The 288,358-nt window shown below is 32.5% G+C and overlaps 3 protein-coding genes and 1 long non-coding RNA gene across 19 annotated transcripts; 3 read left to right on the plus strand and 1 right to left on the minus strand.

The window, feature by feature from the left end:
• The first annotated feature begins 6,349 nt into the window (after positions 1–6,349).
• On the plus strand, positions 6,350–63,154 carry LOC143255262 (lymphocyte-specific helicase-like). 5 transcript variants are annotated; one of them, XM_076510669.1, is made up of 17 exons: positions 6,350–6,466; positions 14,299–14,435; positions 15,389–15,489; positions 19,795–19,974; positions 23,889–24,087; positions 27,011–27,072; positions 27,850–28,032; positions 30,946–31,128; positions 34,998–35,218; positions 35,896–36,021; positions 36,707–36,809; positions 37,773–37,934; positions 41,779–41,945; positions 54,894–55,101; positions 56,862–57,098; positions 61,407–61,579; positions 62,665–63,154. In XM_076510669.1, the coding sequence occupies exons 2-16, from the start codon at positions 14,309–14,311 to the stop codon at positions 61,575–61,577; spliced, it is 2,430 nt and encodes an 809-aa protein (XP_076366784.1). In that variant the 5' UTR covers positions 6,350–6,466; positions 14,299–14,308; the 3' UTR covers positions 61,578–61,579; positions 62,665–63,154. The 5 variants fall into 5 exon arrangements, with proteins under 5 accessions (XP_076366784.1, XP_076366782.1, XP_076366780.1 ...); XM_076510667.1 differs by having other exon boundaries at positions 61,407–61,566; XM_076510665.1 differs by having other exon boundaries at positions 6,439–6,672; positions 61,407–61,566.
• Positions 63,155–67,792: 4,638 nt separating this feature from the next.
• Positions 67,793–206,594, minus strand: dor (vacuolar protein sorting-associated protein 18 dor). 10 transcript variants are annotated; one of them, XM_076510678.1, is made up of 30 exons: positions 206,342–206,425; positions 202,766–202,866; positions 198,432–198,523; positions 196,521–196,594; positions 186,804–186,913; positions 178,852–179,033; positions 169,817–169,901; positions 167,744–167,823; positions 153,798–153,916; positions 148,184–148,272; positions 146,207–146,305; positions 144,895–144,976; positions 141,903–141,989; positions 139,700–139,757; positions 133,038–133,141; positions 118,982–119,042; positions 117,241–117,305; positions 112,385–112,673; positions 108,572–108,665; positions 107,489–107,562; positions 102,764–102,919; positions 94,473–94,613; positions 91,590–91,721; positions 91,079–91,160; positions 80,618–80,745; positions 76,783–76,904; positions 75,857–75,974; positions 75,022–75,165; positions 74,821–74,879; positions 67,793–68,517 (listed from the first exon to the last, which is right to left on the minus strand). In XM_076510678.1, the coding sequence occupies exons 5-30, from the start codon at positions 186,856–186,858 to the stop codon at positions 68,454–68,456; spliced, it is 2,769 nt and encodes a 922-aa protein (XP_076366793.1). In that variant the 5' UTR covers positions 186,859–186,913; positions 196,521–196,594; positions 198,432–198,523; positions 202,766–202,866; positions 206,342–206,425; the 3' UTR covers positions 67,793–68,453. The 10 variants fall into 10 exon arrangements, with proteins under 10 accessions (XP_076366793.1, XP_076366786.1, XP_076366794.1 ...); XM_076510671.1 differs by lacking the exon at positions 198,432–198,523 and having other exon boundaries at positions 206,342–206,594; XM_076510679.1 differs by lacking the exon at positions 94,473–94,613.
• A 15,505-nt stretch (positions 206,595–222,099) lies between these two features.
• LOC143255265 (uncharacterized) lies at positions 222,100–234,026 on the plus strand. 2 transcript variants are annotated; one of them, XR_013030487.1, is made up of 3 exons: positions 222,100–222,234; positions 232,101–232,290; positions 233,448–234,023. It is a non-coding gene; the product is annotated as an uncharacterized LOC143255265 (long non-coding RNA). The 2 variants fall into 2 exon arrangements; XR_013030488.1 differs by lacking the exon at positions 222,100–222,234 and adding an exon at positions 223,251–223,409 and having other exon boundaries at positions 233,448–234,026.
• Positions 234,027–244,728: 10,702 nt separating this feature from the next.
• LOC143255266 (ribonuclease P protein subunit p21-like) lies at positions 244,729–256,683 on the plus strand. 2 transcript variants are annotated; one of them, XM_076510681.1, is made up of 4 exons: positions 244,729–244,882; positions 249,275–249,375; positions 253,566–253,648; positions 256,347–256,683. In XM_076510681.1, exons 1-4 carry the CDS (start codon positions 244,829–244,831, stop codon positions 256,451–256,453), a joined length of 345 nt encoding a protein of 114 aa, XP_076366796.1. In that variant the 5' UTR covers positions 244,729–244,828; the 3' UTR covers positions 256,454–256,683. The 2 variants fall into 2 exon arrangements, with proteins under 2 accessions (XP_076366796.1, XP_076366797.1); XM_076510682.1 differs by lacking the exon at positions 244,729–244,882 and adding an exon at positions 245,096–245,362.
• The last annotated feature ends 31,675 nt before the right edge of the window (positions 256,684–288,358 follow it).

Consider the following 288,358-nt stretch of genomic DNA (forward strand, 5'->3'; position numbering starts at 1 on the left):
GGTTCGCGCCCCCGTCGCGCTAAACATGCTCGCCCTCCCAGCCGTGGGGGTGTATAATGTGACGGTCAATCCCACTATTCGTTGGTAAAAGAGTAGCCCAAGAGTTGGCGGTGGGTGGTGATGACTAGCTGCCTTCCCTCTAGTCTTACACTGCTAAATTAGGGACGGCTAGCACAGATAGCCCTCGAGTAGCTTTGTGCGAAATTCCAAAACAAACAAACAAACAAATCTAAAGGACCGAATTTTTTATCTTATTTTACTCATACTCTTAAAGCTAATATATAGAAAGGTTTTTTTTAGACACTGCTGCTTGAAATCACATTTTTCCACTAAAACTACTATTGGTACAACACCTACTGACACCGTAACAACTAATTAAACTGCTACCACTGGCATTTTTACTATAAATTCCAGTATTGTTGGTAATATTACATCCGACTCTACACACAATTTTTAAGTCACTGGAACCGAAACAGCACCCGAAGAAGAACTACAAACTCAATAACACCATTCATCTTCGTCAAACTGTTTGTTTGTTTAAAATTAAGCACAAAGCTACACAATAGGCCATCCATGCTCTGTCAACCACAGACATCGAAACTTGGTTTATACCGTTGTAAGTCCGCAGACATGCCTCTGTGCCATTCAGGGGCTCGTCGAACTGAAATACGTACACTAAATCAAAAACTCCACAACCCAATATGAATAAAGAAAAAATTAATGCTTTACCTTCAGTCCAAATTTGCACAAATATGATGATTAAACCAGCTGACAAGGATGCAACTTTGGTCGCATGGCAATGATATTATTGCATGCAAGAAGCCTTAAAAAACTGAATAAATCACAATTTCTGCAAGACATTTCGTATATAAGAAACACATTCAGAAGAGATCCAAGAATTTGTAAAATGCAATAAACTTCCATATAATACCAAAAACCTAATTTTAAAAATTCCTGAAACAGAAACTTTCTACTTGTTGTCAAAGATTCACAAATTATCTAAATTTTGTCCTACAACCTCTGGTCGTCTCTCTCCTCTCCTGTGTTAAAGATGCCACAGATGTTCTAAACCTCCATAAATATTTTGATTACACAAAATCTGTAATTTACATCTTTATTATGGAGATACAATCCCTGTACATTATTGTTCCTTTAGGTGGTGCCATGGTAACTCTTAAACATTCCTTGAACAAACGCTAAATTAAATTTTCGACCGCTGAAACCCTCCTTCAATATACAGAATTAGTACTTTACTTTCGAATTCAACAATTTACCGGTATTTCAATGAGTCGTTTCCTCGCTAATCTGTTTGTTGGCTACCCTGAGGAACACCTTTATGCCAATTTTGATATTTTCCCCACCTCATTATCTGTTACATATACTTAAACCTAAGTAGAGAAGTCCATCGACTTTGTCCAACAACTACACAACACACAGTGACTTATCCAAATGTATGGTAAACTATCACTTCCAAACAATAACTAAATTTAACACTCACACTATTCTTAAACTATCTAAATCATAACACACAACTTAAATGCAAAGAGTCGTGTATACCTAACACTAATGCTCCAGCATTGTTTTAAGGCATTTCATTACCCTACTCTGTTAAAACTACCATACACTGCATAAACACTGATAGATACTTTTATTTAAACTGTGGCTATTAACATTTCTACAAAATCAAAAGTGCCATCCTTAAAGGGCAGTTTACAAGAGTGAGACACTTATGTCCTAAGGACCAAGACTTTTTTTCCCAATACCAATAAGATGACAGGATTTGTCCAACAGCGCAGAAAGCCCGCAAATCAAATGCCATCCAACCTAAGGAGAAAAGTCAACATGATGGAAACCCTTACTTTCAAGATACCATCCCCTCAACAAACTAATAGCTTGTATCATATAAAAAGTTTTAAATTGCTGATTACTGATTCAGCCGCTGCCAAAATATTTACTACATCTATCTTAATGTTTTAAAGACGTAATCCCAACTTCCAAAATCACTTGGTAAACTCAAAGATACAGGACAATGCTCTCCCTGTTGTTGTAACACACCATTGTGCCGTATTATATTTGCCCATACATTTCAAACAACACCATAAAAACTGGTCCTAGTTATTCTTTCCACATCAGAGGATGTCACATCGTCATGACAAGATATGTCATTTACTGCATTCAGTGTAGTAGGTATCATAAACTAAATATTAGAGGAACAGCCTGCAGACTGGGTGATCGTTTACGTGAATACCTTAGGTCTGTAAAAGAATCTTCCTCTGATCTTCAAGTTCATAGATACTTTATTTCTTCTACCCGCAGTGGTATTCCCAACATTGTAGTCTCAGTCATGAGAAATTTGCTGTTCAACAAACTAAAACAAGAAAGCATTAAACACAGTTTTATCTTCCAACTCAAAATCAGGTCTCCATGTGGTATATATACAAAAAATATTTATGCTCAAATAATTATTAAACCTTATCAACCCTTAATCTAATTTCATCCACTTAAATCTTTTCTTTCGATGCGTTCATATCACATCTTATTTCAGGTTACATTTTCCTCGTTAAGCTTACCTATGCAAAAGTTTTATCCACCCTGTAATAATTTATCTACACTATTATTTTATTGTATTAGGAAATAGTTTTGTTATTCAGCATATTTTTGTTTATTATTTCTAAATCTAATCTTAGTTGTTCTAATTTTTTCATATTCTTGCTAATTTCCATCATATTTGTGTAATAACTTCAGAATTTAAGTTTTTATCTGAAATTTTGTTACTGTACTCCACTTTGAACAAATATGATTTGAACCTTTGTAATATTTTGTCTTTTAATGATTATATCTCATCCTAATTCTTTTGTAACATGGTCTTTGGTGTTTGATGAAAGGCATCTACTCTAAATGGTTTCAATTATCCAAGTGTTTTCTTCTCACGTCTTCAAAACTAACACTTATGCAAATGTTCATTACATTGTTGGTTACCACAGCTGTATTCAGAGTTTTAAATAATTGATTATTTTACGTCCACACACGTTAGTTTAGTTACTTTAGTATACAAATGGCAAGACTAATTATACATTCTCTACTTTGATATTACAACACAATATATGATAATTTCACTTTAGAAATCGCTACTATGCGCTCTATATTGCCAAACTCACAATCATGCAATCCAGACATATCTGTCTATCTAACTTTCATAATTACTTTTTGGATACGTACTTTTAGTTTTACATAAGCTTAGAACGTTCTACACACTATGAGATATTTTAATGTAATAATATTCAATTGAAATTGGCGGTGGGTGGTGATGACTAGCTGCCTTCCCTCTAGTCTTACACTGCTAAATTAGGGACGGATAGCACAGATAGCCCTCGAGTAGCTTTGTGCGAAATTCCCAAATAAACCAAAACCAAATTCAATTGAAACAATGAGAAAAACTTAGAAGATTCTAGTAATAGGACACAATAATACAATAATCATCAATTTTCAGCAGTTAAACTACACAGCATATGATTCATAAACAGTGACTTAACCAAATTTGTTACAAACTACCACTTCAAAAAAATAACTAAGTTTAACATTCGTACTATTCTTAAATTATCTAAATCATAATACTCACAACTTAATGCAAAGAGTCGTGTATAACTAACACTAATGCTCCAACAATGTATTAAGCCATCGATGGCTAAAAAGTTGTCCTTTTTGTGAAGAGTAAAAATGTTACTTAACTTTAACTAAGAAAGACTTGAGTCGGTTTGTGAAAAAGTAAATGGTTGCTATATTGTAAGTGTTGATAAAACTAAGTTTAACCAAGATGGCATAGTATAGTTGAACGGTTTTGTTGTGGCAGATGTGAAGAATGTAGGCAGTCAAAGTCAAAAGTAATCTGACATGACTGCTTTTGGAAGTATGTCTATGAACTAATGGCCAACTGGATAACTCCAGAGAAAAATCTATCAGTGAAATCTCAACTGCAGCAGAGTTTTGAGTTCATGAAAAATGCCTTCCAAAGGATCATCAAAGATGGAATATCCAATGGTTTCATCAAACAACCCATCCAATGACACGACAACTATTGACAACAAGGAACAGCATCCCATCCCATCCATATATCATGGTCCTCAGAAGAAAAAATTAATAAGCGAATTTAGTATAGTGTTTTATTTATGTATTAGGGGCCCGACATGGCCAAGCGTGTTAAGGCGTGCGATTCGTAATCTGAGAGTCGCGAGTTCGCATCCCCGTCGCGCCAAACATGCTCGCCCTTTCAGCCGTGGGAGCGTTATAATGTGACGGTCAATCCCACTATTCGTTGGTAAAAGAGTAGCTTAAGAGTTGGCGATGGGTGGTGATGACTAGCTGCCTTCCCTCTAGTCTTACACTGCTAAATTAGGGACGGCTAGCACAGATAGCCCTCGAGTAGCTTTGTGCGAAATTCAAAAACATGTATTAGGATTGTTTAACGAACTACCCATTCATGGAAAAACAATGTTATGCAATATATTTATAACGTTATAATTTATTTAATTTACGTGTTCCTAGAGGGTGCATACCATTAAAATTAATGTCCAGAATTAGTCAAGAATATAAATACGACATTTCGTAAAATATCGAAAGATTATATAGATTGTGTACGTGCATGTGTGTTTTGTTATAACAATGCCACCTTAAGCTGTCTTCAGTGTCCATCAAAGAGAATCAAACCCCAGTTTTAGCTTTGTAAAACCGAAGACTTACTACTGTCTGTCCCTGTGGGGAGGACAGATTACATAGAGAGTGAATTGAAAAATAGTCAAAATTATAGTTAAGAGATGGTAGAACTATTTGAAGATAGAAAATTATTTCAAGGTAAAGAGTAAATCATTCATTATGTTAACTATCGCGATTACTTTGTACAATTAGTTAATGTCGGCTATAATGTAGGCGTACAGCAATTCAGGCATAGTACAAGTGTTCGAAATTGTAGAAAAAGTAAAAAGTAAACAAAGTAATTTATTATACTTATGTAAACTTAATGATAATTTTTTTCCTGATAGTTCAAAAGAACTATTTTACTATAATATTTTATTTTTTAGTTAAGTATAAGAAGTGAATAAATAATATATTGTGTTAATTGTTTTTATATATTATATACAAACAGCAGTGTAACAATGTTTTATGCCTTTAAATCAGTTTGACAAATTTTAATTTAAAACAAGGCAAGAATACTTTATTTGCTTGCCAGGCAGGAAAGCAATAAATATTGCACGTCCACTCACATTTTTCACATGAAATTTTAGGTAATATTTTCTACTATGAAAGAAGAAATGGTTGAATCATAATATTCTCACACATGTACACATGCCATATTACCGTGCGTCAAGTTAAAAAACAAAAGACGTTGAGAAATATTCTGAAAATTGTTGTCACTGAGAGATATTTACGCCATATCTAAAGCATGCTATCATAAACGCCTAACTTCAATCTGAATTGGATCTATTACTTGTAATCATTAAGCATTTGTGTATAAACACCATCGATTAGCTCATAGAAATTAGTATCAAAATATCTAAAAAATAATGAAAGTGACAATATAACATGCAGTCAGTAGGTGATGGTTGTCTGACCAACAACTCCTTAACCAGACTTTCTCCATTACACTGCTAAATTAGGGACGGCAAGCGCACATAGCCTTCGTGTAGCTTTGCGCGAAATTCAAACCAAACCAAACCAAACCATAAATGAAATAGATATTTCAAAGGAAGGAAGTAAGAGATACAATTTGCTATGAAAGTTCAAGCTCTGTCAGCCAAGTCCACAAGTGGTGTTGTAAGTTTTGTTCTTTAAATAATTGTATTTTATTGTCAATATAGGATATGTTTTTCGGTGTTCAATTTGAATAAGTTTGAAGCTCTATACTGATCGGGTTCCCATTTACAATAATCTATTGTAATCAAAATTCGTTATCTTGTATTTCCCATAATTAAAGGTCAGTTACCAATTATTTGTGCAACGTACAATAAATCCAAGTGTGTGTTTCTTATAGCAAACCCACATCGGGGTATCTGTTGAGCTCACCGATAGGAATTCAACCCATGATTTATGTCGTTGTAAATCCGAAGACTTACCGCCGTACTAGCGGGGGGCGTAAACCCAAGTCAGAGATAACTTTCAAGTTATATGCTTTTAATATTTTTAAAAAATAAGTTATTCAGCAGATGTTGACCTTAATGAAGTGAAATTACGCTTGTTTAACATGCTCTTTTATATATTTTAACTTTTTAATGTTACAATATTATTACCTTGCAGAAACGTGCTTTTGAATGGAATTTTTAAGATGCTTCAGTTTAGTGTCAAAAATTTTTACTGTTACTGACTGAAGATGGCGTTCTTTGAAGAGAGAAAAAAAAAAATAAAAAATAGAGGAACGCGGGAAAAGTCGCGTGTGAGTCTTAGTTAAATTGTTGCAGCTAACTTTGACGTTTAGGTGAGTAAGTGTAATTTCACTTTAACTGTTATGTGAAAAATAGTTTATGGGATATAATAATATGTTCATTTTTCACCGTTTATGATAATTATACTTAAATCATATCTCATACAATTACATCATGATTTATACAATCATCAGCAAAGTGGGTATAACAGTAACACTGACCGTATTATGATACTTATTGATAGTGGTAACACGAAAAGGTAATTATGTAAGTATAATTGTAAGTTGTGATTGTATTATAAGCCCTTAAATTAAAGTGTTAAACAGTGGACAAGTGCCAAAGATGATAAAACTTCTGGTGGTATTAATTATGATTCATGGGCTTCTTACTATAACTATCAAATTATATTAGTCTTACATCGATGGTGGGAAAGGTTTTTGAAAGTCTGATGAAAGATGATTTACGGAGTTCAAATAATTCAATTAATTTTTTTCTTTATTTAAGTGTAATAAAATTTCATTACAGGAGGATCTCGACTTGCTAATGTTTTGATATTTTCTGAAGTGGTTGGTGTTTATAATATATATATACCATAAATTATAATATAGATGAAGTAAAGTTGTGGATTTAGTTTATTTGGATTTTCAGAAATTATTTGACTAGGTGTTACATAAAAACCTTGTTAAAAAGTTGTATTCAGAGGAATGTGATAGAAATTAGCTCATTAGATTTAAAAGTGGCTGGGTGAAAGAAAGAAGAACGTTGCCTTAAAATAAAGTTCAATTAAATTGCATCAGTGTTATGAGTAGTGATATATTCCTAAATAAGTAAGAGAAATTAAAAAGTGTTACTATGAATAGTATTGATCTCACTAGTACATAAAACATATCAAATATAGTAGCTGTAAACTATAATTGTGATTGAAATCTGCATTTGAAAATGTTACAATAAAAAAATTAATTTTCTTTCATGTTAAATCTTTTAATTTCTGGATAACTTATTAACAGAACTTCCAAGATTAGTCCATAGTGAGTTCCTTGGACTTAGCTACTCATGTATTTAAGCTGCATTTACAGAAATATTGTATGCAAGACTAAAGAGATTGTAATTTCATTATATAGTTGGTGATTAAGCATGTCATGAGTATTTTATTCAATGTCATGCTCCTACCTTAAAAAGGACATTAAACTATTAGAAAGATTTCAGAAGAGGGCTACTAGATGATAACTGGAATGGAAAAGTTATCATACAAGGACAGGTTAAGTTCTAATAAATTGATTTCTCTTAAAAGAAAAAAATCAGACTGAGGTGTTAAAAATGAAGGAAATTGGTAGTGTCAATGCATACTTTTTTTTTCTTGTGAGAATAGTAAGGAAACAAATTTGTGTAGGACAGGAACCATATTAAATAATCAGTTTTATTTTTCTAAATGGCGTAGCTGGCCTTTGGAATGGGTTGCCTTTAGTCTTTGGTGGATGCAAGTAATATAAGGGAAGGTTTAATAAATACATGAATTATAATGGCTAGATCTGATGCTTTAAGCTTGTTTCAGTAGACGAAGCAGTCCAGAGGGACCAATAGGGTTGTTGTCCTTAAATTTGGTTTTTCTTGTGAATATTTCTCTGTTGTATTAAGTAATTTATTTGGACTATCACAACGTTTTTTTAATGCATAAGCTTTTTGCTCAAGGTATAAGAAGTTTACTGAAACAAATCACAAGTTGTCTAGCAACAAAAAAACCAAGAATACATCCCATGTTTCTTCACAACAATAAGCCTGAAACCTGGTTAATTGAAATAAATTAATGGTACAAGGTTGATAAACATAGCAAGCCATATTATTATTGTTGTTTGTTAACATAATTATAGTAAGATAAAATCAACAGTAAAAATAAGTTCAGATAAAAACATTTATAAGAAATTTAAGTTACTTTTATAGTCAATGCATGGTTTGATTTCTTTAATGTGAGGTAACCAGCAAGTATGAAGGGAAGTCTGATTATGGCTAATGTCTGTATGAGAAATGCTATCAGGGACTTTTATTGCAATGACTTCTTTAATGTGTTTTATTTTAGTATTGCAGTCCTTGGCACTTATTTTTATATTCCTGAGTTTAATGTCATCATTTTTCTCTGTACTGTATAATCTACTGAACCATGTGAAATATCTCTTTAATGTTCTTTCATTCTAATGTTAACAAGTTTAGTCTTTCATGTATTCTTTTTTACATTCGTATGATACATTGGAGACATTTTTTTACATGGTAGTCAGATATTACAGCTTAACTGTAAGGTATTAGTTGGACATTTTAACAAAGTTTAAGTATTTAAGGTATTCCTTTTTCTCTAAGTCCTTGAAAGTAGGGTATCACCACCATATGTTGATTTTCCTGATATAGGGTGATTTCCTCATTAGAGAGGTTGTGGTCTTTTTTTCATGTATCAGTTTTTGTGGAATAGTTATTAATAAGAGTCCACTGAAAGAAGAACATGGAAATTTAGTTTCTATGTTTTTTTTTTTTGCTACATATTCTGAGTGCTTTACATGTTACAGTTTTAATGATACTATTTTAACAGATACAGAGTGACAGAAGTTACATTATTTGTTTGTATGGGTTGTTTTTCATAAATAGCAGTTTTTTTTTGTTTCGGGTCATTAGTATTCTTTACAACCAGTGCATTCACAAAAGGTAACTACTTATCTCTACTTCTAAGATAAATTTTATGGAAGTATATTGATTATTTATGTCAGAAAAACTTGTCCATACATCCTGTGTCATGTTTTTATAACACAAATATCATCAACATATTGAAATCAAATACAGGTAATGTGTGATTAAGATGAAAAGACCATAGTTTCAAAATGTTACAAATAAATTTCAATAAAAACAGGAGAGAGATGAGAATTTGTTGGTGTACTATCCTTCATTTTGATATAATGACAGTTCCAAACAAAATAGTTAATCATAATTCTAGAAGTTTGACAATATTTCTGAGACAAATGTTCTGTCAGGAAGTTAGACATCCTTATTTAGTACATCTTCTATAATACTAATAGTTTAAGAGGGAAGAACTCTAATGAACAAGGATATCAAAACTAACAAGAATGTCATCATTATTAACCTCTTTACTCCTAGTAACCTCAACAAACTTGTTTCTTAAAGAATATTTGGGATTCCCAACTGAAGGTTTCAAAATTTTAGACAAATTTTGCAGAGTTATACATAGGGTAATCAATGTAGCATACAATAGGTCACAGAGATATGTCAGGGTTGTGTATATTTAAAACATGGAAAGAGAACAGTGATGAGAAGATACTGATATGTATCATTCATTATCCCCTGTTCTCATAAGTTGTGAAAGAAATTGTTTATTACTTCAATAGTTTTTATAGTAGGGTCTGAATTTGTAAGTATATATATTATAAATGTACGAATGTGTATGTGTGTGTATTCAGGATCAGCTAATGAATTATCTTTTCATAATCTTTTATGTTCAAAAGACAGCTCCCTTTATCTACTGACAAAATCACAATATTATCTTGTTTTAGGTTACAAAGAGCATAACATTCTTTGTTTGTTTTTTTTTAACCTCAACACTTTTTTAAATATATTCTTAATTTTAAGACAAACTTTAGTAATAGCAGGTTCTTCTAAATGACTGGCAACTTCTTGTATAGCAGCAAAAATATACAATTAAGGTACACTGTTAGAAGTTGGGGCAAAACATAAATCTAACAATAAAACTTTTTTTGAAATGGGTCAAAACCTTGTCCTCCTACAGATATTGACCAAAATCATGGATTTCTCTACATACTTGATGATTATTTTCTGTTAAAGAAACCAAACCATGTATTTATTACAATGCTATTATAAAAGTAACCCAAATTTTAATATTTTGTGTCTTAATTTATTTAATTTTTTTGTTGATTTTACCTTTCTAGTATTATATTAACAAATTCAATTCATATTATTGCTTGCTATGTTTCTTGTCCTGCAACATTGTTATTTTAACTTATTAAATTTCAGGTTTATTGTTGTAAAGAAACATAGGGCACATTCTTTTTTTTTTGTTGTTGTTGTTGTTAGGGGACATGTAATTTGAAGTTTCTTTAGATCCTGTTGTTTATTAAATCTTACACCTGTAGAAGGCTTACATAATTGAGCTGATAGCTTATACACTAAAAAAAATGTGGAGATGGTACAGAAATTACTTTACAATATGTTTACTCACGTTAAAAGCCTGAAAATTTACTAATCTTATTGATATGGATGACACATTTGTTAACTTATCAAACATATGAAAGGTAACAAACTATTCAATTTTCAAAGCCACTGTACATTTCTTCAAAGAAGCTGGAATAAGTGAATTATCTTTAAAGGTCTCTAATGAAAATCCAGTATTAATACCATAAAACATAAAATTAACAATCCAGTGAGCTGCCATCTTGATATTTGTGTTGGTCAATTGAGGAAGCATACATTAGTAATATTTAATTTTTTTCTAGTGAAAGAAGAGTGTATGGTAATGGTATATAACCACATTGTGTCTGTTATATCAGCATGTCAAACTTACTTAGTACCAGAGCCCTTTATGCCATTTTGATTGTGAAAGACAGTAATGGTTGAAAAGCTAGTTATTAAACTGCATAACAACAGTTGTTAAGGTGTAAACTACATTAAGTGAAATGTAATTTTTCATAATTTTTTGTAAACTTGGTTACAAATAACTGGCTGGTATCAGTGATACTTAATTGACAACCATTAGCATTAATACTAGCTTAAACCAAAGAGTGAGGATAATTTTCCACATAATACTAAACTGTAATAAGACTGAATAATTGAAGTCTAATTAGTAGACCAGTAGAGGCTATTCATTAATCACTTTTTTCTTTTGTACTTTGTTGCAAAATGCCCAAAACAATTGAAGCTGTTAAAAACGTTTTATCCAAAGTAACTGACAATCTTATAGAGTGAACTTGATGAGTTCTTACATTGTAAATTAAAAGTAGTGCAATTAACGTATGGAATTTTTGAAAGGATGTACTTCTCTGAAAGGAGCAGTATGCAGTGAATCTCACTAAAAGTATAATATTTTACATTTAGGAAAGTTAATTATGATTATATTACAGTTAACCATGAATGTTATTCAGTGTGTTTAAAGAATAATGCATGAGTAATTTTTCAACCTGATATTATTAAAATGATTGACTTTGCATACATGGTTACCAGAGTAGCTGGGTGAATAAATGGTATTTAATTAGTTGACAGCCTCACTAATACACTACATTTGATGAGTTAATTAGTTCAGTTTTTCAAACCAATGTACATACATGAAAAAATAAATAAAATGAAGGACAGCAGATACTGCCAACCAATTATCTTTAATCAACAGCTCGAAATTATTATACTTATTGTACATATTGTAAAAATATAAAGGATATTGGAATAATACAATATTTAAGTGAAAGAGAAAAATTTTGGTCCAGATTAAGATGCAGAAATTTTCAGAGAGGACAGCACAAATGAAGGAGTCGAGAGTATCAGAAATATAGATATAAGAAAGTCAACAAAACATGAGTGTGTGAAGAGATATAAAAACTGAAAAGAAAAAAAATGAAGTTGAAAGAAAGCAGGAATAAAATAGATAATTTGTTGTTATATTAAATAATGTAAAAGGAGGAATTTACCATAATAGATAGGTTAAAAAGTGATTAATGATATTGAAATAGATGAGAATTGTATGCAAAGAATATAAAAAAAAAATATGAATATATTGTGATAAATTATGCACTTCCTTCATAAATACTAAATACTGTAGGGAAGTTGAATACATTTCAGTGTCTATCCATTTGATTTTTGTTGATAATATCTTGTTTTGGTTTGAAAGTTTTTAAAGGAAACTCTCCACTTCTGTAAGGTGCATGTGTAACTGCAAGGATTATTGTTGATGTCCTTAAACTAGTTTGTTTGTTTTTTGCCAAAATTAAATTTTCTGCATATTGATCTTTTCAGCCTTTGCATATTAGTTACTAAAGTTAGTCAGTCTAATATGCTACTTAAAATTTGGCAGTTTTTACATACATCTGCACAGTTAAGTATAAAGAGAAACCCCTACTTAAAATGGCTATATACTGAAAAGTACATATTGTAAGGGACACAAGTTTTCACCAGTGACACATTGAGTATCATGTTTTTTCTAGGAATGTTTTGGCATCCTATAGGATATTTGAAAAACCCATGGTGGTCCATTATGCATTTTATCATTCTCAAACAACATATAAAACCTATCCCTAAGTGAATCTACTGCAAATGTCTTTTCTAGTATTTGTTGCTCCTGTGAATATCATGCACAATTGTATTTTTTATTAAAATTCTGATTTTTGTATTTTTGCAAAAAGTGATTTAGGTGTTCAGTATAATGTTTTTATACACCTGAATAAAACTTGATTTTTATCATGCCTCTAAAATTTTGTTTTCCTAAGTAAATTAGTTTTTATAATGTAAAAACTTTTGAGTATGAAGTTTTCTCTATCATGTTGCACATGAGTATGTATGTGTATATATTGGTTATTGATTTTTCAGTTTTCTTCAATCACTTTGTTCAACAAAAGTTAAAACAGACTTATCTGATTTGAAAGAAAACAAACTGTTGTGTTGCTTTTGTGCTATCAAATTAACAAATATTACTAAATTCTGAATGCATCAACTTATCCATAGTTTTCCACTCTCCACGGAAGTTTTTGCAGTTATGTTAGGAGGACCTATATAAATTCTACTGTTCTTCGAGGCCTGACATTGGCTGATAATGCCACGGAAGGTACACTTCCCTCCTGCATGCACCCCTTTGCAGAACATTTAAGACTGGAGATGCATTGAATATTTTTCTAATTGTTTTATAAATAGTTTCAATCAAGATGGAAAATATATTACTACTTTTTAATGTTCCTATGGCACTCCTTGAGTTTATAGCCCATTTTTGGGTCTGCCCGAATCTTCATGATTCTTACTGGATAGGCCTCATTGGATGATGAGGTAATGAACCTTAACCCCAGGTTCATATCCCTTCTTTAACTATTACTGGTGTACTTTTTGAGAATCTTCTGTAATAGGTACAGGACAATTCATTATAATTGACACTGACTACTTGTGGCCACACCTGAGAATTTGTTAACTCCACAGATAAAAAATGCATATCATAAGATTCTCACTTTTTATATATTACTTAAAGGGTGGTGAGGATGAGAAATTACTATGTTGAAAAAAATGCGAGTCTGTGCTAACTCTACTCATTTTTCCATGAATCTAAGCTATTTAAGTCAAGTTCTGGATTCTCTTAAGCTCTGTTTAATTACATATTTAGTTGTTGTCCAACTTGTTTGTTACTGTCCTGCTTAATAACATGCATTTTGATGAATCAATAGTTTTTGTGACCTTTCAGTTCATATCTCCATCTCAATGAGGACATTGATTTTTGTATTTATGACCTAAATCTGCCTGTTTTTAATTTTACAATTTTTCATATTCAAGTGAATTTGTAATAGGTATTTAACTCTGAAATACATTTCATCAATTTACTAACAATTAGGTGATATGTGGTTGCCATCAGGACTGCATCTACAAACTCTGGATTATGACAGAAAAGCAAAGCTTATGTATATCCTCCCAGTTCAAATGCAACAGGTTGCATGGAAGATAGAAGAGTAGTGAAGTATGGATATGTTAATGCATGTTCTAAATTGTACCAAAGATATCCAGAATTTTAGATCTTAATCACATTTTTATTGACAGTAAGAGGGCAACTTGACATAAATACATCAGTACATGTGTAACTCAATAAAAAGAAATGTGTATCAAAAATAAATCTTTAAAGTGTATTATTATGCAGGTCTGTAGTCATGGAGCCACTTGTTACTGTTCCACATGTTTCACCAGCTAAGCCTATAGAAAACCAGTCTGAGCCAAAGGAAGAAGCACACTCCATTCCACAAGAATCTCTGGCTGTTGGTTCAAATATTACTGAAGGTAAAAGTACATACGTATTTGTGCTGTAGCCACTTCAACATGTTCCTAAGTCAGGTTTTAAGTGCAAGTAGGCTGGGATTAGAATAGGTGTATATAACCTGTTGGTGATAAATTCAAATGATAGACAGCCCACAATCATTTTGTAAAATAATAATTCAAATAAGTCAAATGTATGCACAAAACTTCATTACCCTAATGTTTATCATAGTTATATCCAAAACTTTAAATAATCTTTTTTTTCTTATTGAAAGTTCACACAGGCTTGTTTAATTGCTATAGAACCTAACTAACAAGATGAAATATTCATTTCTATCTCTCCTTGTGAGGATGAGTTCAATTACTTTAGAATGCCCTTTGACAAAAACAAATTATTTCTCCTTATCTCTGTTAACTATGAAACACTAACTTTTGCCTGCTATGTGCTAAATTAACAATCATACAGTCTAACTTTACTGTCACTAACTGAATTTTTTCTGACTTGTGCTCACTTAGTCACATATATTCATATTAGTTTGTTATAACCAAAAACAAAGCCCCCCCAAAAAAAAAAAAAAAAAAGCTACACTAACTGAAAGGTTCCCAGGCTACAAGTTGTAATGTGGAATATAAAACATACTCTAAGTTTTGGAAGTGACTATGGAAGTAGGACCCACTTTGCAGTGAGGATACTTCAGCACTATTTGTTTGATTCCAAGCTGACACACAAGTTCAAAGCAGTATAGATTTTTTTCTAATGAAGTATATGCATATCAGATAAGTCACACACATCCAAATTTAGCTAATGTTTGCAATATGTTTGTGCCAGATCTCTTACTGAAAGGTTGGGTTTCATTTAAATGTTTAAACAACTAAGTAGAAATATTCACTAGTTAAGTTATTGTTACAGTATAATTACTTTTATTAAAATTTGCTATGATAAAATTAATAAGTTTGTGAAATATCTTATATTCTAGAAAGTTCTTTTGAAGTTGAAAAAATCCTTACAAATGCCATAGTAGGTGAAGAAGAAAAACTGCATAAAGAATCTGTAGAAGAAGAGAATAGACAAAGAGAGGTACCATTTATTTGTTGGACAAACTGATTTTGTTTTCAGATATTGATTGTATGTTACTGGGTACAATTTAATACTTAAGTTTGCATGAAGTATATCAGCACATCATGAGAAAATGTGTAGAGTACAACACTTTTCTTTTAAGATTAGGCAATTAGCATTTAGTGTAGTTATTAACATAAAGCTAAATACTAAATTTTGTGAGGACAAATATCAAAGAAATTGAAATTGGAAGCTTCTAGAATTCCAGGTTAAACTAATGTATTCATTTTATTAAACAACTTTGATTTTTTCATTGAAAAATGGATGAAATTCATTTATTGATGAAATCATTTTTTATATAAACTTGCTTGACCTGTCTTTGTTATGGCAAAGGTATTAAGGCCACCTACCACAGTCACCACGTTTGGACTAATAACTAAAGGGAAGGGAACACAACTGTTTGGCAACATTTCTCAATGATTCTTTTCCTTATTATTTTTTCTTTTCTTTGTAGTTATTTTCAAAGTTCTATGTCATTAGTGAATAATCAAACTATTTTATGTTGCACCATAACAAGGGTTTGACAAAAACTAAGGATAAAACTTGAAAATCGAGAAATTGACAATATATTCTCAGTGAGTGATAAGGTCTTAGCAGAAATAAAATTGTTGTTCTCAGGTGTATTTTCAATGATGTAATTTGTTTATCTGCTGAATGTAATGATGTATTAAAAGATTAAGATGATTTCTGAAATATAACAAGGATTAAACTTTATGCAATGGGCTTAGTGTAATATATGCAATTTTATGTACACATTTGCAAACATTAAGTTTGTTTTTTTAAATTTCACACAAAGCTACTTAAGGGCTATCTGTGCTAGCCATCCCTAATTTAGCAGTGTAAGACTAGAGGGAAGGCAGCTAGTCATCACCATCCACCACTAACTCTTGGGCTACTTTTTTAACAATGAATAGTGGGATTGACCGTCACATTATAATGCCCCAACGGCTTAAAGGGCTAGCATGTTTGGTGCGACGGGGGTGCGAACCCGCGACACTCAGATTACGAGTCGCACGCCTTAACGCATTAAGTATTTTATGCTATATCATTTGATATAATGTGTATCTTCACAAAATTTGGTTGACTTTTAGTAAAGATTACAAGTTTTTGTACACAAAAATCAGGGTTTTTAATGAAGTATCTTAACCAAATATTTGTTTGTAAAAAAAATATTAAGTCTGTTTCATTACTAGTCCTCTATTCCCAGTGTGAAGTAATTTCATGTTATGATTAAAAAAGTATTCTTCATCTGTAAAAATCTCAAGTGTTAATTGTGTAATTACTAAAACCTCGTAAATACATTTCAAATACTTGTTTTTAGTTAGACTACTTTATCTGTTATTTTTCTCTTCCCTAATTGTGTGGGATTTGTCCATTTGACAGATCTCTAAACCACCATAATAATAATAATAATAATAAAAAGAGGAAATAAATATAAATTTTCTTTCATTATAGATTGTTTACAGATTATGACATAAAAGCACAAATGTTTAAGCTAAATAGCTTGAGTGTCATAATCTTGTATATTTATAATTTTTACTATATTAACCTGCCATTTGTGCCTGGCTAACATTACAGAACTTGTATTGATAATGCATGTGTGCACTCATGTTACCATATCCAGTACTGCAAAACTGACCTTTAGTCTTTACAAAGTGACCTTGTCTTGTCCATATTGTAGTGCACTAGTATTTTGCAATATTTAGTCACATTTCATTTATTATACATTGTGTGTTTATGAATTATTTAGAAACAAGTTATTAAACTTATTTTTCATAAATTACAAAACAATAAATAAAGAAGTAAAGCAAACAATTATCTCTTTCAGCTACAACCTTTGAACATGGTTAATGCTGGGTGTAGATTGCTAAGCCTTTTAAAATTTTGCATTGGGGGATATGAAACAAAATATATAGTTTTAAGTTTTATATATTAAATAACCACCAAATTATAAATTACTATATCAATATCACATAATACCACTACAATTTATCAAGCTTTGTAACTAAGCTGTATTTAGGTTTAAAACAAATGTGAAACTCAGAGCAGACTAAAGACACAACCTACCTACTTGAAATCTTGGTTTGAAAGAATGTGGTAGCCTTTTAACAGATAAGAATGGCTGAGAAAACCATCAGGATGACATTCAAGATATTAATTAGTTATCCACTTAAGGGATCATTTCCAAAATGGAAGGAGATGAACAAGGACACTGTGTGTGATTCAGTACATAAGTGATATTTAAGCAAAAAGAAAAGACACAAGCTTCTTATTTTGTATTATAAAGATGGCCTTTATGAATGTTAAAACTTTAATCAAAATAAAGTACAAAACAATGTTTCAACCTACTTGGGTCATCTTCAGGTTAACAAAGAGAGTTTGCATCTCAGACAGATTGCATACCCTTGCCCTGTCATCGGTTCTTTTTTTAAATTACATGCATTTATATCAGGCAACATCAAATTCCCCCTCCAGAAACTCGGAGATTCCATGCATCCATAATCGTCAAAGATCCAGATAATTTTTGCAGTGTAATGAGGATTCTCATAATTAAGAACCCAATGAAATATGGTGATCATACAAAAATAATTGATACCTGGGGAATTTCTGTAGTTTGTCCAGTCACTTGATAATATACATTGTTCTTTGATGAACAGCAACACAATTATGATGTTGCCATTTGAACTGCTAGTTGAAAGCTTTAACTTATGAACTGCATTCACTGAAGTCATTCCCCCAAAGGCAAAAACATTGAATTTTTATTAATGTTAAAAGATAATTTACACTGTTTACTTATTTGAAATCTGTGATAAGAAGTTTTAGTCAAGTAATCTTTAAATTTATGGAAGGATATTCAGTAAGTTTCTTGGCTTTAACTTTGACATTATGTGTTGAGACATCAGGCAACTTTAAATGTTAGTTGTATGCTACTATAAATAAATTATTGAAGATTTATCATGGTAATACATTTTGGTTATGGTTTACATTCTTTGTAGATAGGTGTTATATATCTGATAGTTTAATATCAATATGCAATTTTTGTCATTTTGTTTTACTTGGTACGTTGTTGTTTGTGTTGTTGAAATTTACACAGACCTTTTACCAGTGTTTACTGAATTAGAGAGAAAGATAACGACTTCAAGGTTTGATATTCTAATATATGATAAAACAGGTGTTAGGTAACTATCATAGTAAAGAATTTTAGCCATCTTTAAGGCAGTTAAAAAGCAAGTTATAATTAAATAATGTGACAAAGAAATGCAGATATTTAACACGGATTGTCCAGAAAAGAGATTTTAACCCCTATTTCCTTATTAATTTAACTAACCTATGTAAAGAAAAACTTACAATTGTGACATGTTCTCACACAAACTATGAGGGTTAGTGCAAAGTTGATCAAGTTTACTTCCATGAAATGAGGAGCAAAATCTTATGCATTACTGTCTTTCAAGTACTATTATGCTATTAGTATTATTAATTTAACTAAATTCTTAAATAGATAAAGAGTAGAAAAATTTTAATTTGACACTTTTTGAAGGTAAGTGAACCATAATAAATATACTTTTCTAAACTCAGGTAAACACTTGGAGATATGTAGGGACACTGTTTTCTTAATAAATGTCAGTTCTGTTAATACTTGAGTAGCAGGTGTGGGGTATGCTAGGTAATGCAATGTTCGGTATTAAAACTTCTGACTTCTGACAACCAGGATCTTGGGGACCCAAGTATGCCACAGCTGATTTCAGGACATTTATTCCCCAACTACTCTAATCTGTGATCATAACCAGTAACCATCTTTTTGTCACAAGACCTCAGCTGTAGTGAACTAGATCTCTCAGTCATTATTCAGGCAATGAAAGTTACAAGTGATTTACTTTTTTAGAATGATTTTGATTTATTTAGTTATCTGAGAAGTAGGGTTGCACATGATTTTTGAAGCGATCTGCATTCAGGTTAATTACTATAACAGAACATTTGTACAAGGCTAGTCTCAAGGATATTTTATGCTAATAAAAAAAGTATGTTCATAAAATGTGTGTTATTATTTTGGCTGTTTTAAAAAAACCAAAAAACAGTAAGTTAAAGCATGAAGTATTATCCATTTGATATTTGTGTTATTTTGATGCATTTAATTAGTCAACACTTCCTTCATATGTGACCAAAATAATTTGTTTTATATTTCTCTGATGAATTAATCTTCCTTTTATACTTTATATAAACTCTATTAACACTATTTAAGTAATCTTTTATTGTTTTAAATTGTAGGAAATCCTAGAGCAGATGGACAAGAAACACAAGGAGCAATGTTTCAAGCGTCTTCTTCATCTTTTGGATCGAAGCAGTTTTTATGCTCAGTTTTTGCTTAACAAGATGGAAAAACAGCAAAAAGAGGAACATCAAAAAAGTGAAAAGCACAAAATAAAAGTACTGCAACAAAAAAGTGAGGTAATTCTTTTAGTTAGGAATTATTTTACTGTCATTCTAGACTTAAACTATTTTTGCTTTTTTGGAAAGTGTTTACAAAATCTTATGCACCATTTAGTTGGTGGAAGCTTCACATGAAATTAAAAATTTATATTAACATTATGATATCATTTAAGTAACCCTGACCACGAACTAGTGGTTAGCTTGCCAATCTTTAGAGCTAAGATTTCATGGTATTTGTTCCATTACCACCAAAAAAAATTGCATTCTGCTCTTTTAGGTCAAAGAGAATTAAGAATGATAATTGAGTCCTTCTGTTTTGATATAATAAAATAAGCTCAAGAGTTGCTGATATATAGTTTTAACTATTAACTGTCTGCGTTATCTCATTTAAATACATGGTATGTCTTGGTGTCTTGGAAACTAGCAACATATAAGATTAAAGCTTGTCATCAAACATTCTTACTCTTTCAGACATGGGGACTTCATAATGTTAAGATCAATCCCACTCTTTGTTGGTAAAAGAGTAGCCCCAAATTTCCATTGGTCAGTATTTCAAAATTATGAACAGCAGTAGATAACTAGCAGCATTGACAATAAACCACACAAATCCTCTTGTCTGTCACCTCAAACGTAAGGACAATTTGTGTAAAAAGACCTCTTTTAGCTTTGTGAAATCCATCAAAAATATTTCATTTAAAGTAATAAATTGCTTTAAAAATCCACTCAGAATTTGTAAAGCACTAAAAATGGAATAAAACAGGTTTGTTTTATATCTGCAGTGCTACAGGTTGTAAAAGTCTGTTTTATGATCTTAAATTGAGTAAATTTTGGTTTATCATTATAAACTATTTTATTTTTTATAAATTTTTTATATTTTGTGGGTGCAGCCCAGAGTTCTACAGCTCAAGTATACTCTTGGTTTATATAAATTGAGTAAATGATTCTTGTAAATGGTTGAATCAGAACAGAAAATTTGATATTTATAAGAAATTTAAAAAGTATTAGTTTTTTTACACTTTAAAAAAAATTGTTACTGCTGCACAAACAGAAAAGTGTCTTGTTTTTTGTATGTTTTGAAACTTCAATCTTTACCACAGCATCTCTCCTGGGGTTGTGTTTTCCTTCCTTGGGGAGCCATGCTTTTTCAGAATAGAAGATCTGCCATTGCTCCTTTAGGCCTTCATATCTAGACACAGTTGGATGAGTTGGGTCTGTCCTTGGATAACATTGCTGTATCCACTGGCCAGCCCATCCTATCATGGCTTATTACAGTTCCCAACTGTGACCTTTCTTAAAGTCATCTAAGAAAAGCAGATACTCCCGATTGGAAATGCTGTCTATTACTTACTGAACATTTTTCGAACCATCCTTCCATCCCTATTTATACTGATGGTTTGGAATCAGGCGACTCTGTGGGCTCTGCCATGGTTTGTTATGGTTTGGTGGTTGTGTGCAGAATCCCCTCTACAGATTTTGTGTTTACTACTGAACTGTATGCTCTGGATCACATAGAAGCTAAGCAATACCCAAATTGCACTATTTGTACTGATTTGCTTAGTTCTCTACTGACCCTGGAATCACTTCACATTAGTTCACACCCTGTTCTTGCTGATACTCAAATCTGACTGGCTCATTTCCCTTTAATATTTACTTCTATCCAGTTTTTCTAGATACCAGGCTATGTTGGTATTCACAGGAATGAGCTCACAGACACTGCAGCTAAATCTGTCTGCTCTGACACTATCACTGCTGTGCCTGTTCTGAACTTGGACTATGGTCCTGTATTTAAGGCTTGGCATCGTGCGGGTTGCCAGTCGACTTGGATTGAGCAATGTGAAAACAAGCTTTTTCAAATAAAACCCTCTATTGGACTTTGGCCGTCTTGTTTCCATAAGGATCAAAAAGAGGAAGTTGTCCTAACTAGACTACACATTGGTCACAGTTTTATTAACTCATCGGTTTCTTTTATCTGGAACTGATGCACCAATGTGTTGTCTGTGTAACACTCAATTCACAATAAGTCACATTTTATTGTTTTGCCGACATTATGAATCTCAATGACAGCACCATTTTAAACATTTATTGTCCCAAGGTTTATCCATAACGTTATACAGTGTTATTGGCAATGGTGATACTGTCCAAGTATTGAAACCTTACAAGTGTTTTTAGTTTTTTAAAGGCTATTAACCTTTTTCATGCTATTTAAGTTTTTAATTTATAAATTAGACCTTTTTTGATGTGATTCCCTTTTAAGAATTACAGTACATCTAGTTTAATTTGAAATTAGAAAATGGCTGTAACATTAAATAACTTGAAACTGGGACTGGAAAGGACAATTTCAAGTGACTTAACAGTGGTTTTTAAACTTACCTGTTAGTCTTCCTGGCAAGTTGTGATAATTACAATTATGCTACAGAAAGTCTTTTATAACATTTATTACTGTAGTTTTTCTCTTACTGCTGTAGACTAGATATAAAAATTGAATTTAATGCTATTTATGTTTTTAATTCAAAAATTAAACTTTGACTTGTTTTACCTTAATTTCCTTTTATGAATTTTAATAATTTTACTTTAATTTTAACTTTATACCAGTTAGCCTAGTTGCCTTGTGCCATGAAATGCCAAACCAACCAACCTTTTCTGATATGCTTAAAAAGCATAGTTATTCTCTGGGCTGTAATTTGGAAATTTAATTATTCAAAGTACCTGATAATGACTGTAGTGAATGGTCAAAAGCTCAGTATAATGTTTGGTGATTTGTTTTTTGACAGTGTTTTATTTTAGGTGAGTTTAATGTTTTATATTTCTTTAAACTCTCTATATTTGGATTTTGAGGTATTTGTTAAAGGAATATTTAAGTGCAATGATAGTGTTTATTGGGCTCAGTTACTCTTCAGTTTTTGTAATTTTTTATTTAGTTTGAGATTTTTACATTTAAATTTATTAATTTGTTTTTTTTAAGAATTGCTTTGTTTTTAATAATTCTGTAGTTGAACCAGCCTCAGTGTTTTATACTTGCTATCAATATCTAATGAACTAACATCACTGTCAGCCACAGTTTCCGAGACAACATACCATTCCAATTAAAGGATAGATATTTTTCTACTAAATAAAAACTGTCCACATAAAGATTGGAAACTGATTTGTTACATTATAGCACAAAAAACAGACAAGTAGGTTACTGTAACAACTGTTTGGTGCCAAAAATGTCAACAATTGAGTACTGTCCTAAAAAGCACAATATCTTATTGGTACAGAAGAAGATAGAAAGAGACATAGTAAAAAAATAACATGAAATTTGATACTTTTGTGAGTGTTTTCTGCTCTTTTGCAGTAGAAGCTAGAAAATGAAATGAAACAGATGATAAGAATTAAATTGTTCAGGACAGCATACTACTTAGTCATTAACGAGGTACCATTTACAGACTTCCTACAATTAATAGAAGTCAGCCAATTGTATCTCAATGGACAGAATATACTGCAGTGATTCTTCATGACAAGAAACCCACTTCAATGTACTTGCAAACTGTTAATTTAAAGATGACTAAGAAGGTCAAAATGTTTTGTATTTTATTTTAATTAAAGATTTGATACTCAAACCAACTGTTTTATGAATACATATTGCAGTGATATAGCATATAGAATATGAATCACTGAAATTACTGATACTGTGTGGCAACACTTTGACACTGACCAAAAAAGGTTAATTTCTAACCTATATTTTATTTGTACTAAGAACTTCTAACTCATAGAAGTTATTGACGTATTATGTTTTTGAATCAACTGGATATTTTCTAAGTCATTAATAAACACAATCTCACCTTTGCTGAAGATGGTATGGTGTGCCCCTCACAGGTAGTATGTTTGTTAATCACCTAGATTTTTCTTCATGGTAACAAAGTTTTTAATTGTAGAAAATATTATATTTTCAGAATCATGATGAGATGAAGAGAACTACTAAATTAGCAGTCAGTAACATCCAAGACACAGAAAACCCTATTGCTCATAAAAAAGATGATGGTAAAGAAGCACCACCTAGGGGAAGAGGACGAAGGAGAAAAAGGAAGGAGAATGAACATGACAATCAAGACTCAGAAGGCAAACATTCTGTGAAGAACATATCAGAGAAAGGTAAATTTGTTATAGAAGTAGTAGTATCAGAGCTGCTGGCTTCAAAACATTTGTAATTGGAACGTTATAGAGATGTAGTAATCATAACTCTAGATGTAGTGAGAACTGTGCCCAAATCTGTCAGTGATGTGTCACAGAATAGTCAGTTTTACACTTGGCACTATGCATGTATTTACTGGTGATGTATTATGAAATACATTATTTTAAACAAATATATGCTACTGATGTTGCCAGAAACTACTTTTTAGTTGCATGTGTTTATATATATATATAATCATGTGTAGGCTACTGTCTACCTCCCATTTTTCATATTTAGCTTCATTGTTGCTCTGTGAATTGGTAGGTGGTCTTTTTCTACTTTACTTGTTTATAGGAGCCTTTCTCGCATATACAGATCCCACTCATTGATGTGTTTTGCCTGACTAGGTAGGTGTATGTATTCTCAAACTTTTACTGTATGACCATTCTGGTCAGTGATGGCCACAATTGAAATTTTGTTTTGTGTTGTATGTTTGCTCTGAAGTATACAGTAATGGACTCATATAAGTAAAGTAGAAGGAGATTGCTTTGAATCCCAGCATCTCTTACTATTCACTGAATTGCGAACAGTTTACTTTTCATAATGGGTTTTGCATTCACCTCTTGCACTGTCTCCAATGCATCCCCTCCTCTTGCAGTGGAATATAGGAGCTATTGTCACCTAGCTGCTGGGATGGTGTACGTTGGAGGTTTCCTCCTGACTATGCTCAACTCTACTCAGTTGAGAATAAGTTAACGGTAGTTTGCTGATTTAGATGGTTTATAGACACTCCTTCTCGTAAGGACCTGATGTGTTATTCCAGATGCTGTCTTATTATATGCTCAACAATTTCTACCAAAATGTAGTTCAACACTCTGGTTGGGCATTATCCTTCCTACTATTGTCCAGATGTGGGTTCTGAGGTGGTTCTGATGTTGGTTAAAGCTGGATCAGCCACACAAGTCTTTGCATATGAGTAGCTCAGGTACCCTCCTCCAAGGGTGGAAGATTAAAAAATGACTGGCTCGTTTTTCTTTATCTTTTATCTGTATCTAGTTTTTCTGGACACCTGGCTACTTTGGTTTTCATGGAAATGAGCTTGCTGACATCACAGCTGAGTCCATCTGCTCTGGTGCTGTTGAAACCTTGCCTATCTTGTATATAGACAATGGTCCTGTATTTAAGGCTCAGTTTCTTGCCAGTTGGCAGTTGACTTGGAGTGAGCAACATCATGAGATTTTCAAGATCAAACCTTCTGTTGTCCTTTGGCCCTCTAATTTCTGTAAGGATAGGAGGGAGGAAGTTGTCCTAACTAGGGTACACATTGATCATAGTGTCTTAACTCATTGTATTTTTTATCTGGGACTGATCTACCAACGTGTGACCTTTGTGCACTTCAGTCACAATTGCCCACATTTTACTGTTGTACCATTGTTACAGCCATGAGTGGTGGACATCATTTTAGACATGTTTTCGCTACAGGTTTACTTCTGTGCCAATAAACATTAAACAACCATTAAAAGTCAAAGAGAACTATTGGCAATTTAATGAAAGAGAGGATATGACAGGTGGGTGTGGCATGTGGATCTGATTTTCTAGTTTATAGCTCCATAAACAAATAGGATTGAAGTCTATAAGAATATGTTTTGCCCTAGTAGTAATTATAGGTATTGATGTTATATTCCATCTGTGATGGGTGATAAATAAATTAGAGTGGAGGCTTAGAGAGTAAATGTCACAACTCACATTGTAGGGAAGATTAAGGATTTTGTAAAATATTGTATCGGTCATCCTTATACACTAATAAAGTAAAACATATAATTTCAACATTTGATTCATTAATCATATTTAAGGTTATTTGTATACATTGATAATAACGTAGTTTAATTACATTTTGAAAGTAAATGTAAAAAGTTGTGACATGAACAGAAAGCATACCTGTAGAGAAGGAGTATAGTTGTTAGTATTAAACAGATTTTCTCTTGAGGAGATTAATGGTTAAATTAATACACAGTCACGATGTAAAAAAAAAAACAGTACTGTCAATTCTGTCATTCAACACTTTTTGGTTTGACTTGTGACAGAGGTTATTGACATAATTATTTTTAATATGTAATGCATTTCTTTTCAGAGTTGGTTTGAGTACCAAAATCGCTTTTATTTCATTTATGTTTGAAAAATTTGAAAAATTGGCATGTAACAAATGTTTTGATGTAGGATATATATCACAATACTATACATTAATTTTTGGACACCAAGGAGCTATTAATCAATTTCAACAGTATATGAGTATAGTTAAGCAAGTTTAACTAGTTAACGGGAAGTAAGCAGTTTTAATTCATGTGTATTTTTCTGTATATGACTGACTTAATAAACAAAAGGTTGAAATAGCTGATGCAATAGTGCTTACATGGATTGACTTGGATTTTATTTTCATTTTATGTATTGTTCTATTAACATAAAGTTAAACATTGTGAGACTTGAGTTGTGGAATGATACAGGAATGTCAGAGTCGGAGTAACTATAACAGTGTTGGAGAAAAAAAAAGATTATATCTCGGTATTTATCAGAACATATAATTCTTTAATGACACTCTTGTCACATGAAATTCTTTCACAAACTTATCCTCAGGCTGTCTATAAAATTATAAAGGACAGATACACATTTTGATGGACCTATAAACAAAAACTATGCTTTATATATCTTGCACTTTAAAGAAAATGTGTATAATATTGTATACTTAAAAAAAATTTTTTTTCACTTCTACAAACATTGTCTAACTTTAAAGCTTGCAGTGAATTCTGGACAAATTCCATGCTTTCACTTAATTAAACTCTGAATGTAGAAATTTAATATTTTTATTACAATATTATGTTTCATACACATTATACAAATTTTACTCAGGTTCCAAACGAAGACGTGAAGAGAAAGAGGATATCAGCTTAGCAGATGTCCTTGATAAAGAGGTGTGTTGAAAAAAAGTCTTAATTTTAGTAAATGTTATTGTTGCAACTGATTTATCATTATATATGTAATTTTGTAACAAAGATCTTATTACTTTGTGTAGTAAGTTTTTAAACTACTGTAATGCTCTGGTAGTTAAAAACTGATTAGTATGGATATTATTGGCTGTTTTCACTGCTCATTATGATCATAAGAAGTTTGTTTTCATTTATGGAAATGAACTTCTTAAATATTAATCATTTTCAAAAAATGAAGAAAGTTTATTTATTATATATGCAAAAACAGCTCTTTTGGGTTGAGAAAATATTTTACCTGACGATGACCGAAGAAGGTCGAAACGTTGTTCGCTTTTCTATGTAAAATATTTTCTCAACTCAAACGAGCCGTTTTTGCATATATATTTCTCTACAAGTGGGTTTTCTCGACATCACTGTTTATTTGTTAGTGCCAAAAGTTAATTTTCTCATTGAAATGTCGTATAATAAGTGGATGTAATACTATGAGTGAAAAATTACATATCTGTAAATTAATTTTTCAGAACCAGTAAAGTAAATGTTTTCTTAATTTTTTACTTGATTTGTTGACAGAAATTTTGCATTTAAGTGATTTTGAGAGACCATATCACAGTATTATATGTTACTGATAGTTTTGTGTGACGGTTATGGTAATTCATGTAAGAGAAAACTATGATTCTAAAAACATGATATAAATTATTAAAAAGCTCATCAATATAGTATTTGAAAACTTGGTCAAATAGTCATTATTTTGTAACTCTGTAGGATTTAACAAAAAGAGTCCAGATGAACTTGGATTGCCCAACAGAAAAAGAACTGGCAAAGCCTGCTGAGACAGATAGATTTTCTCGGGTATATGAAGGAAATGCAGTGTCTGATCGACAACCTGAACTACTTTCTGGTGGAGTGATGAGACTGTACCAGTTGGAGGGATTTGAATGGCTAAAAGTATGGCAACATATTAATAAATCACATTTTTAATGTGTTATAGTTTTAGGTTTTATTCAGGTTTGAAATTTGAGTTTTGTCTCACTTTAAAAAGCAGTTTTATGTAAATGTTCAGAAATTTTAGAAAAAATTCTTGAACTTTAAACACAGTAAAAAAAAAAGATAAAATTTCTTTGTATTTTTATGCTTCAGTTAGACTTGTAACAATAGCATGGAACAAACATCTTTTAAAAACTGAAATCTGCTAAGAAAATATTCACTTGGAAGTCTTGTGACTGTAGGTGTGAGTGTGATAGCTGTTCCTGTATTTTTGTCTAACCAAAATATGAGGCATGGTCAGTACATTACCATTTCCTTTATTTTCTCCCTCTCTTTCTTCTAGTGGAATTCACTGAAATTGCTAGTACTTTGTAAAAGATGTTTCAAAAAACCATATGAAATGTGAAAGTTATTTTAAAAGAAACATTTAAATGCAATTTCATAAACACTTTCTTTTTATGTTGAGACTACCTCCAGGGCTTTCTATCAATGCATACATATTATCTACCCTTTATATGATCTCAAGTAAGGGTTATCATTAGTAAGTATTGTAACTTATGCTTTATTGTAGATCTTTTAATTTTATTTAGTTGCATATAATTTTTGCTTTAATTGGCTTGTGTTTTTTGTGCATAAAAAGTTGTTTAATTTTTTGTCTGCTATGTCACTACTCTGAATAATGTTTCACTTGAGCTAGACACATATGCCAAAAATATTTAAAATGTTATTTATCAACTATATCTTTTATAGGTTAGGCATTTGATTTCACTGTTTTTGACCTGTAAAAATCTAAATACAGATCAAATTTTAGCTCTGTTTGTTGATAGTAAGCAGTATTTTACTAATTGAGTTAATAGGTAAATTAAGTGGTACTTATTGTTGACTTATTGCACAGTAAAGTTAAGTCTAAACACCCCCCCCCCCAAAAAAAAAGGATAAGGCACTCGACTCGTAATCTGAGGGTCGCATGTATGAATACCTGTCACACCAAACATGCTCGCTCTTTCAGCCGTAGGGGCATAATAACATGACTGTTAGTTCCACTATTCATTGGTAAAAGAGTAGCTCAAGAGTTGGTGGTGAGTGGTGATGATTAGCTGCCTTTCCTCTAGTTTTACACTGCTAAATTTGGAATGGCTAGTGCATATAGCCCTTGTGTAGCTTTACCACAAATACAAAACAAACCAAGCCACTACTTATGTACATAAATAAAAATAAATATACATACTTAGTGCCATTTCAACCTTGAACAGTAACTGTACAACCATCCAAGAAAAGCTAAACTCAGTTTCTGATAGTTCATTTGTACAACACCTGGAACAAAATCCCTAAACTAATTTTTTTTTCATCCAGTTTCTGCTAAGTTCATAGTTAGCTCTTTCTTAAACTCAACATAATTAACTTGATTAACATTTTTGCAGTTTATAACATGAGATTTGCTTGCTACATGTTCCACTGAAGCCTATCTAAGATATTAGATTTACTTACTGCATTTATTTCTTAATTCCAAATTTCACTTAACTACACAATTGACAGGTATAAAAATAAAAAAAAAGGAATTTTATAAATTCTCTATTTAACACTTCTGTTAAATTTTTTACATCTGTGAAACAGTCATATAACTGATAATATGGAGAAACAGTTACACAATGATTTTATATTTTTTGTATTATGTTGCATGTTTATGTTGACATTCATAGAACATATGGTGAACAAACCCTTATTCTAACAACTTTACTGTTTTGTTGTAATCTTGTTCGAAGTGATTTTTTAAGCTTATTTGCTATGGTTTTTATATTTCCTATCATTAATCTCAGGATTATATCCTTTGTCTTTTGTCACATATTTAAAAAAATAACTTTGGGCTTAGATCAGTGCTCTAAAAACAAATGTAAATAAAAGCAAAAACAAATACTTGTTTGTGACGAGGGGTGACTATTTACTGAAGATTCAGAAACTGAAAAGAGGGCCTGGCATGCCAAAGCGTGTTAAGGCGTGTGACTCGTAATCTGAGGGTCGTGGGTTCGCATCCCGGTCGCACCAAACATGCTCGCCCTTTCAGTTGTGGGGGCGTTATAATGTGACGGTCAATCTCACTATTCGTTGGTAAAAGAGTAGCCCAAGAGTTGGCGATGGGTGGTGATGACTAGCTGCCTTCCCTCTAGTCTTACACTGCTAAATTAGGGATGGCAAGCACAGATAGCCTTCGAGTAGCTTTGTGGGAAATTTAAAAACATGTATTAGGATTGTTTAACGAACTACCCATTCATGGAAAAGACAATGTTATGCAATATATTTATAACGTTATAATTTATTTAATTTACGTGTTCCTAGAGGGTGCATACCATTAAAATTAATGTCCAGAACAAACAAACTGAAGAGTTTATAATAAACTGAAGTTTAGAAAAAAACCTTTTCATTTAACTATCATATCAAGAAAAGTTTAATCAGCCTTATGTTTTCAGTCTTCAGCATAAATTTAATAATAGGACTAATCAACTTAAGATGTCCATCAGAGTATACTAAAAATGTTGCCACATATCTGAACGGCACCAAAGGCTTAACATCCATTTCAGATTTAACATAACTCATAACAGGAGTTGCAAAAGAGATTTCATACTAAACCTTTAATCTTTATACAGTATTTTCCCCTGCCCTAAAATATGTATTAAATTTTATTGCTAAAAAATCAGTGTTATTTACATTTGTAACTTTTTGGAATATTTGATGTTTCTAGATATGTTTTGAATTATTATAGTAATTTGTAATTTCTTACAGTAGTTTATGTATTGTTACTATAATAACATGGCTGTATTTAAAGTTTTACATGTTCAGTGCTTGTACCTCATGAGAATTTTTGGACTGTTTTATTAGGTTTTGTACGAAAATGGAGTAAATGGAATACTTGCAGATGAAATGGGGCTTGGGAAGACAATACAATGCATAGCATTAATAGCACATTTGATTGAAATGGGTGTACCGGGTCCATTTTTCATTTGTGCACCACTTTCTACATTACCTAACTGGATTTCTGAATTTCATAGGTTTGTTCCATTGGTAAGTACATAAACAAAAGTAACTTAGGATATTGAGGTTATGCGAATTTAATTATTTCTTGATAACTTCTAGAAATTTCATAAAAATATTCAGATTAATGATTGTTTTAAAAATAAGTTTAAGAAGTGTAACCTGTCATGGCCAACTGGTTAGGGCACTCAACTTGCAATCTGAGGGTCATGGACTCAAATCACTGTCATCCTCAAACCTGCTTTCTCTTTCAGTTCTAAGAGCAATATAATATGAAAGTCAATCCCACTATTTGTTGGTAAAAGAGTAGCCCAAGAATTAGCAATGGGTGGTGGTGATGACTAGCTGCATTTTTTGTAGTCTTTCACTGCTGAATGGGTATGGCTACTATAGATAGCCCTCATGTAGTTTTATGCAAAATTCTAAACAAACAAGAAAAACTGAGCTGTAAGCTTCTTTTGACTAAATTATTAAAGAAAATATTAATTGAATGCAACTTAAATTTATTTGTAAATTTCTGTTATAGATTATTTTTAAATGTTCAAAGTCAATTTATGTATCGTGCTAAATATTTAGTACAAGCTTACCAAGAGTAAGTTTATGTATCGTAGTTTTTTTCAAAGAGACTGTATTTCTTTATTAGTGAGCTTAAGAAATGAAACAGTATACTGTATTAATTAATACCATTGTACCATTTCATGTTTCTATAGACAGACCTATGGTGTTGTATGGCTAAATGTTTTCATTTAAAAAACAGTAAATAGTTTAGTATGAGAGAATAAGTAAAAGTGTAGTCAGAATTAATCAAATATTGTTGTTGCTGAAACAAAGGCTTGGCAACAAGTGGAATGTTTTAATTGTTGTAAAACTCCTGAAGCCTGTGTATAGGGCAAGGGATCAAAGTGCACATCACAAACTTTTCAGTTACATTTCAAGTTCAGTAAAACTACTTTATTATTGATGTACATCCAAAAGCCTGGCATCAAAACGTAGTTGATAATTTAAATATTAATATTTCATGTTTTAATTTCAAAAGGAAATATTTAAATAGTCTTTTGTCATATCTATATCACAGGACACTTTGTTTGGAACTGCCAGTTTCAGATTTTATTTCTACTGCTGTATGATTCCTGACTATGACTTGAACTGCATATTCATAGTGTATATATTACTAAGCCACAATGTAAATTTAAAACTTTCAAGCTTATTTTATTCCTTTACCAAGATAAAAGGGAAAAAGTCTGCTTTACTTATACAAGACTAGCTTGTTCTGGTTACAGCTTTTGAAACATTTGGCCTTAATTTTCATTGTTTGCTATTGTGGGGATCAGTTCAATTTGTTAACAGAAATTTTAAAACCATTTATAGCATAGTGCAATTAGAAAGCCAGTTAATTGATAGTAGTTTTAGGACATTCTGTTTTTGCGTATGACAGTTTTCTTTCTTAAATAGTAAGTTGTATATATAGAATAAATTATTTTATGGAACACTAACTTTGTGAGAAAGTAAGCCTATGGTTCTTCAGTCTCCCAAAGAACAAAACAAGAATCTCAATGTAAGTTCTAAGTTTCTTGTTTTTTATGTATTTTTTTATTTATTGTTATTATAGGCTCTTGCTGTGCAGCTAGCCATAATTTGTTATAGCACATCTGGCTTTCGAAAAGCTTGAGCTTCTGGCAGAGATGTTATGCTGTCTTTCATATGGCATTGGTGTTTGATTTGAAGTGTATCTGTATTACTTTTATGAATGATAATGACATGCATATTGGAAATTTTGTATTGTGAGATGTGGTTGAACTGTTTTTCAATCAGTGGTGTTAGCCACAATTAAATTTTTGACTTTGCTGTATAGTGACTTTATGGACTACTGTTCAATTATCACAACAACATATTTTTTGAGTCATCGATGCTCACCAGATTCTTAACATCATTTGGGGTAATTGCTTCAAAATGATTATTCCAGTTACCTGTCAGATTAAGTTTATATGTCTGCACCTGTTTGTAATCTGAATCTTATATGTCATGTATCCCCTTTACGTGAAGGTTTATTTTTCATTGCTGCTGACCTATGGACTTCACTGGTCAAAATAATTTGTGCTGTTGGTCTACAGACCAGTTTCTCATTCTCTATACCTCTCAGACCATTCTTCTTACTTAATACACTTAGTAATTTGTTAGATGAGAAATATGTTCACAACTTTTCTCTGATTCATCTACTCATCCTTTCTATCTATGTCCAATCAGGTTTCAGTCTTCGTCATGTTCAGTGAGGGTTTTGAAGGTTTTGTTGCCTGCATTTGTACTGTACCCTTAGAGATGCTAGACATTGCTATTTATTTTGGACTCTTTTTGAGGGTGTGACATCTATGAGTAACATTGTATGAGATTTCTCTTTTCTAAGTCCTCAGTAGTCCAGTAAAATTTCCCCCTGGAAATCATTGTGTGGACTGGTATGTGGACATTGTCCAATACATATATCTCACATTATTTGCCTAATCAGGCAGTCTCTTCATCTCATGGGTTTTGCCTACTCCATGTAACCATCTTAACCATTTCTAGTAGATTATTCAGAGGGGTAAGTATATTTATTTCTACCTTTCAGAATACCATCTCTTATATTTACAAGATCTAACTATGTGGTAGGTGTTGCCAAGACTGGTGTGATTTTACCACTGATGTTTTACATTACTTATTACTGATTGCAACAGGTTCTGCAGAAATTAAGTTTTCCAAATGACCATTTATGAGCTTTTCAGGTAGTATTACTATTCTGTGCTGGATAATCACTCATGGACTATCATGGGTAAAGCATAAATGGATACTTTTTTATCAGTATCAGTTCAATACATTGTTCTTAGAGAAGGGTCCACTATCTCTTTATAATTTGGAATGCAGAGTGGTCCCATCTTGGGGCCTGGGGTTTAGCATAGTTGTTCCACATCCAGTAATTTCAGGTGCAAGTGGGAATGCTCCTTGCTCACGTGGTTGAGGAGTGAGGATGAATGCTCATAATTCCAGAATGAATGAGTTCTGTTCATTTGGTTGGGATGGCACACACAATACTGTCATTTTGAGCCTGTGGTGTTGTCTGCTGCAGTTTTAATTATATTCTCATCATGGCTCCAGTAATTTGCAACACATCATTCTATGGCTACAGGTTGGGATTAAATCGGTCGTGTATGTATAACAGTGCAAATAAATTGTTCAAGCCATAAACGTGGAATATTTGGACTGAGACCCCTGAATTCTGACTCTGAGTAGTGGAACCTCAGCTCTCTGGTTGGAGCTGGCTTGTAGTGCTAATTATTCATGTACATTTTCACTGACAAACTTTAATTGGCTTTCTAACTAAGCTATAAATAGGTTTAAAGAATTTCATTACCTTCTCAAGTTAAATGTTACTATTGCAAACAGTGAAACTGAGACAAATATGTAATGGCAAAACAAAATAATCATTATAAGTAATCTCGTAAAGAAAGAGTATTGCTTATAAATATTCAAGTGGTATGAGTGAAGCACATCATGTGGGTTTGATGGGCTTTTTAATATCTCAGAAGGACCAGAATTCTGGTTTGTCAGTATGTTTAGCATGTGTTTGTAATTTGGCTGAACAGCCAGAAAAACAACTAAAATTGACAATTAAGAGCATAACTTCATTGTGTGGAAATATAATAACTATGCATTTAAAGAAAAGAAATGTGTTGTTCCTTTTGTTTCATATTTTGTAACATTTTATTTCACTCTATATTAATGGTTTTACTTTGTTTAATTTCAAGAAAATAAGAGGTAAAGGTAACTTTCTTATTATGAAAAACTTTTGATCTTCATTTAAGAAGTTCTAGAAGTTATATAAACAAAATATGAAAATTGCAGGATAAAATTATTTCACATTTTCTTAGGTTCCTGTCACACTATATCATGGAACACCTGAGGAACGAGCTGTCTTGAGGAAAAAAATTGGAAAGTCATACACTGTGATTGGAAAATCTGTCCATGCCGTAGTACTTACTTCTTATGAGATCACTATAAGAGATCGAAATTTGTTACAAAACTTTGAATGGCGATATATTATTGTAGATGAAGGACACAGGATGAAAAATTTCCAGTGCCGTTTAATCAGGTGATATTTGTAATTATTTCATTTTAAAAGGAAGAGAAATAGGGAGGGGTGAAACATTTTCAAGAATATACAAGTATCAAAAATAATAATAAAACATTTTGTTTCAACAAAAATAAAGCAAAGAAAAGTATAATTTCAGTAAACATGTCCTATGTCCTTTCTACAAGTTTCGTTTTTAACAGTTGTCATTATGAAACTAAACATTCTAAATTTGGCACAGTATATGGTTATTTAGATTGTGCACATACAGAAAGTACCTCAGAAAAACAATCTAATATCAAGTTTGTTTTTGGCTTTTAAGTATTAAAAGTAGTTAATATAGTCTCTAAAGATGTAAGAGTAAAAATATTTAGATAAAACACTACAATAGGTGCAGTTGCAGTGGATGTACAATAAAATATGATCAGGTGGTGTTTTAGTTGTTTGTATCTGAGGTAATAAAGATCCAGTAAGAAGAAAAAAATATATACATTCAGTCACTTGTGTGAAATGTTTGAAATTTAGTTCTCTTATCACATATATTATTCAGGAATATTTTAATTCTGTTAGAACGCAATTTTATAGGATTGTTTGTCTAGGGGGTTACTCAGCAGTATTATTAAATTTGCTGTAGTGAATAATAAATATATTGTAACACTTGCTTGCATTATGTCAATTAGGTACTTTTTTTTTTCTAGGGAGCTTAAAAAATATAGATCTGTTAATAGGCTTTTGCTTACGGGAACACCTCTACAAAATAACCTATCTGAACTATGGTCTTTGTTGAATTTTCTTCTTCCTGAGATTTTTGATGACCTCCAAATGTAAGTAACCAGTTTGTATAGTGCACATTTTTTTGATGGCTCTTTCTTTAATCGCATCATTTGCTACACACATACAAACACAGTGGCACATAGTGTTTTCATTCCATAAGTGTTACTGCAATCAAAACTTTATGGTCACTGTTTTAATGCACATAAAATGTCAAAAGTAAAGTTAATTTTTAAAAATTTTCCAGACAATTTACAAGCAGGACAAAAAAAAATAACATCAGTACATAAAAAATTACATAAGTAAATTTGTAAAGAAAATATATGCCATTTGTTAACAAGTAAAGAAATTCTTGATGTAAATTTCTGCAAAATTTGAAAAAAAGCATATGTATAGATGAATATTTGGGATTGGGATTGTATAATACTTAGTCCTCTGGTGTGATCCAACAAACTTATGTTGTTATTAAACTGGAGTATCAGTTAGTATTGTATATTAGGCTTTGATTTAATAAATTTAACTTGCACGTTACCGAGTTGATTACTGGAACTTCTTTACTATAATGTAAATTTTGTAGCACGTACTGGTATGAAAGTGATTGACGTCTGTAGTGAAAAGCAGGAATAAGTTGTGGTTATCTTGCAATGAAAATTCTAAATGAGTGTACAATGAAAAAAATATATATAAATACAACATAGATGTAGAAAGTTGCAAAATTGTTTTATTTTCATCAAATAGTTTTGAGTCTTGGTTTGACATCAGTTATCTTATGAAAGAAGGAGTTGATGAAGAAATTGTTGCTCAAGAACAGGAGAAACAGATAATTGCTACCATGCATCAGGTAGGAACCTAGCTTAAAGTTTGTATTACCAGATTCTCATGTGCATCAATTCCATATTCAGCTGTATAACATTTAATCATGTAAGGATAATTCCATTTCATTACTAGGATGTGAAACTTCTATGATTTAGGCAAGCAATACCTGTATTTATGGAAATGCTGTATGAAAGCTTATTTTAATTTCTTTGGAGGAAAAATGAAACATAAATCATAATTATTTCTCTATGAACAGTTTGGAAGGCACAGTAAATACAAACTTGAATACATTAATAAATTGTGTAAGAACTACATAATCAATTAGATTTAGATTAGTAAGCTGTACATATGTGAATACAGGTGTTTAAGTGAGAAAAAATTCAGTGAATGTAAACTGGATTTTTACTAAGGAGAAAAACATAACAGAAATTTGTGTTTTATTCATATCAAAATACATAAAATACAACAAGCAAGGCTGTTTACTATTAGTTATTGAATTGTATGAATAAAATGGAAGTGTAATGTTTTTGCACACTGTTTCCCCACATTTTGTCTTTTTTGTTGTTAAATTTAACCTTCATTATCTGGTTTACCATATTGTGTTGTAGTAGAGACCTGATGGTTGGAGACTCAGACCAAAACATTGTAATAAATTAAATGATTAAAAATAAGGCAAAAATAATGAAAATTGTGTATAAAACAAACTCTAACATTTTTATATGTTAACACCATGTCTAAATTTTAATGTTCTTATAATAAATAAATAAAATTAATGAATGAATAAAAAATCCAAACGATCAGCTTATAAAACAAAATAAAAACATTTGTTGTTTTCAGTAGCTTATGATGTCAATGAATTCTTTGATTTTTTAAACATTTAAAGTTAGCCAGCCTCATTTTCAAGACCTGAGTGGGGTCAGTTGTCTGTTTACTATAGTAGTTAATTTTAAACATTGTAAATAAGTACATTCTCTTTCACCTTTATTAGATCCTTAGTCCATTTCTGCTGCGAAGAACAAAGGCTGATGTTGATCTTATGCTTCCACCTAAGAAAGAACTAATAGTGTATGCACCTCTTTCTGCACTTCAGAAAAAATTCTATGAGAGTACTGTAAATAAGACAATCCAAGGTGTACTTGCAAAACAACAAGTAAGTAATGAGTGATTTTCATATGAATGTTGGTAAATTCTACATATCTACTTTTCCGACCTTTTATTGTAATCTAAACATGCAGCATGAAACATGAGTGTGATTTTTGTTTAAGGAATAATGCTTAGGGATGTAAGCCTAATAGTTGTAGGGGAAAATGTGTTAAATTCCAGTCATAACAGCTTTCTCCCCACCTTCCCTTGTTTATGCTTGAAAAGCAGGATGCACAAGAATATATAGCTAACTGAAGTTCTACTCCTGTAGTTATGTTTGTCTCATTAGTTATATAATTTATCTTTATTGACACAGTGTTCAGTCAAGTTGACTGGGCCCTGCATGGCCAGGTGGTTAAGGCACCCAACTCATAATCCAATGGCTGTGGCTTCGAATCTCTGTCACACCAAACATGCTCGCCCTTTCAGCCATAGGGTATTATAATATGACAGTCAATCCCACTATTTGTTGGTAAAAGAGTAGCCCAAGAGTTGACAGTGGGTGGTGATGACTAGCTGTCTTACACTGCTAAATTAGGGACAGCCACTGCTGGGAGCCTTCCTGCAGTTTTGCACAAAATTGTAAATCAAACTAAGTTGACTGACCACATGACCTGTTTGTATGTGTTTAGTCTTTATAGATTTAATACTTCTAACTTTTAATATAGTCTGTATATGTATGTTTCTTCACAAAATTTGTCAGTCTTTCAGTTAACATCATAAGTTTTTCACATACAAAATAACTTTTAAATGTAGTATGTTTAATAAACTAATATAAATGTTTGTCCATTGACCCTATTGTGACGGGTCAAAGGTCATGTCTTCACGTTTCTTGATTTATATTCAAAATTTTATTGAACCATTATTTTATGAATTTATACCAATAAATTTGGTATTAACTTGTAGATTATTAAAATTGAAATTTTAGTGTTATATGTTAGTTAATTTCTTAATTTAAAGGAAATATTAAAAGAACACACCTAAATATCAATTGCTATGAGTCATGTGGTCTACTGAATGCAGCACTAGTTAAAATTATATATTTTGATGTTGAAATACTGAGTCCATAGTTTTGTATGAATTAGAAACTCAACAATATTGACAATCTAGAATGTAAAATAAAAACTTCATATCTTGTCATTATGTTAGGATATGGATTATATACTGATTCAAACAGTTCTTGTCTTCATTTTTGGAAATGGTCCCTTATTTACACTTGCTTGCATATGTGACGTAAATAACCACTCAACAATTAAAAGCTTTTTCATTCTTTCAAACCAAGATTTTGGTGAGGTAGGTTGTGTCTTTGGACTGCTTGAATTTTTTTTTTTTGACCTAAATTCAACTTTGTTACTAGCTTGATGAATTATAGTGAAATTCTGTTGTATTGATACAGTTATTAATGGTTTTTGGTTATTCAACTGTATGTATATATATATATATACTTACAAAAATATTTTGTTTCATAACCTCCATGTGACATTTTAAAAGGCTTAGCAATCAGCATTAAGCAGCAACTGAGTCAGTGTTTTTAGCTAGAAGAAATAATTGTTTGCTTTACTTCTTTAATAACTGTTCTATATTTTAAGAAAAGAACAATAACCTATAATTTCTAAGTAGTAATTATCTTTCAATATATATATGTGACTATATTACAAAATGCTAGTCTACTAAAACACAACTAAGACAGGGTCACTTTGTAAAGACTGAAGGTTAGTTTTATGTTATAGGATATGGTTACAGGAGTTCATGTGTGTCACATCAGTGCAAGTTCTGTAATGTTAGCCAGACACAACTGGGAGGTCAATATAAAAATAGTAACTATATAGCATTATGAGGCTTAAGCTATTTAGCCTGAACCTATGTAATTTTGTGTTATAATCTGTAGTCATTCTAGAATGGAAAAACATAATTTATATTTATTTCCTAATTTTATTTATGATTGTTATGAGGTTGATCAAACTGACAGATCTCCTCATAGTTATGGGAGAGTAAATAACAGACAAAATGTAAAATCTTACTGAAAATAAACATTTGAAATATATTTAGATTTTAGAGATTACACAAATATTTGAGGTTTTTGGGATAAAGGATTGCTTTTTTTAATCATAACATGGAAATCTCTTTGTAGTTGGACTGTTAGTGAAATAGATTTCATATTTATTTTTCAAAACAAGTATTTAATAAAAATACTTTGTTAAAAAATCTGTAATTTTGTGTAAAAAAATTTCAATCTTTACCAAAAGATTACCATATTTTCTGAAGATGCACGTACTGCAACAAACTTGTGTAAATACTTTGTGTGTAAATGTATATTATACTGAGTCTGTCGTGAAAGGGTTAAAACATTGAGTATTTGTTTTGGATAGTTTGTGTTAAAAGTAATTTTTATGTCAAAATTAAAAATATTTTTCCTCATTTAAAAAGTCTCAAACTTCTTTTGTGTAATCTCTAAAACATTTGAAATGCATTTCAAAAGTTTTTTTGAGTAAAGATTTATATTCTATCCATTTTTTATTAATCATAACTCAAAATTGGGTTGGTAAATTTGTCCAACCTTGTAACTACCAAGAAAATCAAAATAAATCTGAATTACCCTTTTTTCAGAATGACATTAAATTATAACAGGAAGCTGCATTTATTTATCTTAAGTAGCTTTATTCTTATAACAGCATACATCTATTTATAATTAAATTTTATTGCTCTTTGAACTGTGTCTTACTACTATCCTCACTATTACAAGTTATAAATCACTTGGGAAACATGCAGCTCCTGTGTATGCATAGTGAGACATTTTCATTATGTTGTTATTATTTATTTTACTTAATCTAATCTTGGCTAACCTATAAAGATCCCTATCTTTACATTTGAGTTACTTTTATAATAGTGGATAAAAATATGAGAAACAAGAATTTAAAGTACTTACCCAATTTTCTTTTTTTCTTGCTATTGATCGTTGAGAACATTTAACCCTACTTTTTAATACTAATAGGAGTAATTCACTATATAAATTTTATATTATTAAATAATGCACCAAAGAACAGACTAACATGCAAAAAGTAGACACTTTCCTAAAACTCAATTTTTAGTCTTTCTAATTATATAACAAGAGCTGTTACAAATTAATCTAAGTTAATCATTAAATTGCTGAAATGTTTGTACTCTGAGTGAATTTGTCTGTTATTTGTTCAGAACACAATGCTATGCAATATATTATATGATAGATGAAAACCTTGACCTTCTATTAGTTATATGTTCTAGTTTATTAAATGTGTGAGAGAGAAAGAACTATCAACTATCAACAGAGGATGTGACAGGTGGGTTTGGCATGATGGGTTAGTATCTCTAACCAAACAAAATTAAAGGCTATAAAACAATTATAGTTTGTCTAAGCAGTGATGATTTTTTAGTAGATAATTAACACTTACTTTGGTAATGGGTGGTGTATAAAATGGAGAAGACAAGATGCATAGAGAAAATGTTACGTGCCTTGCTGGGGGAAATTTAAGACATTTTTAAAGTATTTTTTTTTAGAATTAGGAACTGCATACTATTAAGATATGGATTATTAGCTAAGAGTTTATGCTATTCAAATTGTTATAATATAAACAAAAAGTAGTTTATTAAAGTTTCTTAGTGTAAGACATTAAAACTTTGTCATGCTTAGTAAAGGATATCTGGGAAGAAAGGGTTAATTCATATACTTTCTCTTTCCTTTTTGCAGATTGTTTGAATTCTAAACATTAAGATTGCTATTGAAGTTCTTTATTGCTATAATTAGATCTTGTGTAAATTTCACTAAAGCTACTTAGAAACTAATCAAACTCTGTTATGAACTATTTGTAAAAAAGGAAGAGGAAGATATCAAGTTTGATGACAAAGGTCGACCTAAAAGGAATTGCAAACAGAAAATAAAGTATGGTGATATGAGGGACAGTGACTTTGAAAAGATGCTACATGGCGAATATGAAGATACTAATGATGATTCTTCTAATACTAGCTCTACTGTTCCTATTCAGTAAGTTATTCCTTTTTTCTTGTTTTTTTCATTTGCTTATTGAATATTTTTCTAATTTTTGATAAAATTACTGAATTACTTTTTTCTGGATAAGTAGAGTATCCTCTTTTTTTATTTTTTGTTCTGAAAATACTCAGAAATTAGACACTTTAGAGAATTTGTACCAAGTTTTATGTAATTTATGTAAAAATTCATAACTTTTGTTTTTGTTTTTTAGGTTCTAAAATGGTAAAATATTTCCTTTCATCTTAAATATTTGATTTTTGCATACTTTCAGTTTTAACTTGTTTGATGCTCTTAAAATTTGTTATACTTTTTATTTTGATTGCTGAAGTAGTTTAATTTTTTCAATAAATTTTAACATGCTTTGGCTGAAAAAGACATCTGTGAACTGATTTCTATCAGGATAATGGCACTGTTAAATTTGCACTATATAATTGAATCGTATTTTGCCTACGGTATTTCTGGTTGACCCTTTCTTAACAGACTCAGTTAGTGTGATCATCAGAGTTACCATCAATAACTTTTAAGGTGTTTTATTTAATATGATCGTTTAACCTAATAAGATTCTAATTATTACATTTTATATACTTTCATAATAATAAATAATGTACATGAAAAACGAGAAATATTCTGCTTATTGTGATACGTGTCAATAGATGCTCTTTGGGTTTCCTTGGCAGTGACACTTTAGTTTTTGTCAGAACAGTTGGGACATTTCCATATTACCCTAGGATTGATAAACTTAGGCAGTTTGGTTTAGATTTTTAAAATAATTTAACCTTTCTAAATTGTATTTTAAGTCATAACTAGTGCATAAGTAACTAAGATATAAAACTGAAACCTAAATGAAATTTCATTGTCTATCTGACTAACATATTTATAGGTGAGAAACAACACTGAAGCTGTAGTGAGAGCAAAAACAGCAATACTGCATTTTACAAGTTCTGTTGTTCCAAGTACTGGTATTTAGGTATTGTAGACCTGGGAGGGTCTGGCTCACAAAAAACAAAAACAAAACCTCCTTCCTCCTGCACTTAATTAATATTTATTTAATTACTACAACAAGGCCAGAGTTTAACTAGTCAGTGCTTTTGCTCTGACCCTTTAAATTTACTTTATTGAACTACATTAAAGTCCACACTGTATGAACAGTTCTAATTATACTTTTCAATAATTTTAATTTTGGCAAGAGCATTTACATTTTTAATGCTTTTAAAGTAAATTAAAATTATTGACATCAGTGTCTTGGTTTAGGTGGCTTGATTTTTATTTCCAATATAAATGTTAATAGGGGATATGTACTTAAGACTATTTTTATCATGTATGCAGAAATAGTTGAATTCACATAGTGATCATTCTTTTGCTAATTTTTATGGAACATTTTAGTGAACTGTGTAGGAATCTATCAGCTAGTGTTTTTATATTTACAGATTTGTGCATAAATGCTTAGCAAGTTGATCCAGACTCTGTACACTGTTGTAAGTAGTGGATCTGTTGTGTTTGCGACTTAGTTATAATTTCTGTTACATATTTATCCAGGCTGGTTATGCATATTCTGTTACTGGTCATATATATTTATGTTTTCAACTGTTGCTCCTCTATTTTTACCTGTTATGCTCTTGTATAGCTTATACACTGTCAAAATTTGGTTCTTATAACGTTTGTGTTCAGTTCATATCAATTTAGTTGATGTTTTTCTGTTTGGAGAAGTATTCCATTCGTATAATGTTCTGGTGGGTCTTTTTTAAGTTTGGGTAATTTTGCAGAAATGACTAGCTGTATCTGATGTACCTTTATTGTAATTTTATATTTTTAACAGTATTCTGTTATTGGATATTGACAGCTGCAGTAGATGGGGTTGAAACACTTTTCTAAACAGCTACATCTGTGAACTGAAATGAATACCCATGATTTGGATAATATAGGGCCATGTTGCAAAAGTATATAATCAATGGGGCTAACTGTTACTCTCTGAGGGATATCTGCCTGAGGAATAAAAGATTCCAAGAAGGTACCTTTTACATTTCCTATTTTCCAGAAAGTTGGATAGCCAACGTATAATATCGTGCGGTAGTTCCATTTCTGACATACAGAAACTCAGATCATTATGCCATATAGTGTTTAATGCTATTTTGTTATAGAGAAAATATATGACAGTGTATTGTTCTTTGTTAAAGCTTTCTAGTACAGATTCTGTGAGTCTAACTAGAAGGTCAGTCATGTGTCTAGACCTTCTCAATCCATTTTGTATCTCAGGTTATTTTGAAGTTATATGAATAGTCTATTACTGATTATTTATTCTGTTATTTTTACTTTTTGTGCTTATCAGTCTGATTACCTCAGTTAATTTTGAAGACCCCTCTGAGTGGATTCCTGTACGTGGTAAGGGAACCTCCCAACGAAGGTATTGTTCTTTCAGTTTACCTTCTCTGGGATCTAAACATCCACTCACATGTTTGCCATGCATGGCAACCTGTGAAGGGGAGGAGAGGATCCTGGAGGTTGAAGGGTCCAACCCTAACATACCACTTTAAGGCAAATGTCTCCCTTTTTCCAGTGCCAATGGTTCGGTCAATTGAAGACATTAGGTTGTGGTTCCTTGACGTGTGCTTGTTGCAGTGGTAAGGACCATGATGCTTATGAGTGTGAAACAGAAACCTTATTACATCAATTGCAATGACTCTCGCCCATCGTACTCTCATTCTTGCCCTAAATGGTTAGAAGAAAAAGAGGTGTAGCATTTGAAAACAATTCATAACATTACCTATTCTGAAGCTTAATTGCTTTACACCATCTCATCTCAGATATATGCTGCTGCACTTCGTTCCACAACTACAGTGGGAGTACAGGCAGATCTCTCTGTGCTTCCTAAAGAATCGTTCTCCAAACAACTGAAAAGTCTTTTGACCTCCATGGTTAAAAAAGTTGATGAATCGACTTCTACACCTATCTCTGTCCCTCATATACATTCCACCAAACCCCAGGGTCCACATCCTCTGGTTCCAGGTACAGGCACTTCCTCGGATACATCTTTTTCCCTCACCCTAAGACACAAAACAATCATTCGTTCATGTCCTCAGTCTCTGGAATCTCCTTCCAACAGCAAAGACCTATCCAGTCAACACAGGGCAGGATCCATGGAGGTCGATAGACCTTTCTTGAATAAGGACAGTAAAGAAAAAAAACGTGGTCGAAAACAGAAGGGTTTTCCACCCAATTTGCCTACATGTAAATAAAAATGGCCACCCTGATACAATGGAACTGTCGAGGTTTACATTTTAATGTGGATGACATCAAAACACTGAATGCTTCCTACCATCCTGTTTGTCTTTCCTTCTAGGAAACATTTCTGAAACCTGCTGATACAGTCATCTTTTGGAGGTTTTCTTTATACAGAAATGGCAGGCTGTGGGATGGACGAGTGCATGGAGGAGTAGCAATGTTGGTTGATCAGCATGTGCCCACCCTGTCTTTGCCACTTTACACACCTTTGGAGGCTGTAGCCATCCGTGTTTCCTTGGGTCATACCATCACTGTTTGTTCTCTCTATCTGTCACCTGGAGAGACATATGATCAATTAGACCTTGATGCTTTCATTGAACAGTTGCCATCTCCCTTTTTTCTCCTGGGGGACTTTAATGGACATCATCCCCTCTGGGGAAGTGCTATTATTGATAGGAAGGGGTTGCTCTGTAGAGCATATGCTCTCTGAATACAACCTGTTTCTTTTCAGTACTGGTTCTTCTACTTATTTCCATGCACCTGGTCAGTCCTTTACTGCTATTGATCTCTCAGTTTGCTCCCCTTCATTATTTTCCCATTTTTCATGGACAATAATCCACGAGGCAGTGATAATTTTCCTATAATCTTGAAAGAGACTGGCCGGGTCGATGCCACCCAACCCGTGTGCCTCGGTGGAAGCTGGATTGTGCAAACTGGTCCTCTTTGACTGCTCTTGCAGAACTTGATCCTGCCATCGTCTGTAAGCCATCAATGTGGTGGCAGCAGCAACTGACTGTATTATTCAAGCAGCTGCTCAATGTATTCCTAAAATCTCGACACGTTTTCCACGATATCCTCGTCCATGGTGGAATCCTGTCTGCTACATGGCACAGAAGGCTCAAAATCAAGCCTGGGATACTTTCTGTAGATATCCCACACTCTCGAACAGCATAGCTTTCCAGCGGGTCCTTGCACGTGCTCAATGGGTAAGACATCAAAGCCAGGAGGAATATTGGATTAAGTTTACAACCAACATATCTTCTACCACCAGTTCCAAAGAAATATGGGACAAGGTACGAAAGGTTAGTGGGCAATATAACTCTGTCCTTCTCTCAATCTTGCTCTCTGAAGGCCAGGAAGTAGCTGATACTTTAGGTGAAAGCTTTTGCTGGGTATCTAACACTTCTGCATCTTCTTCCACCTTCTTAGCCATCAAGACTCAGGCAGAGCAGTCACCTCTTTCGGTCAAGCTGATTGTCTCTATGGCTATAATTGTCCCTTTACAATCTGGCAGTACATCGGTTGGACCTGATATATACTTTGAGATGCTGCACCATCTATTTCGGGCTTTTCTTGCCATTCTTCTGATTGTTTTTAACTGGATCTGGCAGGAGAACGTTTTTCATGATGCCTAGTGCCAGGCTGTTGTCCTAATTTTCTCCAAGCCTGGGAAGGATCCCAAGATTCCTTCAAATTATCATCCAATTGCTTTGATGAGCTGTCTCTGTAAGACATTAGAGAGGAGGGTTAATGCTTGTCTTGTTTTGTTCCTTGAACCAAACAACCTCCTCTTGCCCACCCATTGTGGGTTCCGACAACAGTGCTCCACCATGGACCACCTGATTTGACTTGAAATGTCAATCAGAGAAGCCTTTCTCAAATGGCAACATCTTGTATCAATATTCTTTGACATTGAGAATGTTTATGATACGACATGGAAGTATGGCATTTTGCAAGTTCTCCATATTTACAAATTACATGGCCATTTGCCCATTTTTACAAGTTTTTAATGGACAGGAGATTCCAAATTCATGTAGGTTTGACAATTTCCTGTTCTTTTCTACAGGAACTTGGAGTCCCACAGGGTTGTGTTCTGAGTGTCACACTTTTCAGTATAAAAATTAATGCCATCACTGAACAACTCTTTGTCACTGTTGCAAACGGGCTCTGTGTCAACGACTTTCACATCTCATGTCAGTCATTGAACATGAGGTATATTGAGTGGCAGGTACAGACTGCTCTCAGTTGTTTACTAAAGTGGACCATGCAAATGGCTTTACCTTTTCTCTCTCTGAAACCATTTGCATGCACTTTTGCCACCAATGGGGTATTCATCCTGATCCAGAATTTTATATCAGTGAAATTTTCTTGCTGCCTGTAGTTTCTGAGACAAAGTTCTTGCATCTTATCTTTAATCTTAAGCTGACCTTTATACCACACATCAAGCAGCTATGGGTCAAATGCACAACAGCACTGAACATCCTCTGTGTCTTCTCTTCCACCACTTGGGGAGTGGATTGACATTCTGTGCTAAAGATATATCATGCTCATATTCAATTGAAACTCGACTATGGATCACTGGTCTATGGATCTGCCAGACCATCAGCCTTAAAGATCCTAGACCCTATTCATCATCAAGGACTTCGGCTGTGTACTGGAGCTTTTCACACTTCCCCAGTTCAGAGCTTACACATAGTCTCATGAACCTTCTTTGCACCTCTGCCATTTGCAACTGTCTTTACTATATCCTTTGAAACTTCATTCCTTACCAAAGCATCCCACATGGGGTTGTGTTTTACTTCCTTGATGGGCCATGCTTTTTCAGACCAGACGGTCTGCCATTACTTCTTTTGGCCTTCGTATTCAGGTGCAGTTGGATGAATTGGGTCTGTCCTTGAATAACATTGCAGTATCCACTGGTCAGCCCATTCCACCATGGCTTCTTACAGTCCCCAATTGTGACCTATCTTTAAGTCATCTGAGAAAAGTAGACACTTCTGATTGGAAATATTGTTTGCTATTTGCTGAACATCTTTCAAACCATCCTTTCATTCCTATTTATACAGATGGTTCAAAATCAGGTGACTGTGTGGTCTCTGCCATGGGTTGTTGTGGTTTGGTGGTTGTGTGCAGAATACCCTTTACAGCTTCTGTGTTCACTGGTGAACTGTACACCATTTCTCTTGCCTTGGATCACATTGAAGCTAAGCAGTATCCAAATTGCACTCTTTATACTGACTTGCTTAGTTCTCTACTGGTCCTGGAATCGCTTCACTTTAGTTCACACCCTGTTCTTGCCAATACACAAATCTAACTGGCCCATTTCCCTTTAACATTTACTTCTATCCAGTTTTTTTGGATACCAGGCCATTTTGGAATTTGTGGGAATGAGCTTGCCGACACTACAGCTCAGTCTATCTGCTCTGGCACTATCACTGCTGTGCCTGTTCCATACATGGACTATGGTCCTGTATTCAAGGCTAGGCTCTGTGCCAGCTGGCAATTGACTTGGAGTGAGCAGTGCATAAACATGCTTTTCCAAATAAAACCCTATATTGGACTTTGGCCATCTTGTTCCCGTAAGGATCAGAAAGAGGAAGTTGTTCTGACTAGACTTCGCTTTGGCCACAGTTTTTTAACTCATCGTTTTCTTTTATCTGGAACTGATGCACCAGTGTGTGTAGTTTGTATAATACTCAGATCACAATAAGCCACATATTACTTTCTTGTCATTGTTTTGATTCACAACGAGGGCACCATTTTAAGCATGTTCTGTCCCAAGGTTTGTTCATAACGTTAGACAGTGTTATTAGTGATGGTGGCACTGTCCACCTTGGTAATATTTTTAGTTTTTTAAAGGCCATAAATCTTTTTAATGTCATTTAAGTTTTTTTAATTTATACTTTACACCTTTTTAATCTGGCTCGCTTTTAAAAATCACAGTTCATCTAGTTCGATTTGGAATTAGAAACTGGACAAAACATTAAGTAACTCGAAACTAGGACTGGAAATGTCAACTTCAGGTGACAAATGCTGCTGTTTGAACTACCCATTAGTCATCCTGATGAGTTATTATTATAATTTTGCTACATATCTTTTAAAACCTTTTTCTTACTTTCCTTTTTGAAAATGGCCATAACATCAAATAACTCAAAACCAGGGCTGGAAAGGCCAACTTCAGGTGATTGACAGTGGTTTTTGTACTTACCTGTTAATCTTCCTGGCGAATTATGATAATTACAGTTATGCTACAGAAAGACCTTTACAACTTGAATTACTTTAGTTTTTCTCTTAACGTTGTGGACTAGATGTAAACATTAGTTTTATGCTATTTATGTTGTTTTTTTAAGTTCATTTTGTTTTACCTTAATTTTCTCATATGAATTTTACTAAATTTACTTTTAACTTTTTACCAGATGTGCCATAAAATACTAAATCAATCAACCAACCAATTTTGAAGGTATGTGGATGGTTTCTTCCAGTATTTTACCTGTTGCACTTATCAGGCAGATTGGGCAGCAACTGTTTCATTTATTTGCTGATTTTCTTTCTTTATGTAACATTAAAATATTTGCTTATTTCCAAGAAACTTTGAGATCTATCCTGATTTAAGTGACTGGTTAAAGAGTGCTGCATAGTGTTCAATTTCCTAGTGCCTTTTTTAAGGAGGGATGCTTGTGTGCCATCTTCTAGAGTTTTGTTCTTTATGATTTTTATTGCTTGTTGAAATTCTACTGCTGTTATTTCTTTAGTAATATTTTCTGTTGTATTGTTGTCATTTATTGTTTTAATGTTATTATATAATTTATATTGGAAAAAGTGGATTGTATGTTTCTTTGTTTGTTTGTTAAAAATTGATGTACTTCATAACAGAATGGAGTATTCATATCTGGTTCATGATATGTTCTAAAGGTAATTTGTAATCACATGTTCTCTATGGAATTATTCTTGACTTTTTTGAACTAAGTGTTGAGAGATGTATTTTAAAATGTGGTCTTTCTATTGGTTACAAACATCTGTCTCAACTAAGTATAATTGACAGGGAACTTGTATCTCTGTTTGTAGAAAGAGGATGACATTTGTAATGAGATCCAAGAAGTTTATTTCTCTATTTTCTACTCCATTAAGGAGTGTGAAAAGAAAATGCATAAACAGTGTAATTAATCTATATTCCTTCTATTTATGGGAGGTTAGTAAAGTCATTTTCAAGTTATAAAGTGATAAGGTTAAAAATTTGTGAAGTTGTGCAAAACTAAAAGAATATTTTTGTGAGTTCTCTTCTGAAATAAAGGAATTAAAACTATAGTGTAAATTTTAATACTAATTCTATTGGGATTCATTCATAGTAAGATTGCTTAATTAAATTTTTAATGTAACAAAGTAAAACCATGCAGAATGTGCAGTACAGAGGTGTCTGAAATAATAGAGTTCATGTTTATTTGCTTACATAATGCTCTTAAGAATACACAGTAATAACGTGCAAAATAAACAATATCCTGTAACATTCGTAATTTTTTGTCTTTCTAACTATGGTATAATAGACTTTAATCTTACCTTAAGAATTGGAGAAAAAATGTCAATTTTGTGTTTCACAAATACTTTTGTTTACAACTGTTGTTTTGGAGTAAATACATTATAAGGTAGAGACTGAAATGGCTTATAAACAAGTTTGTGTTTAACCAAATAACTGGATTAATCTTAACGTTTACTTTTTAGACAGTTGGGGAGGAGTTTAAGTTGGTTTGGTCACTTAGAATTTTTTTCATGATTTGTTTTTAGATTTATCTATATTTCTAAAATTTTCAGGCTATTTAGTTACTTTTGCAGTTTTTTACCATGTCAAATTGACATTTAATTTCAGTGAGGTGGGACACAAAAGTTGAATCTATTTTCTTTTATTTCCAGCTTTTAAAATCTTTAATTGTATAAACACCAATACTGTTTTTAAATTCCTTTATGCACATGTCACAAAATGTTGAGTTATAGTTAATTACACTAGTTTACTGTCAGTGTATTTTAGTAACATTATTATTGTCTAGTACATTATAATTCAGTTTTATATTATTTAAGACTTTATTCATTTATTTAAAAAGAAACTGCTAAAACAGTAATTATATTTTCACATTTGCTCTCAAGTAGTTTTAGCAATTGAGATTTTAACTTTACTATATATTACTGTGGTTAAGAATATCTTTCTTGCTGGCAATAAACTACATATACATACAGTAAGGGGCATGGATTCTGGGGGGATGGGGTATACATCCCCCCTTCATTTTAGGTGGGAGGGGGGTATGGTGGATACAACCATCTGCCCCTACGGTTTGGTCTGTTGAATTGTTTATTGCATCACAGGCCTACAAATTGTGTTTGTTTTTGTGATTCTTGTGTTCTTACCAGTCGAATTACATAATTAGGCCAAGATGTAGGCTTTTTCAGTAGCCGAAATGTACATCTTTAATATAGGTGTGCTTCTAAGCTTTTCGATCGAAGCAATAGTTCATAAGTATCAGTCAGTAGGCCTAAGTATACATGCAAGTATTGTGGCAACAAGATTACTCTCTGACTGCATGTTTACAGCTTTCAGGTTCACGTAATCAGAGATTACCAACTTGCAAATTGAACAGTCCACATAAGTGGTTGCAAAAATCATACACCCCCTACCCTATTGGGTGTAAAAAATCTACACTCCTGCATACAGTTCATTTACTAGTAACCTGATACAAGTTCTTAAACTGGCCTTGAAAGGAAATTACAAAAGGCATTCCTGAGTTCAAGTTGTGCCATGCCCACTAACAAAATAAAAGCTGGGTTTCTAAGTGTCTGTTTTAAGTTAAATGGCATGCTTATTACCAAGATAAGGAGCAGATGCTGTCCTTGAAGGTTATTTTTCTCAGTGCAACAAATATTTTGTACATCTGGTTTGAAAGGTATTGAGATGAGGCTAAGTTTATTGTGAGAGTGTTGTGTAGCACTTTGCAATCATCTCTTTTGCCTTATATTAGTTTGATAAACAGATTTTTATGTTTGTATATTTTAGTTACTTGTGTATTATACATGTTTTAGGTTTTTTTTTTAAAGACATCTAGATAAGGTAGATCATTGATGACAACATAGCTATTTGACTGTGATGTTATTTGCAACCAATGAATCTAACTAAATTAATAATTCTATAGTGAGATAGCAAGTATGTATAAGTGAGCTTAATGAGGTTAGCCTCAATAATAAAAAAAAAATCCCTAGTCCATTGTCACTAAACAGTTCGTCTTAGTAGAGTTAAGGACATGAATTGGGAGATACGTTGTTGACAGATGAATTGTGCTTCCCATTGCAGTCTGATATGAGATATTGATGCAGTTGGAAAGTGTATGGAACTAGATATAACCACAGTTAGTTGGAGGAAAGACATGCATGTGGTGGTGAAATTCTGATCTAGCTTGGGATCCATATTTTTGGCCTTTGATGACTAGGAGTGATGTATGATACAGTGATGCATTTTTACAACCATTAGAGTTGCCATTTATGTAGGTACAGTATGTCAACTTTCTCTTGATGGATGGTAGCATATATTTCCACTATACTCAGTTTTTTGAAAGAAGATATTTAGTGACTGAACTGACCCTTAAGCTAAATGAATTTGAATTCAAATGACCATGGTGCTTTAGAAACATGGTTGGCATTCAAAAGCTTGCTTTCCAAACCATATTGATGAAACATATGTGAATGGGAAATATACTCTTCAAAACAAGAAATGCAAAAGGGATATTTTTGTTATTTTAAAGAAAAATATATGTAATAACATTACAAGCTCAGAGTATGTTATGTTACACGTGTTAAGGCACTGATTGTCAAACCAAAATGACAATAAAAGCTGTGCACTTTGAAAATGGAGGAAAACATCGGATTTTTCGCCAAAACGCATGCGTGTCCAATAAAATTGTTTGAGAGATCTGCATGTTCTGCAAGTGCAACATGTCCAAAATCCCTATAAAAGTGACGGGTTCTTGGTTTCCATAGCTCAGTGTTAAGCCACCGACACACAATACAGTTACGCCAAGACTGACTGAAGCACAACGCAACAACGCCATTGGTCGTTGGAAGCAGGTGAATCTCAATCAGATGTTGCCAGAAATGTGAATGTCCACCCAAGCACCATCACAAGGCTATGGAATTGTCACCAACAACATGGATCAACTCGTGACCGTCCACGATTTGGCAGACTTCGTGTGACCACGCCCACACAAGATCACAACATCTGGTTACGTGACCTTCGGGATAGGACCACCACTGTGACGTCTACTGCTTCAACCATACCAGGGCTGCGTAAAATTTCCGATCAGACGGTACGCAACCGTCTACGAGATGCAGGAATCCGACCTCAACGTCCAGTCAGAGGTGTCATTTCTCACTCACCAATATCGTCAAGCACGGCTGCAGTGGACTCGCGCACATTGGATATGGCCTCATCAACGATGGAGGCATGTTTGATTCAGCGATGAATCACGTTTTATGCTTCGTAGGCAGGATGGAAGGACCCATGCTTACTGTCGCCGAGGTGAACGTTTTGCAGCAAACTGTGTGCAGGATGTTGACAGATTTGGTGGTGGCAGCATCATGATTTGGGCTGCTATTGCCTACAATGCCAGAACAGACCTTTTGCACATTTGAGGGATTTTTACGGCTCAACGATACATCGACGAGATTCTTAGGCCCCATGTGCAACCCATCATGGTGAACGTCAACGATGTTTCTCAACATGACAATGCCCGTCATGTTCTTCCCTGGCCCTCTAGATCACCAGATTTAAACCACATCAAACATCTTTGGGACAAGTTGGACTAACGTCTGCGACAGCGACAACCTCAACCACAGACTCTACCTCAGCTTGCAGCAGCTTTGCAGGCTGAGTGGACAGCCATTCCACAGGATGTGATTCGTCATCTCATCACTTCCATGGGCAGGAGATGCCAAGCAGTTATTGATGCTCATGTGGGGCATACTCGTTATTGACGTTGAGTGACATTAAACTTCATCTAATGAGCGTGGACTTCACCTTTGCAGACTTTGAATGTTCAGCAGTGAATGTGCAAAGTTTCACACATGTCATGCAGAACTACCCGGAATAACCTTGTTAACAATTTGTCTCATATTTTGCCTTTTGCTTTTCTTTTTTTGAAGAGCATATTATTTCAGTAACTCAGAACTCCATGTATTTTAAACTTTTCACATCATTGTAGGATTTGCATCAGTGTCTGAAGTGACCATATGTTTGGTAAAAAACGTTGTAAATCATTTTTGGTTGCAAAATATGTAGTACTAAATAAATATCTGCTTATCACATAACTTGTTGTCTGACATTGCATAGACATTAGCATGGAATAGGGAGGCTCACTAGAATTAGTTGATAATATTAATTGTGCCTTGTTAGACAGAATTTAGTAAACTCTACTTAGCATTCAACTTTTTTGAGTAATTCTATTTAAACAATAGGTTTGTTTTTTTGAATATTTTTGTGAATGTCAGTTTATTCATAAAATGAATTGCTTAAAAGAAACTGGTTCTTTATGCAAAAATACAAAATTGTTTTTAGTATTGCTAAATACTATTTTTACTATTTTTCTTAATAGAAAAAATATTAATACTTATATTAATATAAGTATATTTAAATGTGAAATTTAAATTTTATTTTTATTTAAGACTAATTACTGATTTTATTTTAATGACTTAAAGTGCTGCAGATTTGTGAATTTATGTTTAGAATTGTTATTATATTAATAATGTGGATTGTTTCATCAGAAATTAACTTTAATAAAATATGAGTAATTATTTTTGTTCATAATAATTTAAAGAAATTACAGTTGATCAATGTTTAAGATATTAAAATGAGCAAAATTCAGTTTATACCTTGTTAGTTAAAGAAAAATAAAAATAACTATATTTTTAAAGAAAATCTGTGGAAACATCAGTGGTATCCCTGAAGATGCAGAATATTCTGATGCAACTACGAAAAATTTGTAATCACCCATACCTCTTGGAATATCCTCTTGACCCACTCACCCAGAACTTCAAAATAGATGAAGAACTTGTGAAAGTGTGTGGTAAAATATCTCTCATGGATAGTCTTCTCAAGGAATTAAAGAAACATGGTCACAAGGTAATTTACCAATCAATAAATTCAGATATCTTGGGAAAATCAATGATTATAGTGCATGCAATCTTTTTATTTGTTGCTGGAAATTTAAAAATATTTATTCATATTTTCCTTTTAAACATTATGTATTACTGCTGATAGTTATTCTTAGAAGTTTCTCCATTATTTGTTTTCTAACTATGCTATATTGTAGTAATCAAATAGTATAACATATTTAGTGTCAAATGCTAGGGTTAAAACTGTTGTCAAGAGATTTTATACATGTGTGCTTTAACTTACATTGAGTCAACATTTGGTTTCAAAAAGAATGTTGAATTATGTTTTGAAGACTTAAAGGACTTGCAGACCTTGGAAAGAATCAGAAGGTTTTAAACCATTTTAGCCTATCTAGTTTTTTGGGAGAGTGATGGAAACAAGTCTCTTTAAAAGTGGATTGATGAATAATGGTCAAAATGTGAACTTATCAAGACACCAACTAGAGTTATCTTCCTCTTCAACTTTAAACCTGTAAACATCATCTCCAGGATCATTGAAAAGAACACATTCTGTGTACATGATAATTACTGTTTGAATCTTCAGTCTCTTATCTGGCATATTGGTTCAAAGGTGGTTTTTGATCAGTTTTATCTTACTGCATTTTGCACATCTGTAAGTCTCAGAGTACTTGCAAGTATTTTGAACTCACTGCTAAGTAGTTCTGTGGAATTTTCTCTGCATTAAAATACTTTTATTTGTGAGCTTTCAGTCCTCTTACCATAGCCTTCATCGGCAACAGTGTATTGTATAATAAAAATTCATTAAACAGTAAGACACTACTTTAAAATAGGTATCAAAGCCATTAAAGGTTTAACTTTACAATGAAACCACAACAAATAACATGCTTTGTCTATGTGGTATCCATGCAGTATATAGCAGTTGATGGCCATTGTTTTAATTAATAACTGCTGGTGGCCCTTCTGTCTTGTATGGCAACAGCTTCTTTGATTTTCAGCACCATGTACTTATCAACCTTATATATGGATATTTTGATGATACATAATCAGCTAGTGAGCTTCATTAATGTTATATATATCTACTCTCAGAATATTTTGATTGTAAGAAAGCACACACTATAGAAATGTGTATCAGATTTCTTTTTCTATTTATTAAAACCTTCAGACAAAAAAGTTTTCTCACCTTGGTATTTAGTGCCTGTAATAAAATGACAACCAAAATGATAAATTTTTTCTGTAGATGCAGAATATTCAAGCTAAATGTTTTACCATTCAAATATGAATTTTCATCCATGAGTCTTTGGAAAGCAGAAGGCTAACTTAGATCAGATTGAATTGGTCAATTGTGGGGTGTTTGGTATATGTCATTTGGACCACCTACTCCAAGAGTTGGTCTAGACAGAGTTGATTATCTGTCAGTGCTGCTGTTTGACTTGTGTAATTCTTCAATGCTAGTTGGTTTGCTCAGTATAGCTGCATATCTGCAAGCAATCTGAAAGATCTTGTAAATGATATCAAATAGCAAAGTTGGCATACCCAGCATTAAGCTCTGCAAGCATGTGCAAGAAGCAACTTTATAGTGGCCTTGAATAATAATATTTTACCATTTTGTTTTGTAGTAACTGACATTAAAAGTGTTTTTTAAATGAGATGATTTAGAATGTTTATTTCTTATTTTTAGTGTCTAGATTTTTTCCCCCGTTAGAATATCAGTGTGTGTGTATAGTGTGGTTAAAAGAAAATTAATGATAACCCTTCTTCTTCTTCTAGGTATTACTTTTTTCCCAAATGACTACCATGCTTGACATTCTACAAGATTACTGTAATTTAAGAAAATTTAAATTTTCAAGACTGGATGGAAGTATGCCTGTCAATGATAGACAACAACAAATACAAAATTTCAATGAAGACCCAGACATCTTTATTTTCTTGCTTAGTACCCGTGCAGGAGGACTTGGGATCAATTTGACTGCTGCTGATACTGTGATAATTTATGATTCTGACTGGGTATGTTTAATTTCACACAGGAAAAGAAGAGATTTGTGTTTTTTGAAGTTTTTTTGATCATTTGTTTTATTGACACTTTTAACTGTATGCACATGTTGAAACATTTTATGGAGTTACTTTGAAAACTTTTTGTAATAAATTTATTGTTGCATGTCAATACAGTTAATATAAGGATATTACATAAGTTTTAATTTCAAAAGAAGATATAAGCAAAACTTTCTTTGCTTATGTTGTCACATGACATGTGAGTGGTGTTACTGGTATTTTAATTTGTTTTATTCCGAGATTCCAACAATTGCACTATCTTATTTCAAACACAATCTTTATATACTTTCAAAGTCCAGATTAGAGAGTGAACAAAGTAAATGTTTCCTTTTAATGAGATAATATAAATAAATTTTCTGAACCCACAACAGATGGCCCTGCTTGTCTGTCTTTAAATTTCAAAGCTGTATTCAGAACCATATTATTTTGATTGATGTACATGTTTATAACCAGTAGAAAAAGCCACAAACTTCCAACTTTTTTGAAGTTGATGACATTTTATGATGTCTCAATTCTGTAATATGACAGTAAGTGAACTTTGTACTTAAAGCATTTAACAATTTTATATCCTAATTAGAAGAAAAATTTAAATTAGATATTTCTGGACATTCTGTTTCAGTGATTTGTGTATTTATTTCACTTCACTGTACCTTGATGATTCAGCTACAGTTAATGTTAGGCAAAGAAAATAACATGTAGTATAAACTCTTACCTTTTAAAAAGTATTTGATAGTCATTACACAGACTAGAGGTTAAATATGGTAACTGTAGAGTAAAAAGTATTTTTATTAATAAATATCACTTTGCATTCAGACCAGTTTGAATAAGACTGGCTCTGTAAATGTACATAACAATTTTTAGTCAAAATACTTTGTAAGAAATGATTTTTTCTATACCATAGACTTGTATGCCAAAGGTAAAAACATTGCCAAATTTTGAGAACGTACATTTACAGTTATAGTGTATGTATAGTTCCACAGGAACAGGAGTATTATTTTAAACACCTTCACTGCCTAATAAAGTTAAAATTATTAAGTGAACAGTGAGTTTATAGTTGTTAACCAGTCAAGCCATGTTGTCTCTTCGGTTCCTAAGATTACACCGGTTTAGATGTTAAGATGCTACTAAGTTGTGTTTTAAAATTCATAAACTTGTTAAATTCATGTGAACCATGAGTGTTTCATTGTATATTACACAGATAACAGGAGAATTACTGAACAAGTGCAAATTGAGTATATTACAGAAATATTAGCATGTTTCCAAAACATTGTAATATTCATAATTCAGGATGCTTGTAGGAAATGAATGGCAAAAAGAAATTATTATTAACACCAAAGAATTACAAACATATTAATTATGGAATATTTGGTATGTCAGTATACATATTTTATACATAGGTATTACTTTTATCTATATTTATCTTTGCACTTACTGTATATTGTCAGGGAGCATAATGTCAGTAAGTAGGTTTCTATCTAAACAGCGTTGCAGAGCTGTAAAAAAGGATTTGTCTTCCCAAAACTAGTTATGGAGGATCACTTCAGTATAGTGTAAAAGATGCTATTAACAAACTCCTGTTTAGAGATAAACTGTTTTTATTAAGTAAGTTCTTTTGATCTCTCAAATTTTATGCATAACTGAGTTTCCACATAAGTAGTCATGGAGGGAATTCACTGGGTATATTACATTATTGACATGATGTATATGAAGCATTCAAAACAGAATGTTTATTTCAGTAAAACCTGGCAATGCAAAGATGGAACAAATCTACACAGTTTTGTTTAGCTTGTATTTCATGTCTGTGTATATTGCATTGACATTTGCAAATATATATATTTAGTAAATTATAAAAAAATTACCAGTAATTATATAAAGTAATAATTTATCAGTAATTCTGTTTTAATTCATTATGAAACAATATTTAAATAAGCATTGCCTTTACAACACACATCATGTGTAGTAGAGCTTAGGTAGATATCATTAACTGGTGGTTGTCAAAGAAACAGGTTATGTATGACCAGTTACAGTTAAAGAAACCCTGTCTAAAGCAAAATATGGACAACAGAAGTTTTTGTAAAAAAATTAATTGAAATATTGATGTTTAGAATGCTTCATTGACAGTACATAATGATGTGGCACATTAAAGGATTTCCAAGAACATAACTCTATCTGTATCATAATTTTTTGTTGAAACAGTTATATCTGTGCCAATAAATAACAGAATACATCACATTTATAATAATCAGTAATTTAGTGTGTTGTATGCTTGAGGAATATTTACTGTTTGCAGTGGCACCAGTATCAGCTGTTGAACGTAAGACTTACACATGTAAGTCTGTTCTCAAGGTTAGGTTGACATATATTGGGGGAGTGGGGAATGCATTTTGGTCAGATTAGTAGATTTCTGTAATGATCTATGTTAAATTCAACATTCAGGAAATGCAAAATTTAACCATTTTGCTTCATTGAATAAAATATTTTATGGGAGAGCAGAAGGATGCAACTGTTTTCAATGGTTGCACAACTTTTACTGCATGCTAAAACTTTTACTATCTTAAAATTCACTAAAACAGATCTGTATAATACAACTGACTTTGTCAAACAACAAACAAAATGCCAAGGACAGAAAAGATTAAAGACTGAAGGTAAAGATGGGCACATGCAGCTTGATGAAATTGGATTAATAGTTTTCACTTTATATATTGTAAACTATGGGGCTTTTAGACTATGTTACACTCTTGAGCTTGAGATATTAGTTTTGAAAATTGTGTATTGCTACTATTGTTAAGTACAAGCAGTGTGTTGGTGTTTTTATTACGTCTAAATCCAAGGTATCTAATGAAATAAATGCAAGTACTTTTATTAAAAGTAAAACATATATTGTTGATTTGTATTCTTGAGAATCTTCTACAAATTTAGAGGGCTTTTGCAGTACACATTTAACAAGATATGTTAATGCATTTCTAAATATATATTAAAATGAAGCAAAACTAGATTATAAAATAAATGTATGATGGTCAATCCATTACAGATATGAATTTACAGGATAGGTATTTGTCATTGGTGTTGGATTTATTTTAATGTATTAAATACTGTTGTATTAAAAATTGATACTGGTGTTACTTGCCTATACAAATGGCTTTATAAATATCAAATGTGTGTCTGTGTGTATTATACCATGTATATTCCTAAATTATATGAATACATAAAAGTAGTAAACTAACATAAAAATAATTGTATCTAGGTTATGACATGGCATGATTTTAATTAGATAGTGTGTATTAATCACACTGTTAAGAAATGATATGCAAGTGTTACAAGCCTATCTTAGTGTAATTGTTTGTCTGTATACCCTGCCCTTTACACATGGTTCAGCAGGATGTTTCATTTTTCTGTGGTTTAACATTGTTTCTGTACTGGCCCTCTAATTAGTCTTTGCAGAATACAGATTATATTTTAATTTTTAGTCTCTTGTTGTATAATAGTATTCTCAAATATCACTTAGCTTACTTCAAACTCCTAAGAAGGAAGTAACTTTAGCTGGTTGGTTTCATGTTAGTTTGATATGTATCTCTAGGCATTAGATTACGATACTGGTGATGTGTCAAAAAGTAGTTCCAATTTTGTAAAGTTGAAATCTTTCTTTTTTTAATTCTATACTTATCATTAGTTCACTTTCAGCATTTTCTACATAGGTTAATAATTTGAATATCAGATGTTAGGTATTATTAGGATTATTGCCTAGACTTGTGCTTTAAAAATATATATATTATTTAGTAGTACATTATAGTTTGATGAGGTCTTCAAAACAACTGAAAACTTGTAGTTAAAATAAAAGTATGTAATGTGGTGAACAGGCCTTGTATACGTTTTTTACATTAAGTCTGTGATAGTACATCCATTATTTATTTACTCATTGAATATAAAGAAATACCTTATAGGATAAATTATACTTGCATTTAAATATTTTCTTTTGGTATATTTAAAAGTTAACAGAAAAAATTGCCTTTTGCATTAAGGCTTCCTATTTCTTTCTGTGATTAGTCATATTTCAAAGATATTCTATTTAGGCCTCACTCCCAGGAAATATTTTGACATTTTGCTCTATTTTTCATGTGTTTTTACCATAGGTTAATGATCATGCATAAGTATAAGCCTGTAGTATAATTGTATAGTTAAATTTACACAGGTATTACCTACAAAATAACTATATAAAAAGAATACAGTAAACATAATACAGAATTTTCTTACACTGTTTGACAGAATCCTCAGTGTGATCTTCAGGCTCAAGACAGATGCCACAGGATTGGCCAAACTAAGCCTGTTATAGTTTATCGATTAGTCACTGCCAATACTATTGATCAGAAAATAGTTGAAAGAGCTGCTGCCAAAAGAAAATTGGAGAAAATGATCATTCAGAAAGGTATTTCATAAATGTATGTTCTGAAAGTAAAAATAATGTATATATGTAATAGAAATATTTCTGTCTGTTTGAAATGTTGCATTTTTACAGTACAAAAATATTTAGGGTGGTGAAAGCATGTTTTAAAAAATTGTGTTAGCTTAAACTTCAGCATTTCTTTATTATGCACAAAGTAAAAGCAGACTGGTTTAAGCTGCAACCTTTTTCCCTCATATAAACTTACAACAGAGTAATGGTGTTATTATTTGTGTGATGAAATTTACAATTTAGTGTACACTGCATAATTGAACATCTGCATTTGCAGTAAAGAAAAAATGGACAATAAGCTTTCACTATTACAAGAAGAAAGATTAAAGAAAAGCATGTTACTTAAACATACATTTCATAAGTGTCTTATGAAAGTAACCATGATACCATAGTTTTAAATGCTGTTGAAACTGAGCTTTATTTTATTTTTTTTTAATTTAAACGTTTTAAAACTCTGAAATATTAATTGTAGTTGAAATTTGTATTGGGAACAGGGTATCAAAGAACTTGTGTTTATGATGAGAAATCTTTACGTGTAGCATGGATGCATAACATGTACCAGAATTCCTCGTTACTTAACTAAAATCATGCTGAAAATGTATGAAACCATATCAGAGATTGTACTAGCAAGGTTGTGCTGTAACCTGTTATACAGCTACTGGATTGTGTTTATAAGACTTAGAATAATTTTAGTTCACTTATTCCAAAGTAGTGAACCTGTCTATGGAATGTTTGGTGTGTGCAAAATGGCATGGCTATTTAAGAGAACAAAAAAACATTATTATTTTTCAACATTGGCAAATATTAAAATAGTAGTCTCAAAGGTCTGCATGATGTTTATTGTGGTGCCCAGAAAAACTGAATTTATAATTTTCATTTTTTACCCAAATAAAAAATATATAATTTTACATTAAAATCCTGAAATAAGCAGTGTTCATGTCACTTTGTTAAAGTTTTTGATATATTTCTATAAAAGAGTGATTCAGCTTGAGCTCTGAATTTTCTGGTTTACTTGACTTTTTACTAATTATTTGAATTATTACTATACTAAACACAAATTTCTGCTTTTAGGCAAATTCACCACAGGCTGTAATGCCTTCATGAAATCCCACCAGCCAATCAGAGCCAAAGAATTACTTGAGTTACTTCAGTCCAAAGATCATGAAGGTGTGGTCAAGTTTTCAGATGGCATGAGGTTTTCAAAACAAGAATTGGATCTTCTGCTTGATCGATCTGATATGGTCAACAGATCACAAAAAACAAACTCCTTGAAAGAAGTGGACAGGCTTTTCAAAGTAATTGATATCCAAGGAACAGTTAATTAAGGTTCTTGTTAAGATAAATCTTAGTAGCAATACTGAGTTGAAATCTGAAATTCTACTTATATTAGATTTTTTTGTTATTAAATCACACATGTTGATGTCACCCTTTGTTTTCTGAAATTATAAATTATTGATGCTACTATCTTTTTCTCACCTTTTAAGCTGAAGATGCAAGTTTTAATAGTTTTAGTCCAGAATGTATTTACATAAAGAAAAATAAAACTTTGCTCATTTTTGTATTTTAGTTTTGGAATTATTTGTGTTAATTATGAATGAGGTCACGTGCTAAAAAGCATTTTTTGTTCTGGAACATGTAGTTTACTAAGCCATTTGTAAATAATCTGACCAGAAGCATCTAATGTCATAAGTACAACTTCTGACATATAAATTTTATACATAATATAGTTTTTGAGGCTATCCAATTTTAAAGTGACTTTAGTTTTGAAATTACTGTGATCTCTATCATACTGAAAAATTCTGATCACTATTACTGTGTGCCAAGTCACTTCATAATTTGATAATGTTTTGTTGCAGCAAGTATTGCATATTGCTTTAGACACTAGTGCAGCCTAAAATTTTATTTATAGAACACTATGAAATTCCACTTGAGTATTAGAAGGAACTGTACTATCATCATCTAGATTCAGGGACAGTTCAGTTTAGAGATTCACTACAAAACTGCAGCTAACCTGATTCCCAAACTAGAGTGAAAAACATCTGAATCTTAACTGCCAATACTAGAGCATGTTCATTTCTCTATTCCCCTCAACCATATCACTATTTGCAAATAAAAAGTAATTACTGGCTAGAGTAGTGACTTGCATGGAAGTGACCAGAACCCATGTTCCAAGACCTACTCTGTACATCAAAGTAACCATCAGATCTGAAAGAAATGATAAACAGTTCTTTGCCAATTTAGTGAACAGATTTAATCCAGGATTTTCTATTTCAAATTAGTGTACTTGCAGTATTTGCATTCTGCCATTTCCACTAAACTTATCAGTTATTTGGCTTATTTAGTGGTCATGTTGACAAAAGAAAGGGACAACTCTCCACTATTAAAAAAATAATTTAAGTTCTTGAAGCGAGTAAGAAAGAATTTTCCCATATGTATTATTGACATAACTGGAGCAGCAGATTTGGGTATTATTGCTAGTGTATGGGGTCTGCAGTAGATCTGAGTGTTTAGTGGTGTTAATTACTAATTGATTAAGCAATGCTCAACTTTCTCCAGGGTAGTGTCCCAAAGTTTCTGCAGTGAAGGGATTTTCTTTTGTGCTTCCTTCAAACCTTTGTTCAGGTTTGTCACCTTTTGACAATTGCAGAGTTTTGATGTCTTGTTTGCTCTTTTTTGAGCTGTGGTGGTAACATCAGATGCTTCAAATTTCTTTCTGTCCAGTTCTTCCAAATTTGTAACACCTGGTATGTTTCCAATCACCAAGTCGTGTACGGTTTCCTTGATTCATATGGCCTCAAGATATCCTACATATTATGGAGTATACACCTTTATTTTTCCATTGAGAAAGTTTTTCACTGTCCTATCAAATAGCACAAATTATTCTTATGTACCTGCCATTCAATACTAGACTCATTCTCACTGCTGCACCAATTGTCTCTTAGAACTTTCACTTTATTTCCATCATAGCCTTCACGTACTGGCATGCTGTGATTTCTTGGCACCTCTTGATGTTTGTTGCATGCTCCCCTCACTATTGGCACTGTTGATCCATTTGCTAATTTGAATCATACACTAATCAATCATGCCTTCTTGTATTAAGTCTGAGGAGAAAACTTGATTCTCTTCCTTCTAACAGTAGTATCCACAGTCCCAGTCATTCTTTTCTTGTTTCTTACCAACACTGTCTTTGTAAATAGCTCCAGCTACTTTGAGATTTTTGACATTGTTTTCTAGTGATGCACTTTACTTCTTGGCAATGTGTCCAGTTTTATAACAGACATAGCATGTCTTTTCCCTTCTGTCTATTAACCTCCTGTTTGTGGTCAGCCATCACCGATTTCAGATTTAACTGGATAGTTTTGGACTTGCCAGATATAGCCTCCATACACTTCCACATATTGTTCTGCCTGCTGGTTTCATCTTGTCTGTCTTTTGGTGCTTTCTTATTTAAAAACTGCGATATGCTGATTGAACGTACGATCACAAACTGTTCTCGCACGAATAGTTCCCTCAAAACTATTTTCATATCTGGTTATATCAGTACATCTAGTAAAACATCACCAAAGACATGCCACAAACAGAAATACAGTTTCTCTCGTGTCAGGTTTGACTCCTCTGAACTTTAAAAGAAAATCTTCTGCAATAAGTTCATACTGCTTCAGTAAAACTACTTTTAACTTAAGCAGTGTTATCATAAATACAACATGGAAATGAACATGATTACTTACTATAGCAAGGTAATGAATGCTACAGAAAGTAGATGTTGCACAACCCAGAAAGGCCTACTAGGTGTTTAGATTTCTGTTATTTTCATCATTCCTATATGGATGAAAGTTTACATCTGAGATTGACTGTTCAATATTATAGTGGCCAGATAGCAACATGGCTCCAGAAACTTCAGGAGCATGGAACCACAAAAATACTGACACGTTATCCTGAAGACTGTGTATTAATAAAAAATGTAAACTTTGTGAATAGAGAAAAGGAAGAATAATTTAAAGTACAAAAGAGCATACTCCAAGATGCAACACCCACAAGTAGCAGTTACAAACTAAATTGATCAAACACTCAGCTGATAGATGCAAAAGGCACAAGTTTGAAACTAACTATTCACTGAATCAAGAATTGCACAAAAATTCTCATTAAACAACAGTCACAGTAGGAATCAATATGTCAACACAGTAGGGCTTACTTTTTTTAGAAATGGGAAGATACCAGGGAACAAAAAACAATAGCTACAGTTTTTACATCTACAGCCTTAAAATTCTAAAGCACTCCACAATCTTCTGACAGCTGGACTCTTGTGTGTTAAGAAGACAATGGAGAGCTTTCATTAAGGAACTTGTAGAAGAAGTATGAAGTAAATCACATGAACCATGCCATTAGTGAAAAAACAGCATGGGTAACTACAGTAGTATTGTGTTGTAGCACCACTTAAAAAGACTTGTTGATGTGGATGTCTATTTTTAACCTTAAAGTATAAACTGTAGCAATAAAACATCAATAAATTCATTTCAACATTCTACTGTTCTAGTTCAGCAAGTTAGAATGTTTATTTACTGATCTAAGATAAGAAAGACCCACATTAATTCTGAAGTTTATATTCGAATGTTTATCTATGAACTTACTATGTTTGGTTTTTTAATTTTGTGCAAAGCTACACGAGGGCTGTCTGCACTAGCTGTCCCTAATTTAGCAGTGTAAGGCAGCTAGTCATCACCACCAACTCTTGGGCTACTTTTTTTTTACCAACAAATAGTTGGATTGACCATCACATTATAATATCCCCATGGCTGAAAGGGTGAGCATGTTTGGTGTGATGGGGATTAAAACCTGCAAACCTCTTATGAGTCGAATGCCTTAAACACCTGGCAATGCTGGGCCTTATCAAGAACTGTAAAACTCAAATTGAAACAAAGAAAAAGGTGCTGCAAGGGCTGTATTCATGTGTGTGCAGACAGTATTATATATGCTTATTATCGTCACTAACATGTGTCCAAACAATCTCTATTATCCAAATGTAAATCCCATAGCGATATTATTGCAGAAGTGAATCACACCTGATAAAAAAAAAAATGGTTGTCATCCATGTAATAAAACTTCTTGTCAAATTTAAATCTAATAAAAAAACTACTGATTCTTTTTATTCCTGCAAACACAACCAGATAAATTTACAATTTCTAAAGAAATCACTTGTGGAACACAGATCATTTACCTTGTACAGTATAAAAAATGCTATCACCAATATATAGAACATACTCAATGATTCTTAAATTAAGTTTCAACAACCACAAGTTTTTCATTAACACTGAAAAAGATCATGCTGTTCAACACTTTAGCCAATCTGGTCCTTTTATTAACAGATTGAAACTGACTTTAAATTAGAGCTGATAGAGAGGTTTGTTTTGTTTTGAATATCACACAAAGCTACACAAGGGCTAGCTGTCCCTAATTTAGCAGTGTAAGACGAGAGGGAAAGCAGCTAGTCATCACCACCCACTGCCAATTCTTGGGTTACTCTTTCACCAAAGAATAATTGGATTGACCATCTCATTAAAATGTCCCCAAGGTTGAAAGGGCAAGCCTGTTTTGTGTGGCGAGGATTCGAACCCACGACCCTCAGATTACAAGTCGAGTGCCTTAACCACCTGGCCATGCCAGGCCTCAAACTTGCACATGAACTCAGCTGTTATTACTTTCATGTGGAATAGACTTGGAATTAGTTTTATAATAATATAATGCAGAAGCAAAAAAAATTTGAACTTGTGTGACTCAAAATGTAGTAATTCACAGAAAAACATTGCCCTAAAACATTTTAAGGCAAGTTTATAAGTGAAAACTCCAGAATAAGAAAAGTATGTAAGTGAGGAGACTAGCTAAATTGAATACACTTACATAAATTTTCTGTGAAAATATTTTCAGTAATTATATAAAAAGACAATCTTATTTTTAAGTAAAATTACAGTACAACCAAGATGCATTGAAGAGTAAGTGATTACAACCATAATAAAGAAAAGTTCACAATTTATGGTAATATATATTAATAGAGCTACAATAAGAGTTTATCTAACATCTTGGACTATTAGAACTGATTCCATATTCTGAGAGAATCAATTTTCTTTTATATTTATTAAATCACTGAAAATTATTAAACACGTCTTTTAAGATTATGCAATATAAAGTGACAAGCACACTTCCATTTCAATACTTATTTTTATTGCAACATTATTACAAATTGATCACAATCAATGAATAAACATAATATTTTCTATTAACATGTTATAAAGACAATTATGAAATGCAATATACTCCCCCCTCCCCAGAAATTTACATTTGATGATGATCATATTATGAAAATATTAATTAATATTTGCCTATATGCCTTGTATAGCATAATACATTTGACTAAATTCACAGATGTTATTAAATACTGCTCTGGATATCTTTTAAGACCATGAAAAGTGCAGGATTTTATTTCTTTTCTGTGTGTTTCCCAGCATGTTTTATTTATTGTATAGTGAATATTCTTATTTTTATTACATATATTTGTGTATTATCACCAATTATTATGTTTTCACTTTAAATTAGCTAAACAAACATTCTGGGAAAATCCTCATAAACAAAAGTATAGAGCAATCATATAAAAATACTGTGAACTATCACTTTAATAAACCCTTGAGGGGGGGGAGAAATTTTACTTTACGCTTAAAATAGTTTTGTATTTTCCATACATCAACTTATTTTGAATTAATTAAGTTTACTTTCTATTGTTAATCTCAACACTTTCTATACTATAAATTTTATTCTGAAGCTATCCCTCAATAGTTGAATACATTAGAGGTAAACCAATTCCGTAACAGTTATTCCCAACCTTGCATAGCTTCTGTATATTCTTCTGGATCTATGAAGGGAGCATCAACAGACCTAGATTTAAAAAAGGAAAAAGAAACAAAATCTGTAAATTAACACGAGAAAAACTAACAAGAACTGTAGCTAAACTTATGAAAGAAGAAAAACACTTTAGTTGAACAAACATATTTGAGAAACAATTTCTGATAAAAAAAAAATATTTCTATATATATGTATATATATTAACCTGTATATTAAACTGCTGAGATTAATTTTGTTTTATGCTGAATATAAAGGAATATAAATTCGGAATACAATACAATAAAACATTTTCACCACATTGACTACCTTTAAAAAAGTAAAATGTTAAAATAGCTAAACTAATAGGGAATAAAAGATTATATTTAATGATCAAAGAGTTTGAAAATTATTATTTCTTTTTATTTGTGTAACAATAATAATACATAAAATATATAATTATTAATTAAGGCAAAACAATGTATTTATATAAATTTGTTTTTTTAACACATTGAAGTCAGCACTACATAAAATTAAAGATTCATATCTGTAAGGACCTTAAATTTTGTTGTAATTCAAACTTTTTCAAATACTGAGGAAGTAAGAACCTATTAAGTCATTTGTAAGTACCTAACGTGAAGCGTGCTTGTACTGTTATTGCCTATATGGTGTATAAAAATAGCATATATTGAAACCAAATGCCAAAATGTGAAAGGTTTAATTTTCAATTATTTCTTCAGTTCAGCAGGTTCATGGAGCTACTTCAATTGATTCCTTACATATTAATACGCTTAAATCCACTAAAGTTTTTCTGCCAGCAAAGATATTTTTCGAGATAAATGTGTGCTACTCAAGTTAATATACATTGATTTTTCTAAGAATGTAACAGGAAAGTCTATGGTAAAAATTTGGTTTAGTGTCATTATTTGAAAATAAAGTACTATTACCAAATAACAATATATTCAAATATTCTTTACAACCATGAACCTTCCTTAATTGACAAGACTAAATTAATTACAACTACGTGAAAATGATGTTTCCTGAATTTGTTCTACATACTAAAATAAAATCCTAACCAAATTATTTCCTGCTCAATCTATAGCTCATCCATATAATCAAGTCAAAGTTTACATAATTTTTAGATGAACATTCCAACATCACCAGAAATAGTAAATATTTTGGATGAAAGACTTAAAAATTGAAAATACTTAAGTTATTAAATACAGTGTGATTATATGCACAGCTTGGCCATAATGTGTTGCCAGTTCATTTTTCATAGAGATCACAACAGCAACTGAAGTGAAATTCAGTAATAAACTAGTAATAAATAGGCCTCAAGGCTGCTTTAAGATTAGAAAAACCTGTTTTAGCAATATATTCATGAGATATAATTTCAGGTTACTACCAACAGTTAATGATTCTTTTCTGCAGAGCCAGAGGAAAACAAGTTGAATGCACACTTTTGTGTAGGGGGAGTTATAGTATGACTAAACATGCTTTTGTTGTGCTTCTTATTGAGGAACTTACATTTTGAAATATAGTGAAATGTGCGTGAAATAGAATTTAATGTAACATAATACAATGCTATTTGGAAATACTTAGATTATGATGAACAAAATGAAATTTTACTAAAAGAATCAAAGGATGGATAAAATATTAAATAATAGTATCAAGAAAAGGTATTTAATATTCCTCACTATTAAGTTTGTGGATGGACAGAAAGAGGGGTCTTACAAAAAAAATCAAGTGTAACAAATAAACTTATTAATGATTATATTCAAACTTAAATTCATCAGAACTTTCAACAATATCAAGTAAGCCAGAGCTTCTAACTTCACATGTGACAAATATGTCTAACTTGTGCTAAAAATATTTTTGGTTTACACCTACAAACATGGAGAAAACAAACCCTAACCTAATGTTGGGTGTTATGTAGCACCACAATTCTTTCCAGCAGATGTCTGCGACTTGTTAGTGGTAAATTTTAACAACAAATCAACAGCACACAATCCACTTATTTTAAATTAAATATTTAAAACAAGTTTAACATATGTACAAAAGTTTGTTACACTGTTGGTTATAACAGTTGTATCCAGAACTTTTTTATCAATATCTGCCAGAAATATTGACAAGAACAAGTAAGGTTCATTTACTTTGAAACACCCTTTGACAAGACAAATTATTTTTCTTCACTCAGTTCTTACAATACAAACAATTATACTTTCACTTTAGAAGTTGCTACTATACATTCTTTATGGTTAAACTTTCACAGTTAGATCTATCTTATTATGTCTCTCATTAATTTTGTCTTACTTTCACTAACTTACTTACTCACAATCTGTATCTGCTTATATTTATAACAGGCCACATAAAAAATCTAGAAATATCTAGCTCTCGAGTAACAACAATATTACAAATGATGAGAAAAATATCAACATTACTACACAAACTTAGTACAACAATTAAACAATTAGTAACTGTTTCACAGTTATGTAAATCTTGTCACAACTACCACTTATAAAATATAACTTAAAAGTGTTGTTATCAAAATAAAATAATCATTAAATTATAACTCTTGAACTGAACAGTCTTGTATATTGAACAAAGAAAAATCAAGGAATTTGAAACTTTTTCACACGTTACCTAACTCAGAAAAGAAATTGTACACTAAATGTTTAAACGTTTTACTTCAATACACCTGAATAGATATATTCAGTTTTCATGTCATTAAAGGGTCACAACTATAGTACTTGCATGTCATAAAACTGCCTTGAATAAGAAGTCATAAACTGGGCAAGAACAGATACTGGTATAAATTGTACAGAGCACCTTGAGGACTTTCTTGGATTTCTATTTGTTTGTTTTTTCCTATGTGTGTGTGTGTGTGCTTTAAACCACCATATAACATTAAAGTGACTACTTTTGCACTTAGTAAGGAATGGTGCAAGATCCTACATAACATCTATTAATTGAGATTATTACTACCAATGACTCATATTTATTACCAAGTTCCTCTTTTTTGCTCTATAAACTTCTAGTAAAGGTGATTTAGTCAGAACTTAACATGTTGTATGGTACTAACGTTTCACATGTAGAAATTAGCAACATACTATCAGTAAGACTGATTTATCAACTGTGTTCACATTAAAGGTGAGATGGTTCTCGGGGACTTCATTTTTCTGTCAGGTCTATTACAACTACGACTAAAGACTAAGTTAACAAAATAACCTCATAATAGGCCTTTTCTGAGCTCAGGCCTGAGGGCTACAACTCCAATAGCCATCACTTTAATATGAACAAAAGATGATTCTTATACTCAAACTTTTGGTTTGTGGTTCATTTGGTCCAAGAGGAATTTAATAAGAAGATACATTTTCTAACAAGTTACTTTAAGAAATTCACATTATTAAAGATTGAAAAGTTTGTGTTTCAATTAATCATTATTCTTATTTAACCTAAAACTTCTGTAATATCAATAAAAGTGTGTGTGTTCATAGCACAATTTATGTATTTGAATCCTTTATGTATAATTACAGTTCAAATATTAGACCAGGTCTGTTTGAAATAAGATCCATGTACATATTATTGGTCTAAAAGCTCAAAAGTCAGTTAGAAGTATTACCAGTTTTTAATAAATATAAATAAATTCCTCAGGGTTATAAGTCAGAAGAGTTCAAGATATCAATTATCTCTTATACATCTAATACTATAAAGACCTATTGCCTGAAGAGCAGTCTTAAAGCAGTAGTAAAGTACTACAAATCTATCAGAGAAACCAGAATCCATACAGATAATAATTTGAACATGGTAGTTCTATAAATACACACATACAGAAATTTGTTTTTTAGTGCATTACTTGTGTTTCATCCAGTGACAAAGCAGTTTGTATCCAACTTGCAACAAAACCTTTTATTGCAAAAACAATATTTACCAACTTTACTGAAAAACACTAGATAATCACTAGAGATCATGAAAATGAAATTTGAAAACTGTGAAATGAAAAACTTTTTAAAATTCTTAACATGAAAACCACCTTCCTTTCAGTCTAGTTAGAGTTTGAGGCAGTCTAAATAAAAAATAATTAAAAGGCAAATCTTTGATACAGAAATATTTTATTAAATTTTCTGATTTTCTGTGTAGACCATACTGTAATGTTTACAAAAAAGCTTACCAAATTTTGTGAAGATACAATAAAGAAATATAGAATTATAGTAAAGATAAATTCCCCAACATTGGCTTGATCCAATGAATCAACCTTGTACATAAAGGGTTAACCAAGTGAAATAGAAAATATTACAAAAAGATGCGACTAATTTCCAGTGGAGACAAGAAATCTTACATTGAGGAATCCCTAGGGGAATTTTTTTTGAAACATGAAATGAAAAATATATTTGAGGTGACAGTCAATGAAAAAAAAAAATCATGTACAAAAGGTTGCAACTCATAGCTACTCCTCGCAATGAATGACACAAGAATCTCATATTTATCTGGAAGACAAAAATAAAAAACATTAAAGATTACAAATTGTTGGTGATGAAAAAATCAAACAATGTAGGAGTTTTGAGGCTCATAGCAGAAACATATTAGTGAGAAGCAGTTATATGAAATTCTACTTGACTAACAACACTGGAAGAAATAAAATCTACAAAACACAGAGCCATATCACCATTCATGTACATACACGGAAAGTACAGAAATGTATTAGTGAGAAGCAGTTATATGAAATTCTATCTGACTAACAATGTTGGCAGAAATAAAGTCTACAAAACACAGGACCCTCACCACCATTCATGTGCATATACAGACAGTAAATAATAATGATTTTCTGACCCAAGTATTCTTTAAGTAATAAAACAAGGAAGACAAAGGTGAGAAAGACACTTCAACAACAAAAACAAACAGCCAGAAAGTACATCAGCAACATGTGGATGAAACACCAAAACCTAAAGGTGCACAAAAGAATGATAGTGATAAATGCTGACAAAAATTAGAAAATATTAATTATTAAAAAACAAACCTTTTAAAAGCACTACAATTCCAAACTTAGGCTGTGGAAGATGAATATATACTAGATCTGTGGTTTTAAGACAATAAAACTGATAGAAATAAGCCAATAAGATAAAAAATTTCCTGCAATCCTTTTAAAGTTGTTGAAAATGATTTGAATGCAAACCTTGGGTGACAAGACTATACTGATTTAGAGATCAGTAGGTTCTAAAGAAATAAAGCCCTCACTGCTGTATCCAAAGAAAGAAAATACAGCTATGAACTGTCCTCAGTACTGTGAAGGCCCAACATTTTTGACACCACTACCCTCCTCAGAACAAGAAGCAACACTGGGCAGACAACCCTGAAATCAATCACCAAGAAAAACTGACTGATGGCTTGTGTAAATACCCAAGAAGATAAAGTTACATCAAAAAGCCCAGTAGAATCCTGAATACTGAGAAACAAGTAACATTATAAGCATCACATACAGAAGAAAGATGATATGCAATTTTTACCTTAGTGAGCCTGAGTTAATAACTGAAGAAAACACAGAAAACAAAGAATTACAACCAGTACAGAATGAAAACAAAATGTAAATTCAATAGTCCTTCAGCCATGAGAATAATGAGAAATAAAGTACATATACGATATCAATAAGTGCCCATATACGATATTGCATATTCCAAATAAGGGCAGGTATTGATAAAAATATCATTGGCTTGTGAATATATTGATATGGGTTAGTAATTAAGTTAAAACATGTAGTTATATTACAAGTAGAAAATACAGGATACACAACAAATGGAAAGAGTTGTGGAGCAAGAGGATTTGTTGTTAAGTACACTGTGAGTATCAAAACTCAGTTTTTAGTATTATAAGCCTTGTGACTTACTGCTAAGATACCTGAGGGCAGTACAGAAGAAAGCAGAAAATTAGGTCTGTTTCTTGGTATGTGCAAAGAGGCAAAGCATGAGACTATAGTAGATTTTTGTTACTTTATTTAAGAATTAGTATTTTTGTACATTTGGTATGGCTTAATGTGACAGGATGAATTATGTTTCTTAAAACTATTTCAATGAAGTTACAGTGATTAAAAAGTTAATAATTTAGTCAGGCTAATGCTATCCCCAAAGCAAAAGAACTTTCACTTCAGTATTCAATTTAAATCAATAAACTCATTTGTTGTAATATGCTATCCATTGTGATACCCCTACATAAACTTATAAAATAATAACATTGAAAAATAAATATATATTAATTACTTGATAAAGTTAATTATATGTGACTAAGCAAGAAAATAATGAAAGTTCTGTGGATATGTACTGAACACTTGAACAGAAATATAATCAATGTGTTATATTTAATACTTGCCTTATCATGATATCCCCACAATAAAGACATTCAGAAGCAATAAGATCATCCAATTCCATCTGCAAACAAGAAAAATCATTAATATAATTAATAACATCATACCACAAACATATTTTCATTCTTCGCAAACTTGTGGACATGTTATATTCACAATACTTTCACAACCTTTATAATAATTAAATCACTTATTAATTTACTTACTTTAAGTTTTTCTTTGGCACTAACTCCTGGAATTCCTGAAACTGAAGACAAAGATGTTGCATCATCTCGTCCTGTCATGGCCACAAGTTGGCGTTGAATTTCTTCAACTCTGTGTCTCTTAGTAGTTATTAAATGAGTTATAACCTACAGATTAAAATGACTTGTTGTTGAAAGTAAATTTTTAAACTTTTTAATTACAGATAAGTTAAATATGGTTCAAATAAATTGAGTAACAGTTTAAAAAAAAACACACTTGACCTGTTTGCGAACAGGAACACCACCAGATGTCTCTCAATTAGATCCCAGAAAAACTCAATTATAAAATAATATTAAATTCTGATCACTGCCAGATATTTGAGTCAAAAATCTTCAGAATTACTAATTAAAAAAATATTATTAGAATTATAAAAGACTTGTTCACCAACAAACAGACCAATTTTAACTTGGCAAGCATTGACAATATCTTTATTTCAATGAAATTAATTTCAGAATTATAAATTTGTAATTATAACTGTTACAATTATACTTTTATTATATATTGTTTGATAATGAAACAAACATTTTATGGTACACATAGAAATAAAATATGCATAGTGTTACAAGTTCATGTTTTAATTCACAAAAACCTTGAACTGCTTGTGTTTCATGAAACTAATGATTATAAAAGACATGCATAGTAAGAAAATAAATATTTACACTTTGTTTACATTTGACATAAAATGCTTCATGAAGTACTGTTTTCTAGATATGGAGCTACACTTAGTTTAAATGATTATTAACAAAACATATACTTTATTTTTAATCTCCACTATTTTGTAAATCTTGCATATTTTACCTCAGCAATAAGACAGTCCATGTGGAACATGTGCTGACAAGGAAACAAATAGAAAGCTCGAGTCATGACAGGAAAGAAACAAGCAGAGCATTTCTCCTGGGCTTTGACTAGAGTGTGTCTGTTCCATAAAATATAAAAAGTTACAACTCAGTTTAAAACATAGAACTTAGTTATTTCTCAGTAGTTTTCATGTAGATTTACATACTACAGAAAAAAACTACATAGTCACATTCCTTCAGTTACCAGTAAATGAATACTTTAAATTAATTCTGTGATGTATAGTACAATTCTCCAAAATGGAAGTTTTAATAGCCAGATTCATCTCCAGAGCTGTGTTTTTCACAAAATATATATTTTAATTCCACTTCAAACAGAGAAAGACTAGGAACAATTACACTTGAACAAGCACTTACAACTAAATTACCTCATTATGGAAGAAAGCAAAATGATAAGGAAGCGATAAAATCAGTGGTTATATGTAAGTTTACAGTTTATCCCTTATACTTATTAGAAGTCGATGCTTACACAATTATTATTATTTTTATTCCCTTTTGAATTACTATTTCTGTATTTATATTTGTCATACATTTATTAGTTACCTAACTAGTGATAATGTAACTAATACATCTGACAATATATAATGTTATTATTTTGAATTAAATCAGGTGAAAAAAATGAATTTTCACCTGATATTGGCTGATCCTCTTCACTAAACATATTTACCCTCCAATCTGAATAATTTTAAACTAGCAAAATGAACATGTAGGTTTTGTAAATTTTAGTAAAACTTATGTTTATAAATGATCTACAGTTTAACCAGTATTTAAATGTAACATGTAAAGGTACTGAAACAATAAAAGGTGAGTGACAAATAAAAATATCTGATTTGACTAATACTGTCATAAACAGAAGTCAACTATACTTACTTATTCCTGAAAGTCTGAATTTCTGTACGAATTTCACCAGCACTTTGTGTAGCTTCTTCCATTTCATCTTTTAAACTGTCAATATGTGTATTGTATTCATCAAGTGAAGAACAAATTGCATCCTGTAGAATACAATAACAAAAATGAAGATTGATGTACAAGTATGCTGACAGCAGCAATATATTATAAATCAGGAAAGAAAAGGAACAAGCCAATTAACATTAATTCTATAGTGTTTTTTTCTTACGTTAATTTAGATACTAGTGAATTCTTATTTTGAACACAGAGAAGAATACAGAACTGTAGAACTTAAACAAGTGTGAAAGTATACCTATAGAAGATATACACAATTTTAATACAGACCAGAGATGGATGGAAGCACAGCAAAACTGTTAAGATTACAAAAGGAAGAAGACTTGTCAGGGTTATTCAGAGGTTTTCCTACTTTTAGTAGCTGAGACAATCTGATTTTTATTTTTTTAAACTGTTATAATTACATAAGCACAGAAAATATATGATAATGCAACCTACAGAAACAAATTAACACTGTATAAACTAAACTCAGAAAAATATTTTATATTACATTTGAAATATAAATATTTAAAGAATATATAAGAATATTTTGTTTCTAAAGCCTCTGCCATCCCAAGTGTTTGTGTATGTTCTACACTTCATTAGCTCACTAAGATCTTTTATGTCCTCTGCAACTTGATGAAATAACAGCAAATGTACAATAATAAACACACATGTTAATAACGTGAAGTATGCTACTAAAACTGTTGCTGTTAACCCTTCCCCTGGTTGTCTTGGCATCTAAGTGCTTGATTATTTTAATTTAATTGCATTAGGAATAATTTCACAAGCTATTCATCTTTAGTACTGTAATTACAAAGTATCTTTCTTCACTACTTCCATTACTTGTACAGTAGTTACAAGTATTATTAACACACTGCCAAAGAATATCAGTTTTTCAAACCTTATCATTGTATGGCCTATTCAATGTTCCACTGAGCTACTGTCAATGCCATTTGTTTGGTTTGGCACGTTCTTATCAGTTAAGTATAGACCTTCACTGTGATTAAGGAATAATGACAAATCCATACATTACAAATTACTAGTATAAGTGTGTGTCTACATTAACTACCTGGCAGCAATGCTATGTGCCAATGGAAATGTAAGTACTAAAAAGGAAGCTTATTAGTAACAAACTATCAGATACATTTCATCTTCATAATTCACAAATATCAGCATGTTAGTACAGCAACTTTTTCAGTAGAAACCTGAGTAAGCTAACCAATAAATATGTAATTAATAGAAACACCTCAATATGAGATGGAAGAAATCTACAAATGGTTTTTGTCAAATAGTAACCAAATATAAAAGTACAAACAAAAATGTTTTAATATCCCCAACAGGCATCTTCACATTAAGAAAAAAACCAAATCACTCTATACAAAATTAAAAAAAGGAACAGTTCTCCACCAGCTAGAGACAAACCACATCCATGGTTGAAATATATGTTTACTTTTGCTAAAACAATTTTTATTCAGAATTAACCACCTTTAGACTTTCCATATATAATGTTACATATTTCTTAAGAGTGGAAAACAAGTTAATTAAATAATTCCTTTAAGAGTTAGATGCTGGAAATAAAACTACTAGCAAAAATATAAAATACAAAGAAGAAGAAAACATTTTTGTCTTTCAAGATTGTTTTAAAGAAATTTTTTATATTTTCTGAACTCTTGCCAGGTGCTTACCTCTTCTACTGCAAACAATACTTAATTCTTTAAGCCCTTGTTAGAGAAATTACAGTATCTTAATTGGAGCCCAGCACATCTTTTCATCCCACTGTTTTCAGAATATAACACAAATAGAGTAACATAAGTGAATTTACTGCTGATTCTCTGATGATATAGGAGTAGAGAAGAATAATCTGTTTTGACAAAGGGTGTTCTACATTAACTGAATCTGCCTGTGTTGACTTTGATGTAAAACAGACAATTATTTAAAGCTCCAGGTACAACTGTGACAACCTATAGAGTAACAAATTTTTGTACACATATATGATTTGTTTTCAATACATTATTTTAAAACAACTGAATTATATGCTGTCCATGTATTATTGAAATTTTTTGCCAACCAACACAGACACCTACTGTAAAGAATCCTGGCCGATCTACATAAATAAAACTTGACAAACAATAATACACAAATACATGGATTTAAATTCTCCTTTCACATATAACAGTCTTTCACTCTCAAATCCCAATGTTTAATTTGTTGTATTATACATTGAACAAACAGACCATGAACAAGGTGACAGAATCCAAGTATGTTTTAACCACATTAGAAGTTTGGATAAATGCCACTTTAGTAGCTCAGAAAATAAAATCAATGACTTCTCTGTAGTTGAACTCAAATATGCACCATCTGATACTGTACAAAGAGATCAACTTGAAAATGTACTGGGAACTCTCCACATCAAGAATTAAATTACAATTTTTCTTCTTTTAATTTCATCAGTTATATCTTTATATGTTCACAGGATTTATTACATTTTTCATAATTTGTTTATTATACCTTACTGATATCTTATTTAAAAGTTTTTTTAAACATGAGAGTTATTATATTCACTTCTTTATTAGAAGTATTGTTACACAACATGTATAGTGTTGTTAAAACTATGTGATGTCTTTTGTATGATTCATGGTGTCTCTTCCAAACTTTTAATATTCTTTTTTTAGGTCTGATATGTCACCTATTAGTAAATCTTTCATGTTCTTTTATGTCTCAACATACTCAAGTCAGCTATAAATATGAAAATACCACCTACAAAGTTATGTAATTATACTCTTATCAACATCATTAAAGTAGGTTAGAAAAAATAAAAAACCCAAGAACTGATCCCTGAGGCACTTCACTAGTTACAAGATACAGTTAGAAGGACACCATTAATAACACATTTTTACTTTCATTCATTCAGGCAACCAATAGTCCAATTTATTAGTCTTTCTCTAATCTCACATCAAATTAATTTTTTTGACAAATATTTTGCTTTGCACCTTATTAAAAAAAGGATTTTGAAAATCTCAATATACTTTCTCCATTATCTAGAGAAAACATAAAATCCTTGAAGAAACTGAAGAGATTTGTAAGAGCAGATTTCCTTTAAGTGAATGCATAATGATTTTATTATATTTAACTATTGTGATATCAAAAAGCTTTTCACATCCTACACCCTAGAATTATTCCCACTATAAAAACAAGACTATCCAGCCTGTAAATTCCAGGGCAACTCTTATTATCTCTTTAAAAATAGCACTAACATTAGAAATTTTCCAAGTCTAAATAATCTGTCCACTAGCTACTGATTTACCAGGAATTGGGAAGATTTTAATATCTAATCAGTGACCTCCTTTAAAATCGTGCAAAAAAATGCTGTCTGGTTGAGGTTCTTAACCTCTTTTTAAGCTCTCAACTTTCATTTTCACTACTAATGAATTATATCTACATTATCTGCATCAATACCATTATTTTCCTTAAAATGACAAAGATTATGAATACTGCTAATATTTTCTCTTATGGAAAAAGAACCCATAAAAGCTAAGTGATTTTAGCCCCCCAATGTAAAACCAGCATTTATTAATAGGCACAATCCCCAATTTAACATTTTGCTTATCTTTAACATACTTAAAAATCCTTAATGTTTGTCTTAATATTACCAATTACCTATTTCTCCTCAGCTCTTATGCATTTTCTAATGTTTTTAACCAAATCCTTCTTTCTAAAATAACAATCACATCAATGGAAAACTCTGCCCTTTTCAACATACCTTAAAGTGATCAATTGTGACAAAATCAGGGAAGAATGGCAGGATATCTTCAATTTTGATTAAATCACATTCTTGTAAAAACTCCATAGCTTTCTTTATATCATTTTCTTCTTTCACAACATGTTTTGCTTAAAGACAGAAAATAAGCATCAGTGTCATGTATATGTTACATAATGTGTTTTATTTACTTTAACTAGAGCACCTTATTTGTACCTAGTTAGAATAAGATTACTGTCTCTTTGCAGCAGTCTTAGGAACAAATAATACATCCACAACAATTTACCAGAATTCATATACACATATTTTGTAGACAATAATGTAATATACCTCACCAAAGATCACCAACTAAACATACTAGTACTATTAAAAGACACGTACATGAACAATGTTTTGTTAGACACTTTTTGTAATTCAGAACTTATCCTTTAACAACATGCTGTAACATACACTGAAGCAATAACAAGATGCTGTGTTTTGTTTCAGAATTTTCACACAAAATATTATCTGCACATAGGTGTCTCTAATATTCAAGTGGTAGATTACAGAAAAAAGAGGTGGTGAAGAGTACCCACCACCAACTCTTGAGATACTCTTTTCAGTAATGGCAAGAACACATTTAAAACAAATAAAATATTACTTTTTCGTAAAAGTTTAGTCTTCAAGGAATGTATTTCAACAGATTTGAGAAAAAAGATATAGGTTTACAGATGGAAACTAATAATAATTTAAACACTGGAATTGGAAAACTGCTGAACAACAATAAAGGAAAAGAAAAACGACAGAAAAATAGGTGAAAGAATCAATGTAACAGAATATACACTGAGTAAATATTAATCAAGTTAAATATATGTTAAAAATTATACTTGACATCTCTTAAAAAATTAAATATTAGACCAAACCCTAATCAATATGTATATTATACAGTTACAAAATTTCATGCACATAAAAATTATTAATCTAAAAGTAAAATCTTCTCTATATCCTGTGAAATACATGTAAAATAATACCACTAAATCTAAATGTTGAAGTCAATTCAAGAATAATAAACATTTTACGTAAATATTACTATACATATTGACATAATACATAGCCATACATAATACAATGTGAAAATGGTAATTGAAGTCCATGACACACCAGAATGCAAATATAAAAACAACCTTAATAAAAAATAAAAAGTCTAAAAAAATTGAAGGCAAGTGAGCAGTGAAAAGGGTGCCATCTGATCTAAGACATGTCTTGTGCTCCTAATAATGGAGGGTTACTGCATGTTTTTTGCATGCTAAAGGACCAGCTTGAGATTATAAAGGTAGGTGCAGTGGAAGGTTGAGAAAAGCTAGCATGTCAGAATTCTCCACAATTACAGGTTGTGCACCCTTATAGTGGCTAAGGAGATTCAAAGATCTATTGTTTAGCTGGCAATATGGTTATTGCTGTTACAAGATTATGAGTTTGAAGTAGTGCATAAATGGGGAAAAAATATAAATTCATTAAGCAGGATTACAGTAGAAGACTCAATTAATAATTCGAAGCAAGTGATCATCAAAACCAAGTACATAAAAAAAAACTTAGTGAATATAACAATGAAGTGCCTTGGGATGCAGATCATATTAGGATATAAAGGAGTGATACAACAGTAAATTCATTAAGAGAAAGAGTAAAAACTGAACATGTGCCAGTTTTTGTTCTATGCATGTCCATGTAGAAGTAGCTTTATATTGTGAATGTTCTTTCTGATTATTTAATATTGTGCATGTTAGTAACATAAAGCTTGAGAAATAAAATTATCAGTACTTATAAAGATACTCCATTTCCTGCACATTTAGAATTTGCAATAACTGATAGTACAATAAATGACTATTTAGGGAAAAATAATGAGAAGAGATATTAAGAGTATTTATGAATCATGTATCAAGTGTTAAAATGTAATGCTAGTCCACACTTAATCCTGTGTATACAGAAGGGTCAAAGTGTGAACATAAACTTTTTTCTAAAGAATTACATTCATGATTTAATTAAACCATTTTAAGCTCATTGTATAACAACAGGTTTAGGGTCAGAACAGATTACAATTGAATCTTTTATATTATCTAAGTTTTAATTTTTTAATTTCCAAAAGAAATATTGACACAAATTCTCAACCTTCATTTCTAAGCCATATGAAATATTTGTGCTGAACTTCTCATTTCAGACTTTCTTTCAACTGTAAAATCATTTTTAGGCCAAATTAACTAAAACACACACTGAAGATGTTGACAAGCTAGAACGTAGATCTAAAACATCCAATTTCCTTGCTGTACACACAAGTACAAATGTTATTTCAAAGTTAACAAAATAAATATTGTAATTACTAGGCTTAAAGAAAATACAGACAACTGCATTCCAACCAGCTGTTAGAGGATTAGTAGGAAAGTTGAACAGGACTTTATCAAACTGTTGTTACAAAATTACAAATCAAATCAGAAGACATAATGGATGAGATTATAGAGCAGCAAAGAAATCCACTAAGCAATATCCTTTCTTCTTATTACTTGGCAAATATGTTGTAAATACACAAGATATTAGCTCCATGAAAAGTGAATTATATATTAGATAAAAATTATACAGTAGAAATATTCCAGAGAATAAAGGTAGCATTTAAAATAATACATGAACATTTGACTGAAGGTGCCAAAAGTAGAGAAACTGTTAGATGAAAAAGCAAAAGTCAATTAAATATGCTAGAAGACAAAGTATTGTTATATATCCCCATTTGAAAGGTTGAAAAAGTAAAATTTAGTGATAAGTTTCCTTACAGCATTTCCATAATATTTATGGTGACTCTTGTAATAGGACAAAATGCAAGTATCATTCTGATGGAAACTAGAACAGGTACAGTACTGGTAAAATAAAGAAATTTTATTTTATTAGATGCTAGATGGATAACTGTAGAAGTATACCATTTTCAAAATATGATGAGTTATTAACTTTAATACAAAAAGACATCATCACTTTCAAGAAAACCCATAACTGGGAAACAAGCGTTAATTTTAAGTTTGTTTGTTTTATTGAATGTTAAATAAATATACTCAAACTGTCCTAAATTTTAAAGTGATAAAACTAGAGGGAAAGTAACTAATTAACACCACCTGTTGTCAACTAGTGGGATACTCTTTTCCTAATGAAAAGTGTGATCAAGTGTCAGATCAAAATATTTGCATGGCTGAAAGAACAAGTATGTTCAATGATGAGATTCAAACTTGCAGATTGCAAGTTGGGCACCTTCACCACCAGACCATGCAAGTTTTAACAATGAAAGAATTACAATTTTACCATGGTGAAGTTTCCAAGTGGCACAAACAGGATTACCAGAAGGTAATAAACAGTTAACTAGAAAACGTTACGAAGCAGGTGATCTTTTGGTAGAATTAAATAACATTACAAATAGTGTTTGTAGTTCAGACAGAAAATGACAGAAAAGAACTAATTAATGCCAGAGGAAGTATTTTAAAACTGTTATTTGATACTACAACCCCAGATGATTTAAAGGAATTAAATGAAAGGTGGATGGTTAAAAATAGTTATCAAAAAATATGATACATTTATTAAGAGTGCAGGCTACTATAATGAAAACATTAAATCAAACTTTGGAAGATTTGCATAAGTGTCAGAAGTAAAATTATATATCAGGTCATCCCATAAGTAATGTCTGAAAATTTAAAACAGAAAGTGGATCATCATTTCTGTCATTGTAGGTTTTAATGACTAAAATATGTAGTAAGATGTGTATAAAAATGTCCAGACAAATAAAAGAAACTAATCCAACTCCACTTTTCAGATCATTAATCAAATAAACCCTTATGAAGATGGATGTGTCTGAGGAGCACATTAGGCATATAATGCTTTATGAATTTAAAAAAAGGTAACAGTGCAGCAGAAACTACACAAAACATTCAAGGTGTGTTTATGATGCAGAATCTCTCAATGAATGAAAATGTCAAAGGTTGTTTCAGAAGTTCAGATCAGGTGACTACAGCTTAAGTGATGTGCCACAGTCAGATCGTCGTCCTGTTGAGTTTAATGATGACTTGTTACTGGCTGCACTTGATGAAGATTGTGCTCTAACAGTTGAAGAACTAGCACAGAAATTTAATTCAACCCATTCAACAGTTCACAGTCATCTGCAAAAGCTTGGAAAGGTGTCAAAACTTTGAAAATGGGTCCCCCATGATTTGACAGAAGCTAAGTTTAGAGCAAGAATGGATATTTGCACTTCTTTGCACTCTTGTGAATGTAACTCACCTTTTTTGGAGAGGTTAGTGACTGGAGATGAAAAATGGATATTTTATAAAAATGTGAAGCATTGCAGACAGTGGCTAAGTACAGGTAAACCAGTTAAAGCACAACCCAAAATGGATCTCCACCCGAGGAAAGTCTTGTTAAGTATTTGGTGGGATATTATTGGTGTGATCCACTTTGAGTTGCTGCCATTCAATTTAATGATTACACTTCTATTGTCAACAGTTAAAGCACTTGGATGCTGCATTGAAAGAAAAAGAGACCTACTTTGATCAATCGTAAAGGTGTTGTGTTACACCAGGATAACGCACAGTCCTATACAGCAAGGATCACATCTGCAAAGATTGAAGAGCTAGACTGGGAAAAACTTCCACATCCTTCTTATTCTCTAGTCTTTGCCCCAAAGTTTCCAGAGCTATCTTGATGGAAAAGAGCTTGGAATACATGAAGATGTCAAACTACCCTCTCTACATTCTTTTCCTCCAAACCCCAAGAATTTTATAGAAGTAGCATTCAGAAGCTTGTGAATCATTGGCATGAAGTAATTAATAATAATGGAACAAACATTATTGATTAAACAACATTAAAAGCATTTTAACTCCTTTCTTTTTTCTGTATCTAAAATCGTGCATTACTTAAGGGATGACCTCATATAATGAATGAATTAATACATGGAAGAATATAGTAAAAGATGATACATTAAGTTAGAACCAAAATGTTAGTTTTTAATGCAATATTCAAAACAGTTAACAGCAATTAGTATTTAATACAGAAAACAAAGGAATAAAACTAGTTCAAGCACTCAATAAAGCAGATAAACAGCAACCTCAGTTTACAGTTCCTATGTGCTAGTAAATCCTATGCACTCATCCATCACAAAACCTGTCATTACAGCATAAATATATTTCCAATTGGTGACTGTATCAATAGGTTTCAGAAATGTTTTCTGTAAGGAAATAAACACAGGATGATAGGAATCAATCAAGGCCTTAATGTCAGTCATGAAATGTCAGTTCCACTGTGTCAATGTGGAGGAAAACCCTTCAGTTACAACCACATTGTTTTTCTTTTTTAGAAGGAAGTCTTTCAACCTCCATGAATTCTAAGTGGGAAGGTCTCTGTCAGTAGATGTATATCCAACAGATTGAAGGTGAAGATGAATGATCGTTCAACATCTCAGGGCTAAATAAGATGGACCCAAGCATACACTAGAATCTGGGGCTGAAAGAAGTGAAGTCAAGCAGTCACCAAAAGGAATAGTGGGAATTGAGACAGAAGCAGACATGGACCTGTAAACAAGTTTATCCAACGAGGAGAAAAGATTCTGTACATAGTTTGAAAACAACTTTATTGGGGGCATGGAAGGATCTATCTGCACTCCCATTGAAGAAGCAAAATGTAATGCAGCAGCATGTGCCCAAGAAGGAAATGGTAGCAATAACTTCCAAGCCTTGGGGAAAGAAATGTGAACAGTTTTCAAACACTGTACCTCTTTTACTTCCATCCATATAGGGCAAAAACGAAAGTATAAGGGGTGAGAGCCACTAAAATTAATACAATGAGGGTCTAGCTTGCACTTGTAGGCATCACGGTCTTTGCCACCAGAACAAGCACATGGTTCTTTGACCAAACTGCTGACACAGGAAACATTTGAGAGGGTTGGGAATATATGGCTGTAACTTAGAGTTCAGATAACCTGACTTCACAGTGGAAGGTGAATGTAGTGATGTAAATGCCAAAATCAGAAAACTTGTAGGCAGCAAGTGGAGATATGCCTCACTGCAGTTTTCTTGGGTGGAGAAATCAGAGAAGATATCTGACTCAGGGTTGTTCTTCAAGTTCCTCACAACAAAAACTACTCATGAGGAATTCAAAGTATCATGGAGAGTAATCTCAATAGATATATCCCCAATGGCCTTTGAATACAAGAGGAGTTCCCTGTGCTTTGGAGTGGATGCTTCCAGCAAGATTTCCATGAAACATAGAATCTTTATTGACGTAGGAGAACTAGCAAGTCCCTCTAGGCCCTACTGTATAGAAAAGGGGGATATTTGCCCTAAAGGTTTGTCTGAAAGAGAATGTAATATGAGAAAATGTGGTCCAGATGTAAAAGAAGGTGAAGACTGCTGTTCAGGGTCTTCAAGACATGGTTGTTTACCAATGTGCTGTTTTTTTGGTTTTTTTAAATACACAAACACCAGCTTCGACACAATGTTCACAATACCTGTTGAGAATGTCCAATACTCTTACTTAGTTGACTACTGTCCAGCAGGACCAGCCAATTGACCCTAAGGGGTCACCCCAAAACAACCTGGCTATAGGAGTTCAAGGCCAAAGTGGTATGTTGGGGTTAGACCCCTCAACCACCAGGATCCTCTCACTCATCTCCTTCACAGGTTGCCACATACAGCAAACATGTTTAGATCCTAAAGAAGGTAAGCTGAATGTACAGAACCTTCTCTGAGAAGTCCCCTCACCAGGTACAGGAATCCACTTCAAGGGGCTAGAACAGAAGAACAGAGAACTGGAATCAGAAAATTAGTAAATATTATTCAAGGCTATATTTGAAAGGGGTAAATAAAGTCAAACTTGTAGAAGAATGACTTAGGTTATATCTCTCTCTCATGGGAGTTTCAATCTTCCAGTTATCACCTACCAATATCATCTCTGGACTGGTGACCATTGTAGTTTAAGTAAGGTGAATTAGCTATGTGAATGGGTATGGAAACAGCTTTCCTACAGTATGTGAAAGAAGTCTGGTTTAATGATCACAACAGCACTGTTGGATTTCAGCACCTCTAGGACCATCTTTTCTTTTTGGCTCATCTTAAATTACAGAAATAGTACTACAAGAAGGCAATGCTAATAATTATTGAAAAAGAAGCTAAATGCTATAATCAGAGTCTATTCAGAATTTCACTTTTAATGTAAGGTTAGACCTCTACTGAAAATTTAAAATGTTTTAAGCTTAAAAATGAAATCAAGTCCTCTCAACAGTTATGCATCACTTACAAATTTTACTAACCAACATGTTGGTGTACTTATGTTGCCTCAACTGTCAGAAATCTTGGAGATCATTTAAAAGAAAATCTTATCTTAGGTTCAAGAACAACTCAAACATCATTTGAAATCTACTTTGTGAATGTGACATGTTCAAAATAACTGGTAAAGTTTGAAACTAAACTATGCTAATGGTGAAGTAAACTCTTTTGAGTCTGACTCAAAAGATTATAAGATTAAACAATTAGCAAAGTACCATTGAAACTTTAATTATAATTTAGGTAATTAAACTTCTTAATAATGTTTATTAAAACTATTTAAAAGTATAAAATGAAACAGTTCAACTATTTTGATTGAAGAGTTGGTCAAAAATAGAAGAAATGTGGTGCAATACTTGTTTAATATTTTATCTTCTTGTGAAATACCAGGTTTGTGCAACTTGTGGACACAAATTTCTAAGCATGAAGAGCTGACATCTTCAGTAGTTTAAATATAATTTGTACATTTTCTGTATATTATACATCAATAGAGATTATACCTAGATTATTTAATAAGCATTTATTAAATAATAGTGGTATCAGACATAATGGAAGAAGAAAATATTTTTTGCACTGAATTATTTAGTAAATAATTTACTTTTCTGCTTTTCTTAGTCTGGTAAAAAAATTCCCCTGGAATTAAAACAAACGTTTTACAAAATATGGGTCATAATAATATGTACAATGTACCAGTTATTCAATGCTTCACTATGGTGACAAAATCCTAAAACAGATGTTGAATTGGACACTACTGAAGCTCCAACTTAGTGTAAACATCACTGAGTAAACTGCAAATCAGATGAAGGCAACATGATAAACATGAAGAAGTAGTTTCATTACCTACACTACCCCAGATGATCTGAGATATACAGTATTAAAGTACTGTGAAAAATTAAATAAAATCATAAAAGACCACCTATGTTAATCAAAATTCCTTAGATTCAAATGTTTATTGATCTTATGCTGTTATAATACCTTTTCAGTCATATATATTTTGATTAGCTATTTTTGTCTGTTAATGTTTCATATAAATTCAAAGTCTGCTTAAATGTAAATGGTTTATTTGTGTTTTACTTATGTAACAGTTAAGAAAACATGATTTTCACAGTTTCTTATTAACAATATAAGAGCAAAGTTTGTCAATTTTACCAGTCATGTAGCTCTATGTAGCTAAACATAGCTCTAAATTTACTGAGTGTATTTTCATAAAACTCGGCAGGTTGTTAATAAATGTTACAAGCCTGTTGTTCATAAATGTCAGAAGTTTGAACCCAATGTGCACTAACTAGATTTGGTGGACCAACCCTGTATTGAAATAGGGATACTGACTATAATTCTGAATCTTCTATGTGTATTGTCCCCTGCTGGTACAGTGGTAAGTCTACAGATTTACAACTCTAAAATCAGAGGTTTGATACCCATCAGTGGACTCACAGCAGACAGTCCAATATGGCTTTACTATAAGAAAACAAACAATCTATGTGTATCTACACAAAAGATGACAAACGTTTAGCAAAATGTACAAATCTGTTATACATAAAAATATTTGTACTAGAAATATGTCTGTAAATTGATGATGTCAATTTGACTCAGACTAAAAAGTTATAGCATAAGGTAATGTCCATTTGATGAATAGATAATTTTGTCTATCATACAGTTTGCATATTGTATTTGCATAACCTCTAGAACCTCCAAATTGTATATTTAGAGATTTTTTAGCATCCTTGTATATTTAGCAACTACTTTCCTCTACCATGAACTTTCACTTAATCAGCAACGTAGAGTGAAATGAATAATTGACAACCATAATACCATATTGAATGGTATTCTGTAAAAAATCATGGATTGTGATCTTTGATCTTCATCTGTCTGCAAACTAAGTCTTTACTGAATCAGTCTGAGTAAATTAAGATTTCATGTTAAGAATAAAAAACATTCTTCATCTTTCATCATAGAGCATCCTGAGTGAATGTGAACATTTTCTACACTGAAAATTTATTTCCAATAGATACTTCCTCTCATAACAAACTTTGCAAGTTAAACTGCCCTCTATTAGCACAACATTTTACTCATCATGAGCTTTGATACTCCCCCACTTACCTAGATGTATGTTAATGTGAGATATCTCTATACTAGCATGCAAATAACATGCAGCAACTCTCCACTAACAGGAGTGCAACACTAACCTTATTGTAACTAGCACCCTCTCTAACCTTGCAGCTGTCAATCACTATAAAACTGAATAATAAATAAACTTAGTAATCCAAAAATTGTTTAATTTTAAAATCTAAGTTCAAGGGAAGTCCAGTGCAATCTACACCTTGATCAACATATTAGTTTTGGAGAATTCCTCTCCTCAAGAGTAACTTTGAACAAAGCTATGTTGGTCATAGTGAAAAGTATCAAGCATACTGGAATGTGGGAATCTACACAAAATTAATTATCTACCTATTTAAACTACCTACAAATAGACAAACATGTATTGTTTAGAGCACCATAGATATTTCAAACAAACCAATCAATTCCCATTGAATGAAAGATACCTGCAAGAACAATGAGCATAGAATTCTAAAATATACACATAGAGGAGAATCTACTCTTTCTATTGGTTGTATACATGTTGTCTATCATCCATCTAAAGTTAATTACCAAACTATCTTGAAGGTTCAGTTGGTAAACTTGACAAATATATTAATATATCAGGAAATGAAGAAAGTACAATGTTTAAATTTTAGATTTTGCTTTTGATTATGTATAGTTTGTTGTTTCTAAACAGTTGGAAAGTTTAGCAGCCTGTTTTAAAAGTTGAAAAATTCTAAAGTGTAGAACTGAAGCTCAGATGCAACATGTGACACAGACAGCTGAATTTTTTTAATTTGTTTGAAATTAAGAAGCTAAAACTTAGATAAAATAAAAAATTAAATTATAAACTACATTTTCATGCCAAGTTTACTGACATATACTAATCAATTTAAATGTAACATTGTAAAAGGTCACGATGTGCTTTTTGACCCAGGACAGAAACAGTTATAGTAGGAGATCAAGTTTTTTCTTTTAGCAAAACAACATTAAGATGGCCACTAAAAGTAAAACAGACTAGCTTTACTGTTAATCATACAGAAGTAAATACTCAAAAGCAACAGACCTATTTTCAACCATAACTTTTTTCTCAATTCTTCATTGTCTTCTGGTCTATCAGCATTCCTCTTAGCTAACTGCACATCAAACTAAAAAACAAAATAAACTACAAATTGTATTATAATACTGCATGTTTGATTAAGACAATAACTTAGAAAATATTTAAATATGAGATAAAATCAACAAGGTTAATTGAAGATAATGACAGTGCTTTTATTTTCCAATTTAATTTTGAGAAACAGATTACAATCTCATAAAACACCACCAAAGCCATGTCTCTAACAAACAGTCACAGATATTTAACAAAAACACATTTTGTTTTTATTTTAATAAGCATTATTGCAGTCATAACATTGACTTAAACCAACATCTGCACTTTTGATTTTCTTACATTTTACAAAGCTCAATGAGATATGTATGTAAACAAAATGTGTTACTTATTCAGTGCCTCAAATCACCTTCATGTGTATCTAAAAATAAGATTATTTAATTTATTCACTATATGCCATATAACTTACCTTCAGAGCCAAATCAACAGCTTCCTCATACAAACCCATTGTTGTATAGATGTGAACACAAGCTTCATTTTCTTCAACTTCTGAGCACAGTCGAAGAGCATATTTCAAATCATATGAAACCATGCTTTCCTCCTTATTGAGAAAAAAATCACATCCTTATGTAGTACATTTTTAGAAGTAACTACTATTATTCTTACAATGCTAAGAACAGATATTTCTTCTTTCCCTTCTTATATCTGAAATTCTACAAGAGACATAAAATATAGTTCTTGCAGGTACAAAATAAATATGTAGAGTTTATACAGAATCACATATCCTCATATAATAAAACAAACAAGAAATACTGCATCTAGCAGCAGTAATATCAAGAAAATAAGTCCACTTGACCTCTGATGTCACAGAAGAGAAATCTAGTTGACCTCAAGACACCAACCTCCAGAGAGTGCAGCAATACTGAATGATTTCATAAATTATTAATATTTTGTATTATTTTCTAGCATTACTAATAATATTTTCATTTCTCAACATCTATCCATTTTAAAAATATCCAGTAAGACATTTCATCATTAATCAACTTGAACAGATGAATGGTAATTCTATTATTTAATTAATTGTTATACTGTCATTAATATTTAAAACAATTCTCACTCAGATCACAAATAATGTAATATCCTTACTGTATCCTTTAACATTATAATTCATCCCAACACAACTTACCATTAGCAGTTATGGTCAAATGGGCCACAGTTGAGTTTAAGAGTAGCCCTCTGCTGTCATTAATGCTCTCAGATAATAGAAAAAAAAGCTTGACATGCTTCAAAAATCAACATTCTGAATTAATAACTTACCACCTGTCCAGTACTAACATGTCCTGACCTGTTTGATGATTGAACATCTCACTGAATGGTCCTGCCTGATGCTTCCAATACTCTAAAGAGTTTAGTTTTAAAGTCATACTGCTATTTTAAAGCATCATTATTTAGTAGGCTAAGCCACCTTTTGTTTTATTTAAGGCCAGTTCAAAATCACAGAATGTATGGGTAAGCAGTGGCCACTAAAGTAAAAACAAACTGATTACACAATGAGTATAAAAGGTCATTTTCCAAGCCTGGGACTCTACATCTAAAGATGACTAAGCTTCTGCTTGTACCAAAGACATATGGACCTCTCTTATATATACATACATATAATCTAGTAACTTTAAGAGTCATTCATAAGCATTTTTATTTACTATTTCCTGAATGCATCATAATTAACTAGATTTTTTCAATAGCAAATTATCTTATTTTCATATCTTCTGTCTCATCTTTATTTATTAATATTCATTCAGTTTATATTATAAATTTGTGAATAGAACCACATCTCAGATGTTGATATAATATTAATCTTTCCAGATATTCTTCTCTTAATGTTCTTTTCAATAACTGGCAAAAATTTTTCATATATCAACCATTTAGCTCCTAAGAGTATATTTCTTTCAAATACTAACTTATCAATTTTTCTCCTTGTTTATCATCCAATATCATCAGCTAGACCATTTAAATCTATCTCAAACCAGGGATTGTCTTCTGTATGACACCCTTTGTCTCCATTAGTTACTTCTGGATTACATTTTTTTTTTTTTTTTGAGTCTCCATCTTCATAAGAAATATTACATCATTTGAAATTATTGTCACTTGTAGCATCATCATTGGAATCTTACTTCTTGGATTTGTTTTCACTAGAAGAATCAACCTCATCAAATATACATTTTTCTTCAACTTTGCTAGTGACATCTTTTCTTTTTCAGTGGTATCATTTTGTTCTGATTGTTATCATCATTAATATTTCTTCCTCATTATTCTTATTACATTCTATATAATAGTGCAACTTCTTAAATGCAATGAAAAGTAACAAATTAAGACAAAAAAGTATCACACAAAGAGTCACTGATATCATATGTATTTACATGTCCTAGGAGATAATACTGGAACAGAATCAAACTTTTGTCTAAAACAAATACATTACATGATAATAAACAGTTAGTAAATAAACAATTTTCATGAAACATTGGAAAATAAGTTAGAAAAGAATACCTAAAAACTTAATGTTCAATCAACAATGTATCAGACACGAGGCATTTATATATACATCCTATAAACCACATGAAAATTAAAAAAGATGATGACCTGTACGCTGTTCAAGCAACTATGTAAAAAAGATAACATTTACAACATAGAAAATTCGATTACAAACGAGGTACTCATTAAATAATTAATGAAATTACAATATAAATATTCATATGCCTAAAAATGCTATATAAGAGAAAATGTTTTTGTAAGGATAAATGTTGCTCACAGTTCTCTGGCAATCTATTTTTTTGTACTTTCACAATCATGGTATGTTCGAAAGAAACACTTTTTTAAAGTTAAACAAACCAAACCTGTATGACTGAAAATGATGGTGAGTTGGTTCAGAACTAGTTCTAATGCTTCAGGACAGCAGTAAGGATGATAACTTATTTGTTGATCCAAGCATGATCTTTCTTATTATTATTTACAGTCAAAAAGTGTTCTAGCACCTGAGATATGATAATCAATACTTTATGATTAATGTGGGTGAAAACATTTAGTAATATTAACAATTTATGACATTATCTAATGTGGATGCATCTATTGAAGAAGCATCCACCAGAGGCTCCTATGCATCTAGTCTCTAGGGTATACTACTAATGGTAATCAGGTTTAAAAGTTTAAACTTTCTTTGAATACTAAAACATTTTTTAACTTGATAAAGAAAGTGCATACAACTTTCCAAATAAACTGTTATATGAAATGTATATGACAGCCCCACAACTTTAGCTCTTAAATTAGTGATAGACCAGACTGCTTTTGAAAGTGTTACCTGTCCTTGTAAAATAAGATAATCCATTAATTTATCCTTTTGAAGACGAGCATATAATGCCAACAAGTAGTTATGAATAGCTTGATCTCTGTTTTGTAGTTCGTTGATACAAAATTCTAAGTAACGAATAGCTTCACTACCCTGAAAATGAGAAAGAAACCTGTGAAGAAAAAAATTAGTTTTCTTGTATCATTTTAAATTAATAATCCTTCTAAGGCTAAATCTTATAGAAAATAACTGGTATCTTATGTTTAAATGTAAACAAGTTTACAGTCAAAATGTAATACTTTAACACACTTTAAGCACTACATGTCAAGCTTTGAAAAAATAGACAGTTTCAAGAATCATTATCAAATATGTCACAAAAGAAAAATTAGATTTTTAAATTAAATTATTAAACAACTGAAACCAAATAAAAAATAATAATTTTAACAACAAAAATACCAAGTTTGTAGAAAATTTAGCTAGTAACAACCTCATTATAATGGTTCTGAGTATATTCAAGTTGTGTACAGAGATGCTGTAAGTGCAGGGGGATGGATCACCCTATTAAACCAAGTACATGTATACAATTTAATTAATTATTTCACCAGACAATGATCTTGGATGTCAGAGCAGTCCATGAAAAAAAAAAAATTCTTTCTGATATACCTCAGCTACCATAAGCGAAAACATATTTATAAATAGCTGCTTACCTTACATTTCTTGTGTTTCATTGACTCATCAAAATATCTAGCAAAGTAAGTACTGAGAAGCAGCATATTGTTGGCTACAACAAATGCCAGAGGATAGGCTATCCCCATAAAATGCTGTATACTGTATGTTAAGAAAACTGGAAGCTGCTGTAAGATCCTTAGAACAGACAACCCTCTTGCCAACCACATTGCAAGAGGCAGAAAAACCATCAGGGTGAGAATGGTATGCCAGTGATGGCTCACAGTATCTGCCATCTGTTCCTCTCCTAACTTTTTCCTCAGTTAGAATATGCATTTTTGTAGAATTACATTTACAGAAGATCTTGAAAAGTCTTTTCTTCAGTTTTAATTGTTTAGTTATATTCCTATAATCTCTCAGTATTGTTAAAATTGAGATTAAATATCTATATATCCAAAAATGTTATAAAAATACACAGGTTTTCATAGGGTGTCCTAACCTTTTCACATGACTGTACTTTTCATGCCATTATAAGCTGTTAAACATTTGGGGAATGTGCAACTCGCATTATATTGTTGAATTACGTTATCTCTGAGCTGCTCATGTGCATGCTTCTAGACATATTATTATATTATCATAATTTATTTTACCTAATCTAACCTTAACACTCCTACGAAAAGACGTTTTTAGTCCTGATTTCTTCAAGCCCGTTCCCCTGGCTGTGGTTTCGCTAGATAGTAGATAGGGACAGTGGGAATCTCGTTAATCCATTCATTAATGGATTTAAATGGCAATTTCATTTAAATACAAAATTATTAGCCTAATATTAATAACCTTTCAAGTTGCTCTGGGGCCTATTAGGCCCCACTTTTCGTAGGAGTGTTAACTAACCTAGAGATCCCTAATTTTACATTTTAGTTACTTTTATAATAATAATAAATAAAGAATAAACATGAAAAACAAGATATAAAATACTTATCCACATCTTATTTTTTTGCTGTTAACTGTTGACAACATTTAATCCTACTTTTTTTTAATACTAATGGTGGTAATGCATAAAATACTTTCCACTTAATTACATAACACACTAAAGAACATACAATAATAACATGCAAAAAGTACACAATTTTCCCTAGCCATCACAATTTTTCTAGCTTTCTAACTAAGCAACAAGAGGTGTTACAAATTCATCGAAGTTAATCATCTTTTTTGTTGAAATAAAGCTTGTAATAAAAGAGAATTTGCCATTTTTCTATACAGAACACAATACAATATAATAAATCACCTGCTTGGTGGAACCTCAGCTTTCTGTTGATTACAGATAATATAGAATTAAAAGTAAGAGAGAACTATTAACACATCCTGAAAGAGGGAATGTGACAGGTAGGTGTGGGAAAAGGATACTAATTTTCTATTTGATGGTTCTGTAACTAAACAAAGTGGGAAATGATAAAAATTGTGGTTTGCTTAAGCAATGACGATCTTATAGGGAGTAATATACATTAAATTTTTTACTCTTTTAATAGGTGGTGTATAAAATGAAGACAAGATTCACAGAGAAAATATATCATGTTTCATACTAGAGGAAATTCAAAATTTTTTTAAAATAGTTCCTTGTAGAATTAGGAAAATAGGAAAAGTAGTTTAATAAAATTTGAATATAAACTGCTAAAACCTTGTGACATATGCAGTAAATGACACCTGAGCCAATAGGGTTAATAGATAATTGCCATATAGTCTTGAATCATGATGAAATTATTCACATTGCTAGTCACATCGGTTTGTCATCTCAACAGCTTGCTTTGAATGTTGAAACCTCAACAACTATTGCTTTAATGACACTAATTACCAAGAATCAGAGTAGTCTTGGTTCATTTCAAGCAGTATGGCTTTAGCTACTGAATGTACGTAATGTGAATTGTTTTTGACATCTTTACTGCTGTGCTTGCAACAGGCTTTGTTCTATGTCACAGCACCTAAAAGACAGCAAGAAGGTACAAAAGCTGGAAAAAAGCTTGTGGTAAATGTACTTCTTCAAGAAGTTTTCTATACATAATAGCAGATCTGCTGAAAGATGTATGTGTATAAAAAATGACATTCTCCCTCCCAATGTACCAAATCTCTACACAAAGGTAGGATGAAGCTCACACCACTTTCACCTCAGACCCAAGAACCGGGGAAATCAGAACCACTCTGATTACCAGTTGTGGCACAAGGATTAGCTCTGAGCTATTGATCAGTGAACTTGACATCTGATATAGATAAAAATGTCTGTCACATACAATAAACTTCAACTGTGAAATAAGTAAGGACCATCCAAATTACAATGCAATCCCTTTAAAAGAAAGGATAAGGGACAGTCAAGGACAGAACTGGAACAATCCCACATACCACTACTATGATCTACAATGTGGACAAAAGAAACTGAGTGAAGGGGATAGAAAATTCAAAACCTGTGTTGGGATTTATGTTGAACAGTTCACTCTACCGATATTAACACAATGGTAGGATGAAGGTTCCCAATCAAAGGGGTAAACTGCATTCTGATGTCATTAGTTATCTCAATTAAGAGAATATCCCTTCATCTACACTCATAGAACATAACTTCCCAACTCTGTAACTGAATGTTTATTGTGTGGAACTCATTCAACAGGGTTCTTCTATGGTTAACCACCCCAAGTTGTTTGGAACTGGAAAGTGGTAAGGACACCACTCAAAGAAAGGAGGGTAACACTGTGGTGAAGAGTCTGGAGAAATGTCACCACCTAAGACAGTGCAATGGATGATCACAAAACCTCATTTTGAAAAGCAGACCAAACTAAGTAATTCATTCCAGGCATGGCAAAGATGGGAAGTAATCCCCTTCTGCTTTACCCATGCAGACCATGAATGGTACAGTCTGGGATGTGCATGTTTATGAAACAAAATATTACAAGCTCATGAACCTACAAGTAACCTTACGGAACACTTCATTTCAATGTTGAATACGCAAAGCCATGGAAGATAAAGTGCAAAATACCGTGCCTGGGCAGTAAAGAATTTGTGTTAAAGAATATCTGGTCAGGCACCACTCACCATAGAGGAGGATACATGAGATAAAGAACTAGGAAAAGAACCCAGAAAAGATAGTACAAATAGAAACTTACCAGTTAGAGTTATACTTAAATCTGAAGACTAGTTACAGGTGGTAGACAAAACCTTGACAAAGAGGAAACTGCTATGTGATGTATATTGTGAGAGATGAATGTACTGGGTGTGGTCCACATGCTGGATTGTAGAATTTCTTCCACTGGATGATGAAGACAAGAAGCAAGGGGAAAGTTAGGTGTCAGATTTAATGAGAGACACATAAAACAAATTCCAGGATGAAGAAGTTAGTGAAGAATAAACTAATCAAACCAAAAGATGAACCAAATTACAGGGGTAGAAGATGAAAGATCGTGAAGAGAGGAAGATAGCCAGGGGATAAAAAAATTGGGAATATGTACCACAGAAGGAAGCAGTATGGGCAATATATTAATGAAAACCCTTAACTCAACACAGAAACCTATGTGGATTTAGTCAAAGGCAAAAGGTAGCAGAAAGGAAAGAAAACAGAGGAACAATCCTTCTGAGCTGTCAAGGTCTTTAGAAGAAAGGAATAATCTGGATGAAGGAGAAAATAGGTAGGATGATGGTATGTGAAACATCACTGGCAAACAAATCCAATCGTCAATGTCTACAGGCTAAGAGAAGAAGGAAATATGTTTTAAGGAAAAGATGAAACATGGAGCACAAGGAAAGTGGTTCAAATGGAGGAAAAGTAACAAAATGGAAGACAATACTAGCATCTCAATTGGAAGCATAGGTTGCCTGGAAAGGTGACATATCTGGAAGAAATCCATGAGCATGAAAAAAAAAGGAAGTTAAAACCTCTACAGTATTGAGGAAAATGAAAGATATGGGATAAATATGCCCTTTAACCCAAAAGTGAGGAGACCGAAGATGCATGGTCACGGAGCCAGATGAGAGATTTCACCACATAAACCACAGTACGCTAATCAGCAGGAAATCCCTAGCTGTAGATGAATGATGGTATACTTTCCATTTGTCTTGTTACACTACACTGAAGACAGGCAGATAGAACTAGCTAATAAGGAAGCAACTCAATGTGTGAAACCATATCTTCTTGCCAAAGAATGGACTAAAGCCAGGCATGAAGATGCAGAACATGAAGGTTTGGAAGTAGGGTATGTGACCGAGATTGACAAAAAGGTAGGAAGAGGGACAGAAGCAGAAAAGAGCAGTTGTAATAACTGAGGAAACAAAGGTTGTGCTAACCAATAAAGAGCAACCAGGAAGACCAAACAAGGCATGGAGTGAACGAGAGAAATCACTCAGTGAAGTAATCAGATGGTTGAGTAGACATAAAGATACTTGTGTGACCAGTCCCAGCTGAAGGCATTGATTGCCAGAGCCTAGAAATGAGGTATAGGTGACCAAAAGAGAGTTAACTTATTACTGAAGTTCATAGCAAAGAGATCCATATAGGGAGAACCTCACAAATGACAGAGATCCCTGAATATGAGGGGATCCAATGCCTACTCTGTGGGATAGATCTGGTCAGGGAACAAAAGATGATCTGTGATCAGATTGAAAGCACCTGACACATAATAAGATGAATGTGATGTGCATGGTCCCAGTATAAGAGATCCAATATGCCAAAACAGAGAGTTCTGGACTGAATGTCTCCTTGGTAGTTCATACATGTCACCATGATAGAACTGTCTCAACAAAAATGTTCATGAGATGAAGGAACTAATGCAACGCTTGACGTAGAGCTAGAAGTTTAAGAACATTGATACGCAAAGCAATTCTGTCTTTAGACCAATGGCCCAAAGTCTCCTGGTGATTGACCCATGCCCCCATCTCTGAAGGTATGTATCCATGAAAAGATTTAGAACTAGACCCAGGGGAGGAACTGGCATGCCTGACAATGTAAGGGATTTGTCCAACCACTAAAGCAGATTGCCTTGCAAAGAAAGAGGATCCCAAGCAAGGTTCCACTGATCATCATGAAGCACCCATGAAGGCATCCAAAATGGACTTAACTGAGAAATACCAGCAATATTATCTATGACAATATCCTCAAAAGCAATAGAACCTTTTGAGCAGTAAGTAACTTAGCCAAAAAGGTGTGGCAAAACACAAGTTCCATTCAATGAAACTGTAAAAGGGTAGACTAGGCCTAACTAATATGAGTATTGAAAAAGACCCCAAAATGGAAAAGGTATTGGGTGTGTCTGAGGAAAGATTTCTCCTGTCTGAACAACCAAGTTCACTAAGCTGCTGAGTATGACTGGTTGATTCCTGTTTGAAATGAGTCTAAAAAAGCCAGTCATCAATATAATAAAGAAATTGCAGCCCCAGAGTATGGAGATGTTGAGGCAAAATATGTAAGGTGCCATGGCATGTCTGAAAAGGAGAGCCTGAAATTCATAAACCATCTTAAGATAAACAAACCAAAGATTAGGATGAGACTGAGATGAGATGATATTGGTATATATAGGTAAGCACTGGAAAGATCTAGTTTAGTAATCAGAGTGAAAAAAGATTCCTTGGTAAACTGGGGTAGTAAAACAAGGTGGTTGAGGAAAGATAAATCGATTACTGGCCACCAATCCCTGTCTTTCTTGAAGACAATGAAAAGTAAGAATAAAATCCCCAGGAAGAATGGTGAACAAGATCAATGGCTCACTGCATGAGTAATTCCTGAACCACTTCAGACAGATGCTGCCTGGTCATGGAATCTTGAGAAGGAAGAAAGGGAATGGAGTAGGAAAATACAGAAGGTGGGAAAAGAAACTGGACACTGAATCCTTCTGATAGAACCTGAAGTACCCACTGAGTACCAATGAAGGAATATCAGTGTTTAAGAAATATGAACAGTTGAGTTCCCATCAAACCTGAGCCCACTGGGTAGTTGCTTGTGGCAATGGGAGTGCATTATGAAAGAAACGATGAGAATAAATACCCCAAACAGAAGGGATGGAGGAGGGCTGGGAAGGGAAAGGAATATGAAATTAATTGAAAGCACATGAGGTTCTGATTGAGACAAACAGACTATGGTACTTGTAAGGGTGGATAGTTGTTGGGCCAATGTCACTCTGAGGCTCTAGAGTTTCTAGCACTGTATCAAAAATGCAACAACTCAAAAATGGGACTAAATATAAATCCCCACCATATGTAAAAGGTAAAAAGCCCCAAGCCAATATGGTATCACAACCTATAAGGCCTCAAGCAAAGAAGAGAAGGGCAAGTGTACCTCCAGGAAACTCCTCAGAATGTCTGGGGAAAACTTCAGATAGGATGTTTATGAAAGTCAGCCAATGTGACAGACTAGTAAGGGTAACACAAAAGCAAGAATATTGTACAAGACTGACAGATTACAGGATCCCATTCTGGAAGATGGGAATAAGAATAATATGGGAATAATAAGAAAACCAATTATGCCTCCGAAATAGGCATTAAAGAATCTAACAACTGTTGGTCTAAAAGTGAATAGTCAGCATAATGATAGGAAAGTGTAAAATTATTTGACATCCTTGTGAGAGCTGCATGCTAATCCCCTTGCTTAATCACAAGGCCAAACGATTAGTATGAGGTGAAGAAGGAAAACCAAAAAAGGGTTAGGATGTTTCTTTATGCAGTAAGGAAGGATGAGATGCACAAGAAATTGGGGAAGGGATAAATCATAACAAATTTCATAAAGACCATAGTGGGTCCAGTAGTTTCATTAGGTTGATCCATACAACATTCAATCTCCTGGCATATAAAAACAGAAAAATCCACCATTGAACTATCCACACCTGATGCCTGAGAAAAAATGTTGGCCACTGATGTAGCCCCTGAAGTGGAACGTCAACTTCAGAATTTACTGCACAGAAAGGTTCACTAAACATGAGTGCAGAAATAAGGTGGCTAAAATTAATTGATACTGACAGAAGAAACAAAATGAAAGCAAATTAATTAAAAAAAAATACCACTTCATGAGGAAATAGTCACTCATGAAGCATTAAACAAACAAAAGAATGCATCTAAATCCAAGTTCTGCCAAATAAGAATTGACAGTTTGGTAGAGGAAGGTAGAGGGAGTTACATGTATCAAGTGAGCATGTCATGGTCCTATTGATGAGGAGGTGAAGCATGATGATTTGTACGAGAGAAATGTTGAAATTTTGCAATTCCAATAATAAAAAGAAAAGCTTGTCGCATATGTAATATATATATATATATAAAAAAAAAAGGTTTGTATATGGAGGGCAACACTGAATGAAAATAGCTAATTTTATGAGAGAAGATTAAGTACCATATTGGAAAGTTTGTCTTTGTTTCCTATACTCTTCAGTATTCAGATCATATGTGCTTCACTTTTTTCAATTCATTCTTAAATAATGTTTTCTTTCAAATGCTTTTATTTAAATATAAATCATTCAATCTTCCTATAGTTTAATAATAATAGTCATATATTTATTTTAATTTTAAATTACATGGCATAGAATAAATTGTTTTTCATTATCCATCAATATACAACTGATAATAATGTTCTCTCATAACCTTAATATGACATCAAAATAAAAGAAAAAGTATACTTCTACCTGTTTTGGATCTTTGGAGTTGTCATACTGAACAAGAGCAGGAATAAGTTTGGCAGGATTTAATTTATGCCCCAAACTGATCCAAGCATCAACTGTCTTTTTTGGTATAGACTGCATTAAAACTGGAGAAAACTGGTAGAATAACTCTGATCGGCTCTGGCGGAAATAATGGCAATTTTAAGTTATATGTTTCAGTCATAAAAGATATTAAAAGTCAGTTAAGATTAGCTAAGAAGTTCCATTAAAACTAAGATAAATGTTTTCTTAAATTGTAGCATAATTCATAATAATAATTTTGTCAATGAGATAACATTTCAAAACTCGTTCATTTCTTGCCCAAATAATGTGGTACACTCATGTAAGAACTACTGATTTACCATTAAGTATCATATAGATGGATTCAATAATAACTACAGATTCATTCAAAACATAAGAATGATTCTGCATTGGATAATTTAACTCACTATCTTGAATTCATGTAAAATAAGGGCATTGGTAAAAATAAAAGCAATCTTTATCACTTGGTAAACAAAAAGAAAGTTACTTCTAATACAATGTGCTTAATTCTACAGCTTTCTGTCTCTTGAAGTTGATTTCTATAGAGATAAAGAATTTGATTGTGATTTTTTTTTTATACATAATTTCTTAATAGAAGTAAATTCAAGAAGCTGGACCTGAGCTCAATAAGTAGGCTTGGTTTCTTTGTGCAGTCAACACTTTAATCTCATGACCTTTTTGAACTGTATCATTTAAATAACATCAACTCAGCCAAAAAAAGAATATTACAATATTAATCCTTTCAATCCAGATACTACATGCTGTATTATCCCTTCAAGCAGAACAATATCTACCAACTACAAAGAATGACAAAGCAATTAGAATTAAACAATCTCAATAATTTTCTCCAGATACTGTTGTTTCTTTTTGTTAATGCTAAAAGTGTGATTGGATTTAGGCATACTGTGCTCCTTAATACAATGTGCTGCAGCTACAACCCTATTAACTTCACCTGTCACTACAGTATGTATATGTTATATGCATTGTTTTTTTTGTTGTTGTTTTTTTTATAAGTCTCTCAGTTTTACCAATGTAGTATTCATTACAAATATCACAACTACATCTCTCTCTCTCCTCATATATTTCTCCAGAAGTCTAAGAATACATGATACACTTGTTGTATTGGCAGTGATTGGAAGGTATAAATACAGAATTCACTTTATGTGACTTAAATGAGTACATACATTTATCTATCACACCTATACGTAAAACCAATCCCCCCATGATTTTTAATGAAATTGTTAACCTTAAGACTAATCTAAGACATTCAATATTTGAAATACAACATTTTTTACTTAAATTCTTTTTACTTTCTTTTGTTCATCATAAACAGTAAAACATTTGCTAACCATTCAATTCTAAAATCTCCAAAAGATCTACCCTTTCTCCCAGAGAGAGGTAATGTAGAATACAACCACAGTAATGTCTAAAAATTCTAAGCAAAATTAAAAGTAAACTGAATATTATCATGAACCTAGTTAAGGAAATTAGGAAAGCAAATTAAGCTGTTTAAGCTACTTTTCCAAATCCCACAAATAACATGAACAAAATGCAGCCAGGAGGCAGGAAGGAGATCATTCATCACCAAGTGCCTAGTAATGGGTTACCTTAATATTAATGACATACACAAAAATTACAGCATAGGCTATAAACATCTTATTACCCACAGCCACACCTTGAGTTTGACAACAATGTTGGTCATTTAACTTAAAATAATTATTATGTAAAACATATTTCAGGAGTTTATGCACATCAGGTTTGGAAATCCCATGGAGATGCATTTTAATCTTATGCTGATAAAAAAAAAAGTTCCCTTGGAAATGAGTACAAAGAATATATATCAAAAGAGCAAACAATGCTATCATCAGTGATTTTACTGATGAAAGATTTCAACATGTCCTTCCACATACAAGGTCTTCATATTTCTAATTGCTGCAATGATAAAGTACCTGTGTGCTTAGTTTATCATTGAATTATTACACCATCACAACTTTCTTCAGCAACTTATATCTTATATTTTCTTTTATAAGCAAATTCTGGAAGGACTTTCTCACTATTTCATCAAGCAGCACACCCAGATATATTCTGTCAATGATCTGATAATCAGATACTAGACAAGTTCCCACTGCTGCATTATTGAAGCCACTGTCTCATAGGACTTTCACTTTCTTATCTCCAGCACAGCCTTCACCTACTGGTATGCTGTGATTTGTTGTCACTCCTCAATGTTTATCACATGCTTCAATCATTACTGGCAATGTTGATTCATTTGTTAACTTCAGTTGACCATCAGATGTGCACTGATTAGTCATGGAAATAGCAATTATTTCCTGTGGTGAATCTGATATGTTTCCTTGATTCTGTTTCTTCTAGTAGCAACAGCATCCAGTGTGACAGTCACTCTTTTCTTGTTTCTTGCCAGCATCATCTTTGTAGGGAGCTCCAGCTGCTTTGAGGTTTCCACTAGTGTTTGTTGGTGGCAAAACTGCACCCATTTGTGTAATGTGTCCATTTTATAACAAATATAGCATCTTTTATCCCAATTGTCTGTTAACCTTCTATCACCTTTAGCAGATTCCTGCTTCTTGTCAGCCACCACTGATTTGACTTTAACTGGTTATACTTGGACTTGCTAGTTATACACTCTCCATGGGCTTCCATATAATGTTCTGCCAGTTTGAACAGAAACAGCAACATATCAGTTGAGCATGTAATCATGAACTGTTCACATATTAGTACTGTCAGTACATCTTGTTTAGTATCACACAGACATGCTACAAACTGAAATACAATTTCTCCGGTGTCAGGTTTCACTTCTTTGAATTTCTGGTGAAGACCTTCCTCAGTAAGTTTATAGCATTTTGTCAATGCACTCTTAATTTTCATAGTCTATTATATTTTTTGACTTCATACCTGTAAACACATATAGGCTTTAACCTGTGAGAAGAGAGCTGAGACAAACTGCCCAGTCACCTTACTCAGTTTTGACTTTAAGCAAATCCTTTATATTTCTCTAGGAAAGCATTCATGTTATCTTTCTGTACATCAGATTTGAGTAGATTTGATCAATCAACCCTGATCAATTCCAATGTTATTCCTATGTCCTCTATTTATACTCTATTTTTAGTCTATCCTCTTTTAATCTTCCTCCTTCTCTTTTCTGCCTATGCTCTTCTTTCTCTAGGGCTAGTTGTTAACAAATTCTTGTATATCACTATCTTTCCATCCAAGTTAATCACCTTTCTCTTTATCCAGTTATCAAAATTAGTCTACATGGTTATATACAGTGATTATAATCTCTAAACTCTTTTTGCTACTACTGCAGTTGTGTGATTGTAAGCCCTACTTCCTCTGTGGTTCATATCTTCTTCTACTGCTGTTTACCACTCTAATATTGGATGGCTTGATAATGACAAGTTTTATAGGGCTGGATTCTCTACAGCAGGTGTTTGTTGGTGATAAATTTCTACAATAAATTGATAGCAAACAATCTACTTGTTTAAAATTAATATATTCAAAACAAGCCAAACATATGTACAAAACTTCATTTCACTATAGCTTGACACAGTTGTATCCAAGCTTTAGATTACTCTTTTTCATTAAAGATCACAAAGACAGGTACAATTAAACTGAAACACCCTTTATCAAGACAAATTATTCTCCTCTACTCTTTTTTCACAATAGAATCAGAAATAAATTCAATTACGTTACCTCATGGGTTATGAAAATCATATTTAGAGCTTTAAATATTTTATTTTTTTGTTCAGTTACTTTAGAACATTCTGTGACAAGGCAAATTATTTTGTTCTATCTCTGTCGTTACAATATGAGCTGTGAAACTCGCTTTGGAATCTCCACTATAATTGTCTTTACCATATCTACATCAGCTTTAAAATTGTCCATCTTGTCAAAGTCCACACAAATATCTGTTGCTACAATACCATCTGCAAAACTCTCACTATAAATCATGCATTAAGGCTAAACTGACAATCACACAGTCAAAATTCATTTTCACTTACTTCTTCCTTGCACTCTGTATCTACACATTTAAAAAACATGACAGAGAAATTAAAAAATATTTAGCACCTAGTAACAACAATGTTAAAACAATGAAAACGTCTTAAAAACTTCAAGTCAGGTGATTTCAACAATATTACAGAAGCCTAATGTAACAAATAAATGGTATACACAACATATAACCATACCAAATTACATAAAACTGCCTGGACAGAAAATTGAAAGAATCTGTTCTTAATATCAACAAGACAAAAATTAAAATAATTTAACTGTTAACTTCTTATAATTATCTAGCTTGTACAACAACTTTTTCTAATGCTGTTTACAACTTTATAATTTGTTTTTTTTTATTCAAAAATTGCTTAATTGTCCATTGTTGGTTTAGTGGAAAAAAACTGAATCTATATATACAGTTGTGATCACTGAGAACTAGTAAACATTGTAAAGTATAACAAACATCTTACTGAGGTAAAATAGTAGAAATATCAAATTATTATTGTTTGAATTTTTTTTTATCAGGTTTTAATTCAATATACATAAATTATTTTGAGAACTATTTTCTGTTTGAATTTTTTTTAGACTAGCATGTTAAGAAAAATTTTGAAGGTTATGCATCAAAACTGAAAACTTTTTACAACTTACTTATCTTACCTGTTTGGTTAAGACATCCAGAGCAGCCTGGAAGTTGTTGTTCTGTAGATGATACTGTATTACCCTTTCATAGTCTATCAATAAAATAAATGATTATCATTTGTAATACTTATTTCAAGGATCACAAACACTTACTGAAAGTAATATTATCATTAACATATTTTGTGTTAACATAGAGAAATTATATATATCCTACATAAACTTGTAGATATAGATAGATTTAAAATATATAATACAAACTATAAAAGACAAAAATTAACATGGTTATGAAAACAGTTAAAAACTTTATGATTAGATTTGCCAACTTAGCACAGTGGACTCTCTCATAATGAATTTGATCAATTTGGCTGAGTTTATAATCCCAAACTGACCTTTAAAGTTTCCATACTATAACTTTTAATAGATTATGTGTACCATCACAAATTTTCACAGGCTTTCAATAAGTATTACAGGACTTTTGTAAACAAAAACCTGAATGTTTAATGAAGTATTTTTACTAAACATTTCTCCATGAATATATAAAGTGTAAAGTAATTTTTATGTTAAGATATTTTATTTCATTTTTATTTAAAATCATTTTACTAAAGATCTTTTGTTATTTTATTTCTTTTGTAGTGGTGGAGACTGTTAGTAACATGTAACAAAGTAGAAATATTAGGGTGGTTTCATTTCTGTTTTAGGAATTATAAGAATGTTTACAGTAACTGCCTTCCCACAAATGGCTGCAGACAGTGTACAGCAGCAGGAGTTGAGATAATGTAGGTGTATATACTCAACTCCATACCCTTACTTGATGTTCCATGATTACTGGCTACTTAAACATCAGCATCTGGATTTTATAATGGAGATGGTATATTCAAAATGCATTTGGAAGTTATTACCACAGACAATATTTGTTATGACTTTAAGATAATGACTGGGATTTACAATATATATATATATATATTGTAAATTTTGGCAATTTTTTAAATAATAAAAAATAAACAAATAAAAGTCTTGTTTCCAAGTTGCAAACACTAAACAAAAAAAAATAAATTATGGTTTAGTTAATCTATGGAATTGCTAACAAACATTGATACTAACCTTTCATAAGTACTGTGAAGTGTATGAGATTTTCTTCATCACCATGACTAGCTATAAGGTTATAAATTGCTCCACAATTTTGTCCTACACATTCCTACAAGTACAAACAATGTTCCCTTTTCCACATATCCAACTCTGTGTTATAAAATCACAATAACTTCAAACAGCATTACAGTTAATAATGGATATTAATTCTGCATCTAGCAATAGAAAAAACAAACAAATATCTGCAAAATAAAATGCTATTTGTAATACTGTTAGGATTATTACCTTATCTACATTTATGCTTGTAACTATTATTGAAAAGCATTTTTTACAGTTTTTGCTTTAAAATTTTCCATTTTTTTTATTTTATAAATCATGTAGAGAAATTTTTTGGAGGTATAAAGCACATCAGTAAAATTTTGGGTCAGAATGACTTTGAAAACAACCTTGAATTACTTCACTACTGTCACACAGTAGTTCTAAAACTCATTCAATATTACTAAAATACACTTTGCTATACCAATTTACTTCTGAACCATTTGCCTATTTATTGGAACATCTTTTATCTAATGATACTTCAACTTGAGAAATATCAAGTTTGATGTCAAATTATGACAAGCAATTTGTCATGAAGGAGCTCAAGGTTTCAAATGTTTGAAATAATGCTCTACATCTAATCCTCTTATATAAAACTAAAAATGAAATACTAACACCTTACACTAGCTGGCAAGAACGTACAGAAGAATTCCTCACTAGTCAGAGAAACAAATCATATAGTTTTAATAATGAATATTCATTTTGAAAGACATCTTTACCAAAGTTACAGTTTTATGTTGAGTTATTTAAGAAAGAAAGTTTACTTTCACAGATATTACTGAAGAACTATAGCAGAAAGAAAATGTATTTAGTAGCAACACCCATGTTACACATATACTCTTTTAGTAGATGTATATTCAAAACATGCACATCAAGTACTTCAAAGCTGTATTTAAGCTGCAGTTTTAAGTGTGACTGTCTCTCAAGTAATATAGTGGATAAAGAAGAGGTATTCTTGAACTTGCAATCTACATGCAATGAAGTGATATTTTAGAATGGATGTTATCTCAAACTAAATGATACCAAAAATGCTAACATCAGGAAAAATAAAAGTTTCCTTCAAAATAAAAGACCACTGTTTTTTGTTTTGTTTTATTAAGTATATCTTTACAATAGAAACCATTAGAATATAAAAGGTCAAAAGTAAGTTTCTGTCTTGTTATTAACAATATAATATATACATATACATAACCAGTATTAAAAAATGTTAACTTCAGAAACAATACTATCTCTTCTTAGCCAAAGCCAGTATCCAACAATAAAAATGCAAATGGGCCAGTGAAGATACAAAAATAATCAAACAAGTGGAAAACTGCCATCAAAAAATAGGTGTGCTGCAAGTAAAATATGAGGCACCCCTGTGTGTTATAACTTTTGGAACAGGTATGTTCTGCACCCACTAAAGAAGAAAGGAAAACATACAGAGTGGAATCAAACAGAACATGCACCTAAGGTTAGAGGACCATACATGGATAGGCCAAGTGTGGTCCAAGAACAAAAACAACATGGAAGTACCTTGCCTAAGTTCATAAGATCAACAACTGCAGCCTGACCAGTCAAAAACATCCAGAGAAAGTTCCTTAGATTTGCATCAATATAGCCATATATAGTCAACCTAGTTAAAACACCTGGGGGAAGAACCCTGGTATACATTAGATTAAGTGCAGTCTGTTCAGGTAGAAAACATCCAGAGGAAGTGCCTTACATAAAAATTTTGTTCCATATTTTGTTTGTAATAAACAGAGATCCACAAATGCAGTCCACCCAGACAACAAACACCTGGGAGAAGCACTTTGTGTTTATTTATCTCCATTTTTTAGTTTGTTATTACTTTTTAAGTTTGCACCTCTCTAACACAGAGCACTAGAAGAGCAATTTTGATTATTGTTCTTTATTTGAAAGAAAAAAGTTATAACAGTCACATTGTGTGCATACTTTGTGGGATGTTTTAATCAAAGCACATTTTAAAAACTAAAACATTTTTACATTTCTGTGTAAAAAGAAAATGTACTTCAAAATTTAACAATGCAGACTGTATTTGCAGCTATTTTGGAAAAATTTGGAGAAATAATTCATAATATGGCAACAAATAATGAAAAGACATTTTTTAACACTAACTTTTTATGTGAGAAAGCCAATAAGCAAAGAGAAACTTTACAACTGGTACTTGAATTCAGAATCTCTTCCTAACAGAGCCATTGCTCCATCACTTTTACTTTTTGATTACAAGATACTGGTCCTGTTAGTCAGAGGTTCCTGGTTCATGCTCAGGCTTGGTCTTATTTTTACCTACTATAACTTTATGTTACAAATTTTCCTTTTATTGGTTCTAACAAGATCTACAAAAATAATAATAAATTCTGATACATACATATGATGATAAGAGTAGTTATTACAGCTGCAGAAATTCTTTCTTGTTATGCATTAAATCTATTCAGCAGACTTGAACATGCAGCTGGCAGTGCACAACCACATACATCACATTACCATGTGTTTGTAACAGCATCAATTCCACTACCAACTGTATTCAGGATAAAACTACCATATTTCCTTCATTAAGCTAATGCTGGGGCACTAACCAAGGCACATATTAGTGACTGTTGATTTACAATGGAATTTTACTTTAAACCATTGGGAAAAATTAACAACAAAGAATTTATAATATAATGCATAGCCAAAAAAGCTTTGGAATTCCTTCTTGTTTGCAGATTTTCATCAGTCTATCAACACTTAAATTTTAGCAGGATCCATATTCACTGTATGTCCAGCACATTCTACTTACTTCCTCATGAGAGAACATTTCCTCACCTTCAGTTTAAAAGCTGTCAAACATTGAAATTCTTAACTGCAGCCATTAGCATGGTTCCTTATCTGAAGTCTACACATACCTAGATCATCTCATTTCTTTTAGACTACTGATGATGACCGAGCACTCAAGGTGTAATGATTCTGGCTTTGAGCTCAGATTTATCTCAGAGTTGACTAATACCTTGGTGCTCCAATAAAGCTAGCATTGTTGTTGCTTATATGATGCTAGATAATGTTTCTTTTCTTAGTCAACCTCTGTTTTGAAAATTACATTGGTAAGATTTGTTAATAACCTTCCAAGCTGTCACTAATTTCAATCAACTCCTCAGGTATCAGCCAGTATGTGTACGTTTGTTTGCCACAATGAAATGTATCTTGTTCTTTGAGATTTACTCGTTAAAGCATGCACAGTTTAGTTTTGGTCAAAAGAACAGCGTGATACAAGTTTACTTGAACTGCATTATAAGTTGGTGGTGTAATCAAATATGAAATATATACAGCAAAACGTATGATATGTAATATGCACACACACTCTAAAAACCATAAGAAAATGCACAAAATCAAACAAAATAGTTAATTTCTAGATTGTCCAAAAAAATTCATTTCTTTTTATAATAAATAAATAAAGCCAATCCTTTTCCTTAGAAGTATAAACTACTACTTCATAAGTGTTCATACTGTTATTTGTATAGTCCAATATGACAAAATTGTATATTTATACTGTCTGAAGTTATTTAAATGAATGTTATAGTTTTTTTTGTTTTTTTTAAGCTTCCTAACCATTCAGCATAATTAATAGTAATATTATTGTTACAAACTGAAGCAGAAAGTGCCTTTAATATTGTCTGGTTTACTAACATGCATATTTTAAAATTAAGTTATGTTTAATTTTGCATCATGAACAGACATACACTATCACATCACCTTAACACGTGGCTGTTCCAACAGGCTATGAAAGATTGCTTGAATAGATTTGTATTGGTCAGTATTCTGACGTTCAGCATTGCGTAGACAACCCAGTTGGTTGAGATATATTTCCAGTAACCACATTATGATCATTGTGGTCTGAGCTTTGTCCTGACTTTTTAGTCCTTCCATTTTTTTCTTTAAAAACAATTTAAGAGCATCATCATCTGCCACCTGTAGAAACTTCAGGGAAACTTCTTCAAAAGATTTGTGTGTCTGGGCATATAATGTAGCAGATTCTTTGAACCTAAAATGAAACAATATTAACGTTGATTCCAAAAATATATAATAAATTTGACCAATCCTTTGAACTTTGATAAGTCTAATAAATTTATTCAGCTTTTTTCCTTATCTATTGGTAAAATCAATTTGGATGACTTTTGTTCCAAAAATATACAGAAATTGGGTACATTATATTAAAATGATTTTGAAACCTCATTATGCCATTAAGTTAATGTTGCCACATTTGGTCATGTTCGATCTGATGACTGTGCATCTTAGTAGAAACCCTGGAGCATAGTGTCCACTGTAAAAGGATGTCACACCCAATGCATACTTACTCTTATCTATAGCATTTTCAAAATCCATTTAGTGCATAAAAATAACAATTGTTCCCATTTCATCAGTCAAACTGCACAAAAATTCAAAGGTGGTGTATTATGTGTTCATAAGTATTAGCACAAATATTCTCTAGCTGATTAAAGCATGTAACGGTTGCATGGTAGATATGACTGGAAGCTTAACATTGATGATCCCACATCTTGTTTCTAGATGGAAATCCTTTATGATAATACTGTATACTATTGTTTGGGGCACCTAAATGAGTAGTGTAATGGCTATGATATGTCTTGTGTTATTGCAGACCTATTTCTGAATTGTCTTAGTGTCCTATTACAAATAAAGATATTTCTATTTTGTAGGTTCTTGTCTTAGTGTCCTATTACAATTAAAAGATATTTCTTGTAGGTTCTAAATCCCCAATCTGATCCATATCTATAAGATTTAAATTTATGAATATTTTACATCAAGCAGAGCTGTTACAAGCTCTTCCAATAAATAAATAATTGACAGCATCACATTACATAAAATATGCCAAACAGTAATTCCGACAGATTTTATTGCACAGCAAATTTATATCATCAGTCTTGTCAAGTGACTTGCTTGATTTACATATTCAAAATTATTTGAATATAACAATCATCTATTTAATAGTTTAAAAATGAAATCAAAACTAAATAAACAGGGACATCTGTTTCAGCTTTATAACTAAATTCATATAAAAACTAAATTAGGTACATAAAATAATAGAGTCCATAAGGTAGTGACTTTCATTATATTTTACAATATAGATATGTGAACTACTTTATGACACCTTAGAAAATTAAAATATTTGGCAAAGCAGTTTACAGGTAGCTGTTTACAGGCACATATAAACATGCAGGTGAATAAGTTGCTCACAAGTGATTATTTTTTTGCACATAAAGTGGTATATTCAGATTTCCATGTTGTTACTTATATCTAAAGACTGAATATCACAGCATCAGGAAAGACAGGTTTTCAAAATAAGAGATTAGACTATGTAAAAATTATGCAACATTTGTTGGCATAGAAGAACAATATTTGTGCACTAATAGTTGGAAAGTCAGAAGTGCAATAAATAGATATTGTGTATTTAGGTAACAGAAAATTAACTATGCTTGAAAGTATGCTGATGACTGTTGTTAATGATTAACTAAAAAGACGGACATGTACACAGTCAGCAGGTTGAAAAATACTTCCACAACAAGTTTTGATTCTAAGCTTGAGTCAAAAAAACATCTATTTGAAAATGTTAAAACTGCATTTACCTATTCTTTGTACTTAACCAGTCATAAAACTAAATTGTAAGAATCTTGACACAGCTCTTCTTCAAATAAGTATCATAAAAAGTGATATACATTTCCATATATCACTAAAGTTTGCAAAAAGACCTTCACTCACTCGATTTAATCATGTTTACAAAAGGTAAAAAATATCTAGTTTTTTATTTAATAAACATTACCTCTAATTAAACAAATACATTTAGCGAGGAATTATACACATAGAAGAACAATACATCAGTAACAAACTTTGAAAAAAATCTCAATGTAATTGTTTTTTGTTAATTTTAAGGTTCAATGAAATAAAACTTTCCTGTATAGTAACTTTCAGCTTTAAAACAAATTATTCTAAAAAAATACCTACATTTTTTTAGTTTAAATTTCAACAGTTTCAATACAAATATGTGATAACTGATAGGTTTTACTAACTTAAAAATCAATACAGACAACCTTTATTGAGGTATGTTAATTTTCCCAAGTATTTTTGTGTAGTGTCCTGAAATTAGTTAGTGACTTTCTGAACAGGATATGAATAACCTTAACTTAAACTTAGGTCCTACATCACAGTGACCATTCAACAGAACATATACTTACTTTGCAATGCTATTCAGCCATTATTTCTTTGGGTAACCAAGTGTAAAAGAGGTTTGTGCAGTTAGTCTCCTCATTTATATATATAATGAAATGATTACTTAAGTAGGTAATCTGTGACTTTGAGACACTACATTAGGACTCTCATCTGACTTAAGAGTGTGGTATATACAACTTTGCAGTCTTTTCTCCAGTAATAATGTGTTATTCCTCAGCTGCAGCATTCATATTAGTTTTACGATGATAAGAGGCTGAACCAATACCACTGTAGGCACAAGTATATCATAATTTGTCAAGCACTCTGTAAACAGTATTGTTGTATTTTTGCCTTACACTTTACTGCTCCAGATTCTATTTTTTCAAAACAAGTTTATTCAGACCTTAATTGTTAGCCTCATTTCTATTTGAGAATACTACAGATGTGTACCTTCTTAAAAGTTATAATTTTCTTCATCTGAAAATGTGTTTTCAATTGGTACTTCCCTCTGCTAACAAGATTAGCTCTTCTCATTTTGTGCAACTCTCTATCTATATGTGAATCTATTTCATAATAAATACCACAAGTCTTCCACAAACCCCTATTGGAACCAAAGATTCCAACATATTTTTCATGTAAATCAACATGTGTCATCTCCCCACCAATAGTAGAGCACCACCATCATGTGACACATGCAACTCCCTCTATGCATCACTACCAAACCATCACTTCAAAGTCTGGCAGAAGATGTAAGTACTGGATGATTTCATGGAGAAGTGAGATTGAAGGTAAGTATCTATCAGAAATACATTTTCTGTTTAGGAAAATTATAACTTCCAAAATGGTACTTCCCTCAACTCATAAGACCAGCTAGAATCCCACAATGAAAAGGATGAGGGACCAGTGTGAGGGAAAAACAGACATACCTACCTTCCCCCAAAAGCATCTGAAGGATATTTTTTGTATGAGAGAGAAACAAATCAGATGATTTGAGGAGGGGAACTGCACCACATCTGAACTAGGTAACTTTTTGTCATGGATAGTTATGAAAAAACAGGGCAGAAAAGGAAGGGGCACATTCAAATAGGAGAGAATAAGTCAGGAAAGTGATCCAAATCAAATAAACAAATAATGCAATCCCAAAGAAGGAAAGAGGGTACATTGATGATAATTCCTAGAGTTAGAAAAATAGTAGAATAAATGGAAAATAAAATATATTCATTAAAAAAAAATTTAGATACTCATTTAGAATATTTTATAGACTACACAAATAAAGTGTGAAAACTGTAAGATAATAAACTGTATTTTTCTACTCTTTGCAATTATTCAAAGTCTGAGTGTAAATACCTACATTAAATAACAATTATTTTATAACAAATAGTGGAAGAAAATCATTATATTTTATTTTGTGCAGCTCTACACTTTTAAGAAAGTTGTCAAAATTTAAATAATTACATCTACTAGTTCCATTTTGTAAAGATATTTCACAAGAGTAACATAACCTAACAGCAATTTTTGTACATTATTTTCATTGGGTTAACAAAGTCTAATTCATCTTTTTCTTTACCTACCATACTGTAAAATAATAATTCAAGTGAAGGGTGAAATGATAAACCAAGTTTCATAAAAGATCTTTACAAAACAAATCAGGACTTTAAATGTACTAGACATTTTTCATAAAGATTTTTATTTTATTTTAATAACATATCACAGCTAATCTACCACTCTGTTCTGATCTCTACACAAGTATCTCTTATTTATAAACCACACTGACTTGTACATTTTAAAATACTAGGAGAGAGATTTTGTTTCAGGTTTTGGACACTTGGCTGAAATGCAGATAATTATATCAAAACATAACAAATGTTTAGAAATTTATTAAAAATACATTTGAATCAGTGTTAATTTCATTATATATTATAGATTTCATCATGGTGGCTGCTTTTTTATATATATTTAGAAAAAGTGAGAAAATTCATAAACACTAATTATTTTAATTAAAGTAGGTTGAAATCAACCCAAAACCAAAATATGCAATTTTATTTATGTATAAAAGTAATTAAAGAAAACTTTTTAACTGAATACATTTATATTTTTTGTAATATTTGGAAGAATAATTATAAGTTTTAAGCTTATCTTCTGTAATTTCATGCACATACTTCTTCTGTTCTGTTTCCCTGGTAAGTGTAACGTTCAAGGCAGTCAAGATATAAAAAGTTCATATACCTCAGTGCTTGAAAGTAATATTACAGATGAATTTTTATAACAGTTCATCAGTAACATTACATAGAAGGAAAAACAATTATTCTTAAAATAAAATCTTGAAAAGAAATGCCTTTTACTAGTCTAGGTTTCTTTTAAATATCCCAAGAGATCTTTGATCTTACCTTTTCTTGCTGTAGTAGTCATCAGCTTGTTTTGATAAAACCTTGTCCAATTTTTGAGGGTCATTCTAAAAAATTAATTTGAAGTTATAAATATATACACATCTTATACAGCAGTCATTCTTTTAATACAGAAATGAATTGTCCTCTTCAAGAAGCATCATATTCTCACAAAAATTATACATACATACATACATACATAGAACAAGATGTCTGCTAATCTATTTTAGTCACTTCATCTACTAAACTAAACTTTAAATTAAAAACAAAACATTCAAAGCCAATCCTTACCACTCAAATATTTATTAAACCTTCCTTTAAACTCTCTTAAATCAACTGTCCCCTGAAGGCAATCCATTCCAAAGGCTAATCACCTTGTTAGAAAAACAAAGGTGTCATAACTTATTATTCCTACTCTGCCAAAATTTATATTTATGTTTTCTACTTCTACCATTTCACCAAATATGAAAAAAGATGATGCATTATTACTATTAATTCTATTAACAATCTTAAACATTTCAATCAGATCCTCTCTAACATCTGAAAAGAAAAACAATTACAGAGATCTTAAGCTGTTCTTGTATGATACTCTTTCCATCCCAGTAGCCATAGTAGCCCTCACCTGAACCTTTTCCAATAATTCAACTCTCTTCCTCGTGCAAGGTAAGAAAGACTGAAAAAAATATCCCAAATGAGGCCTATCTAGTGATTTATACAATGAAAGTATAGCCTCTTTAGACTTGTACTAGCTATTTCTGTAGATACAAATTAAAATTCTTATTTGCCCTGCTGCAAGCAGTTGAATGGCTAAAGAGAATGGTGAAGCATAATACCATGATCCTTTTATTCCATAACATTGTTAAGGTTATTATTATCAAAATTATACTTCAAATTATGATATCCCACATGTATTACCTTTCATTTATTATAATTAAAAGCTATATGTCACTAATATTCCCAATTCACTAAATAATCCATGTCCCTTTATAAAGTAGCATAATGCTTCTGAGAACCAACAACCCTCAAAACCTTAATATCACCAGCTAAGTTAAATAGTTTAATGATCATTACTCCATTTAAATCATTGATATAAATCAAAAACAGCCAAAGTCCTAACACAGAGCCCCTGAGATATCCCACTTGTGACATTAATCCAATTTGACTGAACTCTACTTATAAAAACCTTCTGCTTTCTTACATCTGGCTAGTTTTCTATCCAGTTCATCAGTCTATCCTCCACATAATACAGATAACATTTTAACCATTAGCTTTATGCAGCACCTTGTCAGATGTCTTCTGAAAATCTAGATATACAAAAGTGAAACCCACATCCCTACCAACATAAGAAATAACTTCTTCAAAGAATGCTAAAAGAATAGTAAAGCAAGATTTTCCCCAAGTGAAACAATTTTTCACTGGTCACTTAGAAACTACTGAAACAATTAAATTCAATAAAAAACAAAATAACTTATATTTCAGTATTACTTTATATCACATACACAATGTTACCATGTAACACTCGAAAACAAAATTTTGAACACTGGAAAATAAAATAATATATGAAGGTTTGGTAGAATTACCAAATTTTAGAATCATTTATTCACACCAAAAATGAGATTCCTTTTCCTGATGCTGCTTTAGTTTTTTAAGAAATGTATGCTTAATGAATATGTGAAATGAAAAAGAAGTTAATTCTTTAATTCAAATAGGTGTTTATACCCTAATAGAATACTTTCCAACCTACCTTACAATAATGTTTGGCCAATTCATATTCTTCTTTATCTAAGTAGACTTCCCATACATATCTAGGTATATATAAAGACCACAAAATTAGTGTATAACAGGAGAATTCAACAAACACAGTCCAACGTAAATAGTAAAGTTGTTATTTACATTTATTTTAAGATTCTCAAATATGAACTCATTTTCAAAGACTATTTTTATACAGTAAATTTATACAAAACAAAAACTTAAACATATAAGTTACTAGTGCAACTTTAATTGCTAAACTCCTATGGTAATTAACTTTCAAGACACAGCTTCCATACTGGTATTAGTTACATATTTAAAAAAACTTCTTGGTATTATAAACATTTTTGTTACAAAATCCATAAACCACTCTAAGGGAGTGGTGTGCTTTGGACATGAGTCACAGAACCTTTTGCAATGGAAACTGTGAAGAAGGCCTACTGTTAAGATTTTTGATCATCAGAAAGAGCATGAACAAACATGTCATCATGGACTGTAAAAGTAGGTAAGGTTCAACATAACCACTGTATGTCCAGGTATAAGAAAATAAAGAACAAAAAATTAGGTCACATCCTCTATTCCTGCATCATGCTCTGAATAAGATTTCAACTAGAAAGAAGTATTTACTATTGCTATCTTGTAAATCTTGGTGTGCTGAATATTTTACACATATTTTATGTTTAAAGTGTTGGATGCATGCACAACAGAATGGTGACAGTGTGGTGAACAGTGAGAGACTGAAATATGGGCAGTAAAACTGTATTTCCTCATAAGTATCCATATATGCACATGAATACTTGTGTAAATATTCAAAATACCACTTTGAGTAAAAGTGTTGGAAAAAAACAACTTATATAAGATAAATATTATATATTTAGTGATGCAAAAGTCTGTTTTGTTATTTCATCAAAACTGGCAAGCCTCAGTACTAAGTTAGCATAGAAAAACACCTTTGAAAGTTTTAGTGTCATCACACTAAACAGAACCTAACAAAACAGGGCAGTAGTATTTCTGAATATTTTAAACCAAAAATATTTAAAACCACATGGTTATTCATTCTCTCAAATTAACACATGATAGAGGTGCTAAATTACAACTTAATATTCTATCTCTTTTTCCATCCTATTGCACAGTATATGTATAGCTGTGAAAACAACTAACAGGATTCAGCCTTAGCAACTGATGTGCTTGCAGGGTTTATAACAGCAGTTGACAGTTTGGAAATTACAGATTAGCCAAGTATCAGCATATATAATAAGGATGTCTGTCACATCTGTGGGCTCATGTACATGTTGTTCATTTACATCAATACCATGTTATGCACCGTATACTGTTACTGTATATTTATGTCCAAGATGGCCTAACCCACAAATTTTTAAACAAGGCACATTATACAACAAATTAATACATAAAACTAGAACCTTACAATTTTCAATTAAATTTCACTAGACAGCTAAAATCATCCAAATCACAAAATAACATTAAAACTTCTATCTCCTATAATACATTAAAATAATGAATGTTTAATTTCACAAACTATTCAGAAAAGAAATAAACATGTTATTTAAGTAAGAATAATTTTCCAACAAAACTAACAGCCAGCCTAATCAACATGTACATTAACAATTTTAAGCTTCCACCCCTAAAGAAAAGGTGTAAAATGTACCAAAACAAACTCTTCACATAGCACAACCACTCATCAGTAAATATGCCTTGAACATAAACAACTTACAACTTTATTGTGCAATGTTTATAAGCAAGTAAAACTTGAATCATCCTTAATCTCATCAACAGAATAAGAAACTATTTTGTGTTTAAAGACAAATAGTAAAACATACCAACAACACTTTATTTGCTCATATATACCCTCTGATTGTTCTACAGCATGTATAGGATTTACTTCAGGACTGACAGACAGATTCAAGGAATACAGTTTACCACAATATGCATAAGTGTCAAACACAATCAAGCATGTGTTAGATTGTAGTAATATTCCAGTAACTATCAACAAGTTGAACATTACCGGAACTGCTGAAAATGGCTACATCTTATAAATCAAAGACACATTGGCCATTAAAAAATTTGAATCTGGAACTGGATAGATTGTCAAATAGTGAAAGTATAATACTGAAAAGAGAATGTTTTAATTTCAACACTGAAATATTCAGCAAGTAGTAAATTTTCATGGAAGCATAATAGATACACTGCTGTTATTTTTTATTATTATCAATAAAAGATATTTCAATTGGATGGAACTGAAATTACCAGTTGTAAATGAAATTCACAGACAGCACCTTACATGTTATAATAAATATAAATATAATTTATCCAACATTAATGTTTGTTGTTGTTGTTAAAGAAAGTTTTAACACCTACAGATTGAATTATTTTACAAGCACACAGTTTTTAAATGCTATCTTAATAATGTTTCGATACAAGATGTAGTTATATCATAATGCAGGTTGAGTGTACTGCTGGAAAAGGGAAGTAACACACTGTGTAACTATAAGTTGCACCAAGATAGTACTAAGCTTTTAACTAGGACTATAAAAGGTCCCTAAATAAAAAAATACAAATTTTAGTGGACTGTTAATGTAATGTTTTCTATAGTCTAGTCGGCATGAGCTTGAGTGCATGAACTACGTTTACAGTCTTGACCTACTTCTCTTCTTACTATAACCTAATTTCATCCATACAATTACCATATGGTAGTAAGGGGAATGTGACTAAATTGGAGGGTAAGCTGAGTTAACTGTTTACAGTAAGAACTACAGAGGTCAGCTGTAGGTATTTGTAAAATAGACTCAATGAAGCTTTGGAGACCATTAAATTCCCAGATATTACAGGTATATTGTACACAGGTGATGCAGGGCATAAGTATAATAAAGCCTATAGAGATTTTCCTTTAAAAAATGCAATTTCTAACATTCTGTCTATAAGTGTGACTTTGGAGCAGTTGTGGTTGCACCAGTAAGTCTGACCATCCTTACAAACTATATACCTAGCTGACCTTCCAATTTTACTTATGTGTTCAATCCAGAATTTTGATATTTAACATTGAATTCTTCACTATATTGGTAATCTCATTCTTTAAATAACCAGTGTTTTCCATTCCTCACTGCTTAATATTTTCCAACTTTTTCTATGGTGTACAATTATAATGGACTACCAAAATGATGAAGACAACTATACCCAGAATATCCCACTCAGAAGGACTTATGGTACCAGTCTAATATTCATCACAGCAAAGCTCACAGATAAAGATGTCATGCTTGCCTTCCATAAAGGACATTATCAAGCTCACAACTTCTGTTGTCACTTTGGAGCAGTTTGTGGTTGTACCAAAATTTTCTGATCATCCTTACAAACTACATACCTAGCTGACATTCCAATTTTAATTATGTGTTCAATCCAGAATTTTGATATTTAACATTAAATTCTTCACTATATTGGCTGCTAACTCAGTATAAAATATGAGTTCATGTACACATTTGCACAGTACGTGTATTGTCACGAAATTTGGTGGACTTTTAGTAAAGATTACAGACATTTTGTATACAAAAATTCAGATTTTTTTATGAAATATTTTTACTAAAGATTTGTTTGCGAAAATAGAGTCTGTTTTGTTACTATTCTAAGTGCAAAATGATTTCATGTTATAGTTAAAAAACAAACAAACTATTCTTTGTCCAAAAAACCTCTAATATTATTTGTGTAATCTCTAAAACCTTCTAAATACATTTCAAATGTTTGTTTTCAGTAAGACTTTATATTTTATGTTATTTTCTGTACTCTAATAATGTGGAATCTGTCACTTGACTAACCTCATAAACATCATAAAAAAAATTAAATATAAACTATGTTTTTGTCATGATAGAATGACTACATAGTATAACATGAAATACAAATGTTTAGTCCAAGTAGCTTAAGTCTCATAATGCTATATATTTACATATATATTTATTATTTTTTTATTATATTGACCTTCCAGTCATACCTAGCCAATATTACAAAACTTCCATTGATGTTGTGCATGTGCACTCATGTTACAAATCCAGTAATATACAACTGACCTTTAGTCTTCCCTGTCTTGCTGTTTTGGTTGTATTTTAGTGGACCAGTATTTTGTAATATATAATCACATTTTAATTATACATTATATATACAGATTATTACTATTTAGAAATAAATTCTTAAACTTACTTTTCTTAAAATATACAGCAATACATCAAGAAGTAAAGCAAACAATTATCTCTTCACGCTACAACTTTTGTACTCTTGGTGTTGGACACAGGTTGCTAAGCCTTTTAAAATTTTGCATGTAGAGGATACCAAACAACATTTTTTTAAGTTTTATATATATACTCTTAAATAACCAAAAAAATCATAAATAACTACACTGAAACCATAGAATTTTGCTATAATTTATTAAGCTCAGTAACTAACATGTATTTCAATTTTGAAAAAATCTGAAACTTCAAGCATACTAAAGAAGCAGCCTACCTCATTGAAATCCTGGATCAAAAGAACATGAAAGCCTTTTCAAAGATTAAAATGGATGAGAAAACCACCCTGGGGACATTTGATTTGTTGATTTGTCATATAGTGAAGTAAGAGTATATAAGGGACTGTTTCCAAAAATGAAAATAGTTGAATGGAGCCACCGTGTTTGACACTACATAAGCCACATCTCAGAAAAAAAAAAGATATGAAGTTCTTATTTCATATTCTAGTTTGATAATACTAGTAATTTGAGTTCCCTTATTTACACAAAACTATAGACTTAGTATTTTGGTATCAAAACATCTATTTTTAAACAGTGCTGCAGTCAACATACTACGTGACTCACTAAAATCTATATTTGAATGTGTTCTACTAACTTTTAAATTAAGAAACTGGCTCATACATAATATTAAAATTTTAATTATAATCTACAGTTTGATTCCAAACTTACTGACATAAATTTATAAAACAGTAATTCAATAAAATTTTTAATACAAGTCAACAAATGTAATGATATAGACTTTGATATGTTTCTTGTCGTGAAATGATTAAGTGTCTATCACTCAATCTCGAGCCCCACTTGTAGTTCATGATGTTTCTGATCCTGGACCTGATTGTACACACGTAAGCTATGGTACATAGCTGCAAAAGAGGTAGAAAGTAGATTTTGATGCTTAATACAGGAATCCTTTCTAGCAACTTTTTCACACAACCATTTCTATTGCAGATGATCAAGTGTTTATTGGTACATTTTCCACTGTACAGACAGACTAAAGCTTCCTCTCCAGCTGTTATGACAACATCCTTAGAAGCAGAGATGGTATGAAACACCATGGCTTGTTTTAGAAAGTGACAGCTGTTGAGAAATTTCTTTAAAGAATTTTCTTTCCGATTTAATAGAGATGTAATAGGGTCTCATATTCAAATATAGCATGTAAGAAGAGAATGCTGCTGAAAAATTCAGTACCTAAATATTTCTTTTACTGCCTTCATGTTCTGCATACTAGACTTTTGGATGTAAATCTTTGATTCAAGCTAAAAGAACAAATCATGAGCAGCCATATTATTGCAGTATCTGCAGTATGTCAGTATCATCACCAACAATTACCGTGTTTGTCTTCATTGCAGCTCCACAGCTGTCTGTAAGTAAGTATACCAGCATCTCTCAGTTTATGAACAGTTGTCTGTTTGTACTGTTGGCCAAGAAAAGTCTCTTCTATATTTTAACCTTCATCTTGTGATCAAGTAGCACATATGCTGCAACTTCACTGTCTGCTTGTCCCTTGTGAGCCATATCCTTAGTTCATGTTGCATTATAGCCATCAAATACCATTATCACTTTTCCATACTTTCTAATGACATAATCCAGGTACAAAATAACAATATCTCTGCACATGGAAGATTCAAACGGCTATGGAATGCAATATATAAATGCTCCTCCATCTAACACATACTGAACTTCATCACATGGGCCTGAAATGTTGAGGATTAACTAAGCCCAGATGCTATCTCCTGCAATTGATTTTCAAGGTTGCTGGAGCAAGTGGAAAAAGTAAAAAAGAGCCATTAGGTGGCTGCACAACTCATAATTGAAGACTAAATATCCATGTTGTGCACAACCCTACATTTGGGACTTTTAACATGGGCTTAAATGGATAAAGTTAAGTAATTGCTTTTAATGGTTTGGTTTTACAGTGAAGCGCTTTTGACAAAAGTCACATTTGGTGGGTGAGAGAAGGCTGTTTGATTCAGCCTGTACAGGCTTCAAAAAGAAAGAACAGTAGCCTTGCACCAAGAATCTGAAAAAACATTCTTCTGCTATATCTGCTTGAAAATAACCAGAAGAAGAGACGGAACTGCATCCTCTCATCGTGAACAGCAGCAGGTCCTACTGATATACTACTAGATCAATGAAGAGCAACCTTCAGTTCCACCAGTATAAATGGGATATTATAAAGATGATCTGCCTGAAAAGAGAAATTCCTCAGCCCAAGACTTTATGGCCATGAAGACAGGGGAATAAATAGAAATGGCAGAAATATAAGATAAAGCTCTCCCTGAGAGTACTGGTTTTATTGTGCATCAGCAACTTCCTGGCCACTGGAAAGAGCAAGATGAAATTCTGAATCTTATCCCAAACAACTTTGGAACTGGTACTAGAATGGATGCTGACTCTGATGTCTAACGTGTGAAGTATGGGCAAAGGCCTGCTGGAAAGAGTGCAATATTTCAAAAGGCACTCCAGGCCTGTTTATGAGCTTTCCATACCTGCTGGCAGGCAAGAGACTACCATGATGAAGAAACCGTGGAAAATGTGTTGAGGTTTTGGGGATAAAATGAGCAGCTGATTGAATTATACAATCAGTTACTGCCTCCACACAGTTATTAATAAATGAAAAATTAAAAACAACAGCAGGACTAAGTTTTGGGAGAACAGTGCTCTCCAACTTCCACTGTGGCACACAGGTCAGGTAGCAATGCCCACAGCCAATCTCACGCAAAATGAAGGGAAAATGATCACTGCCCCATGGATTACTGTCAACTTTCCAGAGAAAAGAGAAATGAAAATGAATGAAAACAAATAAGTCATTAGCAGTAAAACACAAACTAAATGAATGGAAATAGACAAAAGAACCAGTACTGAAAGGAGAAAAAGTTGCGATCTGAAAACACACACTTCACAAAATGACCTCCCCCCCCATAAACATCTGCTCCACCTCAAAACAGATTGTGCCCTTTAAAGTTTTTAAAGATTAAAAAGGGGGTCAGAAATTGTTTTACAAAAGCATCAAGGTTTGACTGATTGGAAAGCTTCTGTTGGAGACATGTAAAAAGAACAAACAGTAATGATATGACCCACAGAGATTCAGAGAGCTACAGCCTCCAGAGGTGTATTGAATGGCACACACAAGGTGGATACGTCTTGGTCAATCAGTGGTACCACACCTTCATGGAATTATCCATCACATAACCTATCACTCCAGTATAAAGAAACTTCTCTTATGATGACAGTATCAGCAGGTCTCAGGAATGTTTCCTGTAGGGAGAGACATACAAGATGATAGAAATTAATTATAAAAGTGAACAATTTTATTTAGCTATAGGAGAATTGGGCAAAGAACCCTTCTGTTTGCAACCATAATGTTTTTCTTTACTAGGAGGTGGTCTGTCGACCTCCATAAAACCTATCCAGGGATGATTGGGCAAACCTCTGTTTGAGAATGAGACTGCAGAGACTGAGGGTATGACTGAATAGTGGTTCTGCATCTCAGGGCTGAAAAAGATGAACCAGAGCAGTCACTGAATGGAATAGTGAGGATAGAAACAAGAACAGACATAAGATGAAGATTCTGATAAAGGCATAGAAAGATCTATTTGACTTCCACTCTAGGTGTGGAAAGTAGTACAGCAGCATGTGTCCAGGGGACAATAACTTCTGAGCCTTTGGATAAGAAATGTTATTCGCAGTCCTTAAGTGCTGTACTGCTTTTTCCTCTATCCACTTAGGGCAAAATCAAAAGTTAGAGGTTGTAGGAACCACCACAACTGATGCAGTTAGGGTTCTGTTGACAATCAAAGGCTTCATGGTCTTTGCCACTACAATGAGAACACATCACAGAACCACAACAAAATGCCTTTGAATGTTTGAACCACTAACAGTGGAAACATCTGACACAGTTAGAGATATATGGGTATACTTTAAAGGTCAAATGACCTGGCTTTAACAGTGGCAGGTGAACATGGTGATGTAAATGTCAAAATCAGAGCATTGGTAGGTTATAGTATTCCCTCTTTTTTAAGTGGAGATGTGTAACATATATTCCTATAGCAACAATACTATTAAACATAATGAGAAAGACTTTGAAGCTCCATGTAAGATGACACCAAGAATATTTCAAAAGCTTAGTACAACAATTACACTACATACACAACATGCGAGTTGTACAGAGTTACACAACAAAACTTTTCATAACTATTGTTTTATAAATAAATAACTCCTGAGACTCTTGTTATTAACAATGAAATGTCAAAATAAACAAAATAATAACTCTTATATCAAACAGTTGTATATATAAGTGTTCCACGAGTTTCTATTTTAGGTCAACTGCTGTTTAACTTGTATGTTAATGATGTTGTAAACATATGTTTATGGAATTATAATATAACAATATGCAGATGGTACAACTTTAACTCACAATATATCAACATTAATATGAAATTTTTATAAAGTCATGATCAGAGATGGAGTTCTAAATACAATCATTTATTTGGAGAAAATGAGCAGTATTTTCTATGTTTGTAACTGTAAGTACGTTGAAAATGTTACTATTAAGACATACTTAAGGTTAACTAAAGATAATGTTTTAGTTGATCTAAACATATAAATATGATTTGCAATAAATTAAGACCCATTACAGCAAAGGTATGGAGGATACAGAATATTTTATCAATCAATATTAAAAAATAACTAATGCATCATTAATAGAATCAGTTAATTATAGATTGGTAGTACATGGCTCAACAAGTAACATTTACTTAAAAAATAAACGTAATTCAAAAACTGTAAATCAAAGTTCATCTATGATGTACTTAATATACGTTGCGTTAAAAGATGAAATTATAACAAATCAGTGATAAATTTACTTTATAAATGTAATAATTATAAATTCTTATTGCAGTCTACCATATAAAATACCAAAAATCATATATATAACGCTAGAACACAAAAATATAAATATTTCGAAATTCTAAGTTCTAACAACAACTTGGAAAAATACCATATATAATGAACCAACTTCTCAGAAATTTATGGTATATAAACACTATTGCAAAATTAAAAAGCAAAACTAAAAGACTGGTTATTAAGTGTTGTTCATATAAAAACTAAGTAGTATTCATTGAATGGTAATTTATTCTTATTGAATTAAGGTGGACAAAAGTTATGTTTTCACCTATGTGTTCGTGTGTATGTTTGTTAGCAAGATTTCTAAAAAAAAAAAGTTTGGATAGGTTAATATGAAATTTGGTATAAGTACAGACCACCATCCAACACAGAAGTGACTAGTTTTTGGAACATCAAAGTCACAGTCAACCATGTTGGACCACTATTTGTGCCATTAGGTTTCAAATCAACTGTAAAACATGCTGCCCATGTTGAGCTATCAAATTACACTACACACAAAGTGCTTACAAATATACCTAGTGATAAGTTTTTATTATATTATTACACTGGTTTACAAAGAAATTGAGGCAAGCACAAAAATAGCTGTTTTAACCTAATTTGGGGGTGCTAAATTCAGATTTGAAATCCGTTTTTACTCATCACCTCTAGTTTTTTAGATATGCATACTGTACATAAAAGCGTATATGCATTCAGGGTTAATTTCTAATATTATGTGACTTATGTCTTCTTTTTTAGTTATTATGCAATAAATGTAAGTGATAGCATTACATTATATATATATATATAGCTATATATCAAGACGGATTTTGGCAGTTAAGCGTAGCCAACATCGCCTCAATCAACAGCCAGTAGTGCACTGGCAGTCAGCGAGGAGGTTGGTGTCCCTCGACAATTGTGTTACACAATCTTTTGGGTATATATTTGTATTACAATTTCCAACGACGCACATAATTATTATTGCCTTACATATGATTTAATTTTACTTTGTTTTTTTTTCAGATTCTCCAATGGCTTCAAGCTCGTCAAAGCACCAAGGATGCCTCAACAAGGCCAATTCTTTCTGCTACGTATGTGGGGACTTCACGACAGTTGCACAGCATCGAACCATCACTTCCCTCCTCAGAACTGCCTACTTTCATTATTTTGACTGTAAAATTGGTGATCAGGACAAATCTTGGGCTCCACACATCTGTTGTAAACCCTGCTACAATGGACTAACTGCTTGGTTTAATGGCAAGAAAGCGGCTTTCAACTTTGCAGTCCCGATGGTTTGGAGAGAGCCACGAAGCCATGCAGATGATTGTTATTTTTGTCTGACAAATATAACTGGTTTCAATGCATCTTCTAGAAAAAAGATCAAATATCCCAACCTTCCATCTGCTATGAGACCCGTTCCCCATTCAGATGATCTTCCTGTCCCAACACCTCCAATAAATAAGGATCTTCTTTCCTCATCAGATGAAGAAATGCTTCCAAGGGAAGATTCTGCCAAGTCAATCTCTTCCGAAGATATTGACTCTTCTTATTCAGGAACAAGTGGCAACGAGCCACACTGGATCACGCAAGAAGACCTGAATGACCTTGCTCGTGATTTGTATCTGTCAAAACAGCAGTCAGAGCTCTTGACTTCTCGGCTTAAACAGTGGAACCTAGTCCAGGAAGATGTAAGGATCACCAGTTTCAGGAATTGAAACAAAGACCTTGCTTCATTTTTCGACATGGAAAACAAGTTGTGCTACTGCACAAATGTACCTGGCTTGTTCACTTTCCTTGGTTTGCCACATAATCCTTCAGACTGGCGTCTTTTCATAGACTCTTCTAAGCGAAGTCTCAAGGCTGTGCTTCTGCACAACGGGAATAAATATCCCAGCATTCCCACTGCACACTCTGTCCATCTAAAGGAGTCCTATGACAATATGGAGCTTCTTTTAGAAGCTGTTAAGTACAACCAGTACCAGTGGAGTCTGTGTGGGGACCTCAAGGTCATTGGTCTTCTTATGGGTATGCAAGTGGGCTTCACAAAGTACTGTTGCTTTCTCTGTCTCTGGGATAGTGGAGCTGTATCCCAGCATTACAAGCAGAAAGACTGGGGGTCTAGAAGCACTTTCGTTCCTGGCGAACACAGCATCAAGGAGAATCCTCTGGTTGACATAAAGAAGGTGCTTCTTCCTCCTCTTCACATCAAGCTTGGTCTGATGAAGAATTTCGTGAAGGCCATGGACAAAAATGGTGCTGCCTTCCAACACTTGTCTACTGTGTTCCCAGGTCTCAGTGCTGCTAAGCTCAAAGAGGGCATCTTTGTCGGACCTCAAATCCGAGAAGTGCTGAAGGATACTGATTTTGAGGAGCTTACCTTAAAGGAACTGAGAGCATGGGAAGCATTTAAGTCAGTCTGTAGTGGCTTCCTTGGTAACACACGCGTACCAAATTACCAAGCCTGTATTGAGAAGTTGCTAAAGACTTATGAGGATATGGGATGCCAAATGTCACTCAAAATTCATTTTCTCCATTCCCACCTCAACTTCTTCCCTCCAAACCTTGGAGCAGTGAGTGATGAGCACGGAGAAAGATTCCACCAAGACATTACCAAGATGGAGAGTAACTACCAAGTGGAACCCCAGCATGATGGGAGACTTCTGCTGAATGCTCTTGCGTGACATCCCGGAGGCAAAATACACCAGATCATCTAAGAAAACACACTTCTAACTGTCTGCAGTACTATGAATTGTGTACATTGTGTCATCCAAGTATATTTATTCCGTCAATGTTCTTTATCTATCCTGTTTTATCTGTATTAAGCTGCTGCAACTGTTGAAATAAGCATGTATATACTCTGTATATACTAAAATGAGACTATTTAAAAGCCAGAAAACTAGAGGTGATAGGGCAAAACTGTTTATAAATTTGAATTCAGCACACCCAAATTAGTAAAAAACACCTATTCACATTCTTGCCTCAGACAAAAAATATTTTTTTGTAAACCAGTGTTATTATTTATTTTACCTATTATAAAACTGTAAACACAAGCTGAATATTTTCTAGTACTTCTATTCCATAATGTCCTACTGTCTGAAAGACACAAAGGATGTCTAAAACTAGAAACCTTGTTGTCTTTCTCATGACTGAGATATTAAACAAGGGATATAATCTTTTATGTTTTGTACAACTATAATATGTTATTCAAGTGGAACTTTGAAAAAACATTCTTATAGCTACAAGAAATGCCTGAGCCTAAAAAAGTGAAATATTTGTATGCCTTCAGATTCAATTAGTTACTGTACATAATGTTTGAGGAACACATATATTTACATACTAACAACAACAAACAATGAAGACAGAAATTATGTATGCCAGTTATGTGAATGGAGCAGAATAAGTCATGATAGGCAAGTCTAATTATGTCATTTCACGCAATGCTTACATGAATGGAGTAAATTGGGTTGACTGAGTAAAATAACTACATTAATTTACTTTGTCTTTGACTATGATATAATCAGTGATACAAAAACTGATAGAAATGTACAGAAAGTGTACTTTCTCTGTTCCCTTTATAAACAAAACACAACTTTTGTAACTTAACTGGAGTTTATCAACTGGTAGAAAAAAACTAACAGTTTACTAGTTTCAAGGCACAGAAATGCCAGAATGGACATTCTGAAGTTCCAGTGTCCTGCAAATGTAAATCGATTTATTTTTACTCCTTCATAGCTGTATATGAAACACTTGCATGCCTGTTTATTTCCTGATGTTTGTATACCATTTCAGGTCATATCCAGTCTTCTGTTTGTAGAGAATGCTGAACTTTAGTAGAGGAGAGAGAGAGGTGAAAATATTAGAGTTTATCCCAACATTTCTGTATCACAACTTTATCATGTGATCTACACAACATCCAACATCCCCTAGCATAGTAAAGGCAAATACATCTGTGCAGAGAAGTAGGAAAATAATGTTTATATATGTCATAACTTCTATAGTACAATGCAAACATATAAACAAATGTCATTCTACAGGTCAAACAGCACAGCTTAATGAAAGGATTAAAACACATTTTCAGGAAACATGTTACCTACAAATATAATAGTAAATAACTGTCTACTGAAGCAATACACATCATACAAACACTTATGTGAGGTACATCTGATGAGTAGATGTCTGTTATGAGTCCCTGTCATATAATCTAGGTCAAGCTGAATATGAAATACTAAGAAAAATCATTCAGACTTTGTAAATGGGGCTGTTTGTTATGAAAGCGTACTGTTTGAAAGGTATTCTTTACAGAAATTTGCACTTATTGATCTCTGAGGGCAAGTGGTGGTTTGACCAAGTGTTACATGATCCAAAGGTAATGCTGAACAACAAAATATGCAGCTTTCACTTTCCACTCAACATAATTCTAACAGTAGGCAGTGATTACTTCAAAAGAATAATAAGAATATTCCTGCCCCCGCTAGTACAGCAGTATGTCTTTGGATTTACAACACAAAATCATGGGTTCGATTCCCCTCGGTGGGCTCAGCAGATAGCCCGATGTGGCTTTGCTACAAGAAAACATGCAAGAATATTCCTTGCTTCCAGTTCTTTATATGTTGTTCTGTATGTTTAATCTTGTGATTAATAAATGTTTATACACAAGTTAGAAAGGTTCAAATAAGCCTGAGGTAAGCATGTAATAAGGAAAGTTAATTTACAGATAAAAATGTATTCATATTCCTGGCATTCTATTAAATTAAGGAATTAATTTATTTCTTATAGCTTGTATGGACATAATGTGAATTTTGCCTTCTAATCAATGGAAAAAAAAACACAGATGGAAAAAACTTTTTCATTGATAAGATTTAAATGAAACAAAAAAAAAAGTATTTACCTTTCTTCTTTAGTAATTCTATATCTATAAACAGCCATCTCAGAAAAAGCCCAAATGGTGTCTTTCATAGGATCTTTTGTAATTCCCACCATAGATCCATACATCTGTAGGAAAAATGTTACTAAGAAACCCAAAGCATTTCTGATATCATTCAATGTTTTATACATAGAACAATAAAGTTGACTTACTATAAAGGTTTGGTTGACTTACTATAAAGATGTTTTCATTGTCTACTTATAGATAATGCCATTAACATATGTATTACTATAATTTATTTACTTATGATCAAATTAAAAGTAAAGGAAATGAAAAAAATCATTAAATTTTACTCTTTATAAAGTTCTCATGTACAGTGATAGTTTTTGCTATAAAATATTCAAGTTGACCTGTACACAAATCAACATACATCTTATTTCATTTATTCAGATAAAACTGCAATGACTAATGTGTAAATGCATAAACATGAGTACTTGTGTTTATTTATGAAAGAAAGTTTTTAAGTCTCATGTGTTCTTTTCAATCATAATGCTAAGGTTTATATGTAACAGAAGTCCATAAATATGTTATAATGATGGGCAGAAAGCAATTTTTAAAGTAATGTTTCTACTTAATGGATGCATACTTTATCTTTTACTTATTTACTGTTCAATATAAGACACTTAGTTAAGATGAGTAACTTAGTAATTTTGTTGCGACAGTGAGGGGTATTTTATCTTTGACAGAGACTGTTTCTGTTGATATGTTAAACTGGATGTTGTAGCTGATGAAGAAACCAATAGCTGATTCTTTTAATAAACATATTTTTCCACAGGCATTGCCAGGCATTGTGATGTAGTCTCCTTTATGTTTTTATTGGACATCAATATTTCATAATCCAGCACTCATGGCTCCATCACAAACACAGCTAAAAGATTCTTTAGAATACACCTAGTATGAAGGATGAAGCCTCTGCTTCAAGCTTGGCTTTACAGTTCATTGGATTCAGGAATAACAATATTTTGTTGTCCAACAAGAATGGCAAACCCAATTTCCATCCCAGTTAATGTTACAATAGTTGCAAGAGCTATTGTTAAGTTTCTCTTGCTATTTTATACTAGATTAGCCTGTGATATATCTGGCCATTATCAAGGATTGGTTTACCAATTTGCTTGCACCCAGAAAAAATGATGATTGAGTTGCATAGCCATGAATCTGGCATGTCTTCATGTTTATCTATAATGATACAACAGTTTTTAGTGCATAAAAAGGCAGCCACAGCCTTGCCCAACCTAAATGTTTTGTCTGCAAGGCACCACAAATGAAACCATCACTTCAACCAGTTAACACAGTCTTCTTTCTGGGAAAGAGTAATAAGCTAGATTTTAGCAGAATCATCATGAATTGTATCATTCACAGAACAAAGTCAATCGTTTCTGACCTATATTAAGTATAGTATTAAGTATATATGGACCTGCTATACAAGTTATCTGCTTGCATTGCCTATGTAAGAGATGAGCTGTATCTTTGCAATACAATTATCCAATTCAGAACTGTCAGCACCTAGAGAAGGTGGTATTCTGTGATGTTACATGGAACAAGTCTGGCATATTGCTATCACTCTGTTACAAAAGTAGAACCAGTACACAAAACACTCCTTTCTCTCCAGAAATTATGCTGCACTTCCTCTGATAGTCCTTACATTGGGTTTAAACTTTGTGGCAATGACTGTTTATAGTTATGAAAACTCAATTATATAACTTCTACATAGAATGGCTGTCACTACAGTGGGTGATGTTACAGTGACCAAACCTGCATTATAGTTAGTACTGCATCAATAATAAACTTGCTGCTGCTAAAGTCTCAGTTAATTAACACTTTCGTTATGGTCTCACAGTCAACCTGTAATTCCAAACTGAACTTTTTAGTTTCCATACTATAACTTCTAATATTCTTTGTGTATCTTCAAAAACTTTCACAAAATTGGAGTAAACATTATAAGTCTTTTGCATTTTCACTAAAATATACTCTGTGAAACAATGAAGTCAAGGTGTTCACTGCTCCAAGTGCAAGTGATTTTTATGTTAAGATAAAAAATAATTTTCTTGATGTGAAAATTGTGAAATTCAATATATTTAATCATCAAAATCTCTTCAATAAATGTCAAACTTTCTTTTTTCTCAGCTTTATATTTTAACTGTTACTTTCTATATCCCAACTCTATACGAGTTCAGACAATTTGACCACCTTAAAAAATAAACCTAAAGGTATAATTTTTCCTATAACTGAAAATGTACTTCCAACAGGTACCTACCTCTTCTCATGTAAATAGCTATTCTCATTCAGTACTACATTCTATATGCAAAACTTTTATTCTGCAAGCCTTGAGTTCTCCCACTCGATTGACTGTCATGCATCTCTCATGCACCAACCTTTCACTAATAACAGTGCAGCATACTCTCTTGATGCATGTGATTCTTTCTATTCAATTCTACTGAACTATCAATTTTATTTTTGGTAAAAAGTTTTGGAAGCACTGATTTTCAGTAGGGAAAAAGGGTGGCAAGCACGATTAGAGGTAAGTACCTATCGGAAATAGAGTTTTAGTACAGGAAAATTACAATTTTATATTTATTTCTTGTTGTTTATGGTGGTCAAAATGACACCTCATATAGTATCAGGATAGAAAAAGTTAAGATATAAAGTACAACACATCACCTCCACTTACACAAACAGTTAAAATCCCACAATGAATAGGTGGAGGGACCAGTGAGATTGAAAAAGAAGCATACTTCCAAAGTTTCTAAAAGACACTCTTCAAAGGAGACTTAAAGAACTGAAGATCTGATATGGAAAACTGCACCACATGTAAACCAGGTATACTTTTCACCAATAGTGGAAAGATGTTGCACGTATGGATGGAAAAACGGAAGAGCACATCCAAGTGGGAGAGAACTATGACAGAATACGGATCAGAACCATACGATATTTAAAAAACTCTATCCCAGAAAATATAAAAGTAGGTAAGATGAAAAGGATGTACCTCTAAATTCAGAGTGGCTAGAGTGCAACAGACTGTACATGGTAAGTCAGTCACACCTATAACCCAAGCTGCTGGGAACCTACATCCACACAGGGATATAATTGAGAATTATACTGGTGGCAAGTCAAGTAAATCCATATCCAGCCATCAGGAACTACATTTATGTGAGGGTAGAAAAAATAATCATGGTGGTGGCCAGTCAATTACAATTCAAAACCCACCAGCTGATGAGGGAATAAAGACATTTGTGATACATATGTGAGAACTTATGTTGATTAGTTCAGCTCTAATTCAAAATCAAGCCATTGAAAACCAACATCTGCAAGGGGACAGGATGAGGGATTCCAATCAAAAGGGTGAACTACAATTTTGATGGCTAACTCCCAAATTATATAGTGGAGAATATCATATTATCCACACCAGCAAAACACCACCATTTCACTCTCAACTGAATAGTTTTACAGTCATTTATGCAGATCATTTATATATCCTGCAAGACATTCAGGAAAATGCCTCCACAAGAACTGGAAAGTGTGAAGAACTCTTAAACTCCATTAAATGAACCCATTCAGGAGAGTCCATCCCCATTTTATTGGAACTAGAAACTGGTAAGGACTCCTGTACTCCAATAGAAGAAAAGATGCTGAAAAGGTGGTGGAGAGTCCAGAGGAATGTCATAACCTGAGACAGTGCAATGGATGATCAGGGAACTTTATTTTAAATAGCAGAGCATACTAAGCTATTCACTACAGACACTGCAGAGGAGGGTAGCTCCTCTTCTGTTCTACCCATGTAATACATGGGTGAGTACGGTTTGGAATGGATAAACATATGAAGCAAACTTATCATGAGAATGAAATTACAAGTAATGTTGTCAAATACACAATCTTTCCAGTGTGTCTTTTAAGGCCATGGAATCACAATATGCAAGTTGACAAGATTTTATAGTGCAGATTTGAATGGTTAAAGAATACCTGGTCTGGCAACACTAGCCACACAATGGGATTCAGAATGAAAAAAGAAGGGACATGTGCCTTAAAAAAAAAAGATATATATACTAAAAGACAACTTACTCAGTTAAACTCTGATGAAAGAGTGAAGGATGGCAATAAGTGGATGATAGTACCTTGACAGAAAAGAAATAGCAACTAAAAGCATAGATTGGGAAATGAACTTAGGAAATTTAGACCCAGAGTTCATCATATGAAGTATTTCCAACAGATGGCAGGGTGAACATGTAGGGAAAAAGAAAGGTACATGATCAGAGTGAAAACACCAGGAAGTGATGACAGGAAGAAGGAGACAAGACACAAAAAGCCAACTGAATCACAATCCAAACCTAATAGGTAAGGGACAAAGAGAAACAAAACTTACAAATAAAGAACTGGAGTAAGGAAAGGTTGTGGGAAGTGGATTTAATTGAAAGAAGCATTTTGAAACAATGAAACAATCTACAACATGTATTGGATGGAGAAGGCCATCTGAATCTCACATGTAGATTTATAAAATTTATCCAGAACAAAATAAACAAATCAAGCCAAAATGGCTAAGGACACCAAAGCAGTGTTAGCCAGGAAAGATTACTCATAAAGACCTAAACCAGAGTGACAGAGATGCACAAAAATGTGAAGAGGACTGATGGAGTGAAAAAAAAAAGTAATGTAAACTTATCTGAACTTAACAAAAGTCAGAAAAGAGGATAATGAACCAGAGATAAAAAAAAGGTAACTAACAAGGAAGTGATAAAAGATTTTAAAATTTCATGTGAAATGGTACCCAACAAGAGGCAGAGGCACCAAAAGTAGGAAGATCAAGAGGTTACCTTTTGAGAGAAAGTGTCAGGATTGAAAACTCAATTATCAATGAGAAAAAGCATCTGGAACACAACTCACCAGAATTCACATCAAGTCTGTGTGTTATAAAACATAAAAGGAAATCCACTATTCACTTCCAAGTGAACAAGAAGTGTCCCTTTGGCAAATGATACAAGCCACCAACATCAAAAAGTTTAAATGAAACAGGATCAGACAAACCAGACAAAAAGAACAGTGTGAACTAAAGCATCTTTGACTTGCATAAGTGCCTAGATGTGAAAAAGATAGGACTTTTCAACTAAAGACCATGTTCCTGAAGCTTCCGATTGACAGAACCATGCCCTCTACCTTTGAAGGAGAGCATCAGAGTAGAAAAACAATCCAAAATAACATGCTCAAAACTTGCTTTGAAATTCTCAGAAGCTTCAGGCTATATGGATGTGGAAAAAACAGCAAACATGTGATAATGAATAATCATAGGAACTTTAGATTAACCTTACAAAGTGTCATAAATAGACCTATTGTCCAATAATGAGAATATGACAATAAAAGCTTCAAAGTAAATTCTACAATAGTCTCAGTATGAGAAAAATGGTTACTGAAAAAAAAAAATCTATACCCTAAGAATATGTGTAAAGTAACCTTTCTTGGTGAAGAAGAATCATGGTTTTATAAAACACAAAAAGAATTTGAGCAGAATTATTAATCTGGAGATGTTTTGATTTCAGTAATAAACATGGTGTGAAAATTTCTCTAACACCAGGTGGATGAAATAAGAGAGATCTGTAGCTGAGAACTGATTTCTGAAGTAAACACATGTAAAATATGATCAAATTGGATGTGAAAATACAGGCTTATATCACTGATTGTTGAAAGAAGTCTCTTGTGAAGTGAGATATTTAGTGAATGAGTGTCACAAGAAAAAACCCTAACATATAATAGTCTAACTCTTTCAATATGGGGTTGGTTTATATAGCCAAACATGTGACCTATTTGTACTCATTTAAAGTCTTTTTAGATTTCATACTTCTAACTTTCCATAGTGTGCATAACTTCACAAAATTTGACAGTATTTCACTCAATATTATAAGTCTTTAACATACAGAAAATCACATTTTTAATGCAGTATTTCTAATAAAATAAAATAAAGATTTACACACAAAAATATTAAATATTTATTTAAATAATCCATGAGCAAAATAATTTTGATGTTAAAATTAAAAATACTTTTTCTCATCTCAAAAATCTGAAACCTCCTAACCCATTTCAAATGTTTTTGTTTCAGTAAAACTTGGACAGTTTATATTTTATTTTCTCTAACTCAAAATTGGATCAATAAATCAAAATACCTAAACGTCTTTTTTCAATATACCATTTTGCAAAACGTCATATTTCTTCATTTTTTGTTGAAACTGAAGACTCATCAATTAATTTATAAATAATACCATTATGAGTGCTCAATATTTTACACAAAAATGCTGCACTTGTGAAACAGACAATCATTTTAATTCAATTTCTAAACTTTCTTGCTAACAAAATTTTCTTTACCAAATATAAAGATACAAGCCTACAATTACACTGCTTACATAACTTGTCAGCCAGTATTTTATAATAGATCTAGATTATTTTGGGATAAATATAGTGAAGATATTTGTTTTAAAATTGTTACTTCTATTATGTCAAACCTTTGCTCTTTAATATATTCAAAAAATTTCCAGCAGCCATTTATTTCTACATGGAAAAAAAACTTAAATACTTTTAAGTTTGATTATGCATTTCTTACAATAAAATGTAACTCAAGAATTACTCATTTTTAGCATATCACATACCTCAGTGAATACATCTTCAAAAACCAACTGTTCATTCAAGACACAAAGGGCTTTCAACCTTTCAAAATGGATAAAATATATTGTACTTTCCTACAAATTGACAGAAATGTTTACCTCTGTTTTGTTTTCAAATGACTAGGTGTTTTAATAAGCTCTTATTAGTATTTTTAGCTGTTACATTATTGTGAGAAACCTTAGTGACTTCTTTGTAAGAAATAACAACAAAAATAATGAAGTTGAGTATTATCAACTACAGAAATATATTTTCTTCTTGTTCAACATTTTGCCTTAACATAACTTCAAATATAAGATGTTTGTTAATGAACTAAATTTATTCTCTTTGGAATTTGCAAACTTGTCTTGTTCTCTATGATTTATTATCTTAAAATTACTCGATATTTTAGTGTAGTCACTTCTATTTCCTGAAAAAAAAACCTACTAAAACATAAAAACTTTTGCAATAACTGGCCTTTACTTATTAGAACTAAAGTTTTAAAACATATTTGGTTTTAATGTGGACAATTATTTCAGCTTGAAACTAAATTCATCCTTATATTTTCTTTGCTAGAAATCTAAATTTGTGTATGTTTACTTAAAACATGTTATACATCTATCATCGACATTATATCTGGTAAGCAGTGGCCTTATTTTTACTCAGTCATATGAAAAAAACATGAATTACTAAATGTTAATTATCATTAAGTGTCAAATGAATGGTGATTAAAGCATTTTCATGGAGTTGTAGTTTTTGAATTCTACGTCTTCTCTGGTATATGATTACCCTGTATTTTTGGTATATTTATTTTATGATTAATGTAAGTATAGGGTCTTACAAAGTCCTACTGAATATATTTTTCAGTATTTTTACTGAACTCCAGTATAATTATCTTTGTAGATGACATTTTAACTCTTTTAGTTAATTCACTTTTTCTGATTTAAACACGGAAAGGCAAGTTTATGGAGTATGGACCAATTTTTTTTTACTACTTCCCGACAAGAAAACATGTTCATGAAAAAAAAAAACTAACAAAAACATTTCTTGAAGTCAGCTTAAAAAATAAGTATCACCCCAATGTTGCATAACAGAAGTTACACTTGAAACACTAATCAGAAAGTCAGATTAACTATAATAGTTCCATCCATCCACACACACACAATACTGATACAAATGTCAAGTTGATTTTTGGCTTGAAGAGTTCAATAGGAAAAATAACACCAATAACTATAATCAGAGTAAAAACATGTAACTGATAAAAACAAAACACTTCTAAAATCAGGGTCAAAGAAAATTGATTTATTAAAATATAACAGAGTAAAATTTTCAAATTACAAATTTTTCACTTACAGAAAAAAAAAAGGTAAACACATGCCTGCCAGTACAAGGTACAAATGTTAATAAACAATACAAGATAAATCTCAGTGCTATTAACTTCAATAACTAAAAGAATTAGCAAAAAGAACTGAAAGAAAAAACAGTCTAATTATTTAAAAAGTATGATTCTAAACTCAAACTACTTCTCAAGATCAACACAAGTATTGAGAAATAATTAATAATAGTTCTAACTGTATCTCATGAAATAACTCATTCAAGACATAGGAAGGGTTTTTATAATTGATTAGACCATGAGGTTACATTTCATGTGACAAAGTATTACCATAAATTTAGGCAATCTTTCACAATAATAATATCTGTATGTCACACTGCTAGGGTAAGCTTGTATCAGTTTCATAATATGTACATACATGCTTGCAATCAGTGTACTCTAAATAGAACACAAGTTTGTGCTTTAATGTAACTAAAAACTTGTAGCTCAATTAAACAATAAAAGAAATAATAAGTGAGCAGTAAATAAGATCAAAACAAAGAAAAAGTATAGTTTGTTATCTCATATGCAGTTCATAAAAATTAAAAACTTTGGTGAGGTTCCTGGAATTCCATTTAAAAAAAATAACTGAACATTTTTTTAATTGAACATGATTTCACCACATTTCTTATAAAAATGTTTTGAATAAAAACAAAGCATGCTTAATATTTATAAAGCAATACATGTAAATTCAATCTAATAACTTATGTTTAAAACCATTCTTAAAAATTATTTATACAGTTTGCACAATGATATCAGTACATTTCTTTTCACCTTGATAAAAACAAAGGTACAATTAATGCAAAACACTTTTAAGTTTGAAAACGCAACTTTCTTACCTGTCTGGATAAAGTACTAGTGTGTGGAACTTTGTTAAAACAAATGAAATTGGATTCTTTGGAAGGTTACCTTTTACTTCTGGGTAGCTGGATTAAAGATAAAAACAAGTAAATGTTTAACAATGCATACACCATTTAACTTAATTTTCTAGTAACTTGGACAAGTTATACAGTTTGTGAAAAACTCCTTTACATGCAAAATTAATAACATTGTATGTATATACATATATGACCATAAATTTTTAAGCCATAAACAAAACACATTAAAATTAAACAAAATATGCTGCATATTTTTAAAAGGATCCTCGGGTGCAAGCTACAACATGGGATTATAAAATTTGTCCTACGTTTTGGAGATGACTGTGAAAGTAGGACCCAATTTTCTTTATTTTCCTTTTTTTAATTTTTTAATTAATTTATTTATTTTTTCATCTTTTTCTTATTTTAACTTGGGAGAGCAGCAGCCTTCCCACAACTGTCTGCAAGCAGTGAGGAGTGATATAGATGTGGGACATTGTAGGCTTGAGCACCCATATCTCACTTTCCTATTTTATAAATTTCTGATCTTCTCATGTGAGACTAGTAAATTGGAGGTTAAGACTGATAGACGATGTATCCCCACCACAATGTGGGTCCTACTTCTTCAGTCATCTCTAAAACCTAGGATACATTTTATAATCCCACATTGTAGCTTGTACCCTGGGATCTTTTTAAAAATATGTAACTTAATTTGTTTAATTTTAATGTGTTTTGTTTATGGCTTAAAAGTTTATGGTTATAATATAATTAATCAGAGGTTGGGATTTTCTACTTTTAATGCAGTCCTTCCTCATGATTTTGTTTACTAATTTGACTTCATTTGGATTTCATTACTTAATTTCACTAACATATATATACACTGTATCTTCTAAAAAGAAATCACTTACTCTACCAAAAAAAATTAGTTTTCAGAATGTTTTATTCTTTCCTGTTTAAGTATCACTCTTTGTATGATTTAATTGGAGAAAACTTTACTTCATATCACAACAAGAATAACATCTTAGGAGAAAAATAAGTTGTTAAATTGTAGCCAGTAAGTTTCTCAAAACATCTGGAAATGTTTACAGTGAACTGGAGTCACTAAAAGCTATTACCTAATTAAGTGTAGGACATTTACATTTCTTCAATTATACTTTAAATTTACTTTTTTTTTTAAAGAAGTACAAAAAATGGTTTATCATTTTTTCCCAACAAAGTCAACAAATGTCTCTCAAAATATATAAACAAATGTGGAATATCCACTGTTTACATTACTTGAACTCAAGCCATTAGTTTTCAACTACTAAAACTAAAAAAACAAGTTTTGAACTATTATGGTGATGCAATCTTCAAACTACAAAACTTAAAATACAAAACAGAAATACATAAACCTTAATATACAATAAAATCCAGATCTGAGAGGGAAAGCATGAACCTAACTAATGTTCATATCAGATTTGGACATTTTAATCTAATTTAATGCACATACAGTATGCAGCAAAAAAACAACAACTAGAGACTGCTTAAGGCTTAATAAAAGTATTTTCATGATGTTTGGTTATTTGTTTAAAATTATGGTGTTTAATATAGTCTTATTAAGTTTCAATGTTTATAAACAGGTGTTCTTAATATGTTCACCACATAAACTTGTCATCAAATCAGACAGATTCACTGTTTAGTGATTATAGTACATGTCTGCAGAACACTGTGATGACTAAAATCTTTATTGAGTATCATTTTTATGTTTATTCTATTCAATATATAAAATAAACTGCCTAACTAACTATCTAATAATTATAATTAATTATGAATTTATTTGATTTACAGAATATCATTAACAAAAAACTTAATATGGTTTGTTTAGAATTTCGTGCAAAGCTACACGAGGGCTATCTGCACTAGCTGCCCCTAATTTTGCAGTGTAAGACTAGAGGGAAGGCAGTTAGTCACCACCCACCACCAACTCTTTGGTTACTCTTTTACCCATAAACAGTTGGATTGACTGTCACATTATAATGCCCCCACAGCTGAAAGGGTGAGCATGTTTGATGTGACGAGGATTCAAACCCACAAACCTAGAATTACAATTCAAGTGCCTTAACCACCTGGCCATGTTTGGCCTAGTATTAAGGATATTTAATAAGTTTAAAGAAACCATTAAAACATTTCATTCAAAATGGAAGCCAAAACAGAAAAAAAACAAACACAGATGTATTGAAGCAAAAACCAACATCTAACAGTAGAAAATATGTATTTAAAAATAAGACTATCCTCAGTCTCGATATACAATATAAAACTTTGTTTTACTTAATAATTTACTGTATAAAAATAGAATACCACAAAGCTGAGAAGCCTCATAAACTTTACATTTTGACATCCTACTGTATCGTCATCAGGAGTGAGATGTTGAAAAGTAGGGTGCATGAGTCTTTTCTCAGTCTCACAGTATTTTATCTTTATAAAATAAATTATTAAACAATAAGAATTTTTTTTTAAATTATTTTGAGACTGAGGACAGTTTTGTTTCTGAACATTTATTGTGTACTATTAAACATTGGTTTATCTTTAAAACATCAGTATTATTGAAAACAAAAGTGTCATCTTAATCTTAATAAAATTGTAGTTACCAGGCCACATTACATTCTAAAATAAGTGTACTGAATATTCAAAATCAACTACGTTTTCTTGTTAATATTTTTCTACAATCAAATAATTTATATGACTGGTTTTGCTATTAGTTTTGTATCTTATAAATTATTTTAGAGAAAACTCTTAGAATTTGGTTTCAGAATTTAAAAAAAAATTCCCATCTAAAAAAAGTGCCACACCCTGAAAAGCTAGTAATTATGACCTAATTTTATAAACATTACACAGCTTACTAAGTTAACAATTTGTGTTTAATAAAAATGATCAAAGAATGACAACAAAATGTATTAAAGAACATAAAGAAAATGGTCAAACTAAAAAATAATACTGAATTAGCTGAGTATCAACTGTAACTGAGTCATGTCCAGCCTGTCCAGTTGTGTCAATAGTTCCATAGTAGACACCAGGTTCTGTAAAAAATATTAAATTGATTTTATTTGCTTTTGGTTTCCATAAAAAATTATTATACTCATCACGTTTTAAAAATTCCATCTCCTTTTACAGTGATATGACTGAGAGTAAGCTAAATAACAAGCTCACAGTTTAAAAGCAAAGACATACGAATGATTGTTGTTGATTTAGGACTGGAAATTACATGACTACCTCAATTCCTTAACTCATCTCTCCTTGCAAACAAAAATTTCATACTGCCTCACTGGATACAAGATGGAAAGTTCAGATTCCTGTATAAGTCTGATTTTTCTTTACTTAATTTTTTTAATGTTTACAACAAAAATGCTAAGAAACTAGATTTGATACAAAATAAATTATGATAGGAAAGATAACCACATAATCATATTTCTGCTCAAGATGGCCTCCTTTCCTTACAGCCTTCCAATCCACTTGCTTTAACACTACAAACTGACAAGCAAGTAAAGGAAAGTTTAATAAAACAAACCACCAGGTACTACTTGTTATATTGTACATGAAAATGTAAAGGCAAAATTACATTTTCCAAGAGAACTCAAAATTAGCTGAAAGTAAAGAAAAATACCAATCTACAAATCTGCATGCCCATCTTGACTGGAAGAATATGTAAGCTCTACCACAAAATTACCTACATCAGTGGCCATTCTTATTGCACATATTAAAAGGAGATATACCTCAACTCATAACAATTTGAACAAGTCTTTATACCAGCCCTGGAAATCATTATGATCTCCTTTCAGGAGGGAATGCTACATAAACAGGATCAAGTGATCAGGTCTTATGAAGCAACCACTGCATTATGTAATCTAGTTAGAAGACTGGTAGAATTTTATAATTTCTAGACATCCTGTTTCCAAGAACATCACTAAGTACATGCAGAACTGTTCAAAACTCAGAGGAAAAAATTTTAAAAATGTATAGCTATAATCTTCATTAGTTATACAAGTTGTATATGTGGTTGACTATATGAGTAGCTAATAATGCTTATTGATTTATTTAATCAAGTATTTTTCAAGACTTAAACTTCTTTTATTCTTACTTTTGGATATGCTCTGTTCAAAGAAGAAATCCTCTTAATAAAGCATTTTACAACTGAAATTTTTCTACAGAAAATGTAAATGAAAAATATTCTCATGATAATCCATAGGATTTATTTTAAAAATTACAATGTACTGAAAAACAAATATATTATCAGAGTTAATAACCATTACCTGTCATCCAGCCAAAGGTTTCAGGAAGAGTTCCTGGCTGAGGGTAAAATAACTGTAGTTTGCTGTAACCCAACTGGCCAGGAATTTCTAAAAACCGATCTATTATGGACAATATACAAGAAATAAAATACTCAATTTGCATTTCCAAGGTCCTGAAAGGTAATTACAAAGACACATTAGTCATATACCTGAATAAAAAATAATAATTTTACATTCCTTGAAAGCATAAGTTTGTGTAATGAGTTTACACATCTAAATATAAAATAAAGTCCCTATTATCTAATTAATTCTTAAGCTCAGCTTAAATTCAATTACTAGCTTCAATTCATTACCCTTATCCTCAGAGAGGGAGGGCAAAGGTATTGCAACCAAGTCCATTTGTATGCATGTATCTTGAAAAGTTATTAATCAAAAGAACACAAACATTTTACATGATATAGGAAGTCAATATTGGACAGTACTGATAAATTTGAAGTATATTTTATTATGAAGAAATAGGGTTAGTTTTGGAGTTTGGGGGTTAATAAGTGTAAAATACTATTAAATTTGTACTAGTTTTCATGGGCACATCAAGGTCGATATTCCTCATCACACCACATAACGTGATTAGGATTATTGATCATTCTGGATCTTTGAAGTAATTTCCGAGTTTTTATAGATGAAATCTGACATTATCTAATATAATGCATGCATGCAATCTTGGAGTAAAGGTATACAATATGTATGATTGATCTTGTTTCATTCTTTTTTTATTACAGTATATTTTAAAAAGAATAAGCTCTCAAAAGAATATTGTAAAGTTTCTTTTCTGTTTAGCTTTATTTCACAATTTATATATTTTTTTCTAAGTCTGCATTATAATTGTGAATTATTTTCCCTTTTACTTTTGAGTTAATATTTATCAGTTACTTTCCTTTGGTACTTTTTGTAACTGAATATCTGGAAGCATTTTCTTTAATCAAATATACAATCTATGTAGAGCTAAAGTTGAGAGCATTTTCTGAAAAGAAAAATTTTTAAATGCTTCAGTCATTTCTAATATCATCAACAATTTGCACACAGAATGTTCATTTAAATGTTCCATCATGACTACCTTAATGACAAAAATCACATTCAACAGAAACTTGTCCTCGTGGACAAACAAACAGTTTAGATAGTGATGTGGGTTAGATAAGGTCTTTTGTTGTACTAGTGCTTAGTAATGCATGGTTTGTCTTTTGTGTTATCTTGTTGTGTAGCCCATGCCTTTTTATGTAATTTACATTCAGTTTGACCAAGTGCTATAATTTTCAGGAAATTTTATTTTGATTTAAAATTTATGTAACATAAATATGGCAACACTAAATTAGTTAACTTCCAGAATTTTTTGTTCTCGGGATATCCACCCTCTCTGTAAAAAAGTTTAACAACCAATGTGCATGATCGATTAGGATTTTTTCCACAATGTTCAATCTATTCTTATATTCATTTTGTGACTCTTAATAGGACTATTATCAGTCCAAAATTTTTAAAATAAATATTCAGGTGCTTCCCAATTTATCTCTTTTTTCTTTTCTTTTTTTCAGTTGAGACATGCATTGCTGAAATATCTTTATTTCCAGATCCTGTGAACCAAACAGCTACTCTTATTACCAATTTTAATACAGGATATTTAAAATGTATATCTTAAATTACAATTATTTTTTTAAACAAAGCTTTAAATTTAAAGAGTAAAAATTAAAACAAATTTCTGTTGTTATTTGTGTGTAAAATGCATCATTTCTGGGACAAGAAGTTTTTCACTATAACAATATTATGTTAAAAACTTCACCCTGAACATGAATATAATGTTCAAAACTTACATTTACATTTTTAAATATAACTACTTTTGAATTTTGACAAAAACGTCTTTAAGTACTGGTATTAAAATTTATTGTATTACACAAGTTTAAAAAGTTATAAACTAATTATGCTTCAAATGTAGAACCTTCCTCTCACCTGGAACTTCTGGGTAGTTGTTGAAAACATGCTGTAATACAGGGCATTCCACATTGCTAGGTACACTACCCAGAAACTGGTAAAGTCGACTGTAAAATAAAAAAAAGCTTATCAAAGAAAATTTATACAAAAGAAACACAATGCAAAAAGGTAGTATTAATGTGTTTTTAGCCCATATTCTTCATCTCAAACTCTAGTGACAAAGAGAAAGTACTTAATGTAAAGGCATACAAATATCTTGACATTCCATACTAAATATTTCCCACCACCAAAATGTTCCTCCTTAAGTTAGAATTAGGAATATACTGGCCACATGTTAAAATGAACCATATGGTAAATTGTCCCTACTTTAAGTGAAATAACTCAAAATTAAATGAAGAATATAACTACCTAGACTTCAATAACTATAGATTCAAAAGCTAAGTATAAGGAACATGTTGTAACGTAGAAATCCACTAAAGTTTTTTTTCTCCATTTATCTACTTGCAACAGTGGCAGAGCTCATTCATATGATAAGGCTATGGTTACTGAGCAAGTAAGGTAATTGTTAAAACACAATAATGTCCCCTAAAAACCTCAATGGATTGAACATACACAGGTGCTTGAGGCAGTGCACTCTTGAAGAAAGGTGGCAAATGCATTAACTATTCCTTCTGAGGAAAAATTTCATGTTCCACATACAGATTTTCAATTCTGCCAATAACTCTTGTTGAAACACCTACACAAATGGTTTGTTCAACTGCATTGCAAAAATAAAACTAGTGAATCGAATATTTTGAAACTTGAGATGAACTTTTTACAAATTATGTTGCTTCTCCAAAACACATTTTTTTGCCTGATATTCATATATGAATTTTCAAAACGGAAAATTTGAAATGTTTTTCAAAGAAATGATTACAAATACTTACTTCTGTTGTATTTTCCTATTATACCCGAATTCCAAGCAACCTTTTTTCAATTGTTAATCAGATGGTTTCATGTTGACATATGTAATATGTTTCAAACTCATTTTATATTCATTTACATATTTTTCAAACTTATTTATAGTAGTTTTCTTTTCCATTTAAAATCAATTACTCAGGTTTATAAAGGCTAATGTACCATTGTAAAACAGCAGCCTTAATAACAAAACAAAATGATGTTTTAGTGCAAAATAATTAACTTAGACTACCTCATTCAGTTCTATTTAAATCAATCATTTCCCTAATCACAATACAACATCATGTTTCAAAAAGAAGTACTAAGTGACAAAGCAAACTTTAAAAACTTAGGGTTCTAGTTCTGGCAGAAGTAGTTCACACACTTAGTGGATATTTTGTTATAACAAAGCCAAATCAAGCTATTTGCAGTGTCCACTAAGGAGAATCAAACCTCTCAATTTAGTGTTATAAATCCAAAGATTAATTGCTTTCCCACCAGAGAACAGTTTATAAACATCTTTTTTTTTGTACCAATGTATTAGCAATCTATGTTTCTGTCATTTTGTTCTAATACCTAATAAGGCTCTACACTGACTGTAAGCCACACTAAATTATACTGTTGAAAAGAATATTAAAAAAATAAAAAAACAGCTTTCATAGCATATTTAGATCACTAACCTAAGACTTTTCAAACTAAAGATGCAGGTAAATATACCTTAACATGACAACTGAGGTAAAGAAACAGTAATTGGCTCGAATAAATAAAACTATATTCGTACTGAAATTACAAGTGTCAAATTGGTTTCATTTTATTTAAAACTGACATCTATGCAGAGGTGGGATGAGAATCATCCTGTCTTCACCACAAACCCAAGAGACCAGGTGACTGAGAATAACTCTATCTAAAAAGCATGTCACAAGTATTTGTACTGAGATATTGATCTAAGGACCCAGCATCTGGTAACAAAAAGATTTCTATCACAGGCAATCAATTTCCCTAACTAGGAATTGACCAGAACCGTTTAAAAAGCAATAACATCTCCATATTAAAGTAGAACAAGGGAGCCAAAAGGACAAATTCATAATAATCCTACATACCTCTTCTATAACCAACAACACAGATGGAGGAAATTAAGGGAGGAAGACAAATGACCTTAAATGTGAGAGGACTTTTGATTGGTTTTACTCTAAATTCAAAACCCTGCCATGGGATAGCAGCATCATTGAGAAGTTGGGATGAGGGCTCCCAATCAAATGGGTGAACTACATTTTTTGATGTATCATTCCTTTGTAATTTTATATCACAAAGAGGAGGAAGTTACATCATTTACACCTGCAGAACACTATCACCCTTCTCTACACAGAATAATTATAGCCATCTATGTGTGGGACCCATTCAGGAAGGTCCCTCCACAGTTGACCACCACAGTAGTGTGGAACTAGAAACTGGTAAGGACTTCTGTATTCCAACAGTAGAAAAAAGGCTGAAAAGGTAGTGGAGAGTCTGGAGAAACATCATCATCTAAGACAATACAATGGGTGACCACAAAAACCTATTTTGAAAAGCAGACCATACCAAGCCATTTGCTACAGGAAAAGCAGGGAGAGACAACTATCCCTTTCTGCTCTACCCATGCAATCTATAGGCAATGTGGACCAGGGCATTATGTTTATGAATAAAAATATTGTGAGGTTAATCTCCAATGTGCTGTATTATGGAACACCATATCTCAACAGTTGGTCAGCAATGTAAAGCCATGAAGTACAAAACACAAGTCAATATGACAGTATAGGGCAGATTTCAAGTTAAAGAATACTTGGTCAGACACCACTGACCACATTTATACTTGTCCTATTCCTACTATTTGCATTGTTAAATATGAAAAAAGATGATGCATCAACAGCATAAATTTCCTTTACAATCTTAAACAACTCAATCAGATCCCTCTTACCTCTTCTGTTTTCAAGAGAAATGAAACTGTGAGATTTCAACCTCTCCTTGTATGAGAACCCCTCCATCTAGTAACCCTTCTCTGAACTCTTAACAACAATTCAATGTTTTTCCTAAGGCAAGGATCCCAAAATTGAACACATTATTCCAAATGTGACCTAACCAGTACCTCACACAATGAAATTATAACATCTTTAGACTTGTATTTAATATTTCTTTAGATACAGTTTAAAATCCTATTTGCTTTACATAGCAACAGATAGCAACTGCTTACTGCTTGAATGGCTTTAGACAGCATGCTGACTAGAAAAAAGGATAAGTGATGTCTTATTATACTTTGGAGGATAAATTCAAATTTCATATCTATAATAGTAGTGTATATTGATTTAAAAGGTCTAAGTTTTATTACACTGTTTGTAGAGGTAGATGACAATTATTAGGGCTGGAATGCCATTTTAAACAAAAAAGGTTTATTTGTCAACCCCAACGGTCTGTTTTTAATAACTTGTTTTGTTTATTAACTTTTTCTTTTTCTCTGTTTTTCATTTATTTACTTTCTCACAACTTGCTTTAGTTTAAGTATGCACTGGGTTGAACCACCACTCCTCATTTTTACATTTTTTTAGCTCAGCTTCTATTCATTTATGACAACTGAGAAACGTTAAATCTGTTATTTGACTTAACCTGATTACTGTGTTTTAATTTCGCATATACTTTTTATGATGGTACAAGCTACCATTTCCATATTGTAGTTTGTAGCTCAGCTTTATTTTTCTGTGTTTAATTTGCACAATCTTTTGTTTATAACTTTCTTGTTTAGAATTTCACATATCAATGGAAAAATATACAAACAGGCAGCTATAATAGGTAAGGGATATATTGAATAATGTATAAGAAGAAGAAAAATAACTATCGAAAACAAACACTGCTGTAAAATAAGATGAACTATGGATACTACAGAAACTATCTTTCATATTGGAAAATTTGTAAAGTTCACAATGAAATACATAGAAGTCAAAAACAAAGTTATTTGTGTAATAATGATATTCTTGAAATAAAACTGATATAAATGAAACAATATATGGTACAAGGTTCAGAATTTATGCATAATATATGTTGCATACAAAAATCTACACAAACTACAATAAAATAATCCCTATGGAATGAAATGAGCATGAAACACTACAGTATAAAGTATTAATGAGTAAAGGTTGAAACATCTTACAAAAGAATATCATTCAAAACCTATTACAAACTCTAGCACATGAGCTAGAAATATAACACAACTTGCACTTCAAAAGAAAAGAAAATGTGGTTAAGTACCTTAAATCTTACAACCAAACAGCAAACAAATAATGTTATTGTAGAGCACTCCTGTAAAGTTATTTTTTACTTAATTTATTTTAACAAGTGATGCACAAGAATCAATTATAATAATTCTAAATGTATACACTCAGTGGCCAGTTTATTAGGTACATATATCTAGTACTGGGTAGGACCCTCTTTTGCCTCCAGAACTGCCTGAATTTTTTGCAGCATGGATTCAACAAGGTGCTGGAAACATTACTTGGGGATTCTGGTTCATGCTGACTTGACAGCATCATGCAGTTCCTGCAGATTTGTTGGCCACACATTCATGCTGTGAACCTTTCATTTCACTTCATCCCAAAGGTGCTCTATTGGATTGAACTTTGAAGACTGTTCAGACCATTAAAGTCACTGTCATGCTCATGGAACCAGCTTGAGATGATGTGTGCTTGTTAACATGGCACATTATTCTGCTGGAACTAGCCATTGGAAAATGGGTAGACTGGCCATAAAGGGAGGTAAATGGTCAGCAACAAAGCTCAGATATGCTGTAGCATTCAAAATGATGATCAATTTGGTATTAAAGGGCCTAATGTGTGCCAATAAAACATTCTCTACACTATTACACCACTGCCACCATCATGTACTGTTGACCAAATTCTGACCCTACTATCTACAAGTTGCAGCAGAAATAGAGATTCATCAGACCAGGCAACATTTTTCCAATCTTCAATCATCCAGTTTTGGTGATCCCATGATCACTGTATCCTCATCTACCTGTTCTTAGCTGACAGGAGTGGAGTCCAGCATGATCTTCTGCTGCTGTGGCCCATCTGCTTCAAGGTTCAACATATTGTGCATTCAGAGATGACCTTCTGTATACCACTGTTGTAAAGAGTGGTTAGTTGAGTATTTGTAGCCTTCCTGTCAGCTTGAATGAGTCTGGCCATTCTCCTCTTTCATTAACAAGGTATTTTTGCCCACAGAACTGCTACTCACTGGATATTTTTTGTTTTTCACACCATTTCTGTAAACTCTAGACTGTAGTGCATGAAAATCCCAGGAAATCAGCAGTTTCTGAAATGCTGGAACCATCATGTCTAACACCAACAGTCATTTCACAGCCAAAATTGCTTATATCATGCATTTTCCCCTCTTTTTAATGTTTGGTCAAATAACAACTGAACCTCTTGACCATGTCTGCATGTTTTATTTATTAAGTAGCAGCCATGATTTTCTCTTTGGCTATTTACTTTAAACTGCTGGTGTACCTAATAAAGTGGCCACTGAGTGTATCTACTAAGTTATAACATGACAGAACTGTTTTTTTTTGTTAACATATCCAATAACTTGAAAGTGCTTTTACACTAAAATTGTGAAATGTTGTTAAATGCAATGTATTCTACAGTTTTGGCAAACTCTGGAATATCTGTACCTTGCAGTTGTTACCATTATGAAATATTTGTTATCTCCAGCAAATGAACTTGACATTTTGTGAAATTCTAGTCCAGTAATAGCAGTTTGTTGAGAACTTCCATTGCAGATTTCAAACAACTAAAGAAAAAATATATATTTAAATTTTTTTTCTTCATACTACTTTAAAAAAGGGATATACAAGTAAGATAATGCATCACACATTACACATTTACAATCGTTGTAGAAGTTAGCATCTCATTAAACCATTACAACAAAACTACATTTTGAAAACAGCAATGTTACACAACTCTCCAAGTTTCTAAATTATCATACAAAACACCTTTTAAAAATCCTTAACTTTATTTAAGTATGTTTTTTGTGCTATATGGGAAAAAAATATCCACAAAAAATATATCATTTTGTGTTCAACAAATTGTTGCACCTTTTTTTTTTTTACAAAATAAGTATTTATTAGAACTATCCTCATAATTTTAGTTAGATAAAACAGAAGAGAGTGAAAACAATGTTAAAAACTTCTGTTGCTAATTTTATGCTTAACTAGTAATTAGCCAAAATCTTATCAAGATTCAGTGAATCAGGTATTTTAATTCACATAAATGATGTAGTTACTATTTTCTACCAATAACTTAATAAACTTTCCTAAGTAAATGACATATACATAAAGTAATTCAATAAATAATTTCAGATATTTGTTTCTGGAACCAATATAATTATAGTGGTATGCTACCATTACTCTTTGGATGAAATTTGTTATATGTTGAGAAGGTAAATGTTATTTTAGAATCACATTGAAAATTAACTTGTATGTACTTCAAAATTTAAGAGGTTTCTAAAAAATTAAAAATTATCATGACTGTCGAATTTTAATAAACTATTAAACGTTCTTTCTGGCAAATTGATCAGATCTTGCATAGAAATGTATACCATTACATATATCTCTCAATAAAATACCAAGTCTGAACAAACAAGGCATTTATTGGCTAATTTATGCCAATACCTCAATTACTATTGTTGATAAAATGTTGTCACACATTAAGAGTTTGTGAGACTAACCCATTTTACAAGTTTCTTTATAGTAATGATGCATTTATCTCTGTCTGCAAGCTTTCCTGATGTGAAGATGAACTGGCTCTTGGTAACTTTGAAAGTTACTCTATAAGTATATTATATAGCAATATATAACAGCAAACAGTCTCAGATAAATAAATTAAAAACACCGAATTATAAAGACACTTAAATTTGAATTAACATATGAATAAAATATTATTATACATGATTTACACTTCAAAATAAGTAAACATTAACCTACATTCAATCACAAAACTACTGTCGTACACCACTGTAATATAATAAAATTTTATTACAAAAGGAAAATATTATAATAAAATACAATACACAACGAGATTAAATACAAAGTTAGAGTTCATCTTACGTGTGTCAATATTTTATGTGTGTGTGCATTTAGAGCAGTTGCTCTTTCTTAAGCATATAAATTAAGGTTAAAGAGATAGTTTAACCCTTTTGTCCTACAAAGTTCATATTTGAAATGTCACGACATTTTATAGTTGCATTTAAAATTTAATTAATCTATTTTATTATCAACAGACATTAATCAACTTGTCATCAAAACACAGTTTATAATTCAGATTTAATATATGATCTAAGATTTAACTTCTGTATTCAAAAATAAGATATTTAAACAAGTTGTCAATCTTCTTTGAATCACAAGATGTGATACTTTGACTTTTCACTTACAGATTTGTTCTTTTCACTATAGAGGCTTCAAACTGTTGAACCAGTTAGAACCAATTATTATAGCAATTCACAAGCCTGAACATAAAATTTCTGCTTCTTCTCACTTTACTAAGATACCACCATATTGCAGTTCAACCTGCACAGACTGGTCCCTCCCATATTTTATGTTATTTGAGAAACATATATAATTCTCAAATACTGCTTTTGGACAATATTTGTAACCAATAGAAAGGGTATATTTTATTCTATGTAAATCAGACATTTTATTTTAGTGGTCAGCTGATAATATGTGGAACAAGTTTGATGTGTTTATGCTAAAGACAATGCTACAAGCAGTAACAGAACTTTAACCTACTTATTAGTTAGAGAGCCAGGTATAATGAATTTTATGTACTAAAACATACACTTAAACTGAGTGATGTATTTTTTGAAACCAATACAGTTAGATAAGAGAAGGCATAATTAAGTACACTTGAGTGCTAAAGACCTCAAGTCTAAAGTAATTGTTAAATTTCTTGGTTTTTATGTAGAATTTTCTTTTATTTTTAATTTTTTAAAAGTGAATAAAATACAAAAATTACAAACCTACTACATTTTGTAAGAAAATTAAAAAAAAGGTTATTTGAAGAAATAGCTCTCTTTTTGAGGAACACATGGCTGCTTTCATATTATGTAATTCAACAGCTTGTTTATCCTAACCTCTCACTAGGTGCCCCTTACTAATACAGTGGTAAATCTACAGATTTACAAAGCTAAAATCAGGAGTTCAATTCCCCTCGGTGGTCTCAGCAGATAGCCTGATGTGGCTTTACTATAAGAAAACATACTCACACTTACCAGGTAAGAACTTAGTTACTTCAATTAAATATGATTCAAAGAGCAATTAGACAATAAATTTAAATAAAAAAAAGATACAAATTTATTATTAGCTTGAGGCTATTGTACATAAATACCAATAAATTATGTTATAAACTGCAGTCATTCTGGAAAAAAAATGCTAATTTCATTTCATATTTTCAACTTGCAGTACAGGTGATTTTGCCAAAAATAATGTTAGGATAGAGAAAATAAAGATAAAGTACAAAGTTTTACCCAAACCTATGATATTAACATAAGAGATTTTGGAATATTAAAATGAAATATGAAATTTAAGTTGCACAAAGAAATATCTCTATGCTTAAAATGAAAATCACCTTTCATTCAGACTGACTTAGTAAAGGTTTTGTAAATTTACAGTCAAGTCTTTAATAAAAATATATTATTAAAACATCTGACTTGTAAAGTTTACTAGCAGCTTCAATTTCATGAATTAGTAAATTTCAGAGTTTCATGGTTAACATGCTCAGTCAAAATGACTGAGTCTATATACAGAATTAAAATGTGATGCTTAATAAAGAATTGTCAATTTCATTGATTTATTCTCAATAGGTAATTTTTTTAAATTTATAATTACTACAAGAAACTAATGATTACTTATGAAGATAAATTATCTAGTGTCACACAAATAAAATAACTGAAATTATGATTAAATCAACTGATTTCATTAAATTTAACTTGTATTTCCAATTATTATTTTTTGATTATTTGAATTATCCAGACATCAAACTTATTACCATTATGATATTATTACTTTTGATTAATTTAAGTATGTTAAGCATGTGATACCTTGAGTATTGCCCACAAAGTCAGGCCCAGAAATAACAGAAGGCTCATGTCTCATATATAGGTTTATACTTCCTAACTGAGGAGGAAGTTGGACCACAAAGAATGAGAGAGGACAAAGATTTCTATTAGGAATGAACATTTAATGGAAATCTTCACAGTTTACAATGTGAAAAGCAATGCACTATCACAGAAAACTAAGCAATATACCTTATGGCAAACAAGTGATTGTATGTTTGTATGTATGTTGAAAACAGTGTGGGACAAGTAACATGAGTGAAGCCTTTATTGAACTGTCTCCCCTGTAACTTAGACTAGCATATAAAAGAGAATCAATAAAAGTATGTGCCTCCAAGTTCAAATAACAAGCTTCACCTTTACTTTAGCCTCTACAAAAATCAAAGTTCATGCTTCAGATTTCACCACAATAACAATAATCAGTACTTTAGTAAACCTGAGCAACTATCAATTAAGTTATAGATAAAACCACAGAGAACCCACATAAAATTAAAATGAAACTTAACACCAAAGTTGCAATAGAACTTGAGGAGTTCATATAGAGCAAAAATACATAAAAAGACATCAACAATCTGTTACCAGAAATCAAAAATTAAAACTTTAAGAGTTATCATACTTATAAGTTATGAAAATACCATTAAAGTTTAAATGAAACTACCTCTGTTATTCTAATAAAGATCTGGATAAACTCCATTATAACTTACAAAGGTAAAAAACTTACATAAAATCTCATGATACCTGCTGAAAATATCTTGAAAATGTACTCTCTCAGACCCCAACACTGTTTTAATTATAGTAATAAACTCTCAGGTTTCTGGCTAAAGAAAACAATGACACAGCTAGTAATACCCAAGACATTAATGTCATCAGTAAATTTAAATAATTTATTGACCATTCCTTCATCTATGTCATTAATGTAAATCAAAAAGAGAAAAGGACTTATCAATGAGCCTTGGTGGAAATGTTAATGATTTTTTGTTTTACATATTGCTGTAGTTGTATATACAGCTTAAATAATTTTGATTTTGAGTAAATTATTACGATTAGTTTTATAATAAAGGACAATTTTATTTTTTTTTTTAAAGTAAAAATCCTGTCAATAATGCATAGGCTTTCTGTGAGTAATTGAAGTGCACTGCATCTTCAAATAATATTTCACAGGTCATTAAACTTCGTTTACTTCAAATTTCAGTCTAAGCATACAGATGAAACCATTTTCATTTATATATTGCTTGACAGTTAGAAAACATTTGATAGATCATAAAATAAAGAACACCACTTCCTTTCAGTTAATGTTTTTGATATTACAATAAAATGATTGCCCTAGATGCTGGTTTGCTTGGTTCTGAATTTCACCAAAGCTGTCTGCACAAGTCATCCTTAATTTATCAGTGCAAGACTAAAAGGGAAGGCAGATAGTCATCACCACCAAACACCAACTCTTGGGCTATTCTTTTACCAAGGAATAGGAAAAGTAACCATCACATTATAATACTATATTTTTATACCCCCACAGCTAAGAGGGTGAGTATATTTGGTAAGACAGGGATTTGAACCTACAACCCTCTGATAGTGGTCCAGCACCCTAACTACCAGGTTATGATGGGCTTGTTGGTTTAGTAGTTAATCCTAGCCATATGGAGCAGAAGGTTTTAATGTGTATCAACAATTGACTAGTTGAGCAATCTTGCACAACCAATTATGTAATTTGTATGTATCCTTCACCTAAGCAAAGCTAAGATGACACAAAACAGTGATCTGGTTCATGAGTAGAACAGTATTGTATTCAAGTTTTCTATTTAGGAGAGGGAACAGAAAATTTTGAGAGCCAATAATTTAAAAAAACTGATATTGATCAACATTTTTTAATAAAACGATAATTAAATCAGTTAAATGTAATAGTTTTATAAAAGTATTTTTAATGATAAAATGAATTTATCATATATAAATGCAGAAAAAATAATATGTGATCAACATGTCAAGATGTTTTTAGGGAATTAGATCATAACACATCTGCAAGCAACTGAAATGACTTGATGAAGTAAAGACTACCTTTTTTAAGTTCTATGAACTTGTCAGCAATATCCATGGCTACTCTCCACAAAGGAAATGCAACAATTCTTACTGGAATCTATTTGGGCCAGCTTTAAATCTGGATGCTGATTACCATATGTTTAAATAATCATTTCCAATTTACATAATACACAAACTGTATTACAAATACATTAGCACATACAATCAAAAATTACTATGTTTCTTTACTTATGTTAAATCCAAATTGCTTGCATAATCTTTAGCCAGTGCCCTCACATTTGTCTACAACCATGTAATCATGCTTGGACAAGTGATAATAGAAGCAAATCTAATGACAACACCAGTCTCAATCACCTCCACTTTGCTTATTGTACCAAACATTCCACTAGGAAACTGAATACCTGACTCCCCATAATTGCAAAAAGAACTTGGAATGATAACTGTTAAAGCTAATGGTACTTGTTTTCTGAACAGGAAACACTATTTCATATATTGGATCTATTGTACATTTCTTTACATGAAGCTATTGTTATTACTTCTACAAAACTTCTCGCAGTTTTTGTATTAATTATAAGCTCTATCTTTTATCCTTACAGATTTCTTACTGTATTAAACTCACAGTAACATTTTTTTTGTTATTCCATTTAAACCACCTCAAAACTTTATTCACTTATTTAAAGTTATCTGAAGTTTTATCATTGAAAAAATCATTTCTGTATCTTTCCAACATAAATAATTAAACATACAAATACTTTCACAATTCACAAATAAAGAAACATTTATAGAAACTATACAAAAAAACTTACACATTTACTTTACTATCATATAGTACAATGCTAGCAGCATCCAATCTCATTTAACTTTCTTTACAGCTGTTTCCAAAGCAATGCTTCATAAATAAATGATCAAACCACTTGATGTGTCATCATAACAAGGCTTGTACAATCTGATTAGGGAAATAGTATACTTAAAGCAAAACTAAAACACAACTTGGTGATCAGTGTAGCTAATTAAATATATGTTCTAATGTTTCTATTTATCAAAAATAACATTATTCTTTGAAATGGGTAGAAACATTCTAAAAGAAACTGACAAGTGACTTGTTTTGTTCAAAGGCAACTCTTTTGTAGCTGTGCAGAAATTAAAACATGAAGTTTTTGAAACTTTCTTCACTAAATACATGTAAATTACAACAAAATATCAATCCAAAGATATTTTTACACTAAAACTGTTAAAATATATACAAAATTAACACATAAAATTGACTAAAATGTGTGTCAAAAATTTTATTAAGTGGAAAATAATATGAAAAGCCAGAATAAATTCTTCCTTCAGGTTAAAGACACAATAGTTTAGGACAGAGTTACTTTTCTAATCCAAATTTTATATACAAAAATATACACATAGTGCAACTGTACTGCTTACATTCAAAACCAACAAAAGATTTAATCACTTATCAGTTGTCTTTTGCAACAATAATGTGTATGTTTGTTTCCCATGTTTATTAGTCTATTTATGACAATCTTGGGGTCTTAAGTACTGCATTTATATCTCTAAAGTTGCTCAGATGTTGCATAACAAAGTAATGGAAATGAATAAGAATAAAAAATTATTTATTAAACTGATGTATACTTAATCAAAATAAAACATAAAATAAAAAGGGAATCCTCAATAGCCACAGCACTAGAAATTCTTTTAGGCATGATAAGAGAAAATTAAACTATTAGATCTTTTTCTTCCTTTATTTAGCTATATTTTTTGTGCACCAGCATGGGGTATGTATATCCACAAGTCAATTTTATTACTCATCAGGATCTCAACCAGCCTGCCTCAAATTGAAATTTTGTAAGGCAGGATTAGACTAAATGAATCTCTAAGACTTTGAATGTGGTCAAACACATTAATTAAAAGAGCTGGACCTCCTGAGTCATAAATTGTAATTAGGATTCAAAGCAGTTAAGAGATTATGGAGCTATGAGCTGAACGTTTGAACTTGAAAAACAAACTTGGAGTTGTTCTATGAGATACTATGCCATTCTTAAAACCCAGTGTTTTGGGCTATTCTTCCAGTAGCCTAACTAAGGTTGTTAATGACTCCAAAGCTCCACCAGTAGTCTGGGGAGATAAAACACATCAGGAAGTCCTGAGGAACAGTGCTCTGGAAACAGCACAACAGTTAACCATAATCAAGTTTCCTAAACTTTTAAAAGCAAACCAATCCTGATTTATTTAACCTGAAGACCAGCAGAGATGGACAGGATCCCCCTTTAGCTCTATTCATGATTGTTCAGGAGTGGTGGTCCATAATAAGGTAATACTACCCAATAGGCACCAACATGGTCTTATGGAATACCCCAATTCAACAGAGCCCATTGCAACCTGTATCAGTTACAGTGAAAGTGTTTGCTAGTGCAGAATAGAGAAGAGAAAGCATACCTGTCTGGATAACACTCCCCACAGAAAGTGATCCAGTGAAACTCAGAAGAGAGCCTGGGCATAAATGAGTAGATGATTGAGGAAAATACTCACCTCTGGTTAAAGTCTAACAGTTGTGATCAAAACAGTTACTGGAGGTAATAGAAAACCCTCAGAAAAGGATACATCCAGATCATGTAAGTAATGAGACAGGAAAGTATTAGTAGTAGTCTACATACCAATCAGCACAATGTTTTCCAGAGGGCAGTTCAACTGAGAATCTAATGATATAGAGATATGATGTATCTGGTGAGATGCGACATGCAAAATATTCTTCTCCTGTGATGATAATTCATTATAGATCATATGAATCAATTTACAAAGCCACCTTGTGATGATAATGGGAGACAAGTCAAAGGAAATAGAAGGATCCCAATGAATAAACACTTGGTTCATAGCATCTCAAAATGAATTACGAGCCACAGAACACTTAAGAGACCTGACAAGACATAACAAACAATTAGGACCAGTGCAATCATAAAGATGAAAACTGAATGGCAAATGGCTGGTGAAAAGGAACATTCCCCTTCCCTCGTTGCCAGAGTCTTGGGAAGAAAAGACCTATCTGGTTAAGCAGGACAAATGTGGAATGATAGAGTCCTATGCACATGAACTGCAAACAACTCTGACCAATGACATCCGTAAGTCAACAATAATAAAAGATACAATTTTAGGGAGAGGTGAAACAAAGAACACGAAGATAAGGACTTAAAATAAGGATCAGCCAACATATGTAAAACAGCTTTAAAACTGAAAAGGTCGTTTGAACTAAATAATACAAAATAAGAACTGGAGATTCAAAAACCTCTCAATATTTAGAATACCTAAAAACAGTAGATAAGGATGCCTTAAATAAAGCCACTGTAGATGAAGCAAACCCCCTTCTCAAATACTAAAATTAGGAAATGGAATATGATAGATACTTCTGGAACAAAGAGGGTGTAACTTCCTTTGAACACACTAATGATGACAAGTATTCCATTTCTGATGATAAACAAGCATGGTTGTTCTATGGAGAGATTTAGTTAATTACAAAGAAACCTTAGAACCTGAATCCTTATGGCAGGAAAAGAACCAGATAACTTCCAAGCATGAAAATAGTTTCCAAACAGCTGGGTGGAGTATATATGATCAAGGTTATCTCAACAGAGACTTCCAATGTGTAAGAGGTGGACATTATTGCAGATACTGAAAAAGTGGGAACCACACTTGAGCTAGCCAATAAGGTTCAACCAAATGAACTCAACAAGGAGTAAAATGAACCATAATCAGAACTTGGGGCAATAGCTGAATTGGGAAAAAGGCATAAAGATATTAACCTGTCCAATCCTAAGCGAACACATTTCCTGCCAAAGCTTGAAGACAAGATGTTGGAGACCAAACCAAGCAAATCTAAAAATTCCAATCAGTGACCAAGGCATCAATCATTGGAAACCTGAACTAAGAGTAAATCCACTGAAAAACCTCATGATATAGCATGTATTTTGTCAGAATAATCCAGCTAGGTAGAAACAAGTGATTTATCACTCCTGGAACAAGAAATGTCCAAAACTGATATGATGAGAATGAGCCCAATATAGAGGACCCAAGGTATAAAAACAGAAGTCTTGAGAATGTGGTTCCTTGATAAGAAATCAGAGATACAACTGGGAATGCATCATCATAATTTTTCCAGTCAAAAGAAACAGAAATTGAATCAGTTCCTGATGTAATGCAAGAATTCAGGAACATTGATATGGAAGGTAGGAAGGTAGACTCGCCTTCTGTCCAAGTACCCTGCAACTCATGACCTTGAAAATCAGCTCTCCACAACCTGAAAGAAATGCATTTTGTGAACAAATTGATGTTGAGATAGTACTATTACTCTGATCCAACCACAATTCACAATCAACAATGTTCTTTTTGGGTAATGAAACAGAATGAACCACTGATCATGCAGTAACTACTGAGAGGGCTGTATATGTGTTCATTCCAAAGGAATAAGAGGCTTGAGGGATGCCCACATATACAAAAAAGAAATGAATCATCCATGCAGTTGGAGAAGAAAACAAAAGTAAAATCCCAACTGCTCTTTTTTTGGACTGAGAAGGGTTGGCTTAGTGTGATGTAAGTGATCATTGAAAACACACACAAATGGATGAGATACTGTATCTGTGACAAAAGAGATTTCTCCAATCTGATAAGGAAGGCCACTTTTGTGGCTTCTGAATGAAGAATCTGAGAGTTTTGTTCTGCTAACCAACAGGATGAAGCCAAAAGGAACCAGTTATTTATATAATGGTGTGTGCAAAAGCTCAAGGAATGCAGGTGACAAGAAAAAGCTCAAACAACTCAGCAGAAGACACAAGGTACTGATGTTAGGCCAAAATAAAGAGCCTGGAATTGCAGCACCTAACATTTTTATGCACAAACTTGAGAAACCTCAAGGAAGATTCTGTTATGAGAATATGGAGATAAGTGTCATTAACATCATACTTGATCATCCAGAGCCTTGGTACAAAGTGGCATCACATGATGAGAAAACATTTCACAGTGAAGAGAGGGGAATCCAAAATATAGTTAAGAAGAATCGATGATTGGATGTCAATCTCCAATCTTCTTGGGTAACATAAATAAATGAGAATAAATTCCTAGAAGAATGGGATCAACCTTCTAAGCTGCCTTTATGAGTAACAACTCTCTTATTGCCTGCAAATGGAGTTCCACTAGGGATGGATCTGTTGGAGGTGAAAAGGCCACAGGTTGAGCAAACAATGGTGGAGTTGATATAAAATGAATGATCAACCCTAAGCTGAAACCTTTAGTACCCATGGAGGCCTGGTGAAAGAGCTTCAAATGTTCAGGATATGAAGTAATTGTGCTCCACAGCCTCATGGATAGTCAACAATGATGTTGACATTAATCTGCCCAAGCCAAAGATCCTTAAGAATGAAGATGGACTCTATTCTGGTAATCAATATATCTCAAAAACCAAATGATAGGTTGTGAAATACTGCTGTCTAATATTCCTAAATTAAAGCCAGAAAGAGAAGATGCCAAAGACAATAAAAATGAATGAAAATTGTTGATATCAATTTGGGATTCTAATGTGTCTGGAACTCCAGCAAATAACACTGAATGAAGAAAAGGAGCTTCCTATAACCCCCTCAGGTCAGAAAATGATAAATAAACCTTCTTTAATAAGGTGTATATGCCCAATAAATCCAAGCAATAGGCCAGCCAGGAAACCAAAGAAAGAATGGAAAAAGAAAATCTGACTGAGGTAGATGTCAGCAAAACCCCATCTCATACTCAAAGTGCTGAAAGGAACATTAATAAGCTTTAGACAAATTTGGATTGAAGATAAATACCTCATGAATTTGTGAAAGTAAGACAAATATGGGAAAACTGTAATCTGTTTAAAGTAATCACAGGCTACAATCTACACCCCAAGAGATATAAAAAAGGATCTATCCATTGAGAATCTAAATAAGCCACCTTCTGGCAGTGATAAGTCAAAGTAAGCCGATCTGATAAATGTAGGGAAAAAGACATAGCTATCTTATTATGTAACTGAGTGGAAAATCTCTGAGCTTGAACAGTATTAAATAAAGGATGAAAAACCAAGTAGTTATTTACTATCTTTTCTGATAACAAGGAATGAGTAGAGTCAAATTCAAGATGAGAAACCCCTCAAACCTCACAAACTTGAGTAACTAACTGAAGAAAAAGAGCTGGGGGTTGCTACTAAAGATGATCCTTTGTTGAGGATGGCCTAGTTAGAGAAGGAGCTGGAAAAAGCAAGTGGAAATTTTCACCAGTTGTTTCAAAGTCAATTGCAAAAGCCACCTCAGAACCTTCCAGGGAGACATCCCTGCTCAGCATGTTGGTCTCCCAGCTAACAGTGGATCCTATCACAGACAGCCTTGACTGAGAGGGGCCCTTCCCCTGGCTGTTAACAAACACCAGATAGAAGAGGTCTGGTTGATCTCAGTAATAGAATCATTAATTTTGGAATTCATACCCATTGTTAAGTTGTTTTTTATTGCCATTAAATAATAAATAACTATAAACAAAAAGATAACTGTAAAAAAAAACCAACCATGCTCAAATGCACAAAGTAAATAGTAAAGAAAGAAACACTCCTATTGATACAAATCTAAATGCTCTGTTGAGAAGAAGCGATTCAATTATCGGGATGAGGTACTTATATACAGTACCCAGACAGAAGGATGTATTGAAGATGGTAGAGATCTTTGTAACTTAAAACTTGGCTAAGACATTCAGATGGGCAAAGAGTAGAAACCTTGGAGATTGAGAAATAGCCATACTTGCTATAGTGTCAGTGGATGGTATGTTTTGGAAATGTATTTTTATTTCAAGTTAATATTTCATTATACAATGAATTTACTTGAAATGTATTATGGCCAGTAGCTACATCACATGCAAAAATGCATATATAATCACAGTGTCCCATTTATCTGTTTATACTTTATTTATAAATGCTACTAGAATTCTATTTTACTTACCAACCATTAAGCTTCCTGCTTCAATTTCAAATGTATGATCTGGCATTCAGACTTTTATAATTACCAGAAGGGTTAAATAAATTCAGTAGAGTATCTGATATAATCAATTACCTTTAAGCAGCAAAAGTGTTAATTGATGCCGTGTAAATTAAGTGATTGATCAAAATTATGATAAAATTAATTAGGTCATTAATCACAATTAACCTTTCCAATTATTGTTTTGAATTATTCAAACAGTCAGTAAAATAAAACTATGATCTATACAAAGTTGGTTGATGTGACCAACCTTGTAACTAAAGTAACCAGCAGAATTTTCATATTATAACTTTTAACCTCTTTTAACTACCAGAGATGTTTTGTGTTCTTACGAGGGCAAAATCACATTTGTGAATTCAAAAAGTGCATCACTACTATTAGTATAAAAAATTAAGTTTAAATGTCCTCAACAGTTGACAGCAAGAAAAAAAAATACTGGGTAAGCACTTTTATTTCTTGTTTTTCATGATTATTCTTCATTTATTATTATAAAAATAACTCAAATGTTGAAACAGGGACCTTTTAGGTTAGTCAAGATTAAATTAGGTAAAATAAATGATAATAATACAATGAAAATTTTTCATGAGGCATGCACATAAATGGCACATGCTCTGAGTGATTTACAACTTATAATAGCACAGATAGTAGTTAACATGGCTTATAGGTCAATACATCTATTTAAAATTTAATTATATATAGATGTATACTGTCCTGAGCTTAAAGCCATATAACATAAACAAATGTAGTCTCATGTTCAATTTGAATACATTCTAAAAAGAAAAAAAAAGGTGAATTAATAGATTTTGATTTTTCAGTAGGATTAAGAGGTTAGTCAAACTGACTGATCCCAAGTGTAGAGGACGACGTCTCAAAAGTCTTCCTCCTTTCCACTCATCCATTCTACAAAGTTTCATCATGAATGCTCTGGCTAAACAATCTGTCAAAGGATTGGCTGATCCCATTTTAGTTAGGGTAAATTAAATAACAAATAAAAATAAGATGTTCTACTGAAAAGCATATTTAGAAGGTTTTAGGAATTACATAAAGGAAATCTGAGATTTTTAAGATGAGGAATAGTATATTTAATCTTAACATGAAAATTACATGAAATACTAAATATATCAAGGGACAAACCATTGTTTTAGTTTATTTAAAATACATCACTTAAAATAATTTTTTGTAATAAAAGACTTGTAATATTAAATGAAATAGTGCTCAATTTTGTGAAGATATGCACATTATATTGAAAGTTAGAATTATTAAATCTATATAGACTTTAAAAGAGTACAAAGGGTCATGTGGTTGGTCAAATTGACTGAGTTAAGACAGGTTTCATGATACAGCTCTAGTAATTGTAGCTTTTTAAATGTCTTAAAATTGAACAAAATATTTGCAATTAAAACTGTAGTTTTGATTTATCACACTTTTTATAAGTTTTAATCTAAAAAATGTTTACCTGCTTCCAGTACTGTTCTGGACTTTTTTGAAAAAAATGCTGTTCATCCTGACATGCAAGTTCAGTTTCAAATATCAAACCTATGAAAACAAAGAAAATTACTGCTTGCATTGAGATTTAAGTTGCCACAGTGAGATTAGTAGTATGTACAATGGCTAAATGTAGAACTCTTAACAAGATATCTAACATCTCAGCATGAAATCTAGTAGCAAGAATTAACAGTATTGACAGCCTTCATCACCAAGACATACAATTCATATATTACAGAAGATTACAAGAAGTCCACAGATGTGAGTAAATATTCCAATTACAAATTACAATAACAAAGTAGTGTAAAGACAGGAATCATACAGGGTCTAATTTCTAGAATAAACAATTAAGGAGATAAAAGGAAAACACATCACACAACTCTCCTACACAACAAATGCACAAAATATTTGATGGAGAGGATGGTGAACACAGAAAATATTAGCAGTAAGAAAATTAGAGACATATAGCCATATTTCCAATGTCATATATCTCTGATAATGTAGTGAGGATATGTAAATGATAAAATCAGAACAGCATTCAAAAGCTATAGCAAAATACAGTAGCAATTAGTACACATCAAACCATTTAAATACCAAAGGCAAAGAAAAACAATTATAGTTAATAAGGCAATCTAATGATCAACATAATTAAATCCATTCGTGTGATGTAAACTAATCACTTAAGAGAAAGTATGATTGATTAACATTCAACTGGGGAAGGGGTGTGTACTAACTGATTAATTAAATGTAATCTGTTACTGAGTTTGTCAGTTAATCAAATAGCAAATACCACTAACTGTCCAGCTCTATTTAAAGCAACCTCTGTGAATGCAAGTTCCAATACAATGGTGAAACAAAATTGATCAATAAAAGTTAAAATTCACAATCACAATAAAAAATACAATATAAAGTTGTACTGATATAACTGCAATAACTCATCCTGCTAGAAAATATGATAAACTTGAATAACACTGAAATAAAGTGATATGAACCACTAAAAGGAAAGATAAGAGAAGCCTTCTTTGTCCACCAAACCAGTATTACATTTTGTCAACTAAGCACAAAAGCCAGCAAAACCTATATACTCCTGTTTAAAACATTCAAACAGTTAGTTGACTTGATACCTAATGTGGATAATACACCTGAAGGCCTAGAATGGTATACTTGCCACTACCAGCATAAAAAATTCCCTGTGATTATTTGTTGCAAAATATCTTTACAAAATATTTCACTTCCACTCATTGTTTTTTCTCGGACACTGAATCAATGTGTATGCTAACAACAGATACAACTCATCATCAATGAAGTAAATGATCCTGAGAGTCTTCCAAAATAGTGAAGTGAATAGAAAATAAAAAGTTGGGTTTTAAAATTCTGAATACAAGTTTTATGTTGGGTGATGAGCAACCTGACATGTCTCATGGACAAGTCTGTAGCCAATGGAAAAAGCAAACACTCCTCTATGGAAAGTTAGTTACCAATTTAGTTTTAGTGCCTATATCATTCACTAGATCAAAGTATTTAGCTGTGTGATCATCACATTGCTACTCCAGACAGGTAACAGAATTTTCTCAGAATATTTATAGCTTATTTATAAAGCTCAATAAATTATAGTTGTTTTAGGACAACATTCTATTCTCTTGACTGATTTATTTTTATGTTAATGAACACATTTAAAAGCTACATAAATTCTATTTGAAACACCAAAACTTGTAAGACTCAATTAGGTTAAAAGAATAATGTCTACCCAAGTGCAAACTGTTTCAAATGTCAGTGAGTACTAAAAGTCCTTGTTTCTCATGCAAGTGCCTTTTCCAAGGTAGCAAAACATGATTGTAACTATTTATACTTGTCTACAAACTCAGAGAATACGCAGAAAACTTGCAATACGCATTTACCAATATAAGTTATTGCATTTATAAATACATATTAAACTGAAACAAACTTAATATATAACATGATGGAAATAAATATATAACAGTAAATAAGTACAAAATAAGTATATTGGTTTATCATATATCAACACCAGTAAACAATAATTTACCTTTTGTTGTTCCCAACAATATGCTACCCGTAGTACTTTCATTTGTATTCTCAAAATTCCAAGCAACTGCACTGATCACCTGACCCTATTAAACAGACCAAAAACACATCATGTTACCTAGCTACAAAATCTTATACTACTAATTTATTACAATATTTTGTAAATCTGCATATAAAATTCTGAATCTCAGATCTTGTACCTATAAATTATGTAGACAAAAGACCCTAATTTTATAACTACTTTTATGTCCTACATAACAAAAATTATCAAAAACATCAAATTTTTGTGACAGTGATTAACTTCAATGTTTTCCTTTATAAAGAAAAGCTTTTGCAACTTAAAATAATGTCAAAACTCAATTATAACAATGTCTGAAACTCGAAAGTACATAGAAAAAATTCCTGAGTTCAAACTGTATATTACATTATCCTATGTACTAAAGTTAGCATGTTTTTGTTACTTATTTTGATAAAAATAAAACATTTTTCAAATCAACATCTTTCTTGGTGAAAATATAAAGTTTGAGTCACCATATCAACTTCCATCACTTTCATGATATAAGTGTTGAACTGAGTTACTTAATAGATTAATTTAATTGACTACCTATGAACACTAATTACATTAATCAATGTTGCATAAACTAATCAGTTAATCACAATCACTGTAAGTGATTATTACTCTTTACAATTATTCTAACCATTTATTAACCAAAATATTGATTATTTCAACTATCACAAAATTAATCAATTACTCAAAATTTGTGTTTCTGATTATTACTATTTTTGGCTATTCTAATTATCCAAGTGATCTAAGTATTGCATCCAAGTATACTTACCCTCTCTTTGACATAGCAAAGATAATAAGGATATCTGTTACTTTCAGTAATTTTTAACTGATGACCAGAAGGAAGGTAACTGGCTTGGCAGCACCCATAAACAACCTTTATTTATCACAGCTGTTTTACTCTTGACTAGAGAGAAAGCAACTGTGTGACAGCATTCACCCCAAAGGTTTTTTTGTTAATTTGTTACTGAAATCAATTGTTTGTTTTTTACTTGTAGATACTATGGTTTCAGAAACAATTTATTAATCAATTAATCAAATGCAACTGATTAATGTGGGTGTCCATTAACTGATTTGCAAATAACATTAACTATCCAACTTTAATTGTGTAAAGTATTATTCAATAGACGTATCTGCACATTTTCTTTGTTCTCATGTTTTCTTTGTCTATGATTGAGAGCACTTTTAGAGCTCCAGCATAATTACCGTTATTCAGCCATTTGCCTTAAGCAAATGCATTTCCTTTACCGTAGTAAAACATAAGAAATAATATACATAGTTTTACCACAAAGAAATTTTTGATATTCATTTAGGAGGTTCTACAAACCAAGAAAAAAAAAAAGCAGATGAATTTTTTACTTGTTTTAATTTGAATTAGAGAAGAATCAGGATTTCAAGAAAACCAGCTTCTTTGTTTTTATACTATTTCTTTCTGACCTTTTGGGGTTATTCTTAGCACAATTTTTTTTTTTGAACTTAGTAAGTTCATCAATGATTTCCCCCCCCATTTTGGAACCAAAAAAAATTAAAGTTTTAAAGAAGTATTGGGTAGTTGTTATGCAGTGTTTATACTTACATTTTAGTCCTTCTTTATAAAGCTTTCTATTATTATTATTTTTATACATAAGCCACATATTTTATTGCACATTCCATTATAATGTGACTGTTTAAATGTGTTTTTTCTAACTTCTGATTCTAGTAAAAAAAAAACTACTTGCTTAATAGCTAATGCTTTTATTTGCAGCTATAATATTGTGCAGTAACTTCCATAATTGAAGACATTTTTTTCAATCTAACTGTGAATTCAATATTTATTATGTCACATAACAATACATATAATGGAACATCCATACTTAAATTTTCTTCTTGCTCATAAACATTTCTCTTAATTTGAAAAAAAAGAAGATTTTTAATACATTTGAACAAGTTAAATCCTATCAGTTACTTCTAAAACATGAATGTCTTTTTCTGAAGGTGATTTATTGAACAATTAAACATCATTAAGACAGTAAATTATCATTTTCATCTAATATTATGTGTTTAATTCTTTCAACATATTTTAATAAATTCTTAACTGTGTATTCATTTTTATTCCTACACTTAATAATAAAAAGATTTTGAAAGTTTAAAGAGTTCAAGGGAACAAGATGTGGTTACTTGTAAAGTTGATAAAGGGGGTCACAAACTATACTTACTCCATACCCGAAGTACTTACAAATTTAACAGAATAAAAAAGGGACTTATAGTTTGTGAAAATAATGTAGACACTATTTCTAGCCCAGTCTGATTTTTTTAATCCCTTGTTGTAGGCTTAAAAATATAATCTTTGTATTTTGATTACAGTTGTTTCTGTACTTTCTGATAATTCGCTATTTAAATTCCCAATTTTAATTATCTTGTCTTTTAAGGTTTTTTTTGTCCATTTATGGAGAATAAATTTTAAGCTACATGCATCCAGTTAAAAGTTACATGTTTTTCAACAACTTACTACTACATTGGCTTTTTTGTCCCCAACCATTACTTAGTCAGCCAGGTGGTTTGCCTAATTTCTTGCAAAGATATGTTAAACAAGAACAGTACAAAGGAAGCCATTCACAGCAACACTGCATATGTTATGAATTATTGCCATGTTAGTCAACTTTCAAAAAAAAAAAATTAACTTTTGAAATAGGTAATGATCATTCACAGCATTTGATATACCATGTTTCTCTAGGCTTTGGTTTAATATAACCAGCTGATTTTTCTATAGGCTTGTAAAACAAAAAATATTAATAATAATAACAAAATAATAAAATGCACCCTCACAATTTCAGTAAAGTATGAAAATCAATAGAATAAATCACCACTTACAAGAGTAGGGAAATCTACTATGGTAATTGTCCAAAATTGTAAAACTCAACAAAATAGCTACAGAAAAATACTTTGAGACAAAATATGATAGAAAAGTCAAGAAACATTAAAGAATGGCAAATGCAAGAAACAATGAATTCTTAGCATAGCAGTTTCCAATTCATTTGCTATGAGTTACACAACATATTTTCCAAATTAATGTGCATTAGTAAAGACTGGACTTTTTCAATGGAGGAAAATGAAAAACTTAGAGAAATTCTTCAGGGTGAAAAAAAATGAAGGCACTTGAATTAATTTTAAAACTATCCCATGACACAATATTGTATTCATTACTATTATACTGGTTTCAGTATAACACACACAATATACAAAGAGTGGGTCATATTTATCATTAAAGTTTTAGCTTTTACAGATTTTGTACAATTTTGTGTGTATGATACATTTTTGTGTATAACAATTCAGTATTAACAAACTAACTTAATCAAATTATTGTGCTTGAATACCTATAGCTTTACATATTTCTTGCACTAAATTTTATAGTCAATTCTGTATTTTAATACTGACTCTAATTCAACAAATTTAACACACATTTAGATTCAATATTTAATCATTTCCTTACAATTCTTTGTTGTAATTCATGAAAGAAAGAAGTGTTCAAATCTGCATTTGTACACAGCTGCAAGGAGTTTTACCTATAAACAGTGCACTTGCCAAATTTCTTTCAAATTTGTCTAGTATTCCTAATTAATATTTTATTTTTCTAATAACCTAATGCCCCTTGAGAGTCTATTATCAATTTCTAAGATTTCAAGCAATTCCTTGTATTTTTCTTGCCAGCTTTTCATTGTGTCACATGTAGTGCTTTTATAATTGTCTAATCAAACACAGTTTCAAAAACACTCAAGGAAAGTTTAAATGTGTTTGGCTAGAGCTATAATGATACTTTTCACATCACGGTAGTGTAAATATACTGGTTTGAACAGTAGTTATGGTTTTGTATGAACTTTTCTAATCAGAATGAAAGTGTTTTCATTTTAAATTATAAATATTTGAAAGTCATGACAAATTTCTAAGAGTTCAAAACTGTTCTAGAATAGTGTTCTATTTAGCTCATCCCTAAACATGAATAAAATAAAATAAACCATTATGTGGCATAAGGAAATTTTTAGTTGCCATATTCACCTGACACTTGTGATTTGTCAAAGTCTGGTTTAATCAATTAACAAATACTACTACTAAACAATTGATCAGACGTTTCATGAGTCAATTTGTAAATTGCCCCATTATAGCTTGTACAACAATTTTTAACTTTTCCAACCATTGCTTTACTTTAACAATGATTTGTTTTCCAAGTCATTTTCAAAGTACCATCTGTTTCACATGATATACTTTTTCTCAAGGGTGCCTATTGGGCATTCACAGAACCAATTTGTTTGGTCAAAAAAATATTATCCTACAAATTTTATAGAAACTTTCTATTTGTTGGATTAATCACTAATGCTGACTAAACTTCACTATACAATAACTGCTTTTCATTTATTAAATATGCAATAATTCCATACTGATCTTCTGATAATCAAGTAATGAAAACATGTTTTACTGTAACAATAAAGGTATTAATGTTTTTATTTATAACATGTCACCATATCTCTACAAATAATTGAGTAGACAGACTACTTATTTATGTTGTTTACATAAGATATGCATACAATCAATATTCAATAAATATCATACTTGAGTCACCACAATATTATGGAAAACTGTCCACCATACTTATTAAACAGTAAACCTAAAAGTTTTATATGGTGAACATAATAAAAAAGAACACATTTACAAACACTGAAACTCAATAAACCATAGGGTATCTTTAAAAAGTAAAAATATCATAATTTTAATCAGAGATAAACATTAACAAACTACCTTTATTAAGCCTTGAGCAATTTTCAGTCGTACGACTTTTTTGCTTTATACTGTGTGTGTGTGTGTCTGTGTATATTTGTAAACTACTCACACCTGAAAATAATAAAACTTTTTCAGACATTGTACATTTGTCACTGCATTAAACTTTTAAAGTTTTGTTTGTTATCCATTCATTCAACCTATCTTTAACCCTTTAACTCCATCCTTTTTTCTAAGTATATTCAGGTTTATATACATATCTAATCAGAACAAGTATTTCTCTAAAACCATTTGAAATAGCTTAATACACACATGGGTACAACTGTTCAGTGCAACATGAATATTAAAATTACACACATAATTTGACTTAATTTGCATATTTGTGATGTCACACTCCCAACATGACCATTGTATTTGAGAATTTTTTAGTTTTTGTTGTTGTTATTTAACTGTCATTATAAATCACCTGATTTCATAAAAAACAGTTCAGTCATTTATTATGTTATACTTATTCTTCAGAATCCCACTGAACAAGTAGATTACATATTCTCTTTGGACAGTTTTTTTTGGAGGTGATTATAGATGAAATAATAAAATAATTACACATTATCAGTCTAGAATGCAGAATCATCACCTCTTCTGAGATGTATGACAGCAGGTTTCAAGAATGCTGGTATGTCACAGTGGATCACATTTATTGTACCACACAGTCCCATGTTCCGAATACATAGTTCTTCATCCAAGGACATACTAGTGTAATAACTGTTTACATTTGATTCATGCCCTTTGTTAATATATGGTGCCATTATATTCCAAACAAACCTATGGGGAACTGAAACATCACTACTATCCTCAGTTGGTACATTTCCATTTTTACCTGCATAAAGCGACTATTCAAGAACATATCCACATCTTGACTAAATAATATAAAAGCTTTTGATTCCACCTTTACTCACTTCCCTGGAGTTGCACTATTTCGAGAATCTTTGCCCTCTGAATTTAATTGTCATTTCATCCAATCCAAATTCCTTTTTCGTACCAAGTGACTGTGTAAATTTAGAAATTATCATATTAATCAGTAAATACACCTTGAATAGTACATAATGACAAGAAACACCTCTGGCAGCTTAATCATTATTGGTTACAAAGTGAAGGAAGCTCAAGGTCGATTCAGATCTATTCCTAGTAAGGACACAACAGGACTCAGGAGAAGCTGTTGGTCAAAACGTTCTTTAGTAGTCTTCTATCTCACGTTTATTGACTACACTTATTACAGGATGCAGAGCAAAGAACACTTTTATCTCTTGACAGTTCACACATGACCAGTTACAACATCGTAATCACAGCTGTTCGTTTCTATTACAATATGTTCACACATCCAGGGTTGTAAATGTTCATCGCCCACATTTACCTCCATATGTCATCCTTGCTGTGTTTGTACGTGTAGTTGTGCACCCACCTGTACTAGCAGTGGTAACATCTATACTATCCATGAATATTCAACCTTGTAGAAATGTGGAGCCTTCTAATTATTGTCACTGTAAGCCTATTCACTTGCCCTTCACTCAAGATCATTATCAGATAATTCAGGTTCAAAACCTTATCATTTTGTATTATTTCAGTTCTCCCTTCAAGTGCAAAAACACTGAAGTTATTCAATGTTATCCTGGGTCCATTTTCTCATAAAATATTAAACAATTTTCAACAGCAAATATTATCCACTTTTAAAATAACAACATTTACCATGTTAGATACAAATCAGCAGTTGAGATCATCACCTGTGAAGCTTAGACCTTGTTTATTAATTTTGCGTAATCAATTCATATTTCAAGCAATAAATTCAAACACGATATGGATGTTATACAGCAGCAGGAGTACTTAGAGATAACTACTTGAGCTTACCTATCTAATATCAAGTTATTTGATGTTTTTCATTTAAGGCAGTTTCTGTAACTTTAAAACAGATATTTTTAACACAAATACTTTCACAATTCACAGTGAAAAACACATTTACAAAAACTATAAAAGACAACAGCTGTTAAACCTATATAGTTATTTTTATTAGAACATGAAAATCTAATTCTTGTTCTATTCAACCATACTTCATACACTAATGTTGTAACAAGTAGGTTATTTTGTTCACAGGGAAAAACTCTTTCCAGCTGTGCTTTTTTCTTAATCAATTACACTAAGTTAGTGATAGAATATGAGAAAATATTTATTCTAAAACACTTTTGAGCTAAAGTTGTTTAAATAATTAGAATTAAAAAATAAAATTATTTGAAAATGTGTGGTAAAAATACATATAAAAACTAGAGGAAATATTGTTTTAGGTATGATAATCTCAGAATAAAAATGTATTCTCAAGATGGCTGGAATGGGCATTAGCACTTTAATTAAAATAATGTACAGAACAATGTTTCAACCTTCTTAGATCATCTTCATGTTAACAGTATTATGCTGATTTCTACCTATTTTAGATTTTATTAAAATTAAATAGTTATAACTATATGTACAAAATATGATTATGTCTGCACCTTGAATTCAAGATTTACCATTCATAAACAGGATTTACATTTTCTATTTTTTTAAAATCACCACTAATTTTGGACATCAACAATAACAAAACATCTTTCTTGTGAGCATTACAACTTCCAAACAATGAAAAATCAATTATGTTACAAATATACAAGAGCTATAGGTGTCCTAAACAATACTAACTTTGATGAAAATGTATTACTAAAGCCTAGATGCACACAAACTATTATAATAATCAGCTACTGGCCAGGACCATAATCAGATTGCCGTATACTCCAGTTGTGTTAACTTTAAAAAAAACTTAAAAAGAAACATGTGTTATGATAATTAATAGGCCAATAAAATAAAAACATTGATTTCTAATGCTACTTTTTAAAATTAATAGATATTTTTTCATTAATGTCTGTAGGAAGAAAAAATTGGCACTGACTTGTGCTTACTTTTACAATATTAAATATAGTTATTAAATTCTGAAAAAATAGGTGAAAGAGTTGAGGTGGAGATTCTGGCCCTCTAAAACCCTTCCCCATGTTTGTTCCTTCTTACACAATGTTAAAATAACATAGTTATTAATATTTAAACCTTTCCACTAGCTCATTGTATCCTCATAAACCATTAAAGAAGACAATTAGTAATTTGTGGAACTAACATGAATAGAGGCGGTCTAGACCATCAAGCTCCCTCTTCCAAACTGCATTATTAATGCAACATTAAATAATGTAGTTACACAGTTCTAAACTGAAAACATAACACAGTGTAAGAAAACTATAAAATTACACTTTGCTATGATATTTGAAATAATTAAAAATAGGAAATAATAAAATGCTCCAATTGTGACTAGGTAATCATTTCATGACATTAATCAATCTATCATAATTTTAGTTAACTAGTTAGTTCATGGGATACTAATAAATGTAATCACTGTTCACATGTAACAGATGTAATTACCCAGCACCAATGTATAATGTTAAATTGTAAACTCAGAGTTATTTGTTTTATTGCTGTATCTGCTTCTGATGTAAACAGAATTCTAGCTGGCATACTGTAGGGCTATTACGTGTTGTAAAAATACAGTAAAAATTAAATGCATATATTATCAAAGTTATGCTGTTACTGTATATTAGGATATGATATAGTATTTTGTGTTATTGTAATTTTCTCATGTTTTGAAAACCTACAGTGTTTAGTTATGCTGTATCAAAAAGTTACAGATTACATGTAGTCTTATGCAAGTGTAATGGTGTTTAATGTGATCCACACCTAAGGTTATAATTCTGTTGCATCACATTTTCAATTAAGCTGAACAAAACTTAAAAGTTAACTTCCAGCAGTGTCATATTAACTAAAAATCATCTCACCAAGTCTTCCACAGGACACTTGACATTGTTTAAATCACAATGAAGTTTTGTGTTTTTACAATATAAAAAACACAAGAAAATGTGAATACGCAAGAGCTCAAAGATACTGTGCACAAGCAATCTACTTAACACTCCTACGGGGTGTTGCTCTGGGGCCTATTAGGCCCCACTTTTCGTAGGAGTGTTAATAAACATCATTACAAATTTAGCAAATGGTTTTTGAATTTAGATTGATGAGAAAAGATAAATTCAAAGTAGAACAACTGAATAGCTTCCATTCTGTACATTAAAGTGCAATTTAAATTAATGCAAAATAATATTACAAACCTTCATTTTACTTGCTTGCTGAACTTTACGTGATCCTTTCCATAAGTAAAAATTGTCAAATGGTCCTTGAGTGTCAGTACTCACAAAACTAACTAGCAAGTGCTTTCCACTCAAATCCAAAAACATCTGATAAATACGGACAGAAGAATTTTTTTCTCCCAGACTCCTTAACAATTCAATTTCTAGTAAAGTTAAAAAAAAAAGTAGAAAATCATATTTTGGTAGTTACATTTTTGGGCAAATAACTTTTCAGTCTGACAGCATTTTATTGCCCAAAAGGTTTCAAACATTAGTGATTTTTTTATGTATATATAAACATACATCAAAATAAAGCAGCAAATATTTAAACTATGTACTCTGCTTTCTCTGAACAAATACAGTTCTACTATTTTACAAATTAGAATATGACAAATAGCACACCATATATAAAATATTTCTGTGACTTTGTACACTAATTTAAAATACAACTTTACCAGAGGTTAATTTTCTCACTGTAAGCCACATTCTAAGTTCATCTCACTTACTAATCACCACACAACATTTTTGTTATCCTGAGGAAAGATCTACTAAATTAAAATATTATACCTCAAATTACTAATTTGGTACAACTTGTCTTTACTTATAGATATATACAGATACTGTTCCATACTGAAAGCCTTAATCTTTTTACCCACAAATAAGTGAATGAACTCACTTGTTTTCTTTCCATAAGGGGTGCACATAATGAACTTGAGTATAAATTGCAGTATTAAATACATTCTTCTATCTTTTGTGACTCATATGTCATTATAAACTTTACAAAAAGAATGTTATGGACCCACAAATATTGTGTATATAAATATTAGAGAAAAGGTTTTTTTTTCACTGGTCCAACTAGTAATTCTAGGATTAAACAAGATATAAAAAATTTAAAAGATGTCTAAAAATATTTAAAATAAGCTCTACTTTAGGCTGTTTTCCAGAAAATACTTTGAACTATATCTTACACTAAGAAATATCTTGCTGTTAATGTCAATTATATTTCTTAAGCAAGCCCGGATTATTAGTAAAAATCATTCTGATTGTTTGATGATGAAGCACTCTGAAAAGTTTTTATATATGCATACCTAAAACTTTTGTAATGAAATTTACAATTATTTTTACACGGAGATCTATATTGCTACAAAAAAATAATTTTGCTACAGTTATTAAAGACTAAAATTTCCATTTTTAATCATTTGTCTTGGGCTATAGTACAATACAAAACTAATATTACAGGTTTTGCACAAAAGAATACTTATGTTAATGCAAGTTCTTCATGATTGGTGCAACATATACATACCTGAATGAACATAATACTATCAGGTGGATGCTTAAGAAGTATGTGTCTGACCTAAGTCTACATCAATATTTTTTAAGATGTTTGTATGTTTAAATACTGAAGGAGCTAGACATTATCCTAAAACAAAACCTTGTGACATGCTTAACAAAACTCATGTAATAACATTATTATTCTCCCAAGATTTAAAATTATGCCTTTACATTTTCAATACATATAATGTACTGTACTGTCCTGATTATAGGGCAATCTTAATTATAAGGTGACTATTTTCAGAAACAGTGGAAAGAAAAAAAACAGTGTTGTGACATCCTTTTTTAGGTCAGTGAAATGCCTTTCTTGTAGAATCTGCATTAAAGAGTCCAGTCTTGTTTCTGCCAATGCCTCATATCATTTTCAGTTATATCTAATTTTCTAGCAGTGGTACTATTACTTGCTTTTTCTGCTTAATGCACCACCATAATTTTAAGATTTGTATCATAACTCCATTGTAATCCTTTGCTACTTTAAAACTTTCTTGTTCCTTGACTTTCAATGTTGTCACTCACTCTTGCACAAAGGATGAGCACCAAAATGAGATTCCCAGACAACAATTATTATAAAATTCAAAACAAGCACAGTCAAAGCAATAATGCACTGCAAAATTAATACTATGACTAAACAGCTTGCAGGTGGATAAGCTGCAAGAATTAGTGATGACCTTGAGTGACATCTGGCACATGCATAGATAGATGCTTTCTAAACATTTAAGGTAACAGGCCAGAATAAGGGTAAGGGGCCTGCAACTGTTCATGATTATAATGCAATTCCAACCTAATTATTAAAACATCCCATTACAATAGGAGCAACACACTGTAGTAAAATGTATCTAACTTTGAAATACATAAAGTTCAATTAGTATATATTACGTAAAAACTAATGTTATGAAGGAGTACAAGTGATCTTACACATTGAAACACACCATCATGCACTTAGTTGCTCCATAATCCAACTTTTAGCAAGAAATTTCAAACGCGTGCCTGTGATTAATAATGCCTCATTCTTAATGCTGTTTATGCACTTGCATAAAAGTATCCACTCACATTCCAACTAACTACTAATCCAATAAGCATGAGGTAAACTCAGCCACAATCACTATGTTCTAGATGGTGTATTTGTTATCACTGTAAAATGCTCTTGAGACACAGATGTTATGAAGAAAACTAAATGTTTAAAACAACTGTAACTTCAAAATGACTCATCTAATGATAAAATTTCACAAAAGGTACAACAAGAATATTTAATTTTATTCAAGCACATTTGACATGAACCTTTATATGAAATTCGTGGTTATTAATCATGGTTATAGTTCTCCTAATATTAGTAAATTTTGTGACACAAGAATATTAGGTATATTTATTTTTACACTCATTTATATCAGATTTATTTTTCAAGAAATTAAGTAATATTTAGAAATTATTTTTTAATGACAGTATGCAGTGGTACTTCAAAATAAACAAATGGCATTAATTTATAATGCAAATGTGTAAATGATTAACAATAGCTAAATAACTTGTTCACTTTATAACACAGTTGTTTCCTTAGTATATATACTCTTCAAAAAAAGAAATGCAATAGGCAAAATTTGAGACAAATTGTTAACAAGTTTATTCCAGGTAGTTCTGTATGACATGTGTGAAACTTTGCACATTCACTGCTGAACATCCAAAGTCTGCAAAGGCGAAGTCCACGCTCACTAGTTGAAGTTTAATGTCACTCAACGTCAATAATGAGTATGCTCCCCGTGAGCATCAATAACTGCTTGGCATCTCCTACCCATGGAAGCAATGAGATGACGAATCACATCTTGTGGAATGGCTGTCCACTCAGCCTGCAAAGCTGCTGAAAGCTAAGGTAGAGTCTGCAGTTGAGGTTGTCGCCGTCGCAGACGTCAGTCCAACTTGTCCCAAAGATGTTCGATGGGGTTTAAATCTGGTGATCTGAACGTTGATGTTGTAGTGTCTCAAGAAGACAGTGGTGAGTCGGGCTATGTGAGGACGGGTGTTGTCATGTTGAAAAACGTCATTGACGTTCACCATGATGAGTTGCACATGGGGCTTAAGAATCTCGTCGAAGTATCGTTGAGCCGTAAGATTCCCTCGAATGTGCAAAAGGTCTGTTCTGGCATTGTTGGCGATGGCAGCCCACATCATGATGCTGCCACCACCAAGTCTGTCAACTTCCTGCACACAGTTTGCTGCAAAACGTTCACCTCAGCGATGGTAAACATGGGTCCTTCCATCCTGCCTACGAAGCATAAAACGTGATTCATCGCTGAACCAAACATGCCTTCATCGTTGATGAGGCCATACCCGATGTGCCCAAGTCCACTGCAGCCGTGCTTGATGATATTGCTGGGTGAGAAATGATGCCTTTGACTAGACGTCAAGGTCGTATTCCTGCATCTCGTAGACGGTTGCATACGGTCTGATCGGAAATCCTACGCAGCCCTGGTATGGTTGAGGCAATAGACGTCGCAGTGGTGGTCCTATCCCGAAGGTGACGTAACTGGATGTAGCGATCTTGTGCGGGCGTGATCACGCGAGGTCTACCAGCTCGTGGATGGTCACGAGTTGATCCATGTTGTTAGTGACGATTCCATAGACTTGTGATGGTGCTTGGGTGGACACTCACAGCTCTGGCAACATCTGATCGAGATTTGCCTGCTTCCAAGCAACCAATGGCGTTGTTGCGTTGTGCTTCAGTCAGTCTTGGCATAATTGTATTGCGTGTCGGTGGCTTAACACTGAGCTATGGAAACCGAGAACCCGTCACTTTTATAGGGAATTTGCACATGTTGCACTTGCAGAACATGCAGATCTCTCAAACAAATTTATTGGACACGAATGCGTTTTGGCAAAAAATCTGATGTTTTCCTCCGTTTTCAAAGTGCACAACAGTATTGTCATTTTGGTCTGACAATCAGTGCCTTAACACGTGTAACATCACATACTCTGAGCTTGTAACGTTATTACATATATTTCTCTTTAAAATACAAAAAAATATCCCTTTTGCATTTCTTGTTTTGAAGAGTATATTATATATACTAACTAGGAAGTATGTTATTGATTATATAAATTAGGCATGACAAAGTGTTACTTAGTTTTAAAAACACATGAAATATCATGAGAAGTGCTTAGCTTTTTTGAATTATTTCTGCAACCATTACTTTTCTAGTAAGTTAGATTACTGTTAATTTTTGAATTTTGATAAATGAAGTTTTAAAATATGAGTTAATATTTAATGCAAAAGCCACACAAATTCCTTTACCATGAACCAAAATTAATATTTCAACACCCAAAAAAATTTATTACTTTACTATTTAATAAAAATGCTTATCTCTGAATAACAGATAAACTGAGTTCAGTCACAGAAACTATACAACACACATACTTACACATTGACAATACCAAGGACATTTTGGTACAAACTAATAATTTCACTTGCTTAATAAAGAAAAGGTTGGCTCCAATGCTACATAAATTGATATAATAAATTCACAGGCAAAAATGATTTAAGATAATATTTTAAGATTGTGATTGAATTTCAGAGAACATATGTTTTTGAAGAAGAAAATCATATTGGGTTATCAGAATTGTACAAAGCTTAATAAAAACTGATTCATAGTTCAAGTATTACTAGCTGTTGGTTTATCACCAACTTATCAAATGAAATACCTTTTACCATGTTACTAATGATTCACTGTATATATGTAGTAATTAACCTTATCCAACTACTTCTTTCAAATCAACTTTTCAACATGTTTTTAATTTTAATTTTTTGATCCTCCAACCAACACAGTGTTTTGTTTCCTGAGTCCAAAACCCACCTTCTGATGATCATGTTTCAAGCTTTCCACCTTTGCAGGAAAGCTGATACAATTGATATGAGTATGCCAGAGCAATTAAAGCTGTGTGTGTGAGTACATCTAGATAGTCTACAAAATAGTTGCGTAGTATCTGTCAACATACATGATGACTTGGCTGCAAGTTGCTTTAGAAGAGTGTCAGATTTGGACAGCATGAGTAGAGTTGGCATAAAAAGATTACAACCATACACTGTGTCCCTTTTAAAATGCTTGTGCTTGAACCTGCCTTTCCACCCTATAACCATCTTATCAGTACACCCGTTTTCACATGGGTAGAGGCAGCCTGGATCTTTTCCAACAACTTCCCTACAAATGTTTCAATTTGTGCTTTGTCTTCAGTACCTGGTTTGCTGACATGAGGCATGCTATGATTGGTAATCTCAACCCTGTCCCTAAAAAACACATGATGGTATCAAGTTGTGTAGAGATATCCAACTGTGGACAATAGTCCATGATCTCAGGTTAAGGATCCAAACCCACAACAATCAAAAATGCTATAAATTCTATATAAAAGGTAACTGGCATCCATAATGATTGTTTTTTCCAATACCTTTGTCACATGTACACTGATGCTAAAAATCAAAGTGACCACAATTTCTTCATTAAGAAAACTAGTGGTGAATGGCTACTATCCAAATCCAGGTTCAGGTTTTGTTGTGTCTCAGTTCCCATCAGTCTCTTCTTCCTCAACTATACTCCATGCTACTTCATCTTAACCATTCCCATTGTCTCCTCCAGCTGCTACTACAATTGTTCTCTTCTTCTTGTTAGGTCTAGAACCAGACCTCACTCTTTTTTTCCTCACAGTAGCACCACTGGCTTTTTCCCTTGCCTTTACATGTACTCACACCTGAAAGGGCTGCCATAAGACTCTCTCATTTTCATCACATTTATCCAAGTCAGATTTCTCACTTTCAAAATCATCATCATCAAAATCATCAAGATTAAAATCATTTTCCTGGCTCAGAAGTTTATTAAATAACTTCATGATTTGCTCAGAAATAAACTTATGATACCTACCAGAAATAGTAAGCAAGGTTATTTTCTTTGCATCAAAACAGAGGTTCAAAACACTTGCATAAATCCCTAAAAATACATCTTTCTTCTATTAAACTGGTGCTCATATTGAAGATATTTCATTAATAAAAGTATTTCTAGTTTTATATTAAATATATACAACATTCAAAATGTGGGATTGATTATGAAACTGAATAAGATCTTCAAGTCATCATATTTGCATTTGATTTATTTCGTACTTTTTTTTGTTACTACAAGGATCAAACTGACTGAAACCTAAACACTTAGTTTAGAGAAAATAACACAAAATTTAAAGTTTTACATAAAAATATTTTTAACATATACTTACCAATAGATCATATGTGGTGTTCCATGTACAATGTTAAAGAACCAGAAAAAATAAGACATCAAAGATAGATGAAAAGTTAGGATAAATTATCAGTGATGATGAGAAAATCCACTTATAGAGAAAAATATATATGTAAAAAAGGCTCATTTTGGTTGACAAAACTTTTTATGTAGAGAGTGAACAACATTTCAACCTTTTTCAGTCATCATCAAAAGTTTTCTCAACCAAAATGAGCCATTGTTACATATATATTTTTCTCTACAAGTGGGTTTTCTCATAATTTGATGACGACTGAAAAAGGTTGAAACGTTGTTCACTCCTCTGCATAAAAAGTTTTCTCAACCCAAACGAGCCATTTTTACATATATTTAGGATAAATAAATTCCTTGGAGGACAACCTCAAAATATCATAAGGCTTTCCTCTGAAAAAAAAAAAAAATCCTTCATACTGACCACTGATTATCCAAAACAACAGTTTATAATTTCTGTCTTTTTTTGTGACTGTAGAACAACTTTATTCTTTGTAAGTATATTTTAAATACAAGCACTTAACAACAATCAAACTAACTGTAATTTTATTACCAAAAATAATGCTAACTAAACACCCATTTTCTAAGTTGAACTGCAATAAACTACTAAATTCTTAAGAAAAGTAACAAAACTTTCCCTTGACACCAGCCAGTGAAAAATGTTTTTGAAAGATCAAGGAAAAGATAGAAACATTATCTACTCACAGTTGGATGATAGAAATAAAATGATTAAAGAGAAATACTGATTCTAGCATAAGCACCTTGATGAAACTAAATGTACACATATATACCATCATTTAACATAAGTCTGTGTGTTTGCTTATAAATGATAAGCCACTGGACTGGTTTTCATCAAACTTGCCACATACCCTTAGGAATCCCAAAGAAGTGACACAGGTGAGTTGGCATTTGGATCTGACTTCCGTATGCCATCCCCTATGTATTCCTCATGCATTGGACAAGTATATAACAATTAAAATTGTTTTATGCTAACTGTAAGAATAACATAACAATAGTCTGGCTAATTTTATATGCCCTTACTGAATACTTTGTAATAGAAATGAAACTCAAAAATTATTTAATATTACCAAAAACACTGTATTCTTATTCAAGTCATACAATCAAAGTTATTTGAGAAAATCAACCTCAATATATAATTTTTCTAAATACTTCAATAGATCAAATTAGTGAGCACAAGGTACGGCTCAGTTTCAACAAAAAGCCAAAAACACAGATTAATAAAGTTTTCCAGCACTTTTTTGTCCCTTTATTTTAAATGTTTAAAACAAAGTCACAAACTCTTCAGAATCAAACAAAACGTAACAGACTTACCATCAGGTTGATCAGGCTGCAATAAATTAATACGAAGCAGACATTTATTCTTCATTGCTAAAACCAGTTGATTGTTGCTAACTGTCAAATGTGTAATAGCATCTGTAGGACTATGAATACATGTTTAAATTAGTAGATGAATATATATGTACATGAATTAAGAAGATTTTAAACTTACAAATCAAAAGAAAGAAAGAAAGAAAGAAAACTACTAAAACATTGTACTAACACACTTGAATATGGTACAATGAAATAAATTTGGCAGGAACAAGCTTGAAAAAAACCAGAATGACTGAGGAAGTTTTTTGCTAAAATGTAATAAAACCCTCATTCAACAGGCTTGATTGTGGTAACTTTGAAAAGCATTTTCTTCTCATATTGAATAAGAAACTTTATGCATAATATAGTTAATTAAATTCATATATTTGTTTTTTTAATCCCTCATATAGTTCATTCTGAAATAATAGGATTTGTACATTATTCACTGTTGGCATTACTATTGTACTAAGTTTATGCACAACTGGCTGCATGAGGTAGCTTATAACCTAAGAATAGTTGTAAATCTCAAAGTAATCAATCATATACAATAAATGTGTTCTGGATAACTACAAAAATGGCAAATCTTACACCACTGCTATTCACAGGTAATTTACATAGTTTGGTAAACCTTTTCTATACTGAGTTTTACTTTTAGACCTCATAACCTGAAACGTGTGTATTTAGTATATATATTTCTACTCTAATGTAAGTATATATAGAGAGAATAGCCTAAAAGTGCCAAATGTTCTCTCCTGCTATGTGGTATATATGCATTGATCTTAACAAAATGATAATATTGAAGATGAAATATAGTAAACTTCCTTAGCAATAACAAGAGATTGAAGGTCTTAGTAAATTAAGGGAGAAGTATAATGCATTGCTGATGGCAGAACAAATAAGACAAATGGTAAAGATATTTTATTAGCTGAGAAAAAAAAAACTGAAGACAAACAGCTATTTATTAAGAAGTAGGATTACTATGTGAAAACTATGAATTACATAAATAACTATTAGAATCATAAGTAAATAAGCTATACTTAAACAGAAGCAAACAAAATAAACTCTACTGGAGAGCAAACACAACTGTCAAGTACCAAGTGTGAATCAGACATACCTGTAACACGATTTCTTTTACCGCATTGCAAAAACATAATTACTGGATGAAATAGTTTGAAACTTCATAACTTTATAAAGATTAAGTAACTTCTGCAAGAAATCACTAATACAGTGGTAAGTATTCACATTTGTCACAAAGGAGACTGGAGATTCTTTCCTCATTGAGGATTAAATATATAAAATCAATGGTCAATACACAACTCTTCTGGAGCACTTGGGTCTGCATTTTTCTTGTCATCATACAACCCTCAACTATCCATTCTAAGTGAAAATAAACTAAGCCCAATGGCTCTAACAAAATGCACCTGGCATTAACCTTTTAACAATGCTGGGTGAAGCAAAGCAAAAGTTTCTGACCACCCTGGGATATTTTTCAGACCCCAATTTTTTTTTTTTTTTTTTGTAGGCTTAAAAGTCTTAAACCTAAATTATTACCATGACTTTGATTTGATTTGAAACACAATATCCTATTTTTATACAGGATATATGTATGAATTTGGTTTTGAAAATTTTAAAAGATTTTATTATGATATGTTTTTAAGAAACAATTTAAAATGCCAACCTTTATTTAGATTTTAATTGCTGATTTTTATGCCTTTGTACATTTTCTAATATAAATTTTATTGTTGTCTTAAACTGAAAAACACCACATGCAGTTTCAGGTGTTAAGAAACATTTATTTTCCTGGTACACAGCAGCAGCCTATTTCAAATAATTATACAATGATTCAAGCATTCACATGCTTTAAAAAAGTAACTACAACTGAGGAAAAGTTTAGTTACATTAAGTACTATAAAACATATATCTGACATTATCATTTTGTAAAATGGAATAGGCTACTTACTAAAAACGATTATGTTTCTTAGTTCAAAAATAGTGGTTCACAATTTTTCTTTACATTCTCTCTCAATAAAAACTCTCCATTACTAGTTACATCATTCCAGATTTAGATCTCTAATGGTAAAAAGTGTCTCTAATTCATAAAAATCATTTCAGTTCCAATAATTATAAACCAAATATTTTCATAATATCACAAAAACACTTGTTAATACAGGGGCCAAACCAGATGCTGTAACTCTTCCTATTCACTTATGATTGAATTAATTTCATTTCTAAACATGGAAAGAAGAAAGTGCAACAAAAGTGGAGAAGACAGGTACAAAGGTGTGAGAAGGTAAATATCTATTGGAAATACATTTCACATGAAGGAAATGTTAACTTCCCAGATATCTCACCTTCACACAGAATAGTTGGAGCTCCACATTAAATTGATGGAGGGTATAGTTGAACTTCCTTCCAAAAGTTTGTTTTGTTTGTTTTTTTAATTTTGCACAAAGCTATACAAGAGCTATCTACACTACCCATCCCTAATTTGGGCTACTTTCCACCAACTAATACTGGGATTAACCTTTACATTATAATACCCCCAAGGCTAAAAGGGCAGCATGTTTTGTGTCACAGGGTTCAGATCCCATGACCTTCAGCTTGAGAGTCAAGTGTCATATCCACCTGGTCATGCAGGGCCATTCTACAAAAAGAGCCAAAAGAGAAAGGATGTTGAATATAATACCTGATGGCAAGAGCTCCACAGAGGCAAAATCACGAGAGAAAGCAACTTGCCTCAACCAGAGTACATACTTCACTGAGAATGAAATGAATGAAGTATCACAAGGATGGGAAAACTTCTGTAAGTGAGCCAAAAACTGTAGGTAGGTAGGTATTTCATGTTTATTGGCACAAAGCTACTAGGCTATCTGGAATATAATGGTATATGGAAATGAAGGTAAAAATACGTAAAATATGTAAAATTAAGATCTGCCAGGATGACTGAAGCATTAAGTTAAAACTTGCTGTCAGTCACCTGAAGTTGGTCTTTCCAGTCCTGGGTTCAGGTCAAAATAAAATTAAAATGTGTCAAATAAATCATACTAAAACAGTGTATGGTCCAATAAAAACCTTAAATTAAGTTAAAAAGACCAATGGCTCTTAAAAATGTAAAAACATGAGTAAGGCAGCCAGTAATATCTATGACATTGGCTAATGACAAGGACAAACCTACCTTAAAAATATGTTTACAATGGCATCGTCGTTCTTGGTTGTAACGATAGCATGATAATAAAATATGTATGATTGTGACCTGAGTGCCCCACATTGGTGCATCAGTACCAGATAAAAGGAAGTGGTGAGTTAAAAAACTGTGACCAATGAATAGCATAGCCAAAACAACTTCCTCCCTTTGATCTTCACAAAAACAAGTTGGCCAAAGAGCTAAGGAAGGCTTGATTTGAAAAAGCTTATTATTTCATTGCTCACTCCAGGTCAACTGCCAACTGGTGTACAGTCGGGTTTTAATAACTGGACCATAGTCCATGTATGGAACAGGGATGGTGGTAACAGAGTCAGAGCAGATGGACTTCACAAAAACAAGATGGCCAAAGAGCTAAGGAAGGCTTGATTTCAAAAAGCTTATTATTTCGTTGCTCACTCCAGGTCAACTGCCAACTGGTGTAAGTCGGGTTTTAATAACTGGACCATAGTCCATGCATGGAATAAGGATGGTGGCGACAGAGTCAGAGCAGATGCACTTTGTTACTCTGTCAGCTAGCTCATTCCCACAAATACCAATATGACCTGGTATCCAAAAAACTGGATAGAGATAGGTGATAGAGAGATGGGCCAGTTTGTTTTGGATATTGATAAGAATAGGATAGTAACTAACATGGAAAGATGTCAGGGCTAACAAACAGCTGAGTGATCAGTATAGATCATATAATTTGTATATGAGCAAGTGAAATGGCAAACAATTCAGCAGTGAACACAGAAAGTGTAGAAGGGAATCTGTGTGCTACAACCAAATTGTAACAAACCATGGCAAAGCCTACAGAGTCACCTGCTTTTGAACCATCTGTATATATGGGAATAGATGGATCATTTGAAAGATGTTCAGCAAATAAAGAGTGATATTTCTAAACAGGAGTACCGGCCTTCCTCAGATGACTCAAAGACAGATCACAGTTGGGGATAGTAATTAACCATGGTGGAAGAGGCCGATCTGTTGATACTGTTAAGCTATTCAAAGAAAGATCTAATTTTTCTGATTGTGCCTGGATACAAAGGCTAAAAGGAACAATGGCAGATTTTCTAGTATAAAAAAGTGTGGTCCACTGAGGATAGAAAACACAACCCCAAGCAGGATGCTGTGGTAAAGAGCAAAGTCTAGAAGCATACATAAGAGACAGTTGCAAATACAGAGGGGGCTCACTGGACTCCACATACAAACTTTAGACTGGAGAAGTACAAAAGGACCCAGTGCAAAGCCAAAGCCCCTGATGGTGGATAGGATCCAGCATTTTCAGTGCTAAGGTTCTGACAGAACCATAAACCATAATACCCATAGTCAAGTTTGGATCGGATAAATGCACGATAAATTTTAAACACGGAATATCGATCCGCTCCCCAAGAGGTGGAAGAGAGGACACGGAGGATGTTCAGTGCTCTTATACATTTGACATGAGTTGCTTAATATGGGAAATAAAGTTTAATTTACAGTCAAAAGTAAGACCTAAAAACTGCCTCAGGGACATTAGGAAATAGAACATCATCAATACAAACTTCTGGTTCTGGATGAATACTCCGTTGGCAGCAGAAATGCATACAAACAGTTTTAGGGAGAGAAAGCTGAAAACCATTTGCTGTGGTCCACTTAAGTATATGATTGATTGCAGTTTGTAGCTGCCGCTCAATAAACCTCATGGTTGATGACTGACATGAGATGTGAAAACTATTAACAAAAAGACCATTTGCAACTGTTGGGGGTAGCTGTTCACTGATGGCATTAATCTTTACAATGAAAAGTGTGACACTCAGAACACAGCCCTGAGGGACTTCAAGTTCCTGTGGAATAAAACGGGAAAGTGTTGAGCCCACATGAACCTGGAATTGTCAGTTCGTTAAAAATGCTTAATAAAAAGTGAATATTAATCTATATCAGTGAAGGTCTCGCAAGATGCCATATCTCCATGTTGTATCATAAGATTTCTCTAAATAAAAAAATAGAAACAAGATGTTGTCACTTCAAAAAGACTTTTGATACTGATGTTTCAAGGAGAATTAAGTGGTCTATCCTGGAGCATTGTCTTCGGAACCCACACTGAGTGGATTAGAGAAGGTTGTTTGATTCAAGGAACCAAACAAGACGAGCATTAATCATTCTCTCTAAGGTCTTACTGAGACAACTCATCAAAGCAATAGGATTATAATTCAAAAGAATCTTTAGATCCTTCCCAGCTTTAAGAATAGGGAGTACAACAGCTTTTCACCAAGCATTAGGAAAGACATTCTCCTGCCATATCCAGTTAAAGACAGCCAGGAGAATAGTAAGAGAGGCAAGAGAAAGGTGGTGTAGCATCTCATAATGTATATCATCAGGCCCAACTGATGTACTGCCACACCGATGAAGTGCAAGTTGGAGTTCCACTAGAGTAAGAGGGCAAATGTAGTCATAGGGACGATCAGTCAAAAAGGAAAGAGTCAGATGTTCAACTCATGTTTTAATAGCTAAGAAGGAAGGGGATGAATTTGAAGAGCTAGATACATGAGAAACATTCACCAAAAGTATTGGCAATGCTCTGAGCATCAGCAATTTCATGAATATTAAGACAGAGAGGGGGACAAAAGTATACCATCCACTCACATTCCGGATCTTGTCCCATATGACTTTTGAACTGGTGGTTGAAGAAATGCTGGAGGTATTTTTAATCCATGAGTCCTTCTGGCTTTGACATCTAACTCACCAAGCCTGAGCACAGGCTTGCTGAAATGCAATGCAGTTTGTAAGCATGGAATATCTATGAAATTTATCCCAAGCACATTTCTGAGCTTTTCCTGTTATAGAACAAGCAGAATTGAAGCAGAGAAAGATGAGGTTTTGCACTGAGCAGCTACTTGGGTAATACAGTTAGTTTCTGTTGCCACACAATCAGCTATCAATGATTTACATAAGATGGCAGGATCAAGTTCCAAGAGAGCAGTGAAAGAGGGCCAGTTGGCCTGGTCCAACTTCCAGTAAGGCACATGGATCAGGTGGCACTGACCACAGGATCCATCTCTCTTAATATGATAGGAAAATGATCACTACTCTGTGGATTATGTAAACCTCCCAAGAAAAGTAAGTGAAGAGTGAAGGGGAGCAGATAGAAAGATCTATAGAAGTAAATGACTGACTGGGTGCATGAAAATAAGTGTAAGAGCCAGTATTGAAAAGAGACAGGTTGTGATTCAGGAGCATATGCTCTATAGCACGACCCCTCACATCAATACTAGAACCACCCCAGAAGAGATTATGCCCATTAAGATCCCCAAAAATTAAAAAGGGGGGCTGGCAGTTGCTCAATGAGGGCAACAAGGTCTGATGGATTATAATTTTTTCCAGGGGTATGGTACAGAAAAAAAACAGTGATGGTATGACCCAAAGAGATATAGATGGCTACAGCCTCCAAGGTCGTATTCAATGACAAGGACTAGGTGGGCACATGTTGATCAACCAGCAGTGCTACTCCCCCATGTTCTTGTCCTACACGACTTGTCATTTCGGTATAAGGAGTATTGTCAAATTGTAACTGTATTAGTAAGTTTTAAAAATGTTTCCTGTAAAGAAAGACATTTGTGATGATAAAAGTCAATCAAATCCTTGACATCATTCACATTTGATCGAAAACATTAACAGTTCCATTGGATTAGCATGGCCACTTTTATCTCACAGGAGTTGAAACAGTTAGATGAAGATAATGGGAGATGAATGTGCATATAGTCAACCACATGTCCACCTAAAGGACCTTGTCCAAATTATGACAAAAGTGAGAGAAAAAATGAGACAGGTGATGAAGCTGATGCAAAGAAATATGAAATATCCAACAAGCATGAATATCCAGGGAAGAATACACCACCCAGAGGAGTTGTCTAATCCATCCTGTAAGAGTATGTAGCAAAAGGTCTCTCAGTCTCTAGAGAGAAAAAAAAAGATGAATGGTAATAGCTATATTTCATCATTTAAAGTTGCTTTAGTAAAACTATCCAACTATCCTATCCAAACTACACTTGTAATTCAAATTATGATAACCCACATGTACTATCTTGCATTTATCATAATTAAAACCCACATGACATTTATTTGCCCAACTCATTAAATTACCCAAGTCCTTTTGTAAAGCAGCAACATCCTTTTCACAGTTAGCAGCACTCAAGTCCTTGATATCATCAGCAAATCTAATTAACTTATTCACCATTTCTTCATCTATGTCATTAACTTTGATCAAAAAAAAGAGCATTCTAAGACTCAGCCATCAGATACACTATTTGTAATATTAATCCAGTCTGACTGAACACCATTTATAACAACCCTCTACTTTCTTCCATTAAGCCACTCTTCTATCCATTTTTTTAACTTATCCCCCATATCTACAGAAAAAGGTTTCCAAACCTTTTATGTGGCATTTTATCAAATGCTTTCTGAAAATCCAGATACATCAAACCTACAACATTATCCTAATCTATATATGCAGTAACATTTTCAGAGCATGTCAAAATATCTGTAAGGCAAGATTTCCCCTTAGTAAAATCATGTTGACTATCTAAAAAATTCTAAACTTTTTTTAAATGACTTTACAAAGTATTTTTATCAGACTTTCCAAAACTTTTTCCACAATTGATATAAGACTAATAGATTCATAATTACTGGGACAACTTCTGTTTCCTCCCTTGAAGACAGAAGTGACATTAGATTATTTCCCATCTGTTGGTACTTTCAAGGACTTGTAAAAATAAAAAATAAAAAAATAATGGTAATTGGCTGACATACCCAATCCTTGGCCTCTTTTAAAACCTTTAAGGAAATAATATATGGCCCAGAAGTCTTATTTTTTAAACTTCCCAATCTTATTTTAACAAGCTCAGAATTTATGAAATTGTCTTGTTCAACTTTGTTTTAATCTATCAATTGCTCAAAATAAGAAATACTGATTAAGTATTCATTTGTAAAAACTGAAGAAAAAAGTAGAATTTTAAAAACTTAGCCATTTCATAAACAGGAGATACAAGCCTTTCTTTATCATCCCTCAAGGGTCCTATCCCCATTTTAACATTTTTGTTTACCACTAATATGCTTTAATAAATGTTTTCAGCCAGATTTTTTTCATACATCCTTTTGGATGTATCCTGGTTTCCTATTTGAACAACTTTCTTGATCTTCTAAACTTTGTATAATACCACTCAATTTAAATTTCATAAATCTGTGATGCTTTTATTTAATTTTTTCTCTTATACCCTTTGTGAGCCAATCTGTTTTTACTTGCAACCACCCATTTCTTTCTTTAAGGAATATACATGTTTTTAATATTGAAAAATTTTAAAGTCAGATTAGGTAAAATAAATAATAATTATAATATTCATGATGTACACTTGTACAATTATGCAAATGAAATTTAAGATTTTTCAGATGAATAAAAGTACTATTAATATTAACATGAAAGTTAATTTGCAATCAGAGTAGTCAACACTTTAATACCATATGTTCATGGAAAATGTTTTAATGAAAATTAATATTTCATTAAAAACACCAATTTTCTTTTTTTTTGGCAAATGACTAATGATCACTGAAAGTCTGCAAAATTTTGTAAAGATATACAAAACACTTTAGAAGTTATTATACACTCGTTTTTCAAAAGACCAACTCATTCGAGCCAATAATAGCAAAACATTCAGTATTCAATATTCAAACATATTTCAATAATTACTGCTGAAGATAAATGTTTTGTTTTTAATAGTGATTACTGTCTGGTGCCTGCTCTTGTTATTCTTTTACAATGTCAGATTATGAATAATTATCATTAGGGCAGCTCAAGTCTGACTGATTTTTCCTGAGGCACAGATGTATCAAGACAAAAGAAAGCATAAAAACATTAGGATGTTTAGTAAGCAATTATCCACAATAAAATATTTCTTTCTGGAATGTAATTATTAAAAGTACAATAATATGATTTTAACAGATGTTCATTTTTCAATACTAAAACTTCATAATAGGTTTATTCACATGAGAACTTTTTCTTAATAATATGAAAATGATGTAGAGCCACAATTTAAAATCCAATAAAAGGATATGTAAATTTATAGTATTAAAATTCTAAATAAAAGAAAGTATACTTTTATATATTAATTAGACAAAATGTAGCTTTGAAGCTGTGGGAAAAATAATAAAAATGTATTAAAATTAATATTTGTATGGAAATGCTTTGAAATATCTGTAGGTTTGCACCATACACAGTTTATTGCAAATTGTTGAAATTTAGTTCAAAACTTTTACAGAAATTGACTAACAAATACATGTCATTTCAGTTTTAACAAAATGGTATGACAACGTAAAATCTTACTAAACAAATAACATGGACTGAACAAGTTTAAACTACATAAATTAATACTAATAACTATTCATCAAACAATTTTTTCACATCCTAGAATAATGCATGATGAATTAAATTAAATATTTTAATATTATAAATTGATAGTTACCTAAAATTGATTCTTTGTTTTTTAAATATAGGAGTCTCTTCTTCTAGTCTGGCATTAATAAAGCCTGCAGTTGTCTACAGCAAAAGATATAAAGTTGGAATTTTTTTACATCTCAGTATACTTTCTTAAAAGAAATAATTCATAAAATGTTCACTACAAACATAAGAAACTGTAAAAGATTCTATCCACTAAGTACAATTACAATGTTTAATACTTCAAATATCAAGTGTTCTGTCAAGAAAACTTCAAATTTCTGAAATTTAAACATAAAATTACCTATAGAGGAGTTTTTAAAAATAATTTACACATTAAACAGCTTGTGTGTTCATGCCTTTGGTTAGTGTCCATAACAGACTACTAGTCAATAAAAACTTAAACAAAATATCACCAATATTGCAATAAACATTGATTATTACTAAGGTTTCTTGCATAAAGAATAAGTGATTTCACCACACATTTTGTAAGTGCTTTAGAATAGATGCTGTAACCAGCAAAAACATAAAATTATCTAATACAATGAAGTATGTGAACCACATAAACAATAAAGACTATAAAACCAAGTTGGTAATTTAAGGATTCACCTTCCCCTTAAAATTATCCACCTCTTTGTATTGATCCAAAATTCCACAAATTTAACCTCTGTGTAAGAGAAATATTTCTAAGATTCATCCAATACTTACTTTAAGGAATCAAAGTTTTAAAGTAAATATTATTACAAAGACAACATCAAGTAATGTCTTTATAAAAAATGAGACTGGTGTTATCTAATAAGACACTTCAAATACACATCAAGTGCAAACAGCTGATATCCGTTACAATGAATGAAGTTCTTAGCATTTATAACTTAATCTTTTATTCAAAGTTTGTTAATTATTTTTTTCAATCAAAATTCTTTTATGATTAATCCTCTTTTGTTCAAAACAAGGTCTGAATACTCATTCTAAAATAACATATTAAATTATGGAGAAAATTTATGAATTAATGCATACATATTACTTCTCTGTTTTACTCTAAATAGAAATCAATCTTCAGTTATGTTAATGAGAAAAACTCTGAAATAATTTTATTTGGGTAAATAGCAATCTGATATTTAGTTTAAATATCTGTCTGAATTTAACATGCAATACCTTTGTACAAATACTGAAAATAATAAAAACCAGTTGTCTCAGTTTATATTATCAAAATATTTTTACCTGATGGCTGAGTTAGAATGCAATAGTTTTCCCCTATTGAATGCTAACAACTACAACATATTAATACATTAATTCAAAAAAATATATAGTTTTATAATACTCTAACTAATGCAGAAAGATTCCACAAGCATAAAAAGAGGAACAGATTGATAAATGGTTGTTGATCACTTCAGCAAAACAAACATTTCTTTTGGCTGACACCATATACTAAACAAACTCTATCAAATTGAGCCCAAGCCATGATAAAAGTTTTCATACAATTTAAAACTAACTTAATCCTGAAAACACAAAAAAGGCATTTATCAGATATATTAAAACATGCTATTTAATAACAAGTTTTCTTTTTTTGCAGTGTATGATAACTCGCTTATTAAAAAGAAATAAAAATACTTTTACATGTTGCATACATACTCGCCAGAAGAAAAACTGAAAACAGAGCAATTTACTGCAGCTTCAGTTTTTCTGGCTATTAGAGACAGGAAACAAAATGCAAGTATCCATTAGGCTTGCTGAAATATAAGATCTAAGATTATCTCGGGTAATTTACTGTCAACATTTGATATTAACCATAAGCTGAATAACTTTATACTGATTCTGCATAGGAGTACTGTACAAAATGGTATTTGAAATTTAATACTGAATTAAATCTAAAAGTTTGTTTATATAATGATATCTTCTTGTTTCTGAAAAGTTCAATTTGATGTTGTCTCTCACATACATGGTAAGTCCATCAACCTCCTGTTATTTTGCATTTTCTTCCAGATGTACCCATGAGATACATAGCAAGATTTTTTTTTCCCCAAAATATGGCTGTGGGAGAACAAAGCTTGAAATTACATAAGAATAAAATTGTGTCACCACAAAGCTTATTTAAATTTTATTTTGTTGTGTTTTTTTAATAAAAAAACAAATAACATAAGACTTAAAAACATCCCACTTTATGTATGTCTATATTGAAGATATATAGAAACAATGTGTGAAAAAGAAATCCTTCCTATCATTGATAAGATTTGAAAACAAAATTTAAATAGTACATTTAATGTTTTAGCATTACAAACGTAAAAATTATTTCTGTTTTTGTTCTATGTATGCCAGTAATAACTGAAAATGTATAGACAATATGTATAGCCCATGTAACAAAAAAGAAAACTGGAAAAATCTCATCAATACTACCAATAGCCACTCTTACTAACTGATCTATATTTAGCCAGTACTGTAGCTATCAAACTATTGCATTTCTTTAGAGCAAAATAACTTCTTGACATATCCCAAATCATTTCTAGTTGATGAAAACATATTTGACAGGTCCAACTGTAAAAGCCTAGGAGGAGTAAACACACAAACAAAGCAATTTCCTTCAAATTATAGTAGTATTACTTACATTTCAAACCTAAAATATTCTTTAACTAAACAGCTGGGAAATTTGTTGAATTTTGTTACTGATTTCTTCTCACAATCATTAATTGCATACATTCAACTGATTGATTCTCACAATGAAATAACTGAAAATGGTAATAATCAAAAGCAACCATTTGTTCAGCTGATTATTTTTGCAAGTTATGACACTAATCAATTTAGTTGACCAATTAAGAATTAATTTAAAATAGTAATGAGAAATCATAATTGGCAACATTTTGATTACATAGATAGTTGAAATATATGAAAGCAGTGATAATTAGATACACTTATTTTAGTTAAATATGTTTGTGACATTAAACAATTTAACTGTCATTTTAAGTAACTTATTATTTTACATGAAATTGATTGATGCAAGTTATACTTAAAAGTAATCAATTAACCAATTTAATTACCAACCTCTACTTATTTATATAAATCAAAGTGTGCAATAAGCTCAGTCTTTGTTAAGCACATGAAATTTACTAATGTTGTAAAATATGGTATAATTTGTGATCTGCTCTGTACATTGTTTTCCAAAGAGAATCTTATGTCAGTTTAATCTATCTGTAGTATTTAAGAAACCTGATGTAAATATACACTCTTTAATTAAATAACTTGCAGGCCTTATGTAAAGATGATCATTAGAGATTTTAGCATAAGCTGGTTAACTTACTGGATATACTCATACAACAAATGCCACCACTTTTAAACCCTTCCACAAAAATATGGAAAGTAAACAAGATCTTATTTGAATTAACCGATTTCCCAGCAATATTAATTTTGCTGATAAATTTTGGCCTAAAACAATTACCAGTAATGACAATTAGTGGACAAAAATCTTCCAGAATGATGATAATGATTATATGAAGTTAATGTATTGTGAATAAGCAAAAAGAGTTGAACACTGTACCAATTTTTACCAATCTCACCATAAGCTCTACTCTGAGATGGGGTTTAGGTTTTGTGAAAAGGAACCAAAACTCTCCACAAATATATACAAACACTGGTATTGCTGTTCAACCCAATAGGTTATCTAGTCCCATAATTACATTAGCATACTCTACCAACAAAATAAGGAATTGCTGATGCTGCATTGAGTCCAGATTATCTGCATGATCCTCAACTAGCAAACTTGGTACTTTTGTATTTACCTTTGGACATGACATAATGGAAATAGCCAGAGTAACAGTTACTTCCATTACACTCAATGTGCAAATGGCTATTCCAGCTTTTGGCATAATAATTATAGCATATCACCAGGACTTCACCCTCCAATGGAGAGATTACTGTTTGGGCTAATGACACTTGTTTTCTGTTGCTACAGCCTGAGTTACAAAGCACTGATGCACTAGTCATTGTGTGTAATAAGATACAAAATACCACTTGTATATATCAGGGTACTGTAATTTCCTCTATTACACACTTATGAGGTCCATTCTTCTGTGTCTACTTTACAAATGCACAACATGGTATAGAAAGTTTTTATGAAAGTAACCCAACATCCACATGCAGTACAGGGTTTTTGTTCCTCACTTTCAGGGCCTATTCCTAGCAGAAACATCAGTGGTATAGTCTGCAACACACAAACCATGGTATGATTATCAGAAAATATTGGACTGTTAATTCTTGATGGATTCCAAACTTTTGTAACATGGATGCCTGGGTAGTATTATTTGCCTGATGTAAAGTTGCTACAGCTGCTACTACAGGCTTTTTCCTTTCATGCAACTGGATCAAAGTTACTACTTTGTGTTGCCTCTGTAATAGTAATAAAATTTCTCACACCCAGTTGATGCTACATCATCTTTAAAGCTGTCAGTTAGGATATCCTTATGTTCTACTGAGGTAAACCTTACCATGCAAAAGAATGAGGTCATCTGCTGTGCTACTCTTGTTCCAAGAAACTGTTTTCTACTATGTCCCAGAATTGCTTTTCATTCATATCCTTGGGCTAATTAAACTTAAAGCAAGGTGTTGTACAGTCTGTTCTGGAATAAAGCAATTCTGTGCTTTAGAAAATCATCTAAGTCCTCCTTTATTGTGCCTTGGAATATCACCAGTGATCTCTTTGCTCTGTTCATGTAGAATCACAATATCAGCCAAATGTTCTCCTTACCAGACATCAATATCTAAAGGTCCTCCTTATTATGAGCATGACATGGTAGGAGATCTCGGAGAGACATCACTCTAATGAGTGGTAAGCCCTTCCTATACAGTGGTAGAATGATAAGGTGTTTTCAGCAGCTTGCCCACAGGCTCTGCTAGACCTCAAGATTGTCTGTGGTCCACTGCTATTTCAGATGTCGATCCTCAAGGTAAAGAGCATGGATAGCCATACTGGATATACCAGATATCAGTAGCACTATTTCCTCGTAGCATCTCCTCTAGGACACAAGTTCTTTAAGTTGTATAAAATGCTATTTCCTTTAACTATAAAGTCTTTTTAAACTTAATGCACAACAGTTAAAGTAAATATAAGTACACACTTCAATACATATAACAAACTTTGTAATACAATATTCAGCAGTCACAGTCCCAGAGGTTTCTCCCATCTGTCCACACTGTGGCATATTCAGAAAACCTAATTAATCTTTGAGCTATCAAATAGACTGCTTAATAACTGGAGATTTGAAAACATCTGTTATGAAACAATGCTAAATGTCTTATTAACTGAAGGTGATGTAAAACAGAATAATAAGCCTGAAAACAAAGTAAACTGCAAAATTAACAATCTTTATTATCATACTGTGTGTACTTGCATTTTTTTCCATAGAACTGTCACTTTTAATGGATTCTGTTTGCTACTTCTTCATGATTTTGTTTCTTGTTTAAATCAATATTTCTTACTTCACAAGAAAAGCTACATTTTTGCAGAATGAATAGTACTACCAATGTGGTTATTCTCATTACAACACAGATCATACTGTAACCATCAGATATCACCTGAACAACACTGCTGTCAATGACCTTGCAAAACATGCAGCAGTACCTTCCTCATGCAGAATAGATATTATCCACTCAAATATAACAAAGGAACAAAGGCAGCTTTGACAAAATAAAGGTTTTTCTCAACTACATGTTATATAAATCCTGTATCTATATAGAACAAAAAATAAATTAAGAATAAATGTTATAATATTATAAAATATGAAATGCATGATGTATTTACATACCACAGTTCTGTGATCATAAATGTCTCAAACTATAAATGAAACAGTTATATCATTAATGGGTCTTAGAAAACTGAAACAAATACTTTCAAACAGTATTTAATATAGGAATATTTTAAAATTGTGTTTTGCATGTGAATTTACTTTCAAAGGTTTCTGAAATACAAAGTTTCTTCTCAGAAAATTGTGCACATAAACTACAATTAAAATTTCAAAATTTATCAACTGAATATCACTGAACAAAATCTGAAATCATACACACACAAAATCACAAAAATGCACACTAAAAAGTAAAAGCACTAAAACCTACACTAAAATACATAAGTGCAAACAACAGTTTCCTAAAACAGATTTTGTATAAACAGGTCTACAACTTTTCACTGTAAGATAAGAAATGTTTGTTGTTGTTGATTTACTTTCTAGTTTACACAAATTAAAATTAAGTTGTATCTCTTCAAGAACAAATAAACAACTTAATCCTCACCAGTTCTGGAAGTGACTGAATGCTTGTAACTGGTCCTGTTGAAATGGAAGCAGCCTGCTCATACTGCTCAAACAGCGATGCCATATTGAATTGTAAAGATCCTGGAACAGAAAAAACAGCCTCTTAATATATACATGATCTTAAAAGTAACATATAAAGATCTAAAACTCACATACTGATACTACCTTGCAGCATCTAGGTCACACTATTTATACTTGTTCATCTGATTCCATATCTTGATATGCCATAAACCTCAACATGCTTAATAATAGGTCATATACGAGACATAACAGAAAACAAAGGGAAAGGCATTAGTCACAAGCTTTTTCATAAAGCATATATCTTTACAACAAACTCATTATGCAATGCAAGTGTGACAATTTTTATGACAGAAATAGCATAACCATAACAGATGCTTAGGCATTTAACTAAGTCTGAAAACAATGATTACTAGCACTGGAAGAAAGACCTTACTGGCATTAAATGTGGACTTATAATATGGTTGACTTGTTGTTATATGTTTTTCTTTACTCTCACCCTTAAGCTTTTTGAATAAATTGTGAACATATGACCTTGCAGGAGAGAATTAATTAAAAAAGTATCCCTTCTTGAACAAATCTCCTAGTTTTAAACACAAAACTATGTATCCTGAGAAAAAAAAACAATTTTGAAAATGTCTGATTTAAAAAAATACATGCAAAGATTAACATTACTTTAATTCAAAAGTTTTCAGAAATAAAATAATATCTGTAAAGTAATTATTTATACTGAGGTCAATATCATTTCATAGTGTATACACAAAATACTGAGATAGTAAACTTTACCATGAAACAATAATTTTATCCCACATATAATTGAGGATGTAATTAACCTCTTCCAACAACTCTTGAAATAACAATAGTATTAAACAACGCTGTTCTTGTGACAAAGGTTAAAATTAAAATTGCATCATTGTAGCATTGTGCCTGATGAATTAATAATGGATATACATTTAGAGTAGGTGGGCTTGTTGGATATATAGTATAGTTTCAAGGGTAAAGATAAATTATATGCACTAGCCAATTACCTGTGGTACCAGTGCTCACTTGGGGTGCCAACAATTGGTAGGAACAACAGCTCATGGTGGCTATGAACAATTTGCAGCCTTGTTGAATTTTTTTTTTTCTTGTTCAAAGATAAAAACATTCCAAATACTCAATAAATGTCAAATTTACATGCAACCTCTTTACCTTCATTTTTCCCCACTATGTGCAGCAAATTCAACTGCCCAGTTTTTTCTGTACATTTGAATGGAGAAAAATAAAGTTCTCTGTGATAGAAAATGGAGGTGAAATGAGAAAATCTTGACCCCTATTACAAATCTACATGTATACAGGATAAAAATTTCACAAAGATGGGGATTGCATATTGCATAATATAAATGATTTTCCAGCATCACACATATAAGCAAAGTTTCATTATTACTCGATGAGACAGGTGCCATTTAAGCAGCCTAGGTAATGGGATGCTTGAACTTAGAAATAGATATTTACAATAGTTTAAACTTAACCTACAAAGTAGTGAATGAACTGGAGAATAAAACTGGTAAGAGAGCTTTGGCAACAAGACCAGGAATAGGAAATTTACTGCATATATTAAATAATAATTTTAAAACAGAATGATGTGTGATTTAAAAACAAACAGAAGAGTTCAGGACTCTACTAGCAATAGAAAATTATGATATAATGAGAATTATTTAACTATTATTGGATTTGGAGAACAATAATAACAAGTATTCTTTTGAAATTCCAGGTTATAAGCTAGTTAATTGTTATACACTTTTTAAAAGAGGGGTGGAATGGCTCCTTAAGAACAGATGACTGCAGTCTGTTAGAACTAAAGACAAAAAAAAATTAAGACAAGAGTTAGAATCTATCTTTATACACTATAAAATATAAATGGTTTGAAATAGTTTTTAACTATGAAATTTATCTAATCAAATAGATAACATTATTGAAAAATTTTACAATGAGATCAAGGTTGTTAGCATTAACAACAATACTGATGCATTCATTATGAATAACTAACTTTAGGCACTTTAAAGAAAAATTGCAAGTTCAATAACAACAAAGTAGGACTTCTTAGAATAAAATTTAAAAAACAAAAAATCTTTTAGTCCATCTAGTTCATCCCATTCATTAAACAAAACTATTCTGGTCCCTTTCCCTATATTACTAGTAACATGATTCTGGGAACAGGAGAGTTATTTTAAAGAAACAGGCTGAGATCTCTTAAATTATTTTCTCTTCAAAGGAAGAAGGGTAAGAAATGGTATTATTGAACCTTATAAAATTATTCCTGTGACCAGTTACTACAAGTACTTTGTTCTCAAGATATCATAATGAGAGAACAAAGGTTTAGGATTTAGAAGACAGACTAAATTAAAATTAAGATAGCTATATTTTTCTATTAGAATGACTGATTTATGAAAAAAAAAAAAAGAGTTATTTTTTTTGCAGTAATGGAAATGATCATTTCACACAAATTTAATAGGGTACAAATAATTTTATATACATAAAATAAATAGCAGGTTTAAAGTTTTAATTCTTCCACAGTTATTATGCAGCCTCACTTATAAACCAAATAATTTTTATTGCCCATAGGTTATGTTCTATTTCCATTTTATGATTTTGATTACCATTCATTTGTTATTCTTTCTATCATTTAATTCAACTATGTAATTTTAGTTGATTTACAGCACTAACTCACCTTCTAGCTAGAGCACAATTAATATGAATACATATGTATTATGAAACTGACACATCTGCTGGTAGTGATGTATAGATATTGATGTTGTAAAACATTATGTAAGTTAGATAGTCACAAAAGCTGTAACCATGTGACCTGACCACTAAATAAAATGTTTAACTAGAGCTAAAATGAGTTAGACCATAAGGTATAATTAGAATGAATTATTTCTAATTGTTATTCAATACTTTCATTTATCTTGATGTTATTTAACTTTTGAATATTTCATTTTATCTGAAAGAGGATTTATTTTCTCCTGACTTTTTTTTCCTAATTCCTTTATTTATTGAAATTAACAATATGAATATTTATGTTCTATTATTTAATAAAATATGAATCAAGTCCTGACGAGGCATAAATTTACTAACTGTTTTTGTAAGTAACAAAATTTGTATTCTGTCATGTTTATAAATTAGTTATTACCTGATCTATCACGTACAAAGTCATAACCTATTTATTATAATCCTTATTAATGTCCAAATTAAAGCAAGTAACCTTAACATTAGTATTAGTACTGGTATGGCTACTACATGTTGTACTCTGTAGTTACCCATCAAAATTGATGGCCAATATATTATAATATGTATATATATAAATTTATTAAAATTTTAATAAAGTATTGCATTCTGCACACAATAACAAGAAACTCATCAGTTACACTAAGTCACTGAGTTATTAAGTAACTGCTCATTTTTCATCTCATTAGAACTATAAATAAATTATAACGAAGAACCTATGATTTATTTAACAACAACGATATCATCTATAAAACACATCAGACCTACCAACCTCAACAGACACTCTCCTTATATCATTTTAGTGGTACATTAACTGCAATGGTATCCCTGGGCGTAAATACCAATGCGTCACTTAACTAAACATTAAAAATTTTCATATTCTAAGCTCAACACAAAAACGAAAGCTTGCCAGCAAATTTGGTTACAACGGAAATTATACGGAAAAAATAATGAAAAGAACAAGAAATAAATACAATATTAAATGTAATGTAATTTCATAAATTTCACAAATAAAACTATGATATGTGAAATGAAATTATTATGAAAAACTATATATTGTAATATGGATTACTGGTGAATTAATGTTGTAATATGATTATCATATTACTATAATTTTAATAATTTTCAACAAATGAAATCGAAATATTTGCTACCGATTGACTTATCAATTTAGAGATTTTATTTATATATATTTTTAAACGAAACTCGTTTTTTTACGTAATAAGTATTCACATTTACCACTGAGCCACTGGAAGATATAAATATATGCATATATACACCCGATGCTTCTGTGAATAAAGTCTAGTGACTAATACCGTTAAAAATCAAATTTCTTCGCTCACAAGGAGTATAGCACAGACAGCCCATTATTTAGATTTGTGCTTATTATTTATCTATTTGTGTGTGTATGTGTGTGCGATATGTAAGTATATCATGGGTTTTCCACCTTCTAGATTGCATAAAATTATTCCAACTTATTGATTATCTAGTTTCTGCAATGTTATGAAACCACATGTGCTCTAGAGTTGTTCTAGTTGTTTGACCTTTTGTTCTCTTAGTAGATAATGGTCCTTCTGTCTGGTAGGATATTTTAATTTTGTAAATGAAACACGTTGAACAAAATAAAACTGAAATATTTCATACCAGCTGATTGTAACTTTGAATAAAATTAATAACTGACTAATGCTATCAGGAAGGTGATACTAGACAAAGAAAACAAATTGATATTCAGAATACAGAAGGGATGTCTTCGTTCAGTCTCCACAAGCAGTAGGGTAGGGAAGCGGGTGCTTGCCTTTAGGTACACTATACACACTTCAATTCCAAACCGATCTTTACGCTCATTTTCAGTTTACTTTTGAAGAAAACATAAATGTTAAGATTCATATACAGGCTTTAAAACACGTTACCTGTAACGTAACGTGTTACCTTATGTTTTACAGAGAAGTAGTTTCACATTAGAGTAGCACTAAAAACACTGATAACAGTCACTTTGTCCATTGCTAGTTGGGAAAGCTCGTTTTGTAAGCTTATTCTTATTTACCTAAGGGTCTCTATGTCTCAAGGTCATCTCTGTGTTTTTGCAGTACTAAGTTTAGAAAAGGAAATTCTCATTGACTTAGACGACATCGTAAATGTCTTTGCGCAAAAAAAAAAAAAAAGTGAACGTGTAAATTGTTATTGTGGGTCATATCAAAACATTCTCTCTCTTTTGTTTTTCATATTTACAATGGAAAAGTATTTTAGACCACTTGCTCTAGAAGCGCACCAAACCAAAACTACGCCACTGAGTTTGCTAGTTGATCTGCCGAGAGGATCTAGTTTCTTTCAGATCATCATGTGTCAGTATGGAACGTTCTAATTTGAGAGAAAGGTTGTAACAAAATTAAGTACCACTTAGAAAAACAATAATTGTCTATTGTTTGCAAGGATGAATGAGCTGTTGCTATTGTTTTGTTTGAAAAATACTGCAATAAGAACTCTCTCGATAGTCCTGGGCAAATGTGCTTGTTTGCGGGTTTACTTTCATAGAACTTAAAAGAACATGTTTCTGTCAGAAATGCTACATATGTCTGTAGAGAGAATATTATAATGATTTAATTCACTAATTAAGTTATCAGCATGTAATAAGATATAACTTATTTTCAGGCACGTTGTGCTAGTGTATATTAAAAATGGAAAATTAAAAATGAACATTTTTTAACAAAATGCAAAATAAGCCATTTATTCATTGTTTCAGCTGATTACTTTTAGCAACACAGTTTTAATTATCAAGGCTTGTGAATATAGTGTTAGTGTAGTGCTTGAAGTCAGACGGGATGTCATCCTACTTATTTTAAAGGAGGGCCAAAATCACCACACTACATTTTAATAGACTTGAAATTGACTGCTGCATTTGCAATTGCTAAGCCTACGCCAAATATCTTACCTTTTTTAATTTTTCTTATCTCATTGTACTAGTACGCAAGCAAGATGCAATATAAAGCAATAATGAAACAAATTTAGTTCACAAACTATAAAAATTTTGAATGGCTATTTCAGACTAATACAGATTGACCTAATTACACACAAACCAATTAAATTATGTTTTACTTTTAAAGTTCAGGAATTCTATAAACCACCCCACCACATGTTATCATTTTCAAAAAAATCACACATCATTCCATTTTCTTTTTTCCTTCACTTGAAATACTGAGTTTTAGTTGAAGTTATTGTATGATAATAACTGTGTTACCAAAGGTAGTCAATTTGTATGACTCATAGACTTTATTCACTATGTTTCGTTTTTGTTTTTAACTTATAATGTGAAGCACGCAAAAAAAGCTCTTGGTAGCAGTCATATATCATGTTAGACTATATTGAATGTGTTTTGGTAATGCAAGAGGTCTGCACTTACACGTATAAATAAAGCTGTTGTTCAGTCCATGTTTAGTAAAACTACGCTTTTCTCGCATTATACAAGTTACAGGTTCGAACACCATTACCAATCATGATCGTATTTTAATCCTTGAGAACTTTTAAACGTAATGCTCAATCTCACCATTTGATGATAAAAAAGTAGTTCAAGAGATGGTTGTGGATGGTGATAACCAGTTGATTTCCTTCTATAATTCCTAAATTTGGGGTAGCTATATTAAGTAGTCCTCCAACAGTTTGGTGCAAAATTTAACAAGTTAAAAAATTATCAAAATCTCCAGAAAGATATTAAGTTTATTAATAAATCACTCATTATTTTTCAGCATCGACAGATGATTTTTGTAGAATACATTTTGATAATAAATATGTGGTGTTAGACTGAACAGCTTCTTTTTTATAGCTCAGACTCATTGTTTCAAATATAAGATAACTGACTATTCAATGCACCCCCAAATCCAGAAAGTAATTTCGAATTACTTTCAGCATAATAAGGTAATTCTTTTCCCTCCTGATAAAAATAATATATGTCAAATATAGATGGATCAAGATATAAGGCACTTTTCTGGTGTCACAATGTCTACTTTGTTCAAACGATATAGGTCGATCCATGTTGCCTTTTATATCAACCATGATAGTCTGAATACGTTTTGTCAGAAGTAGCCCTGTAACGTAGCTCTGTAAAAGTTTCAATGATCAAATTTCCATCTTAACCATTCATTGTTTGTAATAGTCCTACATTCATATCAACATCAATTTTAGGTTCCACAATGTTTTCGCACATGTAGAGAGAATAAAATCCACTGTATATGTTAACAATATATAAAATTATAGTGGCTTTAGAGATAATAGTGTTATTATCAAATCCAAGTAATAATGTTGTTCCATCATTCACCTTTCCACTTTCTTTAGAAATTATATTCTTTTTAATAGGTCAAATAATACGAGAAATGAGGAATGCTGTATTTTGGCCAAAGCTACTTCCCATTAATTGGTGATTATGATTTCCTTGTCCTGTTTCTATAGTGAGCTGATGACCTACTTTGATAAAAGGACAAAGAGTTTCTTGTTATTTTCATCCAAATGCAAAAACGTTTGCCAGTTCCCAAGTTTGAATGCAAGAGCAGTAACATGCCAATGAACCTCTTCCAAACCAAATCAAGGCATTTCACTCATTCAAGTTTACTTTTGACATAGAAAACGAACACATGCTGAGCATATTCATCAGATGATTTTGCAATTCCTGGCTTCAACCTTTTTTATGGCAACTGCTCCATCAATGATTATTTAATTGACTTCATGAAGCTGGAAAGTAACCCTCAGTTTGGCCTTCAAGGCAATCAAGCATACCACTTTTGGTGCACATGAGATGCTCCTCCTTGTGAAAATGATAGTAGTCAAGTTAGATTTTCATGGCAAGAGAATTCGTCTAGCCGTCCCTCTCGTATCTGGTAAGCAAGTTTTTGTGTGAGAAGAGTTCCATGTCTCCTTCCATTGAGGCCCCTTGCTGCTCACTCAAAAACTCGACACAGTACTCTAAAAGTGTCATAACCAGTGACCTATACAATGAAATTATAACCTGTTTTGACTTGAATTCAGTATTTCCGTAAACAAAGCCTTAAACCCTACTTGCATTTTCACTAACAACTTCACATTGACTAGATTGCTTAAGAGGCTGATGAATCATTACACCAAGATCATTTTCTTTCATGCCACTATTAAGGTTATTCCTATCCAAATTATATTTATAATTCAAATTATGATAATCCACACGTAATAACTTGTATTTATCACAATTAAAATCTACCTGTGATTTATTTGCTCAACTCACTAAATGACCTAAATCCTTTTGCAAAGCAGCAGCATCCTCTTTAAAGTTAGCAACACTCAGTTCCTTCATATCATCAGCAAATTTAAGTAATTTATTGGCCATTCGTTCCTCTGTGTCATTAACATAAATAGAAAAGAATAATAGTTCTAAGACTTAGCACAGAGGAACACAATTTGTAACATTAATCTAGTTTGACTAAGCTCCATTAGAACAAACCTCTGCTTTCTTCCATCAAACCACTCTTCTGTCCAGTTAGTAAACTTATCCCCCATATCTGTATAAATAAGTTTTACAAGTCTTTAGTGTGGCACTTTGTCAATGCCTTTTGATAATCCAGATACACCAAATCTACGCTTTTACTCAAATATACACATGCAGTAATATTTTCAAAGCATGTCAAAAATTTCTAAGGCAAGAGTTTTGCTTGAAGTATCTATGTTAACTATCTGACAAAATTCTAAACTTTTATTAAATGGCTTTGCAAAGTATCTTTATCAGATTTTCCAAAACTTTACACACGACTGTTGTAAGACTAAGAGGCCTATAATTACTGGAAAAACTTCTCTTACCTTATTTGAAGATAGGAGTGACATTAGCCGATTTCCATCTTTTATATAAATAAAATAATTCATCTTGTTTCCCTTTATAAATTGTATAAGATGTGGAATACTCTTAAATCTTTGTTAGTAAATAGGGGTAAAAAGGCAAAATTAACTATACGACCAGCTCATAATTGTTAGATACTCCTTCTTTTATTTTCCCTCATAGGTATTACCCTCATTCCATTAGCTTTTGTTTACTATTGATCTATTTAAAGAAATCCTTGTTGTTGTTTTTTTGTTTTCAGACAATTTTTCATACATCTTTGTAAATGTCCTAATTTACTGTTTCACCTTTTAACTCAATCTATAAAACCAATCAATTTAAATATAGTAAATTTGTTGTGTTTTTCTTTAATTTTATTTGTTATACCCTTATACCTTAAAGAAATATATTTGTTTTGAATACTGAAAAATGTTTTTTTAGAAATTTCCCACCTTTCCTCGGTATCTCCATATAACTCATCTGTCGGTTTCACAACATATAATTATTGTTGTTTTTGAAATTTGGAAATAAATATAATTACTCCTGATTGTTGTATATTTTGTTACTCAAGCTGAATGTTTTAGAAACTCTCTTTATGCCTATAAATGTAACCAATGCGATACGCCAGGAGACAATATATTTTTTATTGGTTTGCTACGGTTAGTATAATATAATCCTCGGAAGCTATAACAGTGATTCAAACTTATTAATAGGGAACTTTAGCTATTTGAACATTTGTACATTTTGAACAATGCAAATCATTTTACTTCAGCAGATTCACACCGAACATTAGTATTTTTCGAAGGCATTATATAATTTTAGCGGTAAAATCTTCACATTTTGCAAATAGCGAAGAAGCTGGAGCAGCTTCCTGTAAAGTGAGTTGTAACTAATTAATTCGAAATTAACTCGGTTATTGTGAACTCTCAATAAAACATCAAGGAAATTCCAGACTAGATAAAAGACTCAATATTTTTGTAAGACTTTAAAAGAGTTGTTCATAGATCTTTATTTGTAATACCCATTATTGTAGTTTATATTAATGTTTGTATATTAAAATATATTTGTATTAGAAAAGAAACTGTGTTTCTCAATCTTATTGACAAACACCATAAATTGGACACATATCAATATTTATTTAACTTTTAAAATTGAATTACAATTTAACTCAGTTTTAGGCTATATAAAATTGTAATACATAGTAGGTAAAGTTGTCAAACTGTTTTTGGCCAATAATCTGTACATCCTTGAGCTTATTAATTATTTCATGTGCAGTGGGAAGCTAGTATATGCTATGGATAATATGTACATCAATATAAATTGAATTTTGGATACTGGTACGTGTAAAGTTACATAATGATAAGCTGTCTAAACCGGTGCATTCATATGATTACATTGTCATTGTCATTGTACTTTTTGGCAATTTTGACTAATTATTTGAAAAGTTTTCTTCAGTTGAATACTAGTGAATAAAGGTTCAGTGTTGAAATCAGAAAGTATGTGTTTATTATCATCAGCAGTGTTAGCAATTTTTGTGTGAATGAAAAAAATATTTAACCGGAAACTTGAAACTAAGTGAATTTAGAACAGGAACAAGGAATTAGCTAAGTTGCAAGTATGAAATTCCATGCTAAAGACTAAAACAGCATATCGTTTATGTGGTTTTAGGCAAGTCATGCAGTAGATCTGGGTGAGGGAGTCGGAGGGGGGTAAATGTTTTCAATAACATTTCCTGAAATGCAACTAGAATGTCTTGAATTTCTTAAACCTTAACGAACTATGATTGTGGAAGTAGTAGGTTCTGATGCCAAAGAACTTACGATGGAGAGAGAAAAGTTGTGGTTGTGACATCAACATGATCCTAGTGTGTGACGTTAAAAAGAAATGACACTATTGTAAATCAAGGGCTTTTACTATCCATGGTGAGAACTATTTTTACACTGTGATGTCGAGAAAACCCACTTGTAGAGAAAAATATATATGCAAAAACGGCTCGTTGACCAAATAAAGTCGAAACGTTGTTCGCTCCTCTATGTAAAAATTTCTCTCAACCCAAACGAGCCGTTTTTACATATATATTTTTTCATTGTGTGTTCTTAAGAAAGAGTGGGTAAAAGAAATTCTATTTACTACACAAATTCAACTGGTTACTTTCATACACTGGATCCTGAGGTAACAAGAATGAATTACAGTGCTGAAAGTCAGTCAATACCAAATGCAATTTCTGAACTTTTACTTGCCATCACGAGATGCAAGGTCAAGACACTCTGTAACGAAGAAAAGAGGTGAGGCATATGGTAGTCTGCAAAAAATACCTAGAACACAACTAAGTAAAACGCCCAACATCCTGTTTTAGATCTTTGAAGAAAGCTTGAATACTTATGGTGCTCTCAGACCAAGTATGATGTCTCATTTCAGATTTGATGCATACACATCATTTTGGTAAAAACCTGATCTGTGTAGTCTGCATTTATCAGGATACCTGACTTGAGAAAGAAAACGAGAGACCACGTGAGCACTAATAACTGCGTAATGATGGAAAGGTCGTGTTTAGAGATTTTTAGTTCAACTCTCGGCATGATGGTGGGTAAAATAAAATACGAGGCTTAGCTAACTGATGAATGAATTTTTGTATTCAAATTATTAACAATGATCTACATGTAAGTGTAGCTATCAGTTTGGAAGACAATTTTTATTTTAATTCTTTATATTGCACGTTGAATCCCTTTTTTTTGGCTGCATTTTGTTCACACCTAAGATGGTTTTGATTAGATATCGTGACTCTCTTATCAATACACACCAATAAATAACACCAAATAAAGTGACACTCGATAGTAATCAACATTACCTTTAAAATCGCATCCATATTATTCGGAACACACCTTTACAGTTTGTTTGCTTAAATTAAACAGCAAGCTATATAATGACCTATCTATACTTTGCCCACCAAAGGCATCGAAACTAGGTTTCTAGCGTTGTGAGTCCGTAGACATACCGCATTACTTTTCAGTTATTTATTTTGAATTTCGCGTAAAGCTACACGAGAGTTATTTAACTTATCTATCTCTAATTTAGTAGTGTAAAGATAGAGGGAAGGTAACTACACCCTTGTGCAAATTAATTGAAACAAGACGGAAAATTACGATTTTTTTCAATTTTTTGCGTTTTATTTCTGAGAATCCAAAAATTACTCACAAATTAATACATGATATGACCGCCTTTATTTTTCAGAAGATCATTAATCCGCTTTGGCATTGAGTCCACGAGTTGACTGCAATCTTTACTCATTTTTGGATCACGGTACCACATCTCAATTATGGCCTGAATTAGCTTATTTTTCGTAGTACAGTCTTTTTCCCGAAGTCTTTCTTTACAAATCGCCCAAAGATTTTCAATAGGATTTAAGTCCGGAAAGTTTCCAGGCCAGTCCAGCACCTTTATTCGCGTTGTAGTCATAAAATTCTTCACAAGTTTCGATGTGTGGCACGGAGCCAGATCTTGCTGAAAAATGCCAGATCCATCTAGAAATCTCTTTTTCAATTCTGGAACGACTCTTCTCTGCAAAACTTCGATGTACTGTGGTCCTCGCATCATACCTTCTACGATATGTAAGCCTCCGACGTCATAGTACCTTAAAAAGCCTCAAAACATCTTCTTCACGGGATGTTTTAGGAACTGATTGATGTGAGATTCTCGAAGTTTCTCACCCGGAGATCTGCGAACATGCAGACTTCTTTGACCTTGTACGAAAAAATGAGTATCGTTACTGAATAACACCTTCCTTCATTGTTCTTGCGTCCAGTTCTTGTATTTCAGACCCCATTGATACCGTGTTTTCTTCAATGAGTTGGTAAGAAGTTGTTTTTTTGACTGGTCTCCTTGCCCTTCTAACGCAATTTCGAATGACGTAATATTCCTCAAAATTTCGTCATATATCACAAAAATAGATCGAACGTACTACAAAACATAGCTAATGACGCCGTCTGTGTGAATAAAATGACTATTAAAGAAAATCAGCGAGACCAGCGAGCCTACACCGGCCGCCATGCTGAAAATATTGTAAAATGACCATTTGTTTCAATTAATTTGCACAAGGGTGTAGTTATCACCACCCATCACCAACCTTTGGGTTACTCTTTTACCAAGGAATAGTAGGATTGAAAGTCACACTATAACATTCTAACAGCTGAAAGGGTGAACATATATTGTGTGACGGAGATTTTAACCCATACACTTCAGATTAGGAGTCAAGCACAAAACTACTTGGCCATACCGGGCCGTCTAACAATACTCTAATGTATGTAATACAGAAATGCATTATTTAAAAGTCAATCATAAACAGTAATAACGATCTAGTATATGTTAACCTACCAATAAACAATATTATATGCTATGATATAGATTTGAATTTATGTAAAAAGGTAGAAACGATGAGATTATTAATTTACTTTAACCATACGATTAGAAAATTTAAAACGTTTTCTATCGCTTACTCTAAGTGTTGAAATTTATCAGATATATTAAAATATTGTTTTTTTCAAAGTTTATTCATCTATACTTTATGAAAACTAAGTTTCTCCCTTTATTTACTTTATAACTTTTTAATGCTTTTATTGAAGGATATATCCATGTGTAACCAGGAATGCCCAAAACCTAAGTTATAGCAGAGTATTGACACAAAATGAGACAGACATGACTTGGTAGAGTGACAAGTACAACTATATTGAATATTTTTACTGTTTGTTTTACATTTACGATTAAATCAAATACCTAAAATTCCTCTGTGTATCAAGAATGTTTTTAGGACGAGATTTGAATGTTAATGTGATTAAAGTTTTTAAAACTACCGACGTGCGTATTGTATATCCAATCAGAAAATCTGGCATGCTGAACGGTCACGCTACACTGGAACCTGTTTGTTTATAGTTTAGCACAACGCCACACAATGAGATATCTGTGTTATGTGTGAGTGTTTTTCTTACAGCAAAGCCATATTGAGCTATCTGCTGAGTCCACCTAAAGGAAACGAATACCTGATTTTAACGTTGCAACGCTTTTTCTACATAATTAGTGTAATTATACTACAATTATAAATATTTAAATTATTAAACCTTTCTCCGTCAGAGAAGCGTGAGTGTAATTAACTCCCTTATTACCAGGAAATCAAAAATAATTAACATTCAAGCACCATTATTAAAGAGAACGTACTAAAATTCGGGTCATCGGCCGGATGCGGAAAAGTTATTGAAACGCTCTATGAAGAAAACCCCACTATAAGTGAAAATAAAAGTATTCTTATAAATTATATATTGTCTTAGTGTTGGCAGGAAATGGGTCATTCTTAAACAACCCCAACATAGTTTGGCAACAGATGGCTTCCACTCATTATTTCTTTTTAAACGCAAAGGGACACAATAGCTTATCTGAATTTCCTTCACCGCAGGGAATGAATCAGACTCTAATTTCAGTGTCAGAAGTCCTTAAATTTACCATTTAGTCACTGGACTGAAAGAAAGGGGCAACTAGGTTTCATAAACCAGGAAGGGAAAACTAAGGACATTACCAACAAATAGACTTGGTATCTTTGTTGAATAAGTCATTTATACAAACAACAGGATTTCAGCTTTGAACCTTCACTGGCGTCAGTACATTAATTTGATATTTCTGATTAGTGCGTCACCTATAAATAACTTTAAAAAAAACAACACTTTATTATAACATATAATTACTGATGCCATTGCAATTTTTTTTGTAAGAAAATATAGGCCTGGCATGGCCAAGCGCGTAAGGCGTGCGACTCGTAATCCGAGGGTCGCGGGTTCGCGTCCGCGTCGCGCTAAACATGCTTGCCCTCCCAGCCGTGGGGGTGTATAATGTGACGGTCAATCCCACTATTCGTTAGTATAAGAGTAGCCCAAGAGTTGGCGGTGAGTGGTGATGACTAGCTGCCTTCCCTCTAGTCTTACACTGCTAAATTAGGGACGGCTAGCACAGATAGCCCTCGAGTAGCTTTGTGCGAAATTCCAAAAAACAATCTAAGAAAATATTTACTATTTGCTTTTAACAAATCACAAAAGGCACGATGATATAAAGTAATTATAAAGTTTTTCTGCTAGATATTACAGTTTAATAAATAAATGTGAGAAAATTTAAGCTTATTCATGTGTTTTATGGATACCAGGAATTTTAAGTACTTATAAACTCAAACATTACTTTAACTACACTTGTCATGTCTTGTTTCGATCTTTCAACTAACATATATGTTAATGATAAAGATGCATTTATCCCCAAAGTGGTTGGCTGTTTCAATACTTTGGTTCCAGATGTAATATCAAACACATGTAAGAGAAAACGACAAAACAGATAAAACTATTATGCTCGTTGAATACCTTAGTTTCAGATATAATATCAAACATACATAAAAGAAGACGTCAAAATAGACAAAACACTAACGTTGGTTGAGAACCTTACTTTGGGATAAAGAACTAAAAACACAGTGAAGCCAGATAGTGTCACCGTCACCAATGATACTATCATTGGTACAAACCTACTAAGGTACTACAAACAAAAAAACTTATTCAAGTGAATTGTAATAAGAATTTATGATTTTTGTTTCAATGTAGAGAAGGTATGTTTTTTCACACTATCATAAATTGAAGCTTTACTAACCTTTAAATTAAACTTTTATTATTTAATGCCATTCTTGTATGTTAATCGTTCAAGAGATTCCAGGATGATTTATATCAATGAGTACACAACAAAGGAAGTTCATAAAAACTTCCATTCCATCTACTTTCTATAATGACCAAGAGATGACAGTGCATAGATTAAGGTCTCAAGATTTTCGTCATTGGAATAAATACATGATTGACATATTTCTCAGAGAGACAAAATAATAGCAATCACTTAGTGTCTTATTAAATAAGATATTAATACAACTTTGAAAACAAGAAATAGTCTGACATCACAGGTGTCATTACCTACACGTACTAATATGATCATTAATTGCTAAAACGTTTCTTTCTTGTGAGGAAATGATTATGCTGACCTTGGCGTCATAATGTACAGTGCTATCAAATCTTTCTTTATCCAGAACCATCATACTCTGTAAAATATATTATTATCTAGCATCATTGTGCAGTATCTGAGATGTCATTACTTGCTCATGATATTGTCATAATGTTGTTAACTAACTGTGTGACCAATGTGCACCAACGAAGATGCTACATGTGTTAGTTTTATAATGAAATAATTGAATTGTCAATCTTTTCCCAGAGTACTGACAATGATAGTATGACAGCTAAATACCTGTTTTTTAAGAATGGAGACGAACTAGATAAAACAGAAAATTTTCAAAATTTCTTCATTTTTATAATAAGGATAATTTTTAATACATTTCGCGTGTTAATCCATAGTCGTGTTCTATTCGTCACATTATAACGCCCCCACGGTTGAAAAGAGGAGCATGTTTGGTGGGACAGAGACTCGATTCCACGATCTTAAGATTGCGAGTCGAGTGCCCCATTCACGTCGCCATGCTGCGCCCTTTCATGCAGGAGTAGAGTAAATTAATCCATGAAATCTCAAGTGTGGTGAAATACATCAAGCGAAAGAGTTCGATCTCCTCAGTCTAAAACTGTAATTAGATCTCAAACCAATCAAAAGATGACGGAGCTATGAGATAAAGTTTGTACTTGAACATTTCAGAGTCATTCTACGGGCCGTTATGCCGCAGCTAAAAATTGGAATGTTAAGAAAATGATTAAAAAATAATGAATAAAAATAAAACTTTTGATAGAAAAAAAAGTGTAACAACTACAATAGAACTAAAGATTGGTGAAGATGTAGCGAACAAAAAAACATAGATAAATCATAAACTAATGTGAGTAAATTATTAACAAAGGTGAGGTGAACTACATCTACATTAAATTAGTTTGTCGTAGTTATTGTCTGGTATACTGCACCCGTAATAAAAGAATTTATGTGCCGATTATCGTTTGGTATACTGGATAGGAGGTGAAGTAGTTTATGTGTCGGTTATTTTCTGCAATATGGTATCCAGCTTAAAGTGTTTGATATGTAAATTATGTAATTCTGTATTGAATCCGATCTGAAATTTCTTATTTGCCGATTATTGTTTGCCGCATGTTACTCAAAGTAAAGTGGTTTACGTGCCGATTTTTTTTTTTTTTTTGTATGTCATATAATACGGTATGTGTGCCAGTTGTCTTGTATATTCCTTTCAAGGTAAAGTGATTTACGTGGAGGTTATTGTTTGCAGCATAACGGTTTTGTTATATCTTAGTGGCAGAGGAAGTGGCTTACAATTTTCGTTATTGATATACCTCGATGACAGATGGTAAAAAGAACATCTTTGATAACAGTACTATTGTTAGGACATCCATTATCATGCTTCTAACAAACTTGGGAAGATCTCTACTCTTTTCCATTGTCTTGCAAACTAAACATATATATATTCATGAGAAGACTGTCATTTTTTCATGAATGGAGCTCAGGTAACCACTTGATATATCAAATGATATATTTTACATATTTAAATAAAAGAACTGCTTGAAAATGTATTAGTGTCGGGGGTGAGGGTACAAAGAAAACAACACACTTTATTGGAAATGGTTGCTTAATTGCTTAACATTGTATGAACATTAACTGAAAACTGGTAAAAGGAAGGTAACTAAACTGTCACTCTTTTTCTTCATAGCATACTAAAACACATTAAAGTAAAAAGCTCGCAAATGTAATTCAAAACGATTATTTTAGTAAAATGTATTATTGTAGTCATTACATTTGAAAAGTTCAACTATAGTGATTACAAACGTATGTTTATTTTCAGTTCATATGTAAAGGTGAAGGCCCGGCATGGCCTAGCGCGTAAGGCGTGCGACTCGTGATCCGAGGGTCGCGGGTTCGCGCCCGCGTCGCGCTAAACATGCTCGCCCTCCCAGCCGTGGGGGTGTATAATGTGACGGTCAATCCCACTATTCGTTGGTAAAAGAGTAGCCCAAGAGTTGGCGGTGGGTGGTGATGACTAGCTGCCTTCCCTCTAGTCTTACACTGCTAAATTAGGGACGGCTAGCACAGATAGCCCTCGAGTAGCTTTGTGCGAAATTCCAAAACAAACAAACAAACAAACAGTAAAGGTGAAATATTCTTGTCATTAGTTTAAAAATTAATAACTTCAAAGATACTATAGATAGAACAGTCCCGTTTTATTAAAGCTTACGAACAACTCATAAAATTTTTTTTCCTTGTCTTAGTATACTTCCAAATGTGTACCGGTTAGTCCTTGAAGGATCTCAAAGTGGTACTCTGTCTCTCTTCAGGCGTTCACCATCTTTGGAGTCATATTTTTTATCGTATCATTTATTCTGTGGCAAAGATTCGCAATACCAAGCATAGGTATGGAATATACCCTCACAGGAAAAAATTCCAACAGGGTTATGTAAGGGAAACGTGGGGACAATCTTATTGATTCATCTATACTAATCCATTTGTTTGAGAATATGATTTTCAGGAACTATTTTCTCGCAATACCCCTGCAATGGATCTGCAACAACAAAAAAGGAAAATTAATTTCACGAGTTGTTTATGAAAATGAATAGAACCAGAGTGTAACCTGTATAATATTTTTGAAGTTTTTGAAACGGGTCAGATAATTTATGGACATCCTGTATTACACTGTCCATGGTATTGGTGATAGTCCTTGAATGTGCAAGCGAGGAACGAAGGTTTTAATTGGATGTCATAAAGTTACTCTGTTTTGAACAATGAAGTTTAGTTGTTTTAGAAATAACAATATTCAGATCGCATAGCTATCATTCTACGATAGAATTAATAGGAAATTAAACTCTTTGTTTCTTAATCATAAATATCTTCCATGAAGAAGTCGTTAGAACTTTGGCGTTCGAAGTCACTACATTGTTGCCCTCGAAACAACAATTACACAACACAACAATTATCTAATATTATAGAAACGTCATGTTGCTAAGAGTAAACCCTTAGAAACAAGTACAATTAACCTTAATCGTTCTGTGGTGAAAAGAGTCAAAGCGATAGTAAAGTATTCCTTTTTGAAAAAATGTCTTGGTGTTGCAGAAGATTTCTTGACCATCTTACTGATATTTATCCACGCCCTTTACTAGTCACATCGATTGTTGTTATAGTTTACCGCTGTATATTCGACATTGATAACATAATTTCATTTTATCTGAAGTGGGTAGAAAAATATCCAATCATGGTGAATATATACCTGGCTGCTGTGTGTGGCCTGGGAACCGTTTTACCGTCAATACATTCAAAAGTAATAAGATTCCGTTGCGCAAAACGATTGCCGAAAGTCCTGAAGCTTTTGGCTTTATTTATTATAGTAGGGATTATCTTTGACACAGTTGCGTTTGATATATTGTGTTTGCCCTGTAAGTGGAAAATGACTATAGAGCACAACAACAACAACAACAACAACAACAACAACTGGAAACTGAACATTTTTCTCACCCCAATCATGGATAGCGACTCGAAGGTCGGGTAAGTTTAAGACTTGATGAAACGTATTTTTATACTTTTTAAAGTAATAAATTAACTTCATTATGTCATGTAAAAAGTGTTTTGTCCATGAAAGGTAAGTGGAATTAAAACAATAAAGATGATACTGTGCTCCTTTATTGAACTCAGTACTTGCACTGACTAAGAGAGTAATACGGAAGAGAAAAGGCGTTGGAAAGTTAAACTCTTATATATTTCTGAAAATTATTTAATAACAATATTATCATTTGTAGTAACCTAGGTTAAATCCCAAAGGAATAGCCATATTTTTTAAGGTTGGTAAATAACAAAGGGTAAAAGTTTTATATTCGAATTTAGTACTGTAAACTGTACAATAACGTTAAATTAGGCTTAATACGTATAAGAATAGGATTAGCTACAAATTATACTTTTCAACTTGTAAATCAAACAGGTTAAGTATGTTGCTTTATTAAATGCACTCTATGTGAAGACTATTTTATTCTCTCTTCATATTTTAAAGATTGACTTGTTTACTTGAACTTCGATCCATTAGTTTAAAGTCGGGTTACAGAGGCAAGTAGGTTGTGTTGAATCTGTCTAAATACATTATATTATCGTTTGTTTTTGTTTTGTTTTTTGAATTTCGCGCAAAGCTACTCAAGGGCTATCTGCGCTAGCCGTCCCTAATGTAACAGTGTAAGACTAGAGGGAAGGCAGCTAGTCATCACTCCCCCCACCGCCAACTCTTGGGCTACTCTTTTACAAACGAATAGTGGGATTGACCGTCACATTATAACGCCCCCACGGCTGAAAGGGCGAGCATGTTTGGTGCGACGGGGATTCGAACCCGCGACCCTCGGATTACGAGTCGAACGCCTTAACGCGCTTGGCAACGCCGGGCCACATTGTATTATTAGTATTAGGCTTACCATACGATCGGGATTGAGGGGTCTGACCCGGTGTCCTGTCTGGTTTACTAATTTGTCCTGATTGACACTGAATTGTCTCAGAATGTCGCGGTTTTTGATGAAAAGGCATTATCTCCAAAAAAACAAAGGTTAACACTCCTACGAAAAGACGTTTCTAGTCCTGATTTTTCCAAGCCCGTGCCCCTGGCTGTGGTTTCGCTAGATAGTAGATAGGGACAGTGGGAATCTCGTTAATCCATTCATTAATGGATTTAAATGGCAATTTCATTTAAATACAAAATTATTAGCCTAATATCAATAACCTTTCAAGTTGCTCTAGGGCCTATTAGTTCCCATTTTCGTAGGAGTGTTAAACGGAAAATGTTAAAATCTGCATAGAGTCCTGACTTGATGTTGACATAAAATAATTTTTAAGTTTTCGTTTTATTAGTTGATGGGTAGAGAGAGCCATAGTGCTGTAGTATGCAAATTTTCAAAGGTATTGCATCAGACGAAATTCACAGATAGCTGATACAGTACCTGTTCAAGTACAATGATTCATCAATGGATTGCTGTTGGGGGTACGGTAGAGTAAAACAGGCGAGCGGCAGCATATGCAAAGCTTTCATTGAGCAAATGTTTTTGCTTTGTGATTGCTTTACTTATTACAGTATTTATTATTTTAGTCATATGGTACATGCTAAATTATTTTTATTTTATTTTAGAAATTAATCGTAGTCATAATGTCCAAAGTTGGTAAAAGAAAGTGCACATTCAACATTGAATTGCAAGAAGAATATCAATTCTCGAAAAAAAAAATTGTGGGAAGGAGGACAGAATAAAATGTTTGCAGTGTTCGTCTGTGTTCTCTGTTTCACATGGTGGCTGTTCAGACATAAAAGATTATTTAAAAAGTACTAAACATGTAGCTAATCTTTCGGTAGCTGCTCAAAGTTTAAGCAATCCATGACATAAGCTTTAAAATGGCTGATTGCTCTTCCAAACTGATAGCAAAGTTATTTGAACCAAAGTTCAGTTCTGCCAGGCCAAAGAATGAGGTTATTATTTTGAATGAAATTGTTGTTTAGCAGTAGAGGAATTGAAGAGAGACTTAATGAAGGTCCAGTTTGTTTCACTTACAGCAGATGCTTCAAACAAAAAATATGCCAAAATTATACCTGTCATGGTGTGGCATTTTTTACTAGAGGAAAGAGTGAAAATGAAACTTTCAGACTTTCAGTTGGTTTCTGCAGTGATATCAGAAATTTTGACAAGTTGCTTGGTTTCCACTTTAAAAAACAATTTATAAAAAAAATGTTGTTTTTTGGGGTGACATGTGTAATACAAATTATGGTGGTGTAAAGATAAAGGGAAGAAAACAATGTATATAGTCAATTGAAGAAGGAATTTGGCAAAAATATTGTGGGTGTTGGTTGTGGTGCTCATATTGTGCATAACTGTCTCCAAACTGCAGTTGATGCCCTTCCTATTGAAGTGGAAAGCTTGGTGGTCACAATTTACAAGTATTTCTATATACAGGGTGAGCCAAAAGTAGGTGGACAGTAAAAAAACCTTTATTTAGAGATCACGTATACGTACAACTATATGTAATAAGACAATTATATTAATGAAAATAAAATATTATTTATTAACGCAAATGGTCAAATTGATTTCCTTCTTGATTTACACAGCTTTGAAGTCTACCTCTTACGCTTCGACAAACATTTTTGCACAAGTCACTCTGGGCATTAATTTCTTGAAATGCATCTCTTATGTAATTTTTTAAATCACCGACACTTCTTGGTTTTTGACTATAAACTTTTTCCTTGAGTACTCCCCAAAAGAAAAAATCCATAGGGGTCAAGTCCGGTGAACGTGCCGGCCAATCGATTGGACCTCTTCGACCAATTCATTTCAATGGAAATGTTTCATCAAGATACTCACGAACTCCTTTGGAATAATGTGGAGGGGCCCCATCTTGTTGAAAATAAAAGTCATGTAAATTAGGTTGTTGCTGTAACTGGGGAACATCTTGATTTCTTAGAATTTCGAGATACTTATCTCCTGTAATTGTTCCATCCAAAAAAAATGGTCCATAAACACCAGAACTTGAAATACCACCCCAAACATTGACACCAGGCTGATTTAGCTGTTGTTCTAATGTTAAATGCATGTTCTCACTATACCAGTAAACACAATTATGTCTATTGACATGACCGGATAATTTAAAAGAAGCTTCATCACTCCACACAATGTTATCTAAAATTCCTGGTTTTTTTTCAATCTTGTTCAGCATAATTTCACTAAATTGCAGTCGCCTGTCTGGATCATCCTCCAATAAGCCATGAATTAGTTGTGGTCGATAGGGTTTCAACCCAATTTGCGTTATAATTCGCCTAATAGAGGTTTGTGGTATGTTCAATTCCATAGAAGCTCATCTGGTGGATTTTTTTGGGCTTTGAACAAATGCATCGGCAACACGTTGGTTATTATTCTCTGTACAGACTGTTTTGGGTCGACCAGTTTTAGCAGCATTAAGGATTGAGCCAGTGGCGTCGAATTTGTTACGGATACGGTAAATGGTTTGTCTTTTTGGAGCTGTAGTATCAAATGTTTCAACCCACTTTCTCCTTACGGTTTCAGTATTTTGAGATTTCCAATACTCTTTTAACACCCATATTCTTTTATCTGTATTTAAAGTATTTGACATTATGGGTTCTATTAATAATCTAAAAAAAAAAAAACAGATTAAATTAAAACAAATGTAATTATACAATTGTAACTATATAACACAAATAATATAGTTGCAACATAGTTATAATATACAATTGCATTAATATAACCGATACATAAACCTATTCCAAATGCTGTCCACCCACTTTTGGCTCACCCTGTATACACTGTGTGTGTTACACACCTAAAAGAATTCTGAGTTTGTAGAAATTGCATACAAGAAGGTGCTTCTTGTGGAAATATGTGATTTCTGTCTTTATTACCAGCTGTTGAAAGAATTCTTCAGATTTATGGACTGAAGTCATATTTTTGTTCACAAGAACAGTGTCCATTGTTAATAAAAAGATTTTTGAGAGTAAATATGGAGAAATGTATCTATTTGTTCATGGACAACTAGGCTTATTCAACAAAGTGATTTTTGCCATGGAGAAAACAAAAGCAACTGCAAGTGATATTGCTGCAGAACTTAAGTTTAAAACCAACCTGAAAGAATGATGAGATAATACCTTCATTCCCCTTGGTGCAAAAAAAAACAAAACAAAAATGGTATGCTAGAGGAAGAGGGAGGTTACCAAGTAGACTTGATTAGGAAGGAATTTACCAGTTTTTTTATTATTGCTGCCTGTCTTATATTGAGCTGTGGGAAAACAATTTTGGTAGTGGGGACTACTTTGTTTGGATAAAAAACAGTATTTTTGCGTGGCCTGACTTAGAATCAGCTGCTGAAAAAAATTAATGAAATGCTTGAAAATGCTGCAATCAATGTTGATGATCTGTTTGATGAAGTTGTTCTTGTTAAATCCTTCTGGTCATCAAAATGTGACGAGTGGAAAGCAAAAGAAATAGGTTGTGAAAAAAAATGGGTAGAGCTTTTCAACCACTTCAAATTTAAAGTATTTTTGTACCTGATCTCAGGCAAGTTATGGCATACATTTTGTGTTTAGCAGGTACTTCAACCCCTGTTGAAAGAGTATTTTCTGTGATGAATAGCATTTGGTCTCGCGAAAGAGGTCTGATGAATGAATCAACAGTGAAAGGACTGTTGCACTGCAAACTCAGTATTGACTTTAGTTGCAGTGAGTTCTTTGAAAAATAAAAACTAATAAAGATTTTTTGAAGAAAATTCATTCAAGTGAAAAAATATGAATGGTCACAAAAATGTGTTTTGTGAAAAATTAATGAAATTTTGATGTTCCTTGCCTTGCTGAATTTAAATAAATGTTAGAGACATAAACTACCAGTGTTTTGTTTTTTTTGTGGCAACATTAAAGCTTAAGGGGAGTTAGGTTGTGAAAGCACTTCTTTATTATACCAGTGCAGGTACCTGTAATAAAAATTAAAAACTGTCCCGGTTTGAGGCTTCGAAATTATGGTAAGCCTATGTATGGAATATGCATCGAACTGAAAGTAAAGAATAATTATTGTCACTTTTTGAAGTATTTCTGAGTTATACATGATTAAATGTAAACTTCATTACTTTAGTGTGAAAACAAAGTAGTGATGAAAATACTAAAAGTTTCTCAAATCTTGGGCTTTACACTAAGAGTGGCCCCAGCATGACCAGGTGGTTAAGGCACTTGACTTGTAATCTGAGGGTTGTGGGTTCGAATCCTCATTGTGCCAATATGCTAGCCCTTTCAGCTGTGGGGGCATTATAATGTGAATCTCAATCCAACTATTCGTTGGTAAAAGAGTAGTCCAAGGGTTGGCAGTGGGTGGTGATGATGAGCTGCCTTCCCTCTTGTCTTACACTGTTAAATTAGGGACGGCTAGCGCAGATAACCCTCATGTAGCTTTGTGCAAAATTCAAAACTAGCCAAACCAAACACTAAGAGTGTTAACAATAGGCTACTGATGTAATTTAGTATTAAGTATGTACATTCAGGTCATAAATGTAATGGTTAAGACTAGTGTAGAAATTAAACGTTCACAGTTTTTTTGGTGTAATAGGCATGACTTCCTTAATCCAGCAAAATGAGAAATATAATTCTTTCTCCATTCATTCAGCACATGTATATCATTTTGATATTCATTTCACACCACTTTTCCTCTATTTCCCCCACCTTTGTGTTGCAGACGGACACCATGATGGATGCAGTGAATGGGTTTTTAGTTGGGAATTCGGGACTAATATGTACGTTTAAGGAAAGTTAGTAGTGAAAATTTATAGTATGTGTATAGAGGTTGCAAGTTACGGGAAAAGTGGAGATTATTCTGAGACAATAGATAAAAAGGTAAAGCATGGGAAATGATGGCAGGATTGGTAGGGAAGCTTAAACTTTTACATTTAAGAATTACATCATATAACAATGAATTTCAGGAAGTCAGGAGTACTGTTAGGGCCAAAGTCGTAAATTTAATTGTGATGAGCCCTTTTTTACTGAGTAACATATTTCAGCCCTTGGCTTATGTAGATGAACTATTAAACATGAAGGAAACAAAAGCAGAAGGATATGGATGATGAACTCAAGGTAGTTATAGGTGATTCCTTGACAAGGTATGTGGATACGATATCCTGTATGGTATATAGGGAGAAGCAAATTAGATCATGCTTACCCAGGTGCATAGGTAAAGGACATAGCTGACCAAGCAGGAGAAGTAATAAAGGGGGCTAGTAGAGATGCAGTGTTTGTCGTGTATGTAAAGACTAAAAGGTAGATTAGAGGACCTAGTTAATATGTACAAGAGACTAATAAAGACATTTAAAGAGAAAGGTCGTGACTTAATTTTGTGAGGCATATGGCCAAGAATTAATTGCAGGATGAAGTTATAAGTAGGTCACTGTGGCTGAATGCTAAGATGAACAGATTGACTTGTTGGACTTGTGGCATCAGTTCAATGGGAGAAAGGACTTTTTTGGATGGGTAATTACATTTATATAGGATAGGTATATCAGCTTGTTTGTTAAGAGCTGATAACTCAGGTGTAGGGGAAGATTTAAACTAAGACTAGAGAGTGGTGAGGGCAGAATAAACTAAATTCAAAAGAGGTAGAGAAATATTAAGCTTATGAAACAAGTTTTAAAGTTATTTTGAGGTTAGGTTTAATAATTATTATTGTAATGCTAGAAGTATTTATACGAATGAAATAGTACTGTCTGTTGAATATCACTGCACAACAAAGTTTTTGCTTCTTGAACACTGTTGGGTGTTCGTTATAGATTTTTGGCTGCTGATCACTAAAATCACTTCCAAGATTGCCCATCACGTCCAATTTCATCGAAATCTTCAGTTTCATTAGGACATTGTTACAATAAAAAAATGATATCAGGGCAACTAGAAACCATCAATGCTTGCTGACTACTGTTGGACACTGCGACGTGATGCACCAGACATTGAAAACAAACAAAAATCAGGAGCAAAGCACTTTTAACTATGTTGAACTTAATAGCGTAATAGAAACATAAACGCAATACATTGTTGCCAGTAAACAGTTAACTGCCTATTTCTTAGAGTTCTTACGTGATGAAGCAAAACCAAAACTTTATTTGTGCATACCCACCATGTACCTGTCACAATCAGCAAAAACTTTTCAGGAAGCAACACTTTTCAAAAATATTGTTGTGCAGTGATATCTGTATAGCTACTTTGCACAGTGTGGCATGGAAGGTCATTAGGCTCATGGGGAGATAAATGCAAATTTACTGCTTTGCAGTTTTTATGGAAATTTTGAATTTTTTTTACCACTACCTCACACCCTATAGATGGATCTTTACAAAAGTTGGTAAGGAGGTTCATTGGGTCCATGAGTAAATACATATAAAATTTCAGCTTTGCAGTTTTTATGGTTGTGTTATCACTTGTTGCCACTACTTCCCCAGCTGTTGATGGATTTTCACAAAATTTGTCATGAAAATTTGATGGGTCCATGGGAAGATGCATACAGAATTTCAGTTTTGCAGTTTTCATTGGCCTTATTGTGTTTTTGAAAACTACCTCATTTCCTTTAGGTGGTTTTTTAACAAATATAAAGATTTTTAGATATTGGTCAGGATGACTTTGTTCACCAATTTGTCAAAGGACTTTCCAGAAACAATGGTATTTTAAATTTGCTCTTAACTTCAAATATATAAATTGTTGAGAGGGTGGAAATTTGGGAAAATCATGGTTCAAGTGATAATTTCTCTGTTAGGTTCAATGTTTTGCTACAAATATAGATAAGGAATAATGATATTTTTGTTATAGTTTCAAAACATAAATTTGAAAAGAAGGGATGTGACAAGAATTATTTGCTGTGAATTGGGCAACTGAATTATTGTGAGAGAATGATCAAATATGAAAAACATTTGAATATTTATTATAGAATGAAAAGTGTGGCTACAAGTAAATATGTTAGGTAAGAATGTGATAATAGATAAAAATAAAGAAAATCATAAATTTAAGTTTTTTAATTGACTGGTATGGCAGGAAATATGAAAGATTGAGAAAGTTGCTAAAGCAGGAAATTAGGACGTAAAAGAGGATGTATAAAAAAATCTTGTCTGAAAACATAAAAATTAACAAGTAATGATTTTTTAAATATTGTAAGAGGATGCAACAGGTTGGGATGGGGTGGGATCCATGAGAGAAGATAAATGAATGCTTGTGCCTGTTCATTATGAGATTTTATTTTGTTAAATTCTGCAATTTTCTTAGTTTTTACTAATTAATATTGGGAAGCAGGATGACTGAACTTATTCTGTGCTTATTAAGAAAAAAAAAGTTGAATTTATGAAAATAAGTTTCATGTGACAGATATATCCCCAACAGTTTTGAAGGAGGTTAAGGATATGTGAGCTGCTTACTACTATTTTTTGTAAGTCCAAGAATAGTTGGCAGGTGCCAAAGGATTGGAAGTTAGCTGATGTCACTTCCCTTTTCAAGAGAGGTGATATAAAATTATTCCAGTAATTATAGGCTGATTAGTTGCAATCACTTTTGGAAAAAAAAATTTCAAAAGCCAGATAACAGTGTTCTATAAAGTCATTTAACAAAGTTCAAAATTTTTTGGGTAGTTAACATGGTTTCAGTGAAGGAAAAATTTGCCTTGCAAATCTTTTGACATTTTTGAAAAGTTTACTGTTTATGTAAATTTGGTATAACTGGATTTTCAGAAATTATTTGACAAGGTGCCATGTAAAAGGCTTTCAAAAATGTGTCAGTTGTAGGAGATTAGTTAACAAATAAGATGGGAGAGAGTTGTTATAAGTGAAGTTTAGTCCAACTGATAAGTTTACAAGTATAGTACCACAGGGCTCAGTCCTAAAACCTTATCTTTATTTTGATTTACATTAATGACAGAGATAAAGGAATAAATTAAGTAACTTATAGATTATTCCTTTATCTCTGTCACTGATGTACTTAAACTTGAAAATGACATTAAGGTCATAGGTGTCACTAGATGTGAGAGGATGCTGCTGATTTACTAATGGATTTAGATCATTTATTCTGTTGGGCAAGTAATGGGCACATGAGTTTTAATTATAATAAATGAAAGTTAATGCATATAGGTTAGCAAAATTTTAATTATAAGTAAAATTTGGATGGAAATAACTTTCACAGTGTTATCAAAGAAAGGAATTTTAGAGTTAAAGTTGGTCTGTCTAAAGGCATTCAGCATTGTGCTGTTGCTTGTGGCTGAGCACATAAGATTTTAGGTGGTTATACAGAGGTACTGAATAGGAAACTAAAGTGTTATAATTTCATTATACAGGTCACTGGTTAGGCCACATTTTGAATACTGTGTTCAGTCTTGGGCTTATATCCTCAGGAAAGGCATTGGATTGTTGCAAAGGGTACATTGAAGGGAAATTATAATGATACCTGGGATGGAGTGTTTAAATTTTTTTTAAATTGTTTGTTCTTGAAAAAAGAAAAGTTAGGGGAGATTAGATTGAGCTGTTTATGATTTTAAAGGGAATTGACAATGTGGATGCATAATTTTTTAAATTATTTAACACCAGAATAGTATCACTAGGATACATAAATTTTAGCAGGGTAGGAGTAACAGTCAGTTGAGACAGCTTTATTTTTCTAACTGGTATTGACATATAGAATGGGTTAACTTCAAATATTGTGGAGACAGTAATTTTAAGAAATTTAAGAGAAAGCTTGGTAATTATATGAATGACAAGCATTGTCTAATTTTTTTTAATGTTAGTTATTTAAAAGTTTTAGATTAGTTTAAAGGTTAGAGATCCAAGATGGATCAATAGGTCTCATATTTTCCAGGCCTGGTATGTCCAGATAGTTAGGGCACTTGACTCATAATGTGAAGGTCTTGAGTTTTAATCCCCATCATATCAGACATGTCCACCTTTTCAATCATGGGGGCTTCATAATTTGACAGTCATTCCAACTATGAACTAAAGACAACGAACTAAATAAATATGTGGAAACGATAAAATAATTTTTACAGAAAATTATGTTCCACAAAGATCATGTTGATATACATACCTTTTATGTTTTATTATAGTTTTGAAAACAGTTTTATACAAATTACTGAGTTGTTGGTATCAATACCAGATTAATAATGTATTCAACTTTTTACAAACATTACAGAGATGGCTTTTTAAAACCTTGGATTCAGTATTTTACTGCTTCTTGTTCTGAATGTAAGAACTGTAAACAAAAATCTTTATTAAGAGAAGCAAGCACAATTGAAAACGACCTGAGAAACCTGACAATCTTCTGTTGGGTAATTATGGTATTGGCAGTGTTAGGATTTTGTTTTCTACAATGGATATCAATGGTGAGATTTTAACTTGAACTGTCTAATATGTATTATTTACCGAGAAACTATTTGCTAAGTTACAATTAAACAACAACAAAATATGAAGTGCTATTATAAGAAAATCACAAGAGTTTGATTGCCTAAATAGGATATTTAATTTCGCTCATAAATTCTGTGGTGTCATTTAGGACAGTCTGCAAGTCAGGTGCAACATTATAATTAATCTTTGTTGACAAATAAATATTTATATTTGTGTGGTAAATTAATGGTTGTTTTATAATACTTTATATTATTCAATTTCTGTAGTTCATATTGGGGTATAAAGAACATTTCATTATCAGTAATAAACGATCTTGTAACACCAGATATGTTATTTTTTTAATTGAATGCAGCTTTTTCATGAATATTCCAATAAAACACAAACTGTAACTGAAAGCGCAAGGCTCTAGTTGGTTTAAATAATAAATTACAATTAAATAAAAATAACAAATTTGGTGTAATAAGGTTATTTATGACCTATTTATTTGTTATTTATTGCCAGATTTCGATACATGTGATGGGCAGAGCACAGATAGTACATTGGGTAACTTAGTGCTTAACTTAAACAATGTTCTCATAAAATATATAATTGAAATATATATATATTTTTTTAAAGAATTTTTGTATTTATCAAGGAGCAAAAAATAAGTTTTTGGAACATTAAAAACTTTTGTTTGAATATAAACATGGTAAGGAAACTTCAGTGTATTTTATTGTTATATCAAAATTGTTTCATAATATTAATTTTACTTTATCTTTTACATCTTTGCAGTGTAAATGATGTATTTTATATTGATTTATGTTTTACAATAAGTCATGTAAGCCCCATGTTGCTTCATTGGTAAACTTCAGGGCTTAGAACAGTAACATTTTGGGTTTTATTCCCAAAGCTGTCATAATGTAGATAGTACAATATGTAGCTCTATTCTGAAACTCATATAATATTTAAAATGTAATCAGAGTACTTTGTATTAATCATTACAAAATAAGATTATGATTTAACAGAGGAGCATTATAATTAAACAAAAATAAATAACTGAAAACTATTCATTCAGAATACCTCAATTTTCTGTAAGTTTCTATTGCTACTGTTATGGGTATATTCTAAAATTGATTATTTTCTATTTTATTATGAGGACACGCCACAAGTGTTTTCAGTTGCATATGAAAAAACGTATTCATGTAAAATCAAGCAAAGCCAAAGTTCCACGGTGGACGGTGATTCAAGTTCAACGTTTATCTTTAGTTACAGATGCCATGCAAGGTACAGATATATTCTTAGGGCAAAAATAAATTCACTTAATTACAGCACTGATACAGTCAAAAAAATTATTTTTGATTTTTTTAAAACACTTTTCCAGACAAATAAGTCATTCAATGTACACTTTAATAACAGTAGTGAAAACGATAAGTTAAATTTTATGTCTGATGAAACTTTTTTCTTTTATGTGTATCAACATAGATACTAAAAGTATGCACTGTGGAAGAAATCTGTACAAGTGAAACTTCCTTCTGTGTTGCTTCCAGAGAAGCATTGATTAAACATCTTTGTGACGTATAAGTTTTGAAAGTTTAAACCAGAAATACCAAAATAAACAAAGCTTTTCTGAATATCCACTGTTAAAAAGAAACATACAAACAAGTGTATGAGAAGAGACGGCTTGGTTTTAGAAATTTGAAACTGTTAGAATTGTACTTATTTCAGCCTAAATTTTTAAGACTACTAGTGGGTCTGTTTCGTCAGGTTGGACACAGCAGATAGCCTGATGTGGCTTTACTATAAGAAAAACACACACAAGCACAAAGACAGTTCATTAGTAGTGTCGCTTCAATAAAGAAGTCATAGTATGACTTTCTACTAAATCAACAAAACATGAAAATAAACTGTAAAGAACTGGAGGCTTATATCTGGTAATAAGTGTCATAGGTTGCAAATTAGTACCCCATGTTTTAGTGTTGGTACTTTGATATATTCAGGCCCAGCATAGCCATGTGATTAGACAGCTCAATACTTAATCTGAGGGTTGTGGGTTTGAAACCCCATTACACTGAAAATGATTGCCCTTTCAGCTGTGGGGGGCATTATGATGTTACATTCAATCCCATTATTTATTGGGAAAAGAGTAGTTCAAGAGTTTGTGGTTGTTGGTGGTGATGTAGCTGCTTTCCCTCTGGCCTTTCACTGTTAAATTAGGGATGGCAAACTCAGATGTACCTCGTGTAGCTTTGCACAAAATTCAAAACAAAGAAAAAAATTAATATATTCTAATGGGTGAAGTGAAATGTCCAAATAGTTGGTGGCTGGATTTATTCTTAGTCATTGTGTCATTTAAAAACATGCTATACTTGGTATATAGTTTAGTCTACCCTTATGTAAGATGCATACCAGCTAATAGATCAGTTTATTCCCAAGATTGCAGATGATCTCAAGTTGTATGGCAGTTTACACAAACCCAGTAACATGCTACTTTCCTAAAAGAACAAATCATGATGGCTTTGTAATTAAAAAATCCTATAGTATGTGTAAATATATGCTAAACTTAAGATTATTTGAAGAGGCACATTCATCAAAGCTATGATTGTTCATTAACTGCTGTTGCCTAGAGAATCAACGTTGGGTCTATTGTCTGGAGTTTTTGTCATTAGGAACATCATTATTATCAAAGATATTTCTTTCAGTAGGTTTATTTCTGTTCTGTTTGTTTTCTTTAAGGTACATTTATTACTGTCTACAGTTAATGCATCACTAACCCTCAAAATTTACAGATTAACATTTTAACACCTGTTGCATGAGCTAGCATGCCATCTTGATAAGGATCCAAAATAAGAGTTATTCCAAAATGGTTGGGCTGATTTGGTTAAACAAAATAATGAAATTTGGCACCATTTCAAAGTCTAGGTTACAGAAACTAACCCACAATCTAACCCAAGGCATAAAAAAAAACTAACATGAAGAAGTTATCTTGTAAATGTAAAATAAAATGATGTAGATGTGATGATGAGGAAGAATTTATTCAAAAATATTCCAATTGATATGACATACAAGCTGAATTACAGAGGCATCAACTAATTATTGCATTGACAGTGAAACATAACACAGTGAACACAATTGTATTGTTATCTTCAAAAAGAGAGGTTGGGGTCATTAGTTTCAACATTGTGTCAAACTAACAGCACAATAAAATCCAAAGATTTAGTGTTAAAGTTGAAGGAGATGCATGATGCATTACAAGATGATTTAAAAATACCATGTCTGCAATGAAGAGTAGATATAAGAAGGATGGTGTGATGCCCATTATGGTATTGTCACAGTATAACCGATATATAATTCATCATCAGGTCATATTTTCAAGGATATTTATTTCTTTGCTTGTTTTTCAGTTCAGAAGCTGTTTTGAGCTTTATTCACAAAGATATATTAAAATAGCTTTAAATAACCAGTTTTCAGAATGGCCCTCCATTCTAGGCTCAGTGTTGAAAAATTCTGAACTGGTGTAGTTCAGAGGTTTTAAGCAAGAAATATAGTTACACTACACTTACATATACTGAATTCTGTGTTAAATGAGTTAAACAGTTATGTATGACTCAATTTTATACTCCTAGTTTCAAACAGCATGAAAAGTTCAAGTTACACATGATACAAATTAAACTGACCATATTGATTAACTACTAAAGAGCTGATAATGGCTGTTGTTAATTACTTGTATATTATAAACATGACCAAATTAGTGTTATGTGTATTAATCATACTGTGAGAAAGAAATATTTATCTTTGTATTGTTTATAATGTTGAAGCTCATACCTTTCACCCACATGTCTTTCTACCTTTATTTTGTTGTTTAGCACAAACATAACTTAATCTGATAGGCATAGTCTTCATGACAGGAACTTTCTTGAATGTATAAGAAACAATTTTGTTATATAAAAAGAAAAGTAGTTCATAGCTGGTGAGTCTCTCTTAGTCAGTTAGTGTTCAGTTAGAGACAGGTGTTTTGTGTTTATATGCTAGAGTAACCCTGTAAGTGGCTAGACCGTCTGTGAATGTGCTGTGCAGTTACTTAGTTAAGTTTTATATTAGGTAAAAGAAATAAAATGCTGAATATTCAGTAAAATTGGGAAAAAAAAACAAGACAAGGAAATGGAATTACTGTTTATTGTTCAACAACATCAATTGCTATACAGAGAATTTTGTTTGTTTGTTTGGGAATTTCGCACAAAGCTACTCGAGGGCTATCTGTGTAGACTAGCAGTGTAAGACTAGAGGAAATGCAGCTAGTCATCACCACCCACCGCCAACTCTTGGGCTACTCTTTTACCAACGAATAGTGGGATTGACCATCACATTATACACCCCCACGGCTGGGAGGGCGAGCATGTTTTGCGCGACGCGGGCGCGAATGCGCGACCCTTGGATTACGAGTCGCACTCCTTACGCGCTTGGCTATGCCAGGCCCAGATATGAGCTAACTACTCAGATGTTTGCTCTCCTTGGTAATGGTAATTTGAAAAGATATTTTGTTCAGACTGATATGTAAAGTCATTGTACCTGCAGTAGTTATTCAGTGAACATAGGTTTAGCTTTTACAGCGTATTCATATAACATTATACATTTTCCACCTTTTATCAGCAATATTGGAAATAAAACTGTTCATAATATTAATGAAGAGTATAAACTTTTCTTTTCATTGTTCAATCCCACATAAAAATAAGTTCCTTTTAAATAAATTTATTTTTCGTTCATGCATGGAACCTTGTTAATTTTTTACAAGAACATATCTGTTGTGTATGTCTATTAAACAGTGTTACATAGAAAAAAGGCTTAGATAGAATCGTTGTAGGGTTATAATTTAAAAAAGATTCTAAATCACGTACCAATTGTGTGGAGCATGTTATCAATAATATTGTTAGAAGAAATATTGATGAAGCGATTCCAGAAACAGTTGTAAAATGGAAAACGGATATTAAAATGATAAAAATCAGATTTTATAAATTAAAAGAGCTCAGAAAAGTAATAAACATAAGTTCGAAAAATGTTAAAGTAAAAATAGTAATTTAATAATAATAATGATCAGGGAAATATGTGTAAGTAGTGTGAAGTTAACAAGGGTGGCAAAAAGATATTAACGAAAGCTATAATCATTGAAAAAGAAAAACGTTCATTAATTCCGTGTGGTTAATCCAAGGTTAGGGCGCTTGACTCCCAGTCTGAGGAGCACAGTTTAAAATCCCCAAAACACAAAACATCCTCGCCGTTTGAGTCGTGAAACGTTATAACGTGGCTTTCAATTCCATTATTTGTTTGTAAAAGAGTAGTTCAAGAGTTGTCGATGGGTGGTAATGACTAGCTGCCTTCCCTTTAGTTTTACACTGATAAATTAGAAACGGATACGAGAAATAATCCTCGGGTAGTTTCACGCAAAATTCTAAACAAACAAACTGTTTAGTAGTACGATATGTATCTGTACTTACAACTCTAGAGACCAGGTTTCGATACCCGTGGTGGGCAAAATTGATAGCCCATTGTGTAACTTTGTGCCTAATTTAAACAAACAAACTGTAAAGGTCTGTTCCGAATAATATGGATTCAATGTTAAAGTTAAAGTTGATTACTATTGAGTGTCACTTTATTTGGTGTATTTATTGGTGTGCATTGATAAAAAAGTCATGATATTTAATCAAAACACCTTAGATGTGAAAAAAATGCAGCTAAAAGAAGGATCCAGTGTGTGACATAAAGAACTAAAATCAAAATTGGCGGCCAAACTGTAGCTATATTTAGATCATTGATAAGAATTTTAGAACAAACAATGATTCATTAGTTAGTTGAACTACGTATTTTATTTTACCCACCAACATGCCCAAAGTTGAATGAAAAATCTTTACACACAATTTTTTCCACCACTGTGCACTTGTTAGTACTCACGTGGTCTCTCGTTTTCTTTCTCAAGTCAGTATTCTTGATAAATGCAGACTAACACAAGTCAGGTTTCAACCAAAATGATGTGTATGCATCGTTGTTGTGATCTGCAGTCAGACATAAGACTTAATCTAAGAGCTCAAACGTTTCTCAAAGATTTGAGTCAGAATCATAATGTTGCAGCTATTTTTTTGCAGACTATCGTATGTATTTCTCACATCTATTCTTTATGACAGACGATCTTGACTAGTAACTCGTAACGTCAGGATAGCTAATTAGAATTCAGAAAATGCATTTGCTACTGACTGACATTCACACCATAATCCATTCCTGTCACCTTACGATCACGTGTATGAAAAGTAATTACTTGCATTTGTATATATGTTGACTGGTCCAACTTTTTTGCATGATAGAGTGGGGTGCTCCAGCTAATGTAATGTATCTACGCTGATATACCTCCTTTCCATAGCAGATCTCCTGGGAGTCATCCAGCAGGAGATTGAATGATTGTGGCTCCCAAGCCAACTAGTATATTTTCTGGCTTGTCCAACTCCTTTACGAAACTAGTTCTCCCACGAACTAACCAGCAGGATTGGGGTTTCACATAAATTTATATTTTTTCTGTTATATCATAAAGAAAGAAGGATGTACAGAATAGGAAAGAATGGAAGATACACATGAAGATCAAATTTTGTTATCGAGACAAATGGTAAATGTATCTAGATCATATAATTACTAGAACACTAGAGAAATGAGGTAATACACAGAGAAGGATCTTGTGAGGAGGAGATAATAGATCTGTGACCGTTTTGAAATTATCTGAACAGGATGTTCATTCTGAAAACCGGTGCTTTAAAGCTATTTTAATATATTTTGATGAATGAAGTTTGGAGCGGCTTCTGAACCGAAAAGGAAATAAATAACTAAGCATCAATAAAGATATGACATGATGATGAAATCTATATCGGTTATACTGTGATGGTACCCTAGTGGACATCATACCATCCTTCTTATATATACTCTTCATTGCAGAAATGGTATTTTTTAAAGTCATCTTGTAATGCATTATGCATCTTCTACGACTTGAACACCGAATCATTTAGTTTTATTGTGCTGTTAGTTTGACACAATATTGGAACTAATGACCCCAACCTCTCATTTTGAATATAAATACACAATTGTGCTCATTGTTTAATGTTTTGCTGTCAGTGTAATTATGCATTCTCAAGATGACTGGTAGGGGTATTGAAACTTTAATTAAAATAGAACAGAGAACAAAGTTTCGACCTTAGGTCATTTTCAGGTTAACAAAGAGAGTTTGCAACTGACTGTTGCCAGGCACATGCCTTAGGGACAAGAATGTAAAGGGGTACGGGATTGTAAGGGATGTTGCTGTTAGATGTTGGGCTATTAATTAGTACATTTTGGAATAAGTTATTTTTGATCCATATCAAGATGCCAGGCTAGCTCGTGCAACAGGTGTTAAAATGTTAAACAAATAGAATATTAATAATCCTACTGAAAGAAGTATCTTTGATAAGAACGATGTTCTCAATGACAAAAACGTTAGTCATTAGACCCAATGTTGATGCTTTAAGCAACAGCAGTTCATGAACAGTGATAGCTGTGATGAATATGACATGTAATACATAAGCTGTGATAATTCACTGGAGATAAGGTAACTCTTCAAAGAATCTCTAGTTTAGCATGCTATAATTGTTTATATTGAGAACAAAATAAACCTAAAACTTTGCTGTCATGAATCTGTTGGTAAAGGAATGATCAAAATTAATCCGTTAGTCAAAGATCTTTTCGTTTTTAACTAAAGTAAATAAATGATAAGCTGGATTAACAATTAAAAATGCCACCTTGATAAGAGAATGAAGCCTTTAAACTAAACTCATTCAGTAGGCATGGAAAGTTTATTTGAATTTTGTAATTCAAATCCAATGAGTAGAAAAACTTTTTGTTATCGTTAAAATAACGACTGGAACTACAACCAAGAAATAGCTTACAGCCTCTGTAAACTTTTTAAACAGCTTTAGTCTTCTTCCCACTGTGGAGTATAACCTAACTTGTTCCATCATCAGAGGGATCTATCAGTGTTTTCTGACAACCTTCAAATATGGTCAATTTTAAACTGGTACGATTAAATACGACTTTATAATGATAAAATCATGCTGTCTGATCTTGTTCTTTTAGGAAAGGTAACCATGCCACTAGGTTTTTTTAAACTACCATATCAGATGAGATCATCTGCAATCTTGAGGTTAAATTGACCTATCAGCTCCTATCCATCTTATATATGGGTAGACTAAAGTGTATATATATAGTACAGTGTGTTGTTAAAGGACATAATGACTAAGCACAAAGCCAGTTACCAACTATTTAGACATTTCCCTTTACCCACTTTAATATGTCAAAGTATTGACACTAATATATTGTGTATTAATTTTCAACTTATGATACTCGTTACCTTCAGTTCTTAACTGTTTATTTTTTATGTTTTGTTGAATTAACGGAAAACTATATTGTGTCTTGTATGTTGAAGTTACAATACTAGTGCATTGCTAAAAAGTTAGGCTGAAGTAGGTATGAGTCTTGCTGTTTTAAATTTCTAAAGCTAAGCAGTCTTCTCTCATGCACTTCTCTTTGTTTATTTTGGTTTAACCGGTTTAATCTTTCAAGATTTACAGAACCGAGAAACGGCTTTAGTCTTGGGTGCATACATAATGTACTTAGTTGTGGCTTATACTGGGCCTAGCGCGTTAAGGCGTGCGCTTCGTAATCTGAGGGTCGCGGGTTCGCGCCCGAGTCGCACCAAACATGCTCGCCCTCTCAGCCGTGGGGGCGTTATAATGTTACGGTCAATCCAACTATTCGTTGGTAAAAGAGTAGCCCAAGAGTTGGCGGTGGGTGGTGATGACTAGCTGCCTTCCCTCTAGTCTTACACTGCTAAATTAGGGACGGCTAGCACAGATAGCCCTCGAGTAGCTTTGTGCGAAATTCCAAACAACAACAACTGTGGCTTATACGACGCAAAGATATTCAATAAATTCTTCTCTAAGAGTAACATAGAGGAAAATTTATCTCATAGAGTTTTGTTATATTACATATAATCTTATTTGCCAACAAGATTGATACACACAATTTTCTTTTTTAATGCAAATATATTTTAATATACAAACATAAAAGCAATACAGTTTGTAATAACGGCTATTACTAATAGTTATGACAAATGATGGTTCATATACAAGAGTTTTACAAACTTACAGACAATACTGATTGTTATATCCGGTCTACAATGAATATTTTATGGTCCACAACGAGCAAATTAATTATGAGTGTGTTATCAGCTAGCTTGATTGGCCTGGAAGAAACAGACCTTGGTGTAATGGTCGATCAGTCTCTTATACTATCGTAGCAGTTTGCTATTGCAGGTGTAAGGCAAATAAGATTTTAAATAAAGTGAAATTTGATTCTACAGGTTATTGGTCATGTCACGTGTGGGATATTTTTTTCAGTCTTGGGCTCTATACCTCAAGAAAGACATTAAATTGTTGAAGAGGTTCAAATAAATGTTTCTAGGATGATACTTGGGATAGAAATGTTGCCATTCTAGAATAGGATAAGATCTCAGAGATTATTCTGTCTTTAAAAAGAGGAGATAAAGAGGATCTGATTGAAGTATTTAAGATTGTTAAGAGAACGGAAAGTTACAACTCAACATTTTGTTTTTCATATTAAATGACGAAAATGGTAGGGATAATGAATAATATATAATAATTTAATTTAGAATTAGAATGAGCTTAAATATGTGTTTACCTATAAAACTCTAAAATACTTTTCTTGTTGAGCAATTTTCATACTGTCAACAAGTTCTTGGCACAATAAAGAGTATAAATTATGAGAAAATACACCAGTTCTGTTCTTTTATCAGGCTCTTTTACTCGCAGTTGTAACCAAGTTATTGAGAAGTGGATGGCATTTATTAATTCTTAAAATATAAAATTCAGTCACGGAGAACTATTTGAGATCGTAAAAATCTAAAATGAAGGTGGAAGTCAGAGATTATTATTAGGAATGGTGCTTATCAAAATGTAATGCTCTTAAACGAGAAAGTAACAAATTAAACTATAACATATATATTAAGTGATAAACAGTTTCCGTAGAATCAAGAACCAGAATACAGGTCAATTCGCTGTATTCACGAGAGAAGTGAATGCAGCGAAAAAGAGTCGAAAAGAATGGATCCAAATAAAAAAATGTACAGAGAAAATAAAATTAAAATTGATTTTTATCTTGGTTGTAGACTAAAGACTAAACATCACATGGACATTTTGATTGTTATATCTCAAATTCAACAGGTGTACGAGACGTCACAGTTTTCAGAGAGTATCTATTACTCCCTTGTAGAACTGTAGTGTAGAATTTGGAATTTGGTCTAGAACAAACATCTTACATGATATGTAAGAACACAAACCGGATAGTCGATATGTGAAGTCTCATATCACAAAGTGAAATGATAATATTTGTTGAGTTTATTTTGTTTTATAATCAAATAACATCACCTCAGAAATCCCTAGAAGTGTTAACGCAAAGAATGAGTGGTGTAGAAATAACTGTTGATGCTATACATAACACAGGTCTGAGATCAAGTGTTAAATAAGCAAATACTGATCTACTAGGGATTTCAACTTGTTTGAACATAACCAGAGGCAAACAGTCCCCAAGATGAAAAGATAGCATTATAATGTAAATACAGTTTAAAGAACATATTTAAATTTGTCCATATGCCAACCTCCAAGATATCACTTGTATCTCAGGGTAGAAATTATGATTCTCCAACAATGTACCACAACCAAGAGAAGCATTTGTGATAATATGAAGGTATAAAAGTAATATAGCAGAAAATTCAGTTTTACTCATTCAACTTCGAGTCGAATTTATTAATTAATGGAATTTATCTGCAGTTCTTTTGCTTTTGGTTTTGATTTTAAACTGTTTGAGGCTAGTAACGAATTAGAACTGTAAAAAAAAAAGGAAAGTATACTAATTAATAGACTCAAACCAATATTATTGATTGGTTTATATATTCTCCATACATGAGATCAGTCCATTTGTCTGAGCTTTTATTCGAAAATTAATATTTACCATAAATTCTGTTTTGAAAATGGTTTCTTTTTCAATTAATATAAAGACATCATAATTCGATAGTTACAAAAATGATATTTCCATTGGTTGTAAATATGCACCATTGACAAGTAAGGGTAAGTAAACATAATTTCAAGAAAATAAAAAATAGGAGCGAAGCTTCTGTTGTACATGTAACAAACTTGTAGGTTTGTAATATTCAAAATATATAAACGTTCCTGGCCGAATTCTGTAGTTTCCAATTAATAAATTTTGGTTAGAATTATAGCTTCTGAGGTTTATAGTATACCCACTGTAGCTGACCAATAATAATTCTGTTACTGTTTCTCGGCTAGCTTTTATACCAGTCATACGAGATTCTCGAATGTTGAACAATTTTCGAAGACACGCTAGTGTTTTCGTAAACCACACAGTGTTGATTCTTGTCATCAAGAATCTGCAAATTTAAAGAACAGGTCGGACTTGTGCAAATACATTCGGCAATATACACCACATATATCTGACTGAAACAAAAGCAGATATTAGAATAAATGTATGACAGTAAATCCATTATATCACCAGCAGTTAAGATTAGATTTGTTTAAAAAGTTGAGTAAACAAAGTGTGGTTTGCAGTTTGTTTGTTTTGAATTTTGCGCAAAGCTATAAGAGCGCTATCTGCGCTAGCCGTCCCTAATTTATCATTGTAAGACTAGAGAGGAGGCAGCTAGTCATCTCTACCCACTGCCAACTCTTGGGCTACTCTTTTACCAACAAATAGTGGGATGGACCAATCATTATAACGCCCCCACGACTGAAAGAGCAGCATGTTTAGTGTGCAAGGATTAAAACCCGTGACTCTAAGATTACGAGTCAAGTGCCTAAACCTCCTGGCCATGCCGAGCCAACAAAATGTGACACACACGAAGGTAGCTTATATTTTCACCTTCGCCCCTTGTGTTACAACAGCATGTGTGCGGACTTAACAACACTAGAAACCGGGCTGCATTAGCCATGATGAACAGAGCATAGATAGCAAGTACATTGTGTAGCTTTGCACTTAACTTCAAACAAAATAAAACAAACCAACTTTCACCTGCAAGTCACTTAATTATATAATTAATATTGTTGATTGCGGTGAAATTGAAACCGTCGAAGCCCAACATAACCCTATACTACAATATTTAGAAGTTTGTTGAATGTTTATGGCAGATTTGCAGACTTAAACACACGAGTTAACATAAAATTAATAATTAGAAAATTAATTATAAATAAAATGATTATATAAATATAGTACTTCATGCATATAAAATTTTTATTCACATCTTGCTACTTTAATTAATTAATTTAGCTGTATAGTTTGATATGGTATATCATGCGAATGACGTAATCACCACAAAAAAAAGCTACGCTTTCGTGGTGTACTTAATAACAGTAGTGTTCAATAACATATTCCTTTCTTTAAGTTATGGGGAAGGGAAGGGATATAGATGTTTTCCACAGAATGAATTTTCTTTATCAGGTACTTAAAAAAAACTTAACAAAATTTACACATCGTCTATCGTTCGTGTTGATTGGCTTAGATTAAAGCATAATTTAATGTAAACTGTAATGCGTTTAATTATATCGTTATCAGTAATAATTTATTCTAAATTAATATCAGTCTTTTACGGCTTAATTTAAATTAAGCCTTGTGAGTATTTTAGGCAGTATGTTGTCAGTGGAGCTTAACTTTAGAAGAATAAATATGATTTTGTGTTTGTAACCGCAAGAATTGTGGTTACGCCAAATTTAGAGTATTGTGTTCAGGGTTGAATATCACCGAGTTGTTGAAATGTTAAATGGTTAAGGGAGTGCTGTTACTATTAATATTGGTACAAGAATAATTTCTAGCATTGAGTAGCTGTTAAATGAGGACAAGTAATGTACTCAAAATTATTTTCTCTTCAGAAAAGAAGGGTTTGTGAGTCTGGTAGAAATGTTCAAAATTATAAGGGAGTAGGTAAGATTCATGAATCATATTATTTTTCTTTTTTCAAAGAAGAGTAGGATATTAGGGTTGGGTAAGGAGATATTTTTAATATGTTGATCAACGTTTTTTAGACCAGATTTAATGTTGAGCTGTTTTTTTGAAAATATCGTGAAATGTTCATTGTTTTTTGAAGTGACTTGTTATTGAGTTAAGAGTGTAATTTTTTTTTTAAAAAAAGGAATATTTTAGTATATTTTCAAACAGTTTTGTAAAATAAATGAAGAAAAATAAAATTATATATGAATTTTTAAAATCCAACAATAGATACTGTTTAAGTATTTGGTAAATTAGTTCTAAATTTTGTTCAGTTTTGTTAAATATTTTTACATGCCAAAAATTTAGGGATATAAGTGTAATGGGTTAAGATGTATCTTTTATAATTGCATTCATTTCACATGTATCCTGTGAATGTACTTTTATCTGTCTTGTGGATTTGTTTTATGTTCAGAATACAAATTTTGACATTTAATATGATCAGTGGTGATTTACTCAAAATCCTAAGAACTGTAAGAAGTAGTAGAACATTATATGACATCTGTAATTTCTGTATTTTAACTTCTGATAAGTTTGTAAGTTTCTAAATTTTATCTTTGATGAATTGACCTTAATTGAATTAGTCAGAAATTCATGTGGTAAGAACTGATTAACATCAGTGAAAGTTTTTAAGTTATATTTCAGATGTATGTTACCTGTGTATATAGTTTTTCTCTATTTACTTACTTATTTCACAGGTTGTAACTGTTGCAATAAATCTGGTATTAAATTTTGTTAGCTATCAGTGTACTTGAATATCACTTTTATAAGTTGAAGTTAAAATAGATGTACACACTTACTTATAAAAGTGTGATATTCAAGTACACTGATATCTAAAGCTAGTCAAAAGTGTCAGCAAAAGTGCAAATTCAGGAAATGTCATGTAAAAATAAATCAACTATGGATAATGTAACATACAAACATAAGTGACCAAGTATAACAAATGTTTATTCACAGTAATATTTAACACTCAACTGAGTGGCTTCTTTCTTTTAGTATAACTATGTTAGCTACTGTGTTAGGATGAGGTTTCCAACTGTATCTGCACAAGAGAAAGACAGGAATAATATTGTTACAATGTGCTTTAAAATACACAAAGGGGATTATAGTACTGTACTTCATAACTTTCAGATTACCTTAGACCAACCACTGTTTTATATAACATATTCAAACAAGAAAACCATGAACTCATTCTATCTTGTGTCTTTGTCACTCCTTAAGATGGTTTCTCCCCACCTTAGTTAAAGGACATCGGCACAGGATCAAACTTGCTTCAGTGGAATAGTTTTTTAGCATTATATATAATTTTTCAAAGCAAAACGATTAGCATACGTTTACAGTTTTTCATCATTTCATTTATAAGAATGTCTATGTAGAACACTTACACAAAAATTTAAAATTACTTGAACATATTTTCTGTATTTTAACCCTTTTGCTACGGGTTGTGGGTCAAAGACCATGTCATCATGCTTGTTCATTTGCATTCAAATGCTATTGAATTAATTACTTTTCTATGAAATTATGCCAGTAAGTTTGGGATCAAATTGTAGATTGTAATTCAAACTTTTATATTATTTGAGTTAATTTCTTACTTTAAATACAGATTTTAGTGAGTTGCATATCATGTTGAATGCAGCACTGTTTAAAATCAGATGTTTGTATTTTCATACAAATTAGGAACTCAAATTACTAATATTGACAAGCTAGAATATAAAAATAAGAACCTCTTATATTTTCATTTGGGTCAGATGTGGCATATGTACTGAATCAAACCCATGGCCCCATTTAACTCTCCATTTTTTTTTAATATGGTCCCTTGTATACTGTTACTAGGGTATGTGACATGTAAATAACCAATCAACAGCTTACAATGTCCTAATAATTGTTTTTTCAGCCATTTTAATATTTGAAAAACCTGTCATATTCTTTTGATCTGAGATTTGAATAAGGTAGGGTGTGTCTTTAGTCTGCTTGAATTTTCATATTTTTTTAAAATCTAAATACATTTTTGTTGTTACGCTTAATAAGTTGTAGTAAAATATTGTGGTATCAGTGTAGTTATTTGACTTTTTTTGGTTATTCAGTTGTATTTATATATATATATATACCTAAAAAAAATTTATCTTCTGTGAGAGAAATTTTAAACGGCTTTCCAAAGTAACAGAGTACAAAGTTCATAGTAAGAAGAGATAATTGTTTGCTTCTTGAATTACTGTTGTATAATTTAAGAAAAATAAGTTTTTAATTTATTTCTAACAAACCTGTGATTTTAGTTTTGTGCCTGGTTTTTGAATAAATTTGGTATTAACTGGGATGTGATATTTTGTTGCTAGTTTTTGCCAAATGTTGGCTATCAACTTAATCATAAAGCCTTAATGGTCAGTTTGGATGTCATATCCCTATTTACAAAAGTCCCAACCACTGAAGCCTGCAAGATAGCCTTAGAACTCTATATCCGAGACCATAGCCCATCAATTGATATTCCCAGCAACCAATTAGTAACCCTCATAGAATTCACCATGATGAAGACAAACTTCATGTTCAAGAACCACAACTATATACAGACAATTGGCCTAAGCATGTGCAATCAAGTATCAGCAGATCTAGCCAATAATTTTATGGCACAAGTTGAAACACAAGCAATTAACACAGCATTACATCTACTACTATGTTGGTACATATATGTAGACAACACGATTGCGGGATTCAGATCTACAGAACACACACTTCATTTTTTCAATCACATTAACTCTATACATTTCAACATTAACTTCACATGTGAACAGGAAGAAATCAATCAGATATCATTTCTTAATCTCAAAATTACAAGAACCGATACATAATTTAAAACAGAAATCCACCAAAAAATTACCCTTACTGGACTATACATTCCTTGGGACTCAGCACATGAAACAAAACAAAAACTCAACATACTAAGAAACCAAATAAATACAGCTGTAAAGCTATGCTCACTAGATAAAATTAACGACAAATTGGACAAAATAAAACAATGCTTCATCAACATCAATAAGTTTCCTCCACAAGCCTTATAAAACATTATACACACACACACACCTAGACAAAAAGCAAAATCAATTGACAAAAGTAAGTATGCCTCATGATTTAAAAAATCATGAAACGTTATATGGCTGCATACCATATATTCCTGATATCAGCAGAAAAATAACCAACATTTGGCAGAAACTAGCAACAAAATATGACATCCCAGTTTATACCGAATTTATTCAAAAACCAGGCCCCAAACTATGGTCTACACTATGTAAAAACTACACTGACAAACACAAACCTGTGACTGTATATTATAAGATACTAGTCCATTAAAATACAGCCAAGAAAGGGAAGACTAAATATCAGTTTTATATTGCTGGATATTTAACATGAGTACACTTGCACTGCATCAATGCAAACTATGTAATGATAGCTTGGCATGACTGGAAGGTCAATGTAATAAAAATAAAATTTTATATATATATTAAATAATGGTTGCCAAGTTGGTAAAGTGATAGACCGTACATAATTATAGTGCAGTAACTAACAAAATATAGTCTTATTGAAAACAAATGTTTTAAATTTATTTAGGAAATTATAGAGATTATGCAAATTTTGTGAAGATACACATGCCGTATCAAAAGTTGTGCAAATACTTAACATGTGCAAATGTGTAGAAGGATGGTATGAGAAAATATTTAATTTATGAAGTTCATAATTGATTTATTATAGTTTATGTATCCAGCAGTCTTTTGTTCTCAAAAATATTTGAAAAAATTGGGAAAATTGAGAAATGTTTTCAAGTTGTTTGTTGTTGTTGTTTTCATTTTGTTACTTAAGGTGATGCATAAAACCATAGCCAAGTTCCCTGAGAACTTAGGACTTCTTTATTATTATGGTTTTACTTTGCAAATGATATCACAGAGGACCACTTCAAAATTGTGAGTATACATTGTTGTTTCTACAAGTGTTGGTTTTATGCTGAATTATTTTAATAATTGTATAAAATGGAAATCTGCAGAATATCTTGTTTTTTTCCAAATGAAAATGTTTGTGTGTTTACACTCTTCTCATTCATTGGTCCCATATAAGTTTTCTTTTTCTTTACTCATGCCACAAGCCTTCTGCTTCCTCCCATCAGAATTGAGTGGTTCCAGTGTGCAATTTTTGAATAAATCATCATGCATCACCTCTCCACCAATATGTGTTTTTGTCAAGCTGTCACTTCTGCTTTGGCAGTTTTTGTTCTCTGATGTGCTTTTTTTCTAAATCATGTCCATTTTATTGTCTCAAGTATCAATACAAGAAATTAACCTTGCCACCTGTTTATATTATTGACACTCTTATTTGTTGCAAATTCCTGCCTGTTCACGTGTATGCATACAAACATTGAACAATACAGTGTGTGGTAATAGTTTTGATTTAAGTTTAATTACTGATTAAGTGTGTGTGTGTGTGTGTGTAAAGTACGTATCTATATTCTTTTTGCTATTTTTTGAATGTTAATTTAAATACTAATAGCTGTTTTCCATTAAATCTTGTGTACATAAGAATGATTACACCAGTGATTGCTGTTTTACCACAAACAGCCATTTGCATAGAGTTGAATTTTATTCAAAATTTACATGAAAAAAGGAACATAGTGACTACAACAATATTATTAGCAAATTAGAAAAAAAACAAACCTTTCCTAATATTTTCATTTTCTTTTGGTGGATTTTACCAACATTTCTTTTGTACAAAGTACAATCTTTTTAAGAAAAAAAATGTCTAAATGGTTTCTTGTGAGGGTTGGAATTTTGGAGTTCATAGTTTGGGAACTTACTAATGATTTTTATTGAGGATTGGAGTCAACATTACATGTTTAGTGTGGACATGTACAAGTTTACAGTAGACTGTGATGGTCTTTTGAGTAAGGATCTATTGCAGGGTACTGTATCCACTAGTGTTGCACAGACTATTATCTGATATGGCTCAACATAAAGTTTTCTCAATCATACTCTTTTTTTTTTTTTTCTGCTCTAATCTTCTTTATTTTTGTTAGTGTCTCATTATGATTTTTGAGCAAACCATTGTTCCAAGGATTGTATGCAACTGTGGTTTTGAATTCGATGTTGAAGTTATGACACATATCATCAACACCTTTTTATTATTAAATTTAAATTCCTTATCATTGTTTAGCCTGTTAGGAGCACCATAAATATATATCCAGTATTGTATGAATTGCTGTGTGAAAATGGATGATAGCTTATTTGTGATTATTGGATATGCATTAATTTTGTAAACTTAGCCATTGTGTATAAATACCATAAGCTCCTTCCCACTTCATGCAAATCTATGATGGTGTCAGAGGCTACTTCTTATATTTGTAACATATCACAGTTATTCACAATACAAAGATAGAAATAATGTTGATGGCTTTGTTTAAACTTTTGTTTTGAGTCAGAATTTGAAGTAAACTTCTTCATTACATAAGCAGCTTCTCGTTTTATTGTTATGTGTTTTGTCTTGCTGTTTCACTTGTCACAATCAGAAACAAAGTTCTCTTAAAAGTAGACTTCACTGAAGAATATTCTAAGTCTAATGTTGCTGTCAACTTGAGTTTTTTGTTTCTGTTAAATATACACTATCTAAAAGTGTGAATGACTGACTAAAGAGCATCCAAAACTTCCATGTTATATTTCTTGCACATCGTGTATAGATGTTTGTATTCAACAATAAATTCTGAAATTAACATTTCTTTGGATTTACTGTATGAATTGAATTTGGACTGCGCCTTAGACTAAATATAAAGTTCTTTCATAAACAACAAATCAAAATATGCATTCCATTTTCCAAATTAAAATTGCATTAATTTTAAGTACCTGCCTGATTAGCAATAAAGTAACTGCTAAAGCCTATTTCTACATGTTGGAGTCATTTATCAGCCTTTATACTTAAACTTCATTTTTGAAAGTCTTTTAGACTATCTGGTCCTAAAGCAAGTGGATTTTTGTAACTGTTACTTTGAGCCATGCTTTGATACCAGTTATTACTCCCAACTTGAGTCAAAGTAGTTCTCAAAAAATCAGGGAGTTTGGAGACCTGTCTTTGTTAATCTTTACAGATACTCCTCATTTTCAATTAGAATACAAGGTTGTTACAAAAGTTTTACAGTAAGAACATATTAGTGGCCACACAAAATACTTATCCTCATTCATCTGTTATCCTGTCTTTTCTTTTTGCAGTCATGGGATCTTGGAACATTTTATCAGTTTATTGCCCTTACTGATATATTTTTGGCTTTGTCTTTTATGTCAACTACAGTACTTTTACTGGTTTTCTCCATTTACTGAATCAACATTCCTATGTGCCTATGCATTATTCTAACTTTTCTATGTAGTTCCTTACATATGCCAAGTTGACCATGCAGCTGACTACATCTCTTGTGGGACTAATCCACAGCTGTAAAAGTCCTTTATATATTCAGAATCAACACAATAACTTATGTATTTATGATTTTAAATTAATAAAGTTCAAAGAACACTTCAATCCTTTTCAAGGACAAACAAGCATTTGTGTCTCATGTTCTTACCTACCATCAAACATATCTTTTCTGCTCTAGGAATGATAACTTTTTTTGTTGTTTTAAGAAGAAAAATGCATGTTCATGTGCCACTCCACCAATACGGGCTTGCTTTTTAGTGGTGTATTGTCTATCTTCAGAATCATCAGGTTTCTTTAAGACTAGATTTTTTTTCTCAGTAGGTTTCTGTCACTTGCTGGTGGTAAATTTAAACTATAAGCAAAGAGTAACAGTTTGCTTATTTTAGAATAATGTATGAAAATGAAATCAAATGTGTGTATTACACTATTGGTTATCAGAATTGTATTCTGCTATTTAAATAATTCTTTCTTTTTTTTCAGAATCCACACAGTTGGTTCAGTTACTTAACACAACAATATGAATTCTAACTTTAAAAGTTGCCACTATACTATTTTTATTGCTATTATAGTCTATAACTAAATAATGATTTATTGATGAACTTTAGCCTTAATCTCATCCAAAAGTATTGGTGATTGTACATAAGATTGATTGATTGATTTCGTGTTTTATGGCACAAAGCAGCGAGGCTATCTGCGCGTACATAAGATTGGCAGTACTTTTGAGAAATACAAGCAGACCTTTATTCACCATGCCTTTTCATTATGAACATCTTGAATGAGAATTCATTTTCTAGGAAGACAGTGATATTAAGGATATAACTAATGTTATGAAATGCTATGTTGCTAGTAATTAGTGCTTTGGGCTACTTAAAGCTATGATCTGGTCACTAAAATCTTGATATGAATATTCTGGAGGTTGTGTGGACTTATGAAAACTTGAGAGTATAAAAAACGTAACTAAACATTTTGTTTGAATTATAATGAGTAATACAGGGTGTTTGAAATAAGTTTGTAGTTGTACACTGATAAAGTATAAGGCAATGTGAAAACAGTGTGTGATTGTCTGCATTAAATAAAATGAAGATACTAGTATTTCAAACAACTTCTTCATTTATATATTTTCTGTGATAAGGTTTTGTACCACTCATAAATTTATCATGTGTCTGCCATTACTCCTTTTTTTGTGAGTTCTGTATCTTTATTGCTTTTTTATATTTCCATAATTATTTTATTTACTGTACATCTCTAGTTTATGCAGTGATGAAATATAGCATTTCAAAATGTGATAGCTGAAATGAGAGACCATTATTAAATCTTACAGATTTAAAAATAATACAACTGTGTTTAGTTATTGAATTTAAGCTATAGTAAACAACAAAGCAAGACATTAAAGGAAGTCAGGTCTAACAATGAAAAGGAATCTTTTTCAATGCTCGAACTTAACATATGCTTCAATTTATATGTTTATGAATATATGACATGGCTAGGTGATGCCAAAGGCCAGGAAAACATCCTTTGTTTCTGTTGAATATATCAGTATGCAAAGTTTAAAGAAATGTCTAGAAATTTAGTGTAAATTAAATTATTGGAAATGCAAATATGATGTAATAGAGTAATCACATATCTGTGTACATATTTTTTATATAAATATCAGGAACAAATGATAAATATGTGTTTTCATATTTATTTTTCTATCTATTGACAGAGATCACAACATAAAAAGTTTTATTTGCAAGAGATGCAATATCCTTTTGTATCCTGGCCTGACTTCTACTGTTAGACTTAAAAGTAAGAATTTGTATTGTTTCTCTTTTTCTTTTTTTTTAATGGTACTAAAAGTAACAATACTTTTTGTGTTTTTAATTTTACTTTTAAAGTTAGGCTTTGTTTACCAATGTGTGGAAGACAAGATTATATAGTAATTTTGGACACAGTTGGCAGACTGGGTGGATCAGTGAGTTTCGTGGTTAGAAAAGTATTATGAATTTTGTTAATGGATGTTTGTAACTGGTATGCTTTAAAGCAAAATTTCAGTGTATATTAAAAAATATAGAACAGAACACAAGTTATAAGCTCTGTTTCAGAAACTTCTTACCAGATTTCTTTTGTATGTCAGTGGAATAAAACTCTTAAATAGTGTAATTATTCTAGTAAACATTTTTTTTTTTTTTTCTGTTTACTGATGTGCCAAACCCATTATGTTACAGTTGATGAGATGTCTTAAAGGTAAATTATTATAATATTGCAAATTCAAGTATTCTAGAAATTTAATGTAGTGATACTTATTGTGAAAAATAAGTACCATCACATAGCTCCTATAAAGGAAAGGTTGAAGTTGGTGGGGCAGGTTTTGAGCTACTTCTTTACATGCTGTGCAAGAAATATATTAGCTAATATTGGACTCGGTGGAGAGTTCATTACTACATCATCAGTTTGTTCAACTAGGATATTGTTGAATGGGAAATACAAACTTTTGGTTGTAAGGTTCAACATTGTCTTAACTTGAGTTATTGAAGAGCCATTTAGCAAGATATTATTTTCTGAAAGTTTATATTTACATTTGTTTGGTGGGGGCTAGTTGATCTCATTCACTTGCAAACTGGAAAGAATCAAGAGTAGTGAGAGCCTGGCATGGCCTAGTGCGTTAAGGCGTGCGCTTCGTAATCTGAGGGTCGCGGGTTCGTGCCCAAGTCGCGCCAAACATACTCACCCTCCCAGCCTTGGGGGTGTTATAATGTGACAGTCAATCCCACTTTTCGTTGGTAAAAGAGTAGCCCAAGAGTTGGCGGTGGGTGGTGATGACTAGCTGCCTTCCCTCTAGTCTTACACTGCTAAATTAGGGATGGCTAGCACAGATAGCCCTCGAGTAGCTTTGTGCGAAATTCCAAAACAAAACAAACAAACAAACAAGAGTAGTGAATTCATTATTTGTGAGTGGTTGTAGTATAGATATTGGGAATTTTAGAAGTTTGTAAATATATGTGCCTAAAACTGAATGCCATCAACTAGCTACAACCAATGAAAAAATGGTAATTTCTGTGAAAATTAAAAAAAAAGTAAATAATCCATGTTTCCTTTCAATGTCAACATAGTGAAATTACAGGACATGAACTTGACTTATTCGGGCTCTGTAAACAAATCCTTAAACATTGTTTTGTTGCTTTAGTTTCAAACTAATTTTTCTGTTTCCCAGCTCCAGTCAAAAATTTAAGACAAAAATGATACTTCTGCTCCATTTGTTCAGCTGTGACAGATTTCAGTAATAAGTTTGATGCAATGTGTAATATTGTTTTGTGAAATTAAGTATGCATGTTTGACTGCTGAGTAACCAAAGAACATGATACTAATGATGCAATGAACAAATATAATACAGTTATGTGAAAAATACAATCAGTCAATAAAAAGGAAATGTAATTATTAATCGTAATAACGTATTCATACAGAGGCTGTTATATTAAATGATTCTAAGCTTCACTGCATTCCCATAGTTTCTTTTATATCTAGTCATGCTGTATCTGACAGCTGTGTATCCTTACATTTTCTCTGCACCATACTTTCCAATGCAAAAGGCTGCCATAAAGTTTCTGTGCCAAAAAGGTTTTGCTACTTCATTAGTGCTTTCTGTAACATGCCTTGTGTATTTAGACAACAATGTTGTACTTTTCTTTTTATGGCTGATGTACATTGTAAGTTTCTTTGTGAATGGTCTTGATACCTAAGTTTAACTGTATTGTTTTGATTTTCATTGTGCTTAATGACAATGAATGTCCCTGTTTTGTAAATTCTGAATCTCTGGTTGGAACATATCTTTATGATATAAGTTTATGAATATTACTTTGCATGGGAAAATATTGTTACATGCCTTTTTTAAAATAAATTGCTGTCTGTACAGAATAACAAAGTGTCAAAATAGAGTTCTGACACATTATTGATACATGCACCTTTGTGCTTTTTAATATATAGGTTTATTATATACTGTACAAATTATAAGTAAAAAAAAAATTTTTTTTAAGTAAAAGTGCACTGTTATACATTTACTAATGTCATTAGTTCCGTTTTAAAATAGTAACATGCTTTCTGAATGAATCGTAAAGCAAACAAGTGGAATAATCTTTACTGTAGATTTTTATAGATCTACCCTTTAATTTTGTTTATTGGTACTAAAGTTAGTTTTTAAAATGAATTGAAAGCATTTAGGTTGTAATTTTTTGTATTATTATATTCATGTATCACTATTTTTGTTTTTTTGTACAAATATATATCACATATAATTGCAACTTTGTTTTCTTCCAGTCACAGACTAAATACAAGAATGCAGGACTCTTGTGTATTCAATAATTCATGCAGTTTGATAGATATAACATGAAAGAAAATTTAAATCACTTTCTAGCCATTATCATGATAAATTTAACTTTAACTAGTTTGAGTTATATACTTGCCTTTTTCATTGTTAGGCTTTAACTTTAAATTGATATTCTGTTTTCAGCAAAGAGATCTAAGCACAGAGTTGTGACTTGCATGGTTTGTGGAAGAAGAAAACGATTTTTGTGTAGACGAGACTATCAAGTGTGGTATGACAAGCCTCCAGCTTAGGTGTGGGAAATGAAAAGAAAGTGATTATATGTACTGAAAAATTTCTAAATTGTCTTATCTAATGCTTATATGTAGCTAATTATATGTACTTGATATTAAATTGTTATCTAATGCTTATATATGTAGCTAATTATATGTACTTGATATTAAATTGTGTTATCTAATGCTTATATATGTAGCTAATTATATGTACATGATATTAAATTTGAATAAAAATAAATTATGTTGAAGTGTGTGTGTGTGTGTGTATATGTACAGTAATTGTGGTGTTTGAAGTTCAAGTAAATATTAAACTGTTTGTTTATTGGACTTAAATTCATTAAAACAAAAACTCATGAAATGTCTGTTGCTCAGAAAAAAGCAGAGTTTTTAATTTAACTGGATATTTTAAGCTTCATTGAAATGTTGAAAATGAAGTATCACTCTCCAGAACTCTACTAAATTATGGAAAATTTTGAAAAAGTATGTTGTGGTCACAGAAAGAGATAATGAATCGCCTCATTTTTTTTTCACACTTTTCTTCAAAGTCATTGTATGTTTTGATGCACTAATACATGCAAATATGTCTTGGCTGATACTGTACTGTATAATTATTACATCAGTAGTGTTATGAGCTGTTTGACATTTGTTTCAGTCATATTTTTGCTATAAATATTCATGTTGAGAGTATGTTTAGAAGAATATCTACTAGAAGATGCATGTGATGTCCAGTTAAGAGAAATATACTTCAAAAATTGCTTTTTCCATTGGTTATAAAAAATCTAGCTGAACTAAGTAATTGGCTGAGAAATTGTAACTGTGTAGAAATCTTAGAGAGAGAGAAACGAGAACGTAATAAAAATTTTCTCAACCCAAACCAGGTGTTTACATATATAAACATTACTCTGGTATCATGCTGCCACACCAAGTATCATGTCATTCAAAATTTGTCTTTGTAGAAACATCTTGTAATTCAGCAGGTTTGGAAAAAATGAATTGATACTTATTAAACATGTATTTAGTATAAGTTTCTCATCTCATATTTTTGTTAGAGCTGCAGGAAATTTTAATTAAATCAATGTTAAATAAAAGTAAACTAACATCAGCATTTGATTAAATAGATGAAAGAGAAATGTTTTACCATATCTCAGGTTTATCATGTCAAATATTTCATAAATTCAAAAAACAAAAAATCTTATTGCCATTTTACTGACCATTGAATAAGATTAGTCAATATTAAATAAATTATATATATGAAGTTCAATGTTGTAGCTGAACATGTAAGTTATACTAGACATATTGGGTTGAGACTGTCAGTGGTCTTAGTTGTAGTATGATGAAGATATTTGGTTTTGTGGTCCTCTGGGGATCTGAGACTGCTATTGGGGACAGTCCTTGATATTCTAGAGAGAACATTATTAGCTTTTTCCTGCATTTTTTCTTGGTCTGTTGGATTTTTTATCTCTCTGTGGGACAGTCATAAGTTTATAGATTTACAGTGCTGCAATCTGGAGTTTGATTCCATATAGTGGATACAGCATATGGCCCAATGTTGCTTTTCTCTAACAAAACACACTTACCTGCTTATATGTTGTTCCAAACAATGGTAATAAACTGTCTTTAAATGATGTATCAGAAACAAACAGGATTCCACTTTGGAATAAACTGCCTTTGACTAATTTTCATCTGTTTATCAAGAATGTGATGTTTTTTACCTTTTCCTGGTTGCTTTTTCAGCCAGCACCTTTCTTGATGGCTGAAAGATCTGGGAATAAATTTTTAAATTTTCTCTCTATCCAAGGACATTGTGATTTAATGCTGGAAGTTTTAGTTAGCAGTTATGTGAAGGAGCAGTTATGCGTTACCTGTCATGTTGGAACTTCTTGATATAGCATACCTCTGCCAAGAAGAAGCATTTTCTGCTCCTCAGATAGTATATTAGCTCCTTGAATTTGTCTTTTAACCTCCAATAGATTAATGTCCACTGATGGGAAAGGTTAAATTAATAGACTTGTAACTCTAAAATCTAATATTTTGTGTTTATTTCAATTCACTTTGTTGGAAGAATCAGGATCACCAACTTTGCACTTCAGCTGGATTCACTGTAAGCATGCACGTTAGTTCAGATTTTGGTGTCTACATTTTTCCCTGTTCAGTGATGATGAGAAAACCCACTTGTAGAGAAAAATACATATGTAAAAACGGCTGGTTTGGGTTGAGAAAACTCTACATTTTTACATATATATTCTTTTCTGTTGTTGTTGGAGGCCTAAATTTCATCAGTTTCTAGAGGAGCTTTTATTCATGGGTCCTTATGAATAGATTTTATGTCCAAGGGCTCTGCTACTTGGCCAGACAGCTATCAGTAGCACTGATGATTTGTATATTTCAATGATCTGTGGGAGCTTGACTCCAAGAATTTCTAGATGTGTGGTAAGCTTAACCAAGAATTCAGGACCCCTGAATGTTCTTGAGTCAGGATTAGTCCTTCACTGTAAATATTCTACACTATTGTCTGCCTAACTTGTACAGTTTGTCTTTCACAGATCATTGGGATTTGGAACTTAGTTTTAGGGCTATCAGAGCTTGGTTGGTCTGGGGCTAGTGAGAGAGTCGTGATATTTCTTCAGAGGTTTCATTCTTCTTGGTTATTGGGTCTGTGCATACAGAAGATTCATGTTCAGTTATCAATGTTTTCTATTTATGTTGGTGCCTGATTCTTCATATTCACAAGTTTCTCATTCCTTAATCTGAGTTGTAATTTTTTATGGAATTGTAATTACTCTAGTTGGTGACATTTTGTTCCCATCTGCACATTGCTTTAGTGATAGAGTCCCACCACTATTGTCATATGTGCACATAAGTCAAGTGCTGCAGTTCTGTGTTTTTACATTTTTGAATTTGTATTAGCTTCACAAAGGTTCTGCTGTAATGTACAATCTTTTTCTCATCACTGCCATTCCATCATACTGTATGCGCATCATTACATGTATGACTGGTTACTACTGGCACCATCTCATCAGTTGTCAGACCGTTACATCCTAATTCTACTTTCAGAAAAATAAATGCAGGTTTTTTGTTTAGAGCTCAGATTACTATTCCTGCTGTCATTCTACATATCCTGAATCTGGGTTACTTTTTTTTTTTTTTTTTCCTAGTCTTGGTCAGGCTTAACTATCTTTTAACACATTTACTATGGTAGGGTATTTTGTGCTTCTAATCTTTATTTGCCAAATTAGGTTTTTTAATGAAAAACATGAAACATGAATGTTTCTAATGCTTGTGTGTGTGTAAATATCACATTACAAATCATAATAATGCATGAGTTACCTCGTGTATAGCAAATTCAAATGATTTTTTTTTTCATGTGCTAAATACAAGCAATCTTGTAGTGACTTTAAACAGGGTCAGCATGAAGAAAAAGTGAACTAAATGATTGCTTAGTTGTAATTTGTTTAGTTGGTGATTATTTGCCGAAAAGAACTTTTCCTGTTGAGAACCCTGGATGAAAATCAACTCTCTCTAAAAGTGACTCATTAACCATTTTTAAAGTATGGCATTTTAAATTCTTTTCTACACATTACTGAGATATTTGCAAGATTTAGTTAAACAGCTTTACTCTTCATGTATGTTAATTAACCTTATATATTATAATTTAAATTTTTATGATACCTAAGTTTTAATTTCATTGTTTTAGAAAAAAAATGTTTAAAAAATAATCTGTAATTTTCTTGTCACGTGATCCACATACTTTAAAAAATCTCCACTAGCAGAAACTGAGCAAAAACATGCAAGTTTGCAATGTATATGGATGTCTAAACAACAGTGTACTTACATGTGTCCTTTTAACATGTAGCATACAAAGTCTCGCAACAGTACTTACTAAGAAATGTTTTGTTTCAAAATTCCTGAAAAGCTACATCAGGATAATCTGTTTTAGCTGTCATTACGTACAATCTATTCTACCAACAAAAAAGAAAACAAGACCTACCAAAGCATGCCAAGTGTACACAAAGAAAAAAAAGTAGGAAATTAAACATGACATGTGCAGTTTATGCTGAAAAGCCGGCTCTTTGTGTTGAAAATTGCTTCAAAGAATATCGTATGTAATTCTTATCAGAGTTTACTAAAATTCTCTTGTTAAAGTTGTTTTTTTTTTGCAGATTGTGTGTAAGGTGATTTGTTATTTCCTGCCAAACAGCATTTTTTTTACAATAAATTTATTTTTGTATGTTGAAATAATAAAAGAAAAATTAGTACATTTTTATTACAACTTTGCAATAAAAGAAGGTACTGTATTTTGCAGTCTTTTTTTACAACTATAAAAGATATCTTAAGTGAAGAAATGATGTCAGAGATTGCCAGCCTCAATTATAAATGTTAATCCTCACCTCTGAAAAAAATAAAACGTTTGACATCAAAAGAAGTTGCTATGAGTCTTCTTTGCTGACTATGATTTAACTCATAATTGGCAATGAATGTGTTAACCTGCCTCTGATATTGAATTGGTCGCTTTACTCTTACTATCTTTCCTTCTTTCACTGCATTGATAGCTCTTTGTTTCCTGGGGATATGGGCATAATTCGTATCCTTTGGGATAAGAGCACAAGAAATCCTTCCATTTCACATGTTAGGGTACTACATATGATTTGTACCAAATCATTGCACCATGATTTATGCTTCTGCAGTTCCTTCTGGAGGGTCCATCCTTTCCACTTAAGCTACAGGTGTAGAGATTCTCTGGTCTTTTTCATGGCATTGGGATTTTATTTCTATGGTTGTCATGTATTTGTTTCAGTTTATTCTTAGTTTTGAGATGAACATTTCTTAGTGAAAATGACATGCACATTGGCAGTGGTTTAGTAATAGAAGGTTGAACCTGTTTCAGTGTTAAGTGCAAACTATAACTTTTTCTTGATCAGGTTTTTTGGCAGACATTTGTGCATCTTCCACAAGCATCCTATATACAGTAGTCTTAGCAACTACTGTTCAATTCTCTTGACTACGTATTCTTTGAGTCCCCAGTCCTTTCCAGATTCCTCACATCACTTCGGGTCATTGGTCCCAAGTGACCATTCCAGTTATGAAATGGGGATTTTAAGATTATGTTACATTTCCTTTCTCAACATCTGCTTATGACCTAACTCTTATATGCCATGTTTCCCCTTTATCTGAAGGTTTGTTTTTTGTAGCTACTGACACAAACAGATCACTGGCTCGAGTGATGTGCACTCTTTCTCCACACTACATTCTCATTCCCTCTTCATCCTCTTCTTAGTTGGGACTCTGTCAGACAAGGAAGGCATTAAATCCTTATTACTGATTTGCATGACTACTATTTCTCACTTTTATGTCCAATCAGATTTTGATCACAGTCATGTTCAGTGAGGGTCTTGAAGTTTTGTTTCCTGCACTCATGATTTTTAGCGATGCGAGACAAAAACATTCTATTCTTAGCTCTCTTTGAAGGCAAATAATCTTCTGTAAATCACATCTCATCTGATTTTTTCACAATTCTGTGTTCGTAGTAGACCAGTTGAATTGCCCATTGGAGGTCATTATGCAGATTGGTAGGTGGACTTCCCACAATACTTCTCTCTCATTATTTGCATGATTTGGCAATTTCCTCTTCAGAGTGTTACCTAGACAGGTGTGCTATTATAAAACCAATTCTGCATTTGGAACCTGTATAGAAATGAAGTATTCCATAAAATCACCTAGAGGCTGACTATGTGGTATTATTGTACTATGCAGGATTGTCACTCATGGATTATCAAGAATAAAGTATAAGGGGATCCTGCCTGTTCTTACCAATCATTGGATTGGTAAAAAATTGGGGTCATATTGCTTTATAAAATTTGGGCAGTTTGATTCACCTATTGCTCTGTTTCCAGAATACTGTTTCTCAAGACTCACTAGTGCACATTAATCTCACAGGTTCTACTATTGGAACTATGGATTCCTTACTACACCTACTTTCTAGCTACTAGGATGGTAGATGGCTGTTTCGTATTATTCTCACAATTATGGGGATAATTAGGATGTAGTTTCTCACATGACTGGGGAGTAAGGATGAGTGTTCATAATTCGAGACTGGGAGAGTTCTGTTTCCTTTGATTGAGTGAGGCATAAATAATTTCATCATTCTGAGCTTGAGTTGTTGCTCATAAGTGTGTGTGTGTTCATATATATATATATATATACTATATATAACATTGCAGTCTAATTCTTGTAATCATCTGTGTGGGATGTGGAGAGTAGTATCTGAGCCATCTGGTTGGTTCATGGCCAATAGTAATAACAACCCATGTAAAATTCCACTTGTATTACAGGAATTAAGTTTCAAATGAAGAGCATACCAGTGTGTATGTAGTGTGATTTCCCCCACCAGGGTGCTAGTCTTCAATTGACACATCCATGATCTATGTAGATGCTTCCTGTATGGATAATGCTCTCACTGGATCCTTCACTTTAATAATATGGGATTTGAGTTATAAGTAAGCATGTTTTAGAAGTTAACATTTTCTTAAATCAAAAATATAGTTCAAGTAATGCTTACCTCTGTTGACACTTCCTCTGTTCCTCCCCACTGAGAGCTCGTGTTAGAGACTGGGAATGAGTCAGTCTTAAAAAAAAAAAAAGTGATAACATTGCCTGAATGAGGTGCTTATATAGGGTACCAGGATGTAGGGTGCAATGATGTAGTTGGAGAGTGTTATAAGATAAATATCACAAAAGGTAATTGAGTAGTGTGTAAGCAATTGATAAAAAATTAATTGCTTAGATGAACAAAGAAAGAAACTAGCAGTTGAGTAATAGTTGTTAGTGTGAAAGGAGGTGTAAAGATTATTGGAAATAGATTTTCAGCTTAGAATAATGTTAATTTTTATTTGCTGTTAACTTGTTCATTTTCTTCATGTAATAGATTTATTTGTGTTACACATAGTCACGAATGACTTCTTCTAATGTGTGTGTGTGGGAGGGAACCACAAACATTTATTTAGATGTGACTACATATTATCCATTACATGCCATCAAACACTAATCTTTCAACAGAGTACCTCTTGTTCCCAATGCTTGATGCAGTTTGTATTACATTTACTAGTGCTAAGCATTCTAAACTTTTGGTCCCATTAATTTTATAATGGAAATAAAAAAGAAAATGAAATGCGTTTTAACTTCAGATGACCTAATAGTAATCATACAGTGTAGTGCACACAAGGTACTTTACAATATCACCTTCATGATCCCAATATTTGTGATAGGCAAAGTTTGGAAAATCTTGTGCTTTAGAGTTCTCTGGGCCATTGTCTGTAACACAAACTGAAAGTCACTACTCAGCAGTAGGTAACAACAGTATAGCACACCTTTCTACACTTGGAACTGGCCATACAAGTTCAATAAGCTATATCAATCTGAGCCAGGCATGCTTTGCTGCACAGCAGAGAGTATCCAGACTAGTTTGTTCTCATTATAGCAGAAATTATCTAAACTTTCACATGATCCCCACAATCCAGGTATTTGATGGATAATCTCTCTCTGTCTATTGTGAGATAGTTCTTCTGCATTTATGTCTTAGGTCTCAGTTATAGTTATGATTCAAACATACCCTTGCAATGTTGATATATAGTGTGCAATTATATCTTCAAAGTTTTAATGATCCATATTTCACTCATACAGTGAATTTTCTATCGTACCAGTTCAAGCAGTTCTTTCTTTGTCATGCAGAATCTGTATTAAGTATATGGCATATATGTGATTAAATGCTCTACTTTGCCCTCCAATTTCAGTAAAAGTGTTGCAATTCCACTATCACTGGCATTGGTATCATAATAATTTACTAAAGCACACATTAATGACTGGAATGCTTGATCAAATTATTCATTCCATTGTGATACGTCTTATTAAGAGCCAATAACATTTTGGCATTCTAGAAAAAGTTGGATAGAAACATTCATTAATGCGATGTAAATGTGAGATAGCATTTATATGAGGTCATTTTTGCACCACTGCTATTTTATTAAGATCAGTGTTGATGTTTCTTTTTACATAAAATGTAGCAATGAAACTTCACTTCTAGGCACACAAACATGCATTTTCTAAATTGTAGTTTCAAGTTTGTCCTTTTTTAATAATCTGGAATACCATTTATAGGTTTTTAGCTGCAGACTCAACTGTGGAATCAAACTTCCAAGATGTCAACATAGATAAGGCATTTCTTCCATTGCAGCCCAATATAGTGTAACTTATTTGCCACTTGAAAGTAGTATAGGTATTAGATGGGCTAAACCACATGAAGCAAAACTTTGTCCTAGCTATCTCAAACTAAATGCTGATTTAGATCTGCTCTTGTCATCCAGTTTGACTTGTTGGTGTTCTCATGTGAGATCTAGTGTACTAAACTAATGCAGATTCCTTCCAATGCTTTCAGCTATTCATCTGTTTTAAATAGTGGAAAGGTGTTAATGTCAGATGCTGTTTTCCCTCATCTAAGATCACTGCAAATCCTGATGTGCACTTTATATTCCTGATAGTCAGTAATGGAGACAACTAAGTGCTGTGAAGACTGTAAGATCCTATTGTTTAACATACTTCGAGTTTAAGCACTGACTACATCCCCAGTGGTTCAGTGAAGCCCAATTAGGAAAGAGCCTATTTCTTGTGTGGTCAGAAATGATTCACAGAAAATCACTTGTGTATATGTTGGTACTGTGACTTTCTCTTTTATATTAGCTGGGTAATTCACTGTCCTTTGGGTCAATCTTGTTGGTATTGGATAATTTCTACAAAACAAATTTACTCATCATGCAGGCAAGACTGACCAATAAGTTCTGCAGTACATCCATTCCAGGAACAGTAGTGCTAAAACGGAGGTCAGCAACAACTACCATCATTCTATAAGCAATACCACCTAGATGTAGTCGAAGGATGTCTAATATATTTTCATTTATCAGAACATATGTATATAGAACTTTCACACTAGCAAATAATGTGAAGTGAAATAAACAAAAGGTTGAATATGACTGTTAATTGGACAGCAATCAGGAGACTATCTGTCCCCAAAGGTGCAAACAGGCATTAATAGAACTGAATATAACATGTATCTTTGCTAGCACATGAACAATAGGTTTAATCTAGTGGATGCTAGGTGTACCAAACTCTTACTTGATTTTGCAGTGGATCAAGTAATTACACATCTGTTCAAACTAGCAAATTGCTGTGGCTGAAAGTAAGCAGAAAATAACAATTTTGGAATTATTTATTGTTGCTTCTTGAGAATAAACGTATATTATTTGCAGTCATTACTCAAACATTTAGTATTTTGAAAGATACTGCTCAAAACTAACTGTGGTGATGAAGTTAAAAGAAAGTCCTTAGAGCTAAATGCTAGTTTGTAAAGTGTTTGGACTTGTGAGATCAGTACAGTTGCAGAAGAGAGCTTGTGAAAATAGATGATTTACGTTTAAATGACTTGAGAGTGGCTTATTTGCTATGGGTATTAACTTGGCTGTAAGGGAATTTCTAAACTAAGAATAGATAGTGGTGAGAGTCAGAGTAAACTAAATGCAAAAAAATATGCAGAGAAAAGTTTAGTAAGAAAATGACTATAGTAGTAGTTACAAGGTTAAGCTTAACTGTTATTCTTAAGATTTAGTGTATTTTACCTTCTTAAAAGTTCTACTTCTTTGTTTTGTAAAAGATTCACTTAAGCTGCTGTTTTAGTTTTATTCTCTCCTCGTGGTTAGAGAAATTTCCTCATGTTATTTTAAAATATACTCTTGAAAAAAAGAAACGCAAAAGGGATATTTTTGTTATTTTAAAGAGAAATATATGTAATAACGTTACAAGCTCAGAGTATGTGATGTTACATGTGTTAAGGCACTAATTGTCAGACCAAAATGACAATAAAAGTTGTGCACTTTGAAAACGGAGGAAAACATCGGATTTTTCGCCAAAACGCATTCGTGTCCACTAAATTTGTTTGAGAGATGGACATGTTGCACTTGCAGAACATGCAGATCTCTCATATCCATAGCTCAGTGTTAAGCCACCGACACGCAATACAATTACGCCAAGACTGACTGAAGCACAACGCAACAACGCCATTGGTGGCTTGGAAGCAGGCAAATCTCGATCAGATGTGAATATCCACCCAAGCACCATCACAAGGCTATGGAATCGTCACCAACAACATGGATCAACTCGTGACCGTCCACCATTTGGCAGACCTCGTGTGACCACGCCCGCACAAGATCGCTACATCTGGTTACGTCACCTTCGGGATAGGACCACCACTGCGACGTCTACTGCCTCAACCATACTAGGGCTGCGTAGGATTTTCGATCAGACCGTACGCAACCGTCGACGAGATTCTTAGGCCCCATGTGCAACCCATCATGGTGAACGTCAACGACGTTTTTCAACATGACAACGCCCATCCTCACACAGCCCGACTCACCACTGTCTTCTTGAGACACCACAACATCAACGTTCTTCCCTGGCCCTCCAGATCACCAGATATAAACCCCATCGAACATCTTTGGGACGAGTTGGACCGACGTCTGTGACGGCGACAACCTCAACCGCAGACTCTACTTCAGCTTGCAGCAGCTTTGCAGGCTGAGTGGACAGCCATTCCACAGGATGTGATTCGTCACCTCATCGCTTCCATGGGTCGGAGATGCCAAGCAGTTATTGATGCTACCGGGGGCATACTCGTTATTGACGTTGAGTGACGTTAAACTTCAACTAGTGAGCGTGAACTTCACCTTTGCAGACTGTTCAAGTTCAGCAGTGAATGTGTAAAATTTCAAACATGTCATACAGAACTACCCGGAATAATTTTGTTAACAATATGTCTCAAATTTTGCCTTTTGTGTTTCTTTTTTTTTGAAGAGTATACTTCAATCGTAGCTAGTGGTTAATAAAAATCATTCTTCTCAAAATAACATTATTAACTTTGTATAGATAGTACTTTTAGGTATTCATATAAAACAACAGTCGGGAATATTATTGGTGGTAAGCTGTGTGCAGACAATAAAATTTTCATTTGATGGAAAAAGTTTAAATATCTAAAAGTAATTTTAAAGATATTGACTCAGTGTTAAAAGTTGTTAAATCAGTAAATGTGTATTGCTTTCTTACGTCATTTATTCACAGAATAATCCTATATTTGTATAAGAATTTCATGATTGTGCGTACTTTGTACTACTGACTTATTTTTATGCATTACGCTGTCCGCAAGATGTTTAACATGTTAATTGTTGGCTTAATTAGTTTTTGATCCACTACTATTATTAAATTCCACCTCTCATAAGTAAATTGTCACTAAAATAATAAATCAAAATACTGACAGTTGTTTTGGTTTAAATTCTTCATCCCCTGAGGAAATAGAGACAACCGGAGGTGCTCAGAAATATACTTTATCTTCGCCTCACTCTTGATTTAAGAGTTTGATCGAGCGACCTGACAAAAAAAAAAAAAAAAAGAGGAAAAAAGCAATACATGAAGTAAAACGAGATCATCCTGATGATAATGACATTAGAGTCGAGATCATGAGCAGAGGAAAAACCGATAAACCGACACCGAGCACCCGCCATGCGTGAATGTCACAAAATCAACGAGTGATATATGACTTAGGGTCCTTCAGGACGGTTGAGATCTATAAATCCAATGCCACAGTTTTGATGTGGGGGAAACGGGAGAACCCCGAGAAAACCCACTTTCACTGGCTGGTGCCGAAATATCCAGCTAGTGCCTGTGTAGTTGACGCGAGGAAGAAGGAAGGTATGAGTCATAGTTCTAATTGAAGAGAGGGACTACTTTACTGAGAAATCTTGCGAATTTGGGTATCAAAAAAGGATTAGTGGGAAATGATGAATCCGCTTCCCTGTTCAGCTGGACTACAGGTGATGGGAGTTCATTGTTCTGGAGGTCACTTGTGGATGAAGGAGGAAGTTTTCGATAATGGCACAACCTGTGTTTGATCTGCGAGAAAGGAGAGTATCGTGGAGAAGATTGAGAAGTCTGATTCCATGGGTTGGTGGAAGGTGAAGAGTCCACCTCCCTATTCAGCTGGACTGTGGATAATGAAAAACAAGCATAAGTGTATGAAGAACATAGAACTGATGACAATTCAGGTTGTACTCCTTGGATATTTTGTTCTTCGGTTGTCTGGACTGATTTGTGTCTTCTTGTAGTCTTAGTTTGTACCTTCTGAGTGTTAGTAACTTTGAGGTCGGTCTGAATTAGTGCGTTTGTTGTCGTGGTTTGTGTCTGACTTGAGGTTGTAGTGTTTGAAATTATAATTGTGGTCTGGCAAAATTTGTCATGTGTTTTCATCGGCTTGGTAAGTCCGGACATATTGCTGATATCGGAGGTTGAGGGCATCAATGTAGAACTGGAAGAGGATGTTATTCCTGCTTGAATCTGTATTAATTGATGAATCGATATGTGACTGCTGAAAGTTGCCCATAGGTTGCCTGTTTCCTCTGGGAGTGTTGTATGACTGCAGATGGGTAGAACGGCGACGTGGGCGATCGGCGCTGAAATGGAAGATATGGTAGAAACACCCATTGTGCAAGATGTAGTTAGTATTATGTTTTGAAGTTGTTACTATCTTGATGAAGTGGGTGGGGCGGTTAATATGCATAGAAAGAATACGATGAACTGCATGTAGCCTGATTTGGGTCCGACTTTCCATGGCTTGTTTGATTTCGTCTGGTTCGACACTTGGGTGAACGCTTCTAAAAAAAACACTGAGAAAAGGCTAACTGGACTTTTTGTGGGGGAACAACTAATGTTGAATATAGTATTCCATTGTTAACATAGGTATTCGAAATCCGCGGGTATAGAGGGCTGGATGAAAATGCCGCCGCGGCGAAGGATTCTAGTCCTGGACGGGTCGATAATTGCGCCCGGCTTGGCTTGGACAATAAACGTGGTTACTTGAAGCGGCGTGAGGTTGGGCGGTAAACCTTCGACGATAACAGGGGAGACCGGTAGGGTTACTGGCTTGACAGGTCCTGGCATCTTAAACAACATGATTCAGCACGTGTTGCTTGCTCGGTGGCTAGCGCTGGGATGAAAAAAGAATGCAAAAATGTTAAGAGTGATTCACATATAGTATTGAAGTATAAATTATATGACTGGTGTGTTTAAACGTCTTTTACACTAACCCATTATTTGTATTAAAAATTTCAAGAGTATACTATATGACCATACGAATTACTTCTTGTGTATTATTTAGCTGAATAAACTGCCCAACAATCTACGAAATAAACCTTCTGTTCGATCAACCTGTCATCCAGTTTACTACCTTTTCACCAAGTTGTGTTTATTTAATTATATTGTAGATCTCGTAAGTGATCTCTGAGAATATGTGATATTTGTATATTTATTTATGTGTATTAAAATGTGCACATACTGTTACATTCCTCTTACTTATACATTGTATTTGAATCGGTTTAAATATCTGTAATCTATTTAAAGTTTTTTCTGTATCATTTTGAGTTATCTTTAAAGTGGTATGAAATTAGAAAAAGAGCAGCTGCTTGCATTTTACATTATTAGAGAATTTAAGAATTTTAAACACTGGGTGAAAATAATCGTTAAAACTTCGTAACGACAGTTAGATTTTTTTCAATCAAGTTAGTGTAAATTGCATAGATGACCACAGTTATCCTTGAGAATACTTTCAATATAAAAATATCAATTTCTATTGTTCGTACAAACTACAGGTACAACTTAAAGACTATTTCAGCACTTATCCATTAGACTGTCGCTATTTTTTTTGTTAATTTTGGAATTATACCACTAACAGGGTATTATTCTACCTACAATAAGTAAATTTTGATTAAAAAACAATTTTGTAATCGCTAAGAGAAGACTTCTTATTGTGTTTGAATGTGTAGTGTATGAGTGATATATTGACAGTTTCTTGTTTTTTTCCTACACTAGCCCAATATCTGTACAAGAAATTTATAGATATGCGCATATGACCATACGAATTAATTCTTGTGTATTATTTTGATAGACAAGATATCTAACTATCTAAGACAGGGGTCACCAAACTTTTTTCACAGGGGGCCAGATTACTTGGGGAATGAGAAGCGCGGGCCACATGATCATTATGTTCAATACTCATAAGCTAGAACGAAAGCTCTCTGTGAAAGACTTTAACACTAAGTTTAGGATGCCACATTAACCATGTGAGAGTAGCATGCAATACAAACATATAATAAAAAACAAACAGAAATACAACCAACATTTTTATTTACCAAAAGGTTAGCAAAACAATTGTCACATCGCACATTGTGAGTACATATCTGAATTTCACTAAACCGCAAAAAAGTTAGTGAGATTTATGAAATTAGCGTTTGGCTTTCAAAACATCTTCAATGTTCGGTTTCGAATTGCAACATCCAATCATTAGAATTGCTTTCAAATGTTCATCAGTCAACCTTGATCGATGTACCGACTTCACATACTTCATTTTTGAAAATGTTTATTCACAGACGTAAGTTGTTCCGACACTGATGCCATACCAAATGCGAACTGCTTCAGCTTTGGAAAATCATCTTCAGGTATGCAGCTGTAAAATTCAATAAATTGCCCCTCTCTGTGTTTTGCTTTCAACAAGTCATTTCCTTGCAAATCGATGACCTCCAGCTGAAGTTCCACTGGCACGTCATCAATGACACAATCAAAATGATTCTGAAAAAGAAGAATGTCACTTTCGATCCTGTCGACATCCAAAAATCTCTCTAAAAATGCTTATTTAAATCACCAATAATCTTTTTTCTGAAACTCCAGGTTGACATTTTCTGTGATTCCAGCATGAAACTCATTGAAACACTGAAAATGAGAGAGGTTTTCTCTTTTCAAATGTGCTTCAAACAATGACAGCTTTCTCCGAAATCCTTTAATGATTCTATAGAGATCACAGACAAGGTTATTCTTCCCCTGAAGTTTCAAGTTCAATTCATTCATGTGGGATGTGATGTCAACCAAAAATGACAACTTTGACAACCAGGTTGGATCCGACAGAAGTGGATCGGCTCTATATTTCTCGATAAGAAATATATCTATTTCTCTTCTCAGCTTATAAAAACGAGACAAGACTTTACCGCAGCTGAGCCATCTCACCACCGTGTGATAAGGCAAGTCACAGAAATTCTAATCAATTTCTTCAAGAAACGTCTTGAACTGGCGATGATTAAGTGCATGACCCCGAATGAAGTTCACTGCAGAAAAGACTGGTTTCAGTACGCAAGAAATATCTAAGGGTAAAATCAATATGGCAGCTCAAATGAACACAGGATATAAGCTTTCGGTTGCAAAGCACAACGAGCGAGTAAAAAAACCAGATGTTATCAAAAATCATAAACCGTTTAAAATTTTATGGAAAATTTGAGAGCATGACAAAAAACACAAAAAAACATGAAGCTGTGATTTCTTTCCTGTGAACTGGATTTTAGTCTAGACTTCCATTTAAATATAATAACAATTTTAAAGGGAATATCCGAAAATAACAGAATGAAATTTTACAATAGATATATACAAACTGCTGGCCAAAATCTTAAGGCCAATGAACAAAAAAAAAAGATATGCATTTTGCGTTGTTAAACTCAACCACTTATTTGAGTAGAGCTTCGAAAGATGAAAATAAGAAAAGGAAAAATCAAAATAAAAACTTTTTTAGCATTTAATAGGGAATTTGGATAATAGAGATTGTTTGGATACACGTTAATAATGATAATAAGTATATATAATATTGTCTGCACACCCACACACACAAGAGAGGTCGTGCAGCACCTGTGTTTGTGTTACACACCGCGAGGTATAGTACGTCCTGATAGGGCCCAGCAAGGCCAGGTGGTTAAGGCACACGACACGTATTCCGAGGTTCGCAACCTGAGACTCGACGATTAGAATGTCTGTTATATCAGTTGTGGGGGCGTTTTTATGTGACGGTAAGTCCCACTAGTCGTTGGCATTAGACTAGCCAAAGAGTTGGCTTCCCTCTAGTATTACATTGCTAAATTAGGGACAGCTAGCATAGATAGCCTCCATGTAGCTTTGCGCTAAATTCCAAAATAACAACATCTTCTTGATAAATTTTGTTATTTTCAGGTTACATAGATACAGACTTACTGGATCAAAATATTATCTTTTCTCATCTCGACCAAAGAAAACACAGACCTACTGATTAGTAGATTTATGAATCGGATCCATATTAATGATTTATAGTTGTTTTTTGTTTGGTCAGAAAACACATTACCAAGCTTCTTTTGCATATGCACAAATATTGAGTATTGAATAAATATCCAGAGTATTCATAGCTTCTTAGATATTAGTTATGATGTTTCTAAACTGATGAATTACTAAAAATAACTGAAATTATGTGTGGGTGAGAACATTTACAGTGTTGCGTTAGAAACAACTAAAATGCACTTCTTTTCGTAAATTTCTCTGTTTCGCCAAGTTGAAATGTCAGTTTTCAGCCAAAATATCGATATCGGATGCAATGTCGAAGGCAAATACTTTATATCCTCCTGAGTATTCATCATATCCTATATCAATTCCTTAATCTTGAAACTGTTTTCCTATTCCACTAAATAAGGTTTCATAGTTTCTTGCATACAACTCAGCATTAAAATCAGGTTGTAAAGATGGAGCAGGAATCTGTTTCCCATTCAAATTGATTGTCACGAAATTGATATGTTTATTAATGGAGCTGGAACAAATGAAAAAGTAATCAAACAAATTTTCTATCCCAGTTCATTATTTTAAAGCAGAGGATCCCAAATTATCTCCTCTTCATGAAGGAGAAGCCAGTATTCACATATTCATAGTTAGAATAAAGATTCAGAATAGGCCATTAACGTACATGTTCTGTTCTTATTGGTGGCTTTAATTTTTATTCTGCCTTAAAAACAAATGAGATTAATGAATATGAAACGGTGAAATAAACTATACTTGAAAGATATGAAATCACAGAAGAGGGATTCTCAACTAAATTTAGAGCAGCAAAGCTTGTATTATGGAAACACATTTTCAGTTTGTTATTATAATAACTAATTATTTGATCAAATGTTTGAAATTGTAAGGGTTTTCTTCCAAGTCGTTAAACCATCATTATCAACACGCCAAACAACAAGATGTGTAGATATTTGACTTTGAAAACGACTTGCACACTACATATTTTAAAGGATGTCTAGATTCTCCCTTCTAATATGCTTTAGAATGTAAAAGAACGGCTGGTTGGCTGATTTTGACTCTTTTAGCGTCGAAATGTAATTTGATGTAGAACAATATTGAATTCTAATTCTTATCTGACATAATACAAAACGAATCTTTACTTCATACGAGACGGAGGTTTTAACTTACACCATTAGCCAAAAACTTGTTCTGTATAAAGATGGTCAACTATCGACTGTTTAACTACTATTTGGTTCCATCGTTCTCACCATCATTAAAATCATGATCTTCAAAATTATACACTGGGTCTTTTATACATATAGACAATGTCAAATTATTTTTTCGACTTATTCTTTATAACTCAGCAAAATTTCTATGTAGGTCTTACACACATAAAAACTGTGAAATAAAGAAACGAGCTTGTTATTCAGATGTACATCCACTCAAAAATTAAAGAAACAGAGTGTAAGGCGCAGTTATGTTCATTTATTACTGTGTTGGTCCAATCTGGTTTTACAATTTTTTCCCTTTACATGAAGATATGTTTGTGCCCGATCTAAATATTCATCTTTTAAACCTGATATAGAAAATTCGATGGGTCCTCTGTCAGTCACTGATGATTGAGGATAATGTTCAGTCTAATGATCTTCTTCATTCATAGTTTTTCAGAAAAGGAGAGAAAATAAGTATAGCTTAAACTTATACACTGATAGGGCTTTTCGTGAGGTAGGAGAATCATGCTTACTTGTCGAAAATATTTGGAGTTTATGTTTCTTGTCTCTTAGTTTTAATCATTTTGGACACTGACCTTTTTGTTTCTTCTTTTTATTAGGTAGAGATATCTGTTCAACGTCTTAAGCTAAGTCCTGAGCTTCTTGCATTACTCTTTGTTTTCCTTGTATAACATCTGGTGCTAAATTTACGCCTGGCTGAACAGCATATGTAGCAACCCTGAATTTTAGGTTTAACTGAAGCATTATTTCAAATTATATATTAGTTTCGAAAAATTTTGCCATGAGATAATTTAAATAAAAATTAGAGTATTTATTGTAGACTGAACTTATCAACACCACCAAGAAACAACTCTGTTACCACTCGTTGTATAATGAAATTTCTTACATTTCGGATGTTGATGTCTAAGTAATTATTGGTTTTGATTTGATTTGTTTTAATTTCGCGCAAAGCTACACGAGGGTTATCTGCACTAGCTGTCCTAAATTTAGCAATGAAAGACTAGAGGGAACAAGCTAGCAATCATCGCTCACCGCTAACTCTTGGGCTGTTTGTTTACAAATAAATTGTTGGATTGATCATAATATTATAACGCCCTCATGGCTGAAAGGGAGGGCGTATTTGGTAGAATGGGGATTCGGACTCGCGACTTTCAGAGTTCAAAGTAGAAATGAACTAATCTTTTCTTTGTTTGTTTAGAATTAAGTACAAAGCTTGTTGAGTAACAAACTTTTTGATGCCATTGTGTAACTCTAGGAACAGGCCTTCTAACCTTTAGATATCCCGATACAACATTAATGGCCTGGCATGGCCAAGCGCGTAAGGCGTGCGACTCGTAATCCGAGGGTCGCGGGTTCGCGCCCGCGTCGCGCCAAACATGCTCGCCCTCCCAGCCGTGGGGGCGTTATAATGCTACGGTGAATCCTACTATTCGTTGGTAAAAGAGTAGCCCAAGAGTTGGCGGTGGGTGTTGATGACTAGTTGCCTTCCCTCTAGTCTTACACTGCTAAATTAGGGACGGCTTGGTGCAGTGGACTAACAACCTACTCACTTAAATACTTGTTGAAGAATCCGCAAGCGATTGCGGCCCTATGTTCCTAGATGGAATCTTATGGTGATAACTAACTAAACTAACTATATTACATTAAAGTTGCATAAATCCAGGCAGCTGTATGTTATGTAATAATTACGCTAACCTTTGATGTAATCCTTTAATCTCTTTTCACTTGGTAATACCCCACAGAGACAGCATCCTTTGAATGCCCAAGTACAAAGATAACTACTGTTTAGAAACGAATTTTCCTCCCTCAACACTAATACTCATTATTTTTTTTTTCCAAAATAATTCCCTCCTACGTTTGAGAATGGTCATATTGGGTTTATTAAAAACAGACTGACAGTGTCTGTGGTGACTGTTATATTTCGATATTTTAATGAGTTCAACCTCAAATTCAAAGCTAAACCGACATTTTACTGTCAATTCAAGATATTTATATTTTCACTAAAATAATCAAACCTGAGAAGTGAGATGCTATGTTCCTAATAATCCATTCTTATTAATATTTATGTTGCACCAGTTAATTTTAACATTTTATATTTTGCAAAACTAAAAAACTTATTTGTTGATTTCTTAGTTTAGAGTCTCCATTGACGAAAAAGTTTTTCATTAAAGACGCTGGTAATAGAACAAAAAGTAGCTTAATTGAGAAATATTTTGAGTTCAAAAGTGAATCGATATTTTTACTTTGATGATAAATTTTAAACACTTGTTTTGACATCCCTCTTGCACAATAATCATTGAAATTGTAATTGGAAGACAGTAATCGAACTATTTTGGCTTTAGTGTCTCCTCCTATTTCGAGAAATCAAGTGTCACATGACACATGCTGGCTTTTTTTTACGGGTTATATATATGTATATACGTATATATATATATATATATATATATATATTATTTTATTATTTTTTAAATTCTTTCTTAACTTGCCCTATAGCACAAGTTTCCAATGAAAAGAAACAATAGCATACTCACTTTTGTGCTGTTTGACATGGACAACCATAAAGGTCCGCAGAAGGAGAGTTTTGCTCCCTTGGAATATCATTTTTTGCGTGTTGATAGCTATAGATTTGATATATTTTTTCTTCTTACTTTCACTTGTAACATGTCCTATGGACACTCATGTTGACAATAACACCTTTTGCTTATTACCAGAAATCACATGGGAATGAAATAGAAAAAGCCTAAATTGAAATGCTGTTTAAATTACGAAGTGTTTAGTGTATGAACTATTATATTTATTTTTATTGAAAATCTATAGCACAGGCTAATAAAGAAAAAAATATTAAAAATTATTTTACGTTTTATTGTAATGAAATGTTACACAAATTACAGATTATTAGGTTAGCCTTTATTACCATAATACTTTTATGTAATGCCACGTCAGTTTTATTTGTGTCATATAGTTTATACAGGTAGGTGACATTTTAATCACGAGTGTAAGAACTGAGGATTTTACTGATCTTGTAAACTGTCAGATTGTTTTACCAAACCAGTGATTATCTGGATGGGTTGTAGACATGTCTACTCACTAATTACTAAGCAGCAGTAAATCAATGTGTATGCTTGTGTTAGTAAAGGTGTCATATAATGATGAATTTAAACATGTTTTGATTTCAAACTATATTGAAGTGTATTAATTATCAACCAGTTATTTGTATACAATAAGCTTAAATTAAAACACATAAGTAAAATGATAATTCAAACGCTTATCTGTTTCAATATTATAGACGTAAAAAAAGGACTAACTGTTACACCTAATTAGGATAATCGGTAAGTAAATTGCGTAAAACATAAACCTATATAAGATTATATCTTAAACAGCTAAGTTTAAGTTCTCTGTTTTTTACTTCGTACGAGTGCATAGGTGTGAGATTACGGTTTTATACTAAAATTTATAAGTGAAATAATTTATAACTTATGAGGTCTTGTCAGGCTTAAGAACAGCAACATCTAATTAATAAGATAGTCACTCGAAGGTTAACCGCTATAAAATAATGAATAGGCTGAAGCAAGATAATAAATATTTTAATAGGCTTAAATTAACTTAAGATTATTATAATTTAAGAATTTTGCATTGCTTTGTTAGATTTCCATAAATAAAACAAACAAGAGTATACAATTGTCACAAAAGGTGTTAAAATATTAAACATGGGCTATTAAAGTATGGTTGTATTTTTTCTTATAAAATCAGAAATATTAACTGAATATATCAATTTAAAGTGTTTGTGTTACACTAGTGTTTCCCAATTTTTACGTCACCCAAGGACCCCTTTTAATTTAAGTTTTTTTTTTCTGTACCCCAAAGTTGTCGAAGCTTTTTGTTTGCAAAAAAAAGATTCTTTGTACAGTCCAAAAGTGTATTTCAAAATTAGATATTTTAATTAATATAAATTTAATTTTGCGAAAAATATTTTTATGAAATATTGAACGCGAATTTCTAGGAGTTTGCGGACTCCAGTATGAGAAACAATAGGTCAGACGAGGGATCAGCAACCTTTTTTTTTTTAATATAGGACCATAACGTTTCTCGTTGGAACAGCGGCGAGTCTTCGGATTTATAATACCAAAGCCAACAATTAAATTCCCTTTGGAGGAGAGAGCATGTGTGGCTTTGCTATAAGATAAAGACACAAAAAAAATAAAAAATCTTTTTCGAAAGAAGAGCCTTCTCTAAGGAACTGATATACAGCTCAAGGTTTTTGGAACCATAATGCAAAATCACTTTTATTGATTTAACATACTAATATCTTATTTCAAAATACATCGCAGAAATGAATTGATGTCAAAATAAAAAAAAATCCAAATGTTGTGATTAAATTCTTAACTCCCTTTGTGCCTAAAAGACTCGATTTTTCTCTACAGTAAGAGGCCCGAGAGCCACACATATTTCATTAAAGATCTGCAGGTTTCCACCTTTGGGTTAGAGTATATGTAGTTTTATACAATTTGATCAAACTTATTAGTACTATTATTACCACTGTTAGACCATAACAGTTTTTTTATGGTGAAAGCATTCACTCGGAAATATTCTTACCTTCTGTGTAATACAGTGAAGGAGTGGTGTAGTGTAGTTTCATAACAGATGGAAATTTTCCCATCTGACAATTATGAAGAATGATATAAAGTTTGGAGCTCATTCTAGTAACGATACTATGTTTTCAGCCTTGTTAACACTATACGTATTAATAACCAACTTCCTTCGCGAGTTTAAGAAGTTGCATACGTGTGTGTGATAATCTAAGGTTGTACAGTGGTACCTCGGTTCTCGAACTTAATCCGTTCCAGAAGGCTGTTCGAAAACCGAATCAACTTTTTCCATAAAAAAATACTGTAAATTAAATTAATCCGTTGCAGACCTCCAAAAATTACACATTATGAAGCATTTTAAGTAAAAACATTGCTTATTTATACCTGTATAATAATACTTACATGCATAAAGTCAACCACAAAAACTATAAACACAATAAAAAACAATAAATTAAACTTTAACTGCACTTTACCTGTGCTGAGGAGAGCTGATGGCGTAAAGATGGTGAGGAACGTGGAGAGTAGGAGGGTTATTATTATTAGAAGGGGAGTCACCTTTCATAAAAACGTCAGGTAACTCTCCTTCTGGGGTTCTTTCTCTTTTCTGTCTCTTTACACTGCTACAACCTGCTTGAGACTCACTGGACCTATTTCTCACTAAAAACTTGTCTCATGAGGGTTGTTTCTGCCTGCATTTTAAAATGTTTCTGAAGTAAGACATGACATTGCCATTGAAAAGGTTTATGCTGCGGTTTGCTACAGCTTTGTCAAGGTGAAATTTTTCCACAAAACTTTGTACTTCTCCCTATTTTAAACAAATTTCCTTGATTAGTGAACTAGGAACATCCTCCCTTCCCTCCTTCTCATCTGAAGACACTTCCTCAGTTGCCTTCTGTTGCTGTTCATTCTGAAGGTCTTGGAGTTCTTCCGTGGTGAGCTCAGTGTTGTGGTCTTCCACCAACTCCTCCACATCATCACCACTCACGTTCAAGCTCATACACTTGCCTAGTGAGACAATACCCTCGACAACAGGCTCAGCCTCAAAGCCTTCAAAGTATCTATCTGTTACTGAGTCTGGCCACAATTTCTTCCAGGCTGAGTTCATGGTCCTCAAAGACACTTCTCTCCAGGCTTTGTCTATGATCCTCAAGCAATGGAGGATATTAAAGTGATTTTTTCAGAACTCTCTGAGGGTTAACTCTGTGTCAGAGGTCACTTCAAAGCACCTTTGAAACAGTGCTTTGGTGTAGAGTTTCTTAAAGTTCGATATGATTTGCTGGTCCATGGTCTGAATGAGAGGAGTCGTGTTAGGGGGCAAGAGCTTCACTGTAATGAAACTACTCCTCCATCAACCCGTTCTCCAAGCCTGGTGGGTGAGCAGGTGCATTGTCCATCACAAGAAGGGCCTTGAGTAGCAACTGTTTTCCGTGAGGTAATTCTTTCCACTTGGGGCAAACAAAATTGCCTGGTTACCCATGCTTTTGTATTAGCCCTCCACATGACATCTAGTCTACTTTTCATGACATTATTTTTCTTAAAAACCCTCAGATTCTCAGAATAGTACACAAGCAAAGGCTTAAGTTTTAAGCCCCCTCTTGCACTACTACATAACAATTGAGTTAGCCTGTTTGTCATTGGCTTGTGTCCTAGCAGTGACTTCTCCTCCTTGATGATGTAGGTCTTTGGCATTTTCTTCCAAAAGAGCCCTGTCTCATCACAGTTGAACACTTGTTGGGGAATAAAACCCTCAGCTTCTACATAGTCCTTAAATTCCCTTACAAATGTATCAGCAGCGTCTTTGTTAGAACTGGCACCCTCCGCATGTCTCACCACACCATGTATGCCACTTCTCTTCCTAAATTTTTCAAACCACCCCTACTAGCCTTAAAGGCATCACTTGTATCAGCACTCGTTCCAGGGGTGTGTTTCAGGAGGTCAGCTTGCAACTACTTTGCTTTCTCACAAATGATGGTCTCAGAAATGCTTTCACCAGCTGTTTTTCGTTTACCCAAATCAACAACAGGTTTTCTACCTCTTCTATTGTTTGTGATCTTTGTTTTGTAAGCACTGTCACTCCTTTTGTAACATCAACTCCTTTGATGACCTCTTTATTTTTCAAGGTTGTGCAGGCTGTAGACTTCGACATACCAAACTGTGTAGCAAAGTCAGACATGCGAACACCACTCTCACACTTCGCTATGAGATCTTTTTTCACCTCTATTGTGGCTCTAACAACTTTTCTTTTTGGTTTGCTGCTATCATTATCCTTCTTTTACCCCATGGTGACGTATTTAATCAGAATATTTAGAAAAAAAACGAGAACGTTCACAGAAGATTTTAGCGGGTGTGTGGACTGAGCGACAAGTGCAGGTAAAATGTTTTGGGCAAGCTTGGCATGGGCCGAAAATAGTCGAAGGGTCGTTCGGGTCATTAGTCGGGTTATTTCGGGGGTTCGGGAACCGAGTTTATGTTCGACAACCGAGACATTTTTTCTCAAACAATATGTTCGAAAACCGAATTGTTCGAGAAGGGAGTCGTTGGACAACCGAGGTACTACTGTATTTGCTTTCGCTTACGAGATTTCCGAAAAACAAGAGGTTGTAAAACTAATTTGCATAAAGAAAGTGCAACGGTTTATGATAGGTGAAATAAAAAAAACACAACCAAAAAACGGGTGGTTGAGGTTTAAACAATTAAAAGTAAAATACTTTATTTGTCACAGCCACAGAAGCAAAAAAACAAATAATAACAGTGATAAAAAGGATGAAGATGAGAATAGAACGTATTAATGGTGTTTTATTGTAGCTAACATCACCAGTTGATAGAAATACCGAGAGAAAATGATATAATTTGCACAGCATGTTCTGAATATCTGTAAAAGCACACTGCTTTTTTGAAGATCGATATAAATTCCTTATTAAAAGTCACTCGAACGTTTATAGACTTACAATGATAAGATCTGGAGTTTGATTCCTCATAGTAGACATAGAAAACAGCTCAGTGTGACATTGTTCTAGAAACAAACAAGTCCTTCTAAAAGCCCCAAAACTACGTATCACAAAGCATATTATCTTTGCGATCAGAAAAGGGAAATAGGTCAAGAAGTACACACTGCACTTGCCCAATGAACGAGTAGACAAATCGTTGACCAAGCTAGAAGAAAACGCTTCAGGTTGATTTTATCATGTAACCTCTAACAGAGTGATCTATATTTCAGCGTTTCGTCTCCCTTGTCTTAGACTTATTCTCAAGTCGACAGTATCTATAATTTAATGGAAGTTTTTTAAAAAAATTATGATCAAGAGAAGTCATAAAAATTCAATCTTCATGTCCCGGCATGACTTGAAGGTTACGGCGATCAACTCGTATTCTGAGGACCGCAGGTTCAAATCTCCATCACGTTAAACATGCTCGTCCTATTAGCTGTGGAGGCGTTTTACCACAAGTTGATGGTAAAAGAGTGGTCCAAGAGTTGGCGGTGGGTGGTTATGACTGTCTACCTTTCTACTAGTCTGACACTGCTAACATAATGCAGATAGCTCTCGTGTAGCTTTGTACAAAATTAAAAAACGACAACAGAAAACACAATCTTCAGTTAAATTGACTAATATTGTAGAATGGTATCACATGGTAACACAATAAACAGTCACATATACACAGAATTTACATATATAATGAACGCCTTCGAATAGAATATATAATTAATTAAAATAAATTACTCATAACAAGGACCACAACTTACAAAATATATATTCAGGTACTAGCTAGCAGGGGCGTAGATTTTTTACACCCGATGGGGGGGGGATGATTTTTGCAACCACTTATGTGGACTGTTCAATTTGCAAATTGGTAATTTCTGATTACGTGAACCTGAAAGCTGTAAACATGCAGTCGCAGAGTACTCTTGTTGCCGCGATACTTGGATGTATACTTAGGCCTACTGACTGATACGAAGTTACCAACTATAACTTAGATCGAAAAGCTTAGAAGCATACCTATATTTTGGCTGCTGAAAAAGCCTACATCTAGGCATAATTATGTAATTCGATTGGTAAGAACACGAGAATCACAAGAACAAACACACAATTTGTAGGTCTGTGATGTAATAAAACAATTCAACAGGCCACACTGTAGGGGAGGATGATTGTATGCACCATACCCCACCTAAAAGGAAGGGGGGATGTATACCCTCCACCCCCCCCCAAGGATCTACGCCCCTGCTAGTTAGATCCACATAACATTTATTTGTGCTCCAAAGATTAAGCTACTTTTCATCACAAAACAAAAAATCGGAGAGATGTTGTTAAAGGAAACTAAGATGTTAATTGAACTTGAGAGTATTCAAAGTTAGAATGATGGTATCAACTTTTGTTCTGTCACAATTAGACAATGCAAGGAAGCAATGACATCAGTTCAATTAGTCTTTTTAGATACAGGTCAAGGGTTGATTGGTTTTGTTTAGAATTTCTTGTAAACCTTCACGAAGAGTATCTGCACTAACTGTTCCTAATTACATTACATTACAATTTTACTGAGGGTGAAAGGACAATCATGTTTGGTGACAAAGATTCGAACCAAAAACCAGAAAATATTGCAAGTCAAGTACCCTAACTATTTAGGGCAGACAGGTTAAGGGGTTCAGGTTTTATTGTATGCATGATTAGCGAAAATTGCATTTCAAGTATACGTTAAGCTATTATCAAAGTTTCCATGTTATAAATGTACAGCCAAATGTACAGAATTTACACCTACTCTCCAAAATCAATTCTATTCTGCTGTGATAGTCTTGGTGGCCTTTTCTGCCACTGTAATCTTACCACTGTATCTCTTGTATGTGTGTCTACTTACAGTGGTTGAGCACTTCTGCATGTAGATGGAAGTATCTACACCTAAGCATGGTAAACTACTCCAGAATTGGAAAGCCTTTGGGGATATACCTATTAAGTTACTCCCCATGCTTCTTTAAATTATTTTCAAGGATTAATCACTGAGATGGATTATGGAATGTCTCTATGTTGAAGATCATTGCTGGTTTCTCCAGCCAATGAGTTTCTTTCATAAGATGTTTCTGCACTTTTAAAGATGGAATTATACTGGCTACAGATATTTTGATGTTTACATCGCCAGGTCATGCCTGTTCTGTCAAGGCAAGTTATCTAAAATATAAAATACAGCCGTATATTCTTAATCTTGTCAGATGCTTTTAGTATCAGCAGTGTGAACATTCAAAGACATCGTGTTATGTGAACTAGACCCTCATTGCATTAGTTTTGACAGATTACGTACTTCTTATTTTCGTGATTGTTCAAAGTGAGTAGAGGAAAAAGAGATACAATGTTTAAAAAATGTCAATGACATTTCTTATCCAAATGTTCGGGAGTTATCTCCTACCCCTTCTCGGAAAAATGCTACTGCACTATATTATACTGCTACAGTGAGAGTGCATACATATCTTTTTGGGCCTTCAACAGAGTCTTTTTACACCAAATGAAGAGCCTTCTGTGGATACAAGAGTTAACAAATCTGTCTGCTATTGTCTCTGTCCCCACTGTTGCTTTCAGTGACTGCTTGAGTCCATCTCCTTTAACCCCAAGATGTAAGACCATTATTTTTGGATACAGCTTTATGAATATGAGTTGACAAATCTATGTCTGCTGTCTCTGTCTCCATTATTGCTTCCAGTGACTGCATGAGTCCATCTCCTTTAGCCCCTATGTGTAAAACCATTATTTGGTCATGCCTTTATCCACTGGAGTTTCCTTCTTCTGACAAAGATCTGCCCAACTGACCTATGGCAAGTTTCATTGGTGACAGCAGATCTCTTTTCACTATAGAGAAACATTGTGGTCAGAAACAGAAGGGTTCTTAACCTTGATAAAGATTTTCACTATGATACAGTAAATCTCTTTGGATTTATGTTCTAATTTGGATTATATAAGAGCTTTGATTGATTCTTATCATCCTTTGTGTCTCCTTATTGGAAGGAAGGGTCTTTCTGTGGGATGTATACTTTCAAATCTTAACATTTCTCTTATCAGTACTGGTTCTTTTACCTATTTTTGTGCACTTAGTCAGTCCTTTACTGCTGTAGATCTATCAGTCTATTTCCATTCACGCTATCTTATTTTTTCTTAAGTGTTGACAGTGACCTACGTGGCAGTAATCATTTTCCTATCATTTCATGTGAGATTAACCACAGTCATTGTCACAATATTCATGTGCTTTGATTAAAGTTCTAAGGCTTGGCTCTCTATCGTCTTACATTTGGAACTTGATCCTTTTGTTTTCAGTCTTCCTCCTATTAACAGCTGTATAAAAGCAGTACCTGATTTTATAATTCAGGTAGTTGTTCATTCCATTTATAAAACCTCGACATGTTTTACCCTCAATGTGGTTTCCTGTACGTGGTGAGGGGACCTCCCGGGGAAGGTTCTGCTCTTTTAGTTTACCTCCTATGGGATCTAAACATTCACCCACGTGTTTGCCATGCGTGGGTACCCGTGAAGGGGAGGAGAGGATCCTGGTGATTGAGGGGTCCAACCCTAACACACCACTTTGGTCTTGAATTCCTGTAGATGGCAGCCTTTGGGTGGGCCCCCATGGGTGAATCAGCTGGTCCACTTGGGCTAAGGTCAACCAAGTACCAGTGTTGGAAGATCGCGACAGGTGTTGTGGACGTTGCGTCTGATACTAGTGTTTGGGTATGGTGCTCACGAAACCCTGGCATTGCTGCAGTGTCCTTGCTTAACATTGTAGTACATCCCCTTGTAGCGCTCCATGGTGGGTGGGGTCAGTGGGCACCGAAATTTCCTTTTTTTCCTGTAGATCCTCCAAATAAAAATTTAAATAAAATAGAGAAAAAACAGTCAATAGGTAAACGACCAAGTCTTGAAGTTTCTAAGCAACAGTCTTCAACATCTGTACCACCTGTTGTACTTCATTTTCTTATCCCACATTCTCTTTCAGAGAAACCTTTATGGCAAATGTTGCCCTTTTTTATTCAGAAGGGACTGGAGGGATTTGCTGGCTCTCCAAAGGCAGTAAAGAAGCTTCGATCTGGAGACACATTCAGAGGCAATTTGGGATATACCTATTGAGGTTACATCTCATGCTACATTGAATTCATCATGAGGAGTTATTGTTAAGATGGATTTGAAGAACATCCTTAAGTTAGAGATTCTCACTGGTTTCTCCACTTGAGGAGTTTCTGCAGTGAGGCGTATCTTCACTCGCAAAGATGGAGTTACATTGCCGACCAATATCCTCGTACTGACATTTACATCACCACGTGCACCTGCCACCATCAAGGCAGGTTATCTTAATTGTAAGGTATGGCCATACATTCCAGACCCTCTCCAATGTTTCCAGTGTCAGAGGTTTGGTCATTCAAAGACGTCATGTCGTGGTTCTCTAACATGCACTTGTTGTGGTGGCAAGGACCATGATGCCTATGAGTGTGAAATAGACCCAAATTGTGTTAATTGCAATAGCTGTCACCCATCCTACTTTCATTCTTGTCCTAAATGGTTGGAAGAAAAACAGGTTCAGCATTTGAAAACGATTTATAACATTACTTATCCTGAGGCTCGAAAATTGCTGTCCACCACTTCATCTCGGACGTATGCTGCTGCACATCGTTCCAAAACTACAGTGGGAGTGCAGACAGATCTCTCTGTGCCTCCAAGAGAATCGTTCTCAAAACAAATGAGAAGCCTTTTAACCTCTATGGTTAAAAAAGTTGATGAATCAACTTCTACACCCATCTCTGTCCCTTCCATATATTCCAATAAACCTAAAGATCCATATCCTTTGGTTCCAGGTACAGGCATTTCTTTGGATAGATCTTCTTCTCCCACCCATAGCTGCAAAACAATCATTAGTTCATATCCTCAGTCACTGGAATCCCCTTCCAACAACAAAGACCTGCCTAATCGACCCAAGGCAGGATCCATGGAGGTCGATGACATCAAAACACTGATTGCTTCCTATCATCCTGTATGTCTTTCCTTGCAGGAAACCTTTGTAAAACTTGCCAATACATTCATCTCTTGGCAGTTTTCTTTGGACAGAAATGACAGGCTTTGTGATGGACGTGTGAATGGAGGGGTGGCACTGTTGGTTGATCAGCATGTGCCCACCCTCTCTTTGTCACTCAACACACCCTTGGAGGCCGAAGCCATCTGTGTTTTTTTGGGTCATACCATCACTGTTCGTTCTCTCTACCTGTTGCCTGGAGTGGCATATGATCAATCAGACCTTGATGCTCTCACTGAAAAGTTGCCGTCTCCCTTTCTGATCCTGAGGGACTTTGATGGACATTATCCCCTCTCGGGAAGTGCTGTTATTGATAAGAGTGGTTGCTCTGTAGTGTATGCTCTCTGATCACAACCTTTCTCTTTTCAATACTGGTTCTTCTACTTATTTCCATGAACTTAGTCAGTCCTTTACTGCTATTGATCTCTTAATTTACTCTCCTTCATTATTCTTCTATTTTTCATGGAGGGTTGACAATAATCCATGAGGCAGTGATCATTTACCTATAATTTTGAGAGAGACTGGCCATGGTCGATGTCACCCAACTCGCATATCCAGGTGGAAGCTAGATCAGGCAGACTGGCCCTCTTTCACTGCTCTCACAGAGCTTGATCCTGCCATCAATAGACGACTGTGTTGCAGCAGTAACTGACTGTATTATACAAGCAGCTGCTCAATGTATTCCTAAAACCTCAACACGTTTTCCACTATATTCTTGTCCGTGGTGGAATCCTGCCTACCACATGGCACGGAAGGCTCAAAAATGGGCCAGGATACTTTCCGTAGATTTCCAACACTTTAAAACTGCATCGCTTTCCAGCAGGCCTGTGCACATGCTCGGTGGATAAGATCTCAAAGCCAGAAGGAATCTTGGATAAAGTTCACAACTGGCATATTTTCTACTGGCAGTTCCAAAGTCATATGAGACAAGATTCACAAGATCAGTGGGCAATATAACTCTGTCTCCCTCTCCAACTTGCTCTCTGATGGCCAGGAAGTGGCTCATACCCAGAACATCGCTGATACTCTAGGTGAAAGCTTTTGCTGGGTATCTAGCACTTCTGCTTCTTCTTCCACCTTCTTAGTCATCAAGACTCGGGCAGAGGAATCACCTCTTTTCTTTTGAGCTGATTGTCTCTGTGAGCAATGTAACTCTGTCTCCCTCTCAATCTTGCTCTCTGATGGCCAGGAAGTGGCTCATACCCAGAACATCGCTGATACTCTAGGTGAAAGCTTTTGCTGGGTATCTAGCACTTCTGCTTCTTCTTCCACCTTCTTAGCCATCAAGACTCGGACAGAGGAATCACCTCTTTTCTTTTGAGCTGATTGTCTCTGTGGGCAATGTAACTCTGTCTCCCTCTCAATCTTGCTCTCTGATGGCCAGGAAGTGGCTCATACCCAGAACATCGCTGATACTCTAGGTGAAAGCTTTTGCTGGGTATTTAGCACTTCTGCTTCTTCTTCCACCTTTTTAGCCATCAAGACTCGGGCAGAGCAATCACCTCTTTTCTTTCGAGCTGATTATCTCTGTGAATATAATCGTCCCTTTACACTGTTGGAATTGAAACTGGCCCTTCATTGGTCTGGCAGTACATCGGTTGGACCAGATGATGTACACTATGACATGCTGCACCATCTGTCTCCTGCTTTTCTTGATATTCTTCTAATTGTTTTTAACTATTTCTGGCAGGATAATGTTTTTCTTGATGCCTGGCACCAAGCTATTGTCCTACTTTTCTCTAAGCCTGGGAAAGATCCCAAGATTCCTTCAAACTACCGTCCAATTGCTTTGACGAGCTGTCTCTGTAAGACCTTAGAGAGGATGGTTAATGCTCTTCTTGTTTGGTTCCTCGAATCAAACAATCTCCTCT

This window comes from Tachypleus tridentatus, chromosome 7 (genome assembly GCF_004210375.1).
Source record: "Tachypleus tridentatus isolate NWPU-2018 chromosome 7, ASM421037v1, whole genome shotgun sequence".
Lineage (NCBI taxonomy): Eukaryota > Metazoa > Arthropoda > Merostomata > Xiphosura > Limulidae > Tachypleus > Tachypleus tridentatus.

Bases quoted from the DNA above. Each gene is read 5' to 3' on its own strand.
- LOC143255266 (XM_076510681.1), top strand. From the start codon at position 244,829: ATGGGGAAGGGAAGGGATATAGATGTTTTCCACAGAATGAATTTTCTT. The intron at 244,883-249,274 runs GTACTTAAAAAA...TTGTTACTTAAG, and splicing joins GAATGAATTTTCTTTATCAG to GTGATGCATAAAACCATAGC. The intron at 253,649-256,346 runs GTAAGAATTTGT...TTCTGTTTTCAG, and splicing joins TTCTACTGTTAGACTTAAAA to CAAAGAGATCTAAGCACAGA.
- dor (XM_076510670.1), bottom strand. From the start codon at position 203,886: ATGAGCTGTTGTTCCTACCAATTGTTGGCACCCCAAGTGAGCACTGGT. The intron at 91,722-94,472 runs GTAACACTTTCA...TTTCTCAATAAG, and splicing joins ATCTTATTTTACAAGGACAG to GAGGAAAGCATGGTTTCATA. The intron at 91,161-91,589 runs GTAAGTTATATG...TTTGTTTTTTAG, and splicing joins CTGTTGATTTGGCTCTGAAG to TTTGATGTGCAGTTAGCTAA.
- LOC143255262 (XM_076510665.1), top strand. From the start codon at position 6,548: ATGATAATTATACTTAAATCATATCTCATACAATTACATCATGATTTA. The intron at 35,219-35,895 runs GTGATATTTGTA...TTTTTTTTCTAG, and splicing joins TTCCAGTGCCGTTTAATCAG to GGAGCTTAAAAAATATAGAT. The intron at 57,099-61,406 runs GTATGTTTAATT...ACTGTTTGACAG, and splicing joins TAATTTATGATTCTGACTGG to AATCCTCAGTGTGATCTTCA.